A 288358-nucleotide genomic window follows, 5' to 3' on the forward strand; every position below is an offset into this window, starting at 1 on the left:
TCTTTCTTTTTTTTTTTTTTTCCTCACTCCGTCATCCAGACTGGAGTGCAGTGGTGCCAACGTGGCTCACTGCAGCCTCAACCTCTCTGGCTCCAGCAATCCTCCCACCTCAGCCTCCTAAGTAGCTGGGATACAGGTGTGTGCCACCATGCCCGGCTAATTCTTGGTATTTTTCGTAGAGAAGGGGTCTCCCTATGTTGCCCAGGCTGGTCTCAAACTCCTGGGCTCAAGCAATCCGCCTGCCTTAGCTTCCCAAAATGCTGGGATTATAGGTGTGAGCTACCATGCCCAGCCCATTTTCTTTCTTTTTTAAGGTGGCATTTATTTGTTTTAATTTTTGTGGGTACATATATATATATATATATATATATATATAATATATATCACAAAAAAACCACAAAAATATTATAATATATATATAATAATCACATCATGGAAGCTGGGATATCCATCCCCGCAGGCATTTATCCTTTGTGTTATAAACAATCCAATTCTACTCTTTTGGTTGTTTAGATGTTTCATTTTCTTTGTTCCTTTTTTTTGAGACAGTCTCGTTCTGTTGCCCAGGCTGGAGTACAGTGGCGCAATCTCGGCTCACTGCAACCTCTGCCTCCTGGGTTCAAGAGATTCTTCTGCCTCAGCCTCTCAAGTAGCTGGGATTACAGGAATGCGTTGCCATGCCCAGCCAATTTTTATATTTTTAGTAGAGACAGGGTTTCACCGTGTAGGCCAGGTTGGTCTCGAACTCCTGACCTCAAGTGATCTGTCCACCTTGGCCTCCCAAAGTGTTGGGATTACAGGCGTGAGCCACTGCACCCAGCTGAGATGCTGCATTTTCAATGCCAACCCTCAATCCCTGCCCATTGTATGCACTGAGACCATCAAGTGATTCTTTTATATATCCTTCATGTAGACCAGCACTGGCCAGTACATACAATAGCTGCTTGGTATGTGTGACTGTATAAATTCTAAATCAGTTAAATAAAAATAAAAATTCAGTTTCTCTGTCTAGCCATATCAAATGCTCAATAACCACATGAGATTAGGGGCTACCATGTTGGAACAGGGAAGATACAGGACATTTTCATTTTCACTGAAAGTTCTATTAGACAGTGCTGGTGTCGATTCTGACCTGCTCAGCTCAGGCCTTAAGAACAGTGTTGAGGCCAGGCATAGTGGCTCACGCCTGTAATCCCAGCATTTTGGGAGGCTGAGGTGGGAGGATCACTTAAACCCAGGAGTTCGAGATCAGACTGGGCAATACAGGGAGGCCCCGCTTCTACAAAAATACAAAAAATCAGCTGAATGTGGCAGTATGCACCTGTAGTTCCAGCTACCTGGGAGACTGAGGTGGGAGGATTGCTTGAGCCTGGGAGGTTGAGGCTGCAGTGAGCTGTGATCACACCACTGCACTCCAGCCTGGGTGAGAGCAAGACTCTGTCTTAAAAAAAAAAAAAAAAAAAAAGATAGCATTTTTTACCTCAAATAATGACAGAACCCAGAATATGTCTCAGCAATAAGGAAAGCCACCCCAAGAAGCAGCACAGAGATGGGTTCACAGTGTCTGAAAAGGAAGTCAGTCATTAGCCACCTTCTGACATCCTAGCAATTAGCTGGTCTTGGGAGAAGAGCAGGTATCTCCAGAGAGGTGCCAAATAAATAGGAGATAAGAGACTATAAAAATGAAAAGTCTTTTGGCCTTTCATCACAGGATAATCCAATGCATGTGAATTAATGGTGAAAGGCTCACTAATAGCCTTTGTGAGGAAATAGGAGCAGTGTAGCAGGATATCCTTTTTCCGCACTAAAGCACCCAATTCTTTCAATTTTATATACAGCGGAAGCAATTAATTGTACTAGAAAGAAATCCACAGCTGGCTTTTCCTGATGGCCTCATAAGCAACAAGCACTATTGTTCAGTTTCCGGGACAGATGTAAAGTCATTCTACCACACTGCTGAGATTTTTCTGAATGTTTAGTTTGACTTCTCCAAAGATAATAACTTACGTGTTAACTTCTAAAATTTGGTTTGTCTTGTCATCACACATTTTCAGTATACACAACTGTCAAAAAGTTAATTTTTATTGTGCTATTGCACTCCAGCCTGGGCAACAAGAGCGAAACTCCCATCTGAAAAAAAAAAAAAAAAAAGAGTAAATTTTTGATTTGTAATATAATCCAGCACGTGACTTGACGTTAGTGTTTTTTCCAAACGTTATGTGACTGAATCATAAGTTATTCACTTTTGTTTGCTTTACATGTTTACATGCAGTTGAACTGCACTGCCTCTGCTTTTGTGGTATCATCCACAGTGTGGCTATTCAGGAATCAGGCATAACAAGACTATACATCAAAAACTCAGAAATTTAACATTTCAAACGCTGGCCTGTATGGCATTGCTTCGCCTTCTAGATGCATTAAAATACGCCATATTTCATTAATTCTCAGATGCACACTTTTTTTGACATTTGAAATTCTCTGGAATTGCGACATCTTAATGTGTCAGAGTTTAACTGGCAAGGTTTTTCTTCCTTAGTTGTACATAAAATAATGATGGATCTTATAATCAACAGTATCCATGCTGTTCTTTGGGTGGAAAAAAACCCAAAATGAAACAGTATCCTAGTTTTGATGACATATGGTATACATAGTTAAAATCTGTTGAGTATGATGTGTTACTGCAAGTGTAACAATAGAACAACTCTTTATTTTTTCTGAGACATGGTCTCCCTCTGTTGCCCAGGCTTGAGTGCAGTTGCGTGATCACAGCGCACTGCAACCTCTCCCTTCTGGCCTCAAGGGATCCTCCTGCCTCAGCCTCCTGAGTAGCTGGGATAACAGGCAAGTGCTACCATGTCTGGCTAATTTTTGTAATTTTTATAGAGATGGTGTTTTGCCATGTTGCCCTGGCTGGTCTGGAACTCCTGGACTCAAGTGATCTGCCTGCCTCAGCCTCCCAAAGTGACAGGATTACAGGTGTGAGCCACTGCGCCTGGCCTAGAATAACTCTTTTCAGTAAAAAAATATTCACATCAATCAAATAAATAAAAACTTTACTTATATATCTTATATGGGATTCTGACTTCATTCTGACAAATATGCAACTTGTCACTTTCATTTTTCTCTATATTTTATCAATCAACTAGTTCTTTTAAATAATACCTAATCTTTTTTTTTGGTGCTGAAACCCAGGGTCGAAAATATCTACTTTTCTGATTATAAAAGTAACATTGGGCCAGGTACAGTGGTTCACGCCTGTAATCCCAGCACTTTGAGAGGCCGAGGCGGGTGGATCACAAGTCAGGAGTTTGAGATCAGCCTGGCCAACATGGTGAAACCCCAACTCTACTAAAAAACAAAAATTAGCTGGGCGTACTGGCGCATACCTGTAGTCCCAGCTACTCGGCAGGCTGAGGCAGAAGAATCACTTGAACTTGGGAGGCAAAGGTTTCAGTGAGCCAAGATTGCACCACTGCACTCCAGCCTGGGCGACAGAGCAAGATTCCGTCTCAAACAAAAAAAACAAACAAAAAAACAGTAACATTGCCATTGTGGGGAGGATAAAGCTTATGGAAGAAAATAATAACCATCCATTAGGCTACCACAGAATACTGCCAACATTTTCTCTTTATTTTGGGATAATCTTTTCTTTATAAACACATATATTTTATAATACAAAGTTAACAAATGCTTAAACATATCTTGTCAAATGTCCTGAAAAGTATATAATGTTACACAATAAAAAAGTGGGTTCTTTAAGCAACCCAGGGATTAGCGCCCCCCCCCACACCATTGGAGTAGAACTTTCTGGTGTTTGGTAGGATCATGCGCAGATGTTGCAATGCATAATTCCATGGAGCACCATTCATATCAGGCAGGTTGTGAATGGCACCCCGTTAAAGTTGTGCAACCTAGCAACCCTGGTGCTCAGTACCGTGACCATAGCGACAGTGGTACCTATGTAGGGGAGATAGACAGCAGGGAGGATGCAACAGCACAGCAGATGCATCAAGGAGTTTGCAACTACCCAGCAACTTTGAAAACAATGGATTCGCAGAAGCAAGGATTCAACAACTGGTAAGCTCCAGTGGCCTGGGACTGCTTCTTTGATATCACGTGTATTTTGGTATTTGCTAACCTGTCTCCCTCAGGCTGAGAGGCCCCTATTTATGTTGAAGAACAAAGGTATGAAAACTTATTTGGGAGAAAGACATAGGAACAGCTAAGCTATGTGGAAAGTCAGTGATGTAGACCATCGAGAGAAAATCCTAAGGCATTGAGGATGGAGTAGTCGAAGATGACTTCTTGGAAGAGGTACTTCTCAGGCAGTATAGGGAGGAGAAGGGCATTAAATGGAGAATGAATATGGTCCATTCTTCAGAAAGTAGTGAGACCAGTCTAATGAAATGTTGCTCTATAGCAGTGTTTTCAGATTTAATGGGACCGGTGTTTCACAATAGAAATCTAAACAATTGGGCAACATTAATTGAAAGAGGGAATGACCAATTAGAAGGAGAGCTAGCAGCATTCAGGATCGGAGGAAGAGGGGCTTTAAGGTAGGTAGCAAACTAAATGGAAAATAATCTACATTTTAAAAAAACACTGACAAGTATTGGTTACTGGTTACATATATGACTATCCTTTTGAAAAAATAAAGGAAGTTGTTTTAAAGTTTACTTATTGAGAAAAAGTTGTTAGACGATAGTCCTGTTATGATGTACAGGATTTGTTAGTAGACTCTCATTCCAACAAGATAAGTGCTTTATCATTAATCCTCAAAAATATGGAAAACCAAACCAAAACAAAACACCTAACCCTGCCTTGGTTAATAGAAATAAAAAGAAATGTGCCAGGGCAAACTAGTAACAGAGAACAAAATTAAGTATCTCATTTATTTAATAAATACTTACTGACTACCTACTGGTGTGCCAAGCAGCACACTGGATACAATGGAGTGAGAATGAGACAGTTCCTGTTCTCTGAATTTCTGAGTCAAGCACAGGGTCAGGTACCTCCAACATATCCGATGGGTAAACTAGTATGCCCGGTCACACTGGTGATATACCACATCTAGGAATACATCCCAATAACCATGTAAGCCATGGACAGTAGGCACAGTATGGTGTTAATGAATCTGCACTCCTGATCTAGGTTTTATCTCCCCATTTATCTCAGCTTTAATCTTTTATCATTGCACCTTCCCTTCCTTTTACTAGTCATTCCCAAGGTAATCATATACAGTTCCACACGCTGCGATTTCTGGACTACTGGCTCTAGAGGAATTCTTGAGTAGAATCAGTGTTTAGGGATAGGAAGAAGAATCAGACACGGGTCTTTTCATTTTTGAGTGTATGTATGGGGTGTCTGTGTACATATATACACACACATATGTATGTACATATATAATACATATATATGTACATACAAATACCTACACACACACAATTTCAGAATACTAGAAATCTATTTGAATTATATTCAATAGATTATATATACAAACATACCCCATTACACTTGGATTTTTAGCCAGAAAAAAACTATATATAGATTTTTTTTTTTTTTGAGACATAGAGTCTTGCTCTATCGCCCAGGATGGAGTACAATGGTGAGATCTGGGCTCACTGCAACAAGTGATTCTCCCGCCTCAGCCTCACAAGTAGCTGGGACTACAGGTGCCTGCTGCCACACCCAGCTAATTTTTGTATTTTTAGTAGACAGGGGGTTTCACCATGTTGGCCAGGCTGGTCTCGAACTCGTGACCTCAAATGATCCACCCACCTTGGCCTCCCAAAGTGCTGGGATTACCAGCATAAGCCACTGTGCCCAGCCAAAATTACATATAATACAGCTTTAATACGTACTTAGGGTATGTCCAGAGCATATATAATATATATAGTTTTTATCTGGTTAAAAAATAATCCAAGTGCAATAAACCAGGTGCTGTGAGGATAGGGAAAGGCAGGGCGGTGAGCTGCAGCAGGACAGGGAAGGCCAAGATCTACTGTGGGCTGCGTGGGAGTTGGGGTAGGGAGGCCTCAGCTCTCGGTGCTTGGTGGGAGGACCCTTAGTTCTCTAGGCAGTGCCTGATAGCCAGAGAGTAGTGAGCAAACAACAGGTGGTAGTTCAGGAGCGCAGTGGGGATCGAGACATCCAGCCTGAGGTAATGGGGGAAGGGAGGCCCAACAGATAGGTAGAATACAGACACAGGGAGTCTAGAAACAAAGAGCTGGAGGCAATTAAGTGATGCCACCAAGAATACCTACAACTGCCCAGCAGTCTGGGCGCAGGGATGCAGCTGAGTCCAAACAACAAGCAGATAAATTTGAGGTCCTGGCAAGCTAACAGGTCAGGGTTTCAGACACAAGAGAAGGGCTGTCAGTTCTTAGAAAGGGGTCAGGCAGTGGGAGGCTGAGTCTTGAGCTTGGGACCGAAGCTCTGATAATTCTTCCTGCCTCAAAGCCTAGGAAAGATCAGGTTGTATGGTAAAGGGTGTACGGATAGTACGTGAAGGAGAAATACAGAGGCCACGGACTAGGTAGGACCAAGTGAGGGCAGCAATATCCTCCATCATCTGTCTTTCAATCATAGTAGCCAGTGCTTTGAGGCAAAGATAAATTAAAATGGAGCTAAGGGAGAAGGAGCTAGTTGTTTAGAAGTAAACAAAAGAATAAGTAAAACACTGTACCACCACAATGAAAATGAATTCAGGTTTTTAAACTTCCTCTATTTTGTGCACTGAATTATATACATCCATCTTATTCTTAACCACAGTTTCTGTTTCAGTTTAGTCCTTCTAAGCCATGATGGGGTGCTATTAACCAAAAAAAAAAAGATGTAGCAGTGTCAATGCTGAAAAATGAAGCTGCTGAAAAATGAAGCTGTTTATTCTCCCTAACCCCCACCCATTTAATATCGGGTTTGAAGTCAACCTAAAGGGTCACCCTACCAATGGCTTTCCTTCACTTGTCCCTCCTTACTGGGCTCTAACTTATCATCAGACCCAGAGACTTTGTGCTGCCTTTTGCCTTATAAAATCTTTACAATATGAAAATGACTTTGAATGGTTAGCTTGGATTAATCTATTCAACTTGGATCTCTGAAGGCAGAAGTCCCATTTCACTGAAGAGGATGTGATCCACAGCTTTCCCAGCCAACCTTCACTCTTTCCAAGATAGCCATGCCACCCTCTAACACTAAAAGGGTCTTGGGGACAAGGTTCAGAAATGCTTAGAGGACATGTGTGCTTATTTCTCTTCTTTCGTTTAACAAATATTCACTTGCCAGGCACTAGGCTCTAAGGAGAGAGTTGAGAACAGATTGACAAAGTCAAGCTGGCCTGTAGTCCCAGCTACTTGGGAGGCTGAGGTGGGAGGATCACGTAAGCCCAGGAGTTCCAGGTTACAGTGAACAATGACTACGCGACTGCACTCCAGTCTGGGTGACAAAGTGAGAACCTGTCTCTAAAAAAAGAGACTGACAAAGTCTTTTGCTCATGGAGTTTTTTTTTTTTTTGAGACAGAGTCTCGCTCTGCCGCCCAGGCTGGAGTGCAGTGGCCGGATCTCAGCTCACTGCAAGCTCCGCCTCCTGGGTTTACGCCATTCTCCTGCCTCAGCCTCCCGAGTAGCTGGGACTACAGGCGCCCGCCACCTCGCCCAGCTAGTTTTTTGTATTTTTTAGTAGAGACGGGGTTTCACCGTGTCAGCCAGGATGGTCTCGATCTCCTGACCTCGTGATCCGCCCGTCTCGGCCTCCCAAAGTGCTGGGATTACAGGCTTGAGCCACCGCGCCCGGCCGCTCATGGAGTTTATATTCTAGTGGGGCAGAGGGGCTCAGACCACAAACAAATAACTAAATGCACAATGTAATTAATGAATGCTGCTTTGGGCATGTAACAACTACCTCTCTTGGGACCTACCTGGGCAGAGGAAAAGGCCATTTCCAGCCTATTCTGGTAACCCACTTAAAGGAATACCAACACATTACAGAATGTTAACTGTGGATCCCGAGGTGTTGTTTTTGAGTTTAGGGGCCAGACCACACGTGTCCAGATGTCTCCGTAGGCAGGCAGACTGGAGAAACGGGCTGGCATGCATAAACATGCCAGTAGCCAGGGAGAACAGCATGCCCCACTAGCTGCTGGTAGGTAGCGCATTGAAGCTGAGGATTGAAGCCTGGCTACTAGCTGGGCCTTATCAAAGGAGAGTGAAAAATTCCAGAAGATTTGAAAAGGAGAGCCTTTTGCAGAGAAGCAAAGATATCATGACTTAAAATTTGATGCTTCAATTTTGCTCTCATTTCTACAGTGGCAGATAACACAAGCCAGGCAACACTCATTTGTACATTTCAGAAACTTGATGTACTAAGGCTCCCACCTGAGATTGTTGTCTATTTTATAGACCAATTCATATGTCTAAAAATCCAACTAGGCTATAAAGAACATAATAACACGCTTGCCATGGTTTTCTCTGCCGACACATTGCTCAGCATACATCAATGAGAGCTTTGACCAACCAATCTGAATCTCCTTAAGCAAAAGGCCCATCTTTTCCTTTAAACTAAAGCCGGAGCTGGGCGCGGTGGCTCACGCCTGTAATCACAGCACTTTGGGAGGCCGAGGTGGGAGGATCACGAGGTCAGGAGATCGAGACCATCCTGGCTAACACGGTGAAACCCCGTCTCTACATTTTTAGTAGAGTATTTTTATCAAAAAAATTAGTCGAGCATGCCGGCGGGCGCCTGTGGACCCAGCTACTTGGGAGGCTGAGGCAGGAGAATGGCGTGAACCTGGAAGGTGGAGCTTGCAGTGAGCCGAGACCGCACCACTGCACTCCAGCCTGGGCGACTGAGCGAGACTCTGTCCAAAAAAACAAAACAAACAAACAAACAAAAAACTAAAGCTGGGTATTATGAAGGAAACTTGAGAAAGAAAAGTGACCAATTTTAGTTGATGCAGGTAATCTCACTTATCCTATTATTCCTGCATAGCAAGATACTATAACCCATGACTGTCAAACCTGAGACAGCTGAAGAGCCCAGAAAAAAAGATAAGAGAAGAAAATAGAATTGAAAAATAATTCAGAATGACGGAGGCTATCTGCAGCATTAAGGGCAAAGGCAGGTGTAAGAAGAAAAGGGAGACAGAATAAAAGATAAACCAAAAATTGAAACAAAAATACAAGGGAATTCAAACATTTACACCAGAATATAAGGGAATCTAAATATCTCTTCAGGCGAGAATGTGTGTCAATACAAGTGCTTGGCACATTGTTTTCTTTCCCCCTTTCTTTTTACTCCGGTTACCCAGTTTTAAAACTGATTTTTAAAAATACATCTTCAAAACAACATCTTTTGTTAAGTGACTTAAACTCGATACATTCCTTGGATTACTAAGGAGGTTAAGGACACATTTGGTGAAAAAGGGGCCTATCTCCTCTTTCTTCATATACAGGTCATCGAATACTTTTAAAAGCATTTTCCACCATGAATGAGGGGAAATGGAAGAAAACAGGTGGCGACAATTAGTTGCATTTTCCAAATGGACAGAATGAGCCTCCGGAGGGTACACGAGGTCACCAGCGTGAGCCCGCGGTGGAACTGGAGGCGTATTTATAGCTGGCTGACCTCAGTCCTGTTGGGCCCTCCCCGCTCCTTATCTTATGCCGCTGGAATTCGCGGGCTCGCAGATCACAGGGGCCCGGGCGCGCCAGGCCTGGCGCTCCCGAATCGATGAGGAAAGCCGCTCTCCCCGGCAGATCTTCCCGGCCGGGGCGCCTCCATCACCCTGCCTGCGCCTCGGCACGCTGGCAAGGAGCCCGGGAAGAGACGCCGGGAGCGGTGGGTGGGCGAGGAACAAATCCAATGTGACTACATTTTTCTTTGTCGCAACTACCACGACCTGGCCATCCCCCACCTTGGTGACTTGGTGCCTTCCCAGCGACCTGCTTATTTCACGCCAGCTGACTGGCGTTCACTGCAGTGTGAGTGTCGGCCGGAGGAGGGGTCCACGCGAAGGAGCCCACAAGAGCCGGGCTCTCGGGCCCCGATGGCCGGAGCGGGCATCCCGGGCGCCGATGGCCGCAGGGCGCCGCAGCCGCGTCCGCACTCCCCTCCGCCCCGTTCCATCGCGTGCGCCCTACCGCGTCTGCGGGCGTGTGGTGAGGGGCCGGCGGGCCCGCTCGGAGGAGAAGACTCCACTCGCCCGCACCACCAGCAGCTCGGCACCCCCTTGCCGGCTGCTGGCCCTACTCTCCGGCAGCGGGGCGCCGGGCTCCGCGACCCCTTCGGGCGCTTCCGCCGTGCGCTCGGCTCCTTTCGTGTCCAGGGTGGGGCGGGGCGGGGTGGGGCGGGGCCGGCGCCCGGGGTCGGGTGCGCGCGGCGCGGGCGGGCGCCCTCCCAGTGCGCGCGCGCCGTGCAAGGCCCGCGACGCCCGCCCCTCCCCCAGGCCCCCGCACCCGCGCCGCCCCCTCCCCTCCTGGCGAGAGTCGGCGGTGGCGGCGGCGGCTGCAGAGATTGGAATCCGCCTGCCGGGCTTGGCGAAGGAGGAGGGAGGAGGCAGGAGCGAGGAGGGAGGAGGGCTAAGGGCGGGCAGGAAGGCTAGGGTTCGGCGCGTCCGTCCGCGCGCGGCGAAGATCGCACGGCCCAATCGAGGGGCGACCGGGTCGGGGCCGCTGCACGCCTAGGGCGGAGGCCGAGCCGGGCCCCGCTTCGCCCCGGCGGCTCGCCGCGCCCACCCGCTCCGCGCCGAGGGCTGGAGGATGAGTTCCTTGGAGTCCGGGTGAGTTGGGAGTGCGCGTGCGGGCCGGGAGGGGTTGGCCGCCGCGGGGAGGCCGGCGGGGCTCCGGCGAAGCTGCGGAGGCAGCCGGGCGCGCAGAGGCCGGAGCCAGGGGCTGCCCGGCCCGGCCCCGCCAGCTCCGCAGGCCTCGGCGCGCGCTGGGCCGTGACCGCCCTGCCAGAGACCCACAGCACCCCGCGCCGCGTACCCCCGCCGGCCCCTCTTTTGTCTCCCACCCGCGGGTTGCAGGCCGAGTTTGGGGAAGCGAAGTGGGCGAAAGCGGCTCCTGGGACGCTTCTGGAATCCTTAAATGGGAAAGGCGCTCCTCTCCCCGCCCCGGAGCTGCGAGGCTGATATTCGTGATTTGGCTCCCGACGCTGTGGGGAGGAACAGGGGAGAACAAAGTGAGTTTCGGGCGAGGGTCGAGCGAGAGGAGCAGCCAGCCCGCCCCCAAGTCGCCGCGGGAAGGGGCCCGGGCCCCCGAGCTCCCGGAGCTGCTTCACCTGTTGTCCTGCGCGGCCTCCGCTCCGTGGCCTGGTGATTCCGCACTTCGGTTTTGGAAAACTTTCTGCTGGATTGCCTGGACCCTTTTTTCTCTTTCCAGACTCCTAGTGGAAAGATTTGGCAAGGAAAAAAAAAATGAGCTTGCGTCAGGGAAGAAAAATAATATGCTGTGTGTTAGGGTCCGGCGTTTGAGCGTGGTACACTTTCATGCTCTCATATGTTTTAATTTGGTCGAACTGCTGCAGGTTTTCTCTTTTAAGCGATTAACAAACTGTTCAGAGTACATACTGTGAACTTGGCACCTGTGTTGCGTCATTTAATCCTTATTAACGATTCTGGTTTATTGTATTCCTCATTATTTTAGAGGAAGAAACCGAGACGCAGAGGTTAACTTGTCTAGGGGACCTGGGATTTGAACCCAGGAACATCGTATTCTGGCAAACGAATTAGGAAAAAAAAACTGTTTGCAAACACTTCTACGTTTAGGAACATTTTTCGGTTACTCTTACTTGAAATTATCGTTATTTTGTTGCTTGAGTTGAAACTATTGTATTTACTTGTGAGAGGAGTTAAGCTTTGAATTAGAGTGTAACTTAATGCGTCTCATTGTTTTCAGTTGTTGAAATAAAGAATGTGAACCAGACTTATTTAGATTTTTAAATTTGAAGCTAAAATATGGGCAATTCTCTGATCCAGGAATGGGGGGAGTGTATGAAAGGCCGATTGAAATGTAGAATGCGTTTTTAGTAGAACCAGTCTCGGTTCTTGTTTAATTTTTCCTCCATTTTCCATGGAGCCCAGTTTAAACTTCTACTTTCTTCACTTCTCCCCACCGTTTACAGAAGAGTTTGAGGCACCTAGCGGGAGCTCCTTCACTAAATTCCTTCTGTTACTGGCTTCTTAACCTTCCGTCAAAGAGGGATAATTTTTTTTTTTTTTTTGTCTTTTTTATTAACACCTTGGGGTTTTTTTTTTTTTCCTTCTAACTTTCCTACTTAGTGGAGTGTGAGTTATTTTCTCTGTCGTATTTGGGTTCTTTAAAGTACAAATGTTCTTTAGATTTCTTCAATTTACAAAAACCTTAAGTCTGCTACTCCTTCAGGCTGTCTTGTTGCTACTTTTCCTTTTCAAATCTTATTAACATTTTAAAAAGCTTATTCGTAATAAAAGTAACACATGGTTGTTAAAGAACTGAGAACTAGCGCAACATTGAAATTAAAATTTAATCATTCACAATCCATCTCTAGAGATTGCCAAGAGTAGTCTGCTTTTCCTGACTTTGCCTGGTTGGTGGCTAGCCACTCATTTCTTAACCCCTTGTTATCTGGATTTCACCTTCACAAGGAACCTCATCACATTTAACCAGCTTTTTCTAAGTCCTCTCCTTGAGCTTTCTGTAACATTTAACATAGACTTCACATTTTTCAGATGCCTTTCCTTGGCTTTCATTCATCTATACATTTCATTTAACAAATACGCGCTGTATTCTAACACAGGGTGCAAGGCAGTAAGATACAACAGATCCTTCCCTCATGGAGCTTAAAGTCTAGTGGGGAAATACATATTGAAAAATAAAGTCTCTAGTTAAATATAATTGTGATTTTAATTAAGGTGCAGAATATTGTAAGAACTTCAAATGGAGACCTGACCTGGTGCTTGTGGTGGTGGGAGAATCTGGGAAAGATTCCTTAAAAATGCTTTGTTGGAACCCAGGCAGATTGTGAAGGATGAGCAAGAGTTAACTATTAACTAGATGAAGGGGGGCCTTCTGTGACATTATACTAACTTTGTTCCTCTCCGCCACTTTTCTGCCTAATCTGTTCCTCCTTTCCTCTTTAATATGCGTTCTCCAAGTTTCACTTTTTAGATCACTTTTCTCTATGTCCCCTTAGAATGATTGTTCAGACCTTTCTGTTGGAATAATTCTGAATTCTTTGTTCTTTATTTGTCTTCTGAATCTGGTTTTTTTTTTTTTTTTTTTTTTTGCAGTTGCTTTATGCGTATCTGTACCTGATTGTTCTGAGCTTCTTTTCCTTAACTTGCTTCTTTGGTGTTCTTTATTTCTGTTGATGTCATACCAAACCCAAACCTTTTCCCATTTCATTATATCTTGTCTGTAGCCAACATCTGTTGATTCTGCTTTATGATATTATAACTCTTCTGCTCTCTATTCTTGCTAACTGTGGGACAGTTCTGAATTCATATTGGTGTCAAGGTAGTAGTCAAATCATAAAATGAGTTGGGCAACTTTCTTTCGTTTTCTCTTTTTCAGGATAATTTTAGACTGGGATTATCTGTTCCTTGAATGTTTAGAAGACCTCACCTATATGACCATTTAGGCCTAGATCTTTTTTTCTGGAGAGGACTTTGAATAACACTTCAATTTCTTTAATAGCTGTTGGTTTGTGTTGATTTTCTGTTTCTCCTATGAATTTTAATGTTTCACTTTTTTTCAGGAATGAATTTATTTTCAAATCTAGTGTTATTTGGCTTTCACATAGTTCTCCTCCCACCACCCTGTGACTCCACCCCCACCCCCTAACTCTGAATCAAGTTCTCATCCCACCTGGACTAATGTTATGATTTTCTTCCCTTCACTTTTCTCCTTTGTCTAATCTTATGCATTTCTGCCTAAATTAATCTGTAAGCCCAGTTCTTACCACTTTGCCACTCAGAAGTTTCCAAGGTCTTCCATTAAACGAAATATTTTTTATGGTATTTGCTTGGTTTACCTGGTTTTTTTTTTTTTTTTTTTTTTAAAAAAAACAATCCTCCCTCCCTCCCTCCCTCCCTCCCTCAAGACGGAGTCTTGCACTGTCGCCTGGGCTGGAGTGCAATGGCGCGATCTCAGCTGACAGCAACCTCTGCCTCCTGAGATCAAGGGATTCTCCTGCCTCAGCCTTCCAGGTAGCTGGGACCACGCCTGGCTAATTTTTGTATTTTTGGTAGAGGTGGGGTTTTGCCATGTTGTTCGGGCTGGTCTTAAACTCCTGACCTCAGTTGATCCGCTCGCCTCAGCCTCCCAAAGTGCTAGGATTACACAGGTGAGGCACCATGCCTGACCTTTATAACAATTTTTATACAAATATTTTTTTTGTCTAGCCTAGCAGTAGCTGTTTTTTTTTTTTTTTTTTTTTTTTTTGGGAGACTGAGTCTGGCTCTGTCCCCCAGGCTGGAGTGCAGTGGCCGGATCTCAGCTCACTGCAAGCTCCGCCTCCCGGGTTTACACCATTCTCCTGTCTCAGCCTCCGGAGTAGCTAGGACCACAGGCGCCCGCCACCTCGCCCGGCTAGTTTTTTGTATTTTTTAGTAGAGACGGGGTTTCACCGTGTTAGCCAGGATGGTCTCGATCTCCTGACCTTGTGATCCGCCCGTCTCAGCCTCCCAAAGTGCTGGGATTACAGGCTTGAGCCACCGCGCCCGGCAAGCAGTAGCTGTTGAACTGTCCTGATCTGACTGTTGGATCTTAGGAACAGCGAACCATGGAGAGAAAGGAGAATGGGTTTCCTATCACACTAAATTTTGAAATAGGAACCATTTCTTTCCCTTTTCTACTTTCCCACCTTTTACTAGTTTTTAGGCTTTAGGATGTCTTTTTAACATCACAAGGTTCATATTGACCAGGTTGGACCAACTTTTTAACACAGGATTAAATGTTGAGTTGCATTGAGTTATGTCCATTGTAAGATACACTGTAATTTTACAGACCACTTAAAATATGCGTCTAGTTGTAAGAAGCCATTGATTGTAAGGTGCACTCCAATTCCAGAGATGCTAAAATATGAAAAATGGATGCATCTTAGAATTGATGAATAGGGTTTCTCTCCCTAATCAAAGCTCTTGGATGTGCCTGGAAATGCCCAGTAGTGTTTTTTGAGAAGAACACTAGTTAGGGGCATAGGGAGATCAGATGATCAGTAGACTCCGTCTCAGAATAGGCCCTGTGGTCCCTAAGCCAGTTCATATGGGCAGTTTAATATATAACTAATGAGTAGACATTGAATAGATGAGTAAATTATCTTCGAGTATCTTTTATTTATGCTGTTGTTGTAGACTTTGTTGTTCTTTTATAGTTTTATATTTCTGATGAGCCTTCCTTATGGCACAGATTTGTTATACCGCTAAAGTCTGGAACAGTGGAGCTTGGCTCTTGATCCAGCTGTTTATAGTTGGTTGTTGACTTATGAAGGAGGACAGGAGTATGCTAAGATATAGGGATAATATATTATAATCACTTTTGCAGTTAGGGAGATTAGTTACATGTTGGAAAATCATTTTGAAGAGAGGAAGACTGAAGATGTTCAAACTTGTGGGAAGGTCTTTCTGGCCTGGCCCAGATTAAACCTATTTATGCCTAGTGTTCCATTGTTGGAACGCTAAGCATGTGGGAGTTCTATTTATATCCTGCTCAAGGTCATCGCCAAGGTCTGATTGCAAAAATTCAAAAAATTGCAACCTCAGGCATAAATGGGTTAAGATGGTGGCAGATAATTAGGGCCTGGAATGGACAGGAGGTGGTAACTAGCTATGGATGAGAGAAGGAATGGGATTGGCAAGAACAACTCCTGGATTTCTAGCTTGGAAAGCAGGGTAGATGTGGGTGACTGATATGAAAAATGGAGGGAGAGCGGTTTGTGGAAGAAAATAGTATTGGTTGGATCACATGGAGTTTGAGGTATCTGAAACAGCCAAGTAGGGATTTCCACTTGGCAGTTGTCTATATGGGTCTGGGGTTTGACAGAGGTTTGCGCTGGAGGTAGGCATTTGGGAGTCATTGCTGTATAGATTTTAGATTTTATATTCCGACAGTGGGAATTGGGTGGCTCTCTCAAGTGACTCTTGCTTACAAGTGACAACCCTAACTCAGGTTAGCTTAAAGGAGGGAAAAGCTTCTCCCGACTAACCCCCATGATTTTGAAAGGTCGAGAAATAGACATGGCTAGACCTAAGTGCTCAAATGATATAATTAATTGAGGTTGTCTTCTCTGTTCTTCACTTTTGTGGTCTCATTTCAGGCAGGTGCATTTATCTGGCAGAGGAAGACATAGGTTATAGATTATAGAATTATAGATTGTAGGTTATAGACCTCGTATCAGGAACTCCTTGTATGGTCTAGCGAAGAACCTAAAACAGCCTTGAGAATTTTTTTTTTTTTCTTTTTGAGACGGAGTCTTGCTCTGTTGCCCAGTGGAGTGCAGTGGTGTGATCTGGGCTCACTGCAACCTCTGCCTCTTGGGTTCAAGTTATTCTCCTGGCTCAGCCTCCTGAGTAGCTGGGATTACAGGTGCCTGCCACCACGCCTGGCTCCTTTTTGTATTTTTAGTAGAGACAGGGTTTTGCCACGTGGGCCAGGCTGGTCTCAACTCCTGACCTTAGGCGATCCACCTGCCTCGACCTCCCAAAGTGCTGAGATTACAGGCGTGAGCCACCGCGCCTGGCCAGCCTTGAAAAATTTCAACTTAAGGCCTGGGTAGAGAAGATAGACATTAAATAATTATCCAGTTGTAGTTACGTTAAGATCTACAAAAAGAAGTCCAGGGAATGTTAAAAGACTGATAAGGGAAGCTGGGCTGTCTGGGATGCGGGTACTTTGGAAGGCTTTCCTGAGAAGGTAGCCCGCAGAGTGAGACCTTAGGCAAGGAAGGACAAGGGGATTGTTTCTGGAAGTATTCAGTAGTATTTATTTATTTATTTGAGATGGAGTCTCACTCTGTCGCCCAGACTGGAGTGCAGTGGCGCAATCTCGGGTTACTGCAACCTCCGCCTCCCGGGTTAAGCGATTCTCATGCCTCAGCCTCCCAAGTAGTTGGGATCACAAGCGTGTGCCACCAAGCCTGGCTAATTTTTGTATTTTTAGTAGAGACGGGGTTTCACCATGTTGGTCAGGCTGATTTCGAACTCCTGACCTTGTGATCCACCCACCTCGGCCTCCCAAAGTGCTGAGATTACAGGTGTGAGCCACTGCACCTGGCCAGAAGTATTCAGTAAAGCGAGCAGTTTTTGTAGCTTTTAAAAAATTATAAAGGCAATACATTTATTGTGGTTAATTTGGGAAATATAAAAAGCTATAAAGAAGCAGCAGAATGATTAAGTTTCAACTTCTAATTTTTTATAAATAATGTCTGATACTGGTTTTACTACTGAGTACCTGTGCAATCATGGATGCCACACTAACCCAATCTGGATATTCGTTCTTTATCTTAAAAAGTAAAAGGAACAATGTGAACTTTAAGATAACCTTTCTGCTTAAAAAAAAAAAAAAGAAAATCTCATGACTTGCAGCACAGTTAGCTGCCGAAAGTGAAGGTCATATAATGCTTTTGGTCCTAATGACATCACTGGACTTCTGACTTTTGGCTGAAAAATCATGCCAGCCTTGGCAGTCCTTGCAAGTACCAAAGGGAATATGGCTTATGGCTTATGCCTGCGGTGCCCTTCCTGTATCCTGCTTTCTTACCTCCTTTTTTGAGCATTAAATTTTTTTTTTCTTTAGCCTTTGGGTAAAGTATCAAAATGTTGAGAAGATAGACTCTCAATTTCGAAGGTGAGAAATCTGTAGGAGACTTGGATAGTTTCAGTATAACATGTATATTAAAGATTTGTGGAAGTAGACTTTGTGTTGAAGTAATTAAGCATGCTTATGGTGTATTTCAGACTGGGTCTTGAGTGTTTTAAATTTCTTTTTTTTTTTGAGGCGAGTCTCGCTCTATGCGCCCAGGCTGGAGTGCAGTGGCGGCGATCTCGGCTCACTGCAGAAGCTCCGCCTCCCGGGTTCCGCCATTCTTCGCCTCAGCCTCCGGTAGCTGGGACCTGGCGCCCGCCACCACGCCCGGCTAGTTTTGTATTTTTGAGGCGGGGTTTCACCATGTTAGCCCAGGATGGTCTCGATCTCCTGACCTCGTGATCAACCCGCCTCGGCCTCCCAAAGTGCTGGGATTACAGGCTTGAGCCACCGCGCCCGGCCAAGTGTTTTAAATTTCTATGTAAGAATATTTTAGATTCCTGGCTAAAAGAAGCTCTTGTTAGAAAATGTTAAAGTAAAGACTGTTAAATTTTGGTGAGGCTCTTAATGTATGCATTTTTCAAGAAGTCATTTAAAAATGTCATGAACTAAAAATATTTCAGTGGTAACTGTTCAGAAGTATCTTAAATGTACACCAAATCAATGAAATACAATCACTGGGTGACAGATTATTCTTTCTTCATTTTATAATCTTTCACATAATAAAAATGTGGGGGAAAATTGCATGTTGAATTTGTAGGTGTGTAGCTTAGCAAAAACTATTAATCTTTCTGAAATACTACTCTGGTCATCATCCCTATTTGTTAAATATTTTTCCCTGTTTTCTTATTTGCTTACAATAGAAAATCCAAAATAGCTCAGACTGGTCTCCTGCTCTGGCCAAGTCAGCCTTTTCTGCTTTGTTTACTTTCCTACTATTTTATCAGCCTAAGTCACCTAAATGTCAGATTCAGGTTTGGGTTCAGAATCCTTAGACCTATACTGTCTACTGCAATAGATAGCCACTACCACATGTGGCTGTTGAAGACTTGAATTGTGGCTAGCTTAAGTGTGAATTACGTACTAGATTTTGAAGATAGTACCAAAAAATGTAAACTATCTCATTTTGCTTTTTAAATATTGGTTATATAGTGAGATGATACTGTTAGGGATACACTGGATTAAAGAAATATATTAAAACTGATTTTGGCTGGGCATAGTGGCTCACGCCTGTAATCCCGGCACTGTGGGAGGATTGCTTGAGCCCAGCAGCTTGAGACCAGCTCGGGCAACATGGTGAGACTTTGTCTTGATTAAAAAAACAAAACTGATTTCACCTGATTCTTTTTACTTTTTTAATGTGGCAACTAGAAAGTTTAAAATTACATTTCATATCGGACAGTACTGCCTTTGACTTTCCTTTGCCTGGTTCTTTGCCCATCAGAATGCTTTAAAATCTAGTATAAATCCTTGGCCAGATGGGGTGGCTCATGCCTGTAATCCTGACACTTCGGGAGGCTGAGGCAGGAGGATCATGAGGTCAGGAGCTCGAGACCAGCCTGACCAACATGGTGAAACCCTGTCTCTACTAAAAATACAAAAATTAGCCGGGTGTGGTGGCGCTCACCTGTAATCCCAGCTTCTCAGGAGGCTGAGGCAGGAGAATCGCTTGAACCTAACTGTTTGTTGTGCAAACAGCTCACTGCAGCCTCCAACTCCTGGGCTCAAGCAATCCTCCCATCTCAGCCTCCTGAATAGCTGGGACCACAGGTGCATGCCACCGTGCCCAGCTAATTAAAAAAATTTTTTGTGTGTGTGGAGGTAGGGTCTCACCATGATGCCTAGGCTGGTCTTGAACTCCTGGGCTAAAGTGATCCTCCCAAAGTGCTGACATTACAGGAGTGAGCCATTGTGCCCAGCCTCTATCTTTTCATTCTTTATAATAGTTAAGCAGTTATTCCATTTTCTGGTTACACCTTAATTTTATTTACCAGTTTTCTATTGAATAATTAGATTATTTCCATTTTTTTCTTTTGCATTACAAATACTGCTGTGGTGTTTGTACATATCCTTTGAGACTGTTTTTATTTCATGAAATGAAGTCTTAGAAATGAATTTACTGGCCGGGCGCGGTGGCTCAAGCCTGTAATCCCAGCACTTTGGGAGGCTGAGACGGGCGGATCACGAGGTCAGGAGATTGAGACCATCCTGGCTAACATGGTGAAACCCCATCTCTACTAAAAAAAAAATACAAAAAACTAGCCGGGCGAGGTGGCGGGCGCCTGTAGTCCCAGCTACTTGGGAGGCTGAGGCAGAAGAATGGCGTAAACCCGGGAGGCGGAGCTTGCAGTGAGCTGAGATCTGGCCACTGCAGTCCAGCCTGGGCGGCAGAGTGAGACTCCGTCTCAAAAAAAAAAAAAAAAAAAAAAAAAAAAAAAAATGCATTTACTATTAGAGAAGCCATGCAGATTTGATGGAAAGTGCCAGGCCACCCCACAAAATCTTCATAACCATTCATATTCCAGCCAACAGTATTTGAGTATGTTCTCTCCTCCCAACATAATTATATCAGTCTGTGTGTGTGTGTGTGTGTGTATGTGTATATATATATATATATTTTTTTTTTTTTTTTTTTTTTTTTTTTGGGAGACCGAGTCTTGCTCTGCTGCCAGACTGGAGTGCAGTGGTGCCATCTTGGTTCACTGCAGCCTCAGCCTCCCGAGTAGCTTGGACAACAGGTGCATGCCACCATGCCCAGCTAATTTTTATATTTTTGGTAGAGACAGGGTTTCACCATGTTGACCAGGATGGTCTCGATCTCCTGACCTCGTGATCCACCTGCCTTGGCCTCCCAAAGTGCTGGGATTACAGGCGTGAGCGACTGCCCCCAGCCATATCAGTCTATTTTTATCTTTGCCAGTTTGCCAGCTGAAAAAACATTCATGATGTAAGGTTTCTTTGCTGTTGTATGAATAATAAAAAACAGCAAATTTAAATTTCATTTGTCTTATACTCTCAACTTGTTATAAGCTCCTTGGTCTGATTTTTGTGGTAAAATATTTTCTATTGCCAACAGTACACATGCATGCTTTGTACAAAATAAATGTTCAGATATTTGTATCTGTCCATGGCAGAGGCATCCAGAATATGCTACTACAACGTAAAAATTATTTGGGAATGTGGTGGCTCATGCTTGTAATCCCAGCACTTTGGGTGGCGGAGGCAGGAGGATCACTTGAGCCCAGGAGCTCGAGACCAGCCTGGGCAACATGTTGAGACCCTGTCTCTACAAACATTTAAAAATTAGTGAGATGTGGTATGCACCTGTAATTCCAGCAACTCAGGAAGCTGAAGTGGGGGGATCTCTTGAGCCCAGGAGTTGGAGACTGTAATGAGCCGTGATCTTACACTGCGCTCCAGCCTGAGTGACATAGCAAGACCCTGTCTCAGACAAACAAAACATGTATTTTAATATGAAGACATTTGAGAATAGCTCTTTTTCCCCCTGAACTCCCTTGTCTGCCTAAAACTAGATCCTCCCCAAAGAACTCAATTGTCATAACCTCCAGTTGTCATAAATCCCTTCCGTGGGAGTTTTGCAAGCAGTGAAGATTGAGTCTTGTCACTGGAGAGAATTTGGCACCTCACCTAAACATTGTTACAAACTATCCTATCTCCAACTGTTCTCCTAAGGGTCTGTTTGTCTGTCCTACATGTTACTTGTTTTCCTGCAAGAGCCCATTGTTCTTTTCCAGTTTCCCTAGTGATACACATGCCCCAAATTCAGACAGCCCCTTTGGGTCACATTTTTCTGTGAATTCTTCTACATATGTGAATCAAATCTGTCATTTCTCTTGTAGATGTGTTTTTTGTCAGTTTAATTTATCAGACCGCAATTACTGAACCTAAGAGGGTGTAGGAAGTTTTTCTTCCCTAACAATGGTCAAATTGATGTTTTTCTGGCTGTAAGGGCAAGGGATAATAATAAGGTAAGGTTTTTCTAAAAATAAATGTAAGTATCTTAAATATATGCAAAGTTTCTTTACATTAAAAAAATCTTATCCAAAATGAGACATTTGTTAAATGAAGTAGATTATACTATTAAAGATGTGCACCTCACCCTCCTGTGTTTGTTCCTATGGTAGTAACGTTGATTGTTAATGGATGGCATAGTAACTTCAGTTGTGTTCACAAGCCTTTTTTCTTAAAGTTAGGCACTCTTCCCTGTTTTTTCTTAGCATTTTATCAATTTGCATAAAAGAGTAAATGGTTTGTAACAGGTTTCTCTGGTCACATCACTGAGGAGAGACAACAAAAGAAGTCATTCAACTGAGGTTGAATCTTTACACAAAGAAGGCATTAATGTCTTAAAAAAAATAAAGAAATCCTGATATGGTTATTGTGACTTTCCATTTTTCTGGTTATGAAATAACTAAAAAGGTTAACTAAATATTGGCTTATTTCTAGGTTTAGTTATGCATCAGTGTGTTTATTGCTTTCTGTGCCTTACTGCACTCTGCTTATTAGGTTTGTGACCTTGAGCCAAAGTTGTTAATTGCTCCTTTTCTCATATGTAAAATGAGGATGGTAATGGTCTTCTCTCTCAGGGTTACTGTGAGGACTAAATGAATGATAATTGCAGTTCAGTGCTTAATACTGTGCTTGCCACATAGTAGCTTAATGAATGTTAGTGAAGAATATTTCTGAGAGAGAAATAAGCTGGACATTTCTATCTTAAAATGGCTTCACATATAGGGTGCTTGAAAATTAAATCTGATCTTGATACTTTCTAAAAGTATGTGTTATTTTAGCTTCCGTATTAATATTCACATTTGAATTTGCAAAATACTTCTGTGTATTATCAGTACTGGCAAATTGATACAGGAAATTTTGTTGCTTTTCCTGCTTTGTACATCAAGAATTGGAGGCTAATGAAGGTTAATTTTCCCACCAAACAAGTTGGTGTAAAAGAGTAAATAGAACTAGAGCTGAACTCTGTAATTCTACCTACTAGGGAGCCTGAGGTGGGAGGATCTCTTGAGGCCAGGAGTTTGAGGCTGAAATGCATTATGAGAATAGTGTGCTATGTGAATAGCAACCACACTTCAGCCTGGACTACATGGCGAGACCCTGTCTCTAAAAAGAAAGAGGTAAATAGAATCAGACTTTTCCTCATTCACTCAGAGTGGATGACTAGGACCTCAAAGTTACATATAAAGTAAAGTCAAAGACTCCACATACTAAAGAAAGCCCTAGGCTTTAGTGACCAGAATCCTTTCCAGGACTTATTAAGATGTGGCAGAATTAGGTCACAAGTTGGGGGGAGAAGGAATTGTGCCAGAGTAGTCATTGCAGCGATTAGTGCCTAGCGGGGAGCACTGTAGTTTTTGTTTCCTTCTCCTTCCCTTGGGGTGTCCTTCCCTTAGAAGCTTAATGTGGAGAGGTCTAGTAGAACCATTCCTGGAGGTTAAGAATACTAGCAGAAGATGGAATGGAACATCTGAGTACCTAGACAATATTGTGTAGCAGGCTGGTTTTTCTGTACCTATTTGAGCAAAGGATAAGGAAAATTAGAAATCTCAGTTTGGATCGAGGGGTGGCAGTGACCTTCTTTTAGTTCAGGTGGGTAATGCAAATGTAACCAGGCACCAGCCTTCTTGCCAGGCAGGCTGTGCTAGACAGGGAAGCAAAAGCAGTTGGAAGAGGGTGAACTGAGGCTGGGTGAGGTGACGCAGACCTGTAATCTCAGTACTTTGGGAGGCCGAGGTGGTAGGATCACTTGAGCTCAGGAGTTTGAGAACAGCCTGGGCAACATAGTGACACCATGTCTGCACAAATAAATGAGCCAGGCCAGGTGTGGTGGCACATGCCTTTAATCCTACCACTTTGGGAGGCTGAGGTGGGTGGATCACTTGAGCTCAGGAGTTTGAGACCAGCCTGGGCAATGTGGCGAAACCCCGTCTCTACAAAAAATATAAAAATTAGCCAAGCGTGGTGGTGGGCGCCTGTGGTCCCAGCTGCTCGGGAGGCTGAGGTGGCAGATTGGCTTGAGCCCAGGAGGTTGAGGCTACAGTGAGCTGAGATCATGCCACGGCACTTCAGCCTGGGTGACAGAATGAGGCCTTGTCTCATATTTCCAGCTTCTTGGGTGACTGAGGCAGGAGGACTGCCTGAGCCCAGAAGGTTGAGGCTGCAGTGAGCTGTGATCTTATCACTGCACTTCAGTCTGCCAGAGAGAGTAAGACCCTATCTCAAAACTGAACAAAACAATACAACAAATGGAGGGTGAGCTGGAGCAGATCTTTACGTGGGCTGACAGCCTCTAGTCTCCTTTGTCATGAAAGAACTCCCCTTGTCCCCAGAAGAAAAGCTATCTGTTGTCTGCTTGTGATACAGACAGTGTAGTCAGTATTAGCCAGGGAAGTGGCAACTGAGATAGCTACTCTAGTCTCCCTCCTCCCTCCCCTAATCGATCAGACCACATCCCTTCCTTCAGGCTAGCTCTCTTGGACTGTGCACCCAATCTGAATTTGAAGAGAAAGGAGGTGATTTTAAGACCGAAGGTTAAAGTTTTAAACTGCAGTAAATTGGACTGCACTTTTTAATAACCGAAAGCTATGGGAGCTTTTCAAGATCTCTATAATAAATGGAAAAGGGAGATTTGACCAACCACAATTAGGAATAGGGATAGAGAAACAATTGTTTCTTGTGTTTGTACCAATTTCAGACTCTTTGTTAAGAGTCTTAAGTTCCCATTATCTTAAGTTCCCATTAAGTTCCCATTAAGGCCTTTGGACACGTTAAGTTCCCATTAAGTTCCCACCTTAAGTTCCCATTAAGGCCTTTGGACACCAAATCCCATTCTCTTTTTCTGTGTATGAGGCTGTCACAGTACTATAGATGACCATTTGATCTTCTCAGTGGCCTGTTTCCAAATGCATTCTGATTCTCAGTACTATTTTAGCATTAAGTGTATCATTTAATTTTATCTCAGATTTTTAAGCTGTTTATGATAACTCTTTTAATTGGAACATTAACTCAAATATCTAATTCCTTTTTATGGAATTGTTTGAGTTTATCAAACCTTGGAAACATTAAATAACATAAAAAGCACTCAAAAGGAAACTCTAGTTCAATATTTTATTTTTACTTAGTGTATGAGATTTTGAGTTTTAGGAAGTTTTAAATTAATGTTCAGCCATTATTCACATATAAAAGGTAAATGGGTTTTAGTTTAAGGAATATTGAGCAATAAAATACAAGATTGAGATGGATTAAATGGTATCTGACATATTTCCTTACTCTGAATCCATTTAACCTTTACAAGTATTCTATGATATAGTTACTGTTATCAGTTCCCTTTTACATGAGGAAACTAAGGCTGCAAAGGTTAAGTAACTTGTCAAGGGTTGCATAGTTCATAAGTGGCAGAGCTGGGATTCAAACCCAGGCAGTCTGATTTTAGAGTCCATGCTCTTAACTGCATAATTATATTGTCAAATGGAGGAGGAGAATTTTAAGATGAGGATATGTACTAGGCACAGAGTTGACTTTTAACAATTAACCTCTCTTTTAATATTTAAAATGTGGTAGAGATTTTCCACATTTAAATTTTCCACAGTTAATCTTTTGAGATTGATTGATTGATTGATTGATTGAAGCAGGGTCTCGCTCATTCTGTTCCCCAGGCTGGAGTGCAGAGATGTGAACATTGCTCACTGTATCCTCGGCTGCCTGGACTCAAGCTTAGATCCTCTCGCCTTAACCTCCCAAAGTACTGGGATTACAGCTGTGAGCTACTGTGCCTGGCTCCCATGTATACTTTTTTTTTTTTTTTTTTTTTTTTGAGACAGAGTCTCGCTCTGTCGCCCAGGCTGGAGTGCAGTGTCTGGATCTCAGCTCACTGCAAGCTCCGCCTCCCGGGTTTACGCCATTCTCCTGCCTCAGCCTCCGGAGTAGGTGGGACTACAGGCGCCCGCCACCTCGCCCAGCTAGCATTTTTTAGTAGAGACGGGGTTTCATCGTGTTAGCCAGGATGGTCTCGATCTCCTGACCTCGTGATCCGCCTGTGTCGGCCTCCCAAAGTGCTGGGATTACAGGCTTGAGCCACCGCGCCTGGCCTTATACTTTTTTACTTTACTGATTGTTTTTTTCTTTGCATCTTAAACAGTATTAAAAGGCCAGTGGCATATAGTTGTTTAAAAAATACTTGTCCAAAATTCTTCCCACATACCTTTTTTAAAAATGAGTTTTTTTTTTTTCTCTTCTCATTTCTGAGATGTATACATGTTTAATTGGTGATGGTCAGAGATCTTTTTTTTTTTGAGACGGAGACTCGCTCTGTCGCCCAGGCTGGAGTGCAGTGGCGCGATCTCGGCTCACTGTAAGCTCCGCCTTCCGGGTTCCCGCCATTCTCCTGCCTCAGCCTCCCTAGTAACTGGGACTACAGGCGCCCGCCACCACGCCCGGCTAAGTTTTTGTAGTTTTAGTAGAGACGGAGTTTCACTGTGTTAGCCAGGTTGGTCTTGATCTCCTGACCTCATGATCTGCCTGCCTTGGCCTCCCAAAGTGCTGGGATTACAGGTGTGAGCCACTGCGCCCAGCCAGAGATAGATCTTTTTTCACAGCTTTACCATGAGTATTACTCTTAAAATAATTGAACTTGGGTAGATGCTTGTATAACCTAATTATTTGTGTGATTTCATAGAATAAATTTAAAACCTACCCTGTGAGAGAACAAGAAGAAAAGGAGATGCCAAATACTGCAACGTCAGTTGAAAATGAAAGTGAATAAGTCCATCTGTGGGGCAGTTTTTGGAGTCCAATAGATTGAGAAATGAAATCTGATTTTTACCTGTTAATGCTGCTGAATAATAATATGGAATATTATTAAATTGCTTTTGTTCTCTTAACAGTCATTTAAATGTAATTGGTTATGGCATCATTACTGTATATATCTTTCTAAGAGTTTCTTTCCATTTACAAAAATATATATCCATTTTATTTGGTGCTTTGTACAGATGGCATCATGCATTGCGCACTGCAGCTTGCCTTTTTCACGTAACATTTTCTCTATCACCCCCCTTTTCCGCCGCTCACCCTGGGGTTCATTTCCCCGCAGCTCTGTCTGTTCCCTTGGCAGAGTCTTTTCTCCCACTGCTCTCCAACTCCTGAAACCTTCCATCATCTCTCTTTTTCTATTTACCTTCTTGTTCTTAAGGAATCTTAAATATTTTGAGCAGCCTCTGTTCCCCTACTTAGACTAATGTTTTTAAATGGGTAAAATATGTACGACTTACGAAGGAGAACAATTATTTTGAAATATAGCTGTTAACATTTTTAGATACAGTAGACATCTAAAAATCATCCCCCCTTTTTTTTTGAGACGGAGTCTCGATCTGTCGCCCAGGCTGGAGTGCAATGGCTGGATCTCAGCTCACTGCAAGCTCCACCTCCCGGGTTTGCGCCATTCTCCTGCCTCAGCCTCCCGAGTAGCTGGGACTACAGGCGCCCACCACCTTGCCCGGCTAGTTTTTTGTATTTTTTTTTAGTAGAGACTGGGTTTCACCGTGTTAGCCAGGATGGTCTGGATCTCCTGACCTCGTGATCCGCCCGTCTTGGCCTCCCAAAGTGCTGGGATTACAGGCTTGAGCCACAGCGCCTGGCCAATCATCCCATTTTTTTAAAGTTCCTTTTCAAAACAAGTCTTTTTTCCCCTCCTGATTGCAAAAATAATGCTAACAGAACAAATTGAAACACAGAGAAGTCCTGAGAAAAAAGTAAAAATCCCCTATATTTATACTACTCAAAGATAACATATATAAACATTTTGGTATATATACTGTAAGTTCAAAGAAATCCTACTACTTAATGTTTCTACTGTAGCTTAAGAATTTGTACAAATAAGGTGGGTAAAGCTAAGTTCATCCTGAGTGTCTGAACCTGGAATATAAGGAATTTGAAATTTGTAGGGGTGGGGATATCTAAATAGAAATAGAAAATTCTGAAAATTTGGCTGTCTTATTCTAGTTACCTGTTTTTTTGTTTGTTTGTTTTTCTGAATGTTCTTTTCCTTCTCAGCTTTTGCCACTTTTAAGGTTTTTTTTTTTTTAAATCAAGATGTTTCACATTTGATATGTTCTTCTATAATAATAGACTAAAATATAATAAGATGTAGAGAACCTAACAGAACCTAAACTGAGGGAGGTTAAAAACCAGATGAGGGCCAGGTGCGGTGGCTCACGCCTGTAATCCCAGCACTTTGGGAGGCTGAGGCAGGTGGATAACCTGAGGTCAGGAGTTTGAGACCAACCTGGCTAACATATAGTGCAACCCTGTCTCTACTAAAAAAATACAAAAATTAGCTGGACATGGTGGCGGGCACCTGTAATCCCAGCTACTTGGAAAGCTGAGGCAGGAGAATCACTTGAACCTGGGAGGTGGAGGTTGCCGTGAGTCGAGATCGTGCCACTGCACTCCAGCCTGGGCAACAGAGCAAGACTCTGTCTAAAAAAACAAAAAACCAGATGGAAGTAGAAAATCTAAAACCTCTAGCAGAATGAAGCTAGAAAGAATGGAATCTAAACACTGAAATTATACATCTGTTAGGCAGCTGTGCGTTCTTTATAGGTTCTGTTGTGGAAATAGCTAAAGAAACTTTGAAAGACAAATATATCTTAAATAGACTAAGCATATATTCTTATCACTAATTATGATGCGCACTTTTTTTTTTTTTTTTTGAGATGGAGTCTTACTCTGTCGCCAGGCTGGAGTGCAGTGGTGCGATCTTGGCTCACTGCAACCTCCACCTCTTGGGTTCAAGCAATTCTCCTGCTTCAGCCTCCCGAGTAGCTGGAATTACAGGTGCCTGCCACTATACCTGGCTAATTTTTGTATTTTTAGTAGAGACGGGGTTTCACCATAATGGCCAGGCTGGTCTCAAACTCCAGACCTCAGGTGATCCACCCGCCTTGGCCTCCTAAAGTACTGGGATTACAAGTGTGAGCCGCCGCGCCCAGCCTTTAATTAATCTTTGAATGAATTGTCCCCATTTTCTAGGAGTTATTAAAATTCTTTTCTAAAAATAACAACTTTTTTGGATTAAATTTAGATATCCTATTTGTATCTTCAGCATTGAATCAATGTTTTATTAAATACACATTAAGGGAGCTTCAGTGATACTAAAAGAGTGTGGTGCTGTTGTAAATTTGTCATTACTTTCCTTTTTGCCAGTATTTGAGGATTGTCTTGGACCATGGGCAAGCCTGAATTGTAAGAAGGAATGGAAAAGCGTGGTAACCCATTAACGGGTAAAAAAATTTAAAAAAAAAAAGAAAAATTGTCAGAGACGTACTCTTTAAAGGGCCAGATTTTTTTAATAAGACTGTAAAAATATTGATGATTCTTATTTTACACAAAGATTTTTAGAGGAAAGAAAAAATATGCAAAAGAGAAGATGCTCTTTGGGGCTAGCCATAACCCTGCTAGCAAAGTCAGACAAGGATGGAACAGAAAAAGAGAACAATGTCTATTCTCACTTATCATGTATTTGTAAAATCCCAAGTAAAACACTAGCAAATTGAATTAAACAGTATATTGATACTATAGGATAAAGCTAGCCCAAGATTCAAGGGTGATTTGACCTTAGGAAATATATTAGTGTCATTTACACTAAATAAATCTGAGGAGGAAAACAATAGGACCATCTCAGTTAATGGTAAAAAGTATATTAAATGAAATTAAGTAACTCTTTCTGAAAGACTAGTTTTAAGAGAAGAAAGAAACTTCCTCAACCTGATAACGGGTAGTTTTCTACCTGAAGCATGTAGCAAAGCCAACTGGTAAAATATTTCCCATGAAAGGAAGAACAATACTAAGCTTATTTTTAGTGTTCTTGTTAGTGCTGGAGACCCCAGCCAATGGAATAAGAGAAGCTGAAGCGATAAAGTTGTAAATATTCGAAGGGAAGGTCAGAATGCGTACTGTTTGTTTATGTTCTTTGCTAAGCATGTAATCTACCTAGAAAAGTCAAGAAAATCGATTGACAAACTGAGAAAACTAATAAATGAGTTCAGTAAGTTGGCTCTACATGTGGTAAACGAAGAAATCCACAGGTTCCTGTACACCAGCAATAGCCGTGTGAGAAGTACTGTCACTGTCTGTTACATCTGATAAGACCTGCCTATTAATCTTTGGTCTGCTTGTCAGTTTCTTTTCCCAGACGTGCTTTGAGTCATGAGGAGAGCACTCCAGGAGATGAGACTTTCAGTTTCCTGCTTATCTCAACACGAAAGTCAAATGTTGTGAAGGGCGGACACAAGGCTGATGGTTTCATGACAGCCCCAGAGAGCAAAATGCATTCCCCCTGATGCCCATCTCACCCTGCTATAGAAAGTTTCATTTTCTCAGCATTTCCTGAGAGAATGTATCTCTGAGTTTTCTGGAGACCTGAGGTCTAATCGTTAGTATTCTGTAGAAATACCAAAGAATATACTAAGGAAAACAGAAAGGGCATTCCTCTAAAAAGAGCTAGTGTTTTTTTTTTTTTATTTTTTTTAATTTTTAAATGTAGTAGCTTGTGGTAAACAATGGCAACAATACAGAAAAGTGCTTTCCTCCCTACTTTCCTTGCTCTCCCTTCTGTGCTGTTTCATTTTCCTTGGTAACCACTGTTGTTACTGTATGTAACTTCCTAAGATTTTCTTTCCATTTACAAAAATATATATCCATTTTTTTGGTGCTTTGTACAGATGGCATCATGCATCGTGCATTGCAGCTTGCCTTTTTCACCTAACATTTTCTCTATCACCCTCCTTTTCCGCCGCTCACCTGGGGTTCATTTCCCTGCAGCTCTGTCTATTCCCTTGGCAGAGTCTTTTCTCCCACTGCTCTCCAACTCCTGAAACCTTCCATTGTCTTTTTCTATTTACCTTCTTGTTCTTAAGGATTCTTAAATATTTTGAGCAGCCTCTGTTCCCCTTCTTAGACTAATGTTTTTAAATGGGTAAAATATGTACGACTTACGAAGGAGAACAATTATTTTGAAATATAGCTGTTAACATTTTTAGATACGGTAATATGTTTGTTCTTTTTTTCACTCATTAAATAATCCAGGAGTGAGTTTAACAACTGCCCTTTTAGATACTGATGAGCATAAATAATGCTTTGAATTGCCTGCAACAAGTAGTTTGATGAGAATATCTGATTTGTTTTGGTTACAAAGTCGCAAGTATTGCTGATACTACTATGTGTCCTGCCTACGTCTCGTAAGTAAAGAAAAATTCAGAGCTCAGAGGTTAGTGAAAATAAAAATGTAATTTTTTTCACATCTAAGGTTATGAACCTCCTGAGGCCATGAGCTCCTGAGTAAGAACCTCTGCAACTGAAACTTCGTTTACACTGGAGGACACCGATTCTTTTTTGCAGTCTACTCAAGCAGTGGAATTTTCTCTTGCAGACACCCGGAGTTTCCTTGGTCCTGGAGGGGTTATCCTTTACCTGCTTTGCTACTTCCAGATCACTCTCCCTCCCACCTTCCTTAACATCAAATAGAAAACAGGATATTCAATCTCATGATACATCCTTGCAGTTTTCCATGGAACCTTGACTGACTTCCTTCTCATTTAATGAAGATTTTGTCTTATATGGCTCATTTTCCCTAATACTTCTTTATTCTAATTCTTGATGATCTCAACATCCAGGTAGGTGACTCTTCCTCTACCTTCCTGGCCTCTTAATATCTTGACTTCCTGCAAAGTTTCCACCCCACCTCAGCTATCATGGTCATATCCCAGGTCTGTTATACAATAATAACAAAAAATTATAACTCCCTCCATAATTTCAATTCTACCCTGATCATCAGTTCACACTTTACTGGCTCATGCATTCTAGTGCCAGCAATTCTTTTATCACACTGGGACTTAGAACCCATTTACTCTATTATCTTTGTACCATTCCTCACCATACTCTCTCCTTGTGTCCTTACCCTTCTCTTTATTCAGTTTAATTTCTGTTGTTGGTCATGATTGTTCAGTTGTAAATATTCTCAGTACACTTGCCCTCACTTGCTTCATTGCTTAATTGAGAAACCCTAGTGCTGGTTAAATCCAACTGTGCCTACTCTACACTTTTTTAAAATGTGGTTTAAAAAAATGGATATCAACTGGGCATGGTGGCTCATTCCTGTAATCCCAGCACTTTGGGAAGGCCCAGACAGGAGGATTACTTGAACCCAGGAGTTTGAGATCAGAATGGACAACATAGTGAAACCCTGTCTCTGCAAAAAATTAAAAAATTATTTGGGCATGGTGCCATGTGACTGTAGTTCCAGCTACTTGGGAGGCTAAAGTGGGAGGATCACTTGAGCCTAGTGAGCTTTAGGTTGCAGTGAGCTGTCATTGCACCACTGTACTCCAGTGGGTGACAGAGCCTGATCCGGTCACAAAAGAAAAAAAAAAAGAACATGTATTTACCCTCTTAACAATTATTAAGTATACATCACAGTATTACAGTATTGTTAATTATTTTGTACAACAGATCTCTAGAACTTTTTTTTTGTTCTCTGCAATTACAAGCTTTAAAAATTTTTATTTTTAGGCCAGGTGCAATGGCTCACGCCTGTAATCCCAGCACTTTGGGAGGCTGAGACAGATGGATCACCTGAGGTCGGGAGTTCGAGACCAGCTTGACCAACATGGAGAAACCCCATCTCTACTAAAAAAATAAAATTAGCCAGGCGCATGCCTGTAATCTCAGCTACTGGGGATGCCGAGGCAGGAGAATCACTTGAACCCGGGAGGCGGAGGTTGCAGTGAGTGGAGATGGCGCCATTGCACTCCAGTCTGGGCAACGAGCAAAACTCAAAAAAAAAAAAAAAAAAAAATTAAAAAAAAATTGACAAATGCACCTATTTAGGGGGTACATAACGTTGACATAAATGTATATATTTATGGGGTATGTAGTGATGTTTTGATACATACAATGCACTACAAGCTTGTCTAACTCATGGCCCGTGGGCTACAATGTAGCCCAGGATAGCTTTGAATACAGACCAACACAAATTCTAAACTTTCTGAAAACATGAGATTTTTTTCCAGTTTTTTTTTGGTAGCTCATCAGCTATCATTAGTGGATTTTTTTGTTGTTGTTTTATTTAATGTTTTTATTTAAAAAATACATAATTTTTGATAGAAATGGGGTCTCATCATGTTGTCCGGGCCATTCTCAAACTGCTGAGCTCAAGCAATCTGCTTGGCTTGGCCTCCCTAAGTGCTGGATTACAGGTGTGAGCTGCTGTGCCTGCCCTGTTGTTAGTGTATTTTATGTGTGGTCCAAGACAATTTTTCTTCTTCCAGCGTGGCCCAGGGAAGCCAAAAGGTGGGACACCCTCACTGATGTACAGTGATCAGATCAGGATAATTAGCATATCCATCATCTCAAACATTTATAATTTCTTTTTGTTCAGAACATTTGATATTCTCCTTCTAGCTATTTGAAACTGTATATTATTGTTCACTATAGCCCCCCAACGGTAGGATGAAGAGTAAAGTACTAGAATTTATTCCTCCTGTCTTGCTGTAATTTTATATCCTTGAACAAATTCTCCCCGCCCCTCCCTTTCCTCTACCCTTCCTATCCTCTGTTTTATGTTTTACTTCTAACTTTTAGTTTCCACATGAGTGAGAACATGTGGTGATTAACTTTCTGTTCCTGGCTCATTTCACTTAATATAATGTCTTCTGGTTCCATCCATATTGCTGCGAATGAGTGGATTTTATTTATGTATTTTCTTTTTTTTTAAAATAGAGATGGGGTTTCATCATGTTGGCCAGGCTAATCTCGAACTCCTGACCTCAAGTGATCCATCCATCTCAGCCTCCCAAAGTGCTTGGATTACAGGCATGAGTCACCATGCACGGCCTGGATTTTATTTTTTATGACTGAGTAGTATTTCACTGTGTATGTATACCATATTTGCTTTATCCATTCATCTGTTCTTAGATGTCTGGTTTGTCTAACTGATACCTAGGCTGTTTGAATAGCAGTAAACGTGGGGATGCAGATGTGCCTTCAATAGAATGATTTCCTTTCCTTTGGATAAATTCCTAGTAGTGGAATGCTGGATCATATGGTAATTCTGTTTGTAATTATTTGAGGAAACTCTATGCTGTCTCTGTTGTGGCTGTACTAGTTTATATTCCCACCAACAAAGTATAAGTGTTCCCTTTTCTCGTGTCCTTGTCAGCACTTGTTACTTTTTAAATTGAATTGTTTATCTTTTTGCCAGTTTGCCCATTTGCCCATTTTTAATTGGATTGTTTTATCTTTTTCCTGTTGAGAGCTTTGAGTTACTTGTATATTCTGGATATTAACCGTTCTTTTTGATAATAGCCATTCTAACTGGGGTTAGAATTGTGGTTTTGATTTGCATTTCCCTGATGATTAGTGCTGTTGAGCTTTATTTATTTATTTAGACAGAATCTTGCTCTGTTGCCCAGACTGGAATGCTGTGGCTTGATCACTGCCCACTCTAAGCTCAACCTCCTGGGCTTGAGTGATCGTCCTACCTCAGCTTCCTGAGTAACTGGGACTACAGGTGTGTGCCAATGGGCCTAGCTAATTTTTAAGAGTTTTTTGGATAGATTGGGTCTCACTGTGTTGCCCAGGCTTGTCTCAGATTCCTGGCCTTCAGCGATCTTTCGGCCTCAGCCTCCCGAAGTACTGGGATTACAGGTGTGAGCCACCATGCTCTGCCCTCCTTTTTTTTGGTTTTGTGAAACAGACAGGATCTCCTTGTCACCCAGGCTGGAGTGCAGTAGTGCAATCATAACTCATTATAACTTGGAACTCCTGGCCTCAAGGGATCCTCCCACCTTGGCCTCCCAAACGCTGGGATTACAGGCATGAACCCCTGGTAATAGCACCTGGCCTATTTCATATGTTTTTTGGCCATTTTTCATCTTTTGAAAAATGTCTATTCAGATCATTTGCCCATTTTTTAATTGGATTTGTTTTACTGTTGAGATGTTTGAGTTACTTGTATATTCTGGATATTAATGCCCTGTTGGATGAGTAGTTTGCAAATATTTTCTCATATTCTGTAGTTCATCTCTTCATGATGTTAATGGGTTCCTTTGCTGTGCAGTAGCTTTTTAGTTTAATTCCATTTGTTTATTTTTGCTTTTGATGCCTGTGTTTTTGAGGTTTTACCCATAAAATATTTTCCCAGACCAGTGTCCTGAAGTGTTTCCCCTATGTGTTCTTATGGTGGTTTTTATCATTTCAAATCTTGCTTTTTTTTTTTTTTTTTTTGAGACGGAGTCTTGCTCTGTCACTCAGGCTGGAGTGCAGTGGCACAATCTCTGCTCACTGCAACCTCTGCGTCCTGGATTCAAGCAATTCTCCTGCCTCAGCCTCCTGAGTAGCTGGTATTACAGGCACGCGCCACTATGCCTGGCTAATTTTTGTATTCTTAGTAGAGACAGGGTTTCACCATGTTGGCCAAGCTGGTCTCGAACTCTTGACCTTGTGATCCGCCCGCCCTGGCCTCCCCAAGTACTGGGATTACAGACGTGAGCCACTGTGCCCGGCCCTTGCTTCGAATCTTAAACTTAGGTCTTTGATTTCTTTTGAGTTGATTTTTGTATAGGGTGAGAGTTGGGAGTCTACTTTTATTCTTCTGCATATGAATATCCATTTTTCCCAGCACCATTTGTTGAAGAGACTGTCCTATTCCCAGTGAGTATTCTTGGCACTTTTGTGAGAAATCTGCTAGCTGTAGATAGGTAGATTAATTTCTGGATTCTCTGTTCTGTTCCATTAGTGTATGTATCTGTTTTTATGCTGCACCATGCTGTTTTGGTTACTACAGCCTTGTAGTGTGTTTTGAGGTGTTGTATTGTGATACCTCCAGCTTTATTCTTTTTGCTCAGGGTCGCTTTGTTTATTCAGGGGCTTTTGTGGTTCTGTACAAATTTTAGGATTTGTTTTTCCATGAAGAATGTCATTGGTATTTTGATAGGGATTGCATTGAATCTGTAGATTGCTTTGTGTTAGTACTTCTGGCACTTTCTTGTCTTGCCTGACTGAAACTCTGTACTTCTGAACAACTCCCTATTTCCCTCTCCCCTCAGCTCCTGACAGCTACCATTCTACCATTTTACTTTTTGTCTCTATGAGTTTGATTATTTAAGATACCTCATATAAGTGTAATTATGCAGTACTTGTCGTTTTGTGATTGGCATATTTCATTTAGCATAAAGTCCCCATGGTTCATCCATTTTGTAGCATATGACAGGATTTCTTTTTTTTTTTTGAGACGGAGTCTCACTCTGTCACCCAGGCAGGCTGGAGTGCGGTCGTGTGAGCTGGGCTCACTGCAACCTCCGCCTCCCAGGTTCAAGCAGTTCTCCTGCCTCAGCCTCCCAAGTTGCTGGGATTACAGGCATGCGTCACCACGCCTGGCTAATTTTTGTATTTTTAGTAGAGATGGGGTTCACTATGGTGGTCAGGCTGGTCTCGAACTCCTGACCTCAGGTGATCCTCCTGTCTCAGCCTCCCAAAGTGCTGGGATTACAGGTGTGAGCCACTGTGCCAGGCCCAGGATTTTTTTAGAACTGAATAATCTCCCATTGTGTATATATACCACATTTGTTTATCCATTTATCTGTTGATAGACACAGGTTAATTATACGTTTTGGCTATTGTAGTGAATAGTGCTGCAGTGGACAAGAGTATGTAAATATCTCTTCAAGATCCTGTTTTTAATTGTTTTAGATATATACCCAGAAGTGGGATTTCTGGATCATATGGTCCATTTTAAATTTTTTGAGGAACCTCCATACTGTTTTTCATAGTGATTGTACTGTTTTATAGTCCCACCAACAATGCACAGGAGTTCTAATTTCTCCATATCTTTGCTAACACTTGGTTTTCTATTTTTTTTTTTTTTGATGTAATTTTAACTGGTGTGAGGTGATACCTCAGTGTGATTTGATGTGAATTTTCCTGATGATTAGTGATGTTGAGTAGCTTTTCATATTTTTCTTGGCCATTTGTATATCTTCTTTGGAAAAATGTCTATTCACGTCCTTAGCTCATTTTAAAATTGTGTTATTTGTGGTTTTTGTTTTGTTACTGAGTTGCAGGAGTTTTTTTATTCTGGATATTAAACCCCTATCCGATATATGATTTGCAAATATTTTCTCTCATTCTATAGGTTGCCTTTTCACTCTTCCTTGGTTTCATTCTAGTCTTGGTTGATTGCTTGCCTTGCTGCACAAAAGTTTGTAAGTTACATATAATTCTGTGTCTATTTTTGCCTTTGTTGCCTGTGCCAAGAAATCATCACCAAATTCAGTGTCATGAAGCTTTTCCCCTATGTTTCCTTCTAGTTTTATAGTTTCAGGTCTTATGTTTAGGTCTTTAATCAATTTTGAGTTATTTTTTATTTATGGTTTAAGATAAGGATTCATCTTCATTCTGTTGCATGTGGACATCCAGTTTTTCCAGCACTATTTGTTGAAGAGATTATTCTTTCCATGTTGCATAGTCTTGGCTCATCATTTGAGCACATACACAAGGGTTTATATCTGGGATGTCTATTCTGTTGTTTTGGCTATTTGGGGTCCTTTGAGATTACTTACAGATTTTAGGATGGCTTTTTCTCATTTTGCAAAAAATGACACTGGAATTTGATAGAGATTGCATTGAATTAATGTAGATTGCTTTGGATAGTATGTTCATTTTAACAATATAAGGTCTTCCAGTCCTTGAACGTGAGATGTTTTTCCCATTTGTGTGTTTAATTTTTCCCTTAGTTTTTTGTCATTTTTAGGTACAAGTCTTTTGCCTCCTTGACGTTAATTTTTAAGTATTTTATTTTATTTTTACTTCATTTTTTTAGAAACGGGATCTTGCTCTGTCACCCAGGTTGGAGTGCAGTGGCGCGATCATGGCTCACTGCCACCTCCCACTCCAGGGCTCAGGAGATCCTCCTGCCTTAGCCTTTCGCGTAGCTGGGACTACAGGCATGCATCACCATGACCAGCTAACTTTAAAATTTTTGTAGAGATGGGGTCTTGCCATCTTGCCCAAGCTGGTCTCAAAGTGCTGGAGTTAACAAGTGTGAGCCACTGTGCTGGCCTTATTCTTAAGTATTATTCATTTTGATGCTATTATAAATGGAGTTATTTTCTTAATTTCCTTTTTGTGTTGTTTATTGTTAGTGTATAGAAATGCAACTTATTTTTGTGTGTTGACTTGGTATCTTCCTGCTTTGCTTAGTTTATTATAATAGTTCTAACAGTTTTTTTGTGAAACCCTTAGGGTTTTTCATGTATGAAATCATGTCATCTGTGAATGGAGAGAATTTTACTTCTTCCTTTCCAATTTGAATGCCTTTTCTTTCTTGCCTGCTTTTTCTGATTGTACTGTGTTGAAAGAAGTGGTGAGAGTGGGCTTCCTAGTCTTGTTCCTGATCTTAGAGGGAAAGCTTTCAGTTTTTCACCATTGTGATGTTTGCTGTGGACTTTTTATGTATGGTCTTTATTATGTTGAGGTAATTTTCTTCTATTCCTTCCTAGTTTGTTGAGTGTTTTTATCATGAAAGGTGTTGAATTTTGTCAGATGCTTTTTCTGCACCAATTCAGATTGTTACGTGATTTTTGTCCTTCATTCTATTAATGTGATGTATTGCATTTACTGATTTTCGTATGTTGAGCCATCCTTGCATCCTAGGAATGTCTCCCTTAGTCATCATGTATGATTTTAATATGCCTTTGAATTTGGTTTGGTAGTATTTTTTGAGAATACGTGCATCAAAGTTTAGAAGTGTTTCTTCAATTTTTTTTGGTGAGACTGAGGAGGATTGGTATTAATTTTTCTCTAAATGTTTGGTAGAATTCCCCAGTGAAGCTGTCTAGTCCTACGCTTTTTTTATTGTTGGGAAGTTTTTAAAATTACTGATTCAATTTCCTTACTAGTTATAGGTTTGTTAAGATTTTCTGTTTCTTCATGATCCAGTCCTGGCAGGTCGTGTGTTTCTAATAATTTATCCATTTCTTCTAGGTTGTCTAAATTGTTGGCATGTAATTGTTCATAGTAGTCTCTTATCCTTTTCAGTTCTGTGGCGTTTGTTGTAATGTCCCCTTTTTCATTTCTGATTTTAATTATTGGAGTCTTGGTTTTTTTCCTTAAATCTGGCTAAGGATTTGTCAATTTTATTGATCTTATTTAAGATCTCTTTTAATGTAGACATTTACTGCTATAAACTTCCTTCTTAGCACTGCTTTTGCTATATCCCTTAAGTTTTGGAATGTTTTGTTTTCTTTTTCATTTGTTTCAAGATGTTTTCCAAACTGCCTTGTGATTTCTTCTTTGAGTCATTAGTTTTTCAAAAGTGTGTTAATTTCTAAATATTTGTGAGTTTTCTAGTTTTCCTACTGCTTTTGATTTCCCATTGTGGTCAGAAAAGACAATTGGTATGATTTCAGTCTTCTTAAATTTGCTAAGACTTGTTCTGTGGCCTAACATGTGATCTATCTTGGAGAATGTTGCCTGTGTACTTGAGAAAATGTGTGTTCAGCTAGTGTTGGGTGTAGTGTATTGTTTTTGAGACGGAGTTTCCGCTCTCGTTGCCCAGGCTGCAGTGCAGTGGTGCGAACTCAGCCCACCGCAATCTACACCTCCTGGGTTCAAGTGATTCTCCTGCCTCACCTTCCTGAGTAGCTGGGATTATAGGCATACGCCACCACGTCTGGCTAATTTTGTATTTTTAGTAGACACAGGGTTTCTCCAGTTTGGTCAGGCTGGGCCCGAACTCCTGACCTCAGGTGATCTGCCCACTTGGCCACCCAGAGTGTTGGGATTACAGGCGTGAGCCACTACGCCTGGCTGGGTGTAGTGTTCTTTATGTGTCTGTTAGTTCCAGTTACTCTCCAGTGTTCAAATTCTGTGTCTCCTTATTGATCCTCTCTCTGGTGGTTCTGTCCATTATTGAAAGTGGGGATATTGAAATATCCTGCTATTACTGGGTTACTGTCTATTTTTTCTTTCAATTCTGTCAATGTTTGCCTTGTTTTATTTGGGTGCTCTGGTTCTGCACTTGTACCTTTACAGCTACGTTTGGCTGGGGAATTAACTTGGCTGATTGGCCTTACCACTGATTACCACTAACTTCAGGAGAGTCCTTAAAACTGCACAGCAATAGTTCCTAGGTCATTTATTCTCCCAGTTCCTCCTCAATCTTTCAACATCACTTTTACCATCTTTAGCACACAACTTTGCTTTTCATTTTGTTGAGAAAACAGATACCATAAGAAAAATATCTGCAAAGCTCCTGCCACTCCTGCCTGTGTCTGTGCTTCTTGTATTCTCACGTCCTTCAGTTATGGAATGAACTGACCATGCTTCTAGCCAGGGCCAAAATCTGCACTGTGCTCACTCTGCTCTTGCCTCTACACTCTGCAGGATCATTCTCCACAGCAACATACTATTGTTTCTCTCATCTTAAGACACAACAAAACTTCTCTGAATCCCATTTTTCCTTCTAACCATTGTTCCATTTCCCACCCCCACGCCTTTTTTCCCAAAAGAAGTATTTCCAATTTTTCTCTTCCGGGTATTTCAGGAGGCTTTCCCTCCCAGCACCCTGCTTCTTGCACTGCTCTTGTGAGGTCAGCTCTGTCTCTGCCTTTCTCATCCTTGAATTGTTTGACCTAGCAACAGTATTTGACACTGGTAATTACTTATTTCCTCCTCATTGAAATACTTTGTGCACTTGTCTTCCAGGACAGCATACAAAGAATTTCCCCATCTCAGTCTTTTGTCACGGAGTCCCTCCAGGGCACAGTCCTTAGACCTCTGTTTTAACTATGCTCATTTCCTTGTTGATCTTATTGGACCCACTGGCTTTGAAACCATCTTTGTCTTAAAGTTGACAGCAAAATTTTAAATCTCCAGCCTGAGCCCCTCCTTTGAAATGCAGACTTATGTTCCACCTGGATGTCTACTAGGCAAATGAAATGCAGCTTTCTCTAAAGGGAACTTACTCTTCTTCCAGTAACTTAATGGGCCATGCTTAAAATGGCTCTGCTTGTCCAAGAAAATTCAAAACCAAAACCAAATCTGCTTTAACATCAATCTACAGATTGTTTTTGGTCTAAAGCATGAGATAGGGCTTTTTATTTATTTTTAATCAGGCGGCTAGCTAGTTTCTCTTAACACTATTGAATAATACATCTTGAATTGTTTGAATTGTCATCTTTATTGTTCTGAGAATAATATCAAGGATTTAAGTGAAATTGCCATTTAATGTTTGCATTATAGATTTCATGCCCCTTTAAAATGTGTTATCTCAATTCAGAGCACACTCTTATAAAGTAGAATCAATGATAATGGAGTTTTTAAAAAAGAACTAAATAAGTTGAATAAGAGCACAGAAACAGTCAAACTTTAAATTTAGCATTTAGTAGACCAGGAACAACACACCAGTAAAGACTGTTTGGATACTTGGATTTTAGTTTGAAAAATAAGTAAATTTTACATAGTAAAAAGCAATAAAGTAAATTTAACATAACAATGGAGTATGAAATACATGACCAAACTAATGGGAGTTTCTGTCTAAAATAAAAGATCGATTTGTAGGGTAAGTAATTAGATTAGGAGTAAAAGAAATAGTAAAATCATTACATGCACAAATGCTGTCTGTATTTAATCCCAGTTAAAGACATGGGAAATAAGATAACCCTAAGGCTGTACTACTCAACTATTAAACAGAAGTATGTAATAGGAGGAAATAGCATGTCTTTGTTTGGTCAGTGTATTAGTCCATTCTCACATTGATATAAAGAAATACCAAAGGCTGGGTAGTTTATAGAGAAAAGAGAATTAATTGACCCACAGTAATGCAGGCTATACAGGAGGCGTGGCTGGAGAGGCCTCAGGAAACTTACAATCATGGCAGAAGGGGAAGGGGAAGCAGGCCTGTCTTCACGTGACAGCAGGAGAGACAGCAGAAGGGGGAGTGCTACACACTTCTAGATCTCATGAGAACTCACTATCATGAGAACAGCAAGGGGGACATTTACCCCCATGATCCAATCACCTCCCAGCAGGCCCCACCCTTAATACTCAGAATCACAGTTCAACATGAGATTTGGGTGGGAACACAGAGCCAAGCCATGTCAGTCATTATCATAAATTGGTGCAACCACAGAGGAAGAGAATTTAACTAAATACATATTTTAGGGAAAAGGAAAGTGAAGTACTATGGGACGCAGCGGTTTGATCTTAAAATTTCTACGCAGTGATGGCATACTATATCCCTAATCTAACTAGGGTTTGTTTCAAGGGAATTAGGGATAAGGTGAGTAAACTAGTAAACCCAAGGCAGAATTTCTTAATGCTTTTTAAAATTTAAAAAAGAGGTCCATTCCGTTACAGCATACATTGAATTAAATGTTTCATGTAAAACAGGATGGAAATGAATTTTCTATTTGGCTAAGTGGTATAGGCTGAAAAACCTGTAGGCTTTCTCTTTTCATCAACTTCATGCTGAGTCCTGTCTCATTTTATTATTTACACAATTGAAATATAAAAAATTGTTCCCAAATAATGCCCCCCCCATACCCTGAGTTTAGGAGGCAGTAGTGTAAAGTAGTGTCCAGACATTGGTCTCAGGGCTGGAGTGGAAACAGACTCCTGGAGGTGCACAAGCACGTGGATAATTTTACCTGAATCAGTTTCCAAATCCTAAACTTTAACATGTCTGTTTTCTAAAGCATTTCTTCCTTTGAACTAGTGTTCAAGTGGTTCTTCCCTTTTCATTTTTTGATATGGAGTTTGACTCTTGTCACCCAGGTTGGAGTGCAATAGCGCAGTCTCGGCTCACTGCAACCTCCGCCTCCTAGGTTCAAGTGATTCTCCTGCCTCAGCCTCCCGAGTAGTTGGGATTACAGGTGTGTGCCACCATGCCTGGCTTATTTTTGTATATTTAGTAGAGACAGGGTTTCACCATATTGGCCAGGCTGGTCTTGAACTCCTGACCTCAAGTGATCCGTCCACCTCAGCATCCCAAAGTGCTGGGATTACAGATGTGAGCCATGGTGCCCAGCCAGTTATATGTTCTTTATGTATTCTAAACACAATATGCTTGTCAAATACATTTTACAATATTTTCTCCCATTCTGTGGGTTGTCTTCTCACTCAACAGTGTCCTTTGATGCACACAGGTTTTTAATTTTGATAAAGTTTAATTTACCTACTTTTTTCTGATTGCTTGTGCTTTGTTGTCATATTGGAGAAATCACTGCCTAATCCAAGGTCACAAAGATTTGTACCTATATTTTCTTCTAAGATTTTTATGGTTTTAGCTCTTACATTTAGGTCTCTGATTCATTTTGAGTTGATTTTTGCTTATGGTATGAGGTAAACGTCCAATTGCATTCTTTTGCAATTGAATATCTAATTGTTCCAGCACTATTCCATTGGTGTCTTAGAATTATCCTGACACCCTTTTCATCCCTGAGGTTTTCCCGCTACAAGGCAAGTGCATCATGGTAAGAGAAGGGTCGGGGGAAGAGTTATGCCATTTTTTTTTTATGTAATCCCAGCTGCTTGGGAGGCTGAGGCAGGAGAATCGCTTGAACCTGGAAGGCAGAGGTTGCAGTGAGCCGAGATCGTGCCACTGCACTCCAGCCTGGGCGACAGAGTGAAAACTCTGTCTCAAAAAAAAAAAAAAAAAAACATGTAACTAACTTAAAAAACCAAAAATCTTATTTAAAAACAGGCAAAGGATTCAGATAGACATTTCTCCAAAGAAGATGTATAAATGGCTTCATAAGCTCATGAAAAGAATGTTGTTAGTCATTAGAAATGTAAATCAAAACCACAATGAGATTCTGCTTCTTACCCACTAGGATGTCTATAATCGAAAAGATATATAATAACAAATGCTGGTAAGGATATGGAGAAATGGGAACCTCCGTACACTATTTGTGGGAATGTGAAATTGTGCAGCTGGTTTGGAAACAGTAGTTCCTCAAATAGCTAAATGTTGAGTTTCCATATGATCCAGCGGTTCCACTCCTAGATATATATCCAAAAGAATTAAAAACATGTTCACACAAAAATTTGTGCATGAAAGCTTACAGCAGCAGTATTCATAATAGGAGGAAACAACCCAAATGTCCAACCAATAAATAGATAAACAAAATGTGGTCTGTCTAGGCAATGGAATATTATTCACCCATGAAGAGAAATGAAGTACTCATTTTACAACATAGATGAATTTTGAAAACATTATGTAGATTGAAAGAAGTCAGTCACAAAATATCACATACTGTATTATTCTATCTTTACGAAATGTCCAGAAAAGGCAAGTCCACAGAGAAAGTAGATTAGTGATAAAAATGTACTGGAATTAGTGTTGATGGTTGCACAACTTTGTGAATATGCTGATAGCTACTGAATTGCAGACTTTAAAAGAGGGAATTTTATGGTACGTCAATTGTATCTCCAAAAAATGAAATAAAGCCTCAGGGGCCCCCAAAGTGGTGATTCCAAATATTGGTTTTAGTGTTAAGAAAATAAATGGCCATAGCCTTTGGAGAACAAATCCTTTCATGGTTTTCAGTTTTCCACTTCTAACAAAATTGAAGGATCAATTCCAATATTTACAAATAATAAATGTGTTAGCTACTAAATCGTTTAAAATATTTCTGGTGGAAAACCGCTACATAATTTTCAACAGATAACTCAGAAGGAATTTTAAAAGTCTTGTGACTCAACTGACAAAATTCCTTTTATTCCCATCACCTGTTTATATGAATAAGACTTCTTAGTGCTTTCTTAAAGCACAGAAAAGTAGAAATTCACTGAGTTGATGTTTCATTTTAGCAATAATTATTCAAAGAGATACATGAACTAATGAGGAAAAAAATAAGGCCCTGGCCGTCTCTTTAAGAGAGGTACATTTCCAGTAATTTCTCCCTGCCTCCCTTCCTCCCTTCCTCCCTTTCTCCCTTTCTCCCTGCCTCCCTTCCTCCCTTCCTTTTTTTTGAGACACTTTAGCTCTGTTGCCCAGGCTGGAGTGCAGTGGTGCAGTATTTTGGCTCACTGCAACTACCACCCCTGAGTTCAAGCATTTCTCCTACCTCAGCCTTCCCGAGTAGCTGGGACTACAGGTGTGCACCACCATGCCTGGCTTTTTAATTTAATTTAATTTAATTTTTTTGCTAGAGATGGGGTTTCACCACATTGGCCAGGCTGGTCTCGAACTCCTGACTTCAAGTGATCCACCCGCCTTGGCCTCCCAGAAGTGCTGGGATTATAGGTGTGAGCCTCTGTGCCCAGCCTCCAGTAAAATTTTTACCTTTAATGTTGTTAATTACTGTCAGATCTTTTTTTTTTTTTTGAGATGGGGTCTCGCTCTGTCGCCAGGATGGAGTGCTGAGGTGTCATCTCGGCTCACTGCCACCTCCAACTCCCAACTCCCTGGTTCAAGCGATTCTCCCGCCTCAGCCTCCCAAGTAGCTGGGATTACAGGCACACGCCACTACGCCTGGCTAATTTTTGTATTTTTAGTAGAGACAGGTTTCACCATGTTGGCCAGGCTGGTCTCAATCTCCTGACATCGTGGTCTGCCTGCCTCAGCTTCCCAGAGTGCTGGGATTACAGATGTGAACCACTGTGCCTGGCATACTGTCAGATCTTTAATGTTTGCCATTTAAATCAATTGTATACTGCTAAAAATTGTAATTGAATTCAAAATTTTTTAAACACTTAGAAGCTTCTTTATGATCAGGAAATTTAAAATTTTTTTCATTTAAACATCAGACAGGCTGGGTGCAGTGGCTCAAGGCTGTAATCCCATCACTTTGGGAGGCCAAGACAGGAGGATTGCTTGAGGCCAAGACAGGAGGATTGCTTGAGGCCAAGACAGGAGGATTGATTGAGCCCAGGAGTTTGAAACCAGCTGGGGCAACATAGGGAGACTCTGTCTCTATAATATGAACAAACAAACAGAACTTCAGACATGTATGACTGAGCGACTAATAAGACTTTCAAGCATTAGCAATTACTATATGCAGGGCAAATATATGGAAATACGAGTTTGAGGAGGAAAATATGCAGTGAAAATTTCATTTTAAAATGGATCATGGTGGGTATCAGATCACAATTGTATTTGGATTCTGTTGAAGAGATTTAAGGTTGATATTACAGTGACCTTGCTATAAATTATATTGCTGTTTTGTGCTCTGTTTCCCTATATATAAATGGGATAATAATAGCATATCAAGGAATAATTTATTATTATGTCTAGTGCAGTTTCTTGGCAAATACTCTTTGAACCGTGTTCAGTGTTTCACATTCTGTTTAATAGCCCACTGCTTTGTTTCTTTCTGGTAAGTCTTCTGCCTTAATGCAGTCTTCTCTAGCTACTGTGTGTCCTTTTTTCATCCACCTGATCTATACCCCGCCCCCCCCCCCCCCACATGGTAGTGTGGACAAGGCAAAAGAAAGTTAGCTGGGTTTATGTTTGGGAATTTCAAGGCTTTGTATTTACAGTTGATTTGTTAGGAGAAGAGGAAGAAGAGTTAAAAAGTATAGCATTGGGCCAGAGTATCATTAAGCAATAAGATCACATTGAGTTGTATAGGGAAGGGTACCTGTATTTTTATTTCATCTGTATTGGAGACAGGATTTCTGATGACATGCTTGCTCACTGACAAGTTTGTTTTTGTTTTTGTTTTTGTTTTTTTTTTTTTGAGAGAGAGTTTCACTGTTGTTGCCCAGACTGGCGTGCAATGGCGTGATCTCTGCAACCTCTGCCTCCTGGGTTCAAGCGATTCTCCTGTCACGGCCTCCTGAGTAGCTGGGATTATAGGCACATGCTACCACGCCCAGCTAATTTTTGTATTCTTAGTAGAGACAGGGTTTCATCATATTGAACAGGCTGGTCTCAGGTGATCTGCCTGCCTCGGCCTCCCAAAGTGCTGGGATTACAGGTGAGCCACGACATCTGACCTGACAGTTTTTTTTAGATAGTGTAAGACAGTGTCAATTATGTCGTGTAGTTGGTATATTTTCTGTTGTTACTGTAACAAATTACCATACCTTCAGTGGTTTATAGAGCACAAATTTGTTATCTTATGGTTCTGCAGGTCAGAAGTCCAACACAGGTCTCACCAGGCTAAGATACAGGTGTCTACAGGGGTGTGTTCCTTTCGGGAAGCTCTAAGGAAGTATGGATTCTGTGCCTCTTACAGCCTCTAGAGGCTGACTGCATTCCTGGATCAGGCTCCCCTTCCTGTTCACCTTCACAGTCAGCAAGGTCACATGGCTCTGACCTCCTGTCATCTCTTTCCCACCGTACTTGGGAGAAGTTCTCTGCTTTTAAGGACCATGTGAGTAGATTGGTCCCAACAAGCTCATCCAGGATAATCGCCCCATCTCAGATTTTGTACCCTTAGTCACACATCTGCAAAGTCCCTTTTCCATCTAAATAACATACTCATAGGTTACAGGGATTAGGATGTGAATGTCTGCAGGGGCCATTATCCTGCTACCACAGTTGGTTTTTAGTTAGCTACATAACTTTAAACTGTTACTTTTATCTGTTTTTTTTTTTTGATGATGGTTGTGGTTAGAGGTGAGGCTTGGATTGGTCCTGGCCTGAATCTTGTTCTACTGTGTAGCAGCACTGTGATGTTAGGCAAGTTTCTTCTCTGGATTTATTTCTTCTTTGGTGAAATCAAGATAGTAATGCTTGTCTGTATGTACTGAAATAAAGTAATAGTTTAGAGTTCTAGACCGGAGGCAAGAGATTTCTACCAGTCTCTTTGTGTCTGTCTCAAATAAGCAAATATGTGATCACCTACCTCACAAGGTTGTTGTGAAGATCAAATTAAGTTATCAAGTTAGAGTGCCTTTTGAAATGTATAAAAAGTATAAAATTTTATTGGTATTAATTTTAGAATGACTTTTCAGATTTTTGTCAAAGGTGAGAAAGTTCACTACATTCTTTGATGCCTGCCTAGCAAATATTTTTAGGTTTCTATTCCTTTCCAGATGTTCAGATTCACATATTTCCTTTATTAAATTAAGGTAAATGAAAAGATAATATGAGAATTAAAAGTAATGACTTCCATGAATCGTATAGTCACTAGGATTTAAAATTCAGTTTTTAAAATATATATATATATGTTTTTTGTCTATTGATTGATTGATTGAGACGGAGTTTCGCCCTTGTTGCCTGGGCTGGAGTGCAGTGGCGCCATCTCGACTCACCACACACTCCGCCTCCTTGGTTCAAGCAATTCTCCTGCCTCAGCCTCCCAAGTAGCTGGGATTACAGGCATGCGCCACCCTGCCTAACTAATTTTGTATTTTTAGTAGAGATGGGGTTTCACTGTGTTGGTCAGGCTGGTCTCGAACTCCTGACCTCAGGTGATCTGCCTGCTTCTGCCTCCCTAAGTGCTGGGATTATAGGGGTAAGCCACCGATCCTGGTCTATCTAGACAATTTTTAATCTTCATTTTTATTTTCTGTAGACTTCTTTGCAGCTATACTATATTTGTTGTAGAAGCAAAATAAATACTAAGTCCACCTTGCATTAGTAATTACGACTGATTTTTCTTAAATCCTGAACTACATTTAAAATCTTGGTTAGTAGACATTTTACTCACATGGTAATTCATTTAATTGGCTTGTCTAAGTACTCAGTGTTTGATAAAAATATCACTATGTTAAGCAAACACCATATTTAAAAAGTGATTTGATTTTTTTTTTCTTATGCTGTGATAGTGAATAGATCTTTTTCCCCTAAGCAGCACAAAGATGCCATTTTGGGAGGTTAAATTACTTTCTAAAAGTTGCTGTGAAGGAGAGAAGGAAAAGAGATCAGGTTACACATTCTTTGTTCCTGAGCCTACCACTGCACAGTTCAGAGAAGCAATAGTGAGGCCAGAGTATGCATTTGCAACTATGTCTTCAACCCTTCCTCAGAGTAGGGAGGGAGGGAATTAGGAAGTTTTCTTAACAGGCCCCCAAAGAGTACCATTTTAACTTAAATACTCTTAAAAGTTGCTACTTATTTTTTTTGTAAGGCTTTCTTTACTTTTTTATAATTTAGCATTTCAAGTAATCCAAATAATTATTTCTTTGTATATTCAGAGGTATTTAAAAATATTTTCTTTGAGAGCTTAAAGGTTATAGTTTAATAATGCAATTAAACATCAATTTATCTCAAATTGATACTGAGTTAAATTTAAAGAGTATTTTACATTATATTTTGAGGGAAAAAAATAACTTTCTTGGCACAAAATGGCCGTGAATTAGATTGTGTGTTTCAGAAAGGTAGTGGTAAAAAGTCCCCAGAGCAGTTACAATATTTCTTTTGTTCTGTTTCCTTGCTTCTCTTAGATAAATGAAGAGTTTAAAAAGAATTTTCACATAAAAACGGTCATAAAATCCCATTGCCATATTCTGGATGTTAATTTGACTGTTTTATGTTGTACTTTTTTTCCAGTTGGTTTTTGTTAGAATATAAGCTTTTTTTTTTTTTTTTTTTTTTTTAGCCTTTAAGGAATCATTTAAACAATTATGGTTATTAAAGTTTAAATGTATTTCATAAATATGTGTTCATAAATATGTGACTGGTCCCTTTTCTGAGGGGTTAGGAAGTTGAAGCATTATTTATAAGCTATTTGTAAATCCCTGTCAAACATTATTCATCCGTTAAGAAATACTATTTTTGTCCTCACTTTTAGGTCATTTTAAGTATTAATAATGTTCATCAATTTGCTTACTACCCTTCTTAAGAATGTCACTATAATTAGTAATCAGAATTATATCACGTAAATTTAGGCACATTTATATCTTTTTTCTTTTTTTTTTTTTAGAATTTTGAGAGTAGGTGCTGTATTTTCTTTTCTTTCCTTGTTTTTTCTATTTTGTTTTTTGAGACAGAATCTCTCTCTGTTGCCCAGGCTGGAGTACAGTGGTGTGAGCTCAGCTCACTGCAACCTCTACCTCTTAGGCTCTAGCAGTGCTCCCACCTCAGCCTCCGAAGTAGCTGGGACCAGCTCACGCCACCACTCCTGGCTAATTTTTGTATTTTTTTGTAGAGACAGGGTTTTGCCATGTCACTGAGACTGAGTTACTCTGTTTTCTTAGCAGAATATTGTCCCAGTGCGCTTTTTCCAAAAGAGAAAAGGTACAGCCAATCATAATTTGTGGTTGGGTATTGGGAGTTGGTGTTCTGTTTTGTCCTGTTCATAAAGGTTTTATTCTCTGTAGCTCTCATACTTTAGTTCTAATTTATTTACAGATTTTTGCTCAGTAACTTGATTTTATAGTTGGCTTTCTATATTGTGGCTCCAGTTTTTCTTCCCAGTTTATATTCTTACTTTTCCTTTTTTTTGAGACAGTCTCACTCTGTCACCCAGGCTGGAGTGCAGTGGCACGATCTCTGCTCACTGCAACCTCTGCCTCCCAAGTTCAAGTTCAAGCGATTCTCCTGCCTCAGCCTCCAGAGTAGCTGGGATTACAGGACCCCACCACCATGCCTGGCTAATTTTTTCTTTCTTTCTTTTTTTTTGGAGACAGTGTCTCGCTCTGTCGTCTGGGCTGGAGTGCAGTGGTGCAATCTCGGCTCACTGCAACCTCCGCCTCCTGGGTTCAAGTGATTCTCCTGCCTCAGCCTCCTGAGTAGCTGGGATGACAGGTGCCCATCACTACGTCCAGCTAATTTTTTGTATTTTTAGTAAAGAGGGGGTTTTGCCATGTTGGTCGGGCTGGTCTTGAACTCCTCATCTCAAGTGATCCTCCCGCCTCAGCCTCCCAAAGTGCTGGGATTACAGGCGTGAGCCACTGCGCCCGGCCAGAATTTGAACTTTAATTCTTCAAATTGTATGGCATTTTCAAGTACCATCGAGGGCTTTTCTTCTGTACTTCTATGTGTTCAAATATGGACCTTGTTCCAAAAAGATAGTGTTGTGGTTCCCTGTAATGTCAAGAAATCTGTTAATGCACGAGACACGGAAGATGTTTGAAAGTGACTAGTGAGAATTGAGTTGGTTGCTGTAGGATATTGTCATTTAAATTATTAAGTGAATATATTTATATATTTAAAAATTAGATGTAGGTAAACCTCAGAAATGGGAAAATGGAGATAAATCTTAGGAGAGATTTTTGAATCTTTTACTTAAGACTGTGTTCAAAACTTTATCTATTTGCTATTCATTATGATTTTGATATATTAATTGCTAGTGAGATTAAGATTTTTTGACACATCCTCTTCATTTAAGGTCATGGATGTTTTATATCATTCTTATATAAGCATATTTGTAAGATACTATATGTATTCCTTTTTTAGTCCAGTTTTTTTTTACTAGGGGATTATGACTCATTTTGGCACTTTGCTTTTGTAGCTTACTACCATATGACATTTTATATCTTTGCAAAACCCAAGTAATTAGACCATCACAATTTCCATACTTAAAAAATTAATATTAAGTTTTTACATGTTAACAGTAAAAGTAGCGTTTTAACAATTATCCTTTCCACATTATTTGATACATGCTATTGGTTTGGTCTGTTATTTTTATAAATATATAATTTGCTTTAATTACTTAAATGCTCCTTGAGCCTTAGAAACTTAAATCCTGATAAGGGTTTTACTTTTTAAAATACTTAAGTTTGTTATTTGTGTGTGTCTTACAGAAAAATAAGTGGCCTTTAAAAGATGAAAATTAAAGACATGGAATCTCTAGGACATATAAAATATGAGTGGAACTGTGTATTTATAAGATATTAATGTAAGCCTTCAGGCCTTGTAAGATCTTAAAGGAACTACTTCACTGTAAGGGAGCAGTTTGTCTTTCTACCTTTCCAATTATATTGAGATTTTGCCCAGTATGTCTTTTTACTTAAACACCTTGGTGAAAGCTATCCAACATCCTGTTTTAAATCTGCTTTGTGGCACTTCACCATGATTACTTTCAGATCTGCTTCCATTCTCAGAAACTGAAACTGAAAGCTCAAGTGAGTGGGGAATCTGAATTGTTTTATTGCACGTGAGCCGAGCACTGTGCCTTGCCACTGCGCCTTGCCTACCACATCGTGTCAGTAGTCAGTGGTGTTCCTTTAGTCCTTGTTATGTTAATAAAAAAGCTTTGGTTTTTGCAAGGCTTTGTTTTTAGAGGTTCTGGAAAGGAACATATTAACCAAAAAGAAGAGCTGACTTCAATTTTACTTGTTTTGAAAATAACTGACTACTAAAGGGAGATCAGGGAACATTAGTGAAATTGGAGAACTTAAGGAGTTAAAGTTTTAGCTATTTTTTTCAAAGGATCTTGTCCTTCAAAATCTGTACCTTGCATTTTTGTTACTGTGATTTAAGATGGTTGTAATTATCGTTGATTGATGATACCTATCAAAAGGCAACTCTAACCATCCATTTCTGCTGGATTCTGAATGCCAAGAAAGAAAAACTGAGAACTTTGTGAACTATTAGAAGTTGTCTGTAAAATGAGATAATAATACCAACTTTACAAGGCTTTTGTGAAAACCAGAGTGTGAAAATGCTTAGTAATGTGCTGGGCATATTGCAGGTGCTCTACAAATGTCAATTGTTGTACTTCTCTGGATATAAGATAACAACTTTTTTTCACGAGTAATTGTAAATTTTCTTTTCTTTTTTTTTTTTTATTTTGAGACAAGATCTTGCTCTGTTGCGCAGGCTGGAGTAAAGTGGTGTGATCTTGGATCCTGCAACCGCTGCCTCTTGGGCTCAGGTGATCCTCCCACCTCATCCTCCTGAGTAGCTGGGACTACAGGTGCACATCGTCACACCCAGATAATTTTTGTGTTTTTGTAGAGATGGGGCTTTACCTGGTTGCCCAGGCTGCCTTGAATTCTTGGCCTCAAGCAATCCACCCACTTTGGCCTCCCAGAGTGCTAGGATTACAAGAGTAGTTGTAAATTTAAAATGACTTTCTTTCCCATCCCAAACCAGTATCAAAATGCAAATATAGTAAATTACTTTTAAAAAGAGAGATGTTTAATGATAGTTGTTGTTGGTAGTCTTTTAACTTTACTTTGAGTCTTTAAGTGGGTATATTATAGAAAAACAACGTATCTGCTTGGAGGGAAGATTTAACTAAAAACAAGAAAAAGGATAGTAGATGAACCATGATTCTTTACCATACAGGTTGCAAACTAGTGATCTGTCAGTTGGATTTGGCCTGTAGGTGTATATTTGGCTTATAATGTAATTTTTAAAAAATTAGTGGCCAACTATTAAAAATTGGGAGAGTTTTCAAAAGAAAATGCAGATTTCTGACTCATCTTGAAAAATGGTAAGATGAGCAGCACAGGGCCTGTATTCCCAATTGCAGCCCTCAGTGGAGCTAAGTAGGCTGTCCTCCCTGCCATCTCCTCAGCTCTCAGTTGCCATCACTCACTGCATTTGGACTCTTTTTCATATAGTGAGCCAGTGGGGCAGTAACAGTTCTCATGTCCCTATCAAAAGAGGGAAACCTAGAATAAGGCCATTTGTATGGTTTTTTTTTTGTTTTTTTTTTTTTTTTTTTTTTTTTTTTTGAGACGGAGTCTTGCTCGGTAGCCTGGGCTGGAGTGCAGTGGCCGGATCTCAGCTCACTGCAAGCTCCGCCTCCCCGGTTCACGCCATTCTCCTGCCTCAGCCTCCCAAGTAGCTGGGACTACAGGCGCCCGCCACCTCGCCCGGCTAGTTTTTTGTATTTTTTAGTAGAGACGGGGTTTCACCGTGTTAGCCAGGATGGTCTCGATCTCCTGACCTCGTGATCCGCCCGTCTCGGCCTCCCAAAGTGCTGGGATTACAGGCTTGAGCCACCGCGCCCAGCTTTTTTTTTTTTTTTTTTTTTGTGAGACGGAGTTTCACTCTTGTTGCCCAGGCTGTGCAAATGTGATCTCGGCTCACCTGCAACCTCCACCTCCCAGGTTCAAGCAATTCTCCTGCCTCAGTCTCGCAAGTAGCTGGGATTACAGGCGCCAGCCACCACGCCTAGCTAATTTTTGTATTTTTTAGTAGAGACAGGGTTTCACCATGTTGGCCATGTTGGTTTTGAACTCCTGACCTTGAGGTATCCGCCTGCCTTGGCCTCCCAAAGTGCTGGCATTACAGGCATGAGCCACTACACCTGGCCAGGCCATTTGTGTTTTAAGAGAAACAGGAAAGCATGTAATTCTTTGTGAAAATAATGAACATTTCTATTTATATCTGTCAAAAGTCCTGTATCTTAGAAGTTAAGACATAATTCATAGCAATTAATATATGTGGAGAAGACACATAATGAAAAACTAGAAGAGGAATTCAGACATTGAAAGGGATTATTTTAAAATGAGAATAAAATTAGTAATGCTGCTGTGAGGAAAAGAACCTTCATGTACGTATGTATGATGAGAAACTTCCTAAGTGTCTAGAGATGGCAAGAAAATTTGTATGTTTTGCATGGCAGTAATTGCAAATATGAGCTTATCTGGAAGTATTGTTTGCATGAATGTTAAAAATCTGGGCAGAACAATGTATACCAAAATGCTAAATAATTTCTAGTGAGGCTGACATAAGCTTATTTTAAAAATTCTTTAATTTTTGTTTTTGTATATTTTTTGAGACAAGGTCTCGTTCTATCACCCAGGCTGGAGTGCAGTGGTGCTATCATGGCTCACTGGAGCCTTGACCTCCCCATGCTTAGGTGATCTCCCACCTCAGCCTTCTGAGTAGTTGGTGGCGTGCACCACCATGCCTGACTGATAGTTTGTATTTTTTTGTAAAGATGAGGTTTTGCCATGTTGCTCGGGCTGGTCTTGAACTCCTGGGCTCAAGCCATCCACCCACCTTGGCCTCCCAAAGTTCTGGGATTAGGGGTGTGAGCCACTGTGCCCAGCCTGATAGAAGCTTAGAGATTAATATCACCTAGTTAGCTCTGTTTGTATATGGTATCCATGTGAATTTTGACTGTTTCTCCCCTCTCTTTAGTCATCACCCCCTTTTTTGGTTCATTCTATCAGCAAACAATCTCTGGTAGAGACTTGGTAAGAAAACCCAACCATTACCTTAAGAAAAGTCAGCCTCCGCCGGACGCGGTGGCTCAAGCCTGTAATCCCAGCACTTTGGGAGGCCAAGACAGGCGGATCACAAGGTCAGGAGATTGAGACCATCCTGGCTAACACAGTGAAACCCCGTCTCTACTAAAAAATAAAAAAACTAGCCGGGCGAGGTGGCGGGCGCGTGTAGTCCCAGCTACTCGGGAGGCTGAGGCAGGAGAATGGCCTAAACCCGGGAGGTGGAGCTTGCAGTGAGCTGAGATCTGGCCACTGCACTCCAGCCTGGGCGACAAGAGCGAGACTCCGTCTAAAAAAAAAAAAAAAAAAGTCAGCCTCCACCCGCTTCCTTAGCCAGATGCTTCAGGGATGGTCTGCTTGCAACACCTCCTCTCCTTCACCTTTTTTCAACTGTTTAACCTGCCTGATTCTTTTTTTTTTTTTTTTTTTGTGAGACGGAGTCTCTCTCTGTCGCCCAGGCTGGAGTGCAGTGGCGCATCTCGGCTCACTGCAAGCTCTGCCTCCCGGGTTCACACCATCCTCCTGCCTCAGACTCCCGAGTAGCTGGGACTACAGGTGCCTGCCAACACACCCGGCTAATTTTTTGTATGTTTTTAGTAAAGATAGGGTTTAACCGTGTTAGCCAGGATGGTCTCGCTCTCCTGACCTTGTGATCCGCCGGCCTCGGCCTCCCAAAGTGTGGGGATTACAGGCGTGAGCCACCGTGCCCAGCCCTTGCCTGATTCTTATTTTCCTGTCCACCACAGTTTGCATTCCTCAGGCCATTCTTGTCTGCGTCGTTGAGGGCCTCCATGGTCCAGCCCCATCTCTCAGTAGCATTTGACACAGCTGGCTCTTCTGTGCCAAACTCTTAGCCGCTGTGACACAACTCTGCATATAGCCTTCCACATCTTTCAGCACAGTCCGGATGGTGGTGAGGGATGCTCCAGATCAGGGCTGAGGGTGGTGTCTTGTTGGCTTATGCCCTTACCCTGAATCCCTTAAGCCCTGTGTACCGTGAGTATCATAATTCCAGCCTTATATACTATGCCCTACATTTTGGGCTAATTTATGAAAGGATAAAAAATAGGACTTGGAAAGTAAAAATAACCCATGTTAAAGAATCTGAATTACATTAGGTGTACTTTTTGCCTCTATATTGCAGATACAAATGCTTGAATGACTGTTGAGATAAAGGAAAGGGAAAGGAAAGTAAGAATTTGATGGGGGATGTCACATTCAAATAGGCAGTTTTTTTCCCCTTTAGACATTTGCTTATAACGTAGGTCATTTAACCAGTTGAGGTTCAAGTAGCTCTGAAATCAGCTGGTACAAGCTTGAGGGAGAGAGAAAAAAAACATCCTTACAGATACTTCTCATTCATCAACCCAGAATATTAGCTTTAATCAGTTTAGGAATTTGTATGCGTTTTAATAACTCAATACCAACTTGTCAGAAGTCAGCTGAATTTTAGATAATTTCTTTCATTCCAGCCAAAGATGATAATCACAGACATGTTAAAAAAAAAAGGGAGGGGGGCGTTAATTGGGAGGCTGAGGCAGGAGGCTTGCTTGAGCCCAGGAGTTGGAGACCTGTGTGGACAACATAGTGAGACTACATGTCTCCAAAAAAGGATAATATTAGCCAGGCATTGTGGTACATGGCTGAGGCCCTATCTAGGGATCTGCACTTTAGCCTGGGCGACAGAGCAAGACCCGGTCTCAAAAAAAAAAGGACTTACTGCATAACTTCCTAACCATTCTAGGAAAAGTCAGTTGTCAAATCAAAGTGAAAAATTGTTTTCTTTAAAGTAAAGTAGGATGTGTAGAATAAAATATACTGATGTTACTGCCATAGTCACAATTCTAAAGCACAACATAATTGTAATAATGTCACAAGCTTACTAAAGTTGCCACATGAAACAGAAGAAAATTAAATGTGGTGTTACTTATTTTTTTAAAGAGCATCTTGCTTGATTGCCCAGGCTGATCTCAAACTCCTGGCTTCAAGCAGTCCTTGGCTTCCACAGTGTTGGGATTCCAGGCATGAGCCACCCTGACTGGCCATTATTATCTTTAATAACAATTTTACATCAGCCACATTTTTCTTTATGTTTTTCTTTATGGTTTTTACTTTTGATGTTAAACTTAGACATTTCTTTCCCCATTACAGTAGTGTTTCCCAGTTCTTTTTTAGTTTTACGTTTTATATTTGAACGTTTTATTTATCTGAAATTAGTTTTGTGGCATGAGGTAAGGATCCGACTTAATTTTTTCCCAAGTGGTTAGCAGATTCTTTTATCACCTTTTATTGATTTGAGATGTTACTTTTATTGTATTCTCATATATATTTGGATCTACTTTTGGTCTCTTCTGACCTGTCTCTTGACAGTGGAATCACACTGTTTATATCAGTATAGCTTTGGGTACATTTTAATACTTGGTAAAGCAAATTTTTGTGACTTTTTCAAAAGTTGAGGATATTTGTTTATTTTTCCAATTGTCTTTAGAAATTTTTGGTCTGATTTTACTTAAAAGCCTGCTAATATTGACTGATGGATTGATTTGATTTGGACAGGATTACCATCTTTGCAGTATATAGTTTACTAATTCATAAAATCGCGGGTCATCTTTCCCAAGTCTTTTTTGACTTTCAGTAAAGTTTTGTAGCTTTTCTCATGTGTTATATTTTTGGGTGCTATTGTGAATGATACTATTTTTCCACTATATTTTCTAACCAGTTTTGTTAATACATAGACAGCTTACTAATTTTTATTAAATCATTCACCATGTTTAACTTTCTTTTTCTAGTAACTTTCCAGTTTATTCTCATAGGGAATTTAAAATATCTTTAAATAATAATAACTTTACTAAATCAGTTTTAATATATTCACAATTGGGACTTAGTAATGTATGGGTTTGGTTAGTGGTTTTATATCACATAGTTTTCTTTTTTTTTTTTTTGAGACAATCTTGCTCTGTCACCCAGGCTGGAGTGCAGTGGCATGATCCTGGCTCATTGCAACCCCACCTCATGGGTTCAAGTGATTCTCCTGCCTCAGTCTCCCCAGTAGCTGGGACTACAGGCACCCACCACCACACCTGGCTGATTTTTATATTTTTAGCAGAGATGGGGTTTCACCATTGTTTGCCAGGCTGGTCTTGAACTCCTGACCTCAGGTGATCCACCTGCATAGTCCTCCCAAAGTGCTGGGATTACAGGTATGAGTGACTGTGCCCAGCCACACGATTTTCTGTATAGACCCTATTTACAAACTTATGATCTGAGGTACTGGGGATTAGAACTTTAATATATGAATTTAATTCGTGTATTAAATGCAAGATTGGTGCAAGGTTGGTGTTTGATGATTTCCTCAGTCTTTATTTTGTGACCACCAGTGAATAACCCATGTATTTGTGTTTTTAAACACCTTTATTTGATCAAGTGTGTCTCATATCTATGAAAAGTTTTGAATTTATTTTAACTTAATGTTTGTAGGTGGTTTTTTTTTTGTTTTGTTTTGTTTTTGCTATTCTAGTTATTTTATTTGTTTGTTTGGGTTTAGAATAGCAGAAATAGATTGGCTCCCAATTCTAGAGGCTAAACTTCCAAAATCAAGGAGTCCAAAATAGGAGTGTCTGCAGAGCCATGCTCCCTCTAAAGGTACCAGGGAATGATCTGCTTCTGGCCTCCTTCCTAACTCCTGGTAACTTCAGGCGTTCTTGGGTTTCAGATAGCAGTTTTATCCCTGTCTCTCCACACATGTCTGTGGTGTCATATCCAGATGTCTCCTTTTTATAAGGATGCTATAGTCATATTGGATTAGGCCCCACCCTGATAACCTCATTTTAATTCGATTACCTCTGTAAAGACCCTATTTACAAATTTATGGTCTGAAGTACTGGGGGTTAGAATTTTAATATATGAATTTAATTCATTTTTATTTTTATTATTTTGAAATCATTTCATACTTAGAAAAGATGCAGGAATACCTTTGTGAATGCCCATACTCTTCATACCCACATTCACTAGTTTTTAACATTTTCCCCATATTTGCATTATAATTCTCTGCTTCTGTCTCTTCCCTCCTACCTGTACACACACTCACACACTCACTTAAGAGTGAAATTATATATATTATGCCCCTTTACCCTTACTATTTCAGTTTCTATTTTCTTTTTGAGACAGAGTCTCGCTTGCTTGCCCATGCTGGAGTGCAGTGGCAGGATCTTGGGTCACTGCAACCTCTGCCTCCCAGGTTCAAGTGATTCTCCTGCCTCAGCCTCCCGAGGACTACAGGCGTGTGCCACCATGCCTGGCTAGTTTTTTTGTAGTTTTAGTAGAGATGGGGCTTTGCCATGTTAGCCAGAAGGGTCTTGGTCTCCTGACCTCGTGATCCACCCGCCTTTGCCTCCCAAAGTGCTGGGATTACAGGCTTGAGTCACCGTGCCCAGCCCTCAGTTTCCATTTTCTAAGGACATGGATATTCTGTGTAATCATTCTTCAGTTATCAAATTCAGGGAGTTTAACATTGAGGCGGCACTTTGATCTGCAGTCTATATTCCAGTTTTGTCAGTTGGCCTAACTGAGGTTTTTTTTTTTTTCTTGTTTGTTTGTTTTTGTTTTTGCTTTTAGCATTTTTCCCCTCCAGTGGAGGATTCAGTCTGGAGTCACATATTGCATTTAGTTGTCCTCCCTCTTTAATCTCCTTCTCTCTGAAGCAGTTCCTTAGCCACCTGTTGTGTTTCATGATATCAACATTTTTGACGAACACCAGGCCAGTTATTTTATAGAATATTCTTCGCTTTGGGCTTGGTGTTTTCTCATTATTAGATTCAGGTGATGCATCTCTGGCCAGAAGTCTACATAAATGACGGATGTGTCTTTCTCAGGATATCAGACTCAGAAGCATACTATGTCTGTCCTGCCTGTCATTGGTCATGTTAATTTTGATCACCTGGTCAAGGTGTTTTCCAGTTTCTCCTCTCTATAATTACTGTTTTCCCCCTTGTAACTAGTAAGCAGTCTGTGGGGAGAAACTTCAACACCACACAGATTTCTTATTCCTCGTAAAAGTCACTACTCCCCTGCAGATTTAATTGGCCTTTACTATTTATAGTTGTAGAATGGTGATTTTTCCACTTTCATCACTAGTTCTACATTTATCATTCTGAATTATATAAGAACCCTTCTAACTCCCTTATGTATTTAATTGATTTATCTATTTAGTTGTCATCACTGTGGACTGATAGAGTCCATTTCGTTCAATGAGTTATAGCCCTTACGGATTTTTTTCATCAGGGGTCTCACTCCTGTTGCCCAGGCTAGAGCGCAGTGGTGCGATCACGGCTGTCTACAGCCTTGACCTCCCAGACTCAGTTGATCCTCCCATCTCAGCCTCCCAAGTAACTGGGACTACAGGTGCACATCACCAAACCTGACGGATTTTTTTTTTTTTAAGTATAAATGGGGGTTTCACCATGTTGCCGAGGCTTGATACTCCTGGGCTCAAAGGATCTTCCTGCCTCGGCCTCCCAAAGTGCTGGGATTACAGGCATGAGCCACTGTACCTGACCAGCCCTTATGTTTTCTGAGGTTAATGTTGTCCCAGATTTTGATAGTGAGAGTCTCTTCATTCTGGCTCTCTTGTCCTTTGGATATGGCCCTGTCATTTTTTCTTCCTTTTTTAAAAAAATAAAGAGCACTTCTTTTTTTTTTTTTGAGACGGAGTCTCGCTCTGTCGCCCAGGCTGGAGTGCAGTGGCCGGATCTCAGCTCACTGCAAGCTCCGCCTCCCGGGTTCACGCCATTCTCCTGCCTCAGCCTCCCGAGTAGCTGGGACTACAGGCGCCCGCCACCTCGCCCGGCTAGTTTTTTGTATTTTTTTAGTAGAGACGGGGTTTCACCGTGTCAGCCAGGATGGTCTCGATCTCCTGACCTCGTGATCCGCCCGTCTCGGCCTCCCAAAGTGCTGGGATTACAGGCTTGAGCCACCGCGCCCGGCCAAGAGCACTTCTTTATGCCATAGTGATGTTCCAGACTTCTTTAGAACCGTCTTTGCCCCATCCCCAGAATCAGTCATGTCTCTAAGGAACCCTGGGTTCTCTTAGTGGGATTCAATATCTAGAAACCAAGATCTGGGTGTTAGGTGTTCTCATTGATACTGGGGTGTCATTGGTTCTAGCCTCTTTCAACAAATGTATCTAGGAATATAGACTTATTTTTTAACATATTATCTTTAAAATCATTTTTAGTTTATAGTAATACTTCTAAACCAATGCCTCAGGATTTTTTTGGCCTTTCCCCAGTCCATTTCATTCTAATTTCATTTCCAATTTATTTTTAATTAAAAAAGTCGAAGTATAATTTATAGATCTGTGTATTTAGTGAAATGCATAGTTCTTTTTTGACTTACTTGTTTATCTGACACAGGCTCTGTTTCTGTCATCCAGGCTAGAGTGCAGTGACATGATCATAGCGCAATGTAACCTTGAACTTCTAGACTCAAGGGGTCCTCCTGCCTCAGCCTCCTGAGTAGTTGGGGTTACAGATGTATGCCACCATGCCTGGCAGATTTTTAAATTGTGTAGAGACAGAGTCTTGTTATGTTGGCTAGGCTGGTCTTGAATTTCTGGCCTCAAGCAGTCCTCTCACCTCAGTCTCCTAAAGTGCTGGGATTACAGGCGTGTACCACCATGCCCAGTCCCTATCATTCTCATGTATTCCATTTAATCGGTTTTGACAGTGCATACACTTCTGTAATCTCTATCAAGGTACTGTTCTAGAGTTGTTCTTTTCCTTTTGAGATGGAGTCACACTCTGTTGCCCAGGCTGGAGTGCAGTGGCACAATCTTGGCTCACTGCAACCTCTGCCTCCGGGTTCAAGCAGTTTTCCTGCCTTAGCCTCCCTAGAAGCTGGGTTTACAGGCGCACACCACCACGCCTGGCTAATTTTTGTATTTTTAGTAGAGATGGGGTTTCACTATGTTGGTCAGGCTGGTCTTGAATTCTTAACCTCAGGCAATCCATCCACCTTGGCAGAACTCATTTGAGCCTGTTGCTTTCTGTTTTGGAAGGTTACTGCTTACTGATCCAATATCTTTAATAGATATAGGCCTGTTTGGATTATCTGTATCTTCTTGTGTAAGTTTTGGCATATTGTGTCTTTTAATGAATTGGTCCATGTCATCTAAATTATCAAATTTGTGATCATAGGTTTGTTCATAGTATTCCTTTATTATCCTTTTAATGTACCTTTAAAGGGGCTTTGTAGTGATCTTTTTTTTCATTTCCGATGTTAGCTATTTGTGTCTTTTTTTTTTTTTTTGAGACGGGATCTCACTGTCTCCCAGGCTGGAGTGCAGTGGCATGATCTTGGCTTACCGCAAGCTCTGCCTCCCGGGTTCATGCCATTCTCCTGCCTCAGCTTCCTGAGTAGCTGGGACTACAGGCGCCCACCACCATGCCCGGCTAATTTTTTTGTATTTTTAGTAGAGACTGGGTTTCACCATATTAGCCAGGATGGTCCCGATCTCCTGACCTCGTGATCCGCCCACCTCAGCCTCCCAAAGTGCTGGGATTACAGGTGTGAGCCACCAGCCTGTGTCATCTTTTTTTTATTAGTTAGCTTAGCTAAAGGCTTATCAATTTTATGATCTTTTGAAAGAACCAGCTTTTAGTTTTTTCTTATTGATTTCCTATTTTCAGTATCAGTCAGTATCATTGATACTACTATATTTTGTTTCTTTTATTCCACTTACTTTGGATTTAATTTGCTCTTCGTTTTCTAGTTTCCAAAGGTGGAACTGTGAGCTTTGGTCCATTCAACTTATTTCATGTAACATCAATTCACTGAAGGAGTTTAGAGATTTGAAGCAGTGGCCTGAGTTTGAATCCTAGTTCTCCACTCAATTGACAAACCCTTGTCCTGTCTGAACCCTATCTCCCACAAAATGGAAGAATAATATTACTTATGAGGTTGCTGTGAAATTCAGTTAGAATGTGGGTGAAAATTGATTTTAAACTGTAAAGTGCTACAGTTTTGATATTATCACTTCCCTTAAATGTACAAAAATTATTCCTTTACAATCACCATTGAAATTTTGCCTCAGTTTATGGTCAACTTTGTCTGGTTTTCAGTTTCCAGAATTCCCATCTTGCCCTCTCTATCCAAATCAGAACATTATATGCCCATCTTCTATAGTCTTTCGTTTCTCTGATACAGGTTTCCTTAGGGATCTGGTTATCTTCCCTGAATGTTTCTCAATATTTGAATTGTAAATTTTAATCCTGTCTTGGAACAACAGAAATTGAACTCATATTGAGTCCTGTGCTCACCTGTCTGTTTTGATCTTCTCTTATTATGAGTCATTCATTCATTGTGAAAAATCTCATTTCAGTGACAGGGAAGGCAAAAAAAATAGTCTCCTGACTTTTTCCCCCTGCTGTTTTATTAAAATTGTAAAATATGCATAACATAAAATTTACCATTTTAAAGCATATAATTCTAGTTGCATTAAGTATATTTACAGTGTCATGCAATTATCACTACTATGTATTTTCAGAACTTTTTCATCATCCCAAACAGGACCCTCCCCCCGCCTTTTTTTTTTTTGAGACAGCGTCTCACTCTGTCTCCCAGGCTGGAGTGCAGTGGCATGATAATAGCTCAGTGCAACTTCCACTTCCCAGGCTCAAGTGATTCTTAAGTAGCTGGGACTACAGGTGTGTGCCGTCACACCTGGCTAATTTTTGTATTTTTATTTTGCAGAGATGGGGTTTTGCCATTTTGCCCAGTCTGGTCTTGAATTCCTGGGCTCAAGTGATCCTCCTGCCTCAGCCTCCCAAAGTCCTGGGATTACAGGATTGAGCCACCACACCTGGCTGCTTTTTTTTTTTTTTAAGAGACAGGGTCTTGTTTTGTCATCTAGGTCTCAACTCCTGGCCTCAAACGAGCCTCTCCCCTCAGCCTCCCTAAGTATTGGAATTGCAGGTGTGAGCCAGGACACCCACCCCCAAACGGAAACTCTTTATCCATTAAACAATAACTCTGTGGTATTCCTTCCTTCCTGCCCCTGGTAACCACTGTAGTACTTTCTGTCTAATATGAATTTGCCTGTTCTAGGTACCTCATGTAGGTGGAATTTCATATTTGTGCCTGGCATATTTCATTTAGCACATTTTTTCAAGGCTTATCCATGTAGCATGTATCAGTACTTCGTTTCTTTTAGTTGCTGAATATTACTATTATTGTTATTTTTGAGACAGAGTCTCACTCTCTCCCTCCGGCTGGAGTGCAGTGGCATGATCTCAGCTCACTGCAGCCTCCTGCAACCTCCGCCTCCCGGGTTCAAATGATTCTTGTGCCTCAGCCTCCCAAGTAGGTGGGATTACAGGTGCCCACCCCCACGTCCTATTTATTTATTTATTTATTTATTTATTTATTTATTTATTTTTAGTAGGGACAGGGTTTCACCATGTTGGCCAGGCTGGTCTTGAACTACTGACTTAAGGTGATCCACCCGCCTCAGCCTCCCAAAGTGCTGGGATTACAGGAGTGAACCAACACGCCCAGCTGCTGAATATTATTTTATTGTATAGAGTAATTTATTCATTCATTGGTTGATAGACATTTGGGTTATTTTCACCGTTTGGCTATTGTTCCAGATAATGCTGCTATGAACATATTTGTACAAGTTTTTGTGTGGAAATATGTTTTTGTTTCTCTTAGGTATATAGGAGAAGAATTACAGAATCAACTCTGTGCTTAACCGTTTGAAGAACTGGTTTTCTTTTCCAAAATGGCTGCACCATTTACAGCTGTGCCAGCAGGTTTTAAAAGTTCCAGTTTCTCTGCATCCTTGGCAACATTTGTTGTTATTTTTTTATTGCCACTCAAGTGGGTCTAAAGTATTTTGTTGTGTTTTTTATTTGTGTTTCCTTGATTACTGATATTGTTCAGCATATTTCCATTTGCTTATTGCTCATTTGCATACGTTCTTTGGATAAGTGAGACTCTTTGCTCATTTGTTTTTTTTTTGAGACGGAGTCTCACTGTGTCGCCCAGGCTAGAGTGCAGTGGCGTGATCTCCACTCACTGCAAGCTCCGCCTCCCGGGTTCATGCCATCCTCCTGCCTCAGACTCCCAAGTAGCTGAGACTACAGGTGCATGCTGCCACGCCTGGCTAAATTTTTGTATTTTTAGTAGAGACGGGGTTTCACTGTGTTAGCCAGGGTGGTCTTAATCTTCTTACCTTGTGATCCGCCTGCCTCGGCCTCCCAGAGTGCTGGGATTATAGGCGTGAGCCACCACGCCCGGCAATTGTTTGCTCATTTTTAATTGGGTTGTCTTTTTACTGTTGAATTTTAATGGTTCTTTATATATTCCAGATACAAGTCCTTATCAGTTACATGATTTACAAAAATTTTCTACCATTCCCATTCCATGAGTTGTCTTTTCACTTTCTTGATGGTGCCCTTTGAAGCACAACATTTGTGTGTGTGTGTGTGTGTGTGTGTGTGTGTGTGTATTTTTAGTAGAGATGGGTTTTCAACATGTTGGCCAGGCTGGTCTTGGAACTCCTGATCTCAGGTGATCCACCCGCCTTGCCGGTGAGCCACCACCGCATCCGGCCCGTTTATTTATTTATTTATTTAGCCAGAGTCTTGCTCTGTCGCATAGGCTGGAGTGCCGTGGTGCCATCTTGGCTCACGGCAACCTCTGGCTCCCGGGTTCAAGTGATTCTTCTGCCTCAGCCTCCCAAGTAAGTGGGATTACAAGTGCACGCCACCACACCCTGCTAATTTTTGTATTTTTAGTAGAAGCAGGGTTTTGCCATGTTCCTGAGGCTGGTCTGGAACTCCTGAACTCAAGTGATCCACCCGCCTCGGCCTCCCAAAGTGCTGGGATTACAGGCGTGAGCCACCACTCGCGGCCAGAAGCACAACAATTTTTAATTTTTATGATGTTCAGTTTATATTTGTTTTTTCCTTTGTTGCTTGTATTTTTTTTTGTCTTAATATGTCTTTTAAGTCTATTGTAATTGATGGATTCTCCCCTTCCTCCCTCACGTTTATCTGTTGAAGAATTTTCCCGTTTGACCTGTAGAGTTTCCTGTGATAGTGTGGATTTTTGGATGCTCTGGATTTTTCTAATTATGTTCCCATTGTACAGTTCAGCTTCTCTCTATTTCCTACAAATTGGCAGGTGCATCAAGAGATGTAATCAGATTCTGTTCAAGGGCTTTTGTCTATCTTGTAGGCAGTCAGTATGTTGTTATATTAGGAGACATACAATGTGTGGTTGTGTCTCTGTTGTATTATTGTAGTAGCTTTGATGCTGAATGCTGATTAAGTCTTCATTGGGGTTTGCAAATGTATGATAGTCTAATTCTGTTATCATTTGTTAGCTGACATACTTTGTTTAAATTTTATTTTAAAAATTAATATAAGCAGGGACAGGAGGATCGCTTGAGCCCAGGAGTTGAAGACCACCATGGTCAACATAGTAAGACATCATCTCTACAAAAAATGAGAAAAATTAGCCAGGCATGGTGGTGTCAACCTGTAGTCCTCACTGTTCGGGAGGCTGAGATGAGAGGATTGTTTGAGCCCAGGAATTTGAGGTTATGGTAAGCTCTGAGCATGCCACTGCTCTCCAGTGCAAAAAAGAAATAAAAAACCCTAAAAATAGAGCTTTTGGGGATATACAATTCTATGAATTTTAACACATCTATAGATACAACAAACTACAATAGTCATTATACAGGGCAGTTCAGCCACTGGAAAATCTCCCTCCTGCTGTCCCTTTGCAGTCACACCTTACTTCACGCCTAACTCTGGAAACCACCAACCTGTTTTCTTTCACTCTAGTTTTGTCTTTTTGAAGTACCCTCTTGAGACTGTATTATTTAGCATTATGCCTTTTGAGGGTCATCCAGGTTGTTGCATGTATCAAGAGTGTTGTCCCTCTCTGTGGTTGATTATCATTCCGTTGGTGGATGTGCCAGTTTTTTATTTGTTCACTTTTAAAAGGACTTTTGTGTTATGTCCAGTTTTTAGCGATGATGAATAGAGCTGCTCTATACATTCATGTATATATTTCTTGCTTGCACATAGGTTATATTTCACCAGCTAAGTACCTAGAAATGGGATTACCAGCATGTTCCTACAGAGCTGTATTCCTTTTTAGTTTTCCAGGGAATAGGAAAGACAAGATACATGCTTATTCTGTCCTTTTACTTAGCAGTAAAACTTTTAGCAGTTTTTAAAAGTAGACTGTTTCTTAGAACAGTTTCAGGTTCACAGCAAAATTGAAGAAGTACGAAGAGTTCCCATATCTCCCCGATCCACACATACATAGCCTGCTCCACTGTCAACATCCGCCACTAGAGTGGCAGGTTTTTTCCTATTGATGAACCTATGTTGACATGTCCTTATTACCCAAAGTCTGTAGGTTTCATTAGGGTTCACTCCTGGTGTTGTACATTATATGGGTTATATATTAAATGCAGAGTGATGTCTATTCACCATTATGCTATCATACAGAATAGTTTCACTGCCCTGTAAATCCTCTGTGCTTTCTGCCTATTTATCTCTCCTTCCTCTCAACCCCTGGCATTGATCTTTTTACTATCTTCATAGTTTTGCTGTTTCCAGAAACATCATATAGTTGGAATTGTAACGATTTTAAAAATAATGAATTGGTTCCCTATCTTCTCTGAAGGTGATTTTCTTTCCTTTTTGTTTTTTGAATTGTTACAAACTCATTTGTTGGGGTTCAGTCCATTGTAATTCTTATACCTGTTAAAGCTCAAATTGTTCGTTTTTGACCAAAGGGAGCCTCTTCTGGTAGGTTCCTGAGTCCTTCTAAAGTGACTCATGGTCTGTGATTAGTCTCCTCACTACCTTATAAAATGAAACATTCCAGGAATATCTTTTACAATTTCTGCCTCACACCTGGAATATCTCCAAGAAGCCTTGAGTTTTTTTCAGTGGGAAATGGTATTTCAAAACCACCACCAGGACTTTTGGGGTGTTCTAATGCTCATTGCTACAAGTTAGTCTTCGTTTCTAATTCTTTTCAGTGGATAGTGCTGGGAGGTACTACCCTCGGAATCCTGGTTTTCAAGGACATAGGTGTGGTAGAATATTTGATAATTACTCATTTATTTTGTCACATATGTCTCTGACAGTTACAAAACAACAATACTAATATATTCACCACGGGTTGAAACCAGTTAAAACCATTCTTTGCATGTGCTCTCCATTTCCCCCCATTCCCTGTGCAGTTGTCTTCCATGTATCACCAGGTCATGTTGACATTAGAGCGCACACCCATTATGCGCCCTTGTAGTCTGTTCGTCTTTGTCCCTGTGTAGTCGACAGGTAACTATTTAGTGCTCACCTCTATTCCTATGTCAGTATCCCTTTACCTACATTGGTTCTCTTAAACTCATTTTCTAGTGGATATCTCTAGAAAGGCTTATGGGAACAATATTCCCTGAGTTTTTGTATTTTGATAATATGTGAATGTTTGTACTTGAAAGTTAGTTCTACTGGCCATAAAATTCTTGGCTTTCATTTTCCTTCCTTGAGTATTTTATTTTTTGGTATAATATGTTACTTTTGGAAAGTTTGTTGTTAATGTAGTTTTTTTCCCTTATAAGTTACTTGATGTTTTTGCCTAGATGCTCAAATTTATTTTTTCCTTAAAAATCCTGCAATTTTACTATATCTTGGTATCGGTTATTTTGGCCCAGTATTCTCCAGTATGCAATGTGTGCCTTAAATATGTAGTTTCTAATTTTTTTCTGGTGTCCTGGCATGTTGTCCAGGCTGGCCTGTAATTCCTGGACTCAAGTGATCCTCTCGCCTCAGCTTCCCCAACGCTGAGAGTACAGGCCCCATTCGCTGTTTTGTCTTAATTTTGGCAAAAATTTCTTGGATTACAGTTTTTAATATTGCTTTTTCCCCTGCTTTTGCTTTTTCCAGGGATTCCTAATATGTAAAACATGGCACAATTTTTGTTACTTTCTTTAGAATCCTATTATTTCATCATTTCTTTTTTGGTTTTTAGAATTATCTTCCTTCTCACTTTCAAATTCTTGAAGGCATTATCTGTAATATTCATTCTTGTGTTCCTTGGGTTTTATTCTTCATTTCTCAAATACATTTTTAAATTTATAGTTATTTACTGAGTCGTGTTCTCACATTTCTGAGTTTCTTCTGTTCTAATGTTGTTTCTCATACTTTATATAATTTTCTTAATGTTTTTAGCTCATTTTGAAATACTAATAGTGGTTTTAATTTTAATCTCTTATGTTTCTGGCCCTCTAGCATGATGTATTTGTCTGTAAGGAGGATGTTGTTTTGCTCCCTATTCCTTCCCTGTTTCTATTTTGTTTTGTTTTGTTTTTTCTTTCGAGACGGAGTCTTACTCTGTCACCCAGGCTGGAGCGCAGTGGCACGATCTTGGCTCTGTACAACCTCTGCCTCCTGGGTTCAGGCAATTCTTCTGCCTCAGCCTCCCGAGTAGCTGGTACTGTAGGCACGCGCCACCATGCCCGGCTAATTTTTTTGTATTTTTAGTAGAGACAGGGTTTCACCATATTGGCCAGGCTGGTCTGGAACTCCTGACCTCGTGATCCGCCACCTCAGCCTCCCAAAGTACTGGGATTACAGGCATGAGCCACCATGCCTGGCCCCTTCCCCATTTTGTTTTAACTTCTATGAGATTTGGATCTGAAAACTTTGCCATGGGTCAGTTTTATTGGAAGGTCATTTTCCTGAATGTTTGGAAGAAGACATAGTGACTCAGGATAGCCTTTCTAATTTCACAGAGTTATTTTCCGTTATGAAATATGGATTGCTTTTGAGGTCTCCTGTTTCTATTACTGTCCCTCACTTTCATGTGGGCTTCCTCTTTCCTTTGTTTCTGGAGAAGGTTTTCCTGTTCAATTTTGTTTTAATTTTCAGCAGCTGTTTTCCTGTGCGAGTGAGGCTGTGTCCTAGAAGGGAGGTCTGGTTGGTCATTTTCAAGTTGACTTGACTCCCGTGTCCACTTCAATCCTTATGCTATAGGCCCTTTGCACCATCTGTATCTTCAAATGTGCCCACTGTTCATTCCAATGAAGACTTGTTTGTTATTTGGCTTGTAGAGGGACATGGAAGAAGCAAATCAGTCTTTACCTCTCTCAAGCCTGGAGATTTGCAGGCACTGGTTTTATCTGTAACTGGAGATGAGAGTTCAGGCTCAACACTAGTTTAAAAATCTGTATATGGAATAGCGATACCCTGGAATCTAGGGCTGAGATCCTGTGCCTCGCACCTGCCCACAAGCCAAGTGCCTGCCTGTGGCAGTGACTTCTTAGTGCTCATCTACATCTAGATCTTTAGTCCCAGACTGTTGGGAGCATTTAATTCCTTTGCTCCTCGATGTTAGGTGGGATCAGGTGACTGATGCTGGCCAGTAGACTTTGAGGGAGGTTGTGTTACTTCTGAGTTGGCATAGTGAAAAACCCATGAAGATACTCTGGTCTCTTTCTTGCCTAGGATATCCCTGGTCATAGGATTCATTTGATGCGGGAACAAGGTGGTCAGCCTGGCTCTTTGAGTAACTGGAAATAACCCCTGCATACCCGTGTTGGACATATTACATGAGACAGAAGTAATTTCTGTTGTACTAAGCCATTGAAATTTTGGGGTTGTTACCACAGCCTCACTTAGACCTATGCTATCTAATATGGCAGCCACTAGGCTACACGTGGCCATTGAGCACTTGAAATGTGGCTAGTCCTAGTTAAAAGGTGCTGTAACTTTAAAGTCATACTATATTTGGAAAAAAAGGTGTTAAATATCTAAATTTTTATATTAATTACATATTAAATAACATCTTGTATTCATTGGGTTAAATAAGATGCATTAAAATTATTTTCAGCTTTCTCTTTAGTTTTTTTCATGAAGCTGCTTAGAAAATTTAAAATTATACACGTGGTCACATTTGTGGCGTTATCCACAGCACTGACCCCTACCTTAGTAATTCTGTACTCCTCCCTCATTTTGACAGAAGACGGGCAGTTGATTGTCTAAAAAAACTGAATCAGTGAAATTCCAGATTTGAAGAGAGTACAGAAGAGGAGTACACTGCAGATGGGGATTAAGCAGAAGTCGACCTACTGGATCAGGAGATACACCTCCTTGCCTTTAATTTCTGTCCATGTCCTTTTTCCACTTGTTTGCGGAGCACTGACAATTGGAGTTATACACTTCACTTAGGAGACTGAAGTACTGTTTTCTAAGAAACTGAATGGCTTCAGGGAAGAGATCAACAGAGCCTGATACTTAAGGCTGTCGATATCTGCACAAGCAGGAGTTACCCTGCAGTGAAGCCTGCTAGTTCACAAGCCCCACCTACATGCAGAGAGGGTCCAGTTGGGGTTGACGAACCACCCATTATGTGAACAGCACCCAAGATATACCAGACACTGGTGGAAAACTTCTAACAGGAATTAACTCGTTAAGGGAAAGAGAATAATAATGTGAGTCTATTTACATATCATCAGGGATCTGTTTGTATATTAAGATAATTCAGATAACGAAAGTACAAGTGAAAAAATGAGTCTGTGATAAAGCTCTTCTCCAGGCATCCCCGTTTCTACAATAATTTTTTTCCAGTTTTTAAAATCAAGGTAAAATATACATACCCAAAATTTATCATTTTAACCATTTTTAAGTATATAGTTCAGTGGTATTACATACATTCATAATGTTGTACAGCCATCACCACCATCCATCTCCCATACTCTTTTCATCTTGTAAAGCTGAAACTGTACTTGTAAAACAACAACTCTCCCTTCTTCCTTCCCCCATCCTTGGCAACCACGATTCTACTAATGTCTCTCTGATCTTGACTACTATAAGTACCTCATATAAGTTGCATCATTTAGTATTTTTCTTTTTGGTGGCTGGCTTATTTCACTTAGCATAATGTCTTCAAGGTTTATGTTGTGGCATGTCTCGGAATTTCCCTCATTTTTAAGGCTGAATAATATTCCATTTTATGCATATACCACATTTTGCTTATCCATTCATTCACCCACAGATAGTTGGGTTACTTTCACATTTTAGCTGTTGTGAATAATGCTGCCATTAACATGGATATGCAAATAAAAGAGTATTATAAACAAATGCTAACAAATTGGATAACCTAAATGAAATGGACAGATTCCTGGAAACACAAAATCGACTAAGACTAAATCATGAAGAAATAGAATATTTGAATAGACCTTTAACTAGTGAGGAGATTGAATGAGTAATCAAAAATCTGACAAAGAAAACCCTGGACCTGATGGCTTCACTGGTGAATTCTGCTGTACATTTAAGGAAAAACTAATACCATTCTTCAAGTGGAAAAAAAAAAAAAAAAAACTGGAGAAAGATAACATGTTCCAACTCATTCTATGAGGCCAACATTACACTGACACCAAAGTTAGACAAAGATACTACAAGGAAACTACAGATAATACCCCTTAAGAACATTGATGCCAAAATCTTCAACAAAGTACTAGTAAAGTTTCCTCTGATATTTTAAGAAGTTTGCTGAAGTATGAATAGTTCTTTGGTTAATATTTTTTTGAGATGGAGTCTCGTGCTGTTTGCCCAGGCTGGAGTGTAATGGTATGATCTTAGCTCACTGCAACCTGTGCCTCCCAGGTTCAAATGATTCTCCTGCTTCAGCCTCCCGAGTATCTAGAATTACAGGTGCCTGCCACCATGCCTGGCTAATTTTTGTACTTTTAGTAGAGACAGGGTTTCGCCATGTTGGCCAGGCTGGTCTCGAGCTCCTGACCTCATGATCCACCCTCCTTGGCTCCCAAAGTGCTGGGATTACAGGCGGGAGCCACCGTGTCTGGCCAGCTAATAATTTTAGGGAGCAGATGAAGAGGTCTTCAGATTGCTTTTAGCTAGGTTTTTTTGTTTTAAAATTTATTAAGTGGATGGAAAGAAACATGTTAACTGAAGATTGAAGTTTGCTGAAGTATGAATAGTTTTTTGGTTAATAATTTTAGGGAGCAGATGAAGAGGCTTTCAGATTGCTTTTGTCTCAGGATTTTTTGCTTTAAAATTTATAAAGTAGATGGAAAGAAACATGTTAACTGAGGATTGGTGCTAGTTTTTATTGACAGGTCATTTCCTCTAGGGAGAGCAGTAGTATAAGCAAAACAACAAAATATTCAAAATTCTCAAATAAGTACTGTTTATTATTGAAAAACTCAGATAAATGTAGAAGTTATTTTTTCCCTCTATTGAGCAGCAGTTACGTATGCTAGAATCATAGTTTGAATGATTCAGACTGTGTACCTGTGATCTGACATACCTGAATTGGAGTTCCATCTCTGCCACCCACTTTATTTGACTCCATAGAGAAATTACTCAAGCCCCTGAAGACAGACACTGAAATAGGATACAGTTTCCAAGAAGGCAAGTTTTTGGATGTTTTTTTTGTTGTTGTTCATTACTTTATACTGAGGTTTAGATTAGTTTCTGGGACACAGAACTAGCACTCAGTAAATATGTTGAATGAAAACGAAGAATTCCTGCCTCCGAATTGTTTTGGGGATGGAATGCGGTAATGCATGTAAAGCATTGGGCCTGCAAGTGAAGCCAACCACATATTAAATAGTACTCAGCTCTTACCTCCATATCTTATGTTCTTATTTCCCTGACTGTATCCTCACACATGAAGAAATGGCTACTTATTATTATTGCTACTTATTTTTTAAAGCCACTTACATCTCTGGAGATCTCTGTATGTGTATTAAAAATACCATGTTTTGTAACAATTGGCCTGAGAAAACTTTTCAATTATACAGAATTTGAGATCTTTACAACTTGAATTTTCTTTTTTTTTTTTTTTCATTTTGAGTCTCGCTCTGTCTCCCAGGCTGGAGTGCAGTGGCGCGATCTCAGGTCACTGCAGTCTGCCTCCTGGGCTCACGTGATTCTCCTGCCTCAGCCTCTTAAGTAGCTGGGATTACAGGCATGCACTGCCACGTCCAGCTAATTTTTGTATTTTTAGTAGAGACGGGGTTTCATCATTTTGGCCAGGATGGTCTCGATCTCCTGATCTCGTGATCCACCCACCTCGGCCTCCCCAAGTGCTGGGATTACAGGTGTGAGCCTCTGCGCCCAGCCACAACTTGAATTTTCATAGCAAACTATTTTTTTTTTTTTGTCAAATTAGAAATTTATGCTTGAAACCTAGTGCTTCTTTTGCCTATGCATCTCATCTCCTAAAAGTAATGGCATTTATGATGTCAGCCTCACGGATTATGGTAGTGGTTGTTATCCTTGAAATTACCAATAGGGTAACAGTCTCCAGGCATGCTATGGGTTCTTCAGTTACGAGTTTTTGCCTATGCATCTCATCTCCTAAAAGTAATGGCACTTATCATGTCAGCCTCACGGATTATGGTAGTGGTTGTTATCCTCGAAATTACCAATAGGGTAACAGTCTCCAGGCATGCTATGGGTTCTTCAGTTACGAGTGGCATAGCTTATGTACATGTTAACTGAAGAATAAATGGTTTTTCCAACTTCCTGCTTTACTCTCATTTATGCCTGTAATGTGAATTGTCCAGAGGAGAATTTATGGTCAATTGATGATTAGACTGATGGTTTCTGCTAGCTCTGGCAAAAGGTGAACCTAGTTGCTTTCTAGCACTTTTCCTACTAACCCTGCTTCTCACCTTGTACCTAATACCACATTTTTAGTTTAGTTTCTGTTTTGTTTTGTTTTGTTTGAGACAGAGTATAACTTTCTGACACCCAGACTGGAGTGCAGTGGTGTGATCATAGCTTGTCTGCAGCCTCGACCTCCCAGGCTCAAGTGGTCCTCTCACCTCAGCCTCCTGAGTAGCTGGGACTACAGGATTATGCCCCCATGCCCGGCAAAATTTTTGGGTAGAAATGGGGTTTTGCCACGTTGCCATGGCTGGTCTCAAACTACTGGGTTTAAGCAATCCTCTTGCCTTGGCCTCCCAAAGTGTTGGGATTATAGGCATGAGCCACTGCACCCAAAATCACCTTTTTAGTTTGGAAGATGACTTTTTTTTTTTTTTTTCTCTTAGAGAAGCTTGAGGGTACCAGATTAAGTTCTGTCAGTTTCTTCTGTCTCCACCTCAAAGATCACTGTGTGACTTCTTTTTTTCCTTCTTAGCTGTTTCAGACGAAGTTTTCCCTTTTTCTAAGGCTCAGTCCTTATCATCTGAGTCCTCCCTCTCATTATCCATCTCTCCATCCTTGGCTGTTTCTAGTTCGATTGTAATGCTGATCAAATCTCCTTCAAGTTCAAAACTGAACCAGTAAAACCTTCCCTTGATACTGCCATTATCTCAGAGCTATGTACTGTGCTCCTTGCCCTCCCCGCTGGACTTCTCGGGATGCTAGTTGATGCCTGTGTAGCACTGTTTCATATACTTCTTCCTGGCCACTGCCTGGTTGGCATCTACCATTTCTCTGGAATCAGCAACCCCAATAGCAGATTTAACTGCTGATTCCATGGTTTTTGTTACTTGTCCTTTTTTGCAGTGTTTTAAATTATAATCATCTTTTCACTTATTTTTTTAAAGAAGTTAATTTTAAAAAAGCATCCAGCAGTAGAAAATTTGGAGACTATGGAAAGTATAAAGACGACAATTATCAACTGTAATACCAGCAGTACCTATTGTTAAGCTCTAGGGCATGTCGTTTCCATCGCTCTCTTTTTAAATGCATTAAACAGAAAAGGATCACAAGGTTATTTTGTGATCTGATTTTTTTCTGTCTTAATATGTTGTGAGTATATTTCCAAGTACTTATTTTCGTGTGGCATAACATTTGTAGTTACACAAAGTGGCGGTGTTGAGACTGCCCTGGTTCAAATCCTGGCTTCAATTACTGCTGCAGTGTGACCTGAAGAAAGTTACTGCTTTGAGTTTTAGTTTCCTCATCTTGAAAATAGTGATAACATTCTTAACTAACTTCTGGGGTTGCTGTAAGTATTAAGTGAGCTAACACATAGAAATAATTCTTGGCACTTAACATCAGCTGTTGTTACAATATTGTCTGACTGTACTATAATTTACATTATTTTTGTTTTTGCTTGTTCTGCCATCATTAAGCGTGTTGTAAGACCATATGTGTCACTAAATCTGGGTGTACAACATGATTTTTTTTTTTTTTTTGAGACGGAGTCTCGCTTTGTCGCCCAGGCTGGAGTGCAGTGGCGCGATCTCGCCTCACTGCAAGCTCCACCTCCCGGGTTCACGCCATTCTCCTGCCTCAGCCTCCAAATGGCTAGGACTACAGGCGCGTACCACCACGCCCGGCTAATTTTTTGTATTTTTAGTAGAGACGGGGTTTCACCGTGTTAGCCAGGATGGTCTTGATCTCCTGACCTTGTGATCCTTCCGCCTCGGCTTCCCAAAGTGCTGGGATTACAGGCGTGAGCCACCACGCCCGGCAAGATGATTTTTTTTTAATGTGCATTTTTATTAGTAGGATTGCTGGGCTAGTGGATACATCATGCACATTGCTAAGTTGCTGTCTAGAGAGGCTGCATTTATACCTTCCAAGGCTGTACAGGAGACCATTAACTTCATTACATTTTTCCAAGAAACTTTATGCTATTGCCCACATTTTATGCTGCTCCCTTGCTAAAAGTGAATAACAATATGATCATGTTCTTACCTCTCTCTTGCCAAAATACTGGACTTGATGGTAAGGGGATCACGGTGACATCATCATTGCCCACAGATGTTTCTTTTTTCTCCCCCCTCCTCCCCTCCTCCTTCCTCCCTCCTTTTGTTTCTTGAGAGGGGTTCTTGGCTCTGTCCAGGCTGGAGTGCAGTGACACAATCATGACTCACTGCAGTCTGGACCTCCCACACTCAAGTGGTCCTCCCACTTCAGCCTCCTGAGTAGCTGGGACAGCAGGCACGGACCACCACATCCAGCTAATTTTTGTATTTTTTGTAGGGAGGGGTTTTTACCATATTCCTAGCCTGGTCTCAAACTGCATGTTCCCAGGCTGGTCTCAAACTCGTGGGCTCAAGTGATCCACCCACCTCGGCTTCCCAAAGTGCTGGGATTACAGACCTGAGCCAGCATAGCATGCCTGCCCTCACATTTATTTCTTGATCTACATTTTATTCATTATTTAGGTTCAACTTCAGCATGTGTCATGTATTTATATACAGGTTCTAAATCTTTCCATTTGAAAAATACTCATTTTTCTATCCAAAATGAATTCAATTTTTCTTTTTATTCTAGTCCCAGTCTGTGTATGAGTAAAACCCCAAGGACCCTATATCCTGATTTTACTATTTTTTGTTCATGGTTTGAAACAGCTTTATTAAGATATAATTCACATACCATACAATTATTTAAAGGGCACACTTCAGTGGTTTTTAGTATACTCACGGATCTGTACAACCAGTATCACAGTCATGCAATTGGTTCAGGATTTGGGAAGAAAATGTATGGCATTAGGATTAAAAGTACAGTGTTTAGAGTCTGGGTTTGAATCCCAAATCTACCATCTATTAATTGTGTGACTTTGAGAAGGTTACTTAATCACTATGAGCTTCAGTTTTCTTTTCCCCCCCTCCTTTTTTTTTTTTTTTTTTTTTTTAAGGCAGAGTCTCACTGTGTCACCCAGGCTGAAGTGCAGTGGTGCAATCTCAGCTCACTGCAACCTCTGCCTCCTGGGTTCAAGCGATTCTTTGTCTCAGCCTCCCAAGTAACTGGGATTACAGGCCAGCATGCCTGGCTAATTTTTGTATTTTTAGTAGAGATGGAGTTTCACCATATTGGCCAGGCTGGTCTCAAACTCCTGACCTCAGGTGATCTGCCCACCTCAGCCTCCCAGAGTGCTGGGATTATAGGTGTGAGCCACCGTGCCCAGTCTGGGCTTCAGTTTTCTTATCTGTAATATGGGATTACTAGTGGTACCTGCCCCATAGTCTTATTTTAAGGATTAAGCCAGATAATAAATGTATAGAATTTAGCACAGTAACTGGCACATAGTAAATGTTTGATAAATGGAACTCAGTAAATATTGTTGCCATAATTTTGTTCTTAACCAGCAAGTGTTTGATGCTATTAGGCATTGTTATTAAATACTGGAAGGTGTTTCTACCAGTGATTCAGAGGGTTTTCTGTATCCAGCAAGCTTTTAATACAGCTTCTTGTATTATTCTCCCATATAAACTTGTAATTACCCTCTGAAAATACAGTTGATTTCCTATTGATGGAGAACAATAATAGTAGCTTACACTTAGTGCTTACTGTCTGCCTGGCACTGTTCTAAGTGCCATACCTATATTAACTCCTTTGATCCTCATTTTACAGATTGGGTACGGAGGAGGTTAAACAACTTGGTCAAAGGATTACAACAGGTAAGTGGTGGAGCCAGGATTCTAACCTTGGTACTCAGTCTGGCTACAGAGCCCATGCTCTTTCTTAATCTTTGTGTTCTTCTCTTTACTTCCTAAAGAATGGTAGATGCATTTCAAACATCCTGACATCTTGGCTGCTGAGAATTCTGTGTGGAAAAGCACCATGAGGTCTTTAATGCTTGGTTGGAAGGAGAACTAAAATGAACAGTTGTGTGTGCTATAGGCATGGGCCTTAGGGCAGCTGTATATTTATCATCTGGGTCAGACTGTACATTGATGATCCTGCTTCACCACCATAGAATCCAGACCCCCCGTAGGGCCATGACTAGCCACAAAGTACCCTCCCTGTGGAATGCCTGTTTGAACTTGAACTACTCCCTCCTTGCATGGTATCAAATCCTGCGGATCCTTGGAAGGCCACCTTAAATTACTTCCCACCTGTGAAGCAGTAAACTTTAGTGCTCTTTGATTAATCATCATGTGTGGTGATATTACATTTGCAGTATCATCTGTTACCATTATTTAAATTTGAATATCTTTATGTCTTGGCTCCTCATGTTGATTACATGTTTCTTGCAGGCAGGGAACTATATCTTAAATGTTTTTTTTTTTTTTTTTTGAGACGAAGTCTCACTTTGTTGCCCAGGCTGAAGTGCAGTGGCGCGATCTCAGCTCACTGCAAGCTCCACCTCCCGGGTTCATGCCATTCTCGTGCCTCAGCCTCCGAGTAGCTGGGACTACAGGCACACACCACCATGCCAGGCTAATTTTTTGTGTTTTTAGTAGAGATGGGGTGTTACCATGTTAGCCAGGATGGTCTCGATCTCCTGACCTTGTGATCCGCCCGCCTCGGGCTCCCAAAGTGCTGGGATTACAGGCGTGAGCCACCGTGCCTGGCCTTAAATGTTTTAAAATTTGCTTTAATGGCTCCTGGAAATATTACCAAGTTTTTGTGTGTGTGTGTGTGTGTGTGTGTGTGTGTGTGTGTATTTGTATGTATGTATGTTTCAGTCTCACATGTCTGTCGATAATAGAATATCTCTGAAATTCAAACATACCTAGTCTCACAAACTTAGTCCCAAAGGTACATGCTGTGTTTTTGCAAGAAGGTGGGCAGTCCCTAGTCGGCTGTTGGATTATGTGCATTGTGTTGGGGTAGTAGTTGCTGCTAATTGCCTGTCTGCAGCTCCTCAGAACCTGTTGTTGCTTCCTTTTGAAACCTTCCTTGATTGCCTGAGTTGCTGTTCATCCTGCATCCAGGCCCCTCCCTTAGGCATGTGACTCACGGGTTTAAAAGACAGTGCTGTGTGGTAATTAACTACCTGCCTCTCATCACATAGAGATGAGAACTTAAATGTAGGCTTCCCAGCTAAAACTTTCTTCCCTGTGTGTTTATCCACCCACAGACATGTAGCAACGCTGTCTCACACCTGGCCTTTTGGAGAAAATATTGCTAGACTTATTTCTCTTGTTTGAAATCGCTAGTTGGCATATTCCTGTACAAGTGATGGATTTTACATAGGTGCTCTTAATTGAAAATAATTTTATTTTCTGTAGCTTCTAGAGTTCTGTTAGTTTATTGATGCACACATCTTGGGTGGGTGACAACTGGGTTTTTTTGTGAAGATAATTTTAAGTTTTTAGTAAATAACAATTAAGTATTACTTGACAGTTTAATTGGACTCAATTCTGACATGACCCGTACATCCTTAAGGGGACAGATGTTTATCATTTTCTATGAAATGTAATTAGTTTTTCAGGAAACTTTGTCCACATAAAGGAATTGATTCCATCCTTACTACCTGCTTAGCAATCCTGAAAAATATTGTAAATACAATCTTAGAGTATGCATCATTAGGAAATAAATCTATTTTGAGAAATAAGTTTTAACATACACTATTAATAATAGGACATTTAGAAATGTTATTTTCTAAATATATTAGAAATAATAGGACATTTAGAAATGACATTTTTTCTTGCTTTTTGTTTGTTTGTTTGTTTTGAGACAGGGACTCATTCTGTTTCCTAGGCTGGAGTGCAATGGCACAATCATAGTTCACTGTAGCCTCAACCTCCTGGGCTCAAGCGATCCTCCCACCTCAGCCTCTGAAAGTGCTAGGATTACAGGGTTAGCCACCAGCATCCAGCCAAGAAATCCCATTCTAATGTATTAGTGTGGTTTTATCTATTTTAGCGGTGTAAAAATCTTTGTGAATTATATATAGTATAATTGAATTGCCAGAATAAACGTCCTTGCCCTCAAATTGCTTATGATATTGTTTCTGAAGCACAGATGTAATCTTTTGACCTTATAAGCAAAAATTAATTTTTCATTCAACTTTTTTTTTTTTTTTTTGAGACAGGGTCTTGCCCTTTTGCCCAGGCTAGAGTGTAGTGATGCAATCATGGCTTGCTGCAGCCTCAACTTCCCAGGCTCAAGTGATCCTCCCACCTCAGCCTCCCGAGTAATTGGGACTACAGGCACGTGCCACCATACTTGGCTAAATTTAACATTTTTTTGTGGAGATGTGTTCTCGCTATGTTGCCCAGACTGGTCTTGAACTCACGGGCTCAAGTGATCCTCCTGCTTCAGTTGCCCAAAGTACTGGGATTACAAGTGTGAGCCATTATGCCCGGCCTTTCATTCAACTTGTAATTCACAATTTCCAGAAAAAAGCTTTGAAATTACTGATGGAGGAAAGATCTTTGGGACTTGCTTATAAATGTGTTAATATTTGATTTTAATAAGCTCTGTCATACTAACACTGTTTATTAAGCTTTGTGGTAAAATTACTACCCATAACTAAAGAATGAAATACGTATTTTCTGCAAATTGTTAAAAATTTATAAATTCATAGAAAAATTGAATGAATAGTGAACACCGTTGTGTCTTTCACTAACTCAGCGGCTCACTTGCTAACGTTTGCCTCATTTGCTTTCTCTTTCTCTCTGTTTATGAAGACATACTTTTTTAATTCCCCGAGCCATTTGAAAGTAACCTGCAAACATCTTGACATTTAACTCCTAAACATTTTAGCACGTGTATCTTAAGAACAGGGTTGTCTTCCTGAAGAGTTACATTATCATGCTTAAGAGATACGGTATTAATGCAGTATTATCTAACATATGATCCCTATTTAAATTTCATTTATTTTCTTCCCCAGAACAGTTCTTTATAGATGTTTTAATTTTTGATCCAGAACCTAGGGAAAAAATGTATATATATCTATAGAGAGCTAAATATATCTATATTTGATCCAGAAACCAATCAAGGAAATACACACACACACCCTTTTGGCTGTCATAGTTCTTTAGTTTCCTTTACTTTAGGATAAACCACCACCCAGCAGTGGTCTTTTATGAAATCTCATCATGTTTTTTCTTTTCTTATATAAGCGATACCACAATTTGCTGATTATATTTCATGCCTAGATTAAAATAAAAATATTTTGGAATGAATATACTATATAGATGGCATTAATTTTCCATTATATTACATTAGGAGGAGAAGTAACTTTTTTTTACATGTTGTTTTTTCTGCTGTATAATAGTTCAGTATTTGTTTTAATATACTGCTGTTAAAGATTTGTGATACCGTGTCCTTAAATTTCAAAATAGAATTTTGTAGTTTACTCTTAATTTTGTTAGTATGTTATATTCCAAAATTATAGAAAGTGCTGTAATAGACATTTATGTAATGTGGGCATACATTTAAATTTTAAAAAATCTTTTAAATTGTTAAAATATTAACATTTAACCGTATCTGCTCTAGATAGGTTTAATTTTACAAGGATCTATCTACCTCTCTTTCTATCTATCTATAATGTATATATCCATTTTAAATAATAATAATAATACATGAATAAATCTGGCCCAACCTTCCATCTTAAGAAATGTAACAGCAACTTTGAACTCCTTCATCCCTCAAGACAATTACTCCTCCCTTCCCAGAGGTAACCATCCTCCTAAATTTGATGCCATTCCCTTAGTTTTTTCTTAAGTTTTACCACATCTGTGTTGTCTCTTTCACATACTTTTTTTTTTTTTAAGTTTTCTTGTTTTTGAGCTTTATACAAATGGAATTATTCTGTGTGTATTCTTCTTGGACTTGATTTTTTTATTTAACATTACAATTTTGAGATGTCATTTATGTTGACATTCTTAGCTGAGGTTCATTAATTTTCATTATTAGGTGATATAATCCAAATTATTGGAATATGGAATATGTCATGAATATACCACAATCCATTTTACTGTTGCTTTACACTTGGGTTTCACCTAGTTTTTGGTATGGAAAAAATAGCTTTAAATATTCTTTTGCGTGGTTCGTGGTAGCTAAGTACAAAAGGTTCTCTAGGTTATATACATAGACCTGGAATGGTTGAGTCTTGGGTATGTACACCATCAGCTTTACTAGGTATGGCAGAATGTCTTCTTTTACACAGTTGTGGAATAAACCAAATGAGTTCAAGAGGAGCAAGTTTGTGAGAGGATGGACAAGTGAGATAGTGAGTTACATTTCGTGTGTTTTGAGTTTTAGCCTATTTAGTTAGAAATGTTAAGTAGGCATTTGAGATGTGTTTACTTTTTTAGCTCCACCCATCTTTGTTTTTTCGTGGGTTTACTCATTCAGGTGTGTCATCTTTCCCTCCTCCTTAAAGTGGTCTTTAAAGAAAAAAATTGTAATATCATGGTACAACAATTACTTGATCGTAATAGAAGATGTGTTCAGTTTTTATATCTTCAGTCTCAGGCCATCCATCATATGCAACCTTTTTATTTTTCTGGACCTTGAACCACAGAACTACATTAAGCTAGTTTGCTGTTTTCCAGGGATGACATAAAGAAGTGGGTAGAGGGTGATGCTGTTAGCAAGTATGCATTCCAGGTAGTGGTTCGCAAAGGGGAGAAAACCTAACAGAAAGATGGGTGCAAGCTAAAACAAATAAACCAGTAAGTAAGTAAAAAACCACAACACTCTTTCGTGATTATTTAGATCTGAAACAAATAGCAGCATGTATTAATAGTCCCTGATGATTTCACTGTATTGTAGCATAACTCTGGTATTCATAATGTCAATTCTGAATTTCTTTATATGTTGAGAGAGTGTAATCATGCACATTTTAGCAGATCTGGTGAACTGCTAAATCTAGAATCACTCCCTGATAATTCCTGACTTAATAGTAGAAATTTAACTGTTTTATGTGGTGAAATTATTCTGGGAAGCTTGTTCCATGGGACTTTTACCTATTAGCTAATAAAACAAATGGTCTGTTGATACTTTCTCAAAAGCTCTGTAGAAAAAAACAAAAACAAAAACAGGTGATATACAATATATTTCTCTACTGGCTGAATTGGATTTACTTGGAAAAGGAAAGAGGGTGTTATCAAAAAATTTAAATGTCTTATTAGCTTCATAAATTGTAGAGCAAGAATGAGAATGTGGAAGTGTTTTTATGCTTCATTGTTGGGAAGGATAAATTACAAAAGAACATAGAGCTGGGTGATTATCTGGGGTTCATTCTGTTGCAGGTGCCACCCCTAGAACAGATTGGCACTCCCCTCGGAATAGTCACCCCTTCACGGAGCCAGAGCAGGAGGGATACGGAGGGAAAGGGCCCTTTCCCAGCTTCAGACTGAGCACCCAGAAGTCGACCCGGGACTGCTGTTTTGTTTCTAGGAAACTGGAAACCTTGGCAGAATTGAAATTTCCTAGGTGATTTTTTTCTTCTTTGCTTTCCAAAAAATAAACTTGTATGTACACACATATATATATACACTCACACCTACATAAAAGAAAGATAATTTCAAAGAAATACTGTATCTCGTATAGTCCTTGAACAGTTATTTTACTATTCAAAGTAGGTTCTTTAAAATTTTAAATTTGAAATAAGTATGGATTTACAGAAAATTGCAAAAAAACAGTAAGGAGAGGTCCCTTGTGCCCTTCACCTTTCCCTTAGTGGTTACTTCTTAATACCCACAGCACAACATTGAACTAGAAATTGACATTGGTACATTTTGTGTGTTTAGTGCTGTGCTGTTTAAACATATATGTAGTTGATTTGTGAACCACCGTGGCATCAAGACACAAATGCTACCACCACCAAGATCTCCCTTATGCTGCACACACCTGCCCCATGGCAGTCAGTAATCTGCTTTTCATCTCTATGACGTTGACATTTCGAGGATGTTAATAAATGGAATCACATAGTGTGTGACCTTTTTAAATTAGCTTATTTTCACTTGGCCCAATTCCTTGAGATCTATCCAAGTTGTGTGAATCAACAGTTCTTTCTTTTTTATTGCTGAGTAGTATTCTATGGTTTGTTTAACCGTTCACCTTTTGAAGGATAATCTTTTCCCCTAGTTTTTGGCTTTTAACAGTAAAGCAGCTATGAACATTCATATTCAGTTTTTTGTGTGGACATAAAGTTTTATTTCTTTGGGAGAGGTGCTGTTGAAGAAAAGAAATTATTCAGTGACACTTGTTAAAGCATGGTAAGGAAGACATTATTCAGGATCATCCCTGTAAGTGTAGGGACCACTACCAGAGTGTCTTACAATGGGTGGGTAGAGAGCGTGGCCTCAGTGCTGGATGTAGCATGGGCAAGTGGGAATTTGCAGCCAAGGAGCTGGGTGAGGGCCAGTGGATGGAAAAATTCTCAAGAGGAAACGTCAGGTGTAAGGGGTTTCTGCCTAAACTGACCTTAACAGGATTCTTTCTTGCTAAAGACAGGCCAAGGCGATCAGATATCTGCTGGAGGGTGGCAGAAGATGAAGAGGGTAATCAGATAAAATGATGGGAGGTTTGCTAATCTAGCTTAGGAGGGTTCTTTGCTAAAACAGGAATTTACAAGGAAGTACACAGATAGGCCTAGGAGAAAGTTCAGGAGCCTGGCTGATTTGACCAAGCAAAGAATCTTTGCCAGAGCCCAGGGGTGTGCAGTTGGTGGCTTACCTGTAAGTAGCTGTGCCATTTTACTTGCTCGCTGGCAATATATGAGAGATCCAGTTTCTTCACATTCGTGTCCACATTTGGTATTGTCACTATTTTTTTATTTTAGTTGTGCCAATAGGTGTGCAGGGATGGTTGCAGCATAGTTTGGTTTGCATTTCCCTGATGTCTAGTAATGTTGACTATATCTTTTCATGTGCGTATTTGCCGTCTGTGTATCCTCTTCAATAAAATGTCTCTTTATATTTTTTGCCCATTTTCTAGTTGAAATTTTTTTCAGTTGTTGAGCTTTGAGATTTCTTTATATATCCTAGATGAGGCTTTTGTCACATATATTGTACAAACATTTTTAATTTTGTTGAAGTTCAGTTTATCGTGTTTTTTTTTCTTTCATGGATCATGTTTTTGGTGTCATTCCACATTCCCCATTCCCCACTCTCCACTCTCCAGCCCCAGATGGCCATGAATTTACTCTCGGTCTCTGTGGAATTGCCTATTCTGAATATTGCCCATAAATGGAATCATATGTCTGGCTTCTTTCACTTAGCATATATTCAGGCCTTATCGGTGTTGTATCATGAACCAGTTTTTTTTAATGGCTTCATTTATTTTTATAGTTGAATAATGTTCCACTGCATGGATAAGACCACATTTTGTTTAGCCATTTGTCAGTTGATCGGCAGTTAAGGTTGTTTTCGCTTATTCGTCTACACCAGTACAGCTGCGTGTGTACCCTTCAGCCCTGCACCTTCCTTATACAGGATGCACAGATGTACGCATGCGCGCACCTGTGTGTACAGTTTTGTTTTCTTTTTTAAATAGTGGAGGATTAACTTATTTTGTAGTTGTTTTTTTTCCTTCGATATTTAGGATGCCTTTTTATGTCTATACAAATAGATATTTATCTCATTCTTTTAAAACACTGTATAGTGTTTAGTGTGGCTGCTTAATTGATCCTATTCTAATAAACATTTATTTGACATTGGGCAACTTCCTGTTTTTCTTTCTTATATAACAGTGGCACCAGGCACAGTGGCTTACGCCTGTAATCCCAGCACTCTGGGAAGCCAAGGCAGAAGGATCACTTGAGCCCAGGAGTTTGAGACCCGCCTGGGCAACATACAGAGACCTCATTTCTACAAACAAACAAACAAACAAAAAATTATCCAGGGTTGGTGGCACTTGCCTGTAGTCCCAGCTACTTTGGAGGCTGAGGTGGGAGGATCACTTGAGCCCAATAGGTCGAGGCTGCAAGGAATTAGGATCACACCACTGCACTCCAGCTTGGGTGACAGAGCAAGACCCTGACTCAAATAAAAAAATAGTGACACTAATCATCCTTGTACAAGTGTCTTTTTGGTGCATAGCTAATTTTATCTACTTTTGGATTTTTCTCTTCAATGCCATTCATCATTAACTTACTTAGAAGTGTATTGATTATCTCCTATAGACTAGGCATTGTACTGTGTATCAGACACTAGGGATACAAACACTAATAAAATGCTATACTCGAGTTTTTTGTAAAGACGATATACCTATAAATAGATAATCATGGTTCACTGTGATTAGCACACAATGTGTTATTACTAAAATCCTGTGGAACAAGTAACAAAGGAGTGTGGAGGATTAAAACAAGGGAGGGGATGCTTGAGGTGGGTCTTCGTGAGGACAAATGGAAGTTCATTTGGGAAAATGTAAGAACACTGAGTTTTGAAATAGAATTGCAAGTGTGAAGAAAGGGACCAGCACTGCATAGGGTGGCATATTTAGGAAATAGCAAATCCATAGTTTAATACAGTCATCAGGAGGCTGTTGGGCAGAGATTGTAGCAGAAGGTAAGGCATGTTAGGTTAAACAGATTGAAAGCAGATTATAGCAGTCTGTGAATGTCCTAAAGAATTTGGACTTCATTTTGTACATAATTAGAAATAATTGAAAAAAATGTAGGCACACTTAAATTTTTTAAGTTTAGTAAATTTTTGTGCTGTGACACTTTATCACCTCCCACAATCACCCTCTTCTACCTCCTCATCTAGGCAACCACTGCTTGTTTTCTGTCTCTAAATTTACTTTTCCTAAACATTTCATATGCATTGGAAACATGTAGTATGCAGTACTTTTACATTGGCTTCTTTCACCTAGTGTGTCTTTGAGGCTCATGTATGCTGTAGTGTGTATCAGTATTTTGTGCCTTTTTATTGCCTGATGGTATTCCATTCTGTGGTGATGCCACACTTTATATGCTCAGCAGTTGATGGATGTTTGGATTGTTTCCAGTGTTTGGTTATTATTAACAAAGCCGCTATGAACATTTGTAGGTAAATCTTTGTGTGGGCACATATTTCTCTTGGGAAGAGGAAATTTTGGATCTTGTGATGAGTTTATGTTTATATATAACTTTAAGAAATTGGGGCATGGTAGCTCACGCTTATAATCCCAGTGACTCGGGAGGCTGAGGCGGGAGGATTGCTTGAGCTCAAGTCAAGAGGTCAAGGCTGAAGTGAGCCATGATCGCGCTACTGCACTCTAGCCTGGACAACAGAGTGAGACCTCACCTCTAAAACAACAAAGAAAAAAAAGTTTACAGACTATTCTCCAAAGTGACTGCATCATTTTACAGTCTGGTCAGCAATGTATGAGGGTTCCAGCTTCTCCAGATGCTCATCACCACTTGGTATTGTCTTTTTGATTATGCCCATTCTAATGGCTATATAGTGTGTCTCATTGTAGTTTTAAGTTGCATCTTCCTAATGACAGGATGTTTATAATCTTTTCATGAAGCAGTTATATTTTAGAAACATGAGTCCAGTGGATAGAGGTAAGAATGGAGGTGAACTACATGAAAGATGAGAGCCTACGCCAGACAGCATGTATAGAGATGGGGAGACATTTTAAAGTGTATCAGCGTTAGAATGAGCAGCATTTAGTAACTCCCGAGTATGATAGATGAAGCAGAGGGAGGTGGGGCTTGTGATCCCAGGATTTTAAACTTTGGCAATTGGGTTCTTCTTGGTTAATGGTGCTGCCATTAGCCAAAAAGTGACTACAGGTACATAAACAGATTTTGTGTTGGTGAATGATGGCTTTTATATTGATCTTGTTCTCTTGGTGTGCCACTGGAATAAACATTTAATAGAGTGTTTGGAAACATGTATCTAGTTCAAAAGAAGAATCTGGCCTGAGGTATGAATTTAGGGGAGTTTACATTGTGTAGGGAACAACTAAATTCATGAAAGTAAATGATGTATCTGTTCCTAAGTCACCCTATCTGCTGAGTTACTTGTGGCAAGTTGTTTAAACAGTAAAAGAATTTAATATGAAAAGATCCACGTTAAGATGATTCTAGGATTAATTCATTCAGGCATGACAGCATCACCAAGGACCTCAGGTTCTTTCTATCTTTTAATGCTGCTGCTGTTCTTGATCTGTTGGGTTGTCCTCATGGTCCAGTTCTTGTTTACACATTCAAACCCAGAATTGCATGCAAAAAGGCTGGGAGCATGTGTTTTTGCCTGGGTCTTTTTTCGTCAACCAAGAAAACCTTTCCTAAAAGCTCCCTTGCAAATTTACTTTCTTGTCTTCTTGGCCAGAATTGCATTAGGTATGTGTTACCAGACTACCCGCTGGCAAGGGGAATGGAAATTGTCACAGCTGGTTCAGACTGCAGCTTTCTAGCCCAAGTATCTTTTACTGTTATCTCTTCTGGAAGAATCCTTTTCCCCTTGCCTTTTGATTCTCTTCTGTAGTTGAGATAGGTTAGATTTTCCATGCAACCCAGTTTTATATCACTTAGTTGTTACTATTCAAATACTTCACAACAGCAAATACTTGCCAAAATCCTATACTCTGTCATTCACTGTGCCGGATTCTAGGATACAGAAATGAATAAGAAACTTGTAGTTTGACATAGATATAAGCTTAAATAGAAGAGTGCTATGATAGATTTGTACACTAAAGTTATTTTGGACTATGAATTTAGTACAACTGTTTATATGTTTGCTTTTTATGAGTAAAGGCATCGCGAGTTTCAAAGTCAGACTTATATTCAACTTATAAATGAACTTTTGGAAATTTAGAACACAACCCATTCATGAGTTGATGTTCCCTTTCTAGTTAGATGGTTACATGTTTATTATAGGAGTGCATGGTATACTAGCCTAAATTAACTGTTCATTTGAGTTATTTAAAGCTGAAACCACATTATATTTTTCTGGAGCATAATGTTTGCGTTTTCTAGTTAACATACCAAAGTAACAGTAATATCTTTAGTTTAAGAACCTGACTGAAATGTTTGTAAAATGTAGATTGTTTCGTAATTTGGCTTTTTGTTTTTAATGGTCATATGAATGCAGCTATCGTGTTTGCAGTATTTGTACAGTGCATGGGGTGCTTTTTCTGGGTGCTGAGAAGGGAGGAGAAATGATAGGGAAGAGGGGATTTGGAGTAGCCAAAGGAAAAAATGTGCAGTCAGTGTTGTTGATTCCACCGAATTCTAAGAATTCCATCACATCTTGATATCTGGTACAAGCTCAAAGTTAATCTTAAATTTTGGCTTAGGTCATGGCCGTACGTGCTGGCTACTTGGGAGGCTGAAGCAGGAGGATCCTTAGAGCCTGGAAGGTCCAGGCTGCTGTGAGCCATGATCGTGCCACTGCACTCCAGCCTGAGTGACAGAGTGAGACCCTGTCTTTAAAAAGAAAACAAAACAAAACAAAAAAGTGTCCAGGCGTGGTGGCTCACGCCTGTAATCCCAGCACTTTGGGAGGCTGAGGTGAGCGGATCATGAGGTCAGGAGTTCAAGACCAGCCTGGCCAACATGGTGAAACCCCATCTCTACTAAAATACAAAAATTAGCTGGGCGTGGTGGCACACGCTTGTAATCCCAGCTACTGGGGAGGCTGAGGCAGAAGAATGGCCTGAACCCAGGAGTCAGAGGTTACAGTGAGCCGAGATTGTGCCACTGTACTCTAGTCTGGGTGACAAGCAAGACTCTGTATCAAAAAACAAAACAAAACAAAACAAAAAAGTGTTTTGGCCTAGATTGACTAAAAGAATATTTAAACTATTATTTTCTATAAAGCAAATCATATTAATAATAGAAATTAGAGGGTGACATTCTGAAACCTTATACATAACTGGTATGATATCCATAATCAGTGCTTGTCCTTGGATTCTGCATGGGTAGTGAGCTTTAAATAAAGTATCTTGTTAGTTTAAGATTGAACCATTTTAATAATTTTGAAAACCAAGATGGATATGTACATTTTGATGACAAGAAAAGATGTTTTGTAAGGGAAATGTGGGATTAAAATGAACTTTTTGTGTGTGTTTACAAATAATTATTAATGTTGAGGAAATTTTTGATGTTAGCTCTGAATTATGAATGTTAGAATATATTTAGAAACGTTTGATTTTCATTTTTTCCATGTCATTGAGAAGCTTGGATATGTTTTTTTAAAGAATTGCCTTCTTCTTAATGTGTTTTCTACAACTAATAGTCTTAGAAATTTCAGACACAAAATCTTTGAAAAAATGACTTGTACTTATTTAGCGTTTTGTTTTGACTAACACCCCTGGTGGTTGTTGAACCACAAGTTCATAGTGTTAAAAGCCTGTGGTAAATTACCCAGTAAGTTAAGTGATTAAAGTTGTTTGGAACATTTTGCCCATGTACGTCCTATTTTTATGTGTATACATATTTATAGATTTGTGCTCATAGGACTATAGCACTATATTGCAAAGGTCCTAACCTTTACTTTATTCACACAACTTCCATTGTGTGCAAAGTGACTTGCAGATCTGTACTGTGGAGCATATCGTTTGCTGTGTCTTTTGTTTACCTCTGAGTAATGAAGTAAAATCTTACTTGATTTTCCTTAGCTAATCTATGTTATGTTATGTTATGTTATGTTATGTTATGTTATGTTACGTTATGTTATGTTACGTTACGTCACATTACATTACGTTATAGTTCTAGGATACATGTGTGGGACTTAAATTCAGTCTTTAGGAAAGGTTTTCTAGGCCGGGCACAGTGGCTCATGCCTGTAATCTAAGCACTTTGGGAGGCTGAGACAGGTGGATCACTTGAGGTCAGGAGTTCGAAACCAGGCTGGCTGACATGACGAGACCCTGTCTCTACAAAAAATATAAAAATTAGCTGGGCGTGGTAGTGTTCGCCTGTAGCCCCAGCTACCTGGGGGACTGAGGTGGGAGGATTCCTTAAGCCCAGGAGTTTGACACCAGCCTGGACAACATGGGGAAACCCCATCTCTACAAAAAATATAAAAATTAGTTGGGCATGGTAGTGCGTACCTGTAGTCCCAGCTACTCGGGAGGCTGAGGTGGGAGGATTCTTTGAGCCCAGGTGGTGGAGGCTGCAGTGAGCTGTGATTGTGCCACCACACTCCAGCCTGGGCAACGGAGCCAGACTCTGTCTCAAAAAAGAAAAAGAAGAAAAGATTTTCTGAAGTTTATGTTGAGTGTTTGTACATATGGGAAAACAGGGAAGAACAGATCATCTGGGGTTTTGGACTTTGAAGATGGGGTGTTTGAAAGCTCTTTTGGTTATGTTATTCTCTATTTTTTAAACTTTAAATTTAGCCTGAAGCCTAAAACTTTTTAGCCAAGAAAACAATGTTTTAGTAAATAGTGCTGTAATAAACAATAGTTGGTAAGTTTACATGTTAATTTTATAATTTGATACATTGGAAATATCTGGTAGAATTAGAATCAGGCTATATATATATATGAATATATGTATGTATATATATGTTGTGTGTGTGTGTGTGTGTATGTGTGGTCAGGCTGGTCTTGAACTCCTGACCTCAAGCGTTCCACTCACCTTGGCCTCCCAAAGTGCTGGGATTACAGGCATGAGCCACCGTACCCGGCCAGGCCATATATTTTTAAAACACACTTTGATGGACTGTTTTTACTTTTTGGGGATAAATTAATTTGAACTTTGTTTAATACGGTGATTGCCTCCTCTCTCTTCCATACCCTTAGGGAGGAATGGAGTAGTTGGCAAAGAATGGCTTTGGGGGAAAATCTCCCTATGCCATTTCTAAAATGGAAACAGTGCATTTCTTCTTTTTTTTTTTTTTTTTTTGGAGACGGAGTTTTTCGCTCTTGTTGCCCAGGCTGGAGTGCAGTGGCGCTATCTCAGCTCACTGCAAGCTCTGCCTCCCCGGTTCAAGTGATTCTTCTGCCTCAGCCTCCAGAGTAGCTGGGATTACAGGCATGTGCCACCACATGCGGCTAATTTTTGTATTTTTAGTAGAGACAGGGTTTCTCCACGTTGGTCAGGCAGGTCTCGAACTCCTGACCTCAGGTGATCTGCCCGTCTCAGCCTCCCAAAGTGCTGGGATTACAGGCATGAGCTGCTGTGCCTGGCCTGCATTTCTTTTCTTGATTAGTAAAAGGGAAATTAAAGATTATGAGCATTTCAGAAGAACACGAAACACCAACTCTTTATTTTTGCCTTCCCTCATTTCTCTGAGGGACAGCCTGAGAGTTTTACAGTCATATGAGGACTCTGAAAAATGTTAGAGACCTGGCTAAGTTGTGGGTAACTAGTGCATTGAGAAGACTGAAAGGCTCCTGAAAGCAGACAAAGCATTGCTAATTGCATTCAGGGTCAGGCTGTCTTTAGCCAGACCATGAAAGATACAGCAGCCTGTCTGCTGATTGGAGACTCTTGTCTTTAAGAAAGACTGCTACCTGATATGCTAGACGGTTTCAGGTTGCCGTCGTTTACATGAATTTAGTCGTGATTGCCAAGACTGCTAAACCTCAGTGTGACACAAGTGATACTTCTAAATGGACTTGAAGACAAGGTATTTGACCTTGCAATGGGGCATAGGCAATGTTCATACAGCTTTTAAAATACGAAACAGAATACTTTGCTATTTGAAGTTTCCGTTAAAAGATTGAATGAGATTATTTTTAAGATCGCTAAGTAAACAGCAGACACATCTTTAAAAATTTTTTATCACTTGACCCAGGAGGCGGAGGTCGCAGTGAGCTAAGGTTGTGCCACTGCACTCCAGCAGGGGTGACAGAACGAGACCCTGTCTCAAAAAAAAATTAAGTTTAATAGTTACTATCTTTTAGATTTATGAATGCTTGCCCCTTAAAGGGTAAGGTGTTAATGGCAGTCCTAATATACAGTAGTTTAGACCTATTCCACGGACTTAGCTCAACCAGTGCAATAAATTCTTCACCCTCACAAGTCCTAATGTTCTAGGTAGAATTGTGGCTGAAATGAAAACTGGTTATGAGACTTTATAATAAAAAAGTAGAAAAAAGTGATATTAGCTAGATGGTCCAATATATTATTGTCTAAGTAGGAATCTGAATATTGTAGAAATGTACGTTTTGGTGCTGCTTCTAGCTGTTCCTGTTCTTTTTCTTTTCAAATTGAGATGAGATTTTTTTTTTTTCTGTAAAGCTTAAGCTAAGATAGGAATTTTATATGGAAGTACTGTTCCCACAGAACTAACTTTACAAATGTAAAGCTTGGGCAGAGGTTGAGGAACATGGTAAAGTGATAGATTTCTTAAAAACTATAGAAATTTTCATTGATTTTACTTTGAAAATGTATAGTTGTACATGTGAAACACTTCTAGTATTGCTTCTACATGTGTTATTCTGACAGTATTCCTTAAGCCTTAAATAAGTTCTTTTTTTTCTAAACAGACTTATGAAAATATGCATCAGTTTAATACTGTCTTGGAATTCATGAGATGGAAGCATAGGTCAAAGCTGTTTGGAGAAAATCGGAAGTACAGTTTTATCTAGCCACATCTTGGAGGTAAGGAAAAGAACATAATTAGAATAATACGAAATTTCTCATTTTTTAATAGTTGAAAATAATCCTTCTACATTGCCACTTTGAGCGTTCTTCTGTTTCTTTGTAACACCACTTTATAGTAGCTTTTTTAGTTTCCTTAATCATCTTCCTGATGAGTTCATAAATAATTCTAATATATTTTCCTCATAAATGTTGAACCTCTTCAGGAGTGAAAGGTATTTATTTCTTACTAATCACTTTCCTAAATCTCCTTTTGGAAGATAAGCATTAAATGGTTTATATGTTTATTTTTTCACCCTAAGTTTGCAAGGCAGAGTTCAGAATGCAAGATTAGGCCAGATGCACCTGTAATCCCAGCACTTTGGGAGGCTGAGGCAGGTGGATCACTTAAGGCCAGGAGTTCGAGACCAGCCTGGCCAACATGGCAAAACCTCGTCTCTACTAAAAATGCAGAAATTAGCTGGGCATGATGGCGTAAGCCTGTGATCCCAGCCACTTGGGAGGCTGAGGTGTGAGTTGCTTGAACCCAGGATGCAGAGGTTGCAGTGAGCTGAGATCGTGCCACTGTACTCCATTCTGGGCAACAGAGCAAGACTCTGTCTCAAAAAAAAAAAAAAAGAAAAGATTATATTGAAAAATGAATGTTTATGTTATTCTGAAGTTTTTATGCTTTTTAGAATTCAGGATTTTTTTTTTTTTTTTTAATTTTTTTTTGGAGACAGGATGTTGCTTTTGTCACCCAGGCTGGACTGCAGTGGTGTGAGCATAGTTTCAACCCCCTGGACTCAAGCGATCCTCCTGCCTCAGTCTCCCACGTAGCTGGGACTACAGGCACACATCACCATGCCCAGCTAATTTATTTTTTTATAGAAACAGGGTCTTATTATCCCTCTGTGTTGCTCAGGCTGGTCTTGAACACCTGGACTCAAGTGACCCTCCCTCCTCAGCCTCCCAAAGTGCTGCGATTACAGGCATAAGCTACCACGCCCAGCCCAGGATAATATTTTTAGCATGTTAGAATAATAGATCTTTAGAAATAGAATTTAAAGAGGTAGGAGCTGCCAGAAATAGGAGGAAAGAAGCCATCCTAAGACAGTATGTACAGGGAAATCAGGCTTACTGTTTTAAAATCCATTTAGAGACTAATGATCAGGTAAAAGGTTTGAATTCATTAGGGATCTACATTTTAAGAAATAGATAGGATGTATAGTTTTGTGAAGCAGTCTACGCTTACACTTCTGGAGGTGCAGGCTTTGCTCGCTGCTTCTGTTAATACTTGCAGCATTCACTTGCCCTTCTCCTGCCCGTGCCAAACCACTGGATTAGCTCTTCTGAAAAATACTGTGACTCAAATTCTTTTATGAGGTTTCATATTGTTTGATTGGTAGAGCTGTGGTCATTTTTTTCTTTCTCAGTTCTTTTGGTTTCCATGACTGTATGCTCTTCTGATTCTACTTATTTAATTACTCCTTCACCTTTTTTCCTTTCCCTCCTACTTTTAAATAATAATGACCTTCCCCAAGGTTTTATCTTTGAAATTCTTCTACTTTTTTTCTTATGTCTTTCCTAGTCTCATGATTTCCACAGTTGTCTCTAAAATGATCTCTCTCAACTTCCTATTTCAGTTGTGGCATTTTCTCTAAGCTTCAAGCCCATATTTTCAGCTGTTTACAGAGGGCTCAGCTTAGTGCCTCAGACTTCCTATTATCTAGCACATCATTCATCATGAGCTCTGCACCCGCTATTTCTCCTTCTGTTAACGGACCTCTTTGTCACCCAGGCTCAGAGTCTTAGTGCTGTATCGGATTCCTCATCATTTGCTTCCTACCCTTAGGCACAAGTGAAGTCCTATCAGTTTTACTTCTCTAACGTATCACAAATATTTGAATCCTCTCTTTCCGAGTCCCCCTTCACCATCCAAGTTTAGGTCCTTACATTACATTTCACTGAAAATATTGCAGGGATCTCCCAACTTATACTTCTTCTCACTCATACTTCACTTTACATGTTGCTGCCAGCTTAAATTATCTTAAGAGATAATTTTGCTTGTATTGTCGGTGACAGTTTGCCTGTCTGCCAGAGTAAGGACAAATTCCTCTAATTTTAAAGATAGCATAGCTTTGCCTTCATCTGTCCATTTCTTTCACCCTTTAAGCATTTATTAAACACCTACTGTATGCCAGGCATTGTGTTAGGTCAGAATGCAAAACATTAAATAAAAACAGGTTCCTGGCTATACTCAAAAAATAGTCTGTCTAGAGATGGATGAGCATGAAAACAGTTATTTAAGTGCAATCTGAGAAGTGCTATATTATGATTGAAATGATTTATTTGATTATTCCACACTGTATACATAGATTATAATTATAACATCATGGTACACCCATAATTGCATACAGCTATAATTTTTCAAAAAAATTTAAAAATATGAGTGACCATGTCAAAAAAAAAAAAAGTGTATTGGCATCACCTAGAAATACTACACCAGTGTTGTGAGAGGAGAGAATTGTCAGGCAGGCTTCAGAGAAGAGATAATATTTGAGCAGAGTCTTCGTGGACGAATAGAAGATTGCCGAATGGAAATTGGAAAGTGTAATACTGTAAAATACATATTTGGTTTTTGATGCCATTTCCTGGCATTCAAGTCTTAAAATCCTTGAAACCTCTGAAGTGATGTCTTTTTGTATGCTAATGAGTTAACTAGTAGATGGCAGCCCGCTGGTTAGCTTTAGGTTGGGGGCTGGTCAGCAGAAACACTAAGGCAGGATTAGAATCAGAACTTTCAGTTCCCACCCTCCCAACCCCCAACATTTAGGGAGGGGAGAAGGGCAGAGGGTTAAGTTGATCACCAGTGACCCGTGGTTTAGTTAGTCATGCCTACAGAATGAACGTTCCATAAAAATCCAAAAGAACTGGGTTCAGAGAGCTTCTGGATAGCTGAACATGTGCAGGTTCTGGTGCCCTGTACATCTCTTTATCTATTCTTTGTAACATCCTCTATAATAAACCTGTAAACATAAATGTTTCCTTGAAGTCTGTCAGCCGCTCTAGCAAACTAATAGAACCTGAGAAAAAGGGGTTGTGGATACCTGGATTTATGGCTGGTTGGTCAGAAGCACAGGTAAAATAACCTGGGCTTGCCATTGGCATTGGAAGTGGGGACCACCTTGAGGATTGATCCCTCAACCTGTGGGATCTGGTGCTGTCTCCTGGTGGATAGTGTCGGAATTGAATTGGAGGTTCCAGCTGGTGTCTGATGCAGAATTGTCTGCTTGCTTGTTGGTGGGGAGAAACCCTCACACATTTGGTAAGAAAAATCTTCCCTGTTGATTGTTTTGGTGAGAGGGCGGAGGAAAAATAGTTTGAGTGTTTTCCATACTCACAGAAGGCAAGGGAATTAATTTCATGCACAGAACCCAGAGCGGGGTGGAGGCAGAGCTTGAAAGCGTGTAGAATGTACAGAAGATAGAATAATTTTTGTATTGCTTGAATTTAGAATAGGAGAGAGAGTTTGAAGGACAAGGCTGGAAAGGACCTTATGAAGAATTTTGAATGCCATGGCAAGGAGTCTAGACTTTTATTTTGTGAAAAATGGGCAGTCATTGAAAAATTTTAACATTTAAAGATATTTTGGATCATAAGTTTTTGTTAAAATTAATATGGTGGTTGTATTAGTCAGTTTTCATGCTGCTAACAAAGACATACCCAAGACTGGGTAATTTATAAAGTAAAGAGGTTTAATGGACTCACAGTTCCACGTGGCTAGAGAGGCCTCACAATCATGGCAGAAGGTGAAAGGCACGTCTTACATGGCAGCAGGCAGAGAGAATGAGAGCCAAGGGAAAGGGGAAACCTCTTACAAAATCATCAGATCTTGTGAGACATATTCACTACCAAGAGAAGAGTATAGGGGAAACCACCCCCATGATTCAATTATTTCCCACTGGGTCCCTCCCACAACATGTGGGAATAATGGGAGCTACAATTCAAGATGAGATTTGGGTGGGGACACAGTCAAACCATATCATTGGTGATATGAATGGTAGTTTGGAAAAAGGAAAAACCAAAACTGGAAAGACAAGTTAGGATATTCTTAACTGTTTCAAGCAAGAAATAATGAAGCTGTCAACTTAAGATGGGGGTCAACTTACCCGTTTAAGCATTGGTTGTTTAGAAAATGTTTAATTTTCTTCTCTTCCCCTATGTACTGTACTCTTCAGCTAGTGATTTGAAATTGTCCTGCATTTTCTCTTCTCTTGGCATATTTTTGGCCCTTCTACTCTCTTGTGGAGTGCCTATGAACCTTAAAAACCACATCTCAAATGCCAATTCATCCCTAAAGTTCTTTCTAATCTGTATTGCTTTGACTCTTAAATATATGTCTTTTCTTAGTCTAAAGCCCCCAAAGCACTTATTTTTATTCTACAGGATATTACTTTTTTGGTACCTATTAAACTATGTGGCAGCAAGTCACAAATGAGGAATCAGAAAGTAACCTGCGCCCTACCCTTGGTGGTATATAGTCCAGTTAGCGAGGTATGTATATAAGTAATATAAGTAATGATAACCAACGTTGCCACGCAAAAGTGAGGAATGCCACAGGAGTAAATTGTTGCTTCTAGTCAGAGTCCTGTAACTGAGAAGCACCGGTAGAACATAGGAGGTTATGTGAGCTGAGCTTTGAAAGATGAGTTAAATTTAGATGGGTAAAGGATATTTCTGGAAAAGTGGATGGACAGAAAGTGAATGTTTTTGTAGGAATGTGGTGAAGGTCTTAGAAAGGGTAGAAAGTATGATGTGAAGAAAGCTCTTTTAGGGAAATTACTGTGGCAGTGATATATAAACTATACATCATTAGAGAAATGAAGTGAGGAGGTAGGGAGCTGAGTGAGGAGATTATGGCAATAGTTAGGCTTGAGTTGATCAGAATTCAGTCAGGGTGGTGATTGTGGAACTAGAAAAGAAAGACTCAATGGTAAAGGTATTGTGGCAGAAGAAGGGACACTGATGTGTGACTAGATGTTGGAAAGAGATGATGATACCCAAATTTTGAGCCTGGATGGTGGGGATAATGTTGGCCTCATTAATAGCTAACGTAAGTTGGATCCTACTTTTCTAAATGTAGAGAAATGTTAAAATTTATGTTTTACTGTAGTGTTGGTCTCTTAATTTGCTTATATGCAACAAGTTTTTTTTCGCATTCCTTTTCCAGCTTAACATATTCAAAGGGAGATTTTATGAAAAAAGCAAAGTATTACCTCTTTTACAAAAGCAGTTTTTAAGGAAATAAACAACAGTATTCTGTTCATAGTTCTATCTCTTTTGCTATCATGTTAAATGCTATGTAAGATTCAGTAAAATTTAAAAATGTTTAAAGTATTTCTACAGGTATAATTCTGATACCATTACCAAAGGATGGTATCTCGTTTTAATAGAAGTACTGCTTGAGGAATGGGGACCTGTGAAAAATTCATTAAGTAGAATTCGATGGTTCCATATTAACAGATAAGCATTATTATGGTACTGTCCATTAGAGAAATATTGTGTAATAAGGCAGTAAGTTACTTAATTATAGAAAACTGGCTTTTAAAATGCATTTATTAAAATTTTTACCAACTCTTAATTGATGACTGATTTAGAACCTAGCCATATTTAGAAACAGTCTCTCTCTATTGAAAATAGTCACTAATTGTTTTATAATTATACATGTGTAAAACTGGAAGCCATTACATTATTGAGGAAGGAAGGCATTTGTGTTTTGTTTTTTTGTTTTGTTTTTTAAGTCAGGCTTTGTGTTGAACTATTATCTTTTTTTTTTTTTTTTTTTTTTGATACGGAGTTTCGCTCTTGTTGCCCAGGCTGGAGTGCAATGGCACGATCTTGGCTCACTGCAACTGCTGTCTCCTGGGTTCAAGTGATTCTTCTGCCTCAGCCTCCCGAGTAGCTGGGATTACAGGCACCCGCCACCACGCTCGACCAATTTTGTATTTTTACTAGAGACGGGGTTTCGCCACATTAGCCAGGCTGGTCTTGAACACCTGACCTCAGGTGATCTGCCCACCTTGGCCTCACAAAGTGAGCCACCGCGCCCGACGCAGCGTACTCTGTTTAAAAGCACAGCAGTGTAGCCAGAGGACTTCGGTTTGAATCTTGACTTTACCACTTAGTTTATGTTCCCTTGAAAGAAGAGCCTGAGAAAAAGACTTACCGGCTGATAGGTTATTTGGGAGATGAACCAAAAAGCAGAGGTGAGAGAACGGGAAAAGTGAGACAGAGAAGGGAGTGAAGTTTCATTAAGTGGGTGATCCAGTTCCCACTGTGGGCAACTGGGCTTCAGCCCTGTGGGTGTCTTCTGAATGTTCCTCACTGTTGTCCCACCAAAGGATAGGGAGCCTGAGACATGCATGTACCAACTTTCACCTGTTGTTATTTGAAGGTTGCTCCGTGAGCTTTAACTTGGGCAGGTCTGTGCTTGCACCTCCATGCTGTTGAGCAGTCTCCCTTAGGTTTGCAAAGTCTCCAAGGAACAAAACAGCAGTGCCTCCACTCCCACTTGAGTCAGACGCTGTGCGTGTCACATAGAACTGCCCACCAGAGCCACAGTGTGGAGAGGGGTGAGCTGCAGAGCACCATGAGGGTCTGCTGTGGTCTGCCCCTTTTACCAGTGAGATTCCCTCATGCCCCATTAGATCTGCTCTGTCACTGACCCTGCAGAGTGGTGACTGATTATAATCACTAAAAGAAATATCTAAAACAAGAGGGTTAAAATCTCCACCACTGCAGTTGGTCCTGAGCTCTTATTTCCATCCTTGACATTCACATGAGAATGCTCTAAGAGCCCTCAGTTGTGCTGGCAGTAGGGTGTTCTCTGGGCAGGGAAGGCAAGCCCGCATCTGGAGTGTTGGTTCTGCACCCTCCTTGTTAGTTGGCATTTGGCAGTGGCAGTAGTTAGGTCACCTGTCATAAGAAGGAGCCCATGCTGTTGGGCCTGTGTAGAGCCTTCCTCTCTGTCACTCCACAGGCTCCATTGACGGGCCTGGTACTCCTGCCTTGGGAAAAAGCTGGCTGACAGCACTGACGAGCCATCCTGTCTGTCCTTGGGGTGTAGTTGAATGCCTCTTCTGTGGGAGGTGCCTTGTGTTGAGCATTCATATAAGATAAAGATTGGCACTCTGTATTCCTTTCCTTCGGGCTGTCGGCGTGCCTCTTCTCCAGGCTTCTGGTCTCTTATTTCCTTTTTGGCCCCTTTTAATACAAAAATCAGCCGGGCGTGGTAGTGCACACCTGTAATCCCAGCTACTCGGGAGGCTGAGGTAGGAGAATGTCATGAACCTGGGAGGTGGAGGTTGCAGTGAGCCGAGATTGCGCCACTGCACTTCAGCCTGGGTGACAAAGCAAAAAAAAATTAGCCACACATCCACTTGCTTCTGTAGAGAAACCTAGAACTCCTGGTCTCAGAAATGTCATCCAGGCCTCGCTTTCAGGCTTTTGGGTTATTCTGCAACTCCAGAAAAAGAGGCTGTTTAGTCCCACTCTCTTCCATTCAGACTTCCTTCTCTTAAGTTTAATTTTTTCTTAATTTAAGTTTAGTGAATTTACTTCTGGTTTACTTATTTGATTCTTCTCCAATTTGGGTGCTTTAATTTTATTTATTTATTTATTTAGAGGTGGAGTCTCACTCTGTCTCTCTGCTGATTTTTGTATTTTTAGTAGAGATGGGGTTTCACAATGTTGTCCAGGCTGGTCTCGAACTCCAGACCTCAAGTGATCTGCCTGCCTTGGCCTCCAAAGTGCTGGGATTATAGACATGAGCCGCTGCACCTGGCCCATTTTGGGTGCTCTTAGATGCAGACGGTGGTTTGTGAATTTGCAGCTCCATATGATATAGTGGGGAGAGCATGCCACAAGGTTTTCAGTAGCATCTCCTCATACTCTGTTACTACATTTCAATCCCTAACTTTATCTTCCAGCCTAATAATTTCTCTCTTGCACTACTGTCTGATAGTTTCAACTGTGAAAGGTAATTTCCAGTCTCGGTGTCACAGATAACTCCAGTTTAACCTCTGATTATATCTTATGTATTCTTCCTTCCTTCCTTTTCTTTCTCCTTTCCCTGCTCTGTCTTTTATAGGGCAGGGGATAGAGAACATCTCATTGCCCCTTTTGTTTTTCTTTTTCCTCATTGCCTCTTTTTAAAATGATTATTTTATTTTTATAAGATTATATATTGGCCAAGCACGGCGGCTCATGCCTGTGATGCCAACACTCTGGGAGGCTAAGGTGGGAGAATTGCTTGAGGCCAGGAGTTCGAGACCCCATCTCTATTTAAAAATAGTCACATACACACATGTGTATATGTATGTGTGTATAAAGATTATGTAAGCAGCCTATTAATAAGTTCCTGTATAAAATTTTAAACGCTATGCACCAAAGTCTTTCAGTCCCTCTTCCCCACCCTTCACCCCATTGCCCTCCTCACCACCCTCCTTCGCCTCGATCCCACTGCCATCTTGGGGCCCTCTGTTTCTTAGGTTATTGGTCTGCGTATTACATTCCCTGTTGAGTTAATTTTGGTATTAATATCTTTCTAGAAAGTCATACTTTTTTTTTTTTTTGAGATAGAGTCTCCATCTGTTGCCCACGTTGGAGTACAGTGGTGCCATCTTGACTCACTGCAACCTCTGCCTCCTGGGTTCAAGCAATTCTGCCTCAGCCTCCCGAGTAGCTGGGACTACAGGTGCCTGCCACCACGCCTGGCTAAATTTTTGTGGTTATAGTAGAGACGGGGTTTCATCATGTTGGTCAGGCTGGTCTCAAACTCCCGACCTCAATGATCCACCTGCCTTGACCTCCCAAAGTGCTGGGATTACAGGTGTGAGCCACCACGCCCAGTCCATACATTCTTAATTTTCAGATTTATTCTTATAAAATTATGCCTAATGAGAATATCCATCTCATAAAGTTAGTGTGAAGATTAAAGAATTTAACATATGAAGTATGTAGAACAGTGCCTGGCCTATAGAGCTCTAAGTGTTAACTATTATTTAATACTATTATACTTGAATATTTATAATTATTTTTGGTAGGCCTCCTTGTACTTCATATTATTTGTTTCTTCTTTATTTTTGTGCTTAGACTTCCTAGGGATATTGACCTTTCTAGATATATTTCGTGGGTCTTTTCAAAGAGGCAGCATTTTAGTTTTATAAATTAACTCCACTTTTTTGTTATATATTTAATAATTTTTGCTTTTAACATACTACCTTTTCTTCCTGCCTTTGGTACCCATTTTAGTCTTCCATCTCGGTTACACATAATATTCTTCTATTTTTAAACATTTTTCTGTTGTTTCTGAGGGTTTAGGAACAGTAGGAACACATTTGTTTATTTTCTCAGCCTTAGTTACAGCTGCTTGTATGTTTTCAAAAGCTTTTTGCACCTCTGTCTCCTGATGGTCTGTAATCTTTCCAGCAACCCAGGATTTAAATTTGGGAACCACCTGTGACAACTGCATCTCTACTTTCTATCAGATCTAGAAGTTGCTAAATTCTGTCAGCTCCACCTCTATAATAGTTTTCTTCCACTTCTCTATTCTCATTGCCTCTTGGTTGGGATGGTTACTTCTCGTGTGAACTACTGTAATTACCCTTTGGCTTATCTACCTCACCCTGTCCCTTTCATCCCATGTAATGCTTCAAGAGTGATTTTTCTAAACCATGGTGCACTCACTTCTTTGCTCTGAAACCTCCAGCGATTTCTCCTTGTCTGTTGAGTTAAGTTCAGGCTACTTTACACTAGCATTTGAAAATCTTATGAATTAATTCCTGCCTACACTTAATCATTCTTTATTCCTTTGTTCTTTAGGAAAAAATCGTAATTGGTAAGATAAACCAAATATAAAACTATATAGTGATGCTGTTTTTCAGTCTTACTGATCTCACTCTATTCCTTATCTTTACCATGCTTTTCTGACTTTGTGCTTTTGCCTCTGGATTTCCCAGTCTGGAATGCCTCTCTCACATCCTAGTATGTTGAAATCTTTCCATTATTCAAGTGTGAGCTTAGATGCCAACACTCTGATGAAGGCTTATCTGATCCCATTGCCTGGAATTAATCTTCTTTTCCCATGTCTTTGGATTTGAACTGTGGCTTCTGTGCTCTGTTACTAGTCATACCATTTTTGATAGTCTATCAGTAACTTCTGTGCCTTAGATCCACATTTACACTGGTTTGTCAGGATTGGTCAGTGAATCAGATAGGTAGTAAGTATAAGCTTCTAGAACTGCACTATCCAATATGGTTGTCATTAGCCACATGTATTTTGGCTACCAAGTAGCCACATATGGTTAGTGTCCACTTTATTGAATAACATAGAGACTTTCATGATTGCAGAAAGTTATTTTGAGCAGCATCTAGAACAATGCCTGGCAAATAATAGACACCAGGGAATGTTGCTCCTATGTATCACATCCTCATAGTAAGTAATATTAGTTTATATCAGTAAATATTAGTTTAACTTTCCTTTCCTCATCTGAATTTTATTAGTTTACCTGTGCCATTTAAAAAGTAATAGTTTATCTTTATGGCAGCTAATGCAGTGCATGAACAATAAATATATGTTGGGTGAGTAAGTAAATACTACGAAGCACCCAGAAAGCATCTTGCTCTCTTTTGGGGTGGGGAGAGTAGGGGAGAGGAAGTTAAAAAAAATCATTACTCAGGCTGGGTGCAGTGGCTCATGCCTGTAATCCCAGCACTTTGGGAGGCCGAGGCGGGTGGATCACTTGAGGTCAGGAGTTTGAGACCAGCCTGGCTAACATGGTGAAACCCTGTCTCTACTAAAAATACAAAAATTAGCCAGGCATAGTAGTGCACGCCAGTAATTCCAGCTCCTTGGGAGGCTGAGGCAGGAGAATGGCTTGAACCTGGGAAGCGGAGATTGCAGTGAGCTCCGCACCCAGTGCTCAGCGCCACTGCACTCCAGCCTGGGTGACAGAGCAAGACTCCATTTCAGAAAAAAAAAGTTAATTACTCAATTAGTGAATATTTCCAGGAAGCTTAAATTAAACAGGGTAGACTAAGCAGCTAAATAAAGGTGGTCTTATCTAGTGCTTTTCAAATTTAGTGTACGTGCATGTCACCTGGGGGTCTTGTTAAAAGATTCTGATTCAGCACAGTCTGGGATTCTGCATTTCTAGCCAGCTTGCAAGCTAGCCAGCTCCGCCCAGTGAGGGTGTAATTCATTAGGTTGTCTACTTATACCCATTTTAACATTTCCTAGTCTTTAGAACTAGTCCTTTAATTTAGCTCACAGTTTTGTTGTTGTTGTTGTTGTTGTTGTTGTTGTTTTGAGACAGGGTCTTGCTCTGTTGCCCAGGCTGGAGTGCAGTGGCAGATCATGGCTCACCACAGCCTTGAACTCCTGGGCTCAAGTGATCCTCCTACCTCAGCCTGCCAAAGTGCTGAGATGGATTGCAGGCATGAGCCACCACACCTGGCCCAAAGTTCTCCTTTTTGAGGTCATAATTTTTAAAGATAGCCCTTATATGTTCAGGAAAAGTTTTTGCATAAAAACTTCTTTTTCATGTTTTTTGCGTAAAGTAGGTGCATTGTTTAGTACCAATATGAGAAAGACTTAATTGTGAATACAGCTTTATATTATTAGATTTCTTATGTGATAATATAAAAAACAGTAAACTTAGTGCTCGACTATTCATGATAGTTGAAAGTTTTAAGCTAATTCAAAGTATGAAACAAACCAGAAATATTTTGGAAAGAGAGGTTTTAAGTATATTAAGGTCCTCCATTTTATGATGTGAATCTAAATTTCTGTTCTCTGATGTCTAGAAATCACAAAAGGATGGTGATTTTGGGAACGAAGTTATTGAGCTAGCACTGTCAGTAGTAACTGGCTGTTACTGTAAGATCTAGAGATACATTTTTAGATGCCAGTATACTTATAAAGAACTGTTAAGAGTGCATTATGTAGTTTTATGGTTGATTTAATTCCCCAAGTATATTGCCCTTAGCAAGATATTACTATTTTTTATTGCTTAAATGTATTTATTGAACATTTTTATTCCTTTGCTTAGAAATGTGCTAGACAGTGGCAATTACATTGCTGCAAGATAAGTGAAAAAATCAGCTGACTAAGCTTTATAAGAGGAGGAATCATGTCTGTTTTATTTACCGTTGGATAGTCAGTATATGGCACATAACCAGGTCATCATTAAGTCATTTTTGAGTGAACATTGCTCAAGATCTGCGAAGCAGCTGTGGTGTGTGCTGGGTGTACTAGAAGTTGAACGGGACTCCTCACGCAGCCTGATGAGTTGGGATCGAGGATTGCATACACAAGGGAACTCACAGATCAAGTCCTGAAGAGAACATTGTAGTTACTCTGGCAAAGAACAACGAGGACACAAAGGCTGCGCAGAGGAGTGGAAGCCGGGAAGGAATGCCTGTGAAGGGAGAGTGGCTGCACTGACTTTGGTAGAGTTGGAGCATCGTAAGGGTATGGAGGAGAGGGGAGGACAGTAGTAGAGACCTCAGCAGATGTCAGATCACAAAAAGTCTTGTGTTACTAATTTTACCCTATGAAATGAGGATATTTTTTAGGTTTTTAAGCAGAGAGAATGGCAAGGTCATTTGGTTTTAGAAGTTAGTCTGGGCTAGGCATGATGACAGATGCCTGTACTGGGCAAGCTGAGGAGGGAGGATGGCTTGAGCCCAGGAGTTGGAAGCTGCAATAAGCAGTGATCACATCACTGCAGTCCAGCCTGGGCAACAGAGCAAGACCTTGTCTTTAAAAAAGAAAAGTCTGAAATACCTCTTACAACTCTTTAAAAAAAAAAAAAATGTTCTTTCAAGCACACATGGAGTGTTTTATGAAAGTGACCGTTTACTAGGCTATATAGCAAGTTCTTATACATTTCAAATAAAATCAACCATATTTTCTGGCAAGAAAGCGTGGATGTTGGAAATGAATAACAAACTATACACGTTTGGAACTTTAAAAACACACTTCGGTAAATCCCACAGATTAAAATAATCGATTTAGTGAACACCTTGAACAAAATAATAGAGAAAATAGCAGCCTGAGCAACATAGTGAGATCCCGCCTCTACAAAAAAAAATAAAAATTAGCCCGGCACTGTGGTGTCCCCCTGTAGCCCCTACTCAGAAAGCTGAGGTGGGAGGATTGCTTGAGCTTGGAAAGTTGAGGCTGCATTGAGCCATGATCACACCATTACTCTCCAACCTGAGCTACAGAGCACAAGACCTTATTTAAAAAAAAAAAAGAAACTTAGGACATACTAAAACTTGTGTGAAACCCTGAAGCCTTAAATATTCATATTTTAAAAGAAGATTTGAATACTAATAAGCTAATCTAAGTTAGGGAAAGAACAAGGCAGTAAATTCAAGTGAAGTAAAATAGATGATACAGATAAAAGCTAACACTTCTGGAGTTCTTACTCTATTCCAAGCACTGTTCCATGTTCTTCACAAAGATTATCTCATTTAATCTTCCCAAAGCCATATGAGGGGGGTATTGTTATTATGTGCACTTTACAGATGAGGAAACTTAGGCACAAAGAGAAACTTATCCAAGCCTCTATATAATAAGTGCGATAGAATTGGGGTTTGAAATTATGAATTTTTTTTTTGAAGATACATTGAAGAGGATTAACAAGCTGAAAGTTGTTTTTTATGAAAAGGCTAATAAACTATTTGAAAGATTGATCAAGAAAAAATATAAAGTACAAATAATACTGAGGATGTAAAAGGAAGATACAGAAGAAAGTCTTAAAATCTTGAATCACTTTATACCAATAAATTTTACAATTTAAATGTCAATTTTCTAGAAAATTGTAACAACAAAAATTGACTTAAATAGAAAACTTGGATATTTCTATAACTGTTAGAGAAATTGGATTTGTAATTAAAAGAGCCACCCACTTTCATACACTTAGAGATAAACCTTGGGCCCAGATGATCTTTTTTTCTTTTTCTTTTTTTTTTTTTAAGAAAAAAAAAAAAGCCACTTCAGAGACTTCATTTATTATGTGAAGAATTAGGGAAAACTTGGTCCCACCATTTTAGGCTATTTTTACAGTAGAAAAAATATTGCACATTTATGAACGTTTACTAGGGGCAAATTTCAACTTACCTGTAAAATAGTAATGCCAGCCGTGGAGATGGCACTGTAAACCAAAAGGCAGAATGACTAAAGAAACTACTTGAAAATTTAACAATTTTCTCTTCAGTATCCTTCCTGCTCCAAGATTTGCTATGGTCAGTTTTCCAAATATTAACGACCTGGAAAAGCTCATTGTGTTTAAGACGTATCCCTTCTGAGTCTTGTGATTTGGTGGTTTCTTTATCCAAAACGTATCATCCTCTATAAAACTCCCTGATCTTCAGATTTAACTTTTCAGTTTCTTTTTCCAAGTTCTCGTCAGTGGTTTAATGGCTGTATCTGAGCCCCTAAAAGGTAAAGACTCATCCAAACTGTTGAGACTCCTTCCAGGCAGGGGGAATGAGACTATCTGGGTCTAAGATTATGTCATTAAGTTCTTTTTTTTTTTGGAGACAGAGTCTCGCTCTGTCACCCAGGCTGGAGTGCAGTGGTGTGACCTCCACTCATTGCAACCTCCACCTCTTGGATTCAAGCAATTCTTCTGCCTCAGCCTCCCAAGTAGCTGGGATTATAGGCACCTGCCACCACACCCAGCTAATTAGTATATTTTTAGTAGAGACAGGGTTTCACCATGTTGGCCAGGCTGGTCTGGAACTCCTGACATCAGGTGATCCGCCTGTCTTGGCCTCCCAGAGTGCTGGCATTACAGGCATGAGCCACTACACCCGGCGTCACTAAGTTCTTTAACCAGAGAGGCTTCGGGTTTCAGACACACAGAAGCGTAATTCTGACCATACAAAAACCTCAAAGTTTCTTCTGTCTTCCATCCAAAGTCTCCTTCAAAACTTTAAGTAAGTTTCTCTGCCACTTCAGGACACACCTGCACCAGAGACTGACCTAGAAACTTGGTTTGATTTGGCAAAATTTCTGTTAAAGTGCCCCGCACTTTTCTTATTAATAACTTAATAACTCCTTAAGTTATTAATAACTTATTAACTCCGCACTTAATAACTCCTACTAGAGTTATTTCTGACCTACTGTATTTACTTTCAGAATTTTCTGAAGCTTTAATCTTTCAGGCAAAGTACTATTTGAAGAACTCTTAAGTATTTACTTTCTGTAAAGGAAGTTCACATGTAGCAGCTTTCTCCTCAGTATCTAATTTGCAATTGCCTAACTGCTCAGTGACATCCACTACTGTCTGTTCTTTGTGTTTGGCATTAGCTTTGAGATCAGCTTTCTTTTTCATTATGCTTTTTTGGTGCAGCTGTGGTCTAATACTTGTTGAATTTGGTCTGTTTCCTGGTAGAATGGAGGAAACAAAGTCTGCTCATTATCACTGCTGCTGTCATTATGAGTGCTAGAAGAACTAGATTCATATTGCTTTTCAAAGTGGCTAGGATTGTCTATATCTGATGTTTTAATGGCTTTACTGCATAACTGTACTTCTTTTCCAGAATGGCCACTTTGCCCTTCCTTTAATAGTTGAAAATCAGGATGCCTCTCCCCATACTGGAGTTTTGGGAATTTGTGCTTCAAAAAACTCAGATGCTTAATAACAAAAATTGCTGCAAAAAGACTTTCTTTCAGTAATATCATAGACTTTACTGGTTTTGAAATTTTATATTTAATTCCCAGCTTCTTGTGACATAAAGGATAACCACAGAGCTTGACAAATAGAACGTTCATTCACTACATTGTTGTAGTGAGCAAGTATAATGAACTTCCTCTTTTAGAAGCATCTTCTTGTTTCAAAGTACTTGTCTGTTTAGTACCTGTGGCATTTCGAGAACGGTGGGAGCCCTGGCCTTGCGCAGCCCAGCACAGTCAGCCACAGGGGAGAGTAGTCTGCGGGTCGGGACCAGCTCCAGAGTCTCTCCCCAAGGCCCCATCTCCCTACCTGGCCCAGATTATCTTAAGGGTGAATTCTTTTCAGCTATCCAGGTCGTAGGTATGTCCACATTTACACACGCTGTTCCAGAGAATAGCAAATTAAGGAAAGTTCCTCAGTTTATTGTGACTAGTATAACCTTGATACCAAAACCAAGCGTGGCTAATATGAAATAAATTATTGGCCAATCTTGCTTATGTAAAATCTAACAAGATAGAAGCGAAACAAGTCCAGTAGTATGTTTAAATATTTTATATGTATATATCTCATGTCTACAATGCTGACTGTAATACAGTTCTGACTGAGACTCCAGAGTCTGCCTGAGACTCCACAGGTTTAAGGGCGCAGTTCCCAACGAGACTGCCCTTGCTGCAAGTACCAGTTAAAAGTTTGGTGGTCCCCAGACCACCTGTGCTTCCAATGAACTGGCTGCAAATCTGGGGGTTCCCATGAATCCCCTCAAGTTTGATAATTTATAAAGTGACTGACTGAACCTGGGAAAGCGGTATACTTAAGTTACACTTTAATTATGAAGAATACAGATCAGGACCAGCCAAATGAGATACAGGGAACTGGGAGGGTTCCTAACACGGAGCTTCTGTGCTCTCTTCTCCTGGAATCATGGTGTGTCACCCTCTTGACACATCAGTATGCTCACCAATCAGGAAGCCTACCTGAGCCATGGTGTATGGAGATTTTATATGTAGGTGTAATGGAATAATTTGCCATGTGATTGAACTCAAACCTTCAGTGTTCTCTCCTTTCTTCCTTAGAGGCCTAGCTGGCTCAAACGCCATCCTTCTACACATGGTGGCCTTTCTGGTGAGCAGACCCCTTTCTGAGTCATCTTGTTAGCATAATCTCAGGAATGATCCGTGAGGCTCGTGAGTAACAAAGGCACTCCTCCTACCAAGGAAATTCCATGAATTAAGAGGTTCTCCCCCAAGAACTAGGGTCAAAGACTGAATACATTATTTATTATACAATAATGACAAATTGAAATTATCTCAGGAATCTAAGAATAGCATGTTAATTATCATTGCTTCATAACAGTTTATCCAAAAACTTAATGACGTGAAACCTTAACTTACAAGAATTCAGGAGTAGCCTAGCTGGATGTGGTTCTAATCTTTATGTCTCACAAGGTTGCAGTCAGGAAGTCAGCCGGGGCTACAGTCATCTGAAAGCCTGACTCAGGGAGAATACACTTCCAAGGTGGCACACTCACATGGCGTTTGGCAGGAGGCCTCAGTTCTTCACCCCATGGGCCTACTCAGGCTCCTTGAGTGTCCTCACACTGTGACAGCTGGCTTTCTTCAGAACTAGTGATCCAGAAAAAGCAAGGAGAAAACGGCAGTGCTTTTTAAGGACCTAGTCATTACTTTTTCTTTTCTTTTCTTTTCTTTTTTTAATTAAATTGAGATGAGTTAAATTGAGATGGGGTCTTGCTATGTTGACCAGGCTGGTCTCAAACTCTTGGTCTCAAGCAGTCCTCCTGCCTATTCCTCCCAAAGTGCTGTTACTACAGGCAGGAGCCTGTGGTATTTCTTTATCCTGTTTGTTAGAAGGAAGTCACTCAGTTTAACCCATACTCAAAGGAATTAGTTTCCACCTCTTAAAAAGAAGAGTATGAAGGAATTTGTGGACATGTTTATAAACCACCACAGGCTGGGCGCGGTGGCTCAAGCCTGTAATCCCAGCGCTTTGGGAGGCCGAGACAGGTGGATCACGAGGTCAGTAGATCGAGACCATCCTGGCTAACACGGTGAAACCCCATCTCTACTAAAAAGACAAAAAACTAGCCGGGTGAGGTGGCAGGCGCCTGTAGTCCCAGCTACTTGGGAGGCTGAGGCAGGAGAATGGCGTAAACCTGGGAGGCGGAGCTTGCAGTGAGCTGAGATCCGGCCACAGCACTCCAGCCTGGGCGACAGAGCGAGACTCTGTCTCAGAAAAAAAGAAAAAAAAAAGAAAAACCACCACCGATGGTTTATTCAAGAAAGTTCTTAATATGAATTAGTATTAATTTATTCATTTGTACATTGAAGGAGAAAAACTCTGTGATCATATCACTAGATGAAGCAAAAGCACTTGATGAAATTTAACTCCATGATGAAACCTCTCAGCAAACTAAGAAGGGAACTTCCTTAATGTGATAAAGACTTTCATTAAATTTATAATTTAGGAACAGTTGACATACCTAATATTTAGGCTTTCTGTACCTAATATGATTTATCTTTCTATTTGTTAAACGTATTCTTTTGTTCTTCAGTATTTTAAAATTGTGCTTATATCAGTGTTTTACATTTGGAATTGCAAAATGATATAATGAAACATGAAGACTGGAAGTCCTCGCTAGAGCAATTAGGCAAGAGAAAGAAATAAAGGGCATCTAAATTGGAAAGGAGGAAGTCGAATCGCCACGCTCACATATGTAGAAGACCCTAAAAGCTTCACCATAAAACTCTTAGAACTGATAAATGAATTTAGTAAGGTTGCAGAATACAAAATCAATATACAAAAATTAGTAGTGTTTCTATACATCAATAATGAACTAGCAGAAAAAGAAGAGAGTAATCCATATACAAAAGCTACCAAAAAATGAAATACATTTGACCAAGGAGTTGAAAAATCTCTACAAGGAAAACCATGAAACACTGATGAAGAAAATTGAAGCAGGCACAAAAAATGGAAAGACATCCATTTTCAAGGATTTGAAGAATTAATACTGTGAAAATGACCATACTACGAAGAGCAAGCTGTAGATTCAATGCAGTCCCTATCAAAATACCAGTGACAGTCTTCACAGAAATAGAAAAAACAATCCTAAAATTAATATGGGACCACAAAGGACTGCAAATGCCAAAGCAGTTCTGAGCCAAAAGGACAAAGCTAGAGGCATCACACTACCAGACTTCAAGATATACTGCAAAGCTCTAGTAATCAAACAGCATGGTACTAGCATAAAACCAGACAATAGACCAATTGAACAGAATAGAGAACCTAGAAATAAATCCACATATTTATAGCCAGCTGGCAAAGGTGCCAAGAACATGCTTTGGGAAAAAGACAGTCTTCAATAAATAGTGCTGGGAAAACTGGATATACATATGCATAGTGAAACTGCACCCCTGTCTTTCACCATATACAAAAATAAGCTCTAAATGGATTAAAGGCTTAAATGTAAGACAAAGGCACCAAAGACAAAGTGAATCATCTATTTTCTTTTATTATTATTTTTTTAAATATAGAGATGGGGTCTTGCTACGTTGCTCAGGCTGGTCTCAAACTCCTGGGCTCAAGTGATCCTCCTGCCTTGGCCTCTCAGAGTGCTGGGGTTACAGGTGTGAGCCACCAGTGCCCAGCTAAGTACTGTATTTTCAGCCCATGTTTGCTTGCATTATGAAGACATTGTTATACTTATTGAAAAGAAGAGGCCGGGAGCGGTGGCTCATGCCTGTAATCTCAGCACTTTGGGAGGCTGAGGCAGGTGGATCACCTGAGGTCAGGAGTTCGAGACCAGCCTGGCCAATCCCGTCTCTACTAAAAATATAAAAATTAACCAGACTTGCTGGCATGCGCCTGTAGTCCTAGCTACTTGGGAGGCTGAGGCAGGAAAATATCTTGAACCCGGGAGGCGGAGGTTGAGATGAGCCAAGATTGCACCACTGCACTCCAGCCTGGACGACAGAGTGAGACTCATCTCAAAAAAACAAACAAACAAACAAAAGAATTTGCTTATAAGTTGACCCATGTGGTTCCAACCTGTATTGTTCAAAAAAACCAAAACCGCTGTTAGACCTAGAATCCCACTTCTGCAAATCTAACCTACAGTTTTATCTGCCCAAACAACAACAAAAGCATCTCTTCAAGTTTATTTATTGCTGCATTGCTTATACTAAATTGGAAATAATCTAAAATATCCATCAACATGGTTGTGCACCGTGGTGTGCACCTGTAATTGGGACTACTTGGGAGACTGAGGCAGTGCAATCTGATTGCACCTGTGAATAGCTCCTGCACTCCAGCCTAGACCAGCATGGCAAGACCTCATCTTTAAGAAGAAGATGTTCATCAACAAGAGAATGGGCAAATATGGCCATAAGGTATTCACAGGATAAAACTCTAGATAACAATGAAAATGAATTAAGAAGAACTACAAGTATCCATCATGGAAATACTTCACAGTGTTATGTGAACAAAATTAAAGCATTATACATATAAAAACAGTGAAGTTTTTATATATCTATTGAAAGTTTAACAATATATAAGGCAATGCTGTTATGTCACTTACAATCCTTTCTTTGAAATCAAAGGCAAGTTGATGTGTGTTTAAACTAGAAATTCCAGGAAAAAATCAGAAAGGTACCTGGGCTTAAAGAAAGATGCTAAATGGGGCCGGGCGCCATGGCTCACGCCTGTAATTCCAACACTTTGGGAGGCTGAGGCTGGTGGATCACCTGAGATCAAGAGTTCGAAACCAGCCTAGCCAAATGTGGTGGCATGCACCTGTAGTCCCAGCTACTTAGGAGGCTGAGGCAGGAGAATTGCTTGAATCTGGGAGGCAGAGATTGCAGTGAGCCGAGATTGTGCCATTGCACTACAGCCTGGGCAACAGAGTGAGACTCCATATCCAAAAAAAAAAAAAAGGAAAGCAAGGGCAAGTAAATGTCAAATCCATCTCATGCCATAGAACTACTTTTTTTTTTTTTTTTTTTTTGAGGCGGAGTCTCGCTCTGTCACCCAGGCTGGAGTGCAGTGGCCGGATCTCAGCTCACTGCAAGCTCCGCCTCCCGGGTTCCCGCCATTCTCCTGCCTCAGCCTCCCGAGTAGCTGGGACTACAGGCGCCGCCACCTTGCCCGGCTAGTTTTTTGTATTTTTTAATATAGACGGGGTTTCACCGTGTTAGCCAGGATGGTCTCGATCTCCTGACCTCGTGATCCGCCCGTCTCGGCCTCCCAAAGTGCTGGGATTACAGGCATGAGCCATTACACCCGGCCTAGAACTTCTTACAACATCCTAAACCAGTACGTTTCAACCTGAAAAGATGTTCTAACACAGAATAAAGAAAATGAAGTACAGATATTTTGTTCCCAAGGAGGGAAACTCTTCCTAGGTTCCCAAGTTCATGAACTTCACGTGCATATAGCAGGAATCTGTCATCTTGAGGGAGTTCTTTCTTAAACCTACGGGTTTGTAAGATTTTAGTTTTCTATGCTGTCCTTTTTTGGTCATGCTTGTCAAGGAAGAATTGTTAAAATCTATTTTAACACCTTCTGCCCTTATTCAGGGCAGTTAGAGACTTAAATTTTACATACACATACTACCTTTGAACCTTCAGTGTGGTGTTTACATACTGAAAGTTTGCAGTTGAATTTAGATCATGCTTTGAAGTTCCCTTTGTCAGACCACATTGTTTGTACCAAAGAAAGACTGCATTTTCTTTTTGTCTGTAATTGTTTCCATAATTATTTAACTTGGTATAACATGTGGTACTGTAAAAGCATAACCCAAGCCATTGTTTGCCTTAAGCAACATTTTAGATTTGGGGACGTGGTGTTTACTTTTCCAAGCCTTTCTTAAGCCCTTTTAATTTATATCTCAAACTTGAGGATATCCATGAAAACAGTGGAAACTTTCTCTTCTCCGGATCTTGACACAAGTCAGGGATGGAAGTGAGCAAAAGGAAGTGGTGTGGTTTTTATATCATTTCAATTGTGTTGAGATAAGGAAATGGGATAGTTTATCCACTGTACTGCTCTTTTGGGAAAGTCCAGTTTGTATATAAAAGTAAAAGGAATTGGCATAACATTTTAATTCCTTCTGCTCTATTCAGTCATTCTCTCAACAAATATTTATTTAGTATTGACTATGTGCTAAGCACTGTTCTGGGTGCTAAAAATACAAAGTGAGTGAAACAGACTAACCCTCCTGGCCTCATGGAGCATATATTCTGGAGCAGGTGGCAGGCAATAAAATACAGAGTAAATTATATCAAATTATATAGTATGACAAATGCTAAAGAGAAAGAAACAGCCAGAAAGAAGAGGAGTGCTAGGTGTGGGGATGGGTTCTGGATAGATTCTGCAGGTAGAACCAGTGGATTTGATGACAGATAGGAAATGGAATGCGAGAAGGAAAGAGGAATTTGTCAAGAATGACTTGAGATTTTAGGCCTGGTTATATCTATGTAGTGATACTCTAAAAATAAAAATAAAAAAAGATTTTAGACCTGGGACTTTTTAAGATTTTACACCAAGTAAAGAGGCTGTTAACGGAGGTGGGAAAGACGTAGGATCTAGCAAATTTGGGAGGGAAGAGGCAAGGAAAGATAAGTGACAAATTGTATAGTTGCTGGTAACATTGTTAAGTCAATTTTTATACTATTTGAGCTGAATTTTTTTTTTTTTTTCCTTTGAGACAGAGTCTCGCTTTGTTGCCCAGGCTGGAATGCAGTGGCACAATCTCAGCTTACTGCAACCTCCACCTCCCAGGTTCAAGCAATTCTCCTGCCTTGGCCTCAGGTAGCTGGGATTACAGGCACCCACCACCATGCCCAGCTAATTTCTGTATTTTTAGTGGAGATGGGGTTTCACCGTGTTGGCCAGGCTGGTCTCGAACTCCCTGCCTCAAGTGATCTGCCTGCCTCAGCTTCCCAAAGTGCTGGGATTACAGGCGAGAGCCACTGTGCAGGCCCGAGTTGTCTTAAAAATAGCCCTTATAGCAGCCTGTGTCTTCTTTTAAGATGTTAGCAAGTATCTTTTCTGATGAGACATTTATTTGCCTTTATTCAGAATTGCTAATTTTATGCTAATCTGACCCAGAATACTCAAGTGTGCCTTTCTCTTTAATCCTCATATTAGCTATATTAGCTGGAATATTTTTGATTGTAACAGAAAAATTAACTGTCTCTGACCTTAAAAATGGAATTTATTGGCTCTTAACTGAAGAGTCCCAAAGTAATTCAGGCTTCAGACAAGATTGCTTGAGCAGCTCATCGATGTCTCCCGGGATCTGGCTTCTTTCAGTCTCCTGGCTCTGCCTTCTGGTTCTCCTTCTGGGCCCAACATAGCTGCCAGCAGTTTCTGGGACTGCCTTATTCATATTGAGTCTGAGAAGAGTGACTTTGTCACTGCAGGGCCCATGAAAGTCCTGAGACTGTTAGACCAGCTCACCCCTGAACTTTTTGTGGTGTGGAAGATAGAATATGCCTAGCGTAGGAGCCTCTACTCCTGAGATCTTAGGGGAAATCTTTGCATCCTGAATTAAAAAAAAAAATTTAAATAGATACATAAGTGGAAATAAATGATTGATTTTTTAAAATTGCTTTTGCATTGTACAAGCACCATGGTTAACACAGCAAAAACAATTCCTCTTTAAAGCGGTCAGGTGGGAAGGGAAAAAGTAAAGTTGTATTCGGACATTAGTTTGATCAAGATAATTTTTCTTCTTAGAGATTTAATATTGTTGCCACTTGACCAGCTGGAACTACAAAGAAACCATTAGATAATAATGGTTATATTATTAGATAATAATAAGTATGATAGTTATATATACTAGGCCAGAATTAGTGTTTCTCTACAAATTGACCAAGCAGTTGACGAAGAAAAATTACCTTCTCCTGCCCCCACAAAACAAGAACCAGTGTTTCTCAACAAGGAGAGTACTGTTAGCATTTGGTTAAGACAGTTCTTTATTTTGAAGGATTGTCCCTGCACATTGTGTTTTCTATCCTGGTCCCTGGTCAAACTGTATGTCCTGTCATATCCTAGACATTATTCCAACCAAAAAGTCACCTGCATTTTTTAGATCCTCTTAGGAGGGGGTGGTAACCCAGCCACTGCTGATGCCTGAGGGGAGTGCAAAGTGGGGTTTTTGAGGAGCTGGGACTGAGACCCTGAGGAGTAGGCACCACTGGGCCTAAAAGGATTCCATGGGGTTGATTCTGGGAGTGTGGAAGGAAGCAGAGAGTGTACATTGCTGCTGCCAGTTGAATGCCAGTGGCATTCAGGTAATTGACAGGAACAGCGAACCAAATCGGGGAAAAGAAAGTCCCTTCTCCCCTCTTCCAGCTTTCTCTAGTTCCCCAGTTGGCAGAGCCTCTCCAGGAGCCAGCTGGTGAAGGACATATTGTCAGCAGCATCCCAGCTCCAGCGTCAGAAAGCAGAGTCTATAGATAGAAGAGGGGCCTTTTTTTTTTTTTTTGGCTGAAAAGCAATAGTGTAAAAAGGGACACAGTACTTTCTGTTTTTTAATCTCATTACTTTCCTGCCAGCGCCTTAACATGCAGTAACAAGTGGAATTTGGGCTTTGTCAGCAGCAAACCTGCCACTTACTGGTTGTGTTAATCTGGGCAAGTTTCTTTCTTTTTCTTTCTTTTTTTTTTTTTGAGACAGAGTCTCGCACTGTCACCTGAGCTGGAGTGCAGTGGTGCGATCTCGACTCACCGCAATTTCTACCTCTCGGGTTCAAGCGATTCTCCTGCCTCAGCCTCCCAAGTAGCTGGGTTTACAGGCGCCCGCTACCACGCCTGGCTAATTCTTTGTATTTTTAGTAGAGACAGGGTTTTCACTATGTTGGCCAGGCTGCTCTCCAGTGCCTGACCTCATGAGCCACCATGCCTGGCCAACTTGGGCAAGTTTCTTAACTTTGTGCTTCACTTTTTTTTTTTTTTTGCAGAGTTATGAAGATGAAAAAAGATCTTACAGAGCTCAATAAAAAATAACTTCGACTTTCTCATTTAACATATGTGCTCATGGTATACCCGACAAAACGCTGCACTTTGGATTAGAAAACCTGGGTGTTAGTTTGTCATATATACTAGCTACATGGAATTCACCAAGTTATTTATCTCCCTGAACCTATCCTTTCTCTGTAAGTAGGAATGATTTTACTTACTGTAAGGATCAAAGAGATGGGATAATGCATGTAAAACTAATTTGTAAGTTATAAAAATCACAGTGATGATAGGATGCTAAACAGGTGCCATTAAATACCACCACATACCTGAGTTTCTCTGATTTAATCTGCACAAAAGACCTTGATCATCTGTTTTATGCTAGACTCTGAACTCTTTATCACCACATTAAACTCTTGTCTCCCTCTTCAATTTACCAGTACAGGTTGAGCATCCCTAATCCAAAAATCTGAAATCTGAAATGCTATAAAACGTGAAGCTTTTTGAGTGTCGACATGACGCTCAAAGGAAATGCTCATTGGGGTGTTCTGGATTTCACAGTTTTGGATTCGAGTTGCTGAACCAGTAAGTATAGATAGTGCAAATATTACAAATTTAAAAAATCAAAAATCCAAAACGCTTCTGGTCCCAAGCATTTCTGATAAGGAGTACTCAACTTGTACCCATAGTATGTCTATGGGGTGACCAAACCCTCTCCCCTTCCAGACAGTTCTGTAATAACTGATTCACTTCACCTGTTTTTAGTCATGTGTGCGTGTTCTAGAGGAGAAACAGAAGAGTAACACCTAGGCCTCTTAAATAAACAGCTGACAAACATTACGAATCTCTTCAAAGTACAGATATGCCAAAGATTGCTGTATAGTTCAATCTAGTTGTAATTGTAAGATTTTTGTTGTTGTTTAATACAGTTATACAAACAAAAAACTTTGGAGAAACTAGATTAGGGAATTTGTAGTACAAGGTTGAATGATGTTTTTGTAGTACAAGGTTGAATGATGTTTTGAAAACATTATCTATTTGAAGAATGTTTCAGAAACCTGGAAACATTTCTTTTGCATCTAATATTGAGGTCCTGGTGAAGGATATAAAACACACAAATAAATCAACTAACATCAACTATATATAATGCTATACTAGATTGTCTTGATTCTCTGGTCCTGGAAGAGTTTATACTTGTGTTGGGGAAACTATCTTGGCACAGAAGAAAAGTGAAGGATTTGATTGGGCAGGGACAGTTGAACAGAAATATGAAGGTTAAATATGGGCTTGTTTTGATTATTAATTAATAATTGAGCATGGGGGAAAGGTGGAGTTGGAAAGTCATATCAGGGGTGGCAATGAAATTGGTAACCTCAAAGTGATGGAGACATGACGGTGGAAGTGTTATACAGTGGAACTTCCCTATCCCTGTTTTAGGTCATCACTTAAGTTGCGTGGTTGGCTTTCTTTGGTCCTGGCCCACGGGCATTATTGTAAAACTTTCTAAAAGACCCTGTTATGAATATCTTACCCATAGCAAGATCTGACAGCGTGGATGCCAAGGCAGGCATTTCAGTAAGATTTCTGTGTATTACCTCAGATGCACTCAGACAACTCTTTAAGCAAGTTATTTTCTTCAGGGTTTATGTTTAGATTTGGGGGATATTGTTTTCTACACTGATGTAAATAACTGCGAGTGATGTTGCTTCGGTTGTACAAGTGTGTATTCTTCTAAGAATTGATGGGGAGGAGTGTAGAGATCGGGAAGGAATGGATGAGTTGCTTGTTAAGGGAAAAGATGATATTCTTATGCTAATCCAGGCCCTGGATCAGGAGCAGAGCAGCCATGCGAACAATGGCCTTGGAGCCAGGAAGTCTGCAGTGAGTCTATTCCTTCTCAGAAAGCTTGTCAGACCCGGCGCCTGGAGCTGCCTGGGGGGAGGGACCCCTGGAAAGGGGAGTTTTCTCCTTGCTCTTTTATGGAATTGGCTGCTGGCCAGCTTGTTGGAAATTCCCAAACTTCTCTACTAGAAAGTGAAAATCAAGGGTGGGGGGCTTAACGGGAAGAGGAAAGAATGACTTTAGTCTGTTTTTTCAGCTGACTTCAGCCTTTTCCTGTTTTTTTTTTTTTTTTTTTAAAGTTCCAATTGCACTGTTGGTTCAGTTGTCTTGCTGTTTGAGAAGCCTTAAAATCTTTTACTTAAAAAAGAAATTATTTATATTTGAGTAATTCTGCCTTAATGTTATTTTCCTGTAAAGAAATGGTACCAGTCTGTGTATATAGCAAGGGGAAGTAAATTTATTTAGATGCCTATTTTGTCTGACTATTCAATAGCTTTTAAATGGCAGCATGATTTAAAAATTTTGATTATGCTGCATGTCAAATATGTGCATCTCCTCATTTTCTTCACGTTGCAAGATATTTTTAATTTAATGTAAAAATTCCGATGAATCATTTAGGAATTAAAAAATATGTTTTATCGTTAGACGTTATATAATTTTAAGAATGATTGCAGCCGGGCACGGTGGCTCACACCTGTTATCCCAGCACTTTGGGAGGCCAAGGTGTACGGATCGCCTGAAGTCAGGAGTTCAAGACCAACCTGGCCAACATGGCGAAACCCTGTCTCTACTGAAAATAGAAAAATTAGTTGGGCATGGTGGTGCGTACCTGTAGTTCCAGCTACTCCGAGGCTGAAGCAGGAGAATCGTTTGAACCCATGAGGTGAAGGTTGCAGTGAGCAGAGGTTGCACCACTGTAGTCCAGCCTAGGCAAGAGAGCAAGACTTTGTCTCAAAAAAAAAAAAAAAAGGCTGGGCGTGGTGGCTCACGCCTATAATCCCAGCACTTTGGGAGGCAGAGGCGGGAGGATCACCTGAGGTTGGAAGTTTGAGACCAGCCTGACCAACATGGAGAAACTTCGTCTCTACTAGTAATACAAAAATTAGCCGGGCATGATGGCTCATGCCTGTAATCCCAGCTACTCGGGATGCTGAGGCAGGAGAATTGCTTGAACCCAGGAGGTGGAGGTTGCGGTGAGCCGAGATCACGCCATTGCACTCCAGCCTGGGCAACAAGAGCGAAACTCTGTCTCAAAAAAAAAAAAAATTGTTGAAAAATAAGATTAATATTTTGCTATGTGATTATAGAAACAGTTAATATGAGACAAAGGAGAAGTGCTCAGTTATTAATAATTACATCTATTTGTTGAAATGTTTACTGAGATGTGATATTACTAACTCAAAGGATAGTTAACTATCTCCTTTGAGTTAGTAATATCTCTATTTTGTGGCGAAGGAAACGGAGACCTGGATATCTTAAGTAATTCCCCAAAATCACACAGCAAATAAATACTGGAGCTGATTTTAAAAAATTATTTATATTTTATTATTTTATGAGTGAATACCACATCAATGTATGTGGTGTTAATGCCTTTATTAATAGAGTTTTTAGACGAATGGTGTTCTGGGGCCCTCCCCTCTTGTCACTCTCTTGGAAGGCCATCTTACCCAGAGTCGTAGCTGAATATCACTGTGCTTTTGGCATAACCAGTTTGTATGTTCAGCCCCAAATGTGTCCTGTAAGTTTCAGAACCAAATGCCCATTACACGTTCCCTTTGGGTAATCTCAGATCTCTAAATTTGAACCTTTGATCTCTTCACTCCTGTCAAAATCACTTATTCCCATTTCAGTAACTGTTCATGCCACAGATGTGGGAATCTTCTTTGACACCTCACTTTCCCTTACCCTACATTTAATCCATTGCTAAGTACCGCTGAGTTTTTTTTGAGACAAGCCTCATTCTGTTGCCCAGGCTGGAGTGCAGTGGCATAATCAAAGCTCACTACAGCCTTGAACCCCTGGGTTGAAGAGATCCTCCCACCTCAGCCTCCCTAGTGTCTGGGACTACAGGTATGCACCACCATGCCCAGCTAATTTTTTAAAGTTTTTTGTACAGATGAGGTCTTGTAGTGTTTCCCAGGCTGGTGTTGAACTCCAGACCTCAAGTGATTCTCCCGCCTCAGTCTTCCAAAGTGCTGAGATTACAGGTGTGAGCCACATAGCCAGCCAAAAATTATTTTTGAAGTATAGCATGAGTTCATCCACTAGACCACTGCCACCTATCCTTTTTTTTTTTTTTTTTAATTCACCCATCTGCACATGGATTCTGCCCTAATCTTAACCACCATTGTCATTCTCCTAAATTTTCACAATATTCTGCTTACTGATCTGTTTGCTTTTGCCATTATCGCCTCCAGTCCATTACATAGAATTCAGATGATGCCCACTTAGGCTTAAATCCCAAGTCCTTCATATGCCCTTGCCTGATCTGGTCTTTGTCTTCTCTGCCTCTTCACCCTCATCTCCCACTACACTATCTCTTATTCTCAACATTTCAGACATCGTTCTCTCTTTGCTTTTCTCTCCCTCAAGATCTTTGCCCAGGGTGTTCCCTGTGCTTAGAACATCCCCTCTTTCTTTGCCTGGCTGACTCTTTATTTTTCAGATCTCAACTTAAAGGTTGCTTCTCAGCATTGATTCCCTTTCCCCTCCATCTGGATTAGAGGGGGGTCACTGCCTCTATTCCTTCAGGACCTGGCACTTTTCTTCCTTTGACCACGAATTATGATTGTGTATCATTTGTGTTTTCTTGTTTGGTGTCTTGAGTATCTTAATTGTTTTGTTTAATGACTCTGAACTCCATGAAGGCTAGGACTGTTTGGCTCTAAACAGTGTATTCTTGGTATCTGATACAGAATCATGCATAGTACAGACAATAAACATTTAGTGAGTACATTAATAATTCAATGGTAAGAACACTGTTTCCACAGGACTCCAACGTTGGAAGGGATAACATAGATTATTTAGTCTAGGGCCGGGCTTAATGGCTCACGCCTGTAATCCCAGCACTTTGGGACGTTTAGGTGGGTGGATTGCTTGAGTCCAGGAGTTCAAGACCAGCCTGGGCAACATGGCAAAACCCCATCTCTGCAGAAAACACAAAATTAGCCAGGCTTGGTGAGATGTGCTTGTGGTCCCAGCTACTCAGGAGGCTAAGGTGGGAGGATTGCCTGGAGCCCAGGAGGCAGTGAGCTGAGATTGTACCTCTGCACTTCAGCCTTGGCAACAGAGTAAGACCCTACCTCCAAAAAAAAAAAAAAAAAAATTTAGTCCAGTCTCCCTTTCTATCACGTTGGTCATGTCTTTGACAAAGGTGCACTCAAACTTTATTCCTTATGTACTCTGTGAGCAAAACCCCTGGGTTCCTTTGGTTGTATCTCAAGTGGAGTGGTTGCTATGTCCTTTGCATTCCTGTCATTCTTCTCTCAAGTGCTTAGGAGGCCTGGCCAGGTGGAATAAAGTAAGATGGTTGTCCTCTTTGATTACTGCAGCATTTCCCTTCATTCTGACTGCATGCATGTCTTGGCAGTCGTCATCAATACCAATGCGTGTTGAGCTCGTAGTCAGGGAAGATTTGATGGCTGTTCTCCATACAAGTGATCACAGCTTTTTTTGTCTATAAAAATTTCTTGCAGATTGGATTGTCATGGATAGCACCTGTCAGTGGCTTCCTTTGCCAGGTTGGCAGGTGTGTTATAAACATGGATTAGAGGAGGGAACTTCTATTTAGCACCTACCGTGTACCGGGCTCTCCTAAATAGTTTAAAATGTGTATTTACATTATGTAATATATATAAAATCAGGCAGGGAAGTATAGGATAGTTGTTAACATGTAGAATCTGGAGTCAGACCTCCTTGATATTAATTATGACTCTACTTACCGGTTGTGTGAGCTTTGATAAGTTCCTTAAAGTCGACCTGCCTGTTTCTTCATCTGTAAAATTAAAATAATAATTTAACCTTTAAATAAGTTGGTTGATGGTTTGATAACAATATATGCAAAGCATTTATGACAGTACTGGCACATAGAGGTTAATATGTGTTAGCTATTATTTTATATGAGTTCCTTAATTTTAAAAATATTTACGTTTATTTAATTTATTTTAAAAATTGTTTTAAATATGTGCTTGCTATTATCTCATTTCGTTCTCAAAATAACTGTCAGTTAATAAATATCACTCCAGATTTGTTTATTAAAATGGGGTCTTGCTCTATTGCTGAGGCTGGAGTGCAATGGCTCTTAACTGTTGTGATCACAGTGCATTGTAACCTGGAATTTCTGGGCTCAAGTGTTCCTGTTTGAGCCCAGGATTACAGCTGAGATTACAGGCGGTCGCCACCACAGTTGGCCTCATTCCAGTTTTAAAGATGAGGAAACTTATTCAGAGAGGTTAAGTTAAAGGCAGATCCAGAATTTGAGCTTGTGCCAGGGTAGCAGGGTCATGGATGTTTTTGTGGAAGGAATCACACACAGCTCTTTCCTCTGAAAGGGAAAGCACTTAGAGTCTTGTGGCCAGCCAGCTCTGCAGGATGCCTTGGTTGTAGCTCTAATGAGGCAAGGCCACATATTAGCTTTAAATAAACTGATGAGGAAACAGTGACAATGAAAGATGAAACATGGCATAGTGGTCAGTCTCCTGCCCAAGACTGAGCTCCTTGCAGCAGGAGCAACCATACTCATATTCGTATTTCTGGTACCTAACACTGGGTCGGTAATATGTACTCTAGATGCAGGCCAGTTGGAGTGGTTCATACCTGTAATCTCAGCACTCTGGGAGGAGGCCAAGGCCACAGGATTGCTTGAGGCCAGGAGTTTGAGACCAGCCTGGGCAACATAGTGAGTCCCCCTGCCCCCACCCCTATTAAATTAAAAAAAAAAATGTTGGTGAATAAGTGAGTAAATTAATAAGTGAAAATTTGGAGAGGGGTGGAGACCTAGCAAGGGAGGCAGGACCAAAGCCAGGGTTTCTGGCATGGTCACTGGAGAGTGGTAGCCAGTGGAGGAGGAGGAGCAAGAAAGGTGTGGGTTTGATTTAGACAGGTGGAGTGTGATTCTAGTAGAAATATTTAATGGGAAAAGTGAAATGAGGAAGAGAGATTAGGATTGGAAATACACTGGAAACTTCTCTTGAATTTGAAACCTGGAACATGTATCCTTAGAATGACAGTTGAATTATTTCAAGAAGTTTTCAAAGAAATGCTGTTAAATCATGTGACAAACATTATTCTATAGTTACTTTAGACTTTACATCTTTTTCTCTCAGCATTATGTGATGGGAAACAATTTCATATTAGAGAGATAAGAGATTGCAGGGATTTTTAGAACTAAGCCACATATAAAATACACGTATAAATGATACCTTACTGTAAATGTTCTTTGCCTCAGTACTGTAAATAACTTTGGAGAGCTAATTAAAGTGAAAATTCTTATGTAGATATTATAAAATAAAAAGCTCGGGTTATTAATGTAAACATCACACCAGGGTCATTGTGTCATAGATAAGCAAAATCTTTGTCATTCAGGAATAGTTCAAGCTGAAAGTCAATAAAATCAAACCACCTGAAACAATGGGATGGGGGTAAAGTAGAATGATATTTATCTTGATACTAACTAGCCTTTTTCCCCATTATTTATTTAACAATTTTACTTTGAGGCCTTTAAAAGTTCACTGTCTGTATCACCAAACCTTAATTGGAGAGGTTATGTTTCATGTCATCCATATTAGAAGTTCAATTTTATCTTAATAAAGTCAAATTTGCAATATTTTAGTAAATAATTTTTTAAAGATACCGCTTTTTTCCTTTTTTTCTTTTCCCCTTCCCTTCCCTTCCCTTCCCTTTTTTCTTCCCTTTTCCCTCCCCTCCCCTCCCCTCCCGTTTGATGGATTCTCGCTCTGTTGCCCAGGCTAGAGTGCAATGGCACGATCTTGGCTCACTGCAAGCTCTGCCTCCTGGGTTCATGCCATTCTCCTGCCTCAGCCTCTTGAGTAGCTGGGACTACAGGTGCCCGCCACCACGCCTGGCTAATTTTTTTGTATTTTTAGTGGAGACTTTTTCACTATGTTAGCCAGGATGGTCTTGATCTCCTGACCTCATGATCAGCCCGCCTCAGCCTCCCAAAGTGTTGGGTGTTGGGATTACAGGCGTGAGCCACCGCGCCTGGCCTTCTTTTTTTTTTGAGATGGAGTCTCGCTCTGTCGCCCGGGCTGGAGTGCAGTGGCACAATCTGCAATCTCGGCTCACTGCAACCTCCATCTCCCGGGTTCAAGCAATTCTCCTGCTGCAGCCTCCTGAGTAGCTGGGATTACAGGTGCCCGTCACCATGCCTGGCTGATTTCTTGTATTTTTAGTAGAGATGGGGTTTCACCATGCTGACCAGGCTGGTCTTGAACTCCTGACTTCAGGTGAGCGCCCACCTTGACCTCCTAAAGTGCTGGGATTACAGGTGTGAGCCACCGCACCTGGCTCCCTTTTTTTTTTTTCCTTTAATGATGAAGCATACTCTACAAATATGTGTAATTTTCGCCTGGCACGGTGGTTGACACCTATAATCCCAGCATTTTGGGAGGCTGAGGTGGGCGGATCACCTGAGGTCAGGAGTTTGAGACTAGCCTGGCCAACATGGTGAAATCCTGTCTCTACTAAAAATACAAAAATTAGCCGAGTGTAGTGGCGCTCATCTGTAATCCCAGCTACTCAGGAGACTGAGGCAGGAGAATCACTTGAACCTGGGAGGTGGAGATTGCAGTGAGTCAAGATGGCGCTGTTGCACTCCAGCCTGGGTGACAAGAGCAAAACTCCATCTCAGATAAAATAAAATAAAATGAATAAATATGTGTAATTTTCTAGGTCAGCTTCTTTTTCTATCTATAGAATAAATCATTTATTACAAAGATGGTATTTTCATTGTATCTACTAGCATTTACAAGAATGTTGATGGTTACCTTTATGTTTTAAATTTGACTTTTCCTGTTTAAGTCTTAATATATTTGGGAATTTTCATGTTATTAATAAAATAATTACTTTAGAACAGCCAGAAAAGACTATTGAGATTGTTTAATATACTTCCCTTGTTGTACATATGGCTTATCTGAGATCAGGAGAGGTTGCAGCCTTTTACTAAATTATTTGAAGTTTGAAATTATAGTGCCTAAAAAAAAAAAAAAAAAAAAGCAAAGATAGCTTTAATCTTTTAAAATGTATTTTGTTGTTTAAAGGTGTGTTTGGGCATTTGTTTCCCGTTTAGTTTTTGAAAATTTTCCAGAATTCAGTTGTATTCCTCACCTTTTAAATGTTTTTGTCTTTCAGGAGTCATAGGAAAGCAGTGGGAGTTGAAGTCATTGTCAAGTGCTTGCGATCTTTTACAAGAAAATCTCACTGAATGATAGTCATTTTAAATTGGTGAAGTAGCAAGACCAATTATTAAAGGTGACAGTACACAGGAAACATTACAGTTGAACAATGACTCAGCTATATATTTACATCAGATTATTGGGAGCCTATCTCTTCATCATTTCTCATGTTCAAGGTAAATCAGTGTTCATTTTAGTAATGTATTTCTGTATATAAAAAGCACTATTTCTTGCTTCTGTTCTTTCTACTCATCCCTGTTTGAATAGTTAGGCCTAACTATTCAGTAGTTAGGCCTACTAGCACAGCTTTTAGGAAAGAAGCAAAGATGAAACACATGCCAAATAATTTTTTAACTTGGCTGTGATGGAAACATTTTCAAGTGTTTTTGAAATCTCATTCTCTCTGAGTCTGTCTTCTCCTTCACAACATAGGCGTGATGATACACAGCATTAGGTCTTGTGAGGATTAAATGAGATAAAGTATGTAAAGCCACCTCAGTTAGTGGCTGAAAGACAGGGTAATAGATATTCCAGACTGAGCTTCAAAATTCCTCTCTCCTTTAAAATACAATAAGGAGCAAATGTAAATAATAATTTAAAAATCATTTTATTGGCTAGGCACGGTGGCTCACACCTGTAATCCTAGCACTTTGGGAGGCCGAGGTGGGCGGATCATGAGGTCAGGAGTTCAAGACCAGCCTGGGCAACATGGCAAACCCTCGTCTTTACCAAAAAATACGAAAACTAGCTAGGTGTGATGACGGGTGCCTGTAATCCCAGCTACTAGGGAGGTTGAGGCAGGAGAATCACTTGAATCCCGGGAGGCGGAGGCTGCAGTGAGCCGAGATCGTACCACTGCACTCTAGCCTGGGCAACAGAGCAAGACTCTGTCCCCACGTACCACCCCCCCAGAAAAATTTCATTTTATTGTTGTCAAAAGACTTTAGAAAGATAACTGGCACTTGTCTATGCTGAATACTAAAATTTCTTCATAGAGCACTGACAGTTTGTTTATGACCAATAATGTAATTTTGCTACTATGTGTTCACAACTCAGAACTCCCAAACAGGAAGTTATTGTGATGACTTTTAGGACCAGATGGCCTGTGTTTGCACATAAGCTTTTTCCTGTATGGTTTAAGTAGGATTATATTTTAAGCTGAAAAGACGGTACTGTTTTGCAAGAGGATTTTAGATAAAACTTACTGGATGTCTTCATACTCAAGTTTTTTACTTCACAGGTTGCTTTTTCCTAACGTTTTATTCGCAGTGATCTGGATTAATATCTGCTGTTAAAAAGAAACATGATTAACATCATAAAACTTTTGATATTTTCTTTTTCTTTTTTTTTTTTTTTTTGAGACGGAGTCTTTCTTGCCCAGGCTGGAGTACAGTGGCGCCATCTCGGCTCACTGCAAGCTCTGCCTCCTGGGTTCACACCATTCTCCTGCCTCAGCCTCCCGAGTAGCTGGGATTACAGGTGCCCACCACCACTCCCGGCTAATTTTTTGTATTTTTAGTAGAGACAGGGTTTCACCATGTTAGGCAGGATGTTCTCAATCTCCTGACCTCGTGATCCACCCTCCTTGGCCTCCCAAAGTGCTGGGATTACAGGTGTGAGCCACTGCGCCCGGCCGGTATTTTCATCTTAAAGCACAAACAGAATGAAATCTATAGCTTCTTTTTATTTTGTCTTAGTATTATAATCATATCCTTAGTATTAACATGCTTGGAATACAGAGCCTTCAGCAAAAGCCACTTTTACTTGTGAAACACCGAATTATTTAGTACAATACCTTTACTTCAATATCCGTCACATGCCTTGTTGATCAGCATCAACCAAAGCTGCTATAGTTTTAAAGATGAGTTAAATTCATAGTAATATTATATTTGCTACCTCACTCCCAGGTAATCTCCATTTTGGCATAAGTTTTTTAAAATTCTGTTTAGATCACACATAGACAATATAATACAAAATTCTCAGTCCTCGCCCCAATTCACGTTGTTCTATAATAAACTTTTATTAGATGGAATAAGTTGGTAATTAGTTACTATGTAAAAGCAAAAGATCTTATTAAGAATTACATTTCTCTGATAAAGAGTGAAATTTGTTACATTTCCTTTCAAAAAAATTATTTTGATAGTTGCTTCAAATAACATAAAAATGTTTGCTCTTAAAGCTAAAACCAATGTAGAAAAGTTATTTCTTAGAGATCATTAGGAAGGATTGTAGAAGGGTATTAATGGAAATAACTTTTGACTTTAGCTCTAGCTTTATCTTGTTTTGAATTGTGTCTCAGGAAAATAAACTTACCTGTACCTTGGTTTCCTTGATGTAAAATAGAAATAATAATGCCTATCCTAGATACAAACAAGAATGTTTTGACCATCAACTGTTAGGGTATAAATTTAAGTGCTTTACATTGAGATAAAGTTTGAATAGAAAAATGAGTCATCTGATATTAACAGCTGATAGATACTAAGTTTTTTTTTTTTTTTTAAGACTTGGTCACAAATTTTACAGCAGGATATATTAATATTGGGTAGATATTTAGTCCCTTTTTTGAATTTTGTCACAAATTTCAGAAATGGATTTTAGCTTTAAGTAACTAATAATGACTTCAATAGAGATTTATTTTTAACATGGGTGGTAGATGTTTACTGTTCATTCAATTATTGAGTAGTGTCAAGGCTGGCATGTCTGTAATTTTCTTGACATTTCCCTTGTGGTTCCCAAGTGGCTACTATTATCTGCATTTGAGGCAGGTAAAACGGGGAAAGGGTCAGCATTGGCCTCAACTAGACCTGATACCAGGAAAGCAAAAGTATCACAGGTTTTATCATAAGTCCTAATCATTCTCATAGCAAGAGCTACTAGAAAACAGAGAAACAGTATTGTCACAGTTGGCTTAATCTGTATCCATTGCCTAGGGCTGGATGTGTTGTTCCCCCAAACAAAATCAGAATTTGGTTAGCTGGGAAAAGGGGAAAAATAGGTATCAATTGGGCAACTAAAAGGGTCTGGGAGAGATTTAATTTCTTCCATCAATAAGAATGTTTTCCTCTACAAATAATTTAAAAAAATTTTAAAAGAGCTTAAGCATGACATTTTGGGTTAGGTGATTTTTATTTTTTTAAAAAGACTTGAACAATAAGGAAAATGTAGTAACACACAAGAAGTCTGGATATAAGGGGACTGTAGTTGATTATGTGGCTCCTCAAGACCCACCTTCTTTGTCTTTTCAACTGTGCCATCTCTAAATGTCAGGTTAGCCACAGTGTCACAGTGTGGCTGCTGAGAGACCAGACATCACATGCAGATGAGGTAAGCTTGAATTGACAATGCTCAGTTAAAGAAGAGGGACATCTATTTGTATCTCTTTTTAATTGATAAATCTTTCCCCAATCACTCATCCTCTCCCCAACAGACTTCCTTCTCATCTTAGTGGCCAAAATTCATTGTATGCTCTTATGTTAAATCACTGGCAAGGGGAATGGAACTAAAATTGTTGGATTAGACCAACAATTATCTCTGCTGAGAGTAGAGGGCTGCGCTTCCCTGAATCACATGGGGGAGGGGCAGACCCTTAATGTGTGTGTACATGTGCACATGCCTGTTGCCAGCAAGGGAAGGAGGGGAAGAATAAGAGTATCTGTTGCCCGGTACCACATTTGTCAACCTGACGTCATACATATGCTAAAATGCTCATGTTGCTATGAAATTTTCAGTTCCTTTTCAAAGGGTTCTATACCCCAGAGTTGCATCCATGTAGTACACGCAGCTACTAATCCAGGACTTGTGGCTGGTGCGAAGCCCTCTCCTTCAGGTCCAGGTGCCTCTTCAGGGTCCAGCAGTGTGTGGCTAAAAGCAGTTATCAGTGCACAGTATACCCAGTATCCAGTGACAAAAATGAAGTGGGATTAAGTACTATATAAAACTCCCATTCAGAGGAAGAAAAATTGGAAACAACCTCAGTATTCACTGCTCCATAGCATGTAGATTAATGATGCTTAGCCTGTTTGTCAGCCTCTAGTTTTATTTTCTAGGAGGATTTGCCTTCTCTCTGGTGTTTCTTGGCTAGTGTTTCTGCCTTCATGGTCACATATGAGATGGAATTAGTGGATGATGATCTTTGTGGAGACTGAACAGCTTTAGCAGCCTGCTTTCTGTTAGTATGGAGGTCTGATTACTGGAAATTTTCCTATGGATTGAAAACTCACAGTCTGACTGAGTCAGCCTGGGATATCTTTGGCAGTGCAGTTCCCAATTAAAGTTGTAGTAGTCCTACATTCTATTTTCTTTGGTCTGTTTGTTTTCGTTCCATTAAACAGTTAAATATCTTGTCTAGATTTGTGTTCTGAGAATTTCTGACCTAGCCACTGGCCTCTGCTTTGCCCGTTCTCCTGGCCTTTGGTTTAATGACCTCCGCTCTGAGGCCCTCTGCTCCTTTCCCATGCTAGAAAATGACCTGCTTTATTTGGTATCATAGCACTTATCTATGAATAAATATTAAAATAGTACCAAATGTCAGTATTTATTCGTCTTTATTGTCTTTCTCTGTCCAAGACTGTAAGCTTTAATATATATGGGACTTTGTTTTGTTTACTCTTCTAGTCACCCAGGGCTTAAAACCGTGGCTAGCACTGTGTACTCAGTACATTTTTGTTTAATGGATGAATACAGTTAAAGTGAAAAGAGCAAGTTGCAAAACTACTTTTTTCGCCATATATTTTTACACTGACCAACCCATTAGCAACAAGCCCCTGTAACAACCCATTTGTAGTATCTGATTATCTTTTTTCACTAAGGATCTAGAACTCCTTGGAGAAATCACTAAGTTTAAGTTTGGCAGGGAAAGAGCAAGGTGATCTTGGTATCTTGGCCAGAAAGCAAGGAGAAAAGTTCAAAGGATTCAGTGACCGGCTTGAATTGGACACGAATTGCAGTGGATTCAAACAAATCAAATATGTTTAAATCCATGTGTTTGTAATGATACTTTAGAAAAAAACTAGTTAGGGCTGGGGGCTGTGACTTAAACCTGTACATGCCAGTACTTTGGGAGGCCAAGGCAGGAAGATAACTTGAGCCTCAAGAGTTTGAGACCATCCATGGCTAAACTGGGAGCCCCTTTAAAAAAAAAAAAAAAGAGTTTGAGACCAGCCTGGGCAACATAGAGCTGGTCTTTACAAAAAAAAATTTTTTTAATTAGCTGGGTGTGGTGGTGTGTGCCTGTATTCCTGGATGAGGCGGGAGGATCACTTGAGTCCAGGAGCTTGAGGCTACAGTGAGCCATGATCATGCCACTGCACTCTAGTCTGGGCAGCAGAGCAAGACTCTATCTCTAAAAAAGAAAACAACTAGTTCAAGTCATTAATTTTGAAAATTGGTAAATAGAGGGGGAAATCAAGCATTAATCTTGCCTTTCTAATATGAACTGTGCCACCTGTATCCAATTAGTAGGTGAGGGAAAGCATCTCATAGATGTATTCCAAGTCATAAAAAAGAAGAGAAATGATAGGATTAGATACATTATTTTATACTATGCTAATTGAACTAGTGAATCTAGACCTTAAAAACAGAGATAAGCAGACATTTGGTTCTCTCCTCCCCACAACATGCAGAGCAGCTGCATTTCAGCACTCAATAGACACATGTGGCTTGTGGCTATCATATTGGACAGCACAGTTCTCGAGCTAACTACCATTTACAAAATCCATAGAGAACAAGAGGACATGTTAAATGATGCCAGGAAGATGTGATCAGAAATTCCAGACTGTGGTAATTGCTATACTGGTAAATACTGGACAAGTTACCCAATGTCTTCAAGTAAATCTCAAGGTCAGGAAGAGGAAGAAGAAACTGGTAGATTAAGAGACTTGGAGACAACCAGGTGTGATGTGTGAACCTTATTTGGATCCTGACTCAAGGAAACTACTAAAGCAATTTGTAACATTTATGATACAATTAGAAATTAGAAAGCAATTTATAACATTTATAATATAATTGGACATTTGAACATTGCCTTGATGTTTGATAATATTGGTAAGGATAAGGAATTACTATTAATTTTTTAGATGTGATAATTGTGTTTGTTTTTTTTTAAGTCCTTTTAGAGATACACATTGAAATACTACAGATAAAAGGACATATCTGGTATTAGCTTCATAATTATATGAAGGGGGAAGGAGTGAAACAAGAAGGGCCATAAATTGATCGTCATAAAAGCTGGGCTATATGGGTACGTGTGGGTTCATTGTACAGTTTTCTCTACTTTTATAAAAGGTTTCTGGCTGGGTGCGGTGGCTCATGAGCTCGAGACCAGCCTGGCCAACATGGTGAAACCCTGTCTCTACTAAAAATACAAAAATTGGTGGGACATGGTGGCATGTGCCTGTAGTTGCAGCTACTCAGGAGGCTGAGATGGGAGGATCACTTGAACCGGGGAGGCGGAGGTTGCAGTGAGTCGAGTCTGGGCCACTGAACTCCACCCTGGGCAACAGAGAGAGACCCGGTCTCAAAAAAATAAAAAATTTTTTGGAAGAATATATGTAAATGAATAGAAAAAGGACAAGAAGCATATACACCAAACAGATAACAGTGGTTATGTTTAAGGAGTGGGAGGGGGATTAGATGGGCCCAAAGAGGCCTTTTTGGTTTACTTGTAGGGTTCAATATATATATATATATATATATTTTTTGGATCCTATGAGAATACATTCTTATTTTAAACTACTTACAGAAAAACAAAAAACAAGCACGGTGACTCATGTCTGTAATCCCAGCATTCTGGGAGGCAAAGGCGGGTGGATCACCTGAGGTTGGAAGTTTGAGACCAGCCTGGCCAACATGGAAAAACCCCATCGCTACTAAAAATACGAAAATTAGTCAGGCGTGGTGGCACGTGCCTGTAATCCCAGCTACTCGGGAGGCTGAGGCAGGAGAATCGCTTGAACCTGGGAGGCGGAGGTTGTGGTGAGCCGAGATCATGCCACTGCACTCCAGCCTGGGCAACAAGAGCAAAAACACCATTTCAAAAAAACAAAAAACACCAAAAACTACTTTTAGGAAAAACACTTACTTGAGCATATGCCTAAGTAGAGAGAATAATATGGTGAAACTCCATGAACTTGTCACTCAGTTTTGACAGTATCAACTCATGACCAAGCCTATTTCCTCTCTACCCCCATGCACTTCTCCCACACCACCCTTGGATTATCATGGGTAATTTTGAAATAATATTTCAGTTAAGTATAAGATACCTTGGCCGGGCGCAGTGGCTCACGCCTGTAATCACAGCACTTTGGGAGGCTGAGGCGTGCAGATCACTTGAGGTCAGAAGTTCAAAACCAGCCTGGCCAACATGGTGAAACCCCATCTCTACTAAAAATACAAAAATTAGCCAGGCATGGTGGCAGGCGCCTGTATCCCAGCTACTCTGGAGGCTGAGACGGGATAATTGTTTCAACCCAGGAGGCAGAGGTTGTGGTAAGTGGAGATCATGCCACTGTACTTCAGCCTGGTCGACAGAGTGAGACTCCATCTCAAAAAAAAAAAAAAAAAAAAACCAAAACAAAAAGAATAAGATACCTCAAAGACCACATACTCTGATCATAATGCAATAAAAGGAATTCAACAGTGTAAACTTCGTTTGAGCATATGATTTCTTTTTTCTTTCTGTTTGAGACAAGAGTCTTGCTCTGTTGCCCAGGCTGGAGTACGGTGGCAAGATCTCAGCTCACGGCAACCTCTGTCTCCTGGGTTCAAGCGATTCTCCAACTCAGCCTCCTGAGTAGCTGGGGTTACAGGTGCCCGCCGCCACACCTGGCTAATTTATTTATTTTTAGTAGGGTTTCGCCATGTTGGCCAGGCTGGTTTGAACTCCTGAGCTCAGGTGATCCACCCACCTCGGCCTCCCAAAGTGCTAGGATTACAGGCCTGAATCACCATTCCCTGCCAACCTGCTGGGTTCTTAAGCGATCCTCCCGCCTCCCCCACCCAAGTACCTGGGACTACAGGTGTGCTCCACTACAACCAGCCAATTTTTCAAATTTTTTTGTAGAGATCAGGTCTCAGCATGTTTCCCAGGCTGGTCTTGAACTCCTGAGCTCAAGCAACCCACCTGCCTGGGCCTCCCGAAGTGCTAGGATTACAGATGTGAGCCACCATGCCTGGCAAGCATATGATTTTCTTTTTTTTTTTGGGGGGAGATGGAGTCCCACTCTGTTGACCAGGCTGTAGTGTAGCAGCGTGATCTTGGCTCACTGCAACCTCTACCTCCCTGGTTCAAGTGATTCCTCTGCCTCAGCCTCCCGCGTAGCTGGGATTACAGGCTCACAGCACCATGCCCAGCTAATTTGTTGTATTTTTAATAGAGACAGGGTTTCACCATGTTGGCCAGACTGGTCTCAAACTTCTGACCTCAGGTAATCCACCCACCTCGGCCTCCCAAAGTGCTGGGATTACAGGCGTGAGCCACCATGCCTGGCCGAGCATATGATTTTTAATGCAATAACTATATTCATGTTTCTAGAAGCTTTTTTTGCCACTCAGTGACATTATGAATGACACTGCATGTCAGTATGTGTCGGAATCACCTCATTCTTGATAACGGGTTCAGAACCAACTTTGATTAATGTTAACTGATTAACTGCAATTTTTAATGTTCAACTGAAATACATCCAACTATAATTTTTTATTGGCTTTCCAAAAGTGTCATAAAAAAAGCCTAATCATTCACATATTATCCTATCAGATGTGAAAAGCCCATTTCTATGCTTTCTGGCCCTGCCACAAAGTCTTTTCTTCTTGCTTTAATTTTCCCCCTAGACCAACATAGTACGATAGAACTAACTTTGGTGAGGGAAATTTCTGTATCAGTAATTTGCAAACTATAGCCCACAAACTAAATCCAGCGCATTGCTTCATTTTGTGCTGCTCATGAGTGAAGAATGATGTTTTTGCATTTTTAAGTGATTGAAGAAAAATCAAGAGAATATTTCATGACACATGAAAATTATATGAAACTCAAATTTCATTATTCATAAGTAATTTTACTGGAACACACCCATGCTCATTTTTGTACATGTTGTACAGCTGATTTTGCATTGTATCAGCAGAATTGAATATTGTGACAGAGACCTTGGGGCCCACAAAACCAATACCTGTTTTCTATATCTTTGCTGTCTTGTGTGATAGCTACTAGCCACATGTGGCTTTTGAGCACTTGAGTTGTGACTAGTGTGAGTGAGAAACTGATTTTTAATTTTACTTCATTTTAATTCACCTATATTTTAAGTGTGGCTAGGGGCTACCGTACGGGACAGCACAGTTGTAGACATGCCACCTTTTCCCTAGTTCTTGGCTACTTGTACTTGACTTTCCTCCTGCTGATGTCTTCCTGGTTTCTATTTAATTAATGATGCAGACTATTGTTACAGAATTCATTAGGCTACCATTGCTGATTAGCTCACATGTATAGTGCATCAGTAGTCCATTGGTCTCACCAACCGTTTGCCATCTGAGTTCTGTTGTAGACATTCTATCTTAAGCTTGGGGCAGAGGGCATTTATTTGCTGTAGAAAAAGGAAGCCAATAAATTATTGGGAAAGTATGAAAAAGTACTTAGCCAGGAATAAAAATCTAGTAAAATCATTGATGCCAGAAATTGCCATTTATGACAAGGACCTGTAAATGTGCCTGTGTATAGTCATGTGTCTCTTGTAACTGTATCTTTGTATGTATATGTTTTCATCTTTTTCTGAGATGTTATACTTAAGCATATAAGCTATTAAATATTTTGTGTGTGTTTTGAAGTATAACCTATACATACCCCCAGTCCACCCCAGGACTCGTAATTTATTCTTTGTAAATATATGGGACTTATGGGTGGGGAGAGATTGACATGTTCAGAACTGACAGAAGGCCATGTGGCAAGTGAAGTGATGATGGTGAGGCCTGCAGGATCCAGATCCTCCTGGGCCCTGGGAGCACACAGTGGAGGTTGGATTTTATTCTGAGTGCGTTGTGGAGCTATTGGTTGGTTTTAAATAGGAGTGACAGATTTGTGTTTATAAAATGTCTCTGGCTGCTCTGTGGGAAATGGATAGCAGGGACCAAGAGCAGAAGCAGAGAGACGAGTTGGAGACTTCTTACCTTGGTAGAGGCATGATGTGATGGGCTTTGGTGACAGCAGCGGAGGTGGAGAAAAATGAAAACAATTGATGTACATTTTGGAGGTTGAGCCAAAAGACTTTGGTAAGACCAGGTCTGAGGCAAATCAAAAGTTCATTTAGGACAAGTCAGTCAGGAGATGCCTAAGCAGGTCATGGCTAGAGGGGTACATCCAGGAACCATCAACAGAATGGGTGCTATCATCTAGAGACAGTGCAGAGAGGCTCTTGGCCTGCTACTTTTCTTTATGTTCAATATCCACTTGGTGAAATCTTGCAAGTTTTTAAGATGTGGCTTAGATTTCATTACTTTTGACACCTAAGATCGATTTGAATTTGACACCTAGGATGAGCCTTTTCCTTTGTTTACATAACACCTCCATATTTTGTCACTTTTTTTTTTTGAGATGGAGTTTTGCTCTCGTCACCCAGGCTGAAGTGCAATGGCTTGATCCCTGCTCACTGCAACCTCCACGGTGGCTCCCAGGTTCAAGTGATTCTCCTGCCGCAGCCACCCGAATAGTGGGATTACAGGCGCCCGCCACCATGCCCAGCTAATTTTTTAATATTTTTAGTAGAGAAAGGGTTTCACTATGTTGACCAGGCTGGTGAGCCACCGTACCTGGCCTTGTATTTTGTCACTTTTCACTTTGTATTTATTTGCTTTTGTGCTTATTCCCCCTCTGCTTCCCACCAAGTTTCTCAAGGCCACATACATGGTTTTGATGCCACATCTTTGCATTTCTAGCATTTAATACCTTGCCTGCACATAATAGACCCCTAATAAGTATTCTGTTGAAAATTTGGCAATAATATAAGCTCCAGATACAACTATTGTAATTGAGTTTTTTGTCTCGTAAATTCAAATTGTATTCTAGGAAGTTTCTTATAACTTTGAGTTTTTCATGTATCAGTGATCTTTTAGTGTTACGATCTTTGTTATTAGTAACATCTTATTTGTATACTGTTTTACATGTAGTTAAGCACTTTAGTAGATATTCATTTGATCTACCTATAACCTCTTGATTTGAATTAGGCAGGAATTATTATCACCATTTTCTATAGATAGAGAGCTGAGGTTCAGAGAGTAACTTATCTGTGCCCATAACTGGGACTTGAATCCTTCACTTCTTGCTGTTAAGTGACATTTCTGCCACACTAAACTGCTTTTTTTGTGTCACTAGATTTTTGAAAAATTAATTGCTGTGATATATTATATTGTTTGTTCTCCAGAGCTGAATTGATAAGTGTCTTCTGTTAACGTAATAGGATTTTAAAGCTGGTTAGGTGACCTCACCTGTCCTCTACTCCTATAGCCTTATAGAGTAAATGAAGCCTGGACAAGTGGCATGGCTTGCCCAAGACCATCCAGCTAGGTAAAGCGGGGTAGGCCCACAGTAAAACAGAATCCCAGTCTCCTCATTCCCTGCTCAGTGGATTTCTTCCCTTCCTGTACCTCCTGCTTCCGCCCACCCCATCTTTTACAGTTGATGTTTCTAACATAAATGAGATCTTTCTGCTTTGTAGCTATCAGGTGCAGTGGAAGCCTTGACATTATATTACGGAATTTACTTCTGAAAGGAGAGTGTGGGGAGGGGGAGGAGGCACAGGGATGAGTAATATATGTATGTATGCAAACTTCATCTTTTTTTTTTTTAAGTGTTTTCTCTCCTGGCCGGACACAGTGGCTCACGCCTATAATCCCAGCACTTTGGGAGGCTGAGGCAGGTGGATCACTTGAGGTCAGGAGTTTGAGACCAGCCTGGCCAACATGGTGAAACCCCGTCTCTACCAACAAAATACAAAAAAATTAGCCAGGCATGGTGGGGGGTGCCTGTAATCCCAGCTACTCGGGAGGCTGAGGCAGGAGAATCGCTTGAACCTGGGAGGCAGAGGTTGCAGTGAGCCAAGATTGCGCCACTGCACTCCAGCCTGGGTGACAGAGGAGACTCTATCTCAAAAAAAAAAAAAAAAGTTTTCTCTCCTGTTGTTTGTTAATAGATAGTCATTCAGTAGCAAATTCCTTTACTAAATATTCAGCATAAGAAAGTGAAGGTTATTGGCCAGGTATGGTAGCTCGCGCCTGTATTCCCAGCACTTTGGAAGGTTGAGGCGGGAGGATCACTTGAGCCCAGGAGTTCAAGACCAACCTGAGCAATATAGGGAGACCTTGTCCCTATAAAGAATTTAAAAATTAGCCAGGCCTGGTGGCATGTGCCCTTGGTCCCAGCTACTCTAGAGGCTGAGGTGGGAGGAGCACTTGAGCCTGGGAGGTTGAGGCTGCAGTGAGCTATGATCACATCACTGTACTCCAGCCTGGGCAATAGAGTGAGACCATGTCTCCAAAAAAAAAAAAAAAAGTGAAGATTATTAAAACTGAAGGCGTGGAATCACCAAAATACTATTTAGCAGTGCTTTTTCTGTTATCAGTGTGTGCATATGTGATATTTTTTGTCTTTTCAGTAGTTTATCTTATCAGTATGTTAAATGTAATGTCAAGTCTGTGTTGTGTCTTGAACCACTTATTTAACATTTATAATGAAATACATATACACTTGTCTGCTTGGTTCTACCTTTTATTCCCTTGAGAGTAACCCACAAAGAATGGCCTAGCTGAGTCAGAGAGAGGAAGTAATTACTAGAACAGTCTTTTTAGTACTGTTCTGCTTCCAACCTGAAAGATTTAGTACCAGATATGACAGTATCTGTCACTGCAGGCTACTAGGCTCTCGTGTAAGAACATAGTTCCATTTCTGTGAGCTAACTGCTGCCTTTCTATAACCTTCACTTTCTGCCACCCTGGTCTGCATTCAAACCAATGACCTTGAGGTAAAAGTCTCCAGATAACATGATTGGTCCCTGTGCTCTCATGATTTCCTTACTTAAACAATTAAAGGCCAAAGCAAGATGCTTAGTAACTCCTTTTCCACATAGAGGCGCAAATAAAGGAAAGCTAGTCACAAGTTTTGAACCAAAGAGTTAAAAGAAGAATCATAACTTGTCTCTATTTAATGGTTGGAAACTCTCACAGACTTCTCTGAAGTCTCTCCCCATTTTGTACCTTTCTTACAAGTGATGACTGTATACTTTAACCTGACAAGGGAGAGACCAGGGTCACGAAGGTGGTTTTCCCAGGGCGAGGCTTATTCATTGCACTCCAGATGTGCTGACCCCTGTGATTTCCCCAAACGTGGGAAACTCAACTGCATAATTGTGATAGTGAGGGACTGTGTTCATGCTTTCCCCTGGTTAAATTAAATTTTTTTTAAGTTATTTTAAAAATATAAAAAACAAGATTTGACTGTATTCTGCCTTGTACCACTCTTGTTTGTCTTTCACTAGTGCAAAAATTATGATATAGCTGTCTTCATATACCCCACAATACCTGGTGCAGTAATTCTATGCATAGTAACTTATTAAGAAATGTCTGTTTGTTGTATGAATGAAATTTATATTTCTAAAGAAACATGTTAGCTACAATTATTGTGATAAGAAAGCTTAGCAACTTTTTCTCATTGAAAATTGTAATCAAACAATGAGCTTTTCAGAAATGATTTACTTACAAATTCCATATTTGAATGCAGGACAGATTCTAGACAGTATGCTCCATGGCACTGGGATGAAATCAGACTCCGACCAGAAAAAGTCAGAAAATGGAGTAACCTTAGCACCAGAGGATACCTTGCCTTTTTTAAAGTGCTATTGCTCAGGGCACTGCCCGGATGATGCTATTAATAACACATGCATGTAAGTATTTTATGCAGCCCTTCTTAAGAGTTAGGAGAATAGAGTTGCATTTAGTGCTATTTTAAGAATTATTAAGCTTGTCTAAGGTTTTTTTTTTCCTTCATATATGGTATCTTTCCAGAAAGCCAAAAAGCCTTGTGTTTTGTGTATTAGAACATTACTCCATTAAATGATTGATAGGTGAGTTACTATATTAGAATTATGTTATAATGCAGCTTTTAAAATAATTTCAAAGGGATCTAGTATTTTTTTTAACATCTGAGTTTTTTAATGATCTTTTAATCTTGAAGTCATTTTAGAAAACTTAGAGATTACCAAAAAAAGAATCAAAAAACTCACCGACAACCTCCTACTTCTTCTATAGACAGGGTCTTGCTATTTTGCCCAGGCTGGTCTCAAACTCCTGGGCTCAAGCAATCCTTCCACCTCAGCTTCCCAAAGTGCTGGGATTACTAGTGTGAACTGCCACACCTGGCCTCCTACTTTTTAATTGGTTGAAATATTCTGTGGATATATATTAATCATATTGTGTTAATTAATTTTAAACTTTTTTCTTAGCTGTGAATTTACCAATCCAAATCTGATTTATAATTTTTCTACTGTATTTCATGTTAACTACACAACATGTTTATATATGATTATGTAATTCTAGTCCATATTTGTTGGAAACACTGACATATTGACTTAATAAGACCAAAAAAAAAATTGCCTGAACAACTCAACCTGAATTAATTGTCTCCTTGTTATAGAGGCAGTAACGAATGTCATGTTTTGTACTTTTAATAATTGTATGCTCCTTGAATGGACCAGATAGAAAGCATGAAACTTTACACGTAAACTCTTGAACCTATGTGATGGTCATCGTGTCTCAGGTGTGCTGCTTGTCCCCTGGTGGTGGTGGACTCTGCGTGCTGACTGTGACTAGTTTTCCATTTACACCTTCCTGGGAGTTTGCCAGCAGGGAACTGCTCTCCGCTGTGTCACCAAATAATCTTTTGCTAAACTTCTTGTCTGTAGTACCTGCCTGATATAATGGGCTGTCTGTTAGTAGCTTAGTAACCCAGAGTAAAACTGAGTCATCCATTTTAGCAGAATTCTGCCCCACACGTAACATTTTCTCCTGACAGAAAACAAAGAATTCTGCAAAATTCTTCTAAGTAGAAGCAGCACAATTCCTGATATTAACAATAAATAGGAGCGCAGAAAAAGCTTTTAGAAATTTCTCCCAGACCTGTTGAAGTCTATATGAATATATTAAGGGGAAATTCCAGGATGCTAACACTAAGATAAGAATTTCATTAAATATATGTATGTAAATTTATTGAAAATTTATTCAAAAGTCCTCTCCCTCTTTTCCCATCATATTCAGTAAAAGGTGCCTTTCAGTCCTCCTTTTTTGGGTCATTAAGCCTATCTGTATATTTCAGAGAAAAGTTTTTATCTGTGAGCATATACAATATGGGAGTACTGAAAAAATGGGTAAAAAGAGACAAAGTTATTTTAAAGTATATTTTCAAAACATGACTTACCTTATAAAATTGTATAAATCAGCTTTCTGTGATTACATGACTGTGATTAGCAAAGAAGAGTCACATAACTCCCATGTGGAGGACTTGTTTAATCGAAATCCTTTTCTGCTTGACAAAGGGTTGTCACTGGCCTTTTAGATCTTAGCTCAGACATAACTTTCATTTGTCTTAAAACCGCTTTGGCTTTACCAGTAAATCACATGTGAATGCAATTCTGAATCACAAAACAAAGTATTAAAGGCTGTCTGTACCTGTTCACATTCAGACTCAAATTTCATTAGTACTTTCTATGTGAATTTATGTTTTTTTTTTTTTTTTTTCTGTTTTAGAACTAATGGACATTGCTTTGCCATCATAGAAGAAGATGACCAGGGAGAAACCACATTAGCTTCAGGGTGTATGAAATATGAAGGATCTGATTTTCAGTGCAAAGTAAGATATAATTTGGGACCCATGAGACAAAGAAGGGAGGGGCCACACAAAAGCATCAATTTCCCCCTAGGAGAAACATGCCTGACGTACACATGGTTGTATGTTCATGTCAGTAAATATGTTGGAGGAATACGTTCTGTCTAGATTCTGTCCTGTATTCATATGTAGAGTTTATAACTAAATCATTTCTGAAAAGCTAATTGTTTGATTACAATTTCCTTTTTTTCCTTTTTTATTTCCATAGACAGCATCTGGCTCTGTTGCCCAGGCTGGAGTGCAGTGCTGTGATCTCTGCTCACTGCAACCTCAAGCCAGCCTCCCGGATAGCTGAGACTACAGGTGCATGCCACTATACCTGGCTAATTTTTGTATTTTTTGTAGAGACCAGGTTTCGCCATGTTGCCCAGGCTGGTCTCAAACTCCTGGGCTCAAGCAATCTGCCCACATTGGCCCCCCAAAGTGCTGGGATTACAGGTGTGAGCCACTGTGCCCAGCCTGATTACAATTTTCTTTGTTCTCTACTTGGGAGGCTGAGGCAGAAGAATTGCTTAAGCCTGGGAGGCCGAGGTTACAGTGAGCTGAGATCGTTCCACGGCACTCCAGCCTGGGCCACAGAGCATGACCCTGTCTCAAAAACAAAAACAAAAAAATTTTTTTTTCTTTTTTTAAATTTCAACTGTCTCTGGCTACTGATTACAATTTTCAATGAAGACAAGTTTCTAAACTTTCTTATCACAATAATTGCAGCTAACATTTCTTTAAAAATAAAAATTTTATTCAAGTAATATGATTATGGTAATTTAAGTTCCAGATTATTTTACTTTAAAAAAGTAAAATGTTTTAAATCATCCTAGGTTGTCAGGACTGCAAAAAAATTATATTGTCACACTTATTTGTAGATTATAAAATTTATTGAAAAGACTTTTAAGATAGTGGCAGTAACCTTTGTATCACTCTGAGGCAACTTAGAAATGTTAAAGATACACTGCAAACTCTAGGGCAACCTCTAAAGTTGAAAAAAAAATGTTAAGGCCTTGTAAGGAGGTGTCAGTGGAGCTGCTTTAACAAAACAGCAACGAAGGAATCAGGGTGGTAATAGTTCATGAGCATCCTGATGGCTCTGGGTTGTAAACCTGATCTCTTCAAATTCTGTACAGTAATTTTGTCCCAAGAGATCCTTCCAATGTTTCTGAAAACCAGCTCCAGATAGAATTGTTTGTGCATAATTTAAGTCTCAGCTATGTTAGGAAATTGTTCCTATTGTTTGGAAATTCTCAGGATGGGGGCTGGGTGCTGTGGCTCGCGCCTGTAATCCCAGCACTTTGGGAGGCCGAGGCGGGCGGATCACGAGGTCAGGAGATGGAGACCATCCTGGCTAACACGGTGAAACCCCGTCTCTACTAAAAATACAAAAAATTAGCTGGGTGTGGTGGTGGGCACCTGTAGTCCCCGCTACTCGGGAGGCTGAGGCAGGAGGACAATGGTGTGAATCCGGGAGGTGGAGCTTGCAGTGAGCCGAGATCACGCCACTGCACTCCAGCCTGGGCGACAGAGTGAGACTCCGTCTCAAAAAAAAAAAAAAAAAAAAAAAAAGGAAAAGAAATTCTCAGGATGGATAGAAACCTTAAAGGTTATATGTTTCAACCTCTCAGCTAATGTTTGGAATCACCCTCTTTGTAAATGACTGCAAATCTGTCTTCCTGTCTGACTCTTCGGACCATAGAGAACAAACCTAATCTCTTTTTAAGATGATAGCCTTTTACTAACTAAAAAAAAAGTGCTTCATCCTGCTAGTCTTTACCCAGTGAAAGTAATAGTTCATAGTGACCTCAACTGCTCCTTATATGATCAGCTTTAGAGTTATTCACTCTCTACTTCCTCAGTGTAATACGCAGAATTGAGTGTGGTATGACCAAGGAAAAAAGTAGAGAGTAAATAGTCCTGTTCCCTTTTTCTAAACACAGTCTCGTGTTAGATGTTTGGCAGTCACGCCATATTCTTGAACCACTGAGCCTTCTGTAAGCTGAAATCCCCATGTCACTCACTCATGCTGCTGCTGAGCCACATCTCCTCCACTCTTCTTTGGTGCTGTTGGTTTCTTCACACAAATAACTAGATGGGAATGGAATGAGATTTTCCTATACAGTTGTTACATACTTGTCTATATGAATTTTATCTTACAAGCATTAATCCTTTGCTCTAATTGGTCAGGATTTAAAGGATGCTAATTTAGTTGTTTCTTCCAGTTTTAGGCTGTTTGCATATTTGTCAACCACACATACTATACATTTTTTAATCACTTAAAAAATTGAAGAAAGAGCTATGGTTAGGGCACTGAGCCCAGCAGTAATAACCAGTGTTCAACAGGCCCCTAGAATAGGCCTGTCCTAAACTGAATTCACCATTATAAGTTAGTTGTTAAACTTGACAAGCTGTTCAAATCTATATACTGCTGTGAACCTTTGGACAAGGTGCTCTGCTTTCTTGTTTTCTCCCAAAGAAATGAAGGAATTACTATAAGGATCAAATTATATGTATGTGAATAGTTTAGCACAATTGGCACATAGTAAGGGCTTAATAGATGTTAGCTTTGACCATATTGATTCTTTAACAGAGCAGTCTTCATGCTCTGTTAAACACAGTGTAACTCAGACTGTGTTATACAAGGGTAACGGGCACGTTGATGGTTTTAAGGGAATCAGTTTTTGGATCCTAAACTTCCATAGGTCCTGTTGCTGAATATTTCTCTGCCTGAGAACAGAACTTCTCAAGCAGTTCTCTTTCTCTTAGTCACTTTTCATAGTCAACCCCTCCTAGTTTACAAATAGAAGGCCTGAGGTATAAAACTTGAGGTTTCCAGACGGTGTCATAATTCGAAGTAAAGGCATCAGTGTAGGCTATGTGGGAATATCAAGTAAGTATTTACATGACAGATGGTTTTCAATTGTTTGCTTTCAACCAAGTTGCTGGATCATTGAAAATAATTTTTGTTGATAGGATCTTTATGGCATTTTTAGCATATGCTTTGGAAGGACTTTAAACAATTATGGGCTGATTGAGGTGGTGCGGTGGCCTAAGCCTGTAATCCCAGCACTTCGGGAGGCCGAGGCAGGTGGATCAACTGAGGTCAGGATTTAGAGACCAGCCTCATCAACATGGCGACACCTGTCTCTACTGAAAATACAAAACGTAGCTGGGCGTGGTGGCGCGTGCCTTTAATCCCAGCTACTTGGGAGACTGAGACAGGAGAATTGCTTAAACACGGGAGGTGGAGGTTGCAGTGAGCTGAAGTTGTGCCGTTACACTCCAACCTGGGCAACAAGAGTGAAACTCCATCTCAAAAGAAAATTATAGGACAATGGTATAATAATTTCCTTCCATTATTATCATCTTGCTTATGTGAATAAATTGTCTTGATGACGACAAAAGGAAAAATAAGAATAAAATTAATGATGAATCTTCTCACTCTAGCAGTAAGTAATATTTATCCATGAATTCGTGAACTGATTTTTTTTTTAAAGACCCATCCATATGATTAAGAAATGCCTGGCCAGGCGCAGTGGTTCTTGCCTGTAATCCCAGCACTTTGGGAGGCCGAGGCGGGCAGATCGCTTGAGCTCACAAGTTTGAGACCAGCCTGGGCAACATGGCAGAACCACATCTCTATAAAAATTAGCTGGGCCTGGTGGCGCACGCCTGTAATTCTAGCACTTTGGGAGGCTGAGGCAGGCGGATCACCTGAGGTCAGGAGTTTCAGAATAGCCTGGCCAACGTGGAAACCCTGTCTCTACTAAAAATACAAAAATTAGCCGGGCATGGTGGCACACTCCTGTAATCCCAGCTACTTGGGAGGCTGAGGCAGGAGAATCGTTTGAACCTGGGAGGTGGAGGTTGCAGTGAGCCGAGATAGCACCACTGCACTCTAGCCTGGGTGACAGAGTGAGACTCCGTCTCAAAAAAAAAAAAAAGGCTGAGGTGGGAGGAATGACTTGAGCTCGGGAGGCAGAGGTCATAGTAAGCTGAGATCATGCAACTCCACTCTAGTGTGCAGAGTGATAGCCAGCCAGATCTTGTATCATAAAAAAAAAAAAGAAAAAGAAAAAATGCCTTTTCCAATAACATTTTCTTAAGTTTGTATTTAATAGAGATTGTAACATATATATTTTTGATCAATTTTATGCTAATGATTATGATAAACTAGAATAATTTTCTAAGACTTAAAGACATATAGTTATAGGAAATAAAAGAATTTTTGTGTACTTATCTTTGATGTGGACAGTTATATATTACTTTAGGACATAATTATTGTGGGAGATATTGAAAGGAAAGAAGAGTTCAAAGAGAAGTAAGAGTTGTAGTGTAAAATTTCTCATTGCTAAATGAAGCATTTGTTCATTTATTCTTTAAAATGATGGTAATGGGTATCAAATTGCATGCTATTTAGATTCTACTGAATGCATTAAAAATGATGTAACACTTCTATTTCAAAATGAGGTAACAATTCTATTTCAAAGTATCATTATGTACAGTAAGCCAGAAATTGTTAATATGTTGCAGCCATTTACATTTTTGGTGAAAATTTTTAAGTGTCACCTGAAAAATATGTGAAGGATACATTGCTTTTAAGAACTGGGTTATGCCAGCAAAAATTTTGACCAGCACTTATCTAACTTTCTGTATTTCTTGGTAAATGTCACCCAAGCACAGCACCTCACCCAAGCACAGCTCTCTCATGCTCATCCTAACCCTTTCCCCAGTGCCTTCACGCACTGCCAGGTGTGGCGCAGAACAGATGTGAGTGTCTCTCACCAGGCCTCACGTTCTTCCACTCCCCAGGCCGCACTGGTAAATTGTGCTTATTCTGTTTCCTCCTGTAGGACAAATTATTTTTCAGAAACCTCGCTGCCATTCCTTGTAACTTGGCTTCAGTTCCTTCCTCATACACTGTCTCCAGTTTGAGCACACTGAATAAGTTTATTTAAGTCAGAATCTCTTACTTCATAAGTGCCGAGTAAATTTATTTCCCACAAAAATTCATATTCTCCACATAAATCTAGAAATACAAATTGACTGGCAGAGGGTAGGGGTGGAGATTGCAGGGAAGGGAAAGGCTGTGTCACCCAAATTCGTAACCTTGAGAAACCCAGTTTTTGCCTACCGAGATACATCGTTAACCTGAGTAAGACAGACGTGAGATGAGTCAGGTGTTGCTTATTCTTAGTGAAGCCATGTTGGGTCTTTAGGGGCTTATAAGTTTTTTGGCTTAGTCTAGAATCTCATCTGGGATTCATGTCAAGCACAGAGGAAGGGAAATTAATTTATTGAATATTTGCTATATGTGTATAGTATCCTGGGGAGTCAGTATATTCTACCTTGATTCCCTCCAACTACTCAATAGAGCAGATTTTTTTTGTTTTAAAGACAGGGTATTGCTCCATTGCCCAGGCTGGAGTGCAGTGGCGCAATCACAACTTGCTGCAGCCTCAACCTCCTGGGCTCAAGTGACCCTCCCACCTCAGTCTTCTGAGTAGCTGGGACCACAGGCACGCACCACCACACCTGGTTGATTTAAAAGTTTTTTTTAGAGATGGGGTCTCACTATGTTGCCCAGCCTGGTCTCAAACTCCTCTGCTCAAGCCATTCTGCTGCTTCAGCTTCCCAAAGTGCTAGGATTACAGGTGTGAGCCACTGTGCCCAGCTGATATTTTTTTTAACCTGTATTTTTTAGCACACTAAAGCCCAGAGATAAATTACTTGCTCAAGGTCACAAAGTGAACAACTGGGAAAGCTAGGATTCAAACTGTTTGATCCCAAAACCCTTGTATTTTCTGTAATACTATGCTGCCTTAATCTGTTGGCAGAGTCTATTTTTGGCTTCTTTTTAAAAATTATTATTTTTAGAGATAGAGTCTCACTACATTGCCCAGGCTGGACTTGAAGTCCTAGCTTCAAGTGATCCTCATGCCTCAGCCTCCCAAGTAGCTGGGATTGTAGGCACACACCACCACACACAGCTTAAAGTCTACTTTCTTTCCCTTTTAAAGAAAAGGGACATATATAACATATACATGTAAACATATATATATTTATATAAAAATATAACGTTCAGTTATCTATCATAGTTTCCAATGCTCCATCTTTCTGAAGTCTTTAAATTTCATCTGTCTTTCAGCCATCTCTCTTACAAGGGTTCTCATCTTCCTGGGATATAATTCACCTAGCTTAGAAGATAGGAACTCATGTAGGATACAAAAGCATCGTAAGATCTCTTCATACATTTGGGATGTCATTTCCCACTTAGTAGTGTTTGAGCTACCTTCGTCATCCCTGTCAGCATCCTTCATAGAGAAGAAGAAACAAGACAGGACTTGAACAATTGTTCATTTTTGTCCTCATCATCCACTGTCATGTCAGCAGTACATCTGTTGCTTGGAGAAACCCCATGCTGCCAGAGAAACTCTTTCTTGGTTTTTCTTTGCACTTTTCTCTTCTGCAAGGCCAAGCTCATTTTAGCTTTCCTGGAACCCTCTTGGATGCTTGGCACTTCTTTCATTCATAGTTAGTTATATGATTTTCATTTCCTCCTTCATGTAAGTTTTCTCTGAATCTGGGATTATTTGACTGTCCAGTTTAAGCCTAACTTTTTTCTCTCTCTCCTTATGGTCATTTAAAAGTAAAAATTGTGTAAAAGTTATTAATAAAACTTCATTTAAAATATAAAATATGTATTTGGAGATTTCCAAATGCTCTTGACAATCTTCCCAACAGAATCTGAAGTCATGGGCTCATGTTTACCTTTTTAAAGTCATAGCTGATTATACTGAGGCTTTTCCTTAATTTCTGCTTACATTCTTGTGACTTCCGTAGTGACAAACAGTTCTTTGCTATTCACATGTTGGTCCAGAATGGCAGTTCTCCCCAGGCTGTGCTGAAATGGCAGCATTCAACTTGTCAGATATTATATTGTTAACACAATAAAACATCATATGTAAGTGCTGCTGCCCTTCTCTGTGCTAGCTTTCTGCTCTCTTAGGGACAGTCTCCTCTCTGGCTGGTGATCTGTAATCATCTCTCAGGAATGCTTTCTGTAGTTTGCCCTTCCCTCACCACAGATGGTCAACTTGCCTCCGCATCAGGCTCATGACTTTCGACATGGCTGGGGTAGACAGGGTCTGCAGCGGCCTCTGCACGCTCAGCTGCCTTGCTAACCAGCCTTTTCTTTGGACTAAGACACCCCCTACTTTTTAGTCTGATCTTAAATCTCATCCACATCTCAGTACCACAGTGAGATTATATGTACCAGACCAGTTTATAATTTTAATTACCTAAGTTCGGGTTTGGTATTCTAATCTAGTGTCTAACACACCATCCACATAGATATGTTCTTAAGAAAAGCCATTTTGCAGTCTTCACTATTTCAGCACAAATTTTAGTCTTTCAGTAATCTGTTTTTACGTATAAAAGTTGCAGGCCCCTTTCACTCACTGAGTTAGAAATTGTATTTTATGAATACTAAAATGATGTATCATCAGTTTAAAATACCAAACAATTTCTAATTTTAATCATTACTCTTCTTTTAGGATTCTCCAAAAGCCCAGCTACGCCGGACAATAGAATGTTGTCGGACCAATTTATGTAACCAGTATTTGCAACCCACACTGCCCCCTGTTGTCATAGGTAGGTTAGCCGAGAAAAGTCGGAGCATGCTTCTCAAATATCTTCTCTGGTTTTACCAAGTTACCTAGAATTGAACACTTCAGATTATTTTTTCATTTCATTGTTTATTTCATTGTTTACTTTTATTGTCAGGTCCATTTTTTGATGGCAGCATTCGATGGCTGGTTTTGCTCATTTCTATGGCTGTCTGCATAATTGCTATGATCATCTTCTCCAGCTGCTTTTGTTACAAGTAAGAAGATATTTATTTTGAAGCAAAATATTTTGTCAAATATTAGATGTCAGTCGCTGTTTGTAAAGCCATTGCAGAAACCATTAACTTGTGTTCTCTGGTTGTATATCTCCTTTATGTAACCAGACTATAGTTCTCTTAAGGGAAAAGGACCTTACTACCAATTAATTAATTGGGCACAATTTCATACTTCTTATATGTTCATGAATACTTATGATTTTCTTATTAATGGAATAGTGAGCTTTCTGGTATCTGAATATTTTCAGTCTCTCCCAAGAAACCCACTGTGTTATAATTCTTTAGAAATTTGGAGCTTCAGAATTGTTTGCATGTAGCCACGATTTCAGAATACAGTTGCCAAGAAAGAAGAGTGATAAGAGATAGTCCCTAATGGATATAAACTTTAATAATAAAACATCATACCGACCTAGATAGATTAATGAAACAAGTTAGTAAACTCATAAATAAACCCAAGTACATAAAGCAGTTTAGCATAAAAGGAAACACTTCAGATTACTGAGGAAAAGACGTTTGCGTACCTCCTTGTTTTTATTATAATTCCTCACCCTCAACAATGGGGTACCACAGTTGAGAAACTGTGTTTTGGGTCTTTCCAGATAATAGACTTGGAATCTTCTGTTAGGAAGGTGATGGGAAAGTCACATGATTATTCAGAGTAGGAGATGGGGTGGAGAGGAGAGCTCCACATCTGAGGTAGCCATCATCCCAAATGGCCCCCAGTGATTCTCACTGCCTGGGGTTCCTCACCTTGGGGCCAATCCCCTCCCGCAACACATCAGGGCTGATCTGTGTGACAAATAGGATATGGCAAAAGTGATTTCCAAGTCTACATTATAAACAGCTTTGCAGCTTTCACCATGGTCTCTGGGATCACTCACTCTGGGCGAAGCCAGGCATCATTCTGTGTGGACACTCAGCTCTGAGAGAGGCCTACACAGGGAGGAACTGAGGCCTCCTGCCAATACCCAGCCTGCAACTTGTAAGCCTTGGGAGTGAGCCGCCTTCGAAGTGACGGCAAGCTCCTGTCAAGCTTTCAGATGAGTGCAGTCTCAGCTGATGTCTGACCCTGAGCTACCCAATCAAGTCACTTCTGAATTCATGATCCACAGAAACAGTGAGATAACAATTGCTGTTTTAAGCCACTCAGTTTGGGAGTGATTTGTTAACACAGTATTGGATAATCCAGTGTCTGACTTTCTGAAAATTGACTTTCAAGCAGTCATCTTGGTCAACTTTACTTCCAGGGATAACCACAATGGCCGGTTGCGAAGTTCTTGGGGGAGCTCCATAGTATAAACTGGTTGCTTCTTGGTTTTCTCAATTTCTAGCCTAAGAATCAGACTTTTTGGGTCTGCAAAGTCACTACTCATTCATCTGCTTCATGAATTCCAACAGTGTTTACTGTTATTTTATCTCCTTTTCTCCTTGGCTGTTAGACAAAGAAGTTTAAAACTCTTCATTACTGTTTTAGTGGACTAGTAAAAGCAAGCAAGTATGCTCAATCAGTTATTTTAAGCTTTGTCAGAGTATGTTTTTATTTTATTTTATTTTTCTTTTAAGAAAAGAGCCATCTATATTTTTATTTAAATCATGTGTTCATTTTGGGGGGCCTGTTTTTCCATTGAATTGCATAGATTTTTTTCTCTTTGATTTATAAAAGCTGTTTATATTTCAGAAATCAGCTTTTGTCAAATAACTGAATCTTTGCCAGTAAGACAGGTGATAATATATCAAGGTGATTTGAATTTATGTTTTTCATATTAAAATACTTTTTTTATACATTGGTTTCTTTATTACACAAGGGCACCGTAATATATAAATTATTTTATTTATTTATTTATTTATTTAGAGACAGAGTCTCACTCTGTCTCCAAGGCTGGATTGTAGTAATCTCGGCTCACTGCAATCTCTGCCTCCCAGGTTCAAGCGATACTCATGCCTCAGCCTGGCAAGTAACTGGGATTATAGGTATGCGCTACCACACCTGGCTAATTTTTGTATTTTTAGTAAAGGCGGGGGTTTCACCATGTTGACCAGGCTGGTCTTGAACTCCTGACCTCAAGTGATCCACCCGCCTCACCCTGGCAAATTGCTGGGATTACAGTCTGAGCCACCGCCCCTGGCCTATAATGTATATAGTAAAATATTGTTGAGTATGCTTTTAATTTTAAGAAAAGAGCCATCTATATTTTTATTTAAATCATGTGTTCATTTTGGGAGGCCTGTTTTTCTCTTGAATTGCATAGATTTTTTTTTTCTTTGATTTATAGAAGCTCTTTATATTTCAGAAATCAGCCCTTTGTAATATGAGATACCTGTACTTTTCTTTTTTTTTTTTTCATGCTGCGTTACCGCAGAGGTACCTACACTTTTCATTGTAGTGTGTCTTCAGACTGCCTGCAGTGCCTTCAGCCACAGAGTAAAGAAGCCTATCAGCCAGGCGTGTGCTCTCTAAGCAATAGATAGGATGTTTCTTCTTAGGGAAATCTGTTCAGCCCAAGAGATGAAACCTAAAAATACTACTGTTAGGGCCCAGTGAAATGGTCCAGGCAGATTATATTACAGTGAAGCTTATAATCAGTAAACCCTACCTGTATACTAACAGCTGCCAATCAGGGTATCAGGCTGTGAAGGATACTGATCTGTGAGAAACAGGAACCAAGTGAGTTGAGCCTTGTGATTGCCCACCTTCTCCCTGAACAGAGTTTCGGGTTGGGCATCACAAGGGGAGCCCAGGTGTAGCCAGGAGGCTGTCTCAGTTCGAGGAGTTGTGAGGAAGCTACCAAGCCTGGGGAAAGAACACCTGAAATGATTGAGGAAACAGTGTTTAGTGCTCACACAAGGCTGGGAGTAGGATCTGTTCACACCAGCTGTGAGAATTGAAAACCCCATAATTCATAGGCTTTGGTTGAAGGACTCAGGAGGATTTTGCCTCAGTGGTGGGGAATAATTAGCCATAGACTTAACATGGCTCTGGTCTCACCCTAAAAGCAAGCCCCAAATGGATCACACTATTTCTAAGTCACTGTATCGTAGAAGAAAACTCAACTGTATTTATAGGAATATAAAAATATCTGGCATCCAACAAGGTAAAATTCACAATATCTGCCATCCAATAAATGAATACTGTGAATAAATGAATACATATAAATATGGCCCATAATGAGGAAAGAAATGAAGCCATCAAAACCACTGACTCAGAACTGATACAGACCTTAGAATTAGCAATGGCATTAAAATAGTTGTTAGAACTGTATTTTATATGTACAAAAGTTAAATCAAGACATGGAAGATTTTGTAAAAGATCTTTACAAAATGAAACTTTAGGAAATGAAATCTATATCTCAGATGAAATATACTAGATGAAATTGGTGACAGACACTGTAGAAGAAAAGATGAGTGAACGTGAAGACATAGGAATGAATAGAGAATCAGTGAGCTGCGGGACAACTTCAGATGGCCTAGTATCGATATAATTGGAGTTCCCAGAAGAGAGGAGGGACGAAAAACATACAGAAATCATGATCAAATGTTTTCAAATGTATCTATTATTATTATTTTTGAGACAGGGTCTTGCTGTGTCACCCAGGCTGGAGTGCAGTGGTGTAATCTCAGCTCACTGCATACTCCACCTCCTGGGTTCAAGCAATTCTCATGCCTCAGCCTCCTGAGTAGCTGGGATTACAGGCGTGTACCACCAAGCCTGGCTAATTTTTGTATTTTTAGTAGAGATGGGCTTTCACCATGTTGGCCAGGCTGGTCTTGAACTCCTGGCCTCACGTGATCCACCTGCCTCGGCTTCCCGAAGTGTTGGGATTATAGGCGTGAGCCACCGCACTCACCTTTTTCAAATTTAATGAAAACCATGAACCCATATATCTGAAAGCTCAGCAAACCCTGAGTAGGAGAAACATGAAGAAAACTACATTAAGGCACATGATAATCGTATTGCTCAAAACCGATAATAAAGAGAAAATACTAAATGAAGCAAGAAGGAAAAAGGGCAGATTATCTACAGAGGCACAAAGTTGAGGATGACAGCAGACCTTTTGTTGGAAACAGTGCGCTCAAGAAGATAGTCAACCAGCATCTTTAAAGTGCCCAAAGAAAAACGTCACAGACCTTGAATTCTATAGCCAGAGAAAATATCCTTCAAAAATAAAGGTAATGGGAAGACTTCCAGTCATACAGAAAACCTGAAAGAACTCCGCCCCCTTAGACCTACCCAACAAGAAATGTGAAGGGAAGACAGGCCAGGTGGAGATAAGAATCCACATAAGAGAATGAAGAGCTGGAAGTGGATCCAAGTGACCCTGACACAAACTAACAATATCTTTTAAGATGAACAAAAAATACCACTCATCTGAGACTCAGGCCGTGGACACTCAAGTGGGTGACCTATAACACTTCACAGAACATATGATCAGACATCAGGAACTGGTCGTGTAGGCTTTTTTGTAGTTCTAAACTAAATACTACATAGAACTTTGTGACTGCCCTGTTTATTTAGCTTTTGAAGTTCATGTGCTAGTTGAGTCTATGTGAAGATTCATTATTGATCAGATATACACAGTCTGTAATTTGGAATATTCATTCATATTTAGTTCAACTTGAACAAGTCACAAGTTGTTCTCCATAGCAAACTGTAAAAGGATAAGATTAAAGAGAGGTCTGTCCGTCAGCATATTAAGGTTTGTCTGTTTTGTTTGCCTCATTGATATTTTGTTTCCCTTTTTTCTGATGTGATTGTTTTCCTCCAATTTAGATACGTCTGCAATTTATTCTCCATTCACATTTACATTCATGACCCATGACCCTCAAAACTGATACCTTCTCTAAAACCTTCTCTGGAACCATGGCCTCCCTTTACTGTGGACGAGGCATCATTCCGTACCATACGCCAGTTCCTGGTTGTTTCCTCTGGCATGCTCTTTTGTAGCTCCTTTAATCCTTCAAACTGCTTAGATCCTGTGATCTGCCCCCATAACACTTACTAATTTTATCTTGCATTTTTTTTACATTGGCAAGTATTCATTTACTTGTTCATGCTTATTTGCCAAAAGTCTGCATTTCCATTCAACAAGAGTCTCAGTGGTAGCAGAGATTACTTAACCATTAATATTGATGATCAGCTGGCTGGCTGTTTAAATTGCCACTTTCCTCTTGAATCTTGAAGGGTGCCCATGGTGAATCTTGTGTGTCCCTCATGCTTGGCACACAGTGGATACTTACTCACTCTTGTTGATGTTTGCCAGCCACCCTTGGCCCAGAATTTCTGCTTGGGAAATAGTATCACAGATGCATTTGTCAGATGAAAAGCCTGCTTCTGGCTTTATAATGGACCCTTTATCCTCATTGTCTTTAGGGGACTCCTGGTCCTACAAGAGTTAAATATTAAGAATTGAATGACTTTTTAAATTGCAGTGATTACAGGAAAAAAGAAAAATTGCCAAGTAATGTTTTCATAAGAAAGAACATAAACATTTTCTAACTACCTAAAAAAGGAGCTGCCAATCAGCTTTCAAAGTGATTAAAAATAAGAAAAAAATGCCCTATATGTACATGTATTTTTATTACTTTCAGCACTCTCCATGTATTTAATTCTAAATACATGTTTAGAAGTTTTCATCTGATACCATATTCCTTCTGCCTGAAGAATTTCTTTCACCTCTTGTAGTGCAGGTCTGCTGGCGCTAAGTCCTCTCAGCTTTTGTCTGCAGTCTTTTGCCTTCATTTACCCAAGGTATTTTCACTGGCTATAGAAATCTGGGTGGGCTCGAGTTCATTTCCCTTAAAGCTGTCACTCATTATCTTCCACTTGCATACCTTCTGACATACATTTTGTCTTTGATGTACTGTATGTAATTTTTTTCATGGCGTCCTTTAATGTTTTCCCTTTATCTTTCATTTTAAACAACTCAGCTATAATACATTTAGAAGTATATGTGTGTTTCTTTTTTGGTATTTTCTCTGCTTTGGGTTTCACTGAGCTTAGTGAATCTATGGTTTGCTATCTTTCATTATTATTGCAAAATTATCTACTATTTTTTTAAAAACACTTTGTCCTTTTATCTGTCTCTTCTGTTTTTGAGACTCCAATTATACATATTTGAGATTATTTGGTGTTGTGCCACAGCTCTTTAATTCTTCAGTTTTTCTCACTCGTTTTTTCTTTGTATTTTAGTTCAGGTAACTTCTATTTACCTATTTTCAAATGCATAGATTTTTTTTTTTTCTTCACGTGTGTCCATCTGAGCTGGGTGCTGTTGAGCTCATCAAACTAATTCTTCATCTTTGATAGCATGTTTTCCCTTTTTCACATTCCTGTCTGACTTCATTTCTCTGCTGAGACTCTCCATCTGTGTATTCCTGTTACCACCTTCACCAGGTGCCTTCCCCTTTTAATCACAGTTCTGTGAAAGGCCCTCCTGGCAGCTCCAGCACAAGTGCTGTCTGCCACCGGTCCTCTTGATTGCCTGCCCACTTGGCAGTGAGTGATTTTTCCTTGCTTTTTAGTGGGTCTCATAAGTTTATTTGGATGTTGTACATCATGTTAAGAATAGCAGAGATTGTCACAATGAGATATCAACCTCACCCCAATTAAAATGGCTGTTATCAAAAAGAAAAATGCTGGAGAGGCTGTGAAGAAAGGGGAACCACAGCACACTGCTGGTGGAAATGTAAATTGGCACAGCTAGTATGGAGAACAGTGCGGAGGTCCCTCAAAAAACTAAAATTAGAACTGCCCTATGATCTCGCAATCCACTATTTGGTATATATCCAAAAGGAAATCAGTATATTGAAGGCCTGTTCACACCCCTATGTTTAAGCACTATTCATAATGGCCAAGATGTGGAATCAACCCGTGTCTTTTAGCAGGTGAATGGATAAAGAAAATGTGATCTCTACAGTGGAATATTACTCAACCAGAAAAAGAATGAAATCCTGTTATTTTCAGTAACATGAATGGAACTGGAGTTCATTATGTTAAGTGAAATAAGCCAGTCATAGACAAATACTACATGTTCTCAATCATACGTGGGAGCTCAAAAGGTTGATCTCATAGAGGTAGTAGGTGGAATAACATACCAGAGGCTAGGAAAGATGGAGGGAGGGAGGTTGGATGAAGTTGGATGGATGAAGAGAGGTTGATTAAGGGGCACAAAACTACAATTACTAATATAAGAAATAAGTTCTAGTATTTGATAGTACAGTAGGAAAATTATAGTTAGTAATTTATTGTGTATTTCAAAGTAGCTAGTCTTTAAGAGAAGAATTGTAATATTCCCGACACAAAGATATAGCCTGGGCAACATGGCGAAACCACATCTCTACAAAAAAATACAAAAATTAGCCGGGCATGGTTGTACACATCTGTGGTCCCAGCTGCTGGGGAGGCTGAGGTTGGAGGATTGCTTGAGCCCAGGAGGCGGAGGTTGCAGTGAGCCAAGATCACGCCACTGCACTCCAGCCCAAGCAGCAGGAGTCCTGCCTCCTCTTCCCCACCCAAAGAAAAACAAAAGATAAATATTTGAGATGATGGCTATCCCAGTTACTCTGATTTGTTCATTTTACATTGTATACATGCATAAGATATCACATGTACCCTCCAAATATGTACAGCTGTTATATATCAGTTTTAAAGAGAAGAACAGACATTGAGATAGAGACATACTCCTGAAAATGGGCACACCTCCTCTTAGGCTGTTGATAAGCAAGAGGTGTTCAGTCTAGTAGGAGTCGATTTGGGTTAAGGTTTTGTTTAGTGTTTGGGTCTGTGCCTTCAACGCCTCACAAGTTTCAAATTCCTTCAGTGATGGGCTGCTGTTCATTTGCTTCGAGTCGGGGTTTGGGTGCAGAAGGAAGCGTTTTTCTCTGAGTTCCTACTTCCCCCATAGCTTTCAGCTCTTACTGCATCGTTGCACCTCTGTGGGAGTCACTGTCCATGTTCTTGTTCCTCCTGCAGAAGTCATCTGCTGTTGCGTGTTATTCACATTAGAGGACAGGTGGAAAGTGAGGGGGGCGTGCTTGTTGTCCTTAGGTAGGTTCTGTGTTGCTAGACCTGAAGGGTGCAGCTTCCTCAGGGCTCTTGCACCTCCTCCCACAGAGGTAGCTGACCTCCCTGTGGTCCTCCTGTAGGATCCTGTGCCCACAAGGAGAGAGGAAGGTGTCATTTTCTCCTATTCCTCAGCATCAGAGGATCTTAACCTGGTCACGGCACAGGGAACGTTTCCTCTACATCCCTAAGAGGCTCCGAAGTAATGGATCTTTGCCTGTGCTCTGGGGCGGGGGGAAGAGGGTGTGCAAGAAAGAAAACAATGGTCATGTTATACAGCGAGGGCCGCGTGTAGATAGAGTTTATGTAGCCATAATAATACAAGCACTGAATGTTGAGCTAAGCAAATAATATAACTGTAAGGAGGAGGTGAGGATGGAAGTATTTTCTGTTTTGGGAAGCCGCAGGGTGTTAAATGATCAGTTAAATTTTCATATTCCCCAGTGTAAGTCAATAGTTAAAGCCTAATACTGAAAAACTTAAAATGTCAGTGTAAGGATGCTATTTAGAAATAATGAGGGCCAGGTGTAGTGGCTCACGCCTGTAATCCCAGCAGTTTGGGAGGGTGAGGTGGGTGGATCACTTGAGGCCAGAAGTTCAAGACCAGCGTGACCAACCTAGTGAAACCTCAACTCTACTAAAAATACAAAAATTAGCCTGGTGTGGTGCTTGTGTCTGTAGTCCCAGCTACTTGGGGTTCCCAAGAATTGATCAAACCAGGAAGGCGGGGGTTGCAGTGAGCTGAGATCGCACCATTGCACTTTAGCCTGGGTGACAGAGTGAGACCCTGTCTCAAAAAAAAAAAAAAAAAAAAAAAGAAAAGAAAAGAGAAAAGAAAGAAAAAAGAATGAGGTAAATGTTAAATAAGCTTCAAAAAGTCACAATTCTTTATTCTAAGAAGTGGAAACTGGATAGGAGGAGGAGAGGAGACAAGGGATGGCTTTTTCATTACCAAGCCATGGAGAACTGTATGACATTCAAAGGTAGGCGAATAAAGATGCTTGATAAAATTAAATATTAAGTTCTATAAATATAAAATTTGATAAAGTTTAAAACTGAGTTCTAAAAGTTTATAACACAAGGGTAGGGATAAAGGTGTAGGGAAAATAGGCATTCTTATATGTTGGTGGAGGGATTCCAACTGGTGCAGCCATTCAGGAGGTCAGTAGGGCACTCCATCAAAGTTCCAAATTCAGTAATTCCTACTACAGATACGGTACAAAATTGTATTTCACACTTGCATTCAATAAGACTAGAAACCATCTAAATATTACCAGTAGGTGGCCAGGCACAGTGGTGCATGCCTGTAATCCCAGCACTTTGGGAGGCTGAATCAGGTGGATCATTTGAGGTTAGGAGTTCAAGACCAGCCTGGCCAACATGGTGAAACCCCATCTCTAATAAAAAAAAAAAATACAAAAATTAGCCGGATGTGGTGGCAGGTGCCTCTAATCCCAGCTACTCGGGAGGCTGAGGCAGGGAGGATTGCTTAAACCCGGGAGGCAAAGGTTGCAGTGAGCCGAGATTGTACCATTGCACTCCAGCCTGGGGGACTGAGTAAGACTCCGTCTCAAAATAAAGAAAGAAAGAAAAATAAAAATAAATATTACCAGTAGGTGAATGGTTAGCAGCCATACAGTGGAATACTATCTAGCCATTAAAGAAAAAGGTGACACTTGTGTACTTCTGTGGAATGATACCCCAGGTAAGAAGCAAGATGCAGAACAGCATCGGTGTCTCTCCAGAAGATAACCAGAGAAACCAGAAGTAGTTTTGTTTCTAAAGAAATAGGGAATATTTCCTTAGAGAATTACTCGAGCTCAGGAGTTCAAGACCATCCTGGGCAACATAGCAAAACCCCATCTCTACTAAAAATACAAAAAAAAAAAAAAAAGAAAATTAGCTGGGCATGGTGGCACGTGCTTGTAGTCCCAGCTACTCAGGAGGCTGAGGTGGGAGGATCACTTGAGCCTGGGAGGCAGAGATTGCAGTGAGCTGAGATCATACCACTGCATTCCAGCCTAGACAACAGAGCTAGATCCTCTCTCAAAAAATATGTATTTGTTAAAAGTATGAATAGGCAATTCCTTAGAAGTGAACTTGACAGCTTAGGGATAGAACTGGGAGGAAGATTTTTTTTTCCCCATATACTCTTTTGTGCCTTTTGAATTTTAAACCATTTGAGTCAATTACCCATATAAACTTTTAAAAATAAAATTATAAAAATCATTAAGTACATTGGGCTATTTATGTGGAAAATACTTTAATTTGTTTCTTAGTTTCCATTTTATATTATAAATTCTGAATGGACCATACGACTAAATGAGAGAATCAATATGTTAAAACCAGGCCAGGCACAGTGGGTCACACCTGTAATCTCAGCACTTCGGGAGGCCAAAGCAGGAAGACTCCTTTGAGCCCACGCTGGTCTCATCTCAAACTCCTATGCTCAAATCAACTCCCTATCCCAGGAGTTTGAGACCAGCCTGGACAATGTGGTGAAACCTCATCTGTACGACAAATACAAAAAATTAGCCAGGCATAGTGGAACACACCGGTAGTACCAGCCACTTGGGAGGATGATGTGGGAGGATCACTTGAGCCCAGAAAGTTGAAGCTGCAGTGAGCCGAGATCGCACCACTACACTCCAGCCTGGGCAACAGAGTGTGAGACCCTGTCTCAAAAAAAAAAAAAGAAAAAAAAATTTAAACCTTGAGAATGTATTTCTTGACGTTAGGGTTGAGTGGTTGTCTTAAGAGACAAAAGCATATGTCAAAAAGAGTAAAGATTAACTAATTTGTCTACACTGAAATTTAAAAACCAACATAAAAATGCCATAAAGAGAATGCTGTGATAATCACGGACTGAGAAGATGCTTGAAACACAATTGTCAACATTTGGTGTACAGATTATATAATGAACGCCTACAAATCAATAAGGAGAAGAGTTCAGGGAACACTTCAATTGAATAATGTGCAATAAACACAAATAGGTTGGTCAGGCACAGTGTCTCACACCTGTAATCCCAGCACTTTGGGAGGCCAACATGGCAGATCACTTGAGCTCAGGAGTTCAAGACCATCCTGGGCAACATAGCAAAACCCCATCTCTACTAAAAATACAAAAAAAAAAAAAAAAATTAGCTGGGCATGGTTGCACATGCTTGTAGTCCCAGCTACTCAGGAGGCTGAGTTGGGAGGATCACTTGAGCCTGGGAGGCAGAAGTTGCAGTGAGCTGAGATCATACCACTGCATTCCAGCCTGGACAACAGAGCTAGATCCTATCTCAAAAAATATGTATTTGTTAAAAATGTGAATAGGCAGTTCACAGGAAAAAAAAAAAAACTGAACTGTGGAAAAAAATTCAATTTCGCTAGTAACCAGAGGAAAGCATATTAAAAGAAGGCATTGTTTCATATCTATCAAGTTGGCAAAAGTCTGAAAATATGACTTCAAGGTTTGGGTTGGAATGTAAGGAAATGTATATTGTGATTATTTGAAGTCGTATTTTTTGTATAGCTAGGATGACACTTCACATCTGATTTTGATAGTTTCTTTTTACATGCCGATATACCATAGACATCTTTCCATTTTAACATGATACATAGAACTCTGAACTCCATTTCTAGATGTATTTAACAGGATATATTATCCAATGATAAGACTAATTTGGATAGGATTTTGTCTGAGGGAAGGATAACGGTATAGAGAATCTCAAGGTTTTCTTAACCTTAGGGTTTTATAGTTTTTCATTTTTAATGTAGATTGTTTTCTGCTTTTTTAAAAGACATTATTGCAAGAGCATCTCAAGCAGACGTCGTTACAATCGTGATTTGGAACAGGATGAAGCATTTATTCCAGTTGGAGAATCACTAAAAGACCTTATTGACCAGTCACAAAGTTCTGGTAGTGGGTCTGGACTACCTTTATTGGTAAGTTAAAAGTTCCTATAAACATGAATGGTGTGTTGATTTAGAATGTGTCCTCATGATGGTGGACAGTATAATTATTGCAGATCAGGGAACAATAATGGACACATTTTTTTCTCCTTATTTAGAAAGAGGTGTGCGTTATTGCAAGGTGAAATTAGTTAAAAATAAGAAATATGAACCAAGAAAAATAGAATAGGCAAGTAAGATAGAGCTGTAAACAAGGTTAGGAACCGAGTCCTACAGAGAAGGGCGGTGGAAGTTAGATCACGGAGTCCTATATGAAAGGCAAGAGTTAGCTCACAAGTTTTGCTCTAAGCATTTTACCAGCCGACTTAAAGAGGAATCAGGTATAAGATTCCTTGCATCTGTAAGGTTAAACGGATTGATTGAGGGAACTGTAACTATTTCAGATTCTGAAATAAAAAAGAAGTTTCAACAGATATTCTTAGAGAGGATGCTTCTCTCAATATACTACCACCAAAACATAGTTCAATAAAAAATAATTTTAAAGGGGATTACAAATAAATACCAACAAATTTGGACTGATTCTTGGTATGAGAGAAAAAAAGATAATCCCAGCAGGTTCGTTTATATATGGAAATACTCAAATTTATGGGTCGAAGGAACTCTTATTTGAGAGGACCTGTGTTATGAACGCTAGATATCCAGATAGGTTTTAGTTTTTAATTGTATTCGATGAAAAAAACTGATCTCTTCTTATTTTATTTATTTTATTTTACTTTATTTTATTTTAATTGTATTGAGACAGTCTTGCTCTGTCACCCAGGCTGGAATGCAGTGGCCTAGTCTCGGCTCACTGCAACCCCTGCTTCCTAAGTTCAAGCAATTCCTGTCTCAACCTCCGAAGTAGCTGGAATTACCAGATGCACCACCACGCCTGGCTATTTTTTTGTTTTTTGTTTTTTTGGAGGGATGGGGTTTTGCCGTGTTGACCAGGCTGGTCTCGAACTCCTGGCCTCAAGTGATCCTCCCACCTTGGCTCCTAAAGTGCTGGGATTACAGGCGTGAACCACCGCACCCACTCTGATCTCTAATTTTAAAATTCATCTTATTAAATAACTCTAATTGAATTGGAAAGGTAAAAGTAAAACTGCCTTCATATGCAGACAACATGATTGTTTATGTAGAAAATCCCAAGAATGATACAACTACTGCAGCCAGTATATGACTTTATCAGGTTGCCGAATACAGAGTCATTGTACAAATATCATTGAATTTATATGCACTAGCAACAAACAATTAAGAAATTATAAAAACAGTATTTAAAATAGCATCAAAAACCATGAAATATTTAGAATAAGCCTAACAATTTATGCAAGACCTGCACACTGAAAATTATAAAACATTGCTGAAAGAAATTAATAAAGCCCTAAATAAGTGGAGATGTTTATAAATCTGAGGACTCAGTATTAAGATTTCAGTTTTCCTCAAATTGGTGTGTAATTTCATTTGAATCCAAATGAAAATCAGAGCAAATTTTTATAGAAATTGATGTATATTCTAACATTTATATGGAAATGCAAAGGACTAGAAGAGCCAAAACAATTTTGAAGTAGAAGAACAAAGAGGAATCACTACCTGATTTCTGGATTTACTGTAAAGCTCAATAATGATCACAATTTGGTACTGGTGTAAGGATAGATGTATCGATGAATGGAACAGATGATGGAGTTTAGAAAGGAACATGCACTTAATATGGTTAATTGATTTAAAAAAAAAAAAGGTGCCCAAGTAATTCAGTTGGAAAAAGGCAATCCATTTAACAGATGGTGCAGGAAAAATCGGGAATCCATTTACCAAAAAGTTAATCTCAGCCCTTACCTCCTCACTCTGTATACAAAATTAACTTGAAATGTAGCATAGTCCTAAATGTAAAAGTTGAAGTATAAAACCTCTAAAAGAAAATGTCCAAAGGAGTTATTGTGACCTTGGGCAGACTTCTCAGTACATAAAAAGCACAAATCATTTTTTTAAATGATAAATCAGGCTTTATCAAAATTTAAACCTTCTGCTATTTAGAAGACAATGTTAAAAAAATGAGAAGACAAGTCACAGATTGGCAAAACATCTGATACAGGGTGTTTGTGCAAAATATATAAAGAACTTTTGCAACTCAATAAGACAACCTAATTTTTTAAAAAAATGGCCAGAAGATTTGAACAGACACTTCCCCAGAGAAGATAAAAGAATGGCACACAAGCACATGAAAAGATGTTCAGCGTCAACAGGGATATACAAATTAAACACAGTAAGATACTACTACACATCCACTAGTATAGCTAAGACTGACAATATTAAGTGGTGACAAAGATGTAGATCAACTAGAAATCTCATACATTGCTGATTGGAATGCAAAATGGTATAGCTATTTTGAAAAACAGTTTGACAATTGTCTGGAAAGTTAAGGGTATACTTTCTGTACAATGAAGCAATCCTTCTGCTAATTATTTACCCAAGAGGTATGAAAATTTATCCACACCAGAGGCCTGAATGTGAATGTTGATAGCAGTTTTATTTATAATAGACATAAACTGGAAACAACCCCAAAGCTCATTAATTGGTAAATGAATAAACAAATGCTGGTGCATTCATACAGTGGAATACTACTCATCAGTAAAAAGGAACGACTTCTAACACCTGTAGCAGTAACAGTGGGTGAATTTCAGAAGTATTTTATGCTACATGAAGGAAGTCAGACACAAAAGGCTACACTCCTGCCTCAGCCTCCCAAGTAGTTGGGATTAAGGCATGCGCCACCACACCCAGCTAATTTTTGTATTTTTTTTTTTAGTAGAGGCGGGGTTTTACCATGTTGGCCAGGCTGGTCTTGAACTCCTGACTTCAGGTGATCCACCCGCCTTGGCCTCCCAAAGTGCTGGGATTACAGGCATGAGCCACCACGCCCAGCCAAAAAGTGAAAATTTTTTTACGTGATTAAAATGTTCTGTATTTTAATTGTGGTATTGGTGATTACATGATATAGATTTGTCAAAGGCTTGTTGCACTTTTCCCAAAAAGGGTACATTTTATGTAAATTATAAAATCTTGACTTAAAAACTTACAGGCTGAGGCAGGTGGATCACTTGAGGTCAGGAGTTCGAAACCAGTCTGGCTAACATGGTGAAACCCCATCTCTACTAAAAATACAAAAATTAGCTGGACGTGGTGGCAGATGCCTATAATCCCAGCTACTCGGGAGGCTGAGGCAGGAAATCGCTTGAACTGGGGAGGCAGAGGTTGCAGTGAGCTGAGATTGGCTGCTGCACTCCAGCCTGGGCAACGGAGCGAGACTCTGTCTCAAAAAAAACAACAAAATTTACAAAAGGATTCTATAATAAATGATACATAAAGTCACTTTAACTTTGCACTAAATCTAGTTCATTTTAGAAGCATTTCCAACTTGGAACATAATGTTCTTTTTAATGTAGAATGATCACTAATGCTTCTGAAAATGAAAGATAACAATCCATATACATCTTTTATTTAACATATATGAAAGTACTTCTGATATTGTCCCAAATAAATACCTGTATTCTGTGAGCAGGGGATGGATTTCAAGCAAATATATACGTAAATAAGAATAAAGTTATGATTGTGTGAAGTGCAGCAACTGAGAGGTTTTGTGTGCTATGAAGGTGTTTAAGTGAGAAAATAGCACTCTAAGTAAAGGGAACTGGACATTCAAAAAGACCCAGAGACAGGAATAAGCTTGAGTGAATTCTAAAAGTTGACATAAATCAAACAGGAGGTTTGTGGGTGGGTGGTCACAGCGAATAATGGGGCCAAGCCAGATCTTGCAGGGTCTTATAGATGGGATTTTTAAGATCTTTAACTGTCATTTGGACTTTGCTGCATAATAAACCATCCCAAAACTTAGTGCCGTGAAGCAACAAACATTATTTCTCATTCTGTGAGTCTGCGGAGCAGTTCATTTGTTGGACTTGCTCAGCTAGAGCTAGGTGGTATAGTTCACACGCATGGCCAACCGTTCATGCTGCCATTATTTGTTGTTCACAGGGTTACCAAAGCAGCAGGACCCCAGTCCACAAACATTTGTCAGGTCTTTGCTTGCATCACGTTCGCTGTTGTTCTTTTATCCAAAGCAGGTCATATGGCCTAAGCCCTGAGTCTGTGGGCCAGGAGTACCCATGGCTGTGTGTACTGGGAGGGGAATTATTATGACGATTTTTGCCATTAGCCACACTGAATAACCTGTTTATAATTTCAGAATACATTGTAAATTGTTTCATACTTTAAAGTACATTATGGCTGAGCATGGTGGCTCACACCTGTAATCCCAGCATTTTGGGAGGCCGAGGTGGGCGGATCACCTGAGGTCAGGAGTTCAAGACCAGCCTGGTTAACATGGCTAAACCCCATCTTTACTAAAAATACAAAAAAATTAGCTGGATGTGGTGGCGGGTGCCTGTCATTCCAGCTACTTGGGAGGCTGAGGCAGGAGAATCACTTGAAACTAGAAAGTGAAGGTTGCAGTGAGCCGAGATTGGGCCACTGCACTCCAGCCTGGGCGATAGAGCGAGATTCCATCCAAAAAAACAAAAAAAAAGTACATTATAAGTTTTTAACTGGAGCTGGTTGGGTATACCATGCTTTTTGATGAGATGGACTATCCCTTTGCCAGTCTTAATGGGTTTCTTTCATCAAGAGCTCAAACCTTTTACTTTTTTCTGTAAAGGTTCAGCGAACTATTGCCAAACAGATTCAGATGGTCCGGCAAGTTGGTAAAGGCCGATATGGAGAAGTATGGATGGGTAAATGGCGTGGTGAAAAAGTGGCGGTGAAAGTATTCTTTACCACTGAAGAAGCCAGCTGGTTTCGAGAAACAGAAATCTACCAAACTGTGCTAATGCGCCATGAAAACATACTTGGTGGGTACACACTGATTCAGTCAATTTCACGTTTGACAAGGCTAGTGGGGGTGCAGGTGGAAGCCTCTATATATGCTTTGAAAACATGCGAGTTCAACTATATACACTTGTCTAAAGGAAACCCAGTAGAATACATGGTTTAAATATAACATAGTCTGGAATGCCAACCAAGCTGTTTCTTTACTAACCAGCTGAAGAAACAGCAGTGAGCTTCAAATGGAAAATAATACTAGTTTATTGGACTTACTCCCATAGTAATGAAAACCCAGTCTTTCATAGATAATTTAAGCAGTGATTTAGGGTAACATATGCCTTTTCCCTTTCATAAGCCCAACAGCCCAACATGCAGTTTCATTGTATGTTCTGTGTTTAATGTGTGTTTCCCCCCATCTCCACATTTACACAATAATAGCAAAGTAATTTAGGTATGAGCTGGTCAGTCAGGTGCATAAGGCGATCTGGCTATCCTGAGTTTTCTTTTCCCTTCACCTCCTGTTTTCCTCCCTTTAATTTGTAGAGTGCATAGCACATTGCCAAGCAGGCAATTGTATTAGTTTCCTAGGGCTGCTGTATCAATTACCACAAACTGGGTGGCTTCAACCTCCAAAATGTATTCACTCACAGTTTTCGAGGCTAGAAGTTTAAAACCAAGGTGTTGGCAGAGCTGTTGTGTCTCTGAAGACTCTAGGGGAGGAGGCTTCCTTGCCTCTTCTGGCTACCGGTGGTTGCCAGGAATTTTTGGTGTTCCTTGGCTTATTATAGACAACACTCTGGTCTCCGTTTCTGTCATCAAGTGGCCTTCTCCCTGGGTGTCTGGGTCCACATTTCCACCTTATAACATCACCAGTCATTGAATTCGGGCCCACCCTAATCCTGTATGAGTTATCTTAACTTGATTACATCTGCAAAGACCCTCTTTCCAAATAAGGTCACATTTATAGGTGACATGGATTTTAGACATGAATTTTGTGGGGGACCACTGTTCAGCTTAGTACATAGCACTCACTGACCTTTTTCTGGAGGGAAGACGGTAGGAGAGAAAGGAAAAGAGCAGGACTGTGGACCTGGCAGTCAACGAACCAGACTGAAAAGGCAGCTGTGATGAGTCACTGATGGGCAAATGGGAGTTGGCTTAATTAGGAGCTAACTCTTAGTTGGACATTCTTAATTTTATTAAAGTGTCCACTTTTTGCTTTGAAATTGAGAGCCTTTTCCACTAGAGAATCATGTAGGTTGATAATATTCTCCAGGTTATTTGTATAATATGTGATCTTTTTCTTTTCTTTTTTTTTTTTTGTTTTTGTTTGTTTGTTTGTTTTTTTGAGACAGAGTCTCGTTCTGTCGCCCAGGCTGGAGTGCAGTGGCGCCATCTCAAGTCACTGCAACCTCTGCCTCCAGGTTCAAGTGATTCTCCTGCCTCAACGTCCAGAGTAGCTGGGACTACAGGCACGTGCCACCATGCCCGGCTAATTTTTGTATTTTTAGTAGAGACGGGTTTTCACCATGTTGGCCAGGCTGGTCTCGAGCTCCTGACCTCAAGTGATCCGCCTGCCTTGGCCTCCCAAAGTGCTAGGATTACAGGTGTGAGCCACTGCACCTGGCATATGTGATCTTTTTCTTAATCATATTATCACTTTCATGATTATTAAGATTATAATAAATTTATTGTAGAAGTACAGTTATATGTGTAAATGTAGAAATAAAATTTTTAGTAACACATTCATGATTTGGTGTCAGGCAAATTAAAGTTTCACTATCTGCACATGATACCTAAGTTTTTCTCAGTATCTAGAATGAGCATTACTTCTCCCTAGCCATCTCTGATAATGACTAACCTTTTAAACTCATCAATTGGACAGGTTTCATAGCGGCAGACATTAAAGGTACAGGTTCCTGGACTCAGCTCTATTTGATTACTGATTACCATGAAAATGGATCTCTCTATGACTTCCTGAAATGTGCTACACTGGACACCAGAGCCCTGCTCAAATTGGCTTATTCGGCTGCCTGTGGTCTGTGCCACCTGCACACAGAAATTTATGGCACCCAAGGAAAGCCCGCAATTGCTCATCGAGACCTAAAGAGCAAAAACATCCTCATCAAGAAAAATGGGAGTTGCTGTATTGCTGACCTGGGCCTTGCTGTTAAATTCAACAGGTTAGTGGTTCTTTGCCCCAGTCTTTTGAAATTTTTTTAATCTCCAAAAGATATTTCCGGCCGGGCGCGGTGGCTCAAGCCTGTAATCCCAGCACTTTGGGAGGCCGAGACGGGCGGATCACGAGGTCAGGAGATCGAGACCATCCTGGCTAACACGGTGAAACCCCGTCTCTACTAAAAAATACAAAAAACTAGCCGGGCGAGGTGGCGGGCGCCTGTAGTCCCAGCTACTCGGGAGGCTGAGCCAGGAGAATGGCGGGAACCCGGGAGGCGGAGCTTGCAGTGAGCTGAGATCCGGGCACAGCACTCCAGCCTGGGCGACAGAGCAAGACTCCGTCTCAAAAAAAAAAAAAGATATTTCCCTATTTGTCTTCAAGATAATGGAATTCTAAAACTGTACACATGCTCGTTTTTAGTAACATAAATATATAATTGGGGGGATTTTGTTCTTTTTACAAAAATTGTGTGCTACTCCTCCTATACGTAATTCTTGATATATTTTTTTTGGGGGGGGGGGGGGGGGTTTGTTTGAGACAGTGTCTCTCTCAGTTGCCCAGGCTGGAATACAGTAGTATGATCATAGCTTACTGCAGCGTCGACCTCATGGGCTCAAGCAATCCTCCCACCTCAGCTTCCTGAGTAGCTAGGACTACAGGCGTACACTGCCACACCCAGCTAATGTTTTTATTTTTGTAGAGATGGGGTCTCACTGTGTTGCCTAGGCTGATCTCAAACTCCTAAGCTCAAGTGAGCCTCCCAAAGTGCTGGGATAACAGGTGTGAGCCACCACGCCCAGCCGGATTTCCTTTGTTATAGTCTTAGCCATCCTTCCATTTCAGCTGATGTAAATCTACCTCATTCTTTTTTATAGATGCAGAGTTTTCTTTATCTGGAGGTACTGTAGTTTATTCTTAAGACCCAACTGATGAACATTAAAGGTGTCTTCAGTTGATTATTAAAAAGGTTTTAATGAACATTGTTGTATTTTATCCATATGTTATATATTGGATCCTTGTGCACTTGTACAAGCATTTCTTCATGATGGATTCCTAGAGAAGGGCCTGCTGAGGCAGTGAGTTTATACATATTAAACTATGGTATGTTGCATATTATTTCTTTTAGGAGTGTGCCTTAGTTTACACACCCATAAGCAGTAGAGATAAGGATGTCATTTTTCTATCACCACTTGATAGTGTCAGTATTTTAAAACAAATGCAAGTGTTAGAAATTACAAATTTTTAGAAAACCTTTGAAACCATTTTAATCTCGTAATTCTAGAATGGAGTGGCTGCGTTACACTTCAGAATTCATTTTAGGCTGTAACATAAAAGTTCCAGTCTTTAAAACAACTGTAAGGGACATTTAAATCTGTTGCAGTGTTGTGAGTCAGTGTAGTATTTGTTGGCTTAGATATTTATCAGATGCTATAAGAAAATACAGTGCATATATTGATCACTACTTTAGAGTAATTATTACTAATTGTCAGTATGATCATGTAAACATTGCTAACAACAGAACTATGTTGATTGGACCCATAAAGAAGAAAATGTAATTCTATGTCACAAAGCCTTAGTGTATCATATGAGAGTGGTAAAAGCAAACGATTCCTCTTCTATTTTCATATTCACCACTTCTCAGACATAATTATCTACTGTCTTTTTTTTTTTTTTTTTTTTTTTTTTTTTTAAGACAGAGTCTCACTCTGTTGCCTAGGCTAGAGTGCAGTGGCATGGTCTCGGCTCACTGCAGTCTCCACCTCCCAGGTTCAAGTAATTTTCGTGCTTCAGCCTTCCAAGTAGCTGGAATTATAGTCAAGTGCACACCACTCCTGGTTAACTTTTGTATTTTTAGTAGAGGCGGTGTTTCACCATGTCGGCCAGGCTGATCTCAAACACCTGACCTCAGGTGATCAGCCCTCCTTGGCCTCCCAAAGTGCTGAGATTACAGGCATGAGCAACCGTGCCTGGCCTTACTTTATCTTATATTCAGTGTTGTCCTCTTTCTTAGACACCAAACTTATTTAGTGACAAAACCTGACGTGAATGGATGTGAGGTATGTATTGCCCTTATCCAGTTGAGTAGGACTATCGGACTTAGTGTTTTGCTGCAGACACAGTACTGAGTACTGAGTTTGATTAAGAGTGCTGCCCCAACTCTACCGAGGATGTCATGTAGTATGTAGCATATATTTAAAGAAAAATCTGAAAAATGCTAAATTCCACAATACATCTGGCCCCAAGGAGAAAAAGAAGCTTTTATAAAATAGGACAAAAATGCAAGATAAACTATTTTATTCTTAGCCCTCAACTTGGACATTGGCTTTCTTTTGTTTCAGTGACACAAATGAAGTTGACGTGCCCTTGAATACCAGGGTGGGCACCAAACGCTACATGGCTCCAGAAGTGCTGGACGAAAGCCTGAATAAAAACCACTTCCAGCCCTACATCATGGCTGACATCTACAGCTTCGGCCTGATCATTTGGGAGATGGCTCGTCGTTGTATCACAGGAGGTAGGAGTTTGAGTAGTTTCTGATTATGTTTATTTACCCATCATTTTAAAAATAATGGCTCCAGTTATATAACTTTTTATTTTTTAATTTTTGTGGGCATATAGTAGGTGTATATATTATTGGATAAGGAGCTGTTTTGGTACAGACATGCTGTGTGTAATAATCACATCTTGGAGAATTGGATATCTGTCCCTTCAGACATTTATCCTTTGTTTCACCAACCAATTATAGTCCTTGAGTTATTTTTAAGTGTACAATTAAATTATTATTAACTGTAGTCCCCCCGTTGTGCTATCAAATACCAGGTCTTATTCATTTTTCTATTTTGTTTCTACTCATTAAACGTCCCCCTGGCCCCCTGCTACCCTTCCCAACCTCTGGTAACCATCCTTCCGTTCTCTGTCTCCATGAGTTCAGTTGTTTTGATTTTTAGATCTCACAAGTAAGAACATGTGAAGTTTGTCTTTCTGTGCCTGGCTTATTTTACTTAATGACCTCCAGTTCCTCCGTGTTATTTCAGAAGACAGAATCTCATTCTTTTTTCTGGCTGAATAATACTCCGTTGTGTATAGGGGCCACATTTTCTTGATCTGTTCATCTGTTGATGGTCACTTAGGTTGCTTCCACATCTTGGCTATTGTGAACGGTGCTGCAGCAAACATGCGGGTGCAGATATCTCTTTGGTTAGCTGATTTCCTTTCTTTTGGGTATACACCTAGGAGTGCAATTGCTGGCAGTTACGTAATTTAGATGTCACATACGTCAGAGTCCCCCAGACTGCCCCCAGGTTGTGCGATTTCACTTGAAGGACCACAGGACTCGGCATGTGGTTGTCCCAATGGCTAACATTTATCCCAGTGAAAGGATACAAATCAAAATCAGCCAAGTTTTAGCAAACCAGGCGAGGCTTCCCAGAGTCCTGTCCCAGTGGAGTCAGGGTGTGCTTCATTCCTCCTACGAGTTGTGACAACACATACAAAGTGTTCTCGTGCAGGGAAGCTCCTTAGAGACTTGGCGCCCAGAGATTTTACTGGAGGCTGGTCACATAGGCATCCTCTGCCTGGCATGTGGCAGAATTCCAGCAGGAAAGCAGATGTGCAGTACGCACCACATTGTTTGCACAAGCAGCCCAGGAGTGGTGAGTCACCCTCACCATTTCCGGGAGGTTTGATATCCATGTAGGGAACTGTTTACCATTCATGTATCCAGGCACTGGCCAAGGCCAAACCTTGCAAGCCGCCTTTCCTAAGGGAAGGTCTCAGGCCTGCTGTGTGAACCCTTATCTGCACCTCATAAGTCTTTCTACTGCAGAGCAAACTGAAAAAATAATAAATCTATTCATTAGTAGGAACAACCGTGTGAGTAAATAATTATACTTGAGGGTAAATGGCTGGTTTCGCCTTGCTTATTTTTTGTAAGGAAGATTGGTATGCCCTTTGTTGATGGACTCTGTCACAGTTGTGATGACATCCCTGGTGGAGGTAGAGGACGTAGTTGGACATAAATAAGAGAAAAACATACATCTGCTATTAAGAGTGAATCATCATGTCTGTATTTTTTCTTGTGTAAGAATCCGTTTTAGTTCCATAGGTTAGCAAAAGATGCTTAATAGATTGGTATATTTTGTCCAGCAACTGTTTTTGTGCTCATGTTTTCTCCCTTACAGGGATCGTGGAAGAGTACCAATTGCCATATTACAACATGGTACCGAGTGATCCGTCATACGAAGATATGCGTGAGGTTGTGTGTGTCAAACGTTTGCGGCCAATTGTGTCTAATCGGTGGAACAGTGATGAAGTGAGTGGAACTCAGTCCCCTGAAGAAGTGATTGGTAAATGCCACGAAAGATATTCTCTGCTCACTAAACATCTCTTTACTTTTCAGTGTCTACGAGCAGTTTTGAAGCTAATGTCAGAATGCTGGGCCCACAATCCAGCCTCCAGACTCACAGCGTTGAGAATTAAGAAGACGCTTGCCAAGATGGTTGAATCCCAAGATGTAAAAATCTGACGGTGTAACCATCGGAGGAGAAACTCTAGACTGCAAGACTGTTTTTACCCATGGCATGGGTGGAATTAGAGTGGAATAAGGATGTTAACTTGGTTCTCAGACTCTTTCTTCACTACGTGTTCACAGGCTGCTAATATTAAACGTTTCAGTACTCTTATTAGAATACAAGCTGGGAACTTCTAAACACTTAATTCTTTATATATGGACAGCTTTATTTTAAATGTGGTTTTTGATGCCTTTTTTTAAATGGGTTTTTATGAACTGCATCAAGACTTCAATCCTGATTAGTGTCTCCAGTCAAGCTCTGGGTACTGAATTGCCTGTTCATAAAACGGTGCTTTCTGTGAAAGCCTTAAGAAGATAAATGAGTGCAGCAGAGATGGAGAAATAGACTTTGCCTTCTACCTGAGACATTCAGTTCGTTTGTATTCTACCTTTGTAAAACAGCCTATAAATGATGATGTGTTTGGGATACTGCTTAGTTTATGATAGTTTGTCCTGCCTTCCTTAATAATGTGTGTGTGTGTCCATGCACATGCACGCCAGGATTCCTCTGCTGCCATTTGAATTAGAAGAAAATAATTTATATGCATGCACAGGAAGATATTGGTGGCCGGTGGTTTTGTGCTTTAAAAATGCAATATCTGACCAAGATTCGCCAATCTCATATAAGCCATTTACCTTGCAAGTGAGATAGCTTCCCCACCAGCTTTATTTTTTAACATGAAAGCTGATACCAAGGCCAAAAGAAGTTTAAAGCATCTGTAAATTTGGACTGTTTTCCTTCTACCACCATTTTTTTTGTGGTTATTATTTTTGTCATGGAAAGCATCCTCTCCAAAGTTGGAGCTTCTAATGCCATGAACCATGCTTACAAAGAAAGCACTTCTTATTGAAGTGAATTCCTGCATTTGATAGCAATGTAAGTGCCTATAACCGTGTTCTGTATTCTTTATTCTCAGTAACTTTTAAAAGGGAAGTTATTTATATTTTGTGTATAATGTGCTTTATTTGCAAATCATCCACTCCTTTACAACCATACTTTATATATGTACATACATTCATACTGTAGAAACCAGCTCATGTGTACCTCACATCCTATCCTTAAGGGAAGAAATGTTATAAAGTAGAACTAAATATGAATTTTCAGAATTAATGCATTCAAAGTAATATATCAAATCCAGGACTTTGTTAACTTCAGGCAAAAACTTCATTAGGGTAATATCATCTCAATTTTTTCAAATGAAAGGATTCTTTAATTAGAAATTTATGTGTCAGAGCTGTTATAAATTTATCAACTGTTAAATATGTTTTGGACATCTACATCATTTGAGATTTTTGGTTTTTTGATTTCTGTTCCCTAACTTGTGAAGACAATGAAAAATCAGGCAGAAATATTTAGTATCTAGTCAGTATCTGTAGCTACACTGTATAACTGTTCTTCAATAAAATGGTACATATTTTATAGATGCCTTGTTATCTCAAGAAATCTGATTTACATAAACTTATACTTCTTTAATGCCTTTTAAATATTAATCTCCTATTCTAAGCAAACAACTCATGAGTACATCAGGTGAGATAGTTTTATTTGATTATAACAAAATAAATGTGATTATGTCACAACATTGTCAAAAAGGTTTAAATTAAACAGGAGAAAATCAGCATATGTCCACCCATTACCAAAATGTGACTATCATTTAAGGTTAAAACTTACAAATTTGTCTACACATCAAATTTCACAAATTTGAAACTTGCCTTAACCATTTTGATTAATAAGTTTCATCTACCATAATTAAAGTCTGAAGTTTTCATCAAGATAAGTAAATTTGCATATGGATAATACCCAATAACTTGCTTTTTCAGAATTTTTCCCCATATGTATACTGAGAAATACAAATATTTTAATCTGAGTTGCCATATGATATGATCGCACTTAGAACACCCAATTTACTTAACCTTGGTTTACTTTTGACTTGATACCATAAATCTTTAAAATCATTTGTCATGTTAATAAAATATGTAAAGACAGGCAAAGTTTATTCTTGGAAATGTTCAAATGGTATGTGGAAGCAAAAAATTACAGCCAGTATATGAGACCACTATTACGGTTTTTTAAAATTAACTTGGTCTAGTAAAAGTGGTATCAAGAGTTAATCTTAGAAACTTGTTCAGTAAAAACATTTTCTAGTATAACATATTCTTTAAAAAGCAAATGCTGCCATCTTTGGAATCTTAATCTAAAAATGTGGCCAGGCGCGGTGCCTCACGCCTGTAATCCCAGCACTTTGGGAGGCTGAGGTGGGCGGATCACAAGGTCAGGAGTTCAAGACCAGCCTGGCCAACTTGGTGAAACCCCATCTCTACTAAAAATACAGAACTCAGCTGGGCATGGTGGCGGGTGCCTGTAATCCTAGCTGCGTGGGAGGCTGAAGCAGGAGAATCGCTTGAAACCAGAAGGCAGAGGTTGCAGTGAGCCAAGATGGTACCACTGCACTCCAGCCTGGGCAAAAGAGTATAAACTCCATCTCAAACAAACAAGCAAGTAAATAACAAAAAACAAAAATTTTGCATTCAACTTAGTTTTCGTCTCTCCTTTCCACTCTTATTCTTAAATCTGAAGCTCATCGAGTAAGTGAAATATTTAAAGAATATGATAGACCACCAAGAAGAAGTATTATGTAGTACCATAGTTAGTAAATTTGTAAAACCTTGGAAGCTATTATTTGGTCCCACTTGCAATTTAATGTTTTTAAATGTGTAGCTTCATTTAGATATCTATAAGTAATTAAAATATAAAAGCAAACAAAAAACCTAAACTACCTGACTATGAACAGGAAAAGTTAACCCTCAGTGAGAGTTATCCTTGTGAATTCTCTTTATGCTGGCAAATAGCTCTAGGATTAAAGGCACATTAGGGTTTCCTTCAGTTTGTTTATTCTAAGCTTTTACTGTGTTTCATAATGAACAAGTTTCTGATGTACAAAACTTGAATCCGATTTCTTTGGAAATATTTTCACAAAGTTATTTTAATCAATATTTTACATTGCCTTTCCAGTGTCCAGAAGTGTTTCTAAACTTTGAAAGTGACCTATAGTTTTTTAAAAGTATGTTTTCCTAGAATGTGCCAAATTTTGATTTACTCACTCTAACAATCAATACTTTTCTTGAGATGCTTTGTTCTGTTTAGAACAAAAATGCACTATAGTTTTTAAAGGATCATGCATCTTTGAGTTGGCCCAAGATCAAATTTGATATTGAATAATTTATTCCAGGGCAGCTTTCATAAACACACTTCATAGATGTTGTTTTGAAATGTTTCTAAGTATCTAAAATCCTTTCAACGGCAGAAATGATTTTTATTTTAACAAAAAGATTATGATGGCCCTCGTAGTGTTTAAAAGTGGTCATATTTATTACTGACTTGAGTCAGGTGTTAAAATAGCAGTGCCACAGCTCGTCTCTTGCCTAAGTGCTATTGTGAGAGTCACAGTGGAAACTGCAGGGAGGAGACGTGTTCCTAAGAACCAAAATCCAGGGCAGCAGCCTGTGAAGCCACGTGTAATGATGGTCCCATAAGGAAAGTGTGGGAATATGGCTTTTGCAAAGGATTAACTATTGTAATTTTAGCTTATGCTCTGTATTCTGTTTTCTATGGAATTATTTAAGCCCTTTTAGTGACCTTTGTCCTGGCCCATTTAAAAACTAAAATGTAGTATATATTGTATAAAATGAAAATATCATTATTGCTTCATTAGGGAAAACTGTACATAGGCATTGAAAAAAGGGTAAAAGCAAGCAGTTTTATCAGGCAATTGTAAAACACCAAAAATATAGATTTGTCTTTGATATGTAACACACTAAATGTATTTTGTACAGCATCTGGTTTAAAAGGTGCCTTATTAAGTTTACCGTTACTTGCTTTGTTCTATATACAGATTATGTCCAATGTATCATTTTGAAGTAAATAACCTTATTTTAGTACACTTTAGTAATGTTTTTTGTGATGCTACACTCAGACGGTATTGTGCATCAGAAGTTATCTGTTGAGATTTTGTAACATATAAGTTACTGTACATACATATGTTCCTGAGATGTGCACTTCAGCTACCAGAAACCCAGTATGGAGCACAGGTAGGTACACGCTTGCCTTGTGGAGATAGAGAACTTCTAAACCTATCACAATGCAGGGGTTTTACTTTAAAAAACAAGACAAAACCTTGTTTTCTTTTTTTGAGACGGAGTTTTGCTCTTGTTGCCCAGGCTGGAGTGCAATGGCATGATCTCAGCTCACTGCAATGTTTGCCTCCCGGGTTCAAGCAATTCTCCTGCCTCAGCCTCCCAAGTAGCTGGAACTACAGATGTTTGCCACCACGCCTGGCTAATTTTTTTGTATTTTTAGTAGAGACAGGGTTTCACCATGTTGGCGAGGCTGGTCTCAAACTCCTGACCTCAGGTGGCCCACTTGCCTTGGCCTCCCAAAGTGCTGAGATTACAGGCATGAGCCACTGTGCCTGGCCAAAACATGTTCTGATTATGGAAATGTACTCATGGCAGAAAATTTGGGAAATAACAGGCAAGAACAAAGCAAATTCACACAAAATTCTATTGCCAGACATTACCACTATGTACATTTGAGTGTTTCTTTTCAATCTTTTTTTCTTTTTTTGAGAGAGAGTCTTGCTCTCTCACCTAGGCTGGAGTGCAGTAGTGCGATCTCGGCTCAATGCAACCTCTGCCTCCTGGGTTCAAGCGATTCTCCTGCCTCAGCCTCCCAAGTAGCCGGGATTACAGGTGCATACCACCAAGCCTGGCTAATTTTTGTATTTTAGTAGAGATGCGGTTTCACTATGTTGGCCAGGCTGGTCTCGAACTCCTGACCTCAAGTGATCTGCCTACCTCAGCCTCCCAAAGTGCCAGGATTACAGGAGTGAGCACCGCACCTGGCCTTACTCTTTTTTTATGTGGCATTGTTTTTGTAATATTAGGATCCTAGTATGCCATTAAATAGCCATTGAGAACTTTTTTAAATGACTGCACAATATTCGACCAGGTAGATGGAGAAATTTCTGTGCTCAATCCCCTATTGAATATTTGGATTATTCTCGTTTTGAAAAATAAATACTGAACATCTTTATACATAAATCTTTATTTTCTTATATTACATTTCTGAAAATGGGACTAGTGAATGTGAACTTTTAAAAGATCCTTTGTTTAAGGTGGAAAAAGTCTAAGGTTCTTGGAAAACATTGCCATATTGCTGCTCACAAAGCTTTTCATTTTCATTCCTGCTAGCAGTTCATGAGCTTAGAGTGATGGGATGCATTTACCTGACCTTCAGATGCTCCTCCTGCAATGGGAATTGAATCCTTGGATGGCTTTCCTCCTGCTGTGCAATACTGTCTTGTCTTCCCCCCTGCCCTGAGTCCCACTGCCAGTCAGGGCTGTTTTCAGGTGTATGTGAACTCATCCCAGCAGTATGCCTTCTGCTGCCTTTTCCTAGGGAACTGAACATGTTAAATCACAGACAATATGTGGCACTGGTTAATGTTCCTCAAAAGAAATGCGTGTTTGGAGATAGCGTGTTACAGATTGCTCACGGGAGTCTCTGTTCAGTGTCGTTGTAAGGTAGTTTCTCAGAATAATCGCGGGCGCTCTGATGCAGCCTGGTAAAGAAGACTCGGTGATTTTTGGGGCCTGCAAATGCTTGCTAGCTTTCCTTCTGTCTGTGGAAACACTGTATAAATGTATTCATTTCTCCTTTCCAGCAATCTGTTAGTCTCACTGCTCCACTCCAAGTTTCTTTAATATTATTAATAGAACAGACATTAAGAAACAGAATTGTCTAATCCTTGTTCTTCCAAAATAGGTTTAATCCTTGTAGAGAGTTTCAAGCAGACACTAAGTCAGTTACTAAGTCTTCACTTGGAGAAACATTTGTCTGCTGATAGCAACATATTGACCATTCTGAATGTCATCCTTATATTAAGTTAGGCGCATGCTCCTACACAGCCTTGGCTCAGCCCTTGGAGCATACAGTCTTGACTGGGTGGACATGATCCGCTGAAAGTGGCCAGCAGTGAGCAGAGGCCACCTACTGTCAGCAGCACTGCTGCAGGCATGGAGACTTAAATGTGTGAGTGCTGGTATAAGCAGAAATGGGAGAGTCACCTCGATGCTGGGATCCAGATGGCAGCTTAGTTCAAGTGCAGTGGCACATACAAAAATTAATTTTTGGATGGGAGCAAGGTAGGGCTGAAAGGTTCATTCATATTTTTTTTTTTTTTTTTTTAGATGGAGTTTTGCTCTGTCACCCAGGCTGGAGCGCAATGGGGTGATCCCAGGTCGCTGCAACCTCTGCCTGCCGGATTCAAGCAATTCTCCAGCCTCAGCCACCTGAGAAGCTGGGATTACAGGCCTGCACCACCACACTCAGCTAATTTTATATTTTTAGTAGAGATGGGGTTTACCATGTTGGCCAGGCTGGTCTTGAACTCCCAACCTCAGGAGATCTGCCCACCTCGGCCTTCCAGAGTGCTGGGATTATAGGCATGAGCCACTGTGCCCAGCCCATAATCTCCTTGTGATATAGGAATTGTTAATTCACATTCTTTGATGGAATATGTGTGGCCTGCCTATTGCTCCTCTGAATCTTAGCAGCTTCTTGGTCTTTGTTCAAATGAAATCTAAGTCAATTCCCTATCTCTCAGTGTCCCTACATCCATCTCAGTGCTCATTTCCTAATTTTTTCTTCTTTAGAGACAGTCTCACACTGTCACCCAGGCTAGTGTGCAGTGGCTGTTCACAGGCACAATCATAATACACTGTAGCCTCAAACTCCTGATCTCAAGCTGTCCTCCCACCTCAGCCTCTTAGCTGGGACCATGCCACCATGCCTGGCTCACATTCTAAACACTATGCAGGAAGCTTGAAGTGTTAACATCTAAAAATCAATATGGAATGTTTATATTGAAAATATCTTCGGCCGGGTGCAGTGGCTCACTCCTCTAATCCCAGCACTTTGGGAGGCCGAGGCGGGCAGACCACCTGAGGTCAGGAGCAGCCTGGCCAACATATAGTGAAACCCTATCTCTACTAAAAGGTACAAAAATTAGCTGGGTGTGGTGGTACACGCCTGTAATCCCAGCTCCTTGGGAAGCTGAGGCAGGAGAATTGCGTGAACCCAGGAAGCAGAGGTTACAGTGAGCTGAGATTGCGCCACTGCATTCCAGCCTGGGCAACAGAGCAAGACTCCATCTCTAAACAACAACAACAAAATTATATATAATTATATATAAATATATTATATATTATATATATTATATATTATATAATAAATATATATGTAATTATATATATATATTCAAGCAACGTGAAGAAAAAATTGGGCCCCCTTGTTTTCCTTTAAGGGAGGAGCCACTTTTAAAAGCCAATTTAGAATCCGGATGATGACATCTGTTGCTCTACTGTATCACTGAAATGCAGGTCAGTGTTGAAAAACATAAAAAATTGGAAGTCTCCACCGAAAGACCTACACTGCTGTGGAAGAGATTTTAATCAGACATTTTAAAAGCAATTTTTATTACTTGATCCTGGGCAATACTTGGCTAGGAGTTCGGCTGGAGACAGAATCCAACTCTGAAGATGATACTCCATTATCTTCTAGCATCCCTTGTCGCCAGTGAGAAGTCTGATGTGGATCTAATAAGTGACATGTTATACAGGTTAACTTATTTTCAAGAAATAGAATTTTCTTTTTATTCTTGATGTTGGAAGTTGAAACTGGCCATATCTAAATATATTCATTCTGTTGCTTAGTACTAATGGGGTATTTTCTTAGACCTGGGAAATTTTCTCCGATTATTTCTTTTGTTTCTTCCCTTTTTTTTTTTTTTTTTTCTTTTTCTAGAACTTTCTAGGACAAATCTTAGGTCCCCTGGATGTTTCTTCCATAATTGTTACCATGCTTCTCATATGTTTCATCCTACCTTCTACTTTTGTCAGCCCATCTGTGTTTATTTCAACAGCCAAATGTTTTATTTTGAAATGATTCCAGGCTTCCATTGAAGTTTCATGAATAGTATAAGGACTGCCATTTACCCTTCACCCAGATTCATAAACTGCTAACATTGCACAATTGCTTTGTCATTCTGTGTGTGTGTATAGGAATCACAGAGACTCATCTTGTAATGTTTGTAATGTCCGTGTATCGTGTATGCACACATTTTTTTTTTCTGACCTATTTGAAGTAAATTACAGAGCTAACAACCCTTTATCCCTAAATACTTCAGGGATGTTCTATTACTTAACCAATTATGTACAATTATGAGAACCAGGAAAGTTCACATTGATACAATAGCAATAACTAACAATACCATAATCTATAGACCTTACTGAAGTTTTGCTAATTGTTATTTGGGTGTGGTTGGGTTGTTTGTTTGAGATAGGGTCTCACTCTGTCACCCAGGCTGGGGTACAGTGGCACAGTCAAAGCTCACTTCAACCTCAAACTTTGGGCCTCAAGCAATCCTCCTGCCTCAGCCTTCCAAAGGGCTATGATTACAGGCATGAGCCACCATGCCGGCCTCATTTCCCTTTTCCTTCTCAAAAGGATTCTGGCTTTCCCTGCTCCATTCATCTACCTCCACTACCCCCTCCAAGAGAGCTGAGTCATTGTCAAGCCAGGTTTGGGGAGCTTTCTTGATGGAGGGGATGGAAGGAGGGTGCTCAGGCTACAGCGGGGAGAGCTTTTCTGTTTTTGAGCTAAAGAGATAACAGAGGGTGCAGAGGCTGAGAAAAAGAGTTCTAAGAAACATGTCACGAGCTGTGTAGCCTCTTCACGCTGCTTCTGAAATAAAATCTAACAGTAGTGAGTGACTTTGACATTGTGGTTTCTGGAGACATCTTGGGATTGGCCCCTGCAGGTTTGTTAAGGGCGTGTTTGTCAGGGTGTGGGGGCTCCCTGCTTCCAGAGGCCCAGCAGCTGCTCTGTACCTGGGGTTCAGGGCTGATAGCAGGGCTGGAGTTCTGGCACTCAGTGACCCCAAGTATGTGTTTTATTTTTTTCCTTGTGGTGATGGTGGAACTGTTTTAGGGTTGGTTTTCGTTTTTGTTTTTTTCAACTTTTATTTTAGATTCAGGGGCTACATGTGCAGGTCTGTCACCTAGGTATGTTGTGTGATGCTAAAGTTTGTGGTATGAACGATGCCATCACCCAGATACTGAACATAGTACTCAACAGTTACTTTTTCAACCCTTGCGTCCTCAACATGTCTCAAGGGCTGGGTTTGAGTTTGGGGCTCCCCGCAAAGCACTCCCATCTCCCCAGCAGTCTCACATGTTTGGGGTCATGACTTCCTGTTGCTGTTTCATTTCAGACCTGATCCCTTCTATTTTTCAGGAATTACTAAAATGTCCTGATGTACCTATGGTACCATCTCTTGTTTTTCGATTGGGGATTTTTTTTTTTTTTTTTTTTTTTGTGATGGAGTTTCGCTGTCGTCGCTCAAGCTGGAGTGCAATGGCTCGATCTCGGCTCATTGCAACCTTTGCGTCCTGGGTTCAAGTGATTCTCCTGCCTCAGCCTCCCAAGTAGTGGGGATTACAAGCGGCCGCCACCACGCCTGGCTAATTTTTGTGTTTTTAGTAGAGATGGGGTTTCATCACGTTGGCCAGGCTGGTCTTGAACTCCTGACCTCAGGTGTTCCGCCCGCCTCGGCCTCCCAAGTGCTGGGATTACAGGCATGAGCCACCGATTTGGGGATTTTAAAATATTTTTTCCACATCAGGTTTGCAGGTACCACCGTGTGCTCCGTCCATTGTGTTGTTTTGGGTGCCACAGTGAGGGTGCTGACCAGTGGTCTGGGTAACGGGGGGGGTCTGCTTGCAGGACAGTCAGGAGGAGCCTCCACCCAGGCGGAGACAGGAAGTCTATCAGATGAACTTCAGAATTATTGCTAATCTGGGGTCCGTTTAAACAGAAAATTTGCCCTTAAACTTGATGTTAAGGTTTTGTGAAATACAGTCATATATGGTTTTTTGCATGGAAAATTCCCTGTCTAAAAGAACGATTATTTCTCTAGTTCTCATCCCAGAAACTTCTGGAGTGACAGATCCATGCTGTTGGCAGAGCTTGCCCATTAGCACTTTCATGTATAACCTTCCTGTCAAAGAGGACCAAATGCATGCGGATTGGATGGCATGTACACCTTCCGGAAGGGGTCAGTTCACTTCATTCACTATGGGCAGTAACTTCCAGAGGATAACACTGCATTACCTAATGTCTCAACTGTTATCAGCAGAGCCTGACCAGTCACTGCACGACTGAGCAGAAAGAAGACAGCAGCACGGTCTGCAGCACCAAGGCTCACCTGCTACTGGGCTTCCAGTCTTTGTTCTGGCGTGGCCAACTGCGCTGGGGGTGGGTGATATTTAAACCTGTGTTTAAGATAATAAAATGCCAGAGGCCAGGCGTGGTGGCTCATGCCTGTAATCCCACCACTTTGGGAGGCTGAGGCGGGTGGATCATTTGAGGTAAGGAATTCAAGACCAGCCTGGCCAACATGGTGAAACCCTGTCTCTACTAAAAATACAAAAATTAGCCGGGCATAGCGGCAGGTGCCTCTAATCTCAGTTACTCGAGAAGCTGAGGCAGGAGAATTGCTTGAGCCCGGGAGGCGGAGGTTGCAGTGAGCCGAGATCACGCCATGGCACTCCAGCCTGAGTGATACAGCAAGACTCCGTCTCAAAAAAAAAAAAAAAAGCCAGAATAACTAACGAGAGCTGTAAGATCAACCACCTCACGCTACAGACAGATAAAGTTCAAGAGAGGTTGTGATTTACCCCAGGTCAAACTTTAGTCAGCAGTGTGGCCTGGCATACTGTTCCTTCTAACACCGATGCACATTGAGTGCGTAAAACTTAGTGATAAATAAATTCTGAGGAACAAGTGAAGTAATGACTCCTAGCGAACAATTAGAAGTGCTGGTAACCTTGTTAAAGCCAACAACCAACTCACTACCAAGTTCAATCTGAATTTTTTGTTTGTTTGTTTGTTTGAGATGGAGTCTCGCTCTGTCTCCCAGGCTGGAGCGCAGTGGCACGATCTCAGCTCACTGCAACCTTCGCCTCCCAGGTTCAACCAATTCTCCTGCCTCAGCAATCTGAGAAGACTATATTCAACAAATTTTGAGTACCTAATATCAAAAAAACCCTTGTTTCTGATAGCCAGACAACTGCTTTCTCAGGCCAGTTTGCTCTAGGATCTGAAATTTTTTGAAAACCGTATGCTGGTATATTACAGGAATATACTGTATCTGTATACTGTAGAACTGAAATCATTCTACATAACAGGGCCTAGAATAATCCAAGTCACATTTACCCACATAGTTTCACATTGTCCCATATTTTTCTACCTACTCTACCAATTATTTTTGCCCTCCAGAAGTAAATGAGGCAGAGATTTGAAGGGCATCACTTTATTCCAAATTTGATCATTATTGAGGGGGATTTTTTACAGTCTTCCTTCCCTCCTCCCTCAGCTGCCTCCCGGTTAGAGACGCTAACAAGAATTACGATGGTCCCAAGATACTGGAGGAAGTAAAAAAGGTGAAGGCCCTACACATTTTAGTTCACGTTTGGCATGTCTTGGCCTTTACTCTATGTAAGGCAAGGAGAAAGAGATGAAATTTAAATTACAGATTAATACAAATGTATTAGTGCATTTTCACACTGCTATAAAGAACTGCCCAAGACTGGGTAATTTATAAAGGAAAGAGGTTTAATTGACTCAGTTCCTCAAGGCTGGGGAGGCCTCAGGAAACTTACAATCACAGCAGACGGCAAAGAGGAACCAAGGCACCTTCTTCACAAGGTGGCAGTAAGGAGAATGAACACAGGAGGAACTACCAAACACTTATAAAAATCATCAGATCTCATGAGAACTCACTATCACGAGAACAGCATGGGGGAACTGCCCCAAGATCCAATTACCTCCACCTGATCTCCCCCTTGACATGTGGGGATTATAGGGATTACAATTCAAGATGATATTTCAGGTGGGGCCACAGCCAAACCATATCATACAAGGAATGACTGAAACTAAAGGTACTAATTTCCTTTCCCTTGATTGGCCAGACTGTCATCTCCATTACTAATAGAGACCAAGCAGGTTGGTTTAATCCCATTGCCCTCTAGTGCTTTCCAGTGTTGGCCAAAATGTTGCCTCCATTTTAAACGTTCTTCCTGGGAAAGAATATCTTTCTATCATACGATTAGGGAGAAGAGAAGAGGAAGCAAGAGAAAAGTTTAAAGTGTTGTACAGAAGTTTCCAACCACAGGAGGAGCAAAATACCAAAGAAGTTGTAGAATACAGGGTGTGGCGAAGAGTTGGAGCCCAGGCCAGGCTGTCTGAGAAGGCATGCCAAGCCAAGGTTCAGGCTTCCTAGGACCATGTCCTGTCCGGAGAAGCATTCCAGTCCTTCTCATCCTGGAGAAGTGGCCAAGCCCCATGCAGCTAGAGGGAGGCCACATACACCACACTGTCTTTGCAGAAGGTTTCCAGGGAAAAGACAGACCAACTGAATGACCTCCTGCCCATCCTTGGCCAGAGCCCCATGCCAGGGAGAGCTGGGCGAGTCCATGATGTCTGATCAGATCAGGGCTGGCTTCAGGTCTTAAACATTAGGAAGCCCCCAAATGCAGTGCCCGGCAGGCTTCTCTTTGTTATTGATCCCTGCGTTAACTCAAACCACACTCGTTCACCCTTCTGCAGCTCAGCCATGGCAAAGACCGTTGCTGTGCTTCCACCCCCCTGCCCAGTGGTACAGACCGGAGTCCGATGGTGACCTCCAAACACCAGCTGCCCAGTGCCTGGCCCTGGGCCAAATTCAACGCTCACTGCAAACAGGTAGACACCACGCTCAGGGGCTCGGAAGTAGCCATGTTCAGGGAAGTAGCTGCTGCCAACGTTGATGTGCGTAGAGTTGAACTTCACTGTCTGCAGGGCAGCCGTCCCTTCTGAAAAGCTGGCATAGAAGGCCACAGGGGATCCTGAAACATGAAAGTGCTCAGTGACTCATCCCTTACGCCATTGGGTGGGAAATTAAACCCTGAGCCCCGCCGTCCTCACCTTATTAGCACTGGAAATAGGTCACTATTTCTAGATAACCTAGATATTCGCAACAGCAGTGTTATTGCAGGAGCAGAGCTAGATGGCCAATTCTCAGTTTTTCACTAACTGAGAGGAAGGAAAATGCAAGTCTGTTGTCTCAGCTGATTAACATTTTAACAAAACGCTTTTTCTTTTTTCTTTTTTTTCTTTTTTTTTTTTTTGAGACAGGGTCTCACTCTGTCTCCCAGGTTGGAGTGCAGTGGCGGTCATGACACTGCAGCCCCCTGCCTTTTTTTTTTCTCGTAGAGATGGAGTCTTACTATGTTGCCCAGGCTGATCTCAACTTCCTGGGCTCAAGTGATCCTCCAGCCTCAGCCTCCCAAAATGTTAGGCTTACAGGTGAGCCACCATGCCCAGCCACAAAGCACTTTCTCGTTTGATTCCTTTTCCTTCCACCTTCCTTGAGAGACAGTATTCCCGATTGACAAAACAGGTTGAATCCTTCACCGGCTGCCCAAGGTTACATGGTTTGTAAATGGCAGGCTGGGATGGGAACACGGGTCTCTGACTCCCAGACCACTACCTGCTAGGAATCTTGAGATACTCAGGGGAAAGGGAGAAAATATCCATCCTCAAGGTAATAATAATGCTAACACTGGGAAGGTATTTGCAGAGCTATGAAGGCTGGATCCTCCTCCTGGATGTTGAAGACAGAACCTTGGAGACAGAAGGAAAGAGCAGGTGAAGCCAGGGAAGAGAAGCCCCTTCAAGCTGGTCTTTTTTTTAGTTGATAAATGGTCTCTTGTTGCCCAGACTGGAGTGCATTGAGATCATGGCTCACTGCAGCCTCAACTTCCTGGGCTCAAGCAATCCTCCCACCTCAGCCTCCTGAGTAGCTGGGTCTACAGGCACGTGCCATCATGCCTGGCTAATTTTTCATTTTTTGTAGAGACAGAGTCTTGCTCTGTTGCCCAGACTGGGCTCAAGCGGTCCTCCCACCTCAGCCCCGCAAAGTGCTGGGATTACAGGTGTGAGCTGGTCATCTTAATGTGGTTTTTCAAAATGTTGCACAGAGCCCTGAGATTACATATGGGTAAATTGAGGCCCAGAAAGAAAAAGCTTGTTGCTCCAGACCACACAACTAGTAAATTACCAAGCCTCCTGGGAGCAGACCTTGAATCTCTTGACTTCTGATTCTCTGCAGGGAGCACTTTGGCCAGCCTTAGGACAGGAACACCGACAGAACACTGGTGCTGGGCCCATGCACGGGCAGAGGCAGAGGAAGCTGCCATGGTGGAGGGTGCACAAACAGCCAGGAAGAAGCCAGTCGTGCTGCCTGGCCAGCATGGTTGGGCAGGTAGGGGGGACAGGGTCAGGAGACGGCACAGGAAGGGTGAGTCCTACTTGGGTCCTGGCTGTGACACTGGCCTTGGCACCAACGAGGTCATGTCTACTGTGGGGTTCCTCAACAAGGTCCCCACTTCTTAGGTGATGAAACCAAAGCCTGTAAAGGAGCAGTTTGCTGAGCAATTACTGACTTGGCTCCCGGAACTTGAGCCTCAGCTCTTTGACTCCCAATTCAGCAAGACTTTTGAATAAAAAAATGTTGCTTTTCTCTAGTTCTGGAAGATTTTCTGAGAATTAGACAGTTGAGAATAGCTTTCCCATTTGTGTTAAGATTGTGTCAAGTCAGCTGGGCGCAGTGGTTCACGCCTGTAATCTCAGCACTTTGGGAGACCAAGGCAGGCGGATCACCTGAGGTCGGTAGCTCGAGACCAGCCTGACCAACATGGAGAAACCCCATCACTACTAAAAATACAAAATTAGCCAGGCGTGGTGGCGCATACCTGTAATCCCAGCTACCCTGGAGGCTGAGGCATGAGAATCGCTTGAACCCGGGAAGCGGAGGTTGCGATGAGCCGAGATGGCGCCATTGCACTCTAGCCTGGGCAACAAGAGTGAAATTCCGTCTCAAAAAAAAAAAAAAAAAAAAAAAAAAAAGATTGTGCCAAGTCAGAGGCCAGCGGCTGCCTCTGCAATTCCCCTAACACCCAGCAGGTGGGTCTCTCGCCTAGCCAAAGGCAGGCCGGCCCGCAGCGCCCTCTACCGGTGCTAGGCCCTTGTTCCGGCCGTTCCGTCCGGGCGCCCGCGCAGGGAGTTTCGCCGCAGAGGGAGACCCCCTCAACCCAGCCTTTCGCCAGACAGGCCCTAAGATGTGGCTTCGAAGGGCTGTGCAAACTCAGAGTGTGCTTCCCTGCAGGGCACACATTGAAGCCCTACAGCCTCCCTACAGACAAATAAAGGGAAATTTGGGGTGTGTGTGGGTGTGTGTCTGTGTTTAAGACAGACTCCTACTCTGTCGCCCAGGCTGGAGTGCAGTGGAGCTATCTTGGCTCACAGCAACCTCTGCCTCCCAGGTTCAAGCGATTCTCCTGCCTCAGCCTTCCAAGTAGTTGGGATTACAGGTGTCTGCCACCACACCTGGCTAATTCTTTTTTTTTTTAGACAGAGTTTTGCTTTTCTTGCCCAGGCTGGAGTGCAGTGGCGCAATCTCAGCTAACTGCGGCCTCTGCCTCCCAGGTTCAAGTGATTCTCCTGTCTCAGCCTCCTGAGTAGCTGGGATTACAGGCGCCCACCACCACACCCGGCTAATTTTGTATTTTTAGCAGAGATGGGGTTTCACCATGTTGGCCAGGCTGGTCTCAAACTCCTGACCTCAGGTGATCCACCCACCTCAGCCTCCCAGACTGCTGGGATTAAAGGCATGAGCCACTGCGCCTGGCCTGGAAATTTGTTTTGAAGGAAAACATTTTTTTGAAATAAATATCGTCATGGTAAACACATTTCCAAACCATCAGGCAAATTCTGAAAGTCATCAGCATATTGAAGCCTTGCACCACCACAAGAGGAAACAAGAGAGAAGTGTCAGTGTAGGTGGACACAGCCTGGACCCTGAAAATGCTGGGGAAATGGGAAAACGTTGACTGCATTCCTACATGAGGTAAGCTTCATGCTAGGTATTTGGTAAACGCAGCAGTCTTCATAACACAACTTTGACATGGGTAGGGATTCTGCTATTTTACTGAGGAAGAAGCAGACAAGTGATGCCAGAGCCTGGGTGCTTCCCACTGCTCCACATTGCCTCTTGGGCCATAGGGAGGGTCAGCAGGGGCAGGGGCTGCCTGGGACGGGACCTTCAACAAGGCCTTGGACTTGCCACACGCCAGGCTGTGCATGGCCATGGCTAAGATGGTGGCCTTGTATTTAGCCCTGTGTGTGGGTGGGGTGTGGCCACAGCTCCAAGGCCAGCCTCTGACAGAGAGAGTCACTTGAGACACAGAGCCTAGTTGTCCCCCTCCCAGGACGACACTCAGGGAGGGGATGGGAAGCTTGGTCGCACATCCCTTCAACCTCAAAGCCAGCTCCCAGGCCCAGGGCCCTGCAGGGACCAGCCATGGAGGGCCTTTTGGAGGGGAAGAACGAGCACCCTAAAGACAGTGCTCCTCTGCTGCTCACTAGCTGTGCAAGCAGGAAACTTCTGTTTGCGCCTCAGTTTCACGTAAGGTGGTAGTGCTGATGAGTGTGTCATTGACCTGTTGGGATGGGTCATTGTGGTAAAGCCCAGGAAGGGGACTAGCACAGAGCGGTGAGACAGGTTAACTGTATTTGCAGAGGGAATGAGCTCCTTACAGCGCCCATGGCTTTCCCTGCACAGTCCACTGAGGTGTGTTCCAAGACGTTAGCAGGTGCCTGAAATCTCAGACAGTACTAAACCCAATATATACTTTTTTTTCCCTCTATGTAAATACCTGTGCCAAAGTTTAACTTGTAAATTAGGCACAGTAAGAGATTAATGACAATAATAAAATATAAAACAATTATAACAATATACTGCAATAAAAGTTATATGAATGTGGTTTCTCCCTCTCTCAAAATCTTATTTTACTGTACTCACCTATTTTCTCATCGTGGTTGATGCAAGAAACTGAAATCAAGCCTGGGCACATGGCTCACATCTGTAATCCTAACACTTTAGGAGGCTGAGGTGGGCAGATTGCTTGAGCCCAGGAATTTGAGACCGGCCTGGGCAACATAGCAAGACCCCGTCTCTACAAAAAGTACAAAAATTAGCTAGGCATGGTGACACATGCCTGTAAGTCCCAGCTACTCTGGAGGCTGAAGTGGGAGGATCAGCTGAGCCTGGGAAGGTCGAGGCTGCAGTGGGCCATGATCCCACCACTGTACTCAAGCCTGGACAACAAAGTGAGAGGCATCTCAAAAAAAAACAAAAAAACAAAAAAACAAAAACAGAAAAAAGAAACTAAAATCATGGAAAGTGAAACAGTAGCTAAGTGGGGCTGCAAGTGGCTGCAGTCCCTAGCCACATTCTACCTAGATACAGTGGCTTAAACGCACATGGGAATTAAGGGGGTGAGGTGAAGAGTTGAGATGTGGGGACTTGAGGGCTCCCCTGGCAGGGCAGGAGGCGCTCCCCTCTCTGCAGCAGTACACGGCCCTGGTGTGCGTGTGGCCTCCAGGCTCTGCCGTTCACGGGCTATGGCACTAGCAGGTGGTTTTTGTGACTTCTCCTGTCTCCCCATAAGCCAGGTAGCTTGAGAGGCCCACACCCCTGAAAAGCAGGTGGGCCAAAGGGAAGGTGGACCCAATAGGGGTGACCGATGGCCATGCTGTTCTCTCTCTTCCTGGCCCTCTTGGAGGCAGAAGAGCTGCCGCCAGCCCGCCCTGGCCTCCTTGACTCGTCCAGTCTCCCCGGTCCAGGAACTCACCTGTCTCCCAGAGCGCCGCGCCCAAGGCACCCGGCACAGGCCCTGTGCCGCGCGTGTCCACCAAAGGCTCCGCTTCCTTCTTGTCCCTCTTCCGGGGAGCTTCTAGGCCTTTCTGCTGCCTCTTCCCTTTCCTGCTCAGCATGGTCTGCAGCTTCCCCAGGTCCAGGCTGACGTTGGCTTCCATGAGTCCTTGGAAGTTCCCAAAGAGGCTGTGGAAGAGCCGTTGGTGCTGCTCCAAGCTGCGCTGGGTGGCGAAGAGTGCGTCGTGGAGGCCGTCAAGGGAGGCGTTGAGGGAGGCAGCCCCGGCCTCGGCCTCAGCCTCGGCCTCACAGCACCGTCCGACACGCTTGACGTCGTTGCTCAGGCGCTGGAGCTCCCGCGCCAGCCCGGCCAGGGCGGTGGTGCCGGCCTCCTCGCGGCCCGCGTCATGGCTGGGCTCCAGGTGCTCTGCCGGCCGCGGGGGCTCCGAGGCCTGCTCCAGGGCCGCCACTCGGGCGGCCAGCTCATCCCAGCCGAGCACCTGCTCCTGCAGCCCGCTGGCGGCGTCCTGCAGGGCCACGCGGATCTGCTCATAGGTCAGGGGCAGCGGTCCCGGCGCCTCCTCGGACATCTCCTCCAGCACCTCCTCCCCGAAGAGCGCGGCCAGCACCGCCTCGTGCCGCAGCGCGTCCTCCAGCAGGGCGGCGAAGGCGCTGTGCAGCTGGCGCACCTCGTGGCGGGCCTCGGCCGCGGCCGCCTTCAGCGCTCCCACCTCGCCATCCAGCGCCTGCACTTGGCTCCGGAGCCGCGCCGTGGCCGCTCGCGCCCTCTCGCCCTCCACTTTGTGAGCGTCCACAGCCATGGACACGGCGTCCACGGCGCTCTGCAGGGCCTGCAGGGAGGAGCCGTCCAGCTGCCGCCGCTCGTCCAGGCTTACCTGGGTCTCCTCCAGGGCACGCGTGGCGTCCCTCTGGCCCTCCCGGATGACGTCCAGGTCTAAGTAGAGCTTCTGGCAGTTGCAGTCCTTCACGTACTTGATGAGGTCGGCATGGCCACCCTGCAGGTGCTGCAGCGTGAGATTGAGCTCCAGGAGCTGCCGCTCCACCTCCTCCTTGTTTTCCTCCATGATCAGAGACTTCTCCATCAGGATCACGCGCAGCTCACGGAGCGCCGTGTGGTTCACCTGCAGCTCCTCCACCTGCCGCTCCACCTTGCTAATCTGATCGAAGGTCTCGTCGGATTCGGAGTACAGTTCCTTGATCTCATCCGCGTGCCGGGTCAGGGTGGCCCTCATGTCCTCCAGGGTGTACTGCAACTCCTCCTCCCTGCGGGCCGTGGTCATGTGCAGCTCTGAGAGGTTCCTCTGCAGCTGGCCCAGCCTGGCCTGCAGGCTCTCTGGCTCAGGTCTTGCCCCAGCCTGGGGCGTTGCCAGCACCAGGCTGCCATTGGTGCCTGGGGCCTCCTGAGCCTTGTGCAGCCTCTTCAATTTGGTGTCCACATCGGCCTGGAGCTCTGAGATCGAACGGTGCAGGGTAAAGTGCTGGGCGTGCAGGCGATCCTCCACGTCCTGCCGCAGCTGACCCACTCTCTGAGCATTCTCCTGGACCTTGGCCTCAAATTTGGCACCAAGCTCCTGGAAGTCAGCCTTGGCCACGGCACTGTCCTGGACTCTCGAGATGGCCTGGCGGTTGGCCTCCACATTAAGAGACAGGTTTCTTATGGCCTGGGAAAGGCTGTGCAGGCTTTGGTTAAAGCTCCTCCAGATGGGGCTAAAATGCACTTGTAGGAAGGTGTCCACGTGGGGTAGCAGCACCTGCTCCAAGGATCTGTCAGGGAACTCTGCAACAGACGTGTGGTGTGACACAAGCCCTGTAGGAGCAGATATTCCTCCCAGGCTGGGACCAGCGGGGTCCTCCCCTCCTCCCCTCAATGTGACCAGGCTCTTCCTCAGCCCCTAGAGCCTGCCACTCACCGTGCTCTGTTTGATTTGCTTCCATCATTGCAGCTGTGAGGTTACCAGGCAGGGCCTTCCACAGGCCTGGCAGGCTGTCTGCCACCTGGTGAACATCATTCTGGAGATCTCCCAGAAGGTGTTCCTGCTGTTCCTGTTGCACCTCAACCTCACTGATCGCTGCAGCCAGGTGGCCTAAATGCACAGCAGACATAAATGTCAAGGGCTAACTCACCAGGTCTGGGACAATCACGAGGTTCACAGAAGGATCGTTGAGGGCTGAGAGCAGGGAAGGTAGCTGCTGATGTCCTCTGAGCAGGAGCTTAGAAGCCTTAAGCCCCTGGAGGGCAAATGCATAGCAAGTGAACCCTCATCCTGCCTCCTACACCCACAGCAGACATGACTAATCAATCATGGTCCACTCCCCTCCTCAGCACATGCACATGGCCTCACAACTTCATTCTTGGCAGCCCTTGTCAATAAATACTTCACCACATAATGACACTCATTTGCTTTCTCAATCTTGGGCCCAGCCTTGAAGGGCCCTGATGCAAATGATGTCTTTTGGTTGGTTTCCTGTGCTGACTCCAAGACCAAGGACAGTATGACTTCCTGGCTCTGGTTAGGGCTGTGGGGAAGGGTGAGAATGCTTTTTCCAGGCACAAGGGTTTGTGTGGTTCAGGGGACAAGGAAAGTGTCAGATGAACCAGTACTTCCCAGAAGATGGGGTGAAGGAAAAGGGTGTGTGTGCTTGGCCAGCAGGCAGCTGGGAGCCCGGTGAGCCTGGCCTTCAAGGTGGGAGGTGGTGCAGGTCACAGAGGAGTCCTTGCTGATTCTGGAGGCAAGGTTTCCCTGAAATGGCACTGCTGTATCACAGAAGAAAGGGCCAGCTGGCTACGTGGGCCCCAGTAGCCTGCCTGCCTGTCTGCCTGCCCCTTCCGGAAAGCAACACACCAGGTTCAAAGCTGACTGGTCCATCCCCAGGTTCCTGGTGGCTGTCACTAGGATCTGCAGGCTCAGGGATTGCCATGGAATCTGCAGAAGAAAGCATTAGATATTGACCCCAGTGGTCAGAGGAGCTGCTTGACTTTGGGGATCAGAGGTCAAGTGGGGAGGGGTGCAGCAGGGAGCCCTACCGTGGTGCTCGCAGTTGGGGCCCGTGTAACCAGGGCAGCACCTCCAGGCCAAGGAGGTCAGCACCTTCTGCTTGACCTGGTACACTGGCTTGTGGGCCATGCGGTACCTGGAGGAGGAGGAGGGCTGACTCAGTGACTCCAGGGAGGGCTCGCTCCAGGCCTGGGCGAATGGCCCACCCTCCCCTACTCACATGACTTTGACTCTCTGGCAGTCTGGAGCTCCCTGCGGACATGGCTGCTGCGAGTGGACGAGGAATTTCTCTGTTTTGCAAAGAGCTAGTAAAGTGACCAGCTTGGACATCGGGTAGGGGCACCAGTTACTGGAAAACAAGCAAGAGGAGAAGGCTGCTGAGCCACACCCAGGTCAACAGGGGGTGCCAGTGCAGAGCCACCAGTCCCCACCTCCTGCCGGAGCAGTGCTGGGATTCTGGAATCCATTATCCTGTGAAGAGAGCCCTCTGCATTATTCATCCCTGGGCTCCAGACCAAACGTTTCACAATCCCTACCTGCAAAGAGGGCACCTGCTCCACCCCCTTCCTGAAGCCTCCCTGAGCCAGCACAGAGAGGCTGAGAAACCCACCAAAATCTAGAACTGTGAAAAGCAGCTCCAGGGTGATGACTGTTTTAGCCAACAAAACTAACAGCCAGAGTGTGGGGAAAACACCATGTGCACTGCAGCTGTCTGCATGAATTCCCTTCGGTGAGGTTAGCCGCAGAGCCAGAAAGCTCTCGCTGTTTCTCCTGCTACCAAGGTGCAGCTGGGGCTGGAGAGTCCTGGGTTTGAATCCCTCACGCTTTCTGACTGTGTGACCCCGAGTGAGGTGCTTAGGGAGCTTCTCTTTCCCCATCTATACAATGGCGATGGTAATGCCCTCCTTTAAGTGGGTAGAGGAATACCAGGTGCCTGGCTCCTGACAAGTGTTCTGTGAACACAGCTCCACTGCCCCATTCCAACTGCCCTGGCAGCCTGCCCAGTTGCTACTTATGTGAAGGACCAGCTCCCTGGCCATGCCCATTAGGATCATTCTAGAAATGGACTTTCAAACAGTTGTCCTAAGGAAAGGTAAGCAGCTGGGTGGAGCAGTGTCTTCTCTGGGATGGCCACCACATCAAGGTCATGCAAGGTGGTTGGAGGTCACACTCAGTATCCTGCTCACTTGAGAGGTAGCCCCTCCATCCTGGCCCTTCACCAGCATGCACTGTGGTGATCCCAGGAGCCGGGGGACGCTCATGCTGATGGAGCTCCAGTTCACTGACCCAGTGGCTGACTCCATGGGGTCCGTGGCAGTGGTCAGAGAGCCCTTCCCCAGGCAGCCAGCTCCCAGAACAGAGCTCATCAAAGTGGCAAGTGGCAATGATCTCCGTGGCACAGTACAGCTCAGCACCTCTTGGGTGCTGGGTGCTGCGCTCAAGCTCAGGGTGTGTCAAGCTCAGGGTGTGGATGTGGAGGTAGAGACTTTCCCTTCAGGGTCCCCAGGGAGAGCACTCTTAGAATGGGTGAGAGGTGCCAGGATCTGCAGAGACTTTTAGGAGAAGGAGCTAATGGGGCTATGTCTTAAAGCCGGAAAGTTGGATGAGGCACCGGATGTGACAGGGGTGCGTAGGGGTGAGGAAGGGGCTGCAGAAGGAGGCTGGGATGAAAGGAGAAGCCAGACCTCAGCAGAGGAGCTGGCCTGTGTCCTGAGGGCATGGGAAGTCATGGAGGGGTTTCAGCAGGGAAGTGGCGTGAAAGAGCCACCCTGGTTCCTGGGTGCAGAGAGGATGGGGTAAGATGTTGGCAGCTGTGTCCAGGGTCTAGGGGGAGATAATGGCAGTTTCGACTGAGTGATGGTGGACGTGGGAGAAGTGGCCACATCTGTGAGCTCTTAGAAAGCGGCGTTCAGAGGCCTTGGTGGTAAAGTGACTGTCAGTGCCAGGATTTTATTCTCCGGAGCTGGTCTTTGTCCTGGGGCCGTCAAGCACTGTCACACAGGGATAGTGCTGGGAAAGGCAAGGGTGGGGGATTCGAGTGACTTTTTTTTTTTTCTCTTGTTTTTGAGACGGAGTCTTGCACTGTCGCTTGGGCTGGAGTGCAGTGGCGCGATCTCAGCTTGCTGCAACCTCCACCTCCCAGGTTCAAGCGATTCTCTTTGCCTCAGTCTCCCAAGTAGCTGGGATTACAGGCACCCGCGACCACACCCGGCTAATTTTTTTGTATTTTCAGTAGAGACGGGGTTTCACTACGTTGGCCAGGCTGGTCTCGAACTCCTGACCTCGTGATCCACCTGCCTCGGCCTCCCAAAGTGCTGGGATTACAGGCAGAAGCCACCGTGCCCAGCTAAGTGACCATATTTTGAGTGCTGAGCCCCTAGCCTGCTTTACCCTCTCAGCAGCAGACTGGAAAAGTTTCTCAGGAAAATGAGCCAGCCCAAGAGGAAAAGACCCAAAGCTGCTGACACCAGGGGTCCTCCCATAAAAATAACCAACCAGAAGATCCTATGACAAAACGGGACAGAAAAGGGTATCCATACACCCCAGCTTCCAGTCAGTTTCTCAGTCTTTCTCAAGTGAGCAGACATCCAAGATTTACCCGAGAAACATTGTATTCCAAAAGAGGGCCAGGTACAGTGGCGCACGCCTGTAATCCCAGCACTGTGGGAGGCTGAGGTGGGAGGATCCTTTGAGCCCAGGAGTTTGAGTCCAGCCTGCGAAACATAGTGAGACCTCATCCCTACAAAAAATTAGCCAGGTGTGGTGGCATATGCCCGTAGTCCCAGCTCTTCAGGAGGCTGAGGTAGGAGGATTGATTGAGCCCAGAATTTCGAGGCTGCAGTGAGCCATGATTATGCCACTACACTTCAGCCCGGGTGCAGAGCAAGACCCTATCTCCAAAAAAAAAAAAGAGATCAAAGTGGGCAAACGAAAAAATACCAACTTGGACAAAAACTAAGCCTGCGTAAGGAGAAGAGAACCACTGAAACATTTGCACTAAGATTTCCAGGTTGATAAAATAAATTACTGCACCCAAGAAACAAGACCAGGAATCTATGAAAAAGAAAAAAAAATGAGGGGGGATGGGAGAGGAAGGGTGAACATTCAAAGAACAAAAAAGAACTCTTGGAAATTAAAAACATAACAGTAGAAATGAAAATAAATTTAATGGAAATGTCAGAGGGTCAAGTTAAAGAAATTTCCCTAAAAGAGCAAACAGAGAGATGAAAAATTGGAAAGAGAAAAGAAAAATAGAGGACCAGTCTTGCAAATGTAACATTGAAATAGTACAAATTTCTGAAAGAGAGAACAGAGGGAGGAAATCATCAATGAAAAAAAATCAGGCTGGGCATGGTGGCTCATGTCTGTAATCCCAGTATTTTGGGAAGTTGAGGCAGGAGGATCACTTGAGCTCAGGAGTTTGAGACCAGCCTGAGCAACATGGCAAGATCTCAATCTCCACAAAAAAACTGAAAAATTAGCCAGGTGTGCTGGTGTGCACCTGTAGTCCCAGCTCTTCAGATGGCTGAGGTGGAAGGGTCCTGTAAGCCCGGGAGGTTGAGGCTTCAGTGAGCTATGACTGCGCCACTGGACTCCAGCCTGAGCAAAAGAGCGAGACCTTGTCTCAACAACAAACCAAAAACATATTCTGGAAGTGAAGGACTTCAATTTTCAGATTCAGAGCAGCACCAATTACCTGCAATATGATGAAAATACACTTATATCAAAATACGTCATCATGAAATTTTAGAACTCTGGGAACAAAGATGGTCTCTACATGCTTCCAGCGAGGAAAACCAAGACAAACACACGCATACAAAATTGGTAACTGGAATGGCTTTGAACCTCTCAGCAGCAATATTGGAAACTGGAACACAGTGAGGATTGCATTCAAAATACTGAAGAAACATAATTTACAACCCAGAATCCTATATCCAGCCTAACTATGAATCAGTGTGGGAGTGAGAATAAAGATATTTTCAAATGACCCAGGTTTCAGAACATTGGCCTCCCACGTATCCCTCATCAGGAGACTACCTGATGAGCAGTGGTTTGAAATATTGCTTGCACATCAACACCATCATGCAAGCCAGATGTGGTGGCTTGCACCTGTAATCCCAGCTACTCAAGAGGCTGAGGTGGGAGAACTGCTTGAGGCCTGGAGTTCGAGATCAGCCTGGAGAACATAGTGAGACCCCCACCTCAAAAAAACAAAACAAAACACACTCAAAAACAAAACCATTGTGTGGCACTTTAAAAATAATTAAAAATAATAGTCTTGGGGCCGAGTGTGGTGGCTCATGCTTGTAATTCCAGCACTTTGGGAGGCCAAGGCAGGGGAATGACTTGAGGTCAGGGGTTCCAAACCAGCCTGGCAAACATGGCAAAACCTCGTCTCCACTAAAAATACAAAAATTAGCTGGGCATGGTGGTGCATGCCTGTAATCCCAGCTACTCGGGAGGCTGAGGCAGGAGAATCACTTGAACCCGGGAGGCAGAGGTTGCAGTGAGTGGAGATTGCACCATTGCATTCCAGCCTGGGTGACAAAGCAAGACTCCGTCTCAATAATAATAATAATAATAATAATAATAATAATAATAATGTCTTGGGTTAGGTGCAGTGGCTCATGCCAGTCATCCCAACACTGGGAGGCCAAAGCAGGAGGACTGCTTGAGACTAGGAATTTGAGACCAGCCTGGGCAATATAGTGAGACGTCATCTCTACAAAAAACAATAAAAAGAGGCCAGGCACGGTGGCTCATGCCTGTAATCCCAGAACTTTGGAAGGCCGAGGCGGGCAGATCACGAGGTCAGGAGTTTGAGACCAGCCTGGCCAACATAGTGACACCCTGTCTCTACTAAAAAATACAAAAAATTAGCTGGGCATGGTGGTGGGCGCCTGTAATCCCAGCTACTTGGGAGGCTGAGGCAGGAGAATTGCTTGAACCCGGGAGGTGGAGATTGTGGTGAGCCAAGATCATGCCACTGCACTCCAGCCTGGGTGACAGTGCGAGACTCCATCTCAATAATAATAATAATAATAATAAAAAGAAAGAAAAATAATAGTCTCCCAGACCCCCTGAGATTAGGGCCTGAGCACCAGCATTTTAAGGCTCTCTGGGTCATTGCATGGCACACCCAGGATGCAGAACCGTGGTGCCACAGGAAACACTCCAACACAACAACAGAGAAAATCAAGAAAGAGAAGGCACAGGATCAGGAAACAGGTTCCAACATAAAAACCAGGTGAAGGGAACCCCCAGGACGACAATGGGCTGTGGTATGAGGGCAGCAGTCCACATCAGAACATACCTGGAGGCTCTGGGAGCCGCATCTCCAAGAAGACGCAGCTGCTCCGACACCCGGCATGAATGAGAGTGTAGAGAGCAGATGTGGACAACTGGCTGAGGGTGTGGAGCTGAGTTAGCGATAAAGACACGGAATAAGCAAAAGAAAAAAGCAAGACACATGAAATTTTAGAACTCTGAGAGTTGTAAATTTTTACTACAAGGAAAACAAAACGTGTGCAAGGGGGCAAAAAAGTTTCAGTTTAGTTCAAGGCTTAATGCTGAGCAGTACATGTGGCCCTATGAATACATGCACATGCATTTGCTTTGGGGTAGGAATGACATCTGACTCAAAGATAATGCTATCTCCATCCCAGCAACTCCGGTGGCTGAGGCAGGAAGATCGCTTGAATCTGGGAGGTGGAGGTTGCAGTGAGCCAAGATCGCGCCATTGCACTCCAGCCTGGGCAACAAGAGTGAAACTCTGTCTCAAGAAAAAAAGATAATGCTACCTCCCAAGAAGCAGCAATGCAAGCATGTTATTTAGTGATACAGAGGTAAATGCGAAAGAATCACCTGCAAAGTTGAAAGTCATTGCCTTTGGGATCAGAGGGAGCTGGGGCTTCTGACCGTCTCAGCAAGCCTTATAGAACCAGTTGACTCCTAATCAGGAGATCAGCAAACATTTTTTCTAAAGGTACAGATAGTAAATATTTGACACAAGACCAGCTACATAATCTGCAAGGCCCAGTGCAAAACGAATACGTGGGGCCTCTCCTTCAAAAAGTATGAAGAATTTCAAGATGATGACACCCAGGGAGGAGCCCTCCAGAGGGCAGGGCCTTGTGTGTGACTGCATAGGTCACATGCCCCTGATGCTGGCCATGGTTTCAGGCTTTCCAGGCCACATGAACTCTGTCCCATCTACTCAACTCTGCCATTGTACCACAAAAGCAGTCACTGATGATATGTAAATGAACCAGCCTGGCTGCGCTTGAATAAAACTTTGTTAGCAAAAACAGGTGAGGGGCTGGATTTGGCCCACTCCCCTGCCTATGAGTATGTATAACTAATAAAAATGAAACTTTAAAAAATAAATAAAATCATTTTCATCAGGAAAAGACAATGCAGATGAATAATCAAGAACATTTTGGAACCCGGGCACAGTGACTCACGCCTGTAATCCCAGCACTTTGGGAGGCCCAGGCGGGTGGATCGCTTGAGTCCAGGAGTTTCAGACAAGTCTGGGCAACGTGGCACAACCCTGTCTCTACAAAAAATACAAAAATTAGCTGGGCGTGGTGGTGCACACCTCTAGTCCCAGCTACTTGGGAGACTGAGGTAGGAGGATTGCTTGAGCCGAGGAGGTGGAGGTCGCAGTGAGCCGACAGTGAACCACTGCACTCGAGCCTGGGCAATGGAGCAAGACCCTGTCTCAAAAGAAAAAAAGAAAGAGCATTTTGGAAGACAACAATGAGTAGGGAGTTTCTCTCACAACTATCAAGACTGACTCCAAAGCCAAGGGATGAAAACGATGGGTGTTGGCTCAGGATTTGATATGCCAGCCAATGGGAACAGAGACCAGGAAGGGGCCGGTGCATCTCCAAGGAATCAGTCAGTGTGAAAAGGGGTCACCTCACCATAAGGATGGAAGGAAGGAATGCTCACTCAACACTGAAACAGAGGGCTGGGAAGGCACTGGCCCCAGAGCTCAGGAGCCACAGGTGACAGGCTCGCTTGCACAGACACCCACCTGGGGCCCCATGGAAACTCCTGGAATATGGGCTCAGTCCTAGGGAAAAATCTCTCTTAGACCAGTGGTTCTCAATGGGAGGAGAGGGGACTTTCCCCAGGTGCATTGTCACGACTGGGTGGTGGGTGCTACTCACGACTGGGCGTCTCATGGGCGGGGCCCAAAGATGCTGCCAAATACCTACAATGCATAGGACATCTCCACACCCCACAGCAAGGAATTGTCTAGTCCAAAATGTCAGTAGTGCCAGGGTTGAGAAACTCTCTCTAAACAAAGTCCCATTCCTCGCAAACCTCTGACCTACTGCAGAGGGCCTGGAAGGCCTGTGCCCCAGGCACGCCTGGCCTGGTCCAGTCTGCTAGGAGTGACCGGGACTTTCCACCTCAAGCTCCTGGAAGTGGAAACTATGCCGCCCACCCTTCCTGCCCAGGAACTTTCTCCGCTGACCTGCCCAGACCCTGGGCTTCAGCGCCGCTATTCTCTCTGCCCACACTGCCCGCCCTGGGCAGGCCCTCCCTTGGCACAGTACAGGCTGCTGGCCCAGAACCCTGGGAACATTCTTGACCTTTGCTTTGGCTTCCTCCAGCTCTTGGCAGCTTCTTGCTGGCCCTTGATGCCCATGCCCCTGGCCCAACTTGCTGAAGCGCCCATTTTTCCCTCTGCCCCTCCATCTCAGGCTGGCTTTATCTTTGTGCCCTCCCTTGGGGAGTCCTGCTGGGTGCCCTCATCTCCCAGTGGCCAACCCAGAGTGAATGTGGGGCTCCCCTGGCCTGGTTTGGAGCTGCTCTTGGTCTTCTGTTGCCCCAACCTGCTTCCCCACCCAGATGGGAGGGTATGTGGGCTCCTTTGGAGCTTTAAACGGAAGCTGGGTGGCCTGTGCTTTCCTCTCCTCCTCCTCCCCGAACCTACAGTGACCTTGAGCAAGGCACTTCCCCCGTCATTGAAATGCGAAGAAGCTGTGCCTCTGCGGCAAACAGAGCAGAGCGGGTGTTGGGGGGAAGGGGGAGGGAGCCTGTAGGTGGGGGAGGGCGCATCCATTATGCAGATTGTGTGCAGTGCCTTCCCCTCCCCAGCCAGGAAACGCCCTCCCAGGGGCCCTCAAGTCTTCCTTGGCAAGGAGGGCGTGTTCTCAGCAGCCTTGCTTTCTGATGCCCTGAAGCCAGCCATTAACCTGACCATTCCAGGGGAGAAACTCACAGGGTTTTGTCCTTGAGTCAGAAAAGGGCCTTGGCAGAGAAGCCCGAGGCTCTCTCAGGGGCCAGCCCAGAAGCCGAGAACCCCTGAGCGTAGTTCTGGAATCTTCAGCTCTGGCCAGTGGGGGCTCTTCCCTGTTGATGTCAAGAGCTCTGTGCCCGGCAGGGGTCAGGCACGGGGGGGAGGGGGGGGGTGAGGATGGGGGAGGAACAAGTGCAAAAGGTGCATCGTGGCTTGTGTTCCGCCCTGCTCCTGTGTGACCTCTAGCCATATGCTGGACTCCTCTGGGCCACAAGCTCCCAGCTGGGAAAATCCCAAGGCTCCTGGTGTGAGGGTCAGGAGAAGCCTGAGGCTGGTGACTGGGGCCAACCAGCCTGCTGGCAGCAGCGTCCCCTACACGGCCACCCTCTTGGGGGGACAGGACAGAGAATGCCTGGGTGGGCCCCGGCTCTCACTGTCACTTAGGAGCTCTGTGGCCCTAGGGGGCATCCCCACCCCTCTGAGCTGTCACAGCAATGTGATAGATAGGACACCTTGCCTGGGGCTCAGCATAGTCCCTACCGCAGACTGAGTTCCACTGGGACAGCAAATCCTGGGTCTGAGGCGCTCACATTCTAGACATCCCCGAGTCAGGGCACAGAAAGAGCCTCGTCCTCCCAGAGTCCTAATGCTCAGGCTGCTGACTCCCTGGGCTGGGCCCCTCGGGGTCCCTGGCGACCTAAGAAGCAGTTAACCCCTTCACTTCTCCACCGCAGGGAAGTCTGAGGACATAGTGGTTCTATTCAAGCTTTTCCTTGCAAAGGGTCTTACTGGGGCCTGCATCCAGGGCCCGGCCTAGCCCTGGGGCTCTGGAAACGTGAGCGGCAAAGGCAGGGCAGAATGCCTGACTCTGGCAGCCGAGCCTCCTTGTGATGGTGTCGGTGTCACCACCCCTGCTAGTGGAACCCAATCTGCCTCCCCTTCCCCTGCTGCAGGGACGGGGACTGGAGCACGCTTCCGCCTCCCTGGTCACAGGAGCACGGGAAGCAATCAGCCCAGGAAGCCGTGGCGTTTCCTTCCTTTCTCACCAGCCCATCCGGGCTTGTTGAGAGAACATGGGCTTGTCCTGTGGAGACTGCAGCTTCTGGATGTGGGAAGGAGAGCCTTGCAGGCAGGGGGCTTCCAGGCTTGGGACACCTGGGCATTCCTGGTCCAGGTACATGCACCCTCCCACTCTGAGAACCCCCAGAGAAGGACTGCAGGGCCCCTGCAGGGCTGCCCGACAGCAGTTCCCAGACCCTCACTCCTTGGGGCTAAGGGAGCAATGTCTCCCACAACCAAGACCCCGGGGAGGAAGAGGAGCAGCTCCCTCCCCCCTCCTGTCCACCGGGTCCCCTCATCCTCCCTTTCATCAAAAGGAGGAAGGTGGCCTGAGACTCAGGCATGGAGCTTCCTTGGTGCTGAAATCAGAGCGGAGTGTCTGGATCCACCCTGCCCCTGCCCCGCACCCCCTCCCCGCCCCACCACTGAGAATCACCTGCGCTTCCCAGCCCTGAGCAGAGTTGGTGGCAGGCGGGAATGAGGTTTTTCCATGGCCAGCTGCTCAGCCACTGCTCCCCACACCACTGCCACCAGCCCCTCACTAAGGGGCCTCTTGCCCCTCCCTGGTCAAATCCGTTTTCAGGAAAGGACCCAACAAACCTGCAACTCAGAAGCCAAATGAGACCTCTCCCAGGCAGGTCCGCTCTGCGATGGCGGCTCTCATTCACCTCACAGAAGTGTAAGTTGGCCCCCCTCACTCCCTACATCCATGTAGATGCCCTTAGCCAAACAGGTCTGGTGTGCAGGGGCAGGAGGGTGGGGGTAGGAGCATCTGGGGGTTGGGGCTGGCTTCGAGTGCTGCGAAGAGTTGACTATGAGCTCTGGAGTCAGACTCAGATCTTGCTCCTTAGCTGTGTGACCTTGGGCAAGCCCCTCAGCCTCTCTGAGCCTCGGGCTCCTCCTCTGTAAGTGGGGCTGTTGGAGGGATGAACTGAGATACACATGGCAAGGTGCCTGGCCCCGAGACTAGCCCCGTAAACAGCACCTGCTGCTCTGACTGAGGGGCAGTTGGAGATGAGGGGGGACTTACAGGCCCAATACCTCATCAGCAGGAGGGGCCCTGGCCCTGTACAAATAGAATGTTGGAAAGCTGTGTTCTGGGTCCAGTTGCAAGACCATCCTGCCCACTCTCGGGGTCACTGAGGCAGAGCTCCCTGGATTATGCTGTGGAGAGCAGGGTGCCTTCTCTGCTCACTGCTGGGCACTCAGAGTCAGGTCCCCAGGGAACTCAGATCAAAATCTGAGGGCAGCCTTGCTGGGTGTCAGCTTTCAGAATTGATTTATTTCGAAGAACAGGAGGCACGGCCAGGCCAGCTGGCAATGGCTTCAGCCACAGTCCCCCAGTGCCCCATGCTGGGTGATTGATGGTAGGAGCTGTGCCTCCCCACCAGCCCCCCAAGCCCCATTCCCTGCCATGGCTCCGACAGGGAACTCCCTGTCATTCTTAGGTGGATCCTGAAACACCAAGTCCAGGCTAGACTTGTTCAGCCTCACAGCTGGCCCAGCAGATAGCTTCGATTAGCCCATTTCACAGATGGGACGTGAGGTCTAGAGAGGCTCTGGTCTAGCTGAGCTGGGACTCAGATCCTACTCCATGACCTCTGCCAAGGTCCAGGTCCTCTTACCGTCCAACGGGATCCTTGCCGGTGTCCTCAGCCTCTCCCCTCCAGACCCCAGGTAGCCTGGAGCTCTGCAGATCAGACAGCCTAGTACTGGGAGCCTGGGCCCATACCCCCAGCAGCCCCCAGCCCAGGGGCCCCCCAAGGCTGAACAGCAAGCTCAGGATCATCTTGGCGGCGGGGCAGGCTCAGCTCACACTCAGCCTTGGCAAGTGGCTCCAGAAACTGCTAGTGACGTTGTCTTCAAGTTAAATCTCAGGAGGAAAAGAAAATATGAGGACAACAAAGAGAGGAAGTGGCCTGGGCCGGCCTACCCGGTGGGTCTTGTCCTGCCCCCCAACCACCCTGGCTGGCCCCCACAGGCGCTGCCAACCACACAAGCCAGTTCCTGTCCCTGAGGACTTGGCTCAGGGGACTCTGGGAATGTGGTAGACACAGCGGGTGGCCCCACCAAACGCATCCTTATGGGAACCTGCTCCCTGGGAGCCATGAAAAGAGCGTGGACTTTGAGGTAGGGCCACAGGAAGTGGTCAGGTCCATCTCGGGGGACCTGCTGCCCAGCCACACTGCTGGCCAGGAAATGGGGGGCACTTCATGCCTCCTCAGCACCTTCAGTTCAGAGAAGGGAAGGGACTATTCTGGGGTCACACAGCATGCAGCCAGAGGCCAGGACATGGGGAAGTCCTTCACTTCCCCACCCCCACCCACCTCAGATCCTCCAACCAGGGTCTAGCGGCATCCAGGATGCTGGTGGGTAGCTGCACAGCCCAGGCTGCAGGAGGTTGGCCACTCTCACCTGACAGGCCTATGTGGAGCCCTGACCCCTAACTGGGATGCTGGGGGACATTGACCAAGGCGCCTCCCCTCTCTGTGCCTGTCTGTCCAGTTGTAGCCTAGACACAGCGCCCCCGGGGCCAAGAGCACCCAGCTAGAGCTGCCCCCATGGGTGGGCAGGGCAGCAAATGAATGAGGGACAGGGATGGGTTGGGAGGTGGCCAGCCCCCTCCAGCCCCTGGAGGGCACGGGGCAGGAGAGCTGGGCTGAGCCAGCAGGAGCCCAGGGAGCTTGGTCTCTGCCTTCCTATCCTGGAGGAAGGTGAGGCCGGGCCTCCTTCCCTCCCTCCTTCCCTCCCTGCCCCCACTGCACGCGGGGCTGGCTGGGCTCCAGCTGGCCTCCGCATCAATATTTCATCGGCGTCAATAGGAGGCAGCGGGGACAGCCGCTGCGGCAGCACTCGAGCCAGCTCCAGCCCGCAGCTCACAGGGAGATCCAGCTCCGTCCTGCCCGCAGCAGCCCAACCCTGCACACCCACCATGGATGTCTTCAAGAAGGGCTTCTCCATCGCCAAGGAGGGCGTGGTGGGTGCGGTGGAGAAGACCAAGCAGGGGGTGACGGAAGCAGCTGAGAAGACCAAGGAGGGGGTCATGTATGTGGGTAAGTGGGGCATGGCAGGGTGGGACAGTGTAGTGGCCAGAGGATGAGGTGCCCAGTTACCTTCGCCAGACCTTACTCCCAAGCCCCAGGGAGGCATTTTGGGAGGGGGTGAGGCCCTGGCTATTAAGGTGGGGTCTCCAGACCCTGGAGCACCCACGATGCCCTGTGCACACCTATGTGTGTTTGTCTCTGGCCTTCTCGGGGCCTCTGGGTGTCAGAGACCGCAGACAGGGCTGGCTACCTGTCTGTGCATGCACAAAGACATGCCCAAGCACACCAGCCTCCCCTGAGCCTGGAGCCCCTGAAGCTATGAGCAGCCTGTGCTCAGGTGGCCCCCACCCTCTCCACACGGGAGCAACTGCAGCCAGGCCACGGAGAGAAGGGGTGGGCTGGGGGATGAGACCTAGGCTCAGTGTTCCCTCCCCCGCATCCTCTCCTGGCGCTCTCCGGAGGAGGAAGGGGAGGTCAAACCAATGACTCAGCTCCGGCCCGTCCTGTTGCTGCTTCTGAGGCCCGGCCACACCCAGGCAGGGGCTGGACCCTGGGTCTAGTCAGTGTCCCTACCTCAGGCTTGCTCTCTCTTGTCCCCCACCTTCTGTCCTGTCCCCTTGCCATCCATCCACTTCTTCCAGACACAGCAGGAAGAGGCCCTCTGAAGGGGCCACCAGCCCACAGACACCATCCTCACTCCTGCCCCACCCCGGCCCCCACCGCCCACCCTGCAGCTTGTCCAGCTGTTCTGTTGTGTTTGTCCTGACCGCCCACAACACCTGGAGTGGGGTCCGGGCTGACAGCTCCATTTCCTCCCCAGGAACCAAGACCAAGGAGAATGTTGTACACAGCGTGACCTCAGGTGAGGAGCCTCAGGGCCAGGGGACACGTGGGGGCTGGGACCCCTTGGGCTCCTGCATCCTAGTGCTTGGGCTCAAACCTAGAGTCCTGCCTTACCCCCAGCTGGGGTCCCAAACCCTGCAGACCCTTGCAGATCATGAGGCTAAACTAGGGTGGGTGTCTCCTTACCCCCACCAGCATCAGAGGTGCCCTGGAGTCTGAGGGAGCAGGGGAGGGTCCCAGCAGAGCCAGGGCTCTGAGCTCCTAGTAAGGGGCTGCGAGCCTGACTCCAGCAGGCCTGCCTGGGGGCTGGGGCGGAGGCCAGTCAGTGTCCTCCCGCAGTGGCCGAGAAGACCAAGGAGCAGGCCAACGCCGTGAGCGAGGCTGTGGTGAGCAGCGTCAACACTGTGGCCGCCAAGACCGTGGAGGAGGCGGAGAACATCGCGGTCACCTCCGGGGTGGTGCGCAAGGTGAGCCCCGGCCCTCAGACCCTCCTGGGCCCAGAGAGGCTGCTGGGTAGAGGCGGCATCACTCCACTCCACACCCCAGGAAACATGACGGGGGGCTGGGGCTGGCTTCAGTTTCAGCACCGAGCACGGTGGGGTCCATGCTTGCTGTTCGACCTGCATTCGGGTCTGGAATCCCCACAACCACCCCATCGAGGGGACTTGGGGGCCCATCTCATAGACAAGGAAAGTGAGGCTCAAAACCACTCTTTCTGGACGGCTGTCAGCATTTAGGAGACACCACATTTTATAAGTGAAAACAGGGTCCCACATGGTAACAGACAGCCTCCCGGGCAGTGGTCACCAGGCCGGGGGCTGAGTCGCACTCGCCCCGCCCCCAGGGCCCAGCCTCCCTCCCTGCGCTGGGCGGGGCAGCTGCCTCCTGCTGGGAGCCTCGGGGAAGCAGCGTCCCCTGGTGGTGGGAAAGCAGTGCTGGTTCTGACCTTACCCTGTGCAGCTGCCTTTGTGTATGTGTGTGTGCACACACATGTATGAGTGCTGAGTGAGCATATGGGTGCATTTGTGTGCGAATGTGTGGGTGTACATGTGTGTGAATGTACACATGTGTGTGCGGCCCAATAGCAGACAGCACAGGAGCAGTGGGGCGCTCCCCAGGCACGGGTGTCTGCTGGGTGAGTTTTCCCAGCACCTGAGACACAGCAAGCTCTGCTTTATGCATTGTACGCTTATTAGTTCATTTAATAGACACAAAATCCCATGAGACGGTGTGGAAACTAAGGCCCAGAGAGATTAATGTGCCTAAGGTCCCATGGCTAGTTCATGTGAGCTTGGAATTCCCCTGAGCAGCCTGTAATCTGAGAGACCCTGTGGCAGTGCAGGTGCTGGCCTGGGCTAGGATTCTAGCCTGGGGGTGGGGTGGGGGAGCAGTGTCCAGCTCTCCTACCTGCTGCAGACCTCCTAGGTGGCGGAGTCTGAGGCTCCCAGCACGGAGAACCCCTGCGTTGGGAGTGGGTGGGTGGAAGGGTGGGGGCTGCCCTACTCCTCTTGGCTTTGGGGCAATGCCCAGGTGTCTGCTTCCAGGGCCAGCACAGGGTCTCCATGTCCTTGGAGCTGGCAGCTGCTCCCTCTCCTAGTTTCCCTTCCTCGTTGTATGACCTCGAGAAGTGAAGGAAGCTCTTTGGGCCTCTGTGTCCTCATCTGCAAGATGGGGGTGAGAGTGTCAGTCTCCCTGGGCTGTGTGATGAGGCAGGGCCATGACCTCCATGAAGTGATTCTCCTGGTCTATGTGAGCACCCAGCAGAGGAAGGTGACCACCATCATCATCATCATCATCATCATCATGTGTCCTGGGCAGAATACATAGAGCCCCAGGAGGCCCCTCCCGCCTCACCCCCAGCAAAAGAGACGCTGGGGTGAGGGTGCCCGGGCGTTCCTAGTGAATCCTGGAGCAGGGCTAGTGAGCCCTTGGAGCCACCTCAAGGGAGACTCATTTCCTGGTGACACCCAAAAACCAATCACGACTCATCTCCCAGTGAACTGTGAAAGGCCTCAGCAGGGACTATCTAGCCGCTCATGCCCTTGGCCTCATGATCAGCCTTAGGGTGGCAGGACTCAGCAGGTGGCCACCTGCCCTGCCCCTGGAGAGCCTGGCCGACTCCAGCCAGCACAGCACTGCCCTTTTATGCCCCACTCCGTCAAGGGGCAGGATGGCCCTGGGGCAACACAGAGGTGACAGGATACCCCCCACCAGAGGCAGGTGCTGAGGCCAGAGTGCAGGCCAATCACCAGTGTGGTCCTACATACCCAGCTGTCATGATCTCTCACGCAAGTGTCTGGCTGGCATGGAGTGCAGGAGATAGAAGAAGATGGAAAGTGGGAGAGGAGTGTGTAACCTCCGCTGGCCCTGACAAGCCTGAGCCCAGAGCCTGTCCAGGAGGCAAGGAGAGGGACTCATGCTCCTGGGGACTGAAGTGAACCTGGAGCAAGCCTGATCTGATGCTGACACACCCCACCACTTTGAGCTCGAAGGCCCTGAGCTGCATGCCAAGCCTGCCTGGCCTCAGAGTCCCTATGTGAACCCCAATCGGCCTTCCTTGTAGGGCTACTGAGGGTGGGGTCAGACCTGGGGCTTCAGGGGCCTCTGCCTACTCTCACCCCCACTCCACCCCAGCCCACCCAGGTTCCTCATCAATGAAGCCCAGCTAGGGGCTTCCCAGAGACTGGGGACCAGCTTGAGGGGTGAAGCTGGGCTCCAGGGTACTTGGTGCCCCGGAAGGCCTCGGCATCATCAGACAGAACCCCAGATATTGTCTGAACTGCACACCCCCAACACCTCCAGCCCCTCCAAGTACAATAAGGCCATGAGGGGCCTCTGCTCCTCCTTGAGGCCGGGGTAGACAAGGCCCTGGTTGCAGGGCAGCTAGGGGTGTCTGCATTCTCTGCATGGTCTCATGCCCCATTTTGTCCCCACAGGAGGACTTGAAGCCATCTGCCCCCCAACAGGAGGGTGAGGCAGCCAAAGAGAAAGAGGAAGTGGCAGAGGAGGTAGGAGCTGGGCTTCTGGGGTGTACCATGGCGGGGGTTCCTGGGTAGAGACCCCATCCCCCACAGACTCACTGCTTCCCTCCTGGGCTCCCAGGGCCCACCAGACCTTCCGCAGCTCCCACAGGGATTGTGGGCAGGGCTAACCCTGAACCTGAGTGGGAAGTCCCCCCACGGATGACCCCTCAGGCATGAGGCACAGGGGACAACCTTTCCCAGCCGACTCAGGGTGGCCCATTAGGGCTGGGGCCCGGAGCTGGGTGTGCAGGTCATTCTCTCTCCCAGGCCCAGAGTGGGGGAGACTAGAGGGCTACAGGCCAGCGCAGACGCCCTGAGGAGTGCTCCTCTGCCTTGGACACCATCCCTTCCTAGCACAAGGAGTGCCCGCCTTGAGTGACCTACGGCTGCCCACGCTCCTGCCCTCATCCCTGGCCACCCTTGGCCTGTCCACCTGTGCTGCTGCACCGACCTCACTGCCCTCCCTCGGCCCCGCCCGCCCTCTGGTCCTTCTGACCCCACATATGCTGCTGTGAGTTTTTTTTTAAATGATTCCAAATAAAACTTGAGCCCACTCCTGCCATGCTTCCTCTGGGTGCTGTGTAGCTTGAGGAAGGGTCCCCAGGTCCGCCCAGGAACAGGAGCGGGTTCAGCCTGTTGATAGGACCAAGTATCCTACAGGGACACACACACGGCATTCATGGGACCTGTGAGAGCAGGCGCTGCCTTCAGCAACACTCCCAACCCACCCATTGCCTTTAACATGGAGGAGGCAGCACTGCCTTCGGCGCCCCAAGACATTCGACAGGACTCACAATCCCATCCACAGGACAGCTTAGCTCAGCCTCAGGGTAGCCCCCGCCTGCCTGCTCTGCATCCCTGAGGAACCCACTGTCAGCAGGAGGCGAAGACAGGCTCCTGGGCCTTCCCTCCCTGTGTGGCCTGGGCTCCAGGGTCGCATGAGGAACAGGGCCACCTAACATCCTCCCTGGGGCAGACGATAACTTTCAAAGATGGAGAAGTCTAAACCCAGTGAGGATCCCGGGAGAGACAGGAGGTGACCCTGTGGCGCCTCCCACCTGGCCTCACCCAGTCTCATGCTCCCCACTGGACCTGGAGCTGGGTACCCCTTGCACCCCTGCTACACCCAGAAGCCTGCCACGTGCCACTAAAAACACAACAGCCGAGATGCACGAGGCTGCACCTTGAAAGAAAAGTGGTGAAAAGCAACAGCTGCTGAGTTCCTCGCAGGCGTTGCCTGGGCACTGCTGTGAGCACTTCACCTTATTTAATCCTCAGAACAAACCTCTCAGGTTGGAGCTGTAGATCCAGGTTTTGCTGAGAAGCACAGGACCGGGCAGAAGCCCAGGTGGCTCCCCAGCCCTGCTATGGCTGCATGGGCCCCAAGGTGCTTACGGTGGATTCCCCCAATCCAAGGTTTCAAAACAACTCAGGGCCTGCTGGCCAGTGGCCTACACGAAGGGCTGTTTGCCCAGCCCACTCTGAGCAAGCCCTTCATATAAGCCACTGGCCAGCAGGCCCTGCATTGTTTTGAAACCTTGCATGCCGGACAGGCTTGTTCAGACCAGAGTTCCCTTGACATCCCGCCTTCCCCTTTGATACTCAGATGCATTTCATCTGAGTTTGGGCTCAGAGCATTTCAGTGGCTTGCCCCAGGCCTTCAGGCCTGGGTGTTGGGGCGAGAGCTTGAGTCCGTCCACATGTGACTTCAGACACTGCCCTGTCCACACCACCTCCCCATCCAGCCTCTGCAGTGGATTCAAGGGCAGCCCAGGAGGCTGGGAGCCCAGTCAGACCCAGCTGAGCCAGGCTGTATCTACTGTCTGGCCATGGGCATCCACTGAGGAGGCAGAATGGAGCAGGGGGCTGCTGGTCTCCACACCCCCAAACCCTGCCACGGGCAGGCATGAAGGGTCTGGAAGCAGCTCAGGGCAGTCAGGGCTGTTCCTGCTTCCCAGTCCAGACATGTGCACATAAGCAGGCGTGTATGAACCCCAGGAGGAGGCCATCTGGGGCCTGGGTGTGCCCGAGAGTCCTCTGGGCTGTGAAGAAAGCAAGGAGAAGCAAAGCTGGTCAGCTGATAGGGGTGAGGGAGAGGGCACCTATGCCAGGCTCCCAGCGACAGCCTTCCCCAGGCTCCAGCGCCCTCTGCCTCTGCTGGAGGAGCCCAGAGGGGTCCCTGCTGCCCCTACCACAGCACCCCCACGACCCCCTCTCACATACACTCAGGGCTTGTTCCTGGACTCAAATGACCAACATCACCAGGAAGCCCCTTCCCAGCCATGGGCACTGGCAGTGCTCTTTGCCTTTGAACCCTCATGTGCTCTGCACCCTGTGAGGCTGCTTTTGACCTCCCTGTGGGAGCACAGTCAACTCCCCTTATCCACTAGGATACACCCAAGATGTTTCCAGCTGCCTGCAACCCCAGATAGTACCAAGGTAGCCTACATATAATGTGTCTTCTTACACATACACATGTGTTTCGCTATGATGAAGTTTATACATTAGGCACAGTAAGAGACTAACAATAACCGATAAGAAAATGGAACAATTGTAACAATATACTGTAATAAAAGTTATTTAAAACATGAATTGTTTATTTCTAGAATTTTCTTTTTCTTTCTTTTGTTTTTTGAGACGGAGTCTCACTCTGTCATCCAGGCTGGAATAGTGGCGTGATCTCTGCTCACTGCAACCTCCGCCTCCCGGGTTCAAGTGATTCTCCTGCCTCAGCCTCCCAAGTAGCTGGGACTACAGGTGTGCACCACCACGCCCGGCTAATTTTGGTATTTTTAGTAGACAGGGTTTCACCATGTTGGCTAGGCTGGTCTCAAACTCCTGACCTCAAGCTATCCATCCGCCTCAGTTTCCCAAAGTGCTGGGATTACAGGCGTGAGCCATCACGACCAGCTATTCCTGGAATTTTCCCTTTGACATTTTGGACCTTACCAATTGCGGTGCAGGGGCCAAGGGAAAACTTTCCCTTTACCCTCTGAAGGTTCACTGAAAAGTCAGCTCATAAAAGCAGATTAGAAATGGAATACACATTCACATGCATGGGGGAAATCAGAGTGACTGCCCCACCACGAAATGGGGTACAGATGCAATGGGGAAGTGCGGGTGATTTCAGGGGGCCAGTAAATGATTTTCAGGGGAATTCAGTGGGTTTGAAGAACACACGGTGGCCTGGAACAAAGTCTGTTGGGCTCACACAGCAGACAACGGTTTGCAAACCCTGTCCAGGTGTGTGAGCAGGCTTCAGTCTTTCTCCCTGTGACATGAGTTCAGTCAGAGAAAACTCTGGGAAGGGACCAGGGGTCATCGTTTTCTTCTTTGGTGGGTCCACACTTTAGGCAGATGAGGGACTTCACGGAACAACTTCACCGTATGATTTGGAAGAGACAAAGGGTTGAGGGGCCTGGGGGAGCCTGGTCGGAGAGACCTTAAGGCTTCTTCAGTTCAGAATGTCACAGCACTATATATTGGGGTATTGGTTTCTGAGCCCCAACAATGGGTAACTGAAACTGCAGAAAGTGAAATCACAAATTAGCTGGGCATGGTGGTGCACACCTATAATCCCAGCTACTCAGGAGGCTGAGGCAGAACCGCTTGAACTTGGAAGGCAGAGGTTGCAGTGAGTTGAGATCCTGCCATTGCACTCCAGGCTGGGCGACAAGAGCAAAACTCTGTCTCCAAAAAGAAAAAACGGAAAAAAAAAAGTGACACCACAGCAAATGGGGGTGGGGGGGGCAATGGTAATTTGGTAATGTGCTTCCTCCTTCTGCCTGCCCTTGTCTGAGAAGCCCCGGTGCCCTGGACCCTCTTACAAAGTCCACTGTTGCCGAGTGCTGGGCACCCTTCAGCCCATTTAATCTTCACAAACACACTTTGGGGAGATGCTGTGATGTAATGGGGACGCTGAGGCTCAGAGAGGTGAGGGGCTTGCTCTAAGAGTATATGAATCCAGGAGGTTTGACTGCAGTGCCTGCCACTAAGGCCACACGGAGCTATCACTACCATCATCTGCTGGGGACTGGCTGTCTCTCCCAACAGAGGCTGCTCCCTTCCTGTCCAGCTCACAGCTGATTGCCCATGGGACCCAGAACCCAGTGGCACCAGCAGCCTGTGATAAACTGGAGTGCTCAAAGGCGTGCCTGGCTATTGGACACTACTGGTGGGATTCAGGAGGGCTGGCAGGGCTGCGGCTGGCCAGGCAGGGCAGGGCTGAGCTGGGCTCCCCAGAGTGCCCCAGGCATCGATCTGGCCACTCCCAGGGCAAGGTCAGGCTCTGGTCGAGGAGGGGCGGGGGCTGGGAGGACTCTTGTTGCCACTTTGTTTTGCCTGAGACCCGCTCCCTCCCCTTTCCTCCACCTAATCTCATGGCTTGCCTCTTCCCTTTGCCCAGGGTTGACTTTATCTCCATTAATCCATACCCAGCGTGTGTGTGTGTGTGTGTGTGTGTGTGTATACAGGTGCACATCCAGACACCTCCCTCTAGGGGCTGACCCTGCACCACTAGAAGCAGGGTATGTGCCAGCAGACCGGGCCTGGGTGGCAGGGGCTTCCCAGCGCTCCAGAATAGGGGAGACGCCACCAGAGGTGCAAGAAACAGCCCCAGATAGGAAGCGTTAGAGAGACCCAGAGAGGCAGGGTGGGTGAGCACTGGTCTCCAGGTCCTGCAGACCGACTCTGGAATGGGAGTACACCCAGCTTGGTGGGGCCTGACCTGCGCCCCCTTGTATGCCAGGGGAATGTATCTCGCAGGCTATTTTGCTGCCCCCAGGGATGACCTTCTCCACTCTGGCCCAGATCCCTAAGTCCCCTCCTAACAGTCACAAGTTGTACCCTAGAGCCTTGCCTGCCCCATCTCAGGAAAGGTGACCTGAAAGGCCCAAGCTTATTCCTGCCCTCCCTGAGCCATGCTTTCTGCCCAGCTTCCTCAGGCTTCAGTGACTGATGGCAGTCTCCTTGCCTGGGCTGCACAGGCACACTGCCCTCTCCCCCTTGGGACTGCATGGTCTGCAGGTGCACACTCCTATGTCTCGCCCTCCCAGGGGAAGGATTTACCAGGCCCTCTCCGTCTGCATCCACTGGATTTCAGTGGCTACAGGCAGAGGGCCAGTCAGCAGTGCCCCTGCAGGTGTTTGGGGCTGGGGGCTCTGACGCTGCCAGAGTCCTAGGGTTGACAGGCACCTAGGCAGATTCGAGGATCCAAGTCCTTGCCACGTGAGTTTGGGTGAGGCTGACCTCGCTGCCTCAGTTTCCTCCTATACACTGATGCTATTAATAAAAATACCCATTTCAGGAGGTGGTTGTAAAGATTATACAAGAGACTGCAGAGTGTTAGGCAGCTCCTGGCACAAGACAAATGCTCAGTAAAAGACCGCTGCTGTCATTAACGTCAACACCAGCCCTGAGCTCCTGCCCTGGAGCTGACCCAGTGCTCACGCCCAAGATAAGAAAGGGAGGGCTGGGGCTGATGAGCTGGGAGGAGCTGTGCGCCCTTCTCCTGCCCCCAGCTCCTCTCTGGACCCCTGTCCTAACCCCTCTTCGGTCCCTGGTTCCCTCTGCCCCTTTCCCACGGCGGCCCGTCTTAGGTCAGGATGTGCTCCCTGGCCTGCGGACTCTGGAGCAGGGCCCGGCCACTCCCCGGAGCCTGTATGACGGGAACCGCCCAGTGTCCTCTCCCCTACGCGGGGCAGGCCGGCCCTGGGGCGCCTTAAAAACCGGAGCTGGCACTTGGCAGCGCCACTCTGGGCTGGATCCAACGTCGCTCCGGCTGCTCTTGACGACTCCACAGGTTTCCCGAAGCTATGGCCAGCAAGGGCTTGCAGGACCTGAAGCAACAGGTGGAGGGGACCGCCCAGGAAGCCGGTGAGTACAGCGCGCGACCTAGGGCCCAGGCAGGGGCAGCTGCGTGGACGCGCAGGCAGAAGCGGCGGGTCTGCACGGTCGGCAAGTTCGCGGACCGGCAGCTTGGCTCGGAAGGCTCGGTCCTCCACTGAGACGCAGCGGGGGGCAGGACGCCCACCCCGGTCCGCGGAGAGATGGTGCCCGGAGGGAGGCAGCGGAACAGAGGCTCCAGAGGAGCCGGAGCCGCGCTGCGGGCACTGCGGGAGCCCCTCAGAGGAGGACATGCCGGCGCTGGGCGGCCCCACCCAGACCCTCAGGCAAGGGTGAAGGTCCAGGTCCAGGTCCAGGACCAGGACCGGGGGCGGCCCGCCATCACCTCCACCGGCGCCGGCCACCAGAGGCTGCCCCAGACCCCAAAGGGCTTTGTTTCCATCCCATCCCCAACCCCGAAAAGTAATCGTCGCCTTACCTTTAAGTCCCCATCTGGCAAAGAAGGTCCTTAGTTCCTCCACCTCCAGCTCTCTCCTCCTTATTCTGGAGGTGACCCAGCTGCGGTGGGGGCATGGGAGATGTGAGGAGACCACTGCCTCACTGGGTGGGCTCTCCCTGTACCTAGCCCAGCCTTCCTCAGGACTACAGTTCCTTATCAGTCCTGCCCATATCCTAGTCAGGAGACAATATCCAAACCAACCCCTTCCTTCACCAGTGCCCCAGGAGAGGCCCACAGTTCTTCCCTTGAGGCTAAAATGCTACCAAGGAAGCCTCCGTGTCAGCTCCTTTCCTTCTGGACTTCACTTTTCCATTTGAGAGCTGGGTGCAAAGGATGGGCTGCTTTCTGATGGGTTAAATCGAGAGGAGGTCCCCAGGGGGCCTCTCAGCACACTTGCCTCACTAACTCTCTCCGAAGGATGGGGTCTGGATAACGCAGGCCCTTTCCTGTTCCGCTCTGCAGGCTGGAGCCACCTGTCAGCCCACCGGGGGCTGGTGACTCCATTCCCGGCAGGCGGAACTGTGGTCCAGAGGAGATGGCCGGCCTTGGAAGTTTTGCCTCCTTCCTGCACTTGTCTCCTAATGCCTTGAGCTGCCTGTCCACAGAGGCACTGGCTTTGCTTGTGTGCCGTCCGGGGCAGGCCACAGGAGGGAGGAGGCAGTGAGAACCTGGCAAAAGTCCAAGCCCCAGGGCCAAGTGCATGAAAGGTGGGAATTCAGGCATCTGGGCCAGGCTTCTAGCCGAGAAGCTGTAAAAGGGGGCAGGGGTCTTCTGGGCTATGCCCAGCATTAGCCAACAGTCCAGATGCTAGCTGCAGCCTGGCCCTGCCCTGCCTTCCTTCCTCTGTCCAACATTTTCTCAGCAGCCCTGGAGATGGAAAGGGAAGCTCCTCCCCCACAGAGGAGGAGCTCAGAGTTAGAAATCAACAAAAACATCCCAGAGGCATGGAAAGGGATCCTGCCCCTCGGGCTGGGCGGCCCTGGGCCAGGGACTTCATCTCCATGGCATCCATCCCTTGGACCTGTACCACCGAATACTCTGGAGAACACATGAGGGGCACGGCAATGGTGGGGTACCTGTGGTCAGTGGTGCCTCAACAGGGGCTAAAAGCCACATCTCTCTGTTCCAGTGTCAGCGGCCGGAGCAGCAGCTCAGCAAGTGGTGGATCAGGCCACAGAGGCGGGGCAGAAAGGTCTGGTGGGGCTGGAGGGAGGCGGGCAACCCCAGCACACCTCCCACTGCCCCGCCCCACCCCGGCCCGGGGCCCAGGCACATCCTCTCCTATGCAGAGCCCTCTGTGCACAATGCCCCAAGCAGGTCCCTTGGGAGACCCAGGCCAGGCTAAACCTACGTGCACTGGTTCCCGGGGCCCTGCCTGACCTGCCCTCTCTCCTGCCCTTCCCCAGCCATGGACCAGCTGGCCAAGACCACCCAGGAAACCATCGACAAGACTGCTAGCCAGGCCTCTGACACCTTCTCTGGGATCGGGAAAAAATTCGGCCTCCTGAAATAACAGCAGGGAGACTTGGGTGACCCCCCTCCAGGCGCCATCCAGCAGAGCCTGGCCCAGACCTCCGGGCATCCGCCACCTCCTCGGTCTGCCCCCTCATTAAAATTCACGTTCCCATCCTGTGTTCACTTCATGACTCCTCGCAAGCTGGGCCCAGTCCTCCCATCCCAAGCGCAGAGCCACCATAGCTGAAGTCTTAGCTTCCCAAATTCGGAAATCCAAGCCAACTGTCTCAGGAATGTTTTCCATCCCGCCACTCGTCTCCCAACGCTCCCAGACCAGAGGCTCAGCCCCCATCTCTGTTACTGCCCCTCCCCCGCCAGACTCTGGAGCCAGCCCCCGCCCCTTATTCCCTGCCCCAGGATCCCGGCCCTTCCTGGGAGCCGGACTGGACTCGGTCCTCAGATCCTCGGAAGGCTCAGCTCTGGGCGGGGCAAGGAGCCCTGCAAGGGCGGGAGCCTCGGGAACTTCTCTCTGCCAACTGGGACTAGGGGCTGGGAACAGGGGAGACGACCCAGGGCCACGGCCCCTCGGGACTTCAGGCGGCCGGAGGTCGTGGGGGCGAAGCCGAGTCGGGAGCCGGGCTTCCGGCCATCGCTACCCCGGTCTGGGCCCGCGGGTTGCCCGCGCGCCCGTCCCACCCAGCGGTGAGTCATGGGGCGGGGCCCGCGGGACGCTTTGTTGAGTGGGGCGCTGCCGCCCGGCGGGGTCCCGCCCTGACACTCCCCGGGGAGGGGCTTCGGGGCACGGGGCCGTGCACGTGAGAACGAAGCACGGGGGGGCCGTGCACGTGCGCTCCTGCGCCAGCGTGCAGGAGACCCCCCTCCCTTCCACACCGCTTCCCTTCGGTACAAACCGGTAACCTCCGGCCCTGGACGGTTTTGTTGGGCGGGTCCCGGATGGACTGGGGTTCCCAACATCCCCCGGCACTTCACGCGCGCGGCTCCGGTACGGAGTATGCCCTGCCGGTAGGTGACTCAACGTGGCACTGGTTGAGCGCCGGATGAAGCCCGGCCCTGGGGTGGGGCGCAGGCTGCTGCGGCCCCTTCCTCCCAAAGCCCGTTACGCCCCAGCGGTCCCCTAGCGGTTCTTGTCCACCCGCTCCACGTCCTTACCCTGGCACTACCTCCACCCGCAATCGCCTCCTCTCCGGACTGCGCGCCCGTGGGCTTTGCGTTTCAGTTCAAAGGTACCGACTAGGCGGTGCTTTCCAGTTCTGGGGAGATTCAGCCAGCGGACTCGAGGCGCGCTCCCTGCCTTCTCTGGCCTCCCAGCAGGGGACGATGTCCTCAGTCTGGCTGCCAGCCCAGGTGCTGCAGTGCAGGTCTGCGTAGGAGATCGTTCCCTTCTCCAGTCTGAGATCTCCGGCGCGGAGCACCGGGTCTCTCACCCTCACCCCAGGGCTGCCACAGTTCCACGACCGGTTACTTGTTGCTGACTGTCCCCAAAAGGTTTCTTTGTAAAATGTGGGAAAGTCCTTGAAGAGACACCTGGAGCAGTGTCGGGGTCGCTTCCAGGAGCCCCCGCCTCCAGGAGCAGGTCCCAGGGCCTGGAGAGCGCACCTCGGGGCCACTCCAGGAGGCTGGTGGGGCTGGACTGGCAGAGCCCGGCATCCTTCTGGTGCGCATCATTCCCATGTGACGCAGGGATGAATCCCAAGGGACTTTTCACCTATTCTTGTGAGTGAGCCCCTTAAGCTGACCCAGGTGCGGCCAAGGAGAGAGGTGAGGCCTGAGGCCAGAGGTCTTCTAGAAAAGACTCCTTGCCTTGAAGGCAGGGCATGGTGGCCTAGCCTGTAATCCCAGCACTTTGGGAGGCCGAGATGGGAGAATGGCTTGAGCCCGGGAGGTCGAGGGCGGCTGCACTCAGTCTGGGCAACAGAATGAGACACTGTCTCAGGAAAACACACACACACACACACACACACACACACACACACACACACACACGCCGCCCTTCGTCTTCCACTGGACATCTTGTGGCAGGAAAGGATCCCTAGAACCAGCTACTTGCAACCGCAGGAGGAACAAGCCCGAGGAAAAGCCCACCTGCTGATTAGGGCAGAGCCTCCCAGACCTCCAGCCTGTTCCCACAACACCCTCTCCCTGTCCACCTCAGCCACCTTGACCTTCCCATCATGCTTCTGCTGCCTCGGTATCTTCACACCTGCTGCGTTTTCTGCCTGGCATACTCTCCATAAATCACCCTTGCCTATTGCTCTTCCAAACGTCAGGTCTCAGTGGCCTTGGGTGTGCGCGCACGCGCACACACACACACACGATGCATCAGGTCCCTAGTGACACATTCTCATACCCCCTGTACCTCCTTTTTACAGTCACAGTGAATTAATCCGTTGCCTTCATGTGTGCTTCTCCATGGTGGTGGTTCATGGGGTTATAACCAGTCCTTTCTCCTTTTTAGTGTATGCCCAGTGCCTTCCGCGGTGCTCAGGCAGCACTGGCTAAATGAATGCATGGAGGACCATCCTTTTGTTCTCCTGCTGGATGACAGTGACTTCTCATTTTCAGGTTCACCATGGAGCCATTTCTGCAATGCAGCCCCTTCCACATTGCCCCAGCCCCATGGAGCTGGCACTCCCGTGGCACTGTGCAATTGCCTGTTCCTGTGTGCCTCTGCTCCCCCAACACTAGGAGCCCTGGAGGGCAGGGCCAGGTGGGACTTGCTTTTGGACCATGTCTGGGACACGGAGGGTACACAGCCAGTGTCTCTGTCATAGGTCCCTTGCTTGCTTGCAGGGCAAGTCCATACACCCAAAACACCGGTTTGCAGCAGAAGAAAGAGGTTTAATTGCAGGGCTGCCAGACAAGATGGGAGAAAACCTCAAATCTCTCTCCGAGAAGTTTGGGGCTAGGTTTCGTAAGAGTTTTCGAACAAGTCAAAATGTGGAGATTTTTGATAGGTTCAAGAGTGCAGAGTGAAGTCATGGGGCCCGGGAGATGAAAAAACCATGTTCTCAAGCTGATTAAGTTCTTCTGGGCTGTTCGAACTGGTTGGGGTCACTTGTTTCACTGGAATTTGGAATCTGAAAAACATTTTAGGTTGGGTGCGGTGGCTCCCTCCTGTAGTCCCAGTACTTTAAAGGCCAAGGTGGGTGGATCATCTGACATTAGGAGTTTGAGACCAGCCTGGCCACATAGTGAAACCGTGTCTCTACTAAAAATACAAAAATTAGCTGGGTGTGGTGGTGTGCGCCTGTAATCCCAGCTACTCGGGAGGCTGAGGCAGGAGAATCGCTTGAACCTGGGAGGTGGAGGTTGCAGTGAGCCGAGATCGTGCCGCTGCACTCTCTAGCCTGGGTGACAGAGTGAGACTGTCTCGGAAAAAAAAAACAAAACTGAAAAAACAGACCAAAAAAAACGTTTTCAGCAATTCCTAAATGAAAGCATGTGATTCTAACATCAGAAAGCCGAACTGTAGGAACAGTGGGGATGCAGATGGTCAGTATCCAGTGCCATGGGAAGTTCCATAGAAGGAATTTAGTCAAAGCACAGCCTCATTAATGCTTAATTATAGCTGCTAATGCTTAATTATCACTATATTTCTGTGTAGAATGCTTGTTAACCCTGTGAGGACAGCTTCACCAGAGAAACCCTTGGGAGCTTATACTGCCCAGGCTTGTCTCTACCAGGTTCATGGAGCAAGTGCAGCCCAGACTGGCTGAGGAGGAAGGACTGTGGCTACACTATACTTACTGGGTGTCAGTCAACTCTCCGGAGATCAGTTCTTCCATTAGCAGTGCCACAAATAATTCCTAATTCTCCAAATTCCAGTTCCCCATCTAGCCCAACACACAGTCACTAATATTACATTGTGGTTCCATTTACAAATAACTGCATTTTCGGGTGGAGGTGTTCCCTTAAACCATTCTTTCTGGACGGTGTTCCTTCTTCCCTCCTCTTCTTCATCCCCATTTTCAGTCCGTAGGACGAGCTTCTTTGTATTTAATCTCCCAAACATCTACCCCTGGAGTTCTCAGCTTTGACCCCCATCAGACTACGCATGAGGCAGGGTGCAGATTCTTCCACTTTCACCTCCTCTCCCCTTCTCTCCCTCCCCCCTCCTTTTAAAAAAATGCTGTTTGTCCCATTTCTACACTGTGAAAGCACGTAGATTTCATTCCATTCCTTAGTCCTGAACCACACCTTTGTTTTTGTCTTGGATCTGCAATTGAAGATATTAAAAGCTGTTTGCCATTCCTGCGACTGAATATTTTCTGCTGTCTCTTGGTTGGTTAGAATTAGTCCTACAGAGTCTTCTCTCTTTTTTTTTTTTTTTTTTTTTTTTTACTTTGAGACAGAGTATCACTCCTGTTGCCCAGGGTGGAGCGCAGTGGTGCCGTCTGGGCTCACTGCAACCTCCGCCTCCCAGGTTCCAGTGATTCTCCTGCCTCAGCTTCCGGGATAGCTGGGATTACAGGTGCCTGCCGCCACGCCCGGCTAATTTTTGTATTTTTAGCAGAGACGGGGTTTCACCATGTTGGCCAGGCTGGTCTCCAATGCCTGATCTTAGGTGATCCATCCACCTTAGCCTCCCTAAGTGCTGGAATTACAGGCGTGAGCCACCGCGCCCAGCCCAGAGTCTTCTCAAGAATGAAATAGTTACAGATGATAAATGTTTACAGAGATAAGACATGTGGTACTTGAGTTAATAATTTTTATAGCTGGGTAATGGGTCCATGAGGGTTCATATATATATATATTTTTGTTTTGTTTTGTTTTGTTTTTTTTGAGACAGAGTCTCACTCTGTTGCCTGGGCTGAAGTGCACTGGCACGATGTTGGCTCACTGCAACCTCCGTCTCCTGGGTTCAGGCGATTCTCCTGTCTCAGCCTCCTGTCTCAGCGCATGCCTGTAGCTAGGATTACAGCATGCGCCACCATGCCTGGCTACTTTGTGTATTTTTGGTAGAGACAGGGTTTCACCATGTTAGCCAGGCTGGTCTCGAACTCCTGACCTCAGGTGATCCTCCCACCTCAGCCTCCTGAAGTGCTGGGATTACAGTCGGGAGCCACCGTGCCCGGCCCATTATATTCTATTTTTGTGTATGACATTTTCTATTTTTAAAAAGGTAAAAAAGTTAAAATAAAAATTTTTAAAAAAGAAGGACTTATGTGAACAGTATTCTGATTTTTAAATGTTTGGTTGGTATTGTTAGTCTGTAGCCTTTAGACTTTCTCCCTGGCTGGGTTTGAGGTTTGTGGCTCCCTCTTCAGCTTGAGTATCTTCTAGGCGTGGCTGCACTGCCTTCTGGCATAGAAGGTTGAGCAGGCCCTACATGTCTGATGCCCACTGAAATTTATTTTTTTTAATTTAAATTTAAATTTATTACTTATTTTGAGATGTTGCCCAGGCTGGTCTGTGTTGCCCAGGCCGGTCTCAAACTCTTGGCCTCAAGCAGTCCTCCCACCTTGGCCTAACAAAGAGCTGGGATTATAGGTGTGAGCCGCTGCACCAGCCCCCTACTGGAATTTTTTTTTTTTTTGTAGAGACAGGGAGGGTCTGCTTCTGTCACCCAGACTACAGTGCAGTGGCCTGATCATGGCTTCCTGCAGCCTCAAACTCATGGGCTCAAGCGATCCTCCTACCTCAGCCTCCCAAGTAGCTGGGATTACAGGTGTGTGCCACCATGCTCGGCTAATTAAAAAATTTTGTTTTTGTAGAGATGGAGTCTCACCATGTTGTCCAGGCTGATGTCAAACTCCTGGGCTCAAGCGATCCTCCCTCCTTGGTCTCCCCACAGCACTGGGATTACGGGCGTGAGCCACTGTGTCCAGACTCCCACAGGAATTTCTAATAAGCAACATGATATTTCTGGCTTGCTCTCTTTCTTTATGTTTGAAGTACAATAATTTTTCTAGAGTTTGTCTCAGTGATTATTGTTCTGGTTCACTGTTCCCTGGTGTGCAGCTTGCCCTTTGAATACTAATTCAAGGCTGGGCGTGGTAGCTCAGGCCTGTAATCCCAGCACTTTGGGAGGCTGGGGTGGGAGGATAGCTTGAACTCAGGAGTTTCAAATCAGACTGGGTGACATAGTGATACCCGATCTCTACAAAAAAACAGGAAAAGTATCCAGGTGTGGTGGTGCACACCTGTAGTCCCAACTACTAAGAAGGTTAAAGTGGGAGGATCCCTTCAGCCCAGGAGTTGGAGGGTGCAGTAAGCCATGATTGCGCCACTGTGCTCCCAGCCTGAGTGGCAGAGTGAGATCCTATCTCAAAAAAAAAAAAAGTGTATACATATGTGTACATACATATGTGTGTGTGTGTGCATATATGTACCTGTGCATGTGTGTGTATGTGTATATATACATATCTACCCAGAAGACAGATTGTTGGATCATAAGTTAGGTCTATATTTAATTTTTTCAGGAATCTTCGTAGTGTTTTTCTTTCTTTCTTTTTTTTTTTAGACGGAGTCTTGCACTGTTGTCCAGGCTGGAGTGCAGTGGCACAATCTCAGCTCACTGCAACCTATGCCTCCTGAGTTCATGCAATTCTCCTGCCTCAGCCTTCCAAGTAGCTGGGATGACAGGCACACACCACCACACCCGGCTAATTTTTTTTTTTAAGTAGAGGTGGGGTTTCACTATGTTGGCCAGACTGGTCTCGAACTTCTGACCTCGTGATCTGCCCATCTTGGCCTCCCAAAGTGCTGGGATTACAGGTGTGAGCCACCGTGCCCGGCCTTCCATAGTGTTTTTCATAATGGCTATATCAATTTGCATTTCGACTAATAGTGTACCAGGGTTCCCTTTTCTCCACATTCTCACCAACACTTGTTATCCTTTGTTTTTTTTTTTTTTTTTTTTTTTTTTTAGAGATGAGGTCTCCTTGTATTGCCCAGGCAGGAGTGCAGTGGCTGTTCACAGGTACGAACATAGCACACTATGGCCTTGAACTCCTGGGCTCAAGTGATCCTCCTGCCTCATCCTCTGGAGTAGCTAGGACTATAGGCGTGCACCACTGTGCCCAGCTCCTGCTTAATTGTGTTTTAAAATATTTGCTCTGTTCCATTGCTCAGCTTTCTTTTTTGGGAATTCCAAGTGTGAGTATGAAGTTCTTTTCTTCCTACTTTCCATATCTGCTGTTGTCTCCCAAATACTGTGTATCTTTTTCATATAATTCCTTTTTTTCTTTACGTTTTCCATTTCTGTTCTGTAGGCATCTACTGTGGCATCTGCCTTCTTGTGCTTATCTGCCATTGTTTGTTTAGTCTTTTTTCTTCTATTCATTTCTGAGATATATTTCTCCTGCCTGCTCTTGCTGTCTGGCCATCTCCTCTCAGAGTTCTGGCAACTGCTTTACAGTCTTCCTTCATAACAGCTGTTGTTTATTAAGTGTCTTCTCTTCTTCCTAAAATTCATGTTGGAATGTTGACTATTCTTTTTCTATATTTAAAAATAGTATGTTTTTACCGTTGACTAGAAAAAAGGGAAGGGCAGAAATACATATCTATGGTATGCTGTCCTTTCTGTAAGAAAGAGAGGATGGGCTGGGCGCAATGGCTCGCGCCTGTAATCCCAGCACTTTGGGAGGCCGAGGCAGGCGGATCACAAAGTCAGGAGTTCGAGACCAGCCTGGTCAACATGGTGAAACCCTCTGCCTCTACTAAAAATACAAAAATTAGCCGGGTGTGGTGGCACGTGCCTGTGTTCCCAGCTACTTGTGAGGCTGAGGCAGGAGAATCACTCGAACCCAGGAAGCGGAGGTTGCAGTGAGCCGAGACTGTGCCACTGCACTCCAGCCTGGGTGACAGAGTGAGAATCCATCTCCAAAGGGAAAAAAAAAAAAAAGAGAGGATGAAAGAAAATACAATGTCTCTGTTTATTTGTATAAAGTGCAGGAAGGCCAGTCACAGTGGCTAACGCCTGTAATCCCAGCACTTTGGGAGGCCGAGGTGGGCGGGTCACTTGAGGCCAGGAGTTTGAGACCAGCCTGGCCAACGACGAAACACTGTCTCTACTAAAAATACAAAAATAAGCCAGGCATGGTGGTACATGCCTGTAATCCCAGCTAGTCGGGAGGCTGAGGCATGGGAATCACTTGAACCCAGGAGGTGGAGGTTGCAGTGACCCAAGATTGTGTCACTGCACTGCAGTCTAGGTGACAGAGCAAGACTCTGACTTTAAAAAAAAATGCAAGAAGGATAAACTAGAAACTAAAGGGATTGCAGATTGGTTACTTATAAGGGGCAGGTGGGGAACGGGTGGAAAGAGGGAGGGAATGGGAACAGGCTAGCAGGGATAAGAAGAGAGTGACAATTCTCTGAATATATCTTTTTTTGTGGTTCTCAGAACCATAGTAATGTTCATATACTCAAAATATAGACAAAACAATTAAAACCAACCAGAATATAGGGGAGGGAAGTACCCAAAATGGAATGCAAATACTAACAAGTGAACCTAACTCTACTACAAATGAAGAAAATAACCACACTCAAAAGAAAAAAATCCAAGTAACCTTGAAAATCAGTATGTTGAATGGATTCTGTAGGGTTAAATGCAGCAAACACTCTCCATAAATTCTGTAATCTAGTCAGTAAATATATGCTTTCTCATAGGATTGTGGGTAAGCAATTCTGAGACAACTTTATATAGTATAATTGAATGCGTAAGTAAGTGTATCATAAATAATAACTGGGTTTGTCACTCCTGGAGAAAGAAAAAACAGGGAACCCTCTTCCAACACCCCATGTGGTGGTGTACTGGAATCTGAGGTATGAGTGTAAACTCAGAATTTTTTATTTCTGTACAAATAAATACAGAAGTATAGCTGGGCACAGTGACTCATGCCTGTAATCTCAGCACTTTGGGAAGCCTGAAGTGGGCAGATCACTTGAGCTCAAGAATTGAAGACCAGCTTGGGCAGTACGGTGAAAGCCCATCTCCACAGAAGTGGAGGAAAAACCAGGCAGAGGGAACCCCAGGACATTGAGGGGCTCTGGCTGCTGTATGGGACACCCTGTTGGAAGCTTGCCTCTAATGGGGCATCAAAGCCAGGCAGGCAGGGGCTCCTGCTCTGCCAGAGGTTGGAAGACAGGACTGCATCTTCCCTTCTTACTCCTGGGATGCAGGTCAGCTGTTTTCCCTCAGATGAGAGAGTCGGATTCCAATTTTTTTGTTTTGTTTTGTTTTTGAGACGGAGTCTCGCTCTGTCACCCACGCTAGAGTGCAGTGGTGCTATCTCAGCTCAGTGCAACCTCCACCTCCTGGGTTCAAGCAATTCTCCTGCCTCAGTCTCCTGAGTAGCTGGGATTACAGGCACACGCCACCACGCCTGGCTGATTTTTGTATTTTTAGTAGAGATGGGATTTCACCGTGTTGGTCAGGCTGGGAGGTTCCAATTTTATAACATGAGAAGAAGGGCTGAGATCATGCCCATTCTGCCACCTTGCTGAGTCCAGAGCTGTGATGAAGTGAAGAGAGAGAAGGCACAGGGCAGGACAAAGAAGGGGGCTTAGGGACCTGGGAGTTTTCCTTGGCAGAAGTCAACTTGTCCCACCCCTGAGAAAACTCTGACCTCACCTGCCAGGGAGGAAAACAGGGACTGGGGAGGAGGGAACAGGGAGGGGGAACAGTCTGGTGCTCTGTGCTCTGGGAGAGAAGTCTGATGATGGGAGTAACTCAGGAAGGGTTAAGAATATTCCTAAAATAGCCAAGCCACAGTCTAAGCCAGTCCATGAATGCATCTTCCAGAGAGCAGATCTGTAGCAGGAAAAGTCAGCCTGATCTTTGCCCTACTGCCTGCTGCCTGGCCCTGGCTGCTAATTAAACCTCCCACCCTGTCCCCTTCACCAACTCCTCCTGTCCTAGTGGGGATGGGGCAGGAGTAGTCAGAGGAGCCAAATCACCCCAATCAACAGGGAACTACAGCTGGGACCGGGAACAGTGGGCCCAGTGCCCCCCCCATCCACACTCCTGGTCTGAGTCAAGTAGGGGTACATAGGGGGACAGACAGGCTAAGTGCAGGCTTTGTGCATGGGATGGAGGCTGCCAGGAGAGAGCAACCAAATTCTCCCACCCACACACATGCATTGCCAGCCATGATCAGGTGGCTCCTCCAAGGTCATCATCAAATACCACCTTCTAGCTCTGTGTTCCCCTACACTTAGGGCATCTTGGAGTGAGACGGGCAGGGAGGGGTCGAGGGAGCCCCTTCATGGACAAACCATATCTTTGTTTCAGGGGCAGGACCAGGTACATAATTTGCAGGACCCAGTGAGAACTGAAAATGTGGAGTCTGTCGTTCAAAAATTGTTAAGAATTTCAAGGCAGTGAGAAGAGAGCATTAAACCGAGTTCAGGTCCCCTCTGAGTGTGGGGCTTTTGCACTGCACAAGTGGCACCTCTCTGAAGCCATCCTTGTGCAGGGACATGAACATTTACTAAGCGCCCACTACTCAGCTCTTCCGGCTCTGTAATACGGTCTGGCTCTGTGTCTGCACCCAAATGTCATTTTGAATTGTAATCCCCACGTGTTGGGGGAGGGATCTGTGGGATGTGATTACATCATGGGAGTGGTTCCCACATGCTGTTCTCGTGATAGTGAGTTCTCACGAGATCTGATGGTTTTATAAGGGGCCTTTTCTCTCTTCATTCTGCACTTCTCTCTCCGGCTGCCATGTGAAGGACGCGTTTGCTTCTCCTTCCACCATGATTGTAAGTTTCCTGAGGCCTCCGCAGCCGTGAGGAACTGTGAATCAATTAAACTTCTTTCCTTTGATTAACTTCTAATCTATAACTAAGGTCTGAGTCCTGAAGACCTTCCTCTGGAGCCTCAGTAAATTTAGTTAATCTAGATGGGGCCAGGTGCTGCAGGTGATTACCATTATCTCGTCTCCTGCAAAATCATGGAGGTTTGGGGAGTTCCTTCAGACCTCCTCTTGTATGGAGGTTTGTTTTCTTTTTTTTTCTTTCCTGTAAGGACAAAGTGAATTCTGTAATGCTTTATGTATCATTTTTGAGTTTATTGCCAAAAATTGAGGCTCAAGTTTGTAGACTACATTTTAAAATAAAATAAAACTTTCTAAACAAAGAAATGCAGTTGAAGCTGTTCCAAATTTACACAGAGTTGATAGCAAATTTTTCACTTTATCTTTCCTTGAATGTATATATTCATATAAATGCTCTTAAATTCTTAGTGCAAAAGGGTGGATTGTCATTACAGAGAATGTTCTTAGCATAGAGCACAAATCTCCCCACTGCTGACTAGGCCTGGTCACAAAGCACCCTGAGCTGGCCTTCAACTTCCACTTCTCGGTTCTTTTGTTTATCTTCTCTATTTCTAGAATGGCGTTGTCATTTCACTTGTCTGTCTGGTCATATCCTATTCCTGTAAGAATCAGTGAGTTCTTGGTACATATTGATCTAAATTTGCCTCTGGTTTGAACCTTTTCCCACTTTTCCAGGCAAGGTTGATTTATCTGTCTATGTTTCCATAACAATCTTTCCAAGCATAATACAGTAAAAAGAGAGCTGATTCATCATGTCCTGTCCGTTTCCCTCTGGAGACTTTGGAGCCAATGTGAGGGTACAGGTGTGCCCTGTATAGGATCTTTGGTCGCCTTTGTCAGTTTAGCACAGGTCTCAGTATATAATTGTTCTCAGGTGCCATTAAACTGGGCCTGAATAATTGAAGGATTGAATGTTTTCAGGAATCACCCAGGATGCTTCAATAATTCATCTTAATTGGGGATATGGGGAAAGTTTGCATGAGAAAGAAATTGTTTTTTTTTTTTTTTTGAACTTGAAGGATAAGTTAAAATTCAGTAGGCAGAATAATAATAAATCTTGATGATTTTGTATTTTTAATTTTTATTTATTTATGTTTTTTTTTAGACAGAGTCTCACTCTGTCGCCCAGGCTGGAGTGCAGTGGTGCCATCTCGGCTCACTGCAACCTCCGCCTCCTGGGTTGAAGTGATTCTTTTGCCTCAGCCTCCCAAGTAGCTGAGACTACAGGTGCCAGCCACCATGCCTGGCTAATTTTTGTATTTTTAGTAGAGACGGTGTTTCACCATATTGGCCAGACTGGTCTCAAGCTTGTGACCTCATGATCCACTTGCCTCGGCCTCCCAAAGTGCTGGGATTACAGGTGTGAGCCACTGCGCCCAGCCATTTTTTATTTTAAAATATTCATTTTTTACTATTTTGATATAACTTTTTTTTTTAAGAAAAAGGCAGAAATCACTGCTTATTAGAAGGCAGATTTTAGTGATTTTTATACCCCTAGACTTGTTGCATATCAAACCTATATGAAATATCTATAAATCAAATCATTAATTGCCCCTAGCGTAATAATTCTATATGTGGATGTAATGTTTGAATCTTCAGGAGCTTTAATAATTTGAAGGCCTTTTGATTGCTTTAAAATTAATTCTCATTGTGTTTGTTTATATTGTATCTTTAAGCAGAAGTACAGAGTAAGCAATTAGTGTGATTAATTCCTCTGCTATAATACAGTAAAGCACTGCCTCCCTAGACCAGCTCTTTGGGATCCCTGGAAGACATCTGGCATCCAGCAAGTCTTGACCCCTCTTTAGAAAGCCATGGAGAAACTGGAGGCAATTCTTTTAATTATTCGCCCTCTAGAGGCAATTCCATTAATTACCCTCCCTCACCTATCCAAGACACAATTTCTCCAGTTACATGTAGAATGCTGTTATGTGTCTCCTGGCCAGACCCTTTATTTCATAGATGTGGAAATTGAGGCCATGAAGGATGAGGTGAGTGTTCAGAGTCCACATGACTAGTTAGTGCCCAGAGCCTGGCCTGGACTTCTCTCTTGTTCTGGGGCCTTGAGTTCTCTCCCTCTTCTTTAGTACATATGGCCAGAGGTAGCATAATCTGCGCACCACATTTGCATTTGGAGTGCATCTGTTTTGCATTCGTTTAATCTTGTTGAGATGGTTTGCTTGTTGACCTAGTCAGTCAGTTATCTTTTCACCTTTGTGAGTTGAGAGCTTTGTGTATGAAGTCTGTAAAACGTTGCGTCTTGGGAATTGACATAATCTGTAGCTGACCCATGCTGTTTTCAGATGCATCTTAATTGTAATAGTGATAGTGATCCAGAAGATTCACATGTTTTTCTGTGCTATTTCAGAATAAGCCTTCTTAATCCAACTCGAGATGGAGTCAAAAACAACAGAATACTACATTTTTGTTTCTTTTATTTAGGTAAAATACCTCTTTCCTGACAAGACTAGGACTCTTACATAGATTACCATGAACTACAAGAAGTACAGCATTGCCAGAATAACCTGTGATAAAATGTTCACTTATTGAACATTTTACTTGCATTCTTTCTACAAAATGAGTTTATTTTTAGCTACTTAGTCAAATTATCTTGACTTTCTGATGTTTTGAAAGAATATTTCTAATAGATTTAGGTATTTCATTAATATTGAATGTTTTTAAAACTAAATGGGTCCTAAAGGAAACTGAATGGTTAAAATATGGTTTACTTCTGCAAATACTAACTTAGTGAGGAGTCTCAGGGAATCTGCACATTTGTCTTTTCTATCTAACAATTACGAATTTCTTAGTGTATGTTTTGATCAGACTGTTTTTTGATCACAGTTTTGTGACCACTCTGTTTTTCCTCTCTCTGGCAGTCACTTCCCAGAATTGACAAGGAATTCATCCTCAGGTGATTTCTGCTAAGTAAATCCTAGCACTTCTTGACACTTTAGAAAAGGCTTTGGAATAATTTTATATTAGCATTTCTCACCTGCATATTTTTACATATAAATACAAATTGCATATACATTACTTTGAAAGAGAACCAGGATAAAATTTAAAGAAACATGGTTTTAGAAGTCCAATGGTAGTATAAGACTTCACAAAAAACAGAGTGCTCTTGATTCAGTACTTCCTACTTACTCCCCAGATGCAGCCGACTTCAACAATTTTTATTTTTTAAAAAATGTATTTTTATATTTCAAAATAATATGTTTGTGTGTGACCTGTCTCTCCCCCAATCTGCCCCACTCTGGCTTTACCCGCTTAAGAAGCATTTAAAATATTCTGCATATCCTTAGCATATACCATTGCAATTATGGGGTAGGCTTTTTTTTTTAATTTGTGCATTCAATGAACCTCTAATGGTATATATCTGTTTTTCTTGTTAATTCTTGGGAATATCTTTCTATTGTTTCTATAGTAATTTTCCTCCCTTCCAGCTTCCCTGTTTCTTCTGGATCTCTTGTTAGATGTTGAACCTTTTGAGTTGATTTTGTAATTTTTGTCATCTTCCTCTCTCATTTTTTGTATTTTGTGTTTAATTTTCTGGTATCTAATTTACCTTGATTTTCTATCTTTCTGGTGACATTTTCATATGTTCTTACTTTCAGTTGTCAAAAGTGTTCTCTTGACCTTGCCCTTGCATTCTGTTTTCTCTGCCCACCTCTTCGATTCGCCCCATTGCCACCTAGTGTTCTGGTTTCTTAATTTTATTTAATAGGCTTTCTTCAAAGGCCTGGTGATCATTTGCTCTGTGCTTATATATTTTTATTTTTTCATTGGGCAAAATATATGTAACATAAAATGTATCATATTAACTATTTTAAGTGTACAGTTCAGTTGCTTTAACTATATTCATAATGTTTTGCAATGATTCCCACCATTCCTTTCTAGAACTTTTTCATTTGAAGCTCTGTACCTGTTAAACAGTAATTCCTAACTCCAGTTGTCTTCCGGTCCCTGTTAACCACTATTCCACTTTCTGCCTCTATGACTTTGCTTATCTTAGATACCTCATATAAGTGGAATCATACAGTATTTGTCTTTTTGTGTTCGGCTTATTTCCCTTAGCATAATGTATTCAAGGTTTCATTGTTCATCCACATTGTTGATCCAATGCATCAGAATCTCCTTCCTTTAAAAATGAATAATATTTGAATTATATTCCATTGCGTGCATATGTCACATTTGTTTATTGATCTACCGGTGGGCATGGTGTTGCTTCTACCTTCCGGCTACTGTGAGTAATGCTGCTGTGAACATTGCTATACAAATATCTTTTTGAGTCCCTGCATTTAATTCTTGGGGCTGTGTACCTCAAAGTGGAATTACTGGGTCATAATCATCATTCTGTGTTCAACTTTTTGAGGAACCACCATGCTGCTCTCCAGAGCAGTCCAGCACTTTACACTACCATTAGTAATGCACAAGGGTTTCATTTTCTCCATATCCTTGTCAACACTTGTTATGTTCCATCTTTTGTTTGTTTGCATTATAATAGCCATTTTAATGGGTGCGAAGTTGTCCCGCATTGTGGTCTTGCTTTCCATTTTCCTTATGACTTGTGATACTGTCTGCACATATTTTAAGGTTTATACACTAACAAAGCTGGTTACTAGCGGTGTGTGTGTGTATGGGGAACTGTGTGGCTGCTGAGTGGCTTCCCTGTGGGATGATCAGCCAGAACCCGCTATTGTATTAGGGGATCCCCAGATGTCAGCATTCATGGGTCTTTTTAGTTTTTATGGGTACATACTAGGTATACATATTTATGGGGTACATGAGATATTTTGATACAAACATATAATGTATAATAATCACATCAGGGTAAATGGGATATCCATCATCTCAAACATTTATCATTTCTTTGTATTATAAACAATTCAGTTATACGCAGTTATTTTAAAATGTACAAAAAGCGATTGCTGACTATAGTTACCCTGTTATGCTGCCAATTAATATATCTTATTTATTGTAACTATATTTTGTACCTATTTACCATCCTCACTTCCCCCCCACCGACTATACTTGCCAGCCTCAAGTAACAAGCATTCTACTCTATCTCTGTGAGTTTGTTTTAATGTTTAGCTCCCCAAAATGAGTGTGAATGTGCAGTTTATCTTTCTGTGACTGGCTTACTTCACTTAAAATAATATCCTCCAGCACCATTCCATGTTGTCAGTAATGACAGAATCTCATTCTTTGTTAGGGCTGAATAGTACTCCATTGTATATATGCACATTTTCTTTGTTCATTCATCTGTTGGTGGACACTTAGGTTGCTTCCACCTCTTGGATATTGCAAATAGTAATGCAGTAAACATAGGAGTGCAGCTATGTCTTCGATATATTGATTTTCTTTTTCATGTATATATCTAACAGTGAGATTGCTGGATCCTTTGGTAGCTCTATTTTTAGTTTTTTGAGGAACCTCCAAATTGTTCTCCATAGTGGTTGCACTAATTTACATTCCCACCAACAGTATGCAAGGGTTCGCTTTTTTCCATATCCTCACCAGCATTTGCTATTGCCTGTCTTTTGAATAAAAGCCGTTTTAACTGGGGTGAGATATCTCCTCATAGTTCTGATTTGCATTTCTCTGATAATGAGTGATGTTGATCACCTTTTCCTAAGTCTGTTAGCCTTTCGTATTTTTTCTTTTGAGAAACGTCTATTAAGATCTTTTGCCCATTTTAAAATCAGATTATTAAATTTTTCTCTATACAGTTGTTTGAGCTTTTTATATATTCTGGTTATTAATCCCTTATCAAATGGATAGTTTGCAAATATGTTTCCCCATTTTGTGGATTTTCTCTTTGTTGATTGTCTCTTCTGGTGTGCAGAGGCTTTTTAACTTAATGGGATCCCATTTGTCCACTTTTGCTTTGGTTGTCCGTGCTTGTGGGGTATTGGTTAAGAAGTCTTTTCCCAGTTTAATGTCCTGGAGAATTTCCCCAATGTTTTCTTGTAGCAGTTTCATAGTTTGAGGTCTTAGATTTAAGTCTTTAATCTGTTTTGGTTTGGTTTTTATATATGATGAGAGATAGAAGTCTTGTTTCATTCCTCTGCATATGGATATCCTATTTTTGCAGCACTATTTATAAAAGAGATTATCCTTTCTCCAGTGTATGTTCTTGGCACCTTTATTGAAAATGAGCTCACTGTAGATGGATGGATTTCTTTCAGATTCTCTATTGTGTTTCATTGGTCTTTTTGTCTGTTTTTATGCCAGTAGCATGTTGTTTGGGTTACTATAGGTCTATGGTATAATTTGAAGTCAGGTAATCTGATCCTTCCAGTTTAGTTCTTTATGCTCAGGATAGCTTTGGTTATTTTGGACCTTTTGTGGTTCCATATAGATTTTAGAACTATTCTTTCTATTTTTGTGAAGAATGTCATTGATATTTTGATAGGGGTTGCATTTAACCTGTAGCTTTCTTTGAGTTATATTAACATTTCAACAATATTGATTCCTCCAGTCCATGAAGCTGGAATTCTTTCCATTTTTGGTGCCCTCTTCAATTTCTTACATCAGTGTTTTATAGTTTTCATTGTAGCAATCATTCATTTCTTTGGTTAAGTTTATTCCTCATTTTATTTGTAGCTATTGTAAATGGGATTGCTTTCTTAGTTTTTTTCAAAACGTTTGATGTTCACATATAAAAACGCTACAGATTTTTTTAATGTTGATTATGTATCCTGCAACTTTCTTGAATTTACCAGTTTTAATAGTTTTTTGGAGTCTTGAGGTGTTTCCAATTATAAGAGATTGTCTGCAAATAATTATAATTTGATTTCTTTCCAATTTGGATGTGTTTTATTTCCTTCTTTTGTCTGATTGCTCTAGCTACGACTTCCAGTACTTCCAGAAAAAGCTCAATTAATACTGAATTAATAGTGGTGAAAGTGGGCATCTCTTGTTCTAGATCTTAGAGGAAAGGCTTTCAGTTTTTTTTCCCCATTCAGTAAGATACTACTTATGGGTGTGTCTTATATGAGTTTTATTGTGTTGAGGTGTGTTTCTTCTATACCCTGTTTTTTAAGCATTTTTACAATAAAATGTTGAATTTTATCAAATGCTTTTACAGCATCAATTGACATGATTATATGATTTTTGTCCTTCATTCTGTTGATATGATCACATTGATTTGCGTATGTTGAACCATCCTTCCATTCCTGGGATAAATTCCACTTGGTCATTATGAATACTTTTTTAATATGTTGTGGAATTTGTTTTGCTTATAAATTTTCTTGAGGATTTTTGCCTGAAATTTTCCTTAGGGATATTGGCCTGTAGTTTTCTTTTTTAATGTGTCTTTGGTTTAAGTATCAGCCATTGAAATATTCCTTCCTCCTCTATTTTTGGAATAGTTTGAGTAGGATTGGTATTAGTTCTTCTCTAAATATTTGGTAAAATACAGCAATGAAGCTGTTGCTTTCAGGATTTTCTTTGTTGGTACTTTTTATTAAGGCTTTGATCCCATTATTTGTTACTGGTCGGTTCAGGTTTTGAAGTTCTTTATGGTTCAATCTTGGTAGGTTGTGTGTATCTAGGAATTTGTGTATTTCTTTTAGGTTTTCGTGAGTCTTTTTGCTGAGCTGGTCAGCTTTCTTCTCATGAAAATAACTTAGTTTTCTGCTAAGGGCTACATATTTGACTGCAACTGTTATGGAAGCTGAATGGAAGCAGAGGGTTGATAATTGTGCCTGTAGGTATATGTAGAACTCACTTTAAAATGCTGTTTGGGGAGGATACTGTAGCCTATCCACATGTGTGTCTGTGTGCCCAGTGTCCCTGGGCTCAGGGCTACTGTGGTTTAATTTATCTGAAAGATAAACCTTCCGTTTATTTCTGGCAGTGGAAGGTTTAGTTGTCTGGCTGCATAGGATGAGGGAGGGTTCTTAAAGTGGAGTCCTCCTCAAATGGACTGGCAACTTGATCTTCTGTCCTCCATAGTGAAGTTTCTGTATCATCTTATGTTATTTTCAAAAGCATTTTCCTACCCTTGCCCTTGCATTGGCTGCCTAGTCGTCCACCTTCCCTGCACCTCACAGTTACCTCATGTGCCTTACAGGTACCTTGTGCTGTAATTTCTTCAGGTTTCACAGGGTTCTGTTAGGAGAACAGAAACAGAAGGAGGTAATCTAAATAAACCTGTACCTATTAAATAAATCAAAAACTGATAATCTTCCAAAACAGAAGGCACTTGCCCCAGATGGTTTCACTGGTGAATTTCACCATTTAAGGAAGAGATGGCACCAACTTTTTTTTATTTTTATTTTTTGAGATGGAGTCTCACTCTATCAATCACCCAGGCTGGAGTGCAGTGGTGCAATCTCGGCTCACTGCAAGCTCCACTTCCCGGGTTCACGCCATTCTCCTGCCTCAGCCTCCCGAGTAGCTGGAAAGACAGGTGCCTGCCACCACGCCTGGCTAATTTTTTTGTAATTTTTAGTAGAGACGGGGTTTCACTGTGTTAACCAGGATGGTCTCGATCTCCTGACCTCGTGATCCGCCCACCTCGGCCTCCCGAAGTGCTGGGATTACAGGCGTGAACCACCACGCCTGGCCGAGATGGCACCAACTTTCTGCAATCTCTTTCAGAAAATAAAAGTAGAAGGAATATTCCCTAACTCATTCTGTAAGGCTAGCATAACTCTAATACCGAAAGCAGATAAAAAAAATTACAACAAAAGAAAAGCATAGACTAATATCTCTTTTAAACAGAGAAGCAAAATTCTCAACAAAATATTGGCAAATTGATAGCTGGGTATAGTGGCTCATGCCTGTAATCCCAGCACTCTGGGAGGCCGAGGCAGGTGGATCACCTGAGGTCAGGAGTTCAAGACCAGCCTGGCCAAGATGGTGAAACCCCATCTCCACTAAAAATACAGAAATTAGCCCAGCACAGTGGCGGGTGCCTATAATCTCAGCTACTTGAGAGGCTGAGGCAGGAGAATCATTTGAACCCAAGAGGCGGAGGTTGTAGTGAACCAAGATCACACCACTGTACTCTAGCCTGGGTGACAGGGCAAGACTCCATCTCAAAAAAAAAAAAAAAAAATATATATATATATATATATATATATATATAGATGTGTGTGTGTGTGTGTATGCAAATTGAATGAACTATTGTATAAAAAGAATTATAAATCACAACAAGAGAGATTTATTCCAGGTATGTGAAGCTAGTTCAACATTTGAAAATCAATAAATGTAATCCATCATATCGAAGAAGAAAAATCATGTGGTATCATATCAATAAATAAAAAGTATGTGATATCCAGCACCCACTCATGATGAAAACTCTCAGCAAACTTGGAACAGAGGGGAATTTCCTTAACTTGATAAAGAATAGCTACAACCACCACCCTGCAGCTAACATCGTACTTCATGGTGAGAAGCTAGATGCCTTTCCTCTAAGATTTAAAATAAGGACAGAGTGTCACCCTCACCACTCCTATTTAGTATCATACTGGAAGTTCTAGCAAATGTGATAAGAAAAGAAAATAAAAGGTAAGAAAGAAACAATAGAGATGAGAAAGGAACAAATAAAATTGCCTTTGCTCACAGATGACATGATTGTCTATGCAGAAAATCTCAAAGAATCAACATATATGTCGTCTCTTCATAATGAAATACATGAAATTTACTATTTTTCCTTGGGTATTGCCTGGATTGTAAAATGCTTCTCCCACCTTCTTACCCCAACCTTCTTCCTTGTAGGTTAGAGTTACTTGTTATTGGTAAATAGCCACTATGGAGACTAAAGACCAGAAGAAACACAGAAAGAAATTTTACAGAAAGAAAAACAGTGGGCCCAAAGCTGAAAAGAAAAAGAAGCGGCATCTGCAGGATCTCCAGCTAGGAGACGAAGAAGATGCCCAGAAGAGAAATCCCAAAGCCTTTGCAGTTCAGTCTGCTGTGCGGATGGCTCGATCCTTTCACAGGTATGTTTAGCTACAGTCTGATGCTTCTTCCATTGATTCTTTTTAAATACTAGGAGCCTCTCACAGGTGACATTTGGATTTACGAGTTTAGTCCCACTCCAAAGGACATGCAGATGCATGCTGTGTGGCTTTCACTAAAACTGAGAAGACTTCCCATAGAAGCTGCCTTGCCTCCAGCATCTGCACACTGGTTGGTGTTTCTTGCCCAAGATACAAGAATTTATAGAATTTGTTTTTTCCTAAACTTTAAACTGTTTCTATGGTGATAAGTGTGCTTTCCCCCACCCAGATATGTTTTACAAAGTTGTAATATGAAATACAAAAGTTACAATATTTAATACTAACATAGCTTTATTTAGTAAGTCCTTGTGATATTCTTAGCAGTGTACTTTAAACACTATTCAACTAAATTCTTCAAGCAGCCTTACCAGAGTAGGAATCATTCTTGCTCTCATTTTATAGACAAGAAAACTGAGGTCAAGAAAACGAGTTACCTCCAATCATATAACTAGTAAGTAGGAGAGCCAAATTTAACTCCAGAGCCTCTGCTCTTATCTGTTATGATGCACTGCCTCGGTATTTACCTTTTGGTTTTTAAAAAAACTATTAAAATCACTCATAAAGCAGTCAGGTTTAAGGAGTATTTAATTTTCAACTCTATACTATTGAAGTCATCTTGTTACATCTTTATTGAACAGCAATTATTTGGATGGGGGCCAGTAGTTAACAAGTTAATAATTGACAGGTTAATTATATTTACATATTGTTTTGTACTCTGTATGAAATACACTAAAGTACTCATATCTATAAGTCTACTAAAAAAAGTCTACTTATAAGGTTGATGCCTTTCACTCTATTTTGAAAATGAGTTTACTTTTTTTTTAATGACTACAAGTCAGGATTTGAAGACAAAAAGCATCATATTCCAGTGGTTGATCAAACTCCACTAGAGCCCCCACCAATAGTAGCAGTGGTGACGGGGCCTCCAAAGTTGGAAAGAGCACTTTGATATAATGCCTCATTCGGAACTTCGCCTGGCAGAAGTTGACCGAGATCAGAGGCCCTGTGACAATCGTGTCAGGTAGAAGATGCCGCCACAGACACAGAGTTGGTGTGACTATTGTTATCTGACGGACATGCGTGTGTTTGTTGTTTTCTTGAGTGGAACATGTTAAATATTTTCATATCATGTTACCTCTCTTATACTTTTACTAAGTTAGTTATAAATTCAGAAAAGGGTAAGTTCCCAGAGGTAAGGATGTGATACGTATCTTATCCTGACTGCTCTATGGCTTTGCCAAGCATGTTCCCTGGAAGGGCCTAGCAGGCCTGGTCACTGTGAACACATCATTTAACAGATAGCACGTACCTCCTATGTGCCAGGTGCACATGCTTGCCCTTATGAAGCCACATGCTGGTGGAAGTGGGCCTTTTCTCTTTTTCCCATGAGAATTTGTCAGCTTTGGGAGATGGTGACGTTTCCAAGTTTGAGGGAAGGTGAAACAAACTTCTAGTGGTAGAATGGCAATGCACACTCTGAAATCTCTTGTTATTGCAATAATATAGTTGGATTGAGACTTTTCTTTATCTTTGGCGCAACCATATTTTCTTTTCCTTTTTTCGAGACAGAGTCTTACTCTGTAGCACAGGCTGGAGTACAGTGGTGTGATTGCAGCTCATTGCAGCCTCAACTTCCTAGTATCAAGCAATCCTCCTACTTTAGCCTCCTGAGTAGTGTATGCCACCATGCCTGGCTAATTTTTTTTTTTTTTTTCTTTTTGTAGAGATGGGGTTTTCCCATGTGGCACAGGGTGGTCTCAAAATTCCTGGGCTCAAAGGATTGGTCTGCCTTGGCCTCCCAAGGTGCTGGGACTACAGGTGTGAGCCACTGTGCCCAGTTCATATTTTCTTGACCGTTTTCTTCTTACCTTAATTTAGACATAATTATCATTTTGAATATTCTGTTATATTATGTTTGAGGAAGTTTTTAGCAATAGTGGGAATACGGGGAGTTTTGATAGAGGTGAAGACACCTGGAACTGAACAGCAGGATCATGGTTATCATGGAGCCTGTCCAGTCAGAATTTTCCCTGTTCGAGCCCTTTTATTCATCTGGGTAGACTTTTGATATTATTTAAATTTAGAACACAGCAAGCAAAACAGGATGGAATTTATTTTATTTTATCAGTTTTTGCCTATAAAAATGAACTTCTGGTACACTCCTGTAAACGTATATGGTGTTTTACTGGATGCAGTTAAAAATGAAAGTTAGAGTTGATGCTTAGAGTTTTTTCAGGGTCTTTTTAAAGTAAAATTTTCATCTTTTCACTTATAGGTAAAAAGCGCAGACTCGCCATTATTGAATGTGGGTGTGACATTAACATGATGATTGATCTGGCTAAAGTAGCAGATCTGGTAAGTCAGCAGGGGCAGCCTGGGGTGCTGATGGAGACTTACAGTGTTGTGATAGGTTATTTACCCTGTGAAGGGAAGAGAGTTTTATGATTATTAAAGGAATCATGGTCATCTTCAGGGATATAGTAGATGTGATTGAATTGATGATGATAATAATAGTAATAAATGTTGTTATATTAGTAATACAAATGGAATGTGCACAATGAAATGTATTCCAAAATCTAAAAGCAAATCACAGGATAGAGAAAATCTTTAATGAACACAACTAATAACAGCATATTAACATGCATACATATATACGTACAAATATATCATAGTAAGTACCATTTCTTCTTGGACCCTTCCTGGCACTGTGCTAACTGCTTTCTACAAATTTAGCTTACATAAACCCTTGATATACCCTTCAGATGAGTAGGTATTATCTATAGTTTACATAAGATGAAATAGAGCCTCGCAGCAGTTAAGTAACTTGTGTGAAGATGGACCCTTTGTTCCTGATGGTTCTAGAACCTTCATCCTTAATGATAATGCTAAAGTAAGTACATGAATTGCCTGAAGAAGTGGTCAGAGTTTATCAGTAGAAAATCTGGATAGTACTCAGTGTGTGGAAAACATACATGCTCTTGCATTTATGGAAATGATAATGTTCACTATTTCTGATATTTTATTAACTATTTTTTAATTTAGCAAAAGTAAAACACAAATTGGCGGGAAAAAAAAAAAAAAAAGTCCGGGTGCAGTGGCCCACAACTGTAATCCCAGCACTTTGGGAGGCTGAAGTGGGCGGATCACCTGAGGTCGGGAGTTCGAGACCACCCTGACCAACATGGTGAAACCCCGTCTCTACTAAAAATACAAAATTTGCCAGGTGAGGTGGCACATACATGTAATCCCAGCTACTTAGGAGGCTGAGGCAGGAGAATTGCTTGAACCTGGGAGGCAGAGATTGTGGTGATCTGAGATCGTGCCATTGCACCCCAGCCTGGGCAACAAGAGCAAAACTCCATCTGAAAAAAAAAAGAATTAGCAAAAAAATACGCTATATTGATTAGGAAGTGTGGGGTGACAGATACCTTGTTTTTTTCATTTTTATGTATTTTTTGTTTTGTTTTGTTTTGTTTTAATTGCAGACAGGGTTTCACCATGTTGGCCAGGCTGGTCTTGAACTCCTGACCTCAGGTGATCCACCTGCCTTAACCTCCCAACGCGCTGGGATTACAGGCTTGAGCCACTGCGCCCAGCCTTTTATTTAGTTTTTTTCTAGAGCTACAGATTTTATCCTTTGGCCCAGGAAGAACCCTAAAATATAAAGTGAAAAGTAATACAGATTTTAAAGTTGTGCCATTGTAATGTCAGAAAACTAAATAACATTCGAATTTTGAACCCGTAATGCTACTATTAGTAAAAATAAGTGTTATTATTAACGTAAAGTTGTGTATAAATCATGTGTACTTGAAATAGTTCATAGAGGTCATTTGTTTCTCTTTTATTTAAAATGTAGCAAGTTTCTAATTTTAAAGACATACATATTAAGAGATACCTTTACTTTTTTGTTTTTCATTATTATGGATATATAATATTTATGGGGTACATGTGGTATTTTGATAGAAGCATACAGTGTGTGATGATCAAATCAGGGTAATTAGGATATCCATCACTTCAAACATTTATCATTTCTTTGTTTTAGGAACATTTCAATTTCATTCTTTTAGTCATTCCGAATTATATAATAAATTATAGTCACCCTATTGTGCTGTTGGACACTGGAATTTACTCTAACTGTATTTTTGTACCTGTTAACCTTTCCCTCTTTGTCCCCCCACCCCTGCTCCCCTTCCCAGCCTCTTAACCGTCATTGAGAGAGATGCCTATGTGAATCTTTTTAAGATTTTCAAAAGGCGCACACACATTTGGTAAAGCACTCTAACTAATGCAGGGTACACACAATGCGTGTTTTCTCTTTCCTTGCTCTAACCGCTGGTCTCTCAGGGCCCTGCAGAGCAGTATCCTTCCAGATACATATAAATACACATGCCACCCTTAAAAACAATAAATGGTAGCTTATTTTACACGCTTATTCTATGCTTGTTTTTTCATGTAATATGTCTTGGAGGTATATAATCAGTAAGTACTGTGCTCTGCCTCCTCCTTTTAATATAATATTCCATTCTATGGATGCACCATACTTATTTTAGCCTAGCTTATGTTGATTGCTCTGCTCTTGGGTTGTCAGGAGCCTCCCAGTATGTAGTGGTGAGACACACACAATACATGGATTTGGGCGATAATGCGCGGTGTGGATTAGGGAGTAACACTGGTTTAGATGACAAAGATTGGCAGCTGAGGGACTGTTTGGTCCCTGTTCTTCCTGACCCTACAACCAGCTGCTTACCCCTTGGCACTCTGTGGCATCAGATGTGGTGTGAGGATTTTCCACCTGTTCTTTGAGCTGGTCCAGTGTGCTGGAGAGCTCTGCTTGCTGCCTCGGTCTGCAGTGGCAGCTGTGCTTTCCTACAAGCCCAACTTCATATATTCTGTGGTTTCGGGTTTTGAATGTTTCCTAGTTTAATTAAAGGTGGGCATTTCTGTTTCCATTTTGTGTTATTTTTAGTTATCTATGGAAATATAGGAATAGAAATGTCTTTAATATTAAACCTAGAAGTTTCCAGGAATCAATTCTGAAATTATTTTGCATCTTTGAAGTGTCTTAAATTTAAAAAATTGGTCTTATCTGCTTATATGTTCTTATAGACTACCATTCATCATAATCTTACTGTTTTTTGACTTAATTCTAAACTGGTTGCTATTTAAAAAAATTTCTATGCCGGGCGCGGTGGCTCACGCCTGTAATCCCAGCACTTTGGGAGGCGGAGGCGGGCGAATCATGAGGTCAGGAGATCGAGGCCATCTTGGCTAACACGGTGAAACCCCGTCTCTACTAAAAATGCAAAAAAAAATTAGCCGGGTGTGGTGGCGGGCACCTATAGTCCTAGCTACTCGGGAGGCTGAGGCAGGAGAATGGCGTGAACCCAGGAGTTGGAGCTTGCAGTGAGCTGAGATAGCGCCACTGCCTCCAGCCTGGGCTACAGAGCGAGACTCCGTCTCAAAAAAAAAAAAAAAAAAAAAAATTCTGAGCAATTGAGTTATAGATATTAACATGTAAGATAAGAGGTTTCCACTGCATACTTCCCGGCAAAAAACAGATTTTTTTTTTTTTTTTTCTATGAAGAGATTGAAAGAAGAGGTTGATTTTCTGTACCTATTTAATATATTTCATTGATTATCACTTTCTTCCCATTCTTTGGATGTCAGAGACCTGTTATTTGGCTTAAAAATACCTTACAGAAAACTTCATTTCTTTCAATTAGGATTTCTTATGTAAGGGCCAGGTTAGACCCAGCCTTTTCTGGGTTACTTCTCATGCATTAGAATTCTTAAAATGAAAGTTTATATCCTAGTGGGCATTGTCTTATGGTTGCCTTTTAGAGCAAGTCAGAGGGTAGTGGTTCCTCTGGGTGATGCCTGTGTAGTCATTAGATTTAGTCTGCAGTGGGACTTCTCTGTCAAGGGCCAGATAATAAATATTTTCGGCTTTGTGGATCATGTCTTTTACAGCTACTTAGCTCTGCAGTTGTAGTGCACAGGCAGCCATAGACAATATGTAAATGAATTAATGTGGCTGTGTTCCAATAAAACTTTAGTTACAAACACAGGTGATGGGTGGATTTGGCATGTGAGCCAGTTGCCAACCCCTAGTGTAGGTGGTCTGTTTTGGTCGTTTCTTTGAGAAATGATGTGATCTGCTTGTAGGTACTGATGCTTATAGATGCCAGCTTTGGGTCTGAAATGGAAACCTTTGAGTTTCTAAACATCTGTCAAGTACATGGGTTTCCTAAAAGTATGGGAGTTCTCACCCACCTCGACTCCTTCAAGCATAATAAGCAACTGAAGAAGACAAGCGATTAAAACACACGTTCTGGACAGAAGTTTTCCCGGTAGGAAGAGAAATAATTGTTAGATACTGATAGTATAATCCTTTTAAAACAGACTGAAGAGGCAGGCACAGTGGCTCCTGCCTGTAATCCCAGCACTTTGGGAAGCAGAGTCGGGCTGATCACTTGAGGCCAGGAGTTTAGAGCTCAGGGCAATATGGCCAAACCCCGTCTCTACTAAAAATGCAAAAATTAGTCAGGTGTGGTGGTGCGTGCCTGTAATCCCAGCTACTCTGGAGGCTGAGATGTGAGAATTACTCCAACCTGGGAGGCAGAGGGTGCAATGAGCTGAGATTGTGCCACTGCACTCCAGCTTGGGTGACAGAGTGAGACTCTGTCTCAAAAAACAAAGAAAGAAACAAAAAACTGAAGAGACATTACTTAATGTCTCTCTAGGATTTGCCTCCTAAATTCCCTTTGTGTATATGTTCGCAGTCCCTGACCTCCTGAATTCCCATTGTGTATGTGTTCCCAGTCTCCGGAAGGTTTCCCTCAGGAGAGCGCTTATTCTGGGCCTCTTGGTGTATCTCATTTGTCTCTGTACCTGCTGCACCAGGCAGTGTCTGGGTGTTTGGGGTGGGGACTTAATAGAGTACATCAGAAGTTTCTCCCAGTTACAGGACCAGGCACTGCCCCTTCCTTTCCATACTGCTCTGGTCCATCGGCCACAGAACCGTTTCTGTGCTCAGACGCCTCACCTCCCTCTCCTCACCATACTTAGATGGATGCCCCGGCTCAACTGCAGAGCAGTCTGCCTCTGTGGGGTTCTAATAAGTCCTGAAAGAAGCCAGCAAGGCCCTGGAAGCCTCAGGACAGTGGCTTTGCTGGAAGTCTCCCTTCTTAGGATTGCTTCTTGTTTAGAACTTTTATTTTGTTGCAGTATTGATGAGAATTTAATTGAAATTTAATTTTTAATTTTGCTCTAATGTTTAGGGTGCCAAGCTGTTCTACCTTTCTGGAATGGTGCATGGAGAATATCAAAACCAAGAAATCCACAATCTGGGCCGTTTTATTACAGTTATGAAGTTTAGGCCTCTCACATGGCAAACTTCTCACCCTTATGTCCTGGCAGACAGGTAAAAAGTGATTGTAAACTTTTTCTTCTTGGGCCATATATTTCAAAGCTAAAAAGGCTAGAAAAAGAACAGTGATAGGATTTATTTTGTGCCTGTTTGAATAGTGGGGGTAGAAGTGTAGTTGATGGAAAATGTCTACTTATGTCATTGCTCAAAGATGCTGTGCCTTTGGGAGTAAATTAATTATGAGATGTTTAGGAAAATGGGAGGACTTGGAAGCATTTAAGGCTACAGAATGTGGCCCCATCCTACGTTCAGCCTCAGTTTTGAGTGATGCTGCCTTCGTGCCCGGGTGCTTGAGTCCTTCGTGTGTGCCTTCACGGCCTTCAGTTTCCTTCCTTTGTGCTCTTCCTCATGTGGTTTTCTCAGCCTGGAATACCCTTTTTCCACCTGCCAGAATCCAAGCCACAGTAAAAATCCCAGAGCACAGGCTCACCCTCTTCCAGAAAGGGATTTTTTGAATGTGTTCTTCACTCTTCCCTGACCCCAGGTGGACGTCATCTCCCTGTCTGGTGTCTTCCGGAATAAATATCACTTTCAGCGTAGAGACGCAATTGTGTGCCTGTCCCCTTTCCGCTGCTGGATGGTGAATGGTGCTTCCTTATTTCTGCATTTTCTAGTTTTCTAAATGACATGCTTAGTGGACAAGAGTGTGATGAGTCATTGACACATGAAAGGAGGTAGAGGAACTTTTGGCATTGATTTCTGCTGTATGGTTGAGTTTATTTTTCTAGGATGGAAGATTTGACAAACCCAGAGGATATCCGAACAAGCATGAAATGTGACCGGCAGATGTCACTTTATGGTTATTTAAGAGGAGCACACTTGAAAAGTAAAAACCAAATTCACATGGCAGCTATTCTCTTGTTGTAGAACATACTAGAATTACACATAAGATTCTTAGGATGGCTTCATTTCTCAGGAAAACTGAAAAATGACCAAACAAGGGAAGATGGCCTTGCTGGAGGTTTTAAAAGTAAGCCAGCTGTGTGTAGGCCTGCAAAGGTGTTACCGAATCCCCTCTTCTCTGACCTCTTGTCTTGCAGCTAGAGGGATACTATTCCCGTGTGGCATGATGCCCTTCTTTAGGATCATGGCTTAAGCCCTTGGACTGTTGATCTTTTTTTGTTGTTGGTGGTGGTGACTGACCCCATCAGTCATGCTCTTTAGAAAGCATGCATTTGGATGTTTCTTTTATTATTATTATTATTATTATTATTATTATTATTATTATTATACTTTAAGTTCTAGGGTACATGTGCACAACATGCAGGTTTGTTACATATGTATACATGTGCCATGTTGGTGTGCTGCTATCCCTTTCCCCTCCCCCTACCCCACAACAGGCTCCGGTGTGCGATGGTCCCCACCCTGTGTCCAAGTGTTCTCATTGTTCAATTCCCACCTATGAGTGAGAACATGCAGTGTTTGGTTTTCTGTCCTTGCGATAGTTTGCTCGGAATGATGGTTTCCAGGTTCATCCATGTCCCTACAAAGGACATGAACTCATCCTTTTATATGGCTGCATAGTATTCCATGGTGTACATGGGCCACATTTTCTCTTTCTTTCTTTCTTTCTTTCAACAATAACAACAACAACAACAATAACAACAACAACAACAACAATATATATCTCTTTTCCAACAACAACAACAACAACACCATCCCTTCCTTCCTTCTTTCTTTTCTCTCTCTCTTTTTCTCCCTCTCTTTCTCTCTCTCTCTCCTAACAACTTTCCTTTCCTTCCTTCCTTCCCTCCCACTATTCTTCCTTCATTCCTTCCTTACTTTCTTTCTTTTCTTTTCTTTTCTTTTCTTTTCCTCTCTCCTCTCCTCTCCTACTCCTCTCCTCTCCCCTCTCCTCTCCCTCTCTCCTCTCCTCTCCCCTCTCCTCTCCCTCTCCTCTCCTCTCCTCTCTTTCCTTTCTTTTCTTTTCTTCACGGGGTCTCGTCATTCTGTGTATTACAGGCTGGAGTGCAGTGGCACAATCTTGGCTCACTGCAAGCTCCACCTCCCCGGATTCACGCCATTCTCCTGCCTCCCAGCCTCCTGAGTAGCTGGGACTGTGGTAGCCCAACCACCACCTAGCTAATTCTTTTTGTATTTTTAGTAGAGGCCAGGGGTTTCACTGTGTTAGCCAGGATGAGTCCAATCTCTGACCTCGTGATCCACCTGCCTTGGCCTCCCAAAGTGCTGGGATTACAGGTGTGAGCCACCATGCCCTGCCTGTGCTACATTTTCTTAATCCAGTCTATCACTGATGGACATTTGGGTTGGTTCCAAGTCTTTGCTGTTGTGAATAGTGCTGCAATAAACATGCGTGTGTATGTGTCTTTACAGCAGCACTTGTTTATAATCCTCTGAGTATATACCCGTAATGGGATGGCTGGGTCCAAATGGTATTTCTAGTTCTAGATCATTGAGGAATCATGTGTCTTCCACAATGGTTGAACTAGTTTGGACTGTGAATCGTTTTTAACCCCTAGTCAATGGTAGATACTTACTGGCTTCTTGTCAGCTGAAGCTGGCTTTTTGGGTCCTGTCTTCTAGGGGTAGGAGATCTTGCCATGAGTGACGTCAATTTCCTTCCAGACCCTTGTGCTCTTCCTTAACAACGAAAGAAGCACTGTTTAAATAAGGAGAAGCTGGTTTATGCGCCTCTTTCTGGAGTTGGGCGTGTGCTGTATGACAAACACGCTGTCTATGTTGACCTTGGTGGCAGCCATGGTTTTCAGGCATCAGTGAGACGGGGGTCATTGCTCTGAACTCTCATTATTCTTTCTGAATCTATTTTTTCATCACAAATAGTAATGTACGCAGCTTTTATTTATTGAAGATTTCTCTCTTGTACTTATAATAAAGGCTCAAATGCATATTGTAAATATGTAGAATAAAAAGAATACCTTGTTTTCATTGTACCAAGCAGAAGCATCCTGTCCTCCATGCCTCTTTGTTCCGTGGCCCCGGCACGGGCCCTGCTGCCAGTGTGGCACCTGCACGGCTTATCTCCATTTCTACAAAATCAGCGTGCTTTCCAGCTCTTGGTGGTCTTTTTCTCATTCTCAGTGGTCTCCTCATTCTGTATTTTAAAGTGGATTTCAAACGTTTATATCTTGTTCTGAAGTGGAATTTTATTGGGTTAAAATCAGGGTTATTTTAAAATGTTAGAAAAACTAGCATTGTTGTAGCACTGGAACTGAGGTTTTTCTACTTAGGTGTTCAGGTTATCAGGTTATATACTCCCTGAACTTTGGAAAAGTTTAATGGAGATGGGGGTCCATTTCAAGCTTTGTTGTAAGGATTTTCTTTGCTTCTTTTTTTTTTTTTTTTGAGACGGAGTCTCGCTCTGTTGCCCAGGCAGGAGTGCAGTGGCGTGATCTCTGCTCACTGCAAGCTCCACCTCCCAGGTTCACGCCATTCTTCTGCCTCAGCCTCCTGAGTAACTGAGACTACAGGCGCGCACTACCTGGTTCTCGGGAAATGTGTCTAAGATAATTTTGAGAAACTGCATGAAACCAGTGTCTCTCCAGGATCTTTGTGCTTTCCTCATGTGCCCTTTCTTGATGGTCTTGACAGGACGACGTGGGGCCCACCCATGAGCTGGTCCAGACTTTCTTCTCCACTCACTCCACCAAGATGGCTTCAAGTCGAGTGATGCTATTTTCTAGTTCCAAGCCACCTTGGGTCAGAGAATATAGATAATCATGGGTAAGTATGCTTTTTTCCTATTTTTAATTAAAAGATGTATTATGGAAGATTTTATCACCCGTAATTCTGCCATCATAACACATTTTGTTGGGATTCATTCTGTTTTTTGTTTTTCTTTGTGTATGCAAGTGTCTCTGAGGGCTCTTCACTTACCTGACATTACGAGGGAGTCTTTTCTTGAAATAAAATACAGGATGCATTTTTCAACAGACCCCAAATATTCCTCAAATACCACGCCATCTTCCATTGGTTGCTTTTTTGTTTTTTAGGAGACCTGAGGCCACTTGGCTTTCTTTTGGTGGCTGAAACACTAGAGCAGAGTCAGGGAGTTTGTGGCTGTCCAGAAGCCACATGCCTTGTCTCTGAAAGTTTTATTTAGATTATGTTGTATTATCTCATGGGTAGGTTTACACTGATATGTGGCTTATGTGAATTATTTTTCAGCCTGGGTTAGGAATTTGTATACCTTTATGCATAGTGGATGTTTGCAAAACATTGGTTTTGTTGTAGTGATTTATGACTCCCAGTAAAATTTATCTGAAAAATTTGAGATAATCTAGTATGTAGTTTGTTACAATGTGCATAAACTACCTACTGCAGTGACTGACATAATGAGTGTTATTAGGTACTTTCATTTTTGCATATCCTTCTAGTCATCCTTGTCTACAAGCCTACCCTCTTCTAATATAGTTACAGTTAAAATATGTAATTTTATTTCTGTATTCTCAGCATTTCCTTTTTCTATACAGTCTTTATAGTCTTTATGTAGTCATATTTTGTTATTATTGGTGTATTTTTTTTTTTTTTTTTTTGGAGAGAAGGTCTTGCTTTGTCTCCCAGGCTGGAGTGCAGTGGCGTGATCTTGGTTCATTGCAGCCTGGAACTCCCAGGCTCAAGTGATCCTCCCACTTCAACCCTGCAAGTAGCTGGGACTACAGGAGTGCACCATCACTCCGACTGATTTTTTTCTTTTTTTCTAGAGATTAGTTCTATGTTGCCCAGGCTGGTCTCGAACTCCTGGGCTCAAGCTATTCTCCCACGTTGGCCTCCCAAAGTCCTGGGATTACAGGTGTGAGCCACTGTGTCTGGCCTATTATTGCTGTATTCAAACTTGGCCATCTCTTACGGTATGATTTTTCATTTTTTCTAATTTAGGTTTTCATACTTTTATATATCGTGCTGTGTTAAATAGCTCTGTATAGTTTTCTTTTATCCAGTGATTTTAGCCTCCTTATGATCTTCTCTATCATTTATGGCACTGGTGACTTAAATTGAATGTTCTTCCTGTGTCATTCCTCCTACGTTTGTTACCTGGCATTTTTAACAAAGAGCTTTCACTTCTCCTCTTTATTTCGGTCTCACTGCTGACTAATGCACTTGCGTTTTATTCTATGGGTTATTTTCCATCACTGTCGTCATTCTTTCTGATGTCTATGCTGTCCCAGATTTGGCCATGGGAGCCTTCAGCCTGCATCCTGTGTCCTGTCAACTGTCTCTGTTAGTCTTTAGCATTTCTTACTTTCTGACAGAACAAGAGAATCCAGGCTCATTTTGCCCTCTTCCTGCCTTGGGCCTGGACTCAGCCATTTCTCTTAAGGATCATGTGTTTTTAGCTTAGAAATTAATCAGCTTTCCAAAAGATCTACAAAACACTAACTTCCCTGTTGAGCAATTGTTTTCTAAAATTAGATTTTTAAAAAGAGGTTGTCAGCTGTTCTCGCTGTAAGTTCTTTTTTGAGTGTGGTGTTAGGGAACCATGCATGAGAGTTTGTAATTAAGCTCTTCCGGTGGTACATCAGATCTTTTTCCCTAAATATGTCATCTTAAACATCTTAAACAATTCTTAGCATTTCCTATTTCTCTGTATTTTCGTGGCTATATTACCATTTCTAGATTAATGGCTAATGTACAAAATTAGATGGCTTTTTTTGTCTTATTAATGCTCGGCTGTTGATGCTAAAAGGGAGGAAAAACAAATGGACTTCAAAACTAGTCAGATGCATCAAGCCATTTTTGGAGATGATTCTATGCTAACATCCTCTCTCCTTTCTTGAGCTCTTAATTTTTTTTTCTTACCCAAGTATATACAGGTTGATTTTGTCTTTCTAGAAGATCCAAGATCTTTGGTTTAGAGATATGTTCTCTTAATGTTAATTGGTATTAGAATACTCTTTTCTGTATTTTACTTCAATACGTTTTGAGAGTAGAAATGATTGTATTTTCTTTTAACTTGTGAAGTAGAGCATGGCATACAAATGTTGTATTCTCAGTATTTCAAAAAATTACCTTCTTACTGTACAAGTTGTATTCAGCATATAAAGTCCATCCAGATTTGTTGTAGATGCAGTGTGATTATTACATGTTGATAAGGTATGAATTGGAGATGGGATCCAAAATTACTGTACTTATTGTAATTTTTAAGCTAATTGTAGGTTTGGTGGTGAATATTTTGCTCCTGCAAAATGTAAACAGCATTTCATCAGAAGTTGTTTGATGGTCTTTCAGACATTTTGTTTTATATCTTTGGTGCTTTTTGCCCATGAAGTATCTCTTTTGTGTGTTTGTGTGTGTGTATTGATCTGCCTCGAAATTTCACAGCGCTCATTGTCAGGGATCAGCAGAATCAGGCCTAGGCAGAGAGCTGAGCAGTACTCTCAGTATGTGTCTGTGTCTTGGTTGCCACATTATCTCTGTTGTTTATTTATAGACTGGAGAACTCTCTGACCTGTAACAAAGGTTGGATAGGTCAGAGACAATTGGGAGAGGAATCCTCTGCTCTATTGTCCCCTGTGCCCCATGCCAAAATACATTCTGAAATCCATATTTAAATATTAAATTTGTATGGTGAATGTATTCTTTTTTAATGTTAAAAAAGTAAATGATTGGTCAGCCCACTTAATATTTACAATGCAGAACTTACTTTGCATATTCTCTGTCTTGTATTTTTGCTTTATTTAAGCTAAGCTAGCCTCCAAAGCTGGAAGCTGAATTGAGTCGAAAAATAATGACACGTATACAAGGTGTGTTTGGAGGATTGCAGATGCAGGGGCACCGTACTGTTAAAGGAGTGTTGGAAGCTCACTGCAGAAGACGATAAAAGCAGACTGATGTGTATTACTTGCTGAAATGTAAGCTGGAGGCACAGGTAAAGATTGCCAAACCTAATGAGCAGTTGGGCAGATAAGACAGGCTGTCAGGCCGTGGCAGTTCAGCAGTGGGCGTGCTGCCTGTGAACCAAGTCATTTGTTCCAGAGGCCTACACTTAAATACCACAAATAAAATTTTCCTTGTCACTGATATTTGGTATCACAATGAAACAGATACTATCTTTCAGATTTCTGGTTGAATTACCAGCCATTAACATCTGGTGATTTGGGTTGTAAAATTATTTTTAGTTTTGTCTGTTCACATTTCATCCATAAAGCACAAACAAGATATATTTTCCCACATAAGAATGTAAGCAGTATAAGACTTTAAAACACACTAATGAAATATACATGATTACATCCTTCAATGAACTAACACTTTCATCTGTGATCTTTATTTTGCAACACTCTGAAGTAACATTACAGTCTTTTCAGTGTGCTGTGTCATTTATATCCCTTACTTTATCCTAGGAATCCTGTATTGCCAATGAGCATATGAAAATTGAGACATGTGCATAACTTCTCCCAGTTGAGCCCATCAGTGGGGAGGAGCTATGTACCGGGGACATTTGGCAAAGATTTTCATGAGTCTGTTGGATATAACAGCTCCTTAAGAAAAACCTTACAGTTTACCTTCCCTATGTTTTACCATTTGTAAACTAAGGCTCAGTGATGTAAAACATAACACATTCTGTGCTGTGGCATAACTGCAGCTTAGGTTTTCATATTCAAGACAAGCACAAGTATAGCTGGAAAGGTATGAACGCTTATTATGCCTCAAGATTCCTCTGTTGGTTTAGTTGGGGCATTTCCAAACAGCTGACTTGGGGCTAAAGCATCTTTCTATCTGGCATCAGTATTTCTAAGTTGCCTTTAAGCTTAATAAACGTTTGGTTTTTATATTTCATTGCTTCAATGTGAAACACCGCAATTAAAAAAAAAATCACAGATACGTAGTATGTAATATAGTATTGTATATGTATATGTAATATAGTATTTTACACTAAATAATAGTGACTGGCAGTCCATTGGCTGAAGAAGTATTATTTTTCAGATCTTCTGCTCTGTGTCGTCAGTTGTAGACACTGACCTGGTATTTATCTGGAAGGGCTGTCAGGGGTTCACAGTGCTGCCTGTGGGTTATCTCCAGACCCTTTACAGATGGCACTTTAGGACAGGGTGAGTCACAGGTTGCACTAGAAGTTGCCTTTGAAATTAGACCTGAACTGTGTGGAACTGGAACCCTTGTACACAAAGCTCTCTACCATCCAAATCCTGCTGAAGTCTTAGGGAAGAACAGTTTTCCAGATTCATTCTTTCCACACACAAGATTTCCCCACTGCCCAATTACTCTCACCTTTTTTTTTTTCTTGACTGTTATATTTTACTGGACTCTGGAGTCTTACCTTGTACTCTCACCTTTGCGTGGGAGTGTACCTATTTCACCAGTTATACTATTTGTTTATCAAAAGCAGAAGTAGTTACTTACACCTGAAAATTTGTACCGAGAATATAGCTGTGAATATGTTAAGAAAGTATACTTAAAGTAAGAAATCAAAGGAAGTGTATTTAAATCAAAGCAAGAAATCCCATTTCCAAATGGCAATAAAGCGCGTGTTGCATAGAGAGAATCAGTGCAGGAGAGTGTTTTAGTAGCCCAGATTCGAATGTACACTGGTGAATAAGCAAGAGTTCTGTTTCGTTTTCATCTTGCAATTAACCGGGTATTTGGGTTCTTTTTCTATTCACACATGTCAGATAGAGGCATGCATGTTGTAAATTATTTTGTCAGAATGAAAGCCTGGCAGATTTAATGCTTTCTTCCCTTCTTGCTGGACTTGATACCAATCTCTTCTTCATTTCTTGATAATATGTTTGATTATTTATGTTTTCATTGCTTTTAGTGTCAGAGATGGCTTTGGATTCCCAGTTCTGTGTGCTCCTGTCTGGCTCCTGAACCCAGCTGGAGAGGTGAGTCTGGTGAAGTACTGACAGGAAGCTACACAGAAGGCAGCAAGGTATTAATAAGTGTACCTCTGACATTTTAACCACCTCTGACTGTTCCATCGAATGGACAAGTAGCAGTCTCTGTCAGAGCTTCATTTTAAAGAAAAAAAAGAAACTCTGAAGTTATCAACTGTTTATTAATTTATGCTGTTATTTTGTGTTTACTCAACTCATTATATTGACTTGTAAATTAGTAATTTGTGACCTATTATTTATGAATTCATTGCCTACATGTCAGCAAACAAATTTTCTTCTCAATAAAGAATCCGGTGGCTGGGCACAATGATTCATACCTGTAATCTCAGCATGTTGGGAGAGCCAGGCAGGAGGATTCCTTGAGGCCAGGAGTTCAAGACCAGCCTGGGCAACATAGCAAGATTTCATCTCTACAAAAAAATGAAAACATTGGCTGGGCATGGTGGCTCATTCCTGTAGTTCAGGTTACTCAGGAGCCTGAGGTAGGAGGATCACTTGAACCCAGGAGTTTGAGGCTGCAGTGTGAGCTGTGATCCTAAAACTGCTCTCCAGCCCGGGTGACACACCAAGACACCATCTCTTCAAAAAAGGAATCTAGGGGCATCAGTGTGTGCACGCAGCATGGGTTGTGAATGCGGAAGTGCATGTGTGCATAGTTGTGCTCAAGAATGTGTTGATGATTACACCTTCTCAGAATGAAGATAATGTGAGGTGGAGTCTTGCTTTGTTGCCAGGCTGGAGTACAGTGGCATTATCTCGGTTCACTGCAACCTCTGCCTCCTGAGTTCAAGCGATTCTCCTGCCTCAGCCTCCTGAGTAGCTGGAACTACAGGCACACGCCACCACACCTGGCTAATTTTTTGTATTTTAGTAGAGATGGCATTTACCACATTGGCCAGGATGGTCTCGATCCCCTGACCTCGTGATCCGCCTGCCTCTACCTCCCAGTGCTGGGATTACAGGTGTGAGCCACTGTGCCTGGCCTGAAGGTCACTTCTGCAAAGATCTCTCCACATCTCAGATTTGATTCTTCCTTTAAATATTTTTCTCATTGACATTTGAAAGCACCTGACCATATATAAAATGAAGAATTTTCCTAACTCCAAAAAGGATAATTATGACATCATCTATTATTTCTGTCACTTGTCTCATAAATCTAAACCATCAACCTGCTTATTTTTGTATACTGTCATACTGTGTATTCCCTGCATTGAATGCCTTTCTATTGATATTCTCTGTAAAAATTATGGGAAGTTTTCTGCACGCTAAATTTTCTGTTATGGGGATTAAATATCCACTCTCCATGTTTTTCTAAGTTTTACAGCAGCAACGGTAAATACAGCCCTCACAGCAGCCTGTTGTTTGTCCTGCAATTGTGTTTCCATCACATTACACGAAGCCTCTTTGTCTTTGTGGTTGTACCCTAATACGTTTTTAAAAATATTATGTAATGTGTGTATATACAAATACCTATATGTATGTGTGTACACATACAGCTGATACCTAGTGAGATTATGCAGGCATGAACTATAGAATTAGCTTGTAATTTTAAGAAAATAAATTATTTTGTGAGGATAAATCTCATGTTTAAGAAGGGGAATTACAATGGAATCATTTAGGGATGCCTCAGCCTAAACATAATATGGAAAAAGCCATAACCAAAAGTCATGTTAGAGTACTGCTAGGTTACTCAACCTATCATCACATTTAATTAAAATGTCAGTTTGAACCATGGCCAGTCTAGTTTGGTTAATATATTATTGAAATCAACTTGTGAAGTCTTCATTTTAAGTATAGAATTTGTGTTAATGAACCAGAAAATAACATTCTGTTGCGTGGAAGACGTGTTAAAGCCTAAAGATTTATGACTTTGTAAAAGAAGAAAACCAGCTGGTGATCAGTTGGCATTAGTACATGAGGATGTACTCATATTTGGTAATAGCCATTTTTTCTCTAACTAGAATAAGGGAGTTGGGAACGGGAAGCAGAAACAAGGACATGTATAAAAAATCATGGAACAAAACTGCATTGAGTTCTGAGTATGGATCTGTGATCCGTGCTTCAGTTTGAGAGGTTCATGTGTTCCTTATGAGAAGGGACAGGAAAGCCAGGAGGACAGGAGTATGTTTGGACCTGTGCCTGTGCTTCCACCACAGAAGTCAGCAACTCTACCTTTCTCTTTTCTCTTCTTTATCTAATAATTGTCTCCTCTTCAAATTTGGGAAATGAGTTTAATCAAAGATTTGTTGTGTTTTTTGTTTGTTTTTGAAATGTGGCCTCAGTGTGTTGCCCAGGCTGGTCTTAAACTCCTGGGCTCAAGTGATCCTCCCTCTCAGCCTCCTGAGTAGCTGGGACTACAGGCATGCACCACCACACCCAGCTAAGTTAATGCTAATGTATAGTTTATCTGCTTCAGTTTTGAAGGGCAGGATGTATGTAGTTCTGTGTGTATGTGTGGGTAGTGCGTGTGTATATGTATACACACACACACACACACACACACATACACACACCAAGACACCATCTCTTCAAAAAAGGAATCTAGGGGCATCAGTGTGTGCACGCAGCATGGCTTGTGAATACGGAAGTGCATGTGTGCATAGTTGTGCTCAAGAATGCGTTGATGATTATACCTTCTCAGAATGAAGGTAATGTGAGGTGGAGTCTTGCTCTGTCGCCAGGCTGGAGTACAGTGGCACTATCTTGGTTCACTGCAACCTCTGCCTCCCGAGTTCAAGCAATTCTCCTGCCTCAGCCTCCCGCGTAGCTGGGACTACAGGCACACGCCACCACACCCGGCTAATATATATTTGTGTGTGTATATATATATATTTATTACTAGTCCATTGCTGCTACAACAAACTACTACCATGTCAGGGTATAAAATAAATTGATTACACTCCTGTATGTCAGAGTCTGATGTGGATGTCCCTGGGCTAAAATCTAGGCGGTGGAAAGGCTACCTTCATCTCTAGAGGCTCTAGGGGAGAATCTTTTTTCTTGCCTTTTCCACATTCTGGAGTCTGCCTGCATTTTTTGGCTTTGGGCTCTTCTCCACTCTCACCATTAGCAACCTTGCATCTCATGGACCCTTCTTCTATGGCTACACACATGTCTCTGTGGCTCTTTCCTTCCCCTTCTGCTTCCACTGTTAAGGACTCATGTGTGCTTACTTAGTCCTGAATGGAGACGCCATCATCATCCACATGGGCCACTGTCCTAATCCCACACAGGCTTAACACAAAGGAAATGCACTAGACTGGGCAGCTTATAAACAACAGAACTGTTTCTCCCTCACGGTCCTGGAGGCTGAGAGTGCAAGATCAAGGTGCCCGGCAGTTTTGGTGTCTGGAGAAGGTCTGCTTTCTCATGGAGACCTCCTTCTTGCTGTGTCTTCACATGATGAGAGGAACAAACAAGTTCCCTTGTGCCTTTAATAAGGGTGCTAATCCCAGTCATGAGGGCAGAGTCTCCCGTGGAAGCAACGCCTAATACCAGCCCTCACCTTGAGGGTTGGGATTTTAACACATGAACGATGATGGAACACAGCGTTCCTTCCATGCCCTCAGGGTAGTCTCCTCATGTCAAGGTCTTTGCGTAATCACATGTATGATGTACCCGTTTTTCATGTAAGGTTCTAGGAATCTGTGGACATCTTTGGGGGGCCATTGTTTTGCTGACCACATTATACATATGTTTAATATTCACAGACTAGTATGAAAACAATGCCACTTCCATTGCTTTATATCTGTGTGTGTGTGTATGTATATATACGTGTATATATATACATATTGTCTAATACTATAATTTTAAAAAAGTGGTGGACAAAAATATACCCTTTTTTAAAAAAAAAGTTTTTTTACTATTTTACTTCATACTGCCAACTTCTTTTTCCTGAAACTGCTTCAATCCTGGAATTCTTTTTTGCTATTAGTTTAATTTTATTGAAATATTCATGAATGAGCATAGACTTGTATATGGATTTGAAAGTCACAGTAATGTTCTCATGAATTCATCTGTGAATAACATTTTATAGACAAAATGTCTGCACTAGGATCAGGACAAGAGGAAGAGGTATAATTCCCTTGTTCTAAGGTACCGCCGTTCATTGTTATTATTTTAAAATACAAGTGTTGACTGATGTTAAAACACAAAAAGGGGCCAGGAGTGGTGGCTCCCGCCTGTAATCCCAACACTTTGGGAGGCTGAGGCGGACAGATCACCTGAGGCCGGGAGTTCGAGACCAGTCTGACCAACATGGAGAAACCCCGTCTCTACTAAAAATACAAAAGTTAGCAGGGCATGTTGGCCCATGCCGGTAATCCCAGCTACTCGGGAGGCTGAGACAGGAGAATCACTTGAACCTGGGAGATGGAGGTTACTGTGAACCGAGATTGCACCATTGCACTCCAGCCTGGGCAACAAGAGTGAAACTCTGTCTCAAAGGAAAAAAAAAAAAAGAGGCAGATTTATAACTGAGCAGTAGAATTGAAAATCATTTTAACAAATATCAAAAATACCTGAGGAACTTGCATAAATAAATAGGAAAAAAAAAAAAAAGAGAAAAACATCAAGAAGCCCCCAGAAAGCAGATTTGTAAATGGGCAATGGATTTGAGTAGACATTTAGCCAAAGAAGACATCCAGCTGGTGAAAAGGCATATGGAAAGGCGCTCAACACTGATTACCGGGAAAATGAAAATCAAAACTGCCACAAGTGGTTAGACCATAGCGGTGTGCATGAACGTTTTCAGGCCTTCAGTTGTTGGGAGTGGCTGAGGAGAGTGGGGAGCTTTTGTCTGTAGTTGGAAGAGTGGAGTCTCAACAAGAACCAGTGTATTGTGGACATGTGTGGGCCCTGGAGTGTGCATGGCTGGATGCCCTGTCTACCTGTGCCTTACAGAGTGACACCATTGTGCTGTGGTCCATCAGAGGGGCAGGTGGCTTTCACAGGGTGTGAAAGTGGCCCGAGGGGGTTGGTTTGTTTGCCTGTGGATGATAGCAAAGGGTGTGGCTTCCCAAAGAACTTTTCCAGTGGCCTATTTTACTGCAGTTCTAGACCCAGACTGGGGTCCCAAGGCATTTCGGCAGCCCACAGCTTCTTAGTAAGGTGCATGTTCAGTTGGATCCCCCAGCTCAGCCTGGGTCATCCCCACCTTCTGCCTCCTGGGCCATAGCTCGGCTCTGCACTGAGCCATCATCCTATGGTGAGCAAGACCCCATTCTTGGGCTTCAGTGTCTTTTCCTGCAGCATGCAATCAAGGTGGTGGCTGGAAGGGGCCAAGGAGCCACATCTCACAGTGCCTGCTGTCTGAACAAGGACCAGAGGCTTGTGGAACACATGGCTGTCAGGTTTCTCCTACTCGATGACTCTTCAGCTGCCCCCACATGGCTTTCTAGCTCACAGCAGATCTAGCCTTCTCTGAGCAGTGAAGATGGGATGTTTCATGGTCATTTTCCCAGGTGTGCAGAGCCCAAGTGGAGTTCTTCAGCCCACCCTAGTCCACCCCTCACTAGCCCCCTGGAGAATCACTGTTAGTCACTATGGGGTGAGTGTCTGTGTGTGTGTGTGTTCATCACTTGTTGCTTGGGGATGGGAAGAGACAACAAAAGCCTACAGAATCTCTTGTTCTCAGTTCATCTCCCATCCTAGTCCAATCATGGTCTAACATCCTTAGCTACTAATGGCAGAAGGGACACTGCACATTTGTGTTCATGTGGCCTTGGATGTTGGCAGATTCAGATTGGTGCCCCAGGCATCTGTGCCTGTAACTGCAGTTTCAGCAGGCTCAGGACCAGGCTAAAGAGCCTCCAAGCTTCCTCCAGTTTCCTGGTGCATGCATGTGCAATATACTCCCCTGGCCTGGGGCTTTCCTGCCTCTTCTTACCAGGTGGGTCAGAACTAGCTTATTAACCAGGGTTTTCTGAGCTTTAATAGAACTGTCTCCGACCAATTGGAGACATGATAGTTATAGATTTTTAAAGATATATTATTATTTTAGACTAGTTTTGAGTATACAGCAAAATGGGATGCAGAGTCCAGATATCTCATATACCCTCAATTCCTGTACACTCTCAGGTCACTCCACGAACAACCTCCTACACCAGAGACACTTTGAAACATTAGAAAATATATTTGAGCATCCAGAAATTTATAAACTAAGGCAGCTAGTGAACTGCAGGCAGCTCAGAGGTCCTACAGAGAGGCTTAGGGACGGTGGGGGGAGAATTTTATATGGTGAATGTGGAAGAAAAAGAAAAGATTGAGTGAAATAGAGCAGTGGCCTCATTTGCAACATTACAGTGGAAAGTCTCTAGTTAGATGTTAGTTAGTGGTTTCTGATTGGTTAAGCTTAAGTTTCCTTTTTTTTATTTACACTGAGTCAAGTTTTGGTTTGTTTAAGGAGGAACTGAGTGTACTGCAGCCATCTCAGCCTCATGGCCACCTGTTTATTTGATTATTTTTAACAGAGAAGATCCTTTTAAAACTGTCTGTTGCCCTGGCTGGAGTGCAGTGGTGTGATCACGGCTCACTGCGGCCACAACCTTCCAGGCTCAGGTGATCCTCCCACCTCAGTGCTCCCCACCCTGAGTAGCTGGGACTACAGGCACGTGCCACCACACCACTATGCTAGGCTAATTGTATTTGTTTGAGAGATGCAGTTTCCCTAAGTTGCTTTGGCTTCTTTTGAACTCTTAGACTCAAATAATCTGCCTGCATTGGTTTCTCCAACTGCTGGAATTACAGGCCATCTAAATCTTTTATCTCAGATTTGCCTTGTGACAAAATGAAGGGTACTTTTTCTGACATGATGAGCAGAGAAAGGGGAGGTGAGCGCATCCTGTGCATATTCTTTTCTCAGGTGATGGGAATATGGTCGGCTCTTGCCTAATGGGATATATTTTCTCCTTGAATGATTTGGCAAGATATCAGATGAGAGAAGTTGAATAAACGTTAGAAGAACATAGAAAAGATAGGTTATACATGTTGGGTTTCTGAAGAAATGATGTCATTGGAGAAACAAAACTTTTATTGATTTCTGGAAACATTTAGCGCTAATTTTTTATGTAAGTAAATTGAATGTATGATGATATCTCTGACCATTTTTGATATTTTTTTCTGGTTCAGCTGAGTGGTGTCATTGAGGAAACACAAAGTGGGACTCATCCAGGGATGAGATTTTGCCAGAGAAAGGATGAGCAGCAAGTCAGGGAGCTTAAGGTAAGTATGAGAAAGTGACTATCTAAAATTGCTTAGGTAGAAGGAAACAGATTGTATTTTTTTGTGTTTGGTATGTGGGGTAAAAGTGGTGTGGGTGTGTACACGAGATGTGTTGTTTATTCTCTTTATTTATTTTTTTTTGAGAGAGAGTGTCACTCTGTCATCCAGGCTGGAGTGCTGTGGCACTATCTTGGCTCACTGCAACCTCTGCCTCCTGGGTTCAAGCGATTCTCCTGCCTCAGCCTTCCAAGTAGCTGGGATTACAGGTGCCTGCCACCATGCCGGGCTAATTTTTCTGTGTTTTTTTTTTTTTTAGTAGAGATGAGGTTTTGCTATATAGGTGAAGCTAGTCTTGAACTCCTGACCTCAAATGATCTGCCCGCCTCGGCCCCCAAAAGTACTGGGATTACAGGCGTGAGCCACAACACCCGGCCTGTTTATTCTCTTAAGAGAGAAAATGAGGGGATTAATGGACTGTGGTTCTGGACAAGGTGAAAAACTCTTAAAGCGGAAGTACTGGGACAAGTGCTCTGACAGGCTAGGATGGTGCAGTCAGTCCCTTCACCCAGAAATCAGTGGACTGTTAGCAGTTCAGACTCAAACCTAGTGAAAAACAGGTGGTGGAAAGGAAGTCTCTCGCGGCAACTGGCACCATAATCAAGACAGAATGTTTGCAGAATAAATGGAGTTACCTGCTTTCAGCCCCAGGTGGTAGCTATTGTCTGCCCTGATGATATGTGATAATAATTTGTGATCTTGTTGTCTTAAAATGTGGTCACTCGTCTCCAGTAGAATTAAGTGCACAGTGAAGTTGTCCCCCCATCCCCAAAGAGATAAACATATATGAATGCACTCAAGTGATAACAACTACTGCTGCCTGGGATCATGACAGACCTGAAACGAACTGAAAGGAAGTGAAAGGTGACTGAGATAATGAGAATAGAGCCATCTGCAGAGAATCATAAAACCAGCAAAGACAAGGTCTTGTGTAAGTTGCCTTCAGAAGCTGTGTCATAGGAACTCTCCTCCAGATCATTTGGCTGCTGCTGTTGATCTCTGCCCAAAGAACCATCCACAGGCCAGACCCACTGGACTCTGGTCTCCCGACCATGGCTTTCCTTGGCTTTACTCCCCCTTATCACTGCCTATGTGTAGAATGATAATTGCATAATTGATGGTGTGAGACCTTGATAAATAAGGTAAAATCCTGGGCATCTGTATTTGTTGATGTGTCATTGTGAAACCTCCACGGCTTCAGTCAGGGTGTCAGCCTGGCTAAGGGCTTTTCAGCCTAATGCACATGTCACTGGGCATAGTCTACAGGCACCTAATAGCTCAGGGCATAACAGGTCACTAATGAGTGTCTCTCAGGGAACAGTCCAACAACATAGCAGCCTGACTCAAGGTAACTATGTGTGTCCAAACCAGGGGTCATAGTGAGTGGGCATCCTGCCACCCAGGGGTCATTCCCCTGCCTGCCATTGAGCAGTTCAAGTGACTGGTGTAAGCAGACATGAGTGAGCTTGCTCAATTCACTATTTGCCTCTTTCGAGGGGATCATACCCAGGGTCTAGGTCATTGTGTCTTATTGGAGTCCTACGCATTTCACTTGCAAATTATATTTGAAAATTAAATGACCATGTTGCAAGTCATTTCCAAAACATTTTTTTAAATTGCATTCCAGAACCCATATTAACATCCAGTGACCTGTAGAAAGCAGTAGAGAAATGTATTAGGCAAAAAGTTCTGGCAAAGACCAGTCTGATACTGGCCTGATTATCCAACCTCAGGAATTGGCCACATCAACTCGAAGAGCGAAGAAAAATAAAAAGTACCAGATTTATTACTCAAGACATTAGGAACTGTCCATTTAGATAGACGATTTTAGCTAACACAATATTACAACGTCATCCTGAAGAATATGTCCCTCTTCCAGAGAACCCAGGAGGTTATCATGACCCCTGGAAAGCCCGACCAGCAGTAACAGTACAAGTGGCATAGGTGCATGAATGCAGAAATACAATCTCTACTGCAAGTAAGTTTCATACTAGGCAAGAATTACAGGATAGACATAGAACTTTTGCTCACAAAGTCAAATCAGATGTACAAATTTAATATGGTTTAGGAGTTAATGGTGGTTCAATTCATCATGCTTACTGGAAGTGAAGTAGGACAAATGATGAATTGCAAATAACTCCAGGATTAATGATGAATTAATTGCTAGAGCAGAAAATATCCAAGACCTTCCTGACTTTTGATGGGGATGGGTAAAGTAGTTGGATGAGACAATACCCAAACATGATTCCCAGGTTTACCTAAACAATGGAAGACTGTAGAGGATGCCATTAAGATGTCTTAAGAATATGGAAGATTATTATTCACTTCTCATGGGACAGGACTTCATAGGGCACCTGAAAAAATTCTCATGAAAAATCACTTTTACAAAATGTCAAGTTATGATGTCCAAGATGAAACCAATGAGTCACAACATTCACATAATACACTGTGCAACCCTGATCTCCTGACTGTCATAAAATGTTACTTACCTCTAAACCAAAGGTTCATTTTATAATTTAATTTTTCTCATTTTTTTCTGTTCTCTTAGCTTAAGAAAAGATCATTACAAACTTTTTGTATGTTTTTCATATATGCTTACAAAGGGTTGTAAAATTTTGTTGTGATTATTGTTGCTTTAAGCTGAAACTTCCCTAATCTTTCTTTGGAGATTGTGGCATAGCATTCTAGTTTCCTTTCCATATCCAATTGTTTTCTGTAATGAATACAGAAATATAGGCACTATTTTGTTACTTTAAATAGACATCATCTCAAGTCTACAAGAATTATCCAAAATGGTATCTAATGACATTTCTAGGTCTTCAGACACTATTAACACAGATTGTAACCTCTAGATCCTGAAGATTTTCCTAGATACTGGTTACTGAAACTGAGCTTTCTTGAATTCTTTTTCCTTCCACTGTGGTTTCCCACATTTCAACATATCACCAATTTTTGTCCTCAAACGTTACTTAAATATTTTCCACAGAATTAAATTAAATATGAATCATCCTTCCTGCTCTGATTTTTGAAATGACCCTGTTTCCTATGATAATGATTCTTCTGGTCTGTTTTGTAGTTATATGTGAGAGTTTGTAAATATTCACACATTTTGCAATTGCATATAATTTTCTTATTAATTATTTTTCCTCTTCCTCTAAAGTTGCTGTTATTTCTTTTAACTTTTTGTGGGAAAAATTAAACCCATCTTTCACTTTGTTCATATGCTTATTTATAATTGAACTCCTTGATTTTTGCTCAAATTGCTTTTCAAGTTACCCACTTTTAGGGAAGACATTATTTGGGTTTTGTTTAGTGTATCAGACTTTTTTTTAGTTCGTTGTATCAAGAAGTGTAGACTTTTCTGTACGTAATATCCTTTTTCCCACAGTAGTTTGTTTTTTTTTTTTTTTTTTAAAGAAAGTCTGTTAAAATAAAGGTCATCAAAAGATCTTTTCCTAAACCTTTCCTCTACCAGAAATATCCCTAGAGTCACATGGTCCTTTCTCCCTTCTTGCTTTTGTGGGAGTCCAAAGCTAATCTGTCTCTGATCAGATTGCATGTACATGTGCCTTTTTGGGCCCTTGTGCATTCGTTCTTCCTTCTCTTCTAACCTCAAAACTGGGTTTTCTCTGTTGGCTCTTTCCCGTTAACATAGAAGTATACTCATGCTTTTGTTGAATCTTGGAATAAAAGGCTTTCTTTACCACGTATCTCCCTTTAACTACTACTACATCTCTCTTCTCAGCCAAATACTTGGGAAGAGAAGCCTTGAGTTTGTGTCATTGTTTTCTCACCTCCAGTTCACTACTTTACCCACTGCCTGACACCCAGCTCACTCACACACACAAGCCCAATCACTAAGTTGCCATTAGCTGATTTGTAGTTTTCCTGCCCTCCTGGCAAAATTTGACTCTGTGCATTGGGATAATACATGCTGAGTACCTATTGAACAGGCACTGTGCTAGGTGCTGCTGTTATAGAAATGAAAAGAAGGCATCATCTCCTTTCTAACAACTCACAGGAGCAGCCATTCCTGATTCATACGCAGGTCTCTTGACTCCCAGTGCTCACTTTTGCAAACTTCACTTAATGCCGTGTAAATCACCCTATTCTCCAGGTCTTCTTTCTTCCCACTTCTCCTTACTGTACACAACTTCTCAAGGCAATCACCTCCACACCCATGGCTTCAGTTACTTCCTCCATTCTCTGAGAACAATAGAATTTTAAATGTTTTATTTCATGTATGAGCTTTATTTTACACAAGATGCCTCATTTGCTGTAACCATAGATTCAAAGTTGCTCAATGAAAGTATTAAATGAAAAATGGTGATATTCTTAGCATGTAAATTTTAGGAAATTTCCCCAGTTACTCTTGATGGCTTGATTTAGTATGTGTGTTACTTTTGAAAACATGTTGGGATGTCACAAATGGACTTAGCCTACAGAGATTTATAGTCAACTTTTTTTTTTTTAGATTAAGTCTCACTCTGTCACCCGGGCTGGAGTGCAATGGTGGATCTCTGCTCATTCCAACCTTCAACTCCCAAATTCAAGTGATTCTCCTGCCTCAGCCTCCCAAGGCACCCACCACCATGCCAGGCTGATTTTTGTATTTTTTTTTTTTTAGTAGAGATGGGGTTTCACCATGTTGGCTGGGCTGGTATCCAACTCCTTACCTCAGATGATCCACCCACCTCGGCCTCCCAAAGTGCTGGGATTACAGGCATGAGGCATCGCACCCGGCCTATATTCAACTTTTGATCAGAGAGTTCCATTTTAATGTGACACTGAGAGTAAAAAACTATCTTTTCCTCCTTACCCATTTCTCTTCCTACATTCTCTGCCAGGAGGAAGGCACCACTACGTACCGAGTCTTCCCCAGCAGAGCCTGAGCAGGTCTGTTTTTCCTCTGCTTCCCCTCTTCTTTCACATCTTGTGACCAAGCACTTCCTATTCTGTCTCCCAAATGATCACAGACTTTTTCCTCCCCTTTTGCCACTGCCACTGCCCTTAGCATTACTCTGCCTTTAGATAAAGTCTCTTAATTGGTCTGGTAGCTTCCTTCAGTTCTTCCTTATTATACAGACTGCTACACACACATCTGACAGAGACTTCTCACCTTTTTGTGGTTTAATGACTGAAATTCCCACAATAAAATTAAAACCACCCAGCATCAAATTTGAGGTCAAATAGAGGTGGGTTTGCATCCCAGGTTCATATATTGTCCAGCAGTGTGGTCTCAGAAAACGGAACTCCTTAAGCCTTTGTTGTGTATCTGCCTACACTCATTGAGAGTTGGGACTCTTTCACACATACAGTGCCTGGCATGTAGAAGGGACTTAATAAATGTTGAATGAAGGGGAGGCATTTTAAAATTCATATCAAAAAAATGTTCTGTCTGGGAGTGGTAGCTCATGCCTGTAATCCCAGCACTTTGGGAGTCCAAGGCAGGTGGATCTCCTGAGGTCAGGAGTTCGAGATCAGCCTGACCAACATGGTGAAACCCCATCTCTACTAATATAGACATTACCCGAGCATGGTGGCAGGCTCCTGTAATCCCAGCTACTTGGGAGGCTTAGGCAACTGAATGAGAATCACTTGAACCTGGGAGGCAGAAATTACAGTGAGCCAGAATTGTGCCACTGCCTGGGCAACAGAGTGAGACTCTTGTCTCAAAAAAAAAAAAAAAAAAAGTTGTTTTAAAAATATACTAATCTGGCTGGGCGCGGTGGCTCATGCCTGTAGTCCCAGCACTTTGGTAGGCTGAGGCGGGCGGATCTCCTGAGGTTGGGAGTTCGAGACCAGCCTGACCAACATGGAGAAACCCCGTCTCTACTAAAAATACAAAATTAGCCGGGCATGGTGGCGCATGCATGTAATCCCAGCTACTTGGGAGGCTGAGGCAGGAGAATCACTTGAGCCCAGGAGGTGGAGGTTGCGGTGGTCCAAGATTGCACCATTGCACTCCAGCCTGTGCAACAAGAGTGAAACTCCATCTCAAAAAAAAAAAAAAAAATGTTCAGCAAGGTTGAAGCATAAAAGGTTAATGGCCAGAATCATTTATCAATTGTATTTCTATACATCTGCAAGACACAATCTGAAAATGAAATTAGAGAAACAATTTCATTGGGCAACAAGAGAAAACTTCCTCTAAAAATATAATAATAATCTACAATGCCACTTCCTGTCCAAGCTTGACTTCTACCTGTACTTTCTGATACGGTTTGGCCATGTTCCCACCCAAATCTCATCATGAATTGTAATCCCCATAATCCTCATGTGTCGAGGGAGGGGCTTGGGGGGAGGTGATTAGATCCTTGGGGTAGTTTTCCTGATGCTATTCTTGTCATATTCAGTGAGTCCTCATGAGATCTTATAGGGTTTTGTTTTGTTTTGTTTTTTTGCGATGGAGTCTTGCTCTGTTGCCCAGGCTGGAGTGCCATGGCACAATCTTGGCTGACTGTAGCCTCTGCCTCCTGGGTTCCAGCAATTCTCCTGCCTCAACCTCCTGAGTAGCTGGGAATACAGGCATGCACCACCACACCCAGCTAATTTTTGTATTTTTAGTAGAGATAGGATTTCACTACTTTAGCTAGGCTGGTCTCGAACTCCTGACCTCAGTTGATCCACCTGTCTTGGCCTCCCAAAGTGCTAGGGTTACAGGTGTGAACCACCATGCCCAGCTGAGATCTGATGGTTTGATACATGTTTGACAGTTGCTCCTTCACATGTTCACACTCAGTGCGGCCACCATGTTAGGCGGACCTGGTTCCCCTTCTGCCATGATTGTAAGTTTCCTGAGGCCTCCCCAGCCATGTGAAACTGTGAGTCAATTAAACCTCTTTCCTTTATAAATTACCCAACCTCAGGTATTTCTTTATATCAGTGTGAAAACTGATATATTTTCTGATAACCATGCTTGAGGAATTGGGGAATTCAGACTACCTGGGATCAAATTGTGGCCCCACCCTTAGCAGTCATGTGACCTTGGGGAGGTTACTTACCTTCTCCATCTCCACTTCTTCTGTAAAATCTGTAAATGAGACTGTTTCTGGGGGTTAAATGAGCATAGCATAGTGGGGACACTGTCAGGCGCACACTGCTTGCCACATGTCGAGTATTCATCTTTATTGAATTAGGACTGTGGTAACCCACTTTATGGCTCTCGATTTTGTATGACAAAATCATGCTTAGTGCTTTGTTAGTAGAAGAAAGAAAATCTGAAAGTCCCTGGCATGGAAGGAAGAAATAGCGGGGAGAAAAGGGAGTTGGTAAGTTTCACCATTTCAGAGCATGGAGGGACAAGTTAGGTTTCTATTTTATGGAGAAAGAGGTGGAGGCAGGATGGGTCCTAAGGTGTCATTCAAGACACACAGCCATAACTGTTTATTGAGAGTAAGCTAGGGCCCCAGGGATTGCTGTGGTCAAGTTGTAGACAAAAATGACCACTCATTGGAAGACAGAAGAGGAGTGTTTAGTTACAAAAGCAGTCAGCCATTCACGTGTATCTATATTCAGTCAGCAAGTAAAAGTTGTTCAACTTAGTTGCTAATGGCCCACTCTACTGAGGCTTTGTATAGAACTCAGAGAGGAAGATGGCTTCAAGTAACGAACTACCCTGTGCTTTTCTTAGGACTAAAAAGCTCAGGAAGCTGGTGATGAATGAAAACCTTAGTCCACCTGGCACTGCGGGAGGGGCCAGGAGAGCAGCAGCATCATAAGCTACAGGGCGGGGCAGCCCAGGCAGGGGCATTCTGAGCTGTTGGGGAGGGGTGGCAGCCAGGGTGGGGCACTGTGAGCTGTCGGGGAGGGCATTGTGATGTGTGGGGTGGCGCATTGTGTGCCACATGCCTGGGCTCCCACCTGGGCCAGTGGGCTTCAGTCTGTAGGTGACTACAGAAGGAGGAGGAGCTCCCTCTGTTCTCTCTTCAGGCAGTTGTGTCTCTCAGCGCTTGTTGGGTTCACAACCTATTGAATAAGCCGGCAGGTCTTCACCCTCCCAGACAAGTCAGCTCAGGGGATTCAGCAGGGCACGGGCCTTGGCCCGCAGCCCCAGCTGGGGCCAGGGCCGGGCTGTAAGGTAGTCAGGCGAGCAGCGGGCAAGACCATCTCTGCAAGTGCAGCATAGCCTCAGCCTAGGGCAGCAGGAGTACGTGGCCAAAGTTGTGAGCAGAGGCACAGGTCGTGGCAGACAGGAGTAGAGGTGCCCCATGGGGAACGTACTGACCTGTTGTGTGTGCCCCAAGGACAGCCCTGAGTTTGACCAGCCGCAGGGGTCAGTGTGCCCCTCTAAGTCCGACATCTATGAGGCAGGAGCTGGGGACAGGATGGCAGGAGCTGGGAACAGGATGGCAGGAGCTGGGGACGGGATGGCAGGGGCGCCTATGGCTGCTGCTGTGCAGCCTGCTGAGGTGACTGTTGAAGTTGGTGAGGACCTCCACATGTACCACATCCATGACGGAGATGCCTGAAGGTAGGGTGGCCGGGTGCCATCTGCCTTGGAAAAGCACCTCTCTGGCTACTGCTGTCCCAAGGGTCCCCTGGGAGGCATTGCCCACTTGAGGCTCTTTCTGCCTGTAGCCAGCTTTCCTGGGGCTGGCCAGGAACAAGAGCTGGCTCTGCCTTGCATTCCCACCCCTTAGTCTTTCCCCACGGAGTCCAGTCAGTTTCTTTTCGCCTCCCCTCCCAATCACCCAGTTCTTGCTCTCTCATCTCATTCTCCCAGGCTGCCATGGGACCATTTATTTATGGCTCTTCTTGTTGAATAAGCAGCAGTCGAATAAATGAGTTGATAAATTTTTATAAATGATTACATCTTTTTTTTTCTTTTCTCCCTCTATACATTTAGCTTTGGAGTTTAACCCTTCTGCCAATCAGAGGGGCAAGCACAATATTCCATGGGAACTGTCAAACAGATGGTGAGACAACATTGTCTGTATCTCTGTGTATTATCCTATGGGACTTTGTTGAGACTTCTTTGGACCATTCTCTTCCTTTTTCTCAATAAAACTCAAATATCAACTTTCCAGCAGCCATCTTTTTTTTTCTTTGTACCTACCCAGATGGTACTAAGTGAAGGAACCAGGTAGAATTTTACAATTGTTTCCTTTGTTATAGCTAAATCTGGGACAGTTCATATTAGGATATTCAGGGATTTCTTATTTAAAATCAGAATGGAGGTTGCCATGGAAGGCTATATGGTATTCTTAATGGAGTACTGTAAGTCACCTTGATAGAGGCTCTTAGTTTCTTCTAACTGTAAATTTGAACACAGGAGGAGGAAATAAAGAGGGTGCTTAAAATAATTGTAAAGGTGTGAAATGTACAGCCAGGACTGTGAAAAATGGTTGTGTGGGGGTGGGGAGGGTTGTCAAAGAGGTTTACCCATGAGGCCCTGATTACTTTAAAATTCTTACTTTAACAAAAATGTGTCTCCAGATTTATTCTGGTGACTTAACAGACTTATTTACCTCCTTATTCTAAAGAGGTGGGGGATTGATTCATGGTCAAAATTTTCAAGACATAGAGCGTCAATGTAGACTTTAATATGTAATGTAAAGATTGCAGGTTAAAAATGTCAGACCTTCCCTGTAAGAGTGTTCATTGCTGTGGCTCCCCCTTTGTCCTTTCCCCTTCTGACAGTAGCATCTTGTTGCTTGAAGATAAGAAAGTTAAGAGTTTTGGCCAGGTATGGTGGCTCCTCCACCACAATCCAGCACTGGGAGGCCAAAGGCAGGCGGATCACCTGAGGTCAGGAGTTCGGCCACCAGCCTGGCCAACATGGTGAAACCCCATCTCTACTACTAAAAAATACAAAATTAGTTAGGTGGTGGTGCATGCCTGTAGTTCCACCTACTCATGAGGCTGAGGCAGGAGAATTTCTTGAACCCGGGAGGCAGAGGTTGCAGTGAGCAGAGATCGTGCCAATGCACTCCAGCCTTAGTAACAGAGCGAGACCCGTCTCACCAGAAAAAAAAAAAAAGGAAAAGAAAGTTGGAGATTTTTAAGTCTCATTGCTGGGAGAGGTGGGGGATGGGAATTTGTTAGAAAGAAAATAATTGATTGGTTTGCCTCTAAAATCTTGCAGAGATGAATCTAAGTAAAAAGTAATTCTGGGTAATAATATGATTCCTGAATAAAAACTAAAATTTTCAAAATAGAAAACATTACATCATAAAAAGATGTGAAATCCAGTTGGCTTATTTTTCATTTTAAATGCCAAATTTCATTACTGTAGAGGAAATGTCTTGTAGCTCTTCTATTTAAACTTCGGTTGGGCTCTTAATTTTTTAAGAGGTAGGATAATTATGACACCTGATGAGTGTGACTTTGTAACTTGTAAGTACTGTCCTCTCTTTTCAAGATATTTAAGGATTGCTTTAGAATAAACTAATATGTGAATTAGTGATTATACAGCACATACACAAAGCATGTAGTACTTGTGTGAAAACTTATACTCTGTTGGTGATGTAAGGAGAAGCCTCTGAGTGATGTTACACACCAGTTAGTAGATGGGTAGTGTTGGATGAGAGCCCCAAAATGGCTCTTTATTGTCATTCTTTAGGATTATAACACAGTTTATGTATGTCTCACTTGGCCATTTCCAATACAAATAAGGCCTATTTATGTTCTCCCTATGTACTAATGAAAGTAGAGACTTGTGAGTGTCATTTGTGGAAACTTATCTACTCAACAAAACTGAGGTTCTGTGTCCTCAGAATGACATGAAAGTGACAGATATGCTGAATTTACTTCTAAAAATTAAAAAAAACTCTAGAATACATCTTATATTTTGCCTATAAAATAGACCTGTCTTTTAAAACTTACTGACATCTTTATTTATTTTATGCAAAGTTGATTTTACACAACTCAAAGCCGACATTTACCTCTTCATTTTTTTTTTTTAAATAAAGGAAGGTGTCACTATGTTACTCATGCTGGCCTCAAAATTTACAGCCTGGGTTCAAGTGATTTTCCCATCTCAGCCTCTGAGTAGCTGGGACTACAAGCATATGCCGTCTTGCCTGGCTCTATCTTATGTCTATACATTCATTTCAATGGATAAGAATAGGCGTAGATGTAGTGAAATAGCCTAAATGATAGTTGAATAAGCGAATTGATAAATTTTTATAGATGATTACCTCTTTTTTCTTTTCTCCCCTCTCTAAACATATAGCTTTGGAGTTTAACCCTTCTGCCAATCCAGAGGCAAGCACAATATTCCAGAGGAACTCTCAAACGGATGGTGAGACAATATTGTTTTTTCCACCAAGAGAAACAGTACAAACTCTTGTTTGATCAGGTGTAATATAGAAAGTATTTAGAAAAACTCATATTGGTTTAAATTTTTCAACTTTTCACATATCCACTTGTCTTATTTTAATGTGTGATACACTTTCCTTTAGTTGTTATCATTTTAGTGAAAACATGTAAACTTTTTGTTTATACATTTTGCCATCTTTTTATCAACACAATTAATTTGTCATGTGACGGAGGAGTCATGGATTTCTCTTTATTCATAATTCTTGGTCCCTTTTCCCTTGCTCCAAAGAGTACATTTTAAAGCTGAATGATAGAACTTAGGCTTCAGCTTGGTTTTCATTTAAACAAATTAAAAAACACAGCTGTTTATCATCAGGGATTGAATCTGTGATTTGGGCCTCTTCTCACACAGTCCTCTGACCACATTCATTTACCACATCCAAGTTCATGCTACTCAAAACTTTTAAGTTTTTAACCTTTTCATTTGATGTAATGTAGATTTAAACATGCCCTACTCCTGCTTATTGTCCTTAATGTTAGGTTAAATTCTCATTTGTTTGCTAAAAAGCCATACACAGCCAAGTTTTCCAGTTGACTTAAACAGCAAGAATACAAGTGAGGGTTCTATAATAATATGTGAAGTAATGCAGCACAGTAAAATATGGGAGTTTCTAATCTTTGTTTTTATAGTTTGAGTAGACTTTGTCCATTTTGAATCAGTTATTTCTGGTTAGAATTTGTGCTCATTTTTTACATTACTGTAAAGAGATACCTAAGGCTGGGCAATTTATAACAAAAAGAGGTTTAAGTGGCTCATAGATCTTCAGGCTGTACAAACATGGCTTTAACATCTGCTTCTGGTGAGGGCTACAATCATGATAGAAGGCAAAGGGGAAGCAGGTGGTTCCACACGGTGAAAGTGGGAGGAGAGAGGGGAAGGGGGAAGGTACCACACTCTTTTTATTTATTTTTTTTCAAATGGAGTCTCTCTCCGTTGCCCAGGCTGGAGTGCAGTGGTGTGATCTCGGCTCACTACAACCTCCACCTCCCAGGTTCAAGCAATTCTCCTGTCTTAGCCTCCTGAGTAGCTGGGACTATAAGCGGGTGCCACAACACTTGGATATTTTTTGTATTTTTGGTAGAGACGGAGTTTCACCACGTTGACCAGGCTGGTCTCGAACTCCTGACCTCAGGTGGTCCGCCCGCTTCAAGCCTCCCAGAATGCTGGAGTGGGCTTGTGCCACTGCACCTGGCAGTGCACACACTTTTAAACTACCATAATGAGGAATTTGCTTATTACCATGGAATGGGACCAAGCCCATTCATAAGGAATCCCCAAACACCTCCCACTAGGCCCTCTCCTCAACATTGATTACATGTTAACATGAGGTTTGGAGGGAACATACCCAACACATATCCATTGTATTTCCCAGCTCCTTCCAGAGCCATGGGCTTCTCTCACCTAGAGAGCATGGAAGCTGATGAAAGAAAGCTATTCCATGTCCCTCACTCTTGATTGGTAGGAACTTTTTGCCTACAAGGCCCTTCCAGCATCAAAGGCAGAGGCAGTGTAGGAAACAAAGCATGGCCCAAGTCCTTCTTGGGGCTTTTATTATTCTGGCCTTTTTTTAGAGAGAAAAAAATGATTTTTTGTGCTGCAGACACCATGTCCAATTATGTTTGTATATTCATTTTAAAATTAAAATTTAGGCCAGGCTCTGTGGCTTACACCTGTAATCCCAGCTCTTTGGGAGGCTGAGGTGGTTGGATCACGAGGTTAGGAGATCAAGACCATCCTGGCTAATGCAGTGTAACCTCTTCTCTACTAAAAATACAAAAAAAAAAAAATTAGCTAGGCATGGTGGCATGTGTCTGTAGTGCCAGCTAGTCAGGAGGCTAAGGCTGGAGAATGGCTTGAGCCCAGGAGGCTGAGGTTGCAGCGAGCTGAGATCCCGCCACTGCACTGCAGCCTAGGTGACAGAGTGAGACTCTGTCTCAAAAAAAGATAAATTAATAAAATTTAAGATAGATTACTTTCCAGTTGTGTAAACACCCGTGTTTTGTTTTGTTTTTAGTGACATATACGTAACCACTAAGTGTGGTGCAAGTCCTTAGTAGGTAACCATTAAGTGTGGTTCAAGATGCTTACAGGGATTCTGTTGCATCTAGAGATAGGTGTCTGGTCAGGAAGCAGTTCTTAGAGCTGTTAACAAAGCTTCTGATAATTAAAGTAACCTATGTGTAAATGCAGAATGAGAAATACTAATGGATCATGGCTCATATAGCACAGCAAGTTAAACTTTTTATTAAGCTAAATTTTTCCATCTGACCTAATTTTTTGCCCTTTTCTTTTGTACATGAGGATTCTTTCATTTTTATGTAATATAAACTTTATGAAATAGAAACTTTCATTTGTATGTAATAGAAACTTTATGAAATTAATCATGCCAGATAATTTAAATTATAAATTGTTGAAAATAATTTTTAAATGATTTTTGTCTCATTTTACATAGGAGTAATCAGTAAGATGTTAACAACTACTTCACATGGCATTTGTATCAGAAGTGACAGTTTTTTTTTTTTTATTCTTAGTTATAGAAATAAGAAGAAACGCTATACAAACCACGTAAGTAAACAGTCAAATAGTTAAGAAATGGATAGTTTGACATAAAAGTATGTCTCTCTTGATTTCTTTAAATTACAATGTGGACCCAGTGGGCGATAGCATGGACCCTTTTTGTGGATTTTCTAAAATATTTATTTTCCCTAAGTATTAAATGTATCAGAAAGTCTTTAGCTTAGTGTGTCCTTTTTTAAGGATTTCTGATGTTTAAGTTGAATTTCAATAGTCTGGTTGTGGTAAAATATCTGCCTTAAGGCTGGGCGTGCGTGGCTCATGCCTATAATCCAGCACTTTTAGGAGTCCAGTGATGGATCATCAGGAGTTAGAGACAGCCCTGACCAACATGGTGAAATTCTGTCTCTACTAAAAATACCAGATTAGCCAGGCGTGGTGGCTCATGCCTGGAATCTCAGCTACTCAGGAGGCTGAGGCAGGAGAATCACCCAGACGGGAGGTGGAGGTTGCAGTGAGCGAGATCACCATTGCATTCCAGCCTGGGTGAGAGAGTGAAACTCTGTTTTCAAAAACAGATCTACCTTAAACATTTAATCTTATTTTTAATGAAATAACAAAAATAGAAGAGCTAAGTTAATTGCCAGTACAGTCCTACTGACTTTCTGTCACAGCAGGTGAAAGCATGCCTTCCTTGCTACACCATGGTCTTATGTTCCTCCCTCTGTTTCTTCTAATAGTAGCACATTTCTTCATTAAATCAGTAATATTTACATGATTTACATGACTCTGCAAATATTGTTCACTTTCTGCTAAGTCGTAGCAGTGTTTTCACTGTGCCTCTGCATTACAGCCCTTTACATCCTGTCTCTACTGAAACAGTTCTGAAATCCCAGGCACTTCTGCAATTCTCCTGGATATTCTCTTTTTCCTAGCCTATGTTAGTTTATCCATCCAAATATAGTAAGAGGGCCTCTGGGTGGTCTGTTTGCTTTCCACATCCATTATTTTTTAAGTGGCCAATTTTCACAGGCCATATTAGTTTGCTTCTTTTCTTTTTTTTTTTTTTTTTTTTTGAGATGGAGTCTTGCTCTGTCGCCAAGGCAGGGAGATGCAGTGGCGGGATCTCAGCTCACTGCAAGCTCCGCCTCCGGGTTTACATCATTCTCCTGCCTCAGCCTCCCGAGTAGCTGGAGACTACAGGCATCGCCACCTCGCCCGGCAGTTTGCTTATTTTCTAGCCAGCTGTTTTTCCCCAAATTGTAGCATTTATCACATGCCTTTCAAAGATGCTTTCCATCTGTGAAAACACATCTGTTCCTTTTGTGTGTGTGTTGGGGGGCCAACTTTCTTTGGCCTCTTGTCATCCTAGTTCAGTATGGAGTGGCTTTCCCTAGGTATGCTCGATGTCTGCTTTTTCTGTGCTATCTCCTTAAAGTCTTTTGGGATCTCCACACATAACTGCTGTCTTGTGTGGGATCATACAGATCCTAGATTCTGTGTTTCCTTCTGTCCTGTTACCCTCTCTAGTTGTACTTAGACACATTGTCCTGGGTGGAGATACTTTGAGAGCTGGCCAGTCTTAAAATCCCTCCTCTTTGATAAAGAGGACACCTCTAGGTTGAATCTAGATTTTATGGTTCTGAAGACATTTTGCAGTTGTGCTTGTCATTACAGTGTTGTTCTTGAATCTATTGCCAGTGTGTGATACACTGTTTACAACCAGGTTTTAGGTATCTGTTTGACTTTTTTTAGGGATCTTCTCTCTCTGGGGTTCTGGGGGAATTTATAATAGCAACAGCTTGGTGGGGATCTTTTCATTTATTGAGGCTTCATAAACCTGAGACTATCTCTTCAGAGAATTTTTTTTTTTATTTTCTCTGTTACTTTTTTACTGATAGTCTCGTTATTCAGACGCTAGGCTGCTTAGACCAGTTACACTTGCATTGGTTTTTAATTTTTCCCTTTCTACTTTTTTATTTTGTTTTTTTTATTCTAGTTCTGGGATATTCTGTGACTTTATCCTCTAGTCTTTCTGTTGAATTTTATATTTTTGAGAGTGTTTTAAGTTTTTTTTCAAGTTTTGCTCCTGGTTTTGACCGCTCCCATGAATTCCTTTTTTCTATTGTTTTGATCTCTTTTGTTGGAGGCTTCCATCCAATGTGTGGTGTTCCCTGGCCTGCTTTATTTGGAAGCAGGACTTCTGTTAGCTGATAGCACTCACTGTGAGGTTTTGGAAGCCAAACTAGCTTTGCTTTTTTATTTGGGGACCTCAATTATATATTAGCTGGGGATCTTTATTGAGACATTTCCGTTTCTTCTGAAGGATCTCCCAATTTTCTGCCTGGGAAGTAGAAAGCATGGCCACTTGCTTTCAAAGCAGAGTTAGCGAGGAAGTTGGAGTTCCATTTTTGGTATACAGTTTCTTTATATCTCAGGTTTAAGAATCATGGTATCTCTGAGCCAAATTCTCAGGTTTGATACATCAGAACACACATCTAAGTTTCTTGTCAGATGGAAGGATTGGGTAGACTCAGTTACTCTGGTTAGAGATTTTCAACTGACCTTGCTGGCACTGTTTTTACATTTTACCTACTTTCCAAAGTGCCATTTGCCTGTAAAGTTCACAACCTGCCTTTAGTTCTGCCAAGATTAAACTGGCTGCGCTTCGGTTCCAGTCACTTTCTGTAGCACCAAGTTGTGCTTCGTGTGATTTACCACTCCTTTATCTACACTTTTTATGTCTCAGCATTTATTAAAATTATCTCTGTTAACTTCTCCCTGGTGTATTGTAGCCTTTATTTTATGACTGATGAGACTTCCGGAGGAGAGAAAATAAATTTGTGGTCAATCTATTATATTTAATCCAAATTTAGGACCTGTGCTTAAATCAAAGTCTAATTTCAGTATAATGATATTAATCTAGAGAATTTTTTAAATTAATGTATCTATAATAAGCATATTACACTTTTCTCATAGGGCTTTGTTTAATATTTTCAAACTTTATCCACTGCCATATACTTCCCTTAACCTCACAACAGAGATGGAGCTGGTATGAATGCCCAAAGTGTTAGAAATATTTAAGTTAATTAAGATTTGTTCATTTTTAGCCTGGTCAACATAGCAAGACATCATGTCTACAAAAACATTAAATAACAGATTAGCCAGGCCTGGTGGCATGTGCCTTTTGTTTTGCCTACTCAGGAGGCTGAGGCAGAGGATCGCTTGAGCTCAGGAGTTTGAGGCTGCAGTTAACTATAATTGCACCACTGCACTCCAGCCTGGGCAACAAAGGGAGACCCTGTCTCAGAAAAAGGAAAAAAGTTATTAATTCTTTAAAAACATACCTAAAATTTGTCCTGCCCAAAAGGAGAGCGAAAAATGTGAACTTTAGTCTTTGTTTTATTTTATTTATGTTTGCTGAGAAAAATGCTGTACTTTATTTATTTGTTTATTTATTTATTTATTCCATAGGGTTTTGGGGGAACAGGTGGTATTTGGTTACATGACTAATTTCTTTAGTGATGATTTGTGAGATTTTGGTGCACCCATCACCTGAGCGGTATCCACTGAACCCAGTTTGTAGTCTTTCATACCTCACCCTCCTCCCAGCCTTTCCCCCAAGTCCTCAAAGTCCATCGTATCATTCTTATGGCTTTGCATCCTGATAGCTTAGCTCCCACATATGGATGAGAACATATGATGTTTGGTTTTCCATGCTGAGTTACTTCACTTGGAATAATAGTCTTTACTTTCATCCAGGTTGCTGGGAATGCCATTAATTTATTCCTTATTATGGCTGAGTGGTATTCCTCAAAAATACATGTGTATGTATATCACAGTTTCTTTATCCACTCATTGATTGATGGGCATTTGGGCTGGTTCCATATTTTTGTAGTTGTAACATGTTTGAGTTCCTCATAGATTCTGGATAATAGCCCTTTGTCAGATATATAGACTGGGAAAATTTCCTCCCACTCTGTGGGTTGTCTGTTTACTCCTTTCCCTGTGCAGAAGCTATTTAGTTAAGTTTCACCTGTTTGTTTTGTTGCATTTGCTTTTGTGTTCTTGGTCATGAAGTCTTTGCCTAAGCCAATGTCTAGATGGGTTTTTCCAGTGTTATCTTCTAGAATTTTTATGATTTCAGGTCATAGATGTATGTCCTTGATCCATCTTGAGTTGATTTTTGTGTAAGGTGAGAGTTGAGGATCCAGTTTCATTCCTGCATGTGGCTTGCCAATTATCCCAGCACCATTTGTTGAATAAGGTTTACTTTCTTCACCTTGTGTGTTTTAGTTGGCTTTGTTGAAAATCAGTTGCCTATAGGTATTTGAGTTTATTTCTGGGTTCTCTATTCTGTTCCATTGGTGTATGTGCCTATTTTTGTACCACTACCATGCTATTTTGGTGACTATGGCCTTCTAGTATAGTTTGAAATAAGTAATGTGATGCCTCCAGATTTGTTTTTGCTTAATTTTGTTTTGGCTATGTGGGTTCTTGTTTGGTCCCATATGAATTTTAGGATTGTTTTTTCTAGTCCTGTGAAGAAGGATGGTGGTATTTTGATGGAAATTACATTGAATTTATAGATTGCTTTTGGCAGTATGGTCATTTTCACAATATTCATTCTACCCATTCATGAGCATGGGATGTCTTTCCATTTGTTTGTGTCTATGATTTCATTCAGCAATGTTTTGTAGTTCCCAATGGCATATCAAAAAGATAATCCATCCGGGCATGGTGGCTCACGCCTGTAATCTCAGCACTTTGGGAGGCCGAAGTGGGCAGATCCCCAGGTCAGAAGTTTGAGACCAGCCTGGCCAACATGGTGAAACCCTGTCTCTACTAAAAATACAAAAATTAGCCGGGCATGGTGACGCATGCCTGTAATCCCAGCTACTTAGGAGGCTGAGACAGGAGAATCACTTGAACCTGGGAGGCGGGTTGAACCTGGGAGGCAGAGGTTGCAGTTAGCCAAGATCACCCCACTTCACTGCAGCCTGGGTGACAGAGCAAGACTCCATCTCAAAGAAAAGATAATCCACCATGATCACATGGGTTTCATACCAGGGATGCAGGGATGGATTAACATACACAAGTCAATAAATGTGATACAACACATAAACAGAATTAAAAACAAAAAAAATCACATGATCATCTCAGTAGACACAGAAAAAGCATCTGACAGAATGCAGCATCCTTTTATAATTAAAACCCTCAGCAAAATCGGTGTACACGGATCATACCTCAATGTAATAAATGCCATCTATGACAAACCCACAGCCAACATAATACTGAATGGGGAAAAGTTGAAAGCATTCCCCCTGAGAACTGAAACAAGACAAAGATGCCCACTCTCACCACTTCTATTCAGCATAGTACTGGAAGGCCTAGCCAGAGCAATCACATGAGAGAAAGCAATAAAAGGTGTCCAGATCGGTAAAGAGGAAGTCAAACTGTTGCTGTTTGCTGATGACATGATTGTATACCTAGGAAACCCTAAAGACTCCTCCAAAAAGCTCCTAGAACTGATAAATGAATTCAGGAAAGTTTCAGGAGACAAAATTCATGTACATAAATCAGTAGCTCTGTTATACCCTAACAGCGACCAACCTTAGAATCCAACCAAGAACTCAACCCCTTTTATGATAGCTGCAAAAATAAAATAAATAAAATAAAATAAAATAATTAGGAATAGACCTAACCAAGGAAATGAAGACCTCTAAAAGGAAAACAACTTTAATATTTTTAATGGGTTAAAATGAGAGGCAGCAGGTACAGCAGAAGAAGTCAGTGGGTGGGCATCGGCATCCAATGGGTCCTGGACCTTTGATGTTAAGGCTTTGGTTTTGACTTACTAAATTACTAGGTACGATTATTTTCTAGTTTTTGTTATGAAACCTTAAAACTACTAAGTAACCCCTTCCATTTCTTGTTAAAGATCATAAAATTTCATACTCTGATTTTTGCTGACATTAGATTATTTGTTTCCATTTTGTGACTACCTTAAATAATACCTATAAATAGTAAACTGTTAGTAGTGTTTTTGCTGTAATTAAATGTAGTAAGACTTACCTTCCAAATTATAACTGAATTGTCAAACACTTGTCAAAGTTTTGGATTTACTCAAAATTCTATGCTCAGTAACTGGAGGTAGGAAGAGTAAGGGCCCTCCCGTACTCTTAAGGAGAGGCGTACTTTCTCATGAGGGGAATACTCTGCAACAATTAGTGTCTTGTGAATTCAACTAATTAGTGTAGAAAGAACATTTTTTGGTGTGGTTGCTGACAAAGAAATCCAAGAGGGTAGATGGAGTCAAGCTTGCTGAAGCAAGGAAAGAGAAAAGAAGTATTCTAGGCAGAGAGCAGGAGTAGAGCAGGAAAATGGCTAGGTGCAGGTCAGATGACTTATAGAATGAAATTGATAAAGTTTTGAAATGAATGGAAAGTATTCTCTGAGAGTCTTGTTTGAGGCATGTCACGGCAGTCTTATTTAAACATGAAGCGAAAGATTTTTTAAGTTGTCATCTGTTTTCAGGGTATGTGAGAGAATATTTAAGTGATACTCTTTTATCCTCCCACATAAGAAAATAGGACCTAAGAGAAACCTATGGCTTCCCCTCACTTGTTGGTGGCCCTAGCAGCCATATTTTTAGAACCTCTGAATCTGAAACACTTGTTTTGTCTAATGTCGCCTGAAATAATACACATTTAGGATGAGAGTAATTTAGTAAATTACCATTAGTCTTGTATTCACTGCAATAAAATGCTCTTGTACCAGTATTATTTAATACATTACATTTTATCATAGTAAATTAATCATAGAAATAGAAATTCTCAGCTACTTTATATTGCTATAGAAAAAAGCAATGAAATCTTATTTTAAACTTTTCTCATGATTTTTAAAGGGAATTCATAAAATCCTTGTTAGGTTTGATGACAGGTACCATATTAGGGCAGCATTTTATGACCCGTATCTGTAAACATCGTCTCTGAGTTGAGAGCCTCCAATGGGTTTCTGTAGAGTGCACATGATACGCACTCAGGCAGTTCATGGAGTGTAAGAAATATCTTAGTGCTTTGTCATTTGACATTTTAACTAAGAAAATATACAGTTTGATAAGTTTAACTTACACTTCCCTTCCCCTTCAGGTATCTACTGTGCGTTTCAGTCAACAATACAGCTCATGTTCAACAATCTTCCTTGATGACAGCACAGCCAGCCAGTCTTATCTTACAATGACAATAATATCGTGAGTACAACTATACTGCCAAGGGATAGATCCCTTTATTCTAAAATTATTTCAGCCATTTGGTTGTCCTCTTCAGCAATCAGTTTAAGAAATTGGAGTCAACTATATATTGATATCCAGATTCTATATATTAAGTATATATTAAGTATCAATTTCTCTTTTAATCTTAGATGTCATGGTAGAAGGAAAAATCAGATAGCAAAGAAACAGTCCCAGAAAAAGTGTATTTTTTTGATGCCTTTATGCCTTACGACAATGCTGAACGCATTGAATAGATCGAGTTTTCAAAGGAATGGAAAGTATTCTCTCAGATTCTCATTTGGGTCATGAGAAGGATAGGTTCCCTTTATTGAATGTTTTTCATGAAAACTTAGTTGTTCGGTGCATTAGAGGCCTAAATCAGTGTGTACTACTTTGGACAGCAGCCTTGGAAGAAGGAACAGCTTTTCCTCTTCTGACACCACAGTGTATCTGCATTTGAATTTCTCCCATTGTGCGTGAGCACCTCATGTGCCACAAAGATGCGCTTTGAGAGCACCCTGAGATGCAGTTTATTTTAAAAGGAACAACAACCAACACCACCAACAGCTCCTAGCGGCTGTCCAGTGTACATTATTATCATCTCCTTGGGTTATGAGTGTTGATTTTTAGAACACAGTTTAGAAAGTATGAATTTAGAATATTAATGTCTTTATCTTTGATTTTACTTTTCATTCTGTAAACATAGCATACCTAGCTTATGAACAATTTCGTTTCAAATGCACTAGCCTTTTTAGCTAATTCAATTGTCAGTAACTTTTACTTCAATTAAAAATGGCAAGTTTACACTCATAATAATGTCACTATCCTCCCTCCCTTTTAATAATAGTTGTGATGAAATTGTGTTTCAGCAAAAACTGGACTCAAACTCTGTCTCAAGTCCTGAGCTTTGGGACCTGTTGAGTAATCACTAAATGTCTGTAGTCAGCCAAGTCTCTAAAATCTTTGAGCACACATACACCAAAACTACTTTGACTAGAGTCCCTGGCTTCTTTGAGTTCAAAAGATTTTGATGTGTTAGCATACAATTCAAAAGTACCTTTGAAGATTAATCTTGCTTAAACAAATTTCATGCTTTTTTCCTCATTATTCTACTTTTTGGAAGTCTACTTTTGAAAGTAAAGTAAGTTTTAATTTGCCATCAGCAAGTTTGAGAAATAATTATTTGGTATATTAACTATTGGTGAAATAAAGGTTTATTAAGCAAATTAATAGGGCAAATTGGCTTCAAGAAAAGATTCTGAAAAATGTTTATCATGAGTCAGTAGTGCAGTGTTGTCAGTGGGATAGGTGAAACTCACTGAGATCACTTATGCAAGGTTTTTTTTCAAACTACAGGTCTGCAAACACATGTATCTTCCCATCTCCACTTTCCCTCTATCTCTAGGCACTGAGAAGCCTTTTAGGAAAATAGGGATGGATGTGAGGCATCTTTATGTGAAGAAAGGCATCCCAGAAGATTCTGATTTTCACCCCAGCTCAATCATTCCAAACTTTGCTGCACATTGAAATCACCTGGGAAACTTTTACCAACAACCTTGATGCCCAGAGTCATTCTCAACACTAATTACATTAAAATGTCTCATGTTGAAGATGAGGTCGTTATTAAAGCTTCTCAGGTGATTTTAATGTGCAGCAAAGTTTGAGAGCCACGGCTTAATCTGAGTTTAGGACGAGAAACTGCTCCTATTTGGTGGGACCTTGGGCAAGTCAGTTTTAAGGTTTGTTTCCCTGATCTGTAAAATGAGTGTTGAATTAAATATCATGTAAGGTCATTGGTCCTTTCCAGCATGTAACTTTAAATTCTGTGATTGTGAAATTATTTCAGAGATGAAAACTACTTGAAGCACTATAGACATATCCATCTTACATGCTAATGTTACAGGCTTTTTAAAAAGTGCTAATATTGTGTAGACCTAGTAACTAAAATTGAGATTTGCCTTCCCTCAGTTGTTTTGAGCCTCATTCTACAAAATTAGCTGAGTGTGGTGGTGCATGCCTGTAATCCCAGCTACTCGGGAGGCTGAGGCAGGAGAATGGCTGGAATCTGGGAGGCAGAGGTTGTGGTGAACCAAGATCGCACCATTGCACTCAAGCTTGGGCAACAAGAGTGAAACTCCATCCCAAAAACAAAACAAAACAAAAAAATTACCTGAGCAGAGTGGTGCAAAGCTGTAGTCCCAGCTACTTGGGAGGCTGAGGCATGAGAATCGCTTGAACCTCAGAGATGGAGGTTGTGGTGAGCCAGGATTGCACCACTGCACTCCAGTCTGAGCAACAGAGTGAGACTCTGGGTCAAAAAATAAACAAACATATAAAATAAATCACATGGGACGAAAGGTTTTGTGGGTAGAAGAGCATATAACGGGGAAATCTGTTATTATTTATATATTACAATCATCAACAGAAGAACGTCTTCTTAACAGCATATCGCCTCACATTTTGGTTCTTATATTTTTGTGAAAAACCAAGAAATGAAAACAAAGTGCCCTTATGG

General features: G+C 42.4%; 5 protein-coding genes, 1 non-coding gene and 1 pseudogene across 21 annotated transcripts; 5 read left to right on the plus strand and 2 right to left on the minus strand.

Moving 5' to 3' along the window:
• Positions 1 to 10395: 10395 nt before the first annotated feature.
• On the plus strand, positions 10396 to 179399 carry BMPR1A (bone morphogenetic protein receptor type 1A). 12 transcript variants are annotated; one of them, XM_021943311.2, is made up of 15 exons: positions 10501 to 10775; positions 78255 to 78301; positions 83135 to 84017; positions 93960 to 94074; positions 127991 to 128210; positions 141788 to 141950; positions 143809 to 143911; positions 151492 to 151588; positions 151721 to 151820; positions 163686 to 163830; positions 168548 to 168740; positions 170600 to 170897; positions 173233 to 173408; positions 175075 to 175205; positions 175293 to 179399. In XM_021943311.2, the coding sequence occupies exons 5-15, from the start codon at positions 128144 to 128146 to the stop codon at positions 175416 to 175418; spliced, it is 1599 nt and encodes a 532-aa protein (XP_021799003.1). In that variant the 5' UTR covers positions 10501 to 10775; positions 78255 to 78301; positions 83135 to 84017; positions 93960 to 94074; positions 127991 to 128143; the 3' UTR covers positions 175419 to 179399. The 12 variants fall into 12 exon arrangements, with proteins under 12 accessions (XP_021799008.1, XP_021799003.1, XP_021799006.1 ...); XM_021943314.2 differs by having other exon boundaries at positions 83834 to 84017; XM_021943313.2 differs by lacking the exon at positions 10501 to 10775 and adding an exon at positions 69512 to 71401.
• On the minus strand, positions 109188 to 110106 carry LOC103887468 (annotated as a pseudogene).
• LOC116269630 lies at positions 141287 to 141451 on the plus strand. Its single transcript, XR_004177246.1, has one exon. It is a non-coding gene; the product is annotated as a U1 spliceosomal RNA (small nuclear RNA).
• A 7477-nt stretch (positions 179400 to 186876) lies between the features above and the next one.
• On the minus strand, positions 186877 to 208221 carry MMRN2 (multimerin 2). Of its 3 annotated transcripts, none has more exons than XM_003903665.4 (7): positions 207292 to 208217; positions 196571 to 196699; positions 196380 to 196486; positions 196198 to 196278; positions 195265 to 195438; positions 193314 to 195131; positions 186877 to 188465 (listed from the first exon to the last, which is right to left on the minus strand). In XM_003903665.4, exons 1-7 carry the CDS (start codon positions 207453 to 207455, stop codon positions 188083 to 188085), a joined length of 2856 nt encoding a protein of 951 aa, XP_003903714.2. In that variant the 5' UTR covers positions 207456 to 208217; the 3' UTR covers positions 186877 to 188082. The 3 variants fall into 3 exon arrangements, with proteins under 3 accessions (XP_003903714.2, XP_009212715.2, XP_009212716.2); XM_009214451.3 differs by having other exon boundaries at positions 187305 to 188465; positions 193314 to 195161; positions 207292 to 208221; XM_009214452.4 differs by lacking the exon at positions 207292 to 208217 and adding an exon at positions 198950 to 199034 and having other exon boundaries at positions 187305 to 188465; positions 193314 to 195161.
• SNCG (synuclein gamma) lies at positions 205695 to 213136 on the plus strand. Of its 3 annotated transcripts, XM_003903667.5 has the most exons (7): positions 205695 to 205781; positions 206250 to 206345; positions 208489 to 208719; positions 209531 to 209572; positions 209893 to 210020; positions 212490 to 212561; positions 212844 to 213136. In XM_003903667.5, exons 3-7 carry the CDS (start codon positions 208599 to 208601, stop codon positions 212862 to 212864), a joined length of 384 nt encoding a protein of 127 aa, XP_003903716.1. In that variant the 5' UTR covers positions 205695 to 205781; positions 206250 to 206345; positions 208489 to 208598; the 3' UTR covers positions 212865 to 213136. The 3 variants fall into 3 exon arrangements, with proteins under 3 accessions (XP_003903716.1, XP_031508537.1, XP_003903715.1); XM_031652677.1 differs by lacking the exon at positions 205695 to 205781 and having other exon boundaries at positions 206249 to 206345; XM_003903666.5 differs by lacking the exons at positions 205695 to 205781; positions 206250 to 206345 and having other exon boundaries at positions 208341 to 208719.
• Positions 213137 to 216238: 3102 nt separating this feature from the next.
• On the plus strand, positions 216239 to 220546 carry ADIRF (adipogenesis regulatory factor). The gene is made up of 3 exons (XM_003903668.5): positions 216239 to 218450; positions 220049 to 220111; positions 220326 to 220546. The coding sequence occupies exons 1-3, from the start codon at positions 218390 to 218392 to the stop codon at positions 220430 to 220432; spliced, it is 231 nt and encodes a 76-aa protein (XP_003903717.2). The 5' UTR covers positions 216239 to 218389; the 3' UTR covers positions 220433 to 220546.
• A 20206-nt stretch (positions 220547 to 240752) lies between these two features.
• LOC101005054 (BMS1 ribosome biogenesis factor) lies at positions 240753 to 249788 on the plus strand. Its single transcript, XM_031652681.1, is given in 6 exon segments — positions 240753 to 241135; positions 243471 to 243550; positions 247361 to 247502; positions 247505 to 247545; positions 248476 to 248618; positions 249353 to 249788. Coding segments are annotated over 6 exon segments (615 nt in total). The 5' UTR covers positions 240753 to 241065; the 3' UTR covers positions 249492 to 249788.
• The last annotated feature ends 38570 nt before the right edge of the window (positions 249789 to 288358 follow it).

Source organism: Papio anubis, chromosome 11 (genome assembly GCF_008728515.1).
Source record: "Papio anubis isolate 15944 chromosome 11, Panubis1.0, whole genome shotgun sequence".
NCBI classification, from domain to species: domain Eukaryota; kingdom Metazoa; phylum Chordata; class Mammalia; order Primates; family Cercopithecidae; genus Papio; species Papio anubis.

What these genes read in the sequence shown, in the direction of transcription:
- BMPR1A (XM_021943316.2), top strand. Translation starts at nt 128,144, where the DNA reads ATGACTCAGCTATATATTTACATCAGATTATTGGGAGCCTATCTCTTC. An exon ending in TCCAGCTGCTTTTGTTACAA is followed by an intron (nt 151,821 to 163,685) that starts GTAAGAAGATAT and finishes CTTTTTTAAAAG; the next exon opens with ACATTATTGCAAGAGCATCT. An exon ending in TCGTCGTTGTATCACAGGAG is followed by an intron (nt 173,409 to 175,074) that starts GTAGGAGTTTGA and finishes TCTCCCTTACAG; the next exon opens with GGATCGTGGAAGAGTACCAA.
- MMRN2 (XM_009214451.3), bottom strand. Translation starts at nt 207,455, where the DNA reads ATGATCCTGAGCTTGCTGTTCAGCCTTGGGGGGCCCCTGGGCTGGGGG. An exon ending in ACCAGTCAGCTTTGAACCTG is followed by an intron (nt 195,439 to 196,197) that starts GTGTGTTGCTTT and finishes CTGTGCATTTAG; the next exon opens with GCCACCTGGCTGCAGCGATC. An exon ending in AGCAAATCAAACAGAGCACG is followed by an intron (nt 195,162 to 195,264) that starts GTGAGTGGCAGG and finishes CTGCTCCTACAG; the next exon opens with GGCTTGTGTCACACCACACG.
- SNCG (XM_003903667.5), top strand. Translation starts at nt 208,599, where the DNA reads ATGGATGTCTTCAAGAAGGGCTTCTCCATCGCCAAGGAGGGCGTGGTG. An exon ending in GGAGGGGGTCATGTATGTGG is followed by an intron (nt 208,720 to 209,530) that starts GTAAGTGGGGCA and finishes TTTCCTCCCCAG; the next exon opens with GAACCAAGACCAAGGAGAAT. An exon ending in TGTACACAGCGTGACCTCAG is followed by an intron (nt 209,573 to 209,892) that starts GTGAGGAGCCTC and finishes GTCCTCCCGCAG; the next exon opens with TGGCCGAGAAGACCAAGGAG.
- ADIRF (XM_003903668.5), top strand. Translation starts at nt 218,390, where the DNA reads ATGGCCAGCAAGGGCTTGCAGGACCTGAAGCAACAGGTGGAGGGGACC. An exon ending in GGGGACCGCCCAGGAAGCCG is followed by an intron (nt 218,451 to 220,048) that starts GTGAGTACAGCG and finishes TCTCTGTTCCAG; the next exon opens with TGTCAGCGGCCGGAGCAGCA. An exon ending in CACAGAGGCGGGGCAGAAAG is followed by an intron (nt 220,112 to 220,325) that starts GTCTGGTGGGGC and finishes GCCCTTCCCCAG; the next exon opens with CCATGGACCAGCTGGCCAAG.